The following is a 288358-nucleotide window of genomic DNA, read 5'->3' on the forward strand; positions in this document are numbered from 1 at the left end:
CGCCTCAGCAGCTAGCTCATCCAGGTCTCTAAACCTGCCTCTTCTCAGGCAAGCCGCGAAAGTCGGGTGCGCTTCTCAGGTGACACGCTCAACTTTCTCCGTGTTTGTGGCGCGAGGGTCGCGAGGCGATACAGTTCGTACATCGCTCGGACGTACTCTAACAGGGACTCGTCGGGGTGCTGGGTGCGGAGCTCCAGCTCTCTCCTCAAACGCCACTCATAGTGTGCGGAAAGGAATTGGTCGCGGAAGCTTGCGCTAAACTCCTTCATTGTGCTCGCTCTGTTGCCGGCTAGTCGGTACCAGCGGGCCACTTGCTCCGTCAAAGAAACAGGCACAACACGTGCGAGCAGTTCGGCGTCTGCGATTCCTGTCGCTTGCTGGTAATGCAGCAGACGGTCGAGGTATTCATTTGCCCCCGTTCTGTCATGGTACCCCGCGTAGGTACGTAAGTCTATCTTAACACGTGGTCCAAAATACCCGCTAAGCTCTGCATTATTTGCATCGTGTTCTGCAAGAGCACCTGGGATGACTGCAGACTAACGCCCCCAGAGTTTGGCGCAGCCGTTGATGGCGTCGAATGATGAGGCCTAGGTGCCTCATTGTTCGCACCGCGGAACGGCGAGGTTCCCGATGTGGAGCCCCCCGTACCAGGCCTAAGTCCTCCCAACGCTTCAGTAGATGGAACTCGGCTATTCCGCGTGGAACACTCAAGATTTGCACCTTCCAAATGCAAGTCAAGTAGGAAGCCCTGGCTCTGTGCCGCTAGCTCTGGCAGCATGAACAAAGACTGGAAGTCAGGCCTATCAGCTGCCATCCTTTGTTACGGCGTCGACAGTCGCTCGCTCCAACAAAGAACACTGCTCAATTGCCTAGTTCGCCCCGCGTTCGGGCGCTAAGATATGGGGTCACGCCGCGTCCAGCCGGCCGGGAAGGCGAGCTTTTGTGCCCGCTACACGCAGGCGTTTACTCGTACGCGACACGTTTCCCCAACCCGTGTCGCAGAGTCGCAGCCACGGCAGGTTCGGACGAAATAGGCAACGGCAGAGCACGCTAGGAAACAGTTTATTAACCTAACGCAAGGTAAACCACACTGCGGAAGAATGTTCCATCCGATAAAAGTAGCGGTTTAGCAGCTCACCAAGTCGTCATCGACTGGCGTTGGGTCGTCCGGGAGGCGCAGGCTGGCAGGGGACCGTCCGGGCAGCTCGCAGGACGTCAGTCGCAAGAGAGAGCGTTCCCGCCGCGAGCTCCTCCTTTTAACCCCTCCGGTATTCTTCTCTTGGGGCAACCGATCGTGCTAAAGGTAAGGCGTTCACCCCTTCCCTACGGGGCCATTACTTAGTCGTGACGTCACGCCAGAGTTGGGAACGAGAAGAGTGGCCGGAGTGCCTTCTCTCCACATGTCCAGCGGCGCGTGCGCTCGTCGCGTGACTCCGGCGCGGGGGCGATGAAAGATACTCGTGTATCCCACAATATTATTTCAATTTCTTTTTCTCTTTTTCATGGTTTGACCTTTAACTAAGCTGATGGTCAAATTTACACAGACCGCAATTGAAGCCCGATGTCCCGTAGTGTTGCATAGTAAAACTATGCAACAGCTTACCTTTAATGCCGAACTTCCTCCATACGCTGCGGTTCCGGCTCACCCCATCACAGGTCACTCCATCAACAAATAGGCCACACTTTCAACACAGTAGCGTTGCCTCAAGCACACTCTTCGTCTGCACTTGTGCCCTCACATTGGCTTTCGGCACGAAAGTTCCTGAAATTAGCATCCATTTTCTTGCAAGATGATACAAAAAGCCACAGTCCTGAGAAACTGATTCAGGGAATGAATGTTTTGTAATTAAGCATTTCTAATTGTTAATTCTAAGATAAAGCAGGAGCAAGTGCAGTTACTTGGAAAGTAATAGTTTAGTCTAAGATGTGGAATGTCGAAGCGTCAAATTCTATTACTTACCTGTAAAGGGTTGGAATGCAAGCTCCAAAGCAAGAACAGCAAGCTGTTTCTCAGAATTCTCTCCTCCAAATAAACACATCAATGGAGCCTGCACAAAATAGTGAATCATGCAGCATGGCAAAAATTATAACCACTACATATGGTAAGGCAACCATTGAGCAGGACAGACAGTAATCTGTGTATCTTCATTTTCTATTATGACTCGCCATCTGTTAAACACTTAGAAAAATATAAAAACTGTGAAATCATGTGTGAAGATTTTGTAATGATGTGTTCAGATAGCTTCGATTCATAAAAGCTAAAGTGCCATGCCTGTTGAACTCGTCCATTTTCCTTGTTTTTTCATTGATTGTTGTAAAAACATTTCAGTTGAAACCAAAGCCACTAATAATGTGCTGCGTGGCTTTCCTGAGGCAGCTCCAGCCAGGCAAAGTTAGAAGTTTATGCCTCCTGAAGTGTTTATACAACTTAGGTCTTCGCATTCACATTAGAATGCAGTCAAGAAGCCATTCATTTTCATATTTCATGGCTTTCTTCGATTTCCTTTGAGCTTCAAGAAAGCGGAAGTTCTTCTAAACCATCTTGCAGGAAAGCATGCGCGACGGGCAGCTCGTTGTTTGCAAGGCAGGCCTTTATTTTTCTCATAAACAATAGCTTCAGGCAGCTGCTCGTTTATTGATTTCAGCTCGTCAAGATGCACGTTTGCTATGTGCAGCATTCACCTTCATTCGTCGCAGTGCCCAGCGCACGTTAGCAGCTTTGCTCCTGGCGAGCACATTTCGACACCTTCTTTGAGACAGCTGGTTCTGTATTAGTTTGCGCTGGCAGTTGCAGTGAACACAAGCTACGGCTTTGCCGTCCTTGACCACAAGCGTGCACCTCTTGGAAGAGAAATTTCCCTTGAATGATGGGCACTCCCCGTAACTGGTTGTACGCCTGCAACAGAGCACAGATTCAGCTTACTAATGTGTTTGATTACCGCCACCGCATCTGCTGGCCTTGAAATGTCTTGCTGAAACAACTTCTTTCCTCTTATATAAGCTTCAGCCACAACAACAGCAGACTGCCCGACCAACTGTGCAGACGACTGGTCAGTTTTTACAAGCTTTTGCAGAGACAATTTGCTTGTGTTTCCGGCAGCATCCAGTTCAAAGTCAGCGTAGTGAACAGATTTTTAGCAGCCTGGCAAGGCGATTCTTGAACACATGAGAGGTATTTTTAGGTCTGCATGTGGTACAAACGCGCTTTTCTCTGCGGAAACTCCATTGTTCGGCTCCTCGAAACTCGCAATCAGGCGTTGTTGTTGGCTGATTTTCTTGTGTACTTAAACACTGCCTCCGTTTTGCTGCAGAAATTGTCTGCCCACAGATGTTCGTGTCATTCTTCTTTGGCAGCGACTTCGAAACATACTTTGGTGCATCCGGAAAGATGGTTGGAACAGCATCATTTGTAATCAATGGCCGCCATTGAGGGATCTCTACGACTTCGCCGTTTATAGTTGTTTTAAACGTGCGCTGAACGAAAATTGGTTCACATTGGGGCTCGCACACAACGCTTCATTGGATGTTCCATGGCAGAATCTCACGGCGATCAGCGAGCGCGTTTGAGTGCACGACTGGTAACCACTGTGGCAGCCCGGAACAAAACATGTGGTGTCCCTTTTTTCTCGTCGTCTCTCCGTCAGTGTGCACGCGTTCCTCGCTCAATCCCACTCTAGAGCACAGGCAGACGTGAACAGTACACCAGGAAAACGCAACACATGGCGATGCAACGTGTACAACAAGGAAGCAAAAACATTTGCTGGGGTTTAGCTTTGGTTAAATCTGGTAGATTGCGTAAGCATCCATAGCGTTCCACTCGGGATCGTCATCTGTTGTAGACGATTCGGTTTCGATAGAGGCGCGGTGCGCCCGTCTAGCAGCGTCTTGAGCGCGCCGCTTAAAAAGGCGCTCTTCGCGTTCTTCATCTATCTCCGAAGCCCGTTGTCGTTTCCTGGCTTCGTCAAGCCGACGTAGCATCCCTTTCTGTTTATCAGGCGGCATAACGACGGAGCCGGTTGTTGTTGTTGCTGTTAGAGGCTGTAGAGAATAGGAAAGGGCACGGGCTTGTGACTGGTATGGCTACCACCACCAGTGCCTGCATGCCGATAGAAGCGAGCGAACGCATTTTATACGCCCCTCCCCTTTCTCCAGCCTCCTCTCCACACTCCGCAGCTGGTGAGAGCGTGGCGACGGCAGCGCCTCCACTCGGCAACGGCGCGGCTACAGCTATAGTGCGCCGCGCCTCGCGCCGACCTTCAAGGTCAAACGTGCCTCGCGGCCGCCCCGACGCGAAGGGCTGAAACCTGTCGTAATATTGCTTATGCAATAAATCCTTCTCCACCAGCACGTGGAACACTGCGCTCGAGCAGTACTTCCCGCACTCTTCGGCCCGCCTCTTACTAGCAGCGCCCCGCGTTTGTCAAAGCTGCGACGGCTTCGCCTCCTCCATTGCTTCCCGGCCCAGACGACACACAGCCGAAGGTTCTAGAGCACTGTACTATGAGTTCACCGGCTCGTGCAGCCGGATTGTCGGTCTCCCAGGGTTGCGTGAATGAATCGGCTATGCGCGGCGCTCAGATGGCATGTGGGCTCTCCCATATGTAGTGATAGTGTGCGTGTGTGCGCGTGCGGTGTGTTCGCGTGTGTGCGTGCGTGTGCGTGCGCGTTTGTGCGCGCGCGTGTGTGTGCGTGCGTGCGCGCGTGCCTGTGCGCGTGCATGTGCGCGTGCGTGTGCGCGTGCGAGTGCACGTGTGTGTGCGTGTTTGTGCGTGCGTGCGTGTGCGTGCGTGTGCGCGTGGGTGCGCGCGGGGGTGCGTGCGTGGGTGCGCGGGGGAGGGGATTCGGGCTGGCTCCGCAGGTGGCACAGTAAGAAGAGAGGAGGGTGGTGTTTTGTGAGATGGGACGCGCGTGTTTTCCTGCGATCTTTTTGGTGTTCTGAGGGAGTGGTTTCGGCTCCAGATTGCACTGTAGTTAAAGGGAGACTGAAGCACCTTTTCTGAAAATCGGGCTGGCAGCGGCATCCTATAGTTTTTCATGCTGTATACTGGAATATCGCATCCAAATAAGGCAAAAACAAGCGCGAATTGCCTTTTTTAGCCGAAATATGCGGCCTGTGCCGCGGGGCACGCCGCGCGGCGCGCCGCCGCCCGTGATTGGTCAAGAGAGGTCGTGACGCCACTTTGAGGACTGGAGAAGCTGCCGATGCAGATCCGGCGCTGCGTTGAGGGCAGATCGCAGCTTTCCGTGTGGTTGTAAAAGCGAATACGGCGAGTATTTTTTTTTACTGACCACCGAAGAAAAGGATACTACAGTTTGCTCATTCCACGTATCGCCTGAAACCAAAAAAGACACAAGCAAAATATTCTATGCCTAGCACAAGCATACGCCAGCGTCAAAGACGCGATGCAGACCATGCGTAAAAGGTGCCAGCACAACCTCGGCTTGTATTCTCGGAAAGGAAGGGGTGCGAACAATACTCAAGTCAATTACCACCACCGGACGCCTCCTGGCTCGCCCGGAACAGCGTCATCCTAAAGAAAAGGCCTTTGGGACGTTAAAGCCCATAAAACCAAACCAAACCAAAGCACTGTGTACAAAAAATCCTGTTCTCAGTACCCGGCGTTGCAGGTTGGGGCAAGAAAGTATTTCAAGGAAACAATGAAGGAGCACAAAGTTGGTGTCTAAATTAGCGAAGCGCAGTGGCCAAGCACTGCGAGGCATGTGACCACAAGATAGTGACGCAATCATGGTGCGCTGGAAACCAAGCCAAATACGCGCACAAATACGCTTCACTCCTGGCGCGTTCAGCAGATGCCAGAAAATATTAATCGCTGCCTCGGAAACGTTCGCCCTTCCTAGATATGCAGTTTAGGTTCAATGAAGTAGTTGCCAACTATATGTGTGTTTAAAAGCCAAGCTAGCTGCAACTCGCCCACTGCCACAACTTGATGAAGAAACCGAGTAAGGTTGCGGTGTTTTTTTTGCAAAAACTCGGTTGGCATTCATTTCTCGCATAAATTTTAATCCGAAATCAAGGCCGAACGCTATCATTTTAATTCCTTAGCTAGGATTAAACGAGATGCCGCATATGAAGAGTTTCGATGCTTGCTTGCTTTGCTTTATTGTGCTTTGCTTTATTGTGCTTTGCTCTGCTTGCTTGCTTGCTTGCCTGCTTGCCTGCCTGCCTGCCTGCCTGCCTGCCTGCCTGCCTGCCTGCCTGCCTGCCTGCCTGTGCCTGCCTGTGCCTGCCTGTGCCTGCCTGTGCCTGCCTGTGCCTGCCTGTGCCTGCCTGTGCCTGCCTGTGCCTGCCTGTGCCTGCCTACCTGCCTGCCTGCCTGCCTGGACACGTCGAACCGAGTATAAAATCACTAACCGAGCCTTGCTGAGCACGTCTCAGGCGGTCTGGCCGCACCTAAGCTGAGGAGAGCGACACATGCTTAAGCCTCTATAAGGTTTCTTCAGGGGCTAAGTGAGCATGTTTCTCCTTTTAAAAGAGGTGCTTCTTCGGAATGGTGACACGCCTCTTATGCGCGAGGAAATCAATGAAACTGTGTCATGGTTCAGCCGCGCCTTTTCAACAGAAATCTCCAGAGATCACACTAGGACAAGCTCTGCCTGTAGCCGCTCTTACGAAAGTGTTTCGAGCAGAGTAAGCTTGCTTTAGTCGGCTTGAATTCTTTGTCACAGCAGCGAGCGGTTGCGCTGTGAGCTTGTGATCTTGCGGAAAACAGTGGAAGACGACACAGTCGTGGCCGTAGTTGTTCGTGGACACGAACGCAGAGTAGTACCTGTTGAATCGGATTCTCAAGGTCAGCTGACACGCTTTGTACGTCACAACTCACGCAGTACGAGGAACAACGCATGCAGCACGAGAAACAACGCGCGCTGAACGCGCGCTCGGGTGCGCCGAAGCATCCCCGGCTCCTCAACATGACGTCACGCTGGCCGACATGGACGAGATTTCCCTCTCCGCTGTTCCCTTCTCCTGCGCTCGCGCGGGTTGCGGGAAATTTAAACATCGCATCTTTAATTGGTGATTGCGCCACTGTTTTAGCCAGAATCTAAAAAATAATTTCACAGACGTGATCAGCAATGACACTACTTCAAAACCCTAGAAGGTTAGCTGATTCGAAAACCGCCTCAGTATCCCTTTAAGGAAGAGAGAAAGATGTATTTGCCGTGCATCGAACTTTCATTAGTTGACTTATGCATTGTGAATGGCAGCCCTTTTTGTTGGAGACGCAGTGCAGACTAAATTCACAACTCCACACTAACCAGAAGATTGATTGCCGCAATATTTTATCCTCTTAGTCATTTCTGCACAAGGTCGAGTCCTTTGAATACCACGGGGTGCTTAAAAATTTCAGATTTTACATTTTAGTTACTGATCGACGTCTTCACAAACTGCTTTATGTTTGCTGAAGTCTAAAAGCGGTATCGCACACTGCCTGACCCTTCATACCTATAAAGCTGCCGCATACGAGAAAATTTGCAAAATGTGCAAGCCAGCTACAGATCAGTTTTCCTGTATTATGCATTGCTTCGAGGTTATCTGTAATGACAAGGAGCACTGGGATGCTCCTGGTTTTGCTTGATATGTAATAGTTGTGTGATTATCTTCCGCTGGATGAAACTCTCTCTTCAGGCTCGTATCCTACCACTGAACTTGCTAATAACTGAACTTGCTTATAACATGACTTTACCTAACCACTGCTGGCCCAGACTGTATTCACTCCTTCTCGATATCGGTTCTGTTGCTCTAACTAAACACTGCTTACTTTCTCTATGCGTCACATAACCTTCCCTCCTCCACACTTCTCCTTTGAATTCCATGTCTTCCCCCTAATCTAGGTTGTTCTCTTCCTGCCAGTTAGCATTAAACCTATTGATTTCCTTTCCACAACTTTTCACTCAGATTAACCAGCTACATTCATCACATGGAAATGGCTTGGTTTACGGGGGTTTCACTTCCCAAAGTGACTCAAGTTATGAGGGACGCTGTAGTGAAGGGCTCCGGATTCCGACCACCTGTGGTTCTTGAACGCGCACTGACATCGCACAATGCACAGGCCTCTAGCATTTCAGCTCCATCGAAATGCGACCGCCGCGGCCGGGATCGAAACTGCGTCTTTCGAGTGAGTAGCTGAGCGCCTAAACCACTGAGCCACCCCGGCGGCCATCACATGAAAATCTCTGTGAAGTATACTCTAACTCATTCTTGTTCATCTTCTAACCTTTCACAATTAATGTCCCCATTGAATACTTGGCCGCGTAACTGTACACATGAGCGACTTCGAGTATCTTCTTACCTATGACATAATTATTTGCGAGGCGTCACAACTTTTGTACAGAACTTCATACATAATTCAGTGTTCAAACCTACCAGTCTGCGTTGTCTCTTCAGCTTCTCAAATATCTGCTGCAAGTAAAAAAAATTTTTTCTATACCCTGAATAATGCCATGAACATGTATGATTTACGCTAATTTGCAAGGTTACATACTGCACTTCACAACTTTGGATATGAATTCAAGCAGGCTAGAAAATTTGTTCTCTCAAAAGAAAAATGCACCATTATTCGCGTCTTCCCGAATTTCGGCACAGCTATACTTGTATACATAAGAATGAGCAAATATCTGTTCCGACCTCACGCCCCATGAAAAGCCTTCGGAAAAGAGAACTAAGTACGACATGTTACTGCGATCACTGCATGAACTGGTCTACGCTGCATTGACACGCTCAGATGAGGTTTTCTTCGCTCTTGAGCTCCCTCGCAATCTTGCTTCGAGTCACTGGCTTCTAACAGCGGGTCGTAGTCCATATCCAGTTGGCTGCGCTACCAGCAAGCCACCAGGCAGTCCTGTGAATTTTTCACCTCCTGAGTGCGCGCATCCAAGGCACGCAGTTGCTGACGACGGAGCTGAAAAAGCGCAGAGCTTCACGCAGAAAATTAAAATAAATCGTGTTGCCTAATGTCGCGAAGCGACACGCGTGTTATGAAGAAGAAAATATGAAAAGCTGCAATTCGTCTCCGTTTTATCACGTGACTAGAACCCAATCGATAAACGGGAACAGAGTACCGCTTGGAAATGGAACCAAAACTTTTCTTGAGTCACTTCACAAACGGTAGACAGCACTAAATCCGGTGCATGTGACGTAATGTCATGTGGTTCCATCCTGGACGGCGTGTGCGCGAGTGCGCCTACGGGACGCAGTTTGGCAATAGTGCTCGGCACGATACTTCACAAAAGTATCTTCAATACCGATACCTCATACTATAAAAAATTGTATTTCCGATACCAATACAATATACAGAACCCGCCAATATAAAGAACCAGAATTGATTTCCGATAGAGATACTCGATACTGTTTCATCGACACTTCGATACATCACAGAAATCTAATATTAATAAAGAAGGTATTATGCTTAACTAAGTTAAAACATTTCTACTTGGTTCCTGAAATATTTGTATAATCATTCATTTATTTATTCATTTTTTTATTTATTTATTCATAACGTTAGCCCTTTTTGGGCCGATGCTGGGTGGCACTCTAATGACATTTGTTTTCCGCACGGCCTCATGGCAACAAGAACATAGGTGCACAGTACACAGCAGACCCCAAGAAATGCGCAAACGCAAGTACACTCACGAGAAACAGCCTTTTACGACGAACCCTCTGCCCCACAACTCAGTTCAAAGGGGAAAAAAAGAAAAATCAGAAACAAACGCGCCACAATGCTGCCAACTCCACAGAATGAGCGATAATAACTCTTTTCACACAGAAACTAAACAGTAAGGAAGAAATAGCAAATGCAAAGAACACACATGCCTGTCAAAAAATGTTGCCACATCGCTATGATGTGTATGTAGTATCGTAGTGGTGGAGGATGGATACTTCGAGTAATCCGAGGGAATTACTTTCTATCATGTCGCGCGGTAACGAGTTTCCTTCTTCAGTCGTTCTTAGAAAAAAAAGAATATTTAAACGTATCTGTTCCTACCAGTATAGAAAGTAGCTGTCCTGGGTGACTACTTCTTAATAGACACGAGGACCTATCTTGAAGATACGGTTTTGTGAACAAGTTGAATTAGCGTTTTATCATTTATATATATATATATATATATTAACCTGACCATTTCTAGTCGCTTTGAAAGTTACGGTAAATTTAGTTTAGCAAGAAGTTCTGTGACCTAGTCTGTTGATCTTTATTTCGACAGTATAAACCTCGCTGCATGTCTCTGAACCTTCTCAGCTTTATCTGTTTGGTTTTTCCTGAATGGTTCCAATACGTTGCTTCCGTACTCCAGCTTAGGGCGCACTAGGGTCGTAAGGCAGTAGACTGACATTCACTGGCGCAAGTCTAAGTTTGCGTTTCAAATACGTAAGTTTTCGCTCGGCTTATGCGCATATAATATTTACGTGCAGCTTCCAATTCAAATCGTCCCATATGGTTACGCCTAGTTATTTGAAGTGCCTGAAACGTGCTATAGGCTTCCCGTCTAATTCATAATCAAAAGTGTGAATATGTTTAGTTTCCCTAGTAATCATTGCAAAAACTGCTTTCGCTTGATTTATTTTCATTTTTAATCTGGAACCCCATTCATGAATTCATGAATAGTGTTTAAGCCTGCATTCAACAAGACCTGGTCTCCACGACTTGAAACTATTGAATAAATAAGACAATTATCCGCAAATAGGAAAAAGTAATTTTAGTGTTGCGTCTTTCAACGCTGTCATTAATGTAGCTTAGACATGAAACTGGGCCCAGTACGGATCTGTGGGCAGCTGCTGATGTTACTGGCAGCATTTCATATTTAGCGCCGCGCACTTGAGCGAACTGAAATCTAACTGCTATGTATGACTGAATCCATTAGACAATTTTTTGTTAACACCAAGGTAAGCCAGTTTTGTGAGCAGCTCAGAATGCGCGACCCGGTCGAATGCTTTCCACAAGTCCAACCATATAGCGTCAATCTGGCTTTTTTGGTCAATAGCATACGCAAAATAATGAACTGTTTAAGTTAGCTGTGTTGCCGTCGACAGACGTTGCCTGAAGCCGTGCTGATTACGAATGAAAGTGTTGACATTCTCAAAGTAGCGCTACAGACTTTTTGAAAAGATATGCTCCAGGATTTTTCAGCACGTGCAGTTTATTGAAATTGGTCTATAATTTTAAAAGTTGTGTTTTCTCCCGGACTTATAGATAGGGAGCACTCGGGCACGTAACCAGTCGGCTGGCAAACTGCGTTCTTTTAGGGATGCGTGAAAAATAATGAAAAGATACTTCGCCATCCATTAAGCATAGCGTTTTAAAATTCATTAGGTATTCCAAGTGGACCAGCTGACTTCTTGGCGTCTAAATTCAATAAAAGGGAAAGAATCCCCTCTTCGGACGGAATAACGTCTTCGATATCCGAAGGCACTTCAACATTAATTTCATTCTAGTTTACTGTCTGCGCATGTGGAGGTCGGACACGGAGTGAAAAAATGTATTACACATATAAGCGATTGCAGCGGGATATAGTAATTACACATCCATCCTCTAAAATATAACCAATTCTTTCTTTCGACGGGGCAAGATGACGCCGAAACCGCTGCGGCGAATGCTTTATAAAGTTTGCCAATGTGCTACAGTAATAGTTTTCCTGGGCACTCTTCAACTTCTCTAAGAATCACAGACAACAATGATATCTCAGCCTGGTTTGTTGTTTTGTCTGTGTTTTTGAAAGGGCTTAAACGAATCCGACTCACTAATTTATTAAGCTCTAACTTCTTTTAACTCTGCACTCAGCGCAGCTGGTCTCGTTCGAACTTCAGCATTGGACTCAAGACATGGTGACGCTGAAATGATCACTTCCGTTAGCAGCCCCGGAAAATCTTTTTTTTATGTAGATTACCTTCGTGCGAACCGGTCTGTTAGCACTTGACTGCACAGGAGTAAACGAATCATTTTCTGGTGCTTCTCGTTTTTTACTGCAATGTTTATCCGGTCTCCTGCACCCTTCCTCTATGCAAAGGGGCATGCTCCGTGTGCTTGAGAAAGCCGAGCAGTTATTTCCCCAATCATTGTGTTTAACAGGTTTCAAGTTGAGCATGCTATGTTAAAAGCTAGAAGGAACGGAACGAAAATAAAATGGCTGAAAGTTTTTATTTCGCAAAACATATATTACTGATTTTTGTTATTTAGTTGTTATTTAACGGCATAAAGGAGCTTCACTTGCTCAAACTGCAGGGCTCTTCAGCATTTGCTCAAACCGCCTGTCGGAAAGAGCCCTGCGACGCTCTCGTGCTATAAACAAAGCAAATGAAAAAAGCCTGTCTACAGAGGAGAAGCTGAATACGTTTCCCACTAGCATTTAATGACGGTGTTTTTTATCAACGAATAACAGTGAAGCATAGCCGCATCGACTCGACAATTCTGCATCTGTATTTAAAAATTGAAGTTTCACTAACACCTCCTCAGTATGCGTCGACTGATGCGTTTAAAACTGTCGGCGCTGAGAACCAAATTAAAATGACTGTTGAAAAGCGCGTGACCTTTATCGTGCTGACAAAGTCAGCAACAGATGTTTTGTAAATTTCTGTGCAAAACAGAGGAAGTGTTCTGGGTCTCGTGGCAACCACCCCAGGTTGAAATAGGGGTGTTGTTTTTACCACAACAGTGAGCCTCTTTCCTCGTCCCTCCTGTCACCGAGTGTACTGAAATACAACGTTTACGTCGTCTGTCTGTGAAGCAATGAACGCAGGAATTCAGGTCTGATTCGGCCAACGGCGTTGGCGTCGTCTGTTCTTAATTCTACTCCATTCCTTTTCTCAAGGAACTACCTCCTGATCGAGCGCCGCCGGTCCAGCGTCTCTCACATCAGCCTTAAAATATGCGGTGCAGTTTTTTTTATTGTCGAGTATCGGCAAAATACACGATACTCTAAAAACATTTTTTCGATACTGATACTCCGATACTTTTTCGCAAACGATACCTAATAGTAATAAACAAAATGTATCAAAACATAGTTGCAAAGATACATATATTTTCGATACTGCCCATGCTTTTTTTGGCAATGCGCCACCGGGTGAAAGGATTGGTGAACCAGAAACCACGGTATGATGCTACACGGTGCTACATCTGGTGCTACGGAAAGCTACTTTTGGCAAGGCTGTGCGAAATGACGATTATCTGAGTGAAGGCTGAGCGTGTCTGGGGGCACATTTTTTAATGTCGTGAATTCGGTGTGTCCAGTGCAATCAGCACTGAAAACTCCATTCCACGCCAGGTGTCAAGATTTTTTCAATGGTGGTGATTGATGCCCTTTCAACCGTTCAAAGTTTAATAATTTAAAATCATTCAAAGGAAATAAATACCAACCGAGATGGTTGGTGTTTTATCCGTAAAAAAAGGATCAAAATGGCACTTCGAACTTAACTTCCTCGCAGAGCGATGGACGCCTGTTTTCACCTCTGTGCGCTTTGGTGTTATACGTGCCCCGATGCAGTTCCTCCGTCGATACCGACGCGGGATCTGGAGACACGACTAAAGGTGGTGGAGGGAGCACAAGCGACGCTACGGTGCCCGGCCCAAGGAAGGCCTGTGCCCACCATCGTGTGGATGCAGGGCCCGGAGGTGGTCGCCAATGATGCAGAGGACACTAGGATCGAGATGCCCGCCGGCGACCAGCAGTCGCTGGTTATCCGGCGGGTGCAGCTTGGAGACCGCAGATTCACCTGCCTTGCGGGCAACGCAGCAGGGACTGCCGAGATCACATTCGTCCTCGACGTCATGGGTATTTGTGTTTCCTACCTTCCTTGAAGGTTGCAGAAGCAATGGGCTTTAATGGGCCTCTCCTAACACTTAAGCCTTTCATATCTTCACCGCTTCGTCGTAACGAAAATTAAAAGTGAGAGAAAGCCACAGTCGACAAAAGGTTAGTGAATATCTCTGTAATCTGCGATTCGCTGATGAAATTGACTTGCTAAGTCACTCAGGGGATGAATTTCAAAGCACACATCCCCTTTGTCGCCGGGGAGCAAGGAACCACCTGGAAACAAGGTAAAAGTCCGGTCCGATCTCTCGGAAGCGTTACAAACTCTTAGTGCTGACAGTTTAGTAATTGTTGGAGATTTAAACCGGCCAGAGATTGCTTGCTCACCAGTATATTCCCCATCCAGGACTGATTCTCAGGCAAGCAATGAGAAGTTAAGGATATGTAGGTCGTTCTCGTTATCGTAAATATCTTTTCAGCCAGCGTGTCACATTAATGTGTTAGATCTACTCCTGACTAACATTGCAATGACAGCAAAGCCTCCACTGATCATATCCGGCATCAGTTATCCCTATGCTGGTCGTATTGACATGAAGCTGCAATATGCGAAAGTTTTAGATCCCGGTTTCTTGGCGTATTTGTAACTACTAGAAGGATCGAACAGCAGAAACCTCACTTACACTGGATAATTACTACGACGTATATGAAGGGCTATCGGAGTCACTAAATAGAAACGATTTATGAAGCCTATCCATCGATAAAATAAAGGAACTGCGCGACATATACGTTCCGTCCTTGGTGATGACGCCACAGCGCAGCAGAAGTATGTCCTCGTGCAACAGAAAGTTGCATGTTGTAGCTAATAAAAGAGAACAAGCTTGCGTAGTTGTCAGAAATAATCCGTCACATGCGCATAAAGATAGACTTCTTCAGTTGGCAAAAGAAATGAGTTCGGTGGTGAACGAACCAAAGGGTATAATTTCCAGTTCTTTCCACTTGCCAATTGAAAATGAGCCGAAAAAGTTAAGGAAGTTTATTTGATATGAAATGGAAAGGATGATCTGCCTATCCCACTGCTTCAACATGATGGTGCTGAAGTAAGTGATAATCTCGATAAAGCAAACTTTTTGAGTGTCTTTAGTTCTGTGTTTTCTACACATCTTAGTTCCAATGACACTAGACGGATTGGTGCATTCTGCACTGCCAACGGATGACATTCTTATTGACCAGCGTGGAATTATGATGGTGCTAAAAGGATTGAAAGCCGCAAAAGCCAATAGTCCTGACGAGTAATAAAATGGGTTGCTTTCGTCTTGTGCAAGTTCTCTGACGAAATATATTTACCTTCTTTTTCCAAAATCATTAAAGACAGTGATTTGCCCAAGGACTGGAAAATGGCATATGTTGTGCCGATTCATAAGACGGTGCCACGTAATCTAGATTCAAGTGATTGCCCCTTGTCGCTCCCAGGTGCACTTTCTAAGGTTTTGGAGCATGTATTTTTAAGAACGGAACTCGTACGCGATATAGCTGCTTCTTTAGATAAAGGAGTTTCTGTTGACTGCGTGTTTCTCGATTTTATGAAAACGTTTGACGTCGTACGACATACTTTATTACTAAGTATTTCAAGAAAGTACTTCTTGTTCAGATGTTTTTTCGGTGATACCAAACACAACTTGCGTACTTTTATGCGAGAGTATATTGATGTCTTTTGCTGCACTCTCATGTCTGCGACACTGGCATGGCGTGCTACTACTGCAGCCGCGCACTGCGGGGAGGGATTCAGTTGTTCTAGCGCACCGGCTCTTTCACATGGGAGCCAGAAACTTAAGAAAAGTGCGCCGTTTTGTGTTTCTCTCTCGCCCACTGGTCGTCCTCTATCCCTATCTTCGCAATTATTTTTGTAGCACGTCGTGCAGCGCCTGTAAAATTCTGGTATACCTGCACACAATGTGAAGCAAAGACGATGTAGAGCAATAATGTGAAGGAAAGGGCCAATGCTGAGCGCTAGCAGAAACACGCACAAATCTGGGAAGTCATCTATCGAGCGCTTGACGTAAAAAATGGGCCGCCAGCAAGCCCGATTTACTACGATACATTTTGTGAACGACGATTGGGGACGCTAGCCAGCACTCCTTCGCCAGGGAACAGCAGGAGGAAGAGCGATCGAGAAGGCCTCTCTACCTGAGAGCGCAATTTCAAGAGGGCGCGGAGGAGCATCATTACCACGTGCGACCGGCATGTCACAGCGGTGTAACCACTGCATTTTAACGCAGCCTACTTTTATGAGACGAAGCTGATGTAGATCACGCTAAAATTTGACACGCACGACCGGTAGACATAATTCTTTGCACAGGTCAGAAAACTGTAGGATGTTCCAGTAGTGCCCAGGAACTGCACAAAATGACAGCGGCTACGAGTACCACTGCGAATGTAGGTGCGACCTTTGCAGCTATAGCTGCAAAAATTCCATATATCTCCTCGACACCCGTAAGGCCGCAGGGTTGGTCAACTGAAGCCAACGTGGCGCAATCGAATACCTACAGGTAAAGGGGGGGGGGGGGGGGGGGGCGAGGCGCAAAGAAAAGACGGAGACATATGGGCCAGCTCGAAAGAGAAGGAATGAGGAGAGGGGTGAGAAAATAATGCAGGTGCATCCATACCACGCGTGGTCTATAGGCGTGCGTATGTGGATGAAAACGACCCGATCGAATGCACGAGGGCAAGCAGGAAGGCTCTGATTATGACTGTGCTTACATATTACAGCAAGAAGCGGCAATATCTGATTCAAGACCGTGATTTGCACTCTACGGAGAGAAAAATTATTTGGACTAATAAAAAACAATTAAGAAAAAAAAAGAGTCCGGCTCGTGGAACCGGATATAAGGGGCTTAACTGTATTTTCCCGTAGTGATGACTGCAGTCCAGACAGCAGGAATACAGTCAAAATCGCTTCTAAACAAAACTTTATTTGGGCTGACTTGCGCCCAGAAAGGACGGGATCACTCGGCGGCGGCGTAGAAACAAGCGTGCTCGTCGAACAGAATCCCTGCTGATCTCGGTCGTGCTCAATTTAAGGCTGATAGCGAGCTTTCTAGATAAGGCATGCAAAGTTACTAGACCATTGTGGAACAGCGTAGACTCTGATTCGTCTGGATCCCATCAATCGAGATAAATCTGATCACCTCTTGCGTCACAACCAAAACGATAAAGCAGCGTTGCGCCAGCTTTGAAGAATGAACAAACACTGCAAAGATTCGCGGCATTCCTCCCTCTCAAAGAAGAATCTACCCCTTGATTTAAAACAAAAGGCAACTACAAGGAAATAAAACATACAGTGCAAAAATAACCACCGCGTGTGACAACACAGCGTCCTTTAGAGAGCATAATAGGGCTTCAGACGGACGCCATAGACAACTTCTGGTCATACGCGGCGTCGCTGGGATGCAGCCATTTCGTCGGATACGACTTCATAGCCCAATTCACCTAACACAGACTCGGTTTCCTGGCTTGTATTGCGTCTTAATATATTATAGCGTCTGACGTCGGTCCGCTGCTGGTCTTCGATCAGTAATAGGGCGAGTCTTCGGACTTCTGCGTGTTGTAGGTAGGCGGCGACATCGACGTTATCTTCTTCGGTAACGTTCGGCAGCATGGCGTCCAGCGTGGTCGTGGCCTCCCTGCCATGGACGAGCCTAAAAGGCGTGATCTGGGTGGTCTCCTTCAGTGCGGTGTTGTATGCGAAGACGATGTAAGGCAGGATGACGTCCCAGGTCTTGTGTTCGGCATCGACATACATGGCGAGCATATCGGCGATGTTTTTTTCAGGCGCTCGGTCAGTCCGTTGGTCTGCAGATGACATGCAGTTGTCGTCCGGTGGCTGGTTTGGCTGTAACGCAGGATGGCTTGCGTCAGTTCCGCCGTGAATGTTGTTCCTCTGTACGTTATGAGCGCATCGGGGGCGCCCTGTCGCAGAAGAATGCATTCCACGAGAAATTTGGCGTGTTCTGCTGCTGTTCCGTTTGGTAGGGCTTTTGCCTCGGCGTTGCAGGTCTGGTAGTCGGTCGCAATAATGATCCACTTATTTCCAGATATTGACTTCTGGAAAGATCCAAGCAAGTCCATGCCGATCTGCTTAAAAGGCCTTGAGGGGGGTTTAATAGGATTCAGAAATCCTGCTGGTCGAGTTGAAGGGGTCTTTCGTCGCTGGCAATCTCGGCTTGTTTTCACGTAATGTGCGACATCGGCAAACAGCAGGGGCCAGTAATACTTGTATTGAATGCGGCGAAGGGTGCGGGAAAACCCGAGATGTCCAGCTGTCGGCTCGTCGTTTGAAGCCTGAAGAACTTCTCCGCGCAGACTTCCAGGTGCAACAAGGAGGTAGGCTGCTTTGTTCGCTGCAAAATTCTTCGTCACGAGCACATCATTCTGTAAACAGAACGAAGACAATCCTCGCTTCAACGAGGCGGGGGCTGACGAAACCTTGTCTTCCAAGTAATCGATGTGGCATTTTAGGTCGGGGTCTGAGCGTTGCTGTTGTGCAAAAGAGCTGGAGCTGGTGGGTCCCAGGAAGGCGTCCTCATCGTCGTCCGGCGGCGGTGCATCTAAGGTGCTCGTGACAGGCAGTCGGCCTCAGAGTGCTTGCGTCCGGACTTTTAAACGACGGTGACGTAAAACTCCTGGAGGCGCAGGCTCCATCGAGCGAGGCGGCTGGAGGGGCCCTTCAAACTCTCAAGCCAGCACAGTGCGTGGTGATCGCTAACCACCTTGAATGGTCGTCCGCACAGGTAGGGGCGGAATTTTGACGTAGCCCAGATGATGGCAAGGCACTCCTCAGTTGTCGAAAAATTAGCCTCGCCTTTGGACAGGGAACGGCTAGCGTATGCCATGACCTTCTCCACTCCGTCAGTTTTCTGAACGAGGACAGCGCCCAGGCCCATGCTACTTGCGTCGGTATGAAATTCAGTCTCGGCGTTTTAATCAAAGTGCGCGAGGATCGATGGGGGCTGTAAACGACGCTGAAGTTTTTTGAAGGCTTCCACTTGCGGCCCTTCCCATTAATATGAGACGTCTGCTTTGTCAGGTGGCTTAGTGGCCCGACGATGCGCGAAAGGTTCTTGACAAATCGTCGGTAATACGGGCACAGTCCGAGGAATCTGTGCACAGCTTTCTTATCGGCCGGCGGTGGAGACAGAGAGAGAGAGAATAAGCTTTATTTACAGAGTCTTTGAAGAGGAAGGCTCTCTTCTGGCGCAGGCGGGCTACTGTCGCATGGTGGCCTTCATCTCTTGGATCTCGGCGACCTGGTCAGCTCTCTCTGTGAGCAAGTTTTGCTGCCACTGGTCCGAGCTGCGCAGCGCGGTCTCCCACTGCTTAAAGGGTTTTTACTTCAGGCCCACATGATGTGGTTAAGGTTAGCATACTCTCCGCAGCTTTTGCATTCTGCAGAGTATATATCTGGTTGAATTTGGCTAGTATTGCGGGGCATGAGAATGTGTGCGTTTCGAGCTGCCTGAGAGTGGTTGCTTTTTCAGCGTGAGCGTGGGGTTGGCAGGGCCATATTCCAATCTGCTCCTTTGATAGAAAGCTGTGATTTCACTAAAAGTGAGTTGATGGTCTCTCGCTGAGCTGGCCCCGTGGTTTGGGAACGCGTCTGGTCCTGCCCAGATAGTTAGTTCTCGGGTTATGTTGTTGACCTTTTCGTTTCCTGGGAGGCCTGAGTGTGCGGGGGTCCATATTATTTTGATTCGAGTTTCTATCATACACCTCATAGATGAGGCCACGTCTGCCTAGGCGAGGCCACGTCTGCCTAGGCGAGGCCATGTCTGCCTAGGCGAGGCCACGTGTGCCTAGATTATGCCACGTCTGCCTAGGCGAGGCCACGTCTGCCTAGATGAGGCCACGTGTGCCTAGATTATGCCACGTCTGCCTAATGAGGCCACATCAGCCTAGGGGAGGCCATGTCTGCCTAGGGGAGGTCATGTCTGCCTAGGCGAGGCCACGTCTGCCGAGGCGAGGCCATGTCTGCCTAGGCGAGGCCACGTCCGCCTAGGCGAGGCCACGTCTGCCTAGGCGAGGCCACGTCTGCCTAGATGAGGCCACGTGTGCCTAGATTATGCCACGTCTGCCTAATGAGGCCACATCAGCCTAGGGGAGGCCATGTCTGCCTAGGGGAGGTCATGTCTGCCTAGGCGAGGCCACGTCTGCCTAGGCGAGGCCATGTCTGCCTAGGCGAGGCCACGTCCGCCTAGGCGAGGCCACGTCTGCCTAGGCGAGGCCACGTCTGCCTAGATGAGGCCACGTGTGCCTAGATTATGCCACGTCTGCCTAATGAGGCCACATCAGCCTAGGGGAGGCCATGTCTGCCTAGGGGAGGTCATGTCTGCCTAGGCGAGGCCACGTCTGCCTAGGCGAGGTCATGTCTGCCTAGGCGAGGCCACGTCCGCCTAGGCGAGGCCACGTCTGCCTAGGCGAGGCCACGTCTGCCTAGATGAGGCCACGTGTGCCTAGATTATGCCACGTCTGCCTAATGAGGCCACATCAGCCTAGGGGAGGCCATGTCTGCCTAGGGGAGGTCATGTCTGCCTAGGGGAGGCCACGTCTGCCTAGTTAAGGCCCCGTTTGCCTATATGAGGCCACGTCTGCCTAGATTAGGCCACGTCTGCCTCGATGAGGACACGTCTGCCTAGATGAGGCCCCGTCTGCCTATATGAGGCCACGTCTGCCTAGGCGAGGGCACATCTGCCCAGATTAGGCCGTCTGCCTAGGGGAGGCCATGTCTGCCTAGGGGAGGCCACGTCTGCCTAGATAAGGCCCCGTTTGCCTATATGAGGCCACGTCTGCCTAGATGAGGCCACGTGTGCCTAGATTATGCCACGTCTGCCTAATGAGGCCACATCATCCTAGGGGAGGCCACATCAGCCTAGGGGAGGCCATGTCTGCCTAGGGGAGGCCACGTCTGCCTAGATAAGGCCCCGTTTGCCTATATGAGGCCACGTCTGCCTCGATGAGGACACGTCTGCCTAGATGAGGCCCCGTCTGCCTATATGAGGCCACGTCTGCCTAGGCGAGGGCACATCTGCCCAGATTAGGCCATGTCTGCCTAGGGGAGGCCATGTCTGCCTAGGGGAGGCCACGTCTGCCTAGATAAGGCCCCGTTTGCCTATATGAGGCCACGTCTGCCTAGATTAGGCCACGTCTACCTAAATTAGGCCATGTCTGCCTATATGAGGCCACGTCTGCCTAGATTAGGCCACGTCTGCCTAGATTAGGCTATGTCTGCCTATATTAGGCCTCGTCTGCCTAGATTAGGCCATGTCTGCCTAGGGGAGGCCACGTCTGCCTGAATTCCTGAATTCCTCCAGGCGTCGCATTTCCTGGAGCTTGGACGTTGTTCTTAGGTTGGGCGGGCGGGGATAGGGGGGCGGCGCTCGGCAACAGCTGGTTCACGTCGAAGATGTGGACTTCGGCTGTGTCGTTGGGGCTTAGGACTGCGTATAGCAGTGGCGTAGGTTATGGCTAGAGCTTCAGCTGGAAGCGAAGGTGACGGGGAGCCAAGCGCAGGCTGCACTTCTGAAGGGTCGCAACTTGAGGCTGGTCGAAAGATAGTAATAGGCGACGCCACTCTTCCCGTACTATTTCGCGGATCACATCCCGCAGGTTTCCTCCGAATGCTGCGCCATCCGAGAAGGTTGTGTAGGTCAATCGGAGCTGTCATGAGTAATGGCGGGTTCGTGTTTCCAAAGTTTTCTCAATGGCGGCTGCTTCGCTGGGGAATTCAGCGACGTCTTGAATGGGTTGCGGCTCAGCCCAATGAAAATTGCCTCTTTAGCACCATGCATCGCAAGCTCAACCTTCTTCTCTTCCGTCATGTCAGGATCGACACGTCGAAAAAGGCGATTCATGTCTTTGATGTATGCAGCTACTTTCTCGTTCGGGTGCTGGATGCGTGACTGTAGAAGTAGCTGAGCTCTTTCTTTCCTGACCATAATTCCGATGTCTTCAGGAACTGCCGCTTCAATGATTCCTATGTCGCTAGAGAAGCTTTGTGGTTTTCGAACCAAATTCTCGCTGATCCTTCCAAGGCGAAGAAAACATGGCTCATTTTAGTCTGGTCCTTTCAGCTGTTGAACACGGCGACACGATCAAACTGTTCCAGCCATTCTCCGGGATCCTCGGTCGGTGAACCGTTGAACGTGGCCGGAAGTAGGGATTGGTGCAAAATAATGGGGGCTGGTTTCGTAGCCATGGCTGGCGTCGCCGTTGTGGAATCGTTTTCTCGCGTGCAGTCCGGTAGAAGTCCGTGTTCAGGTGAACGCCTCTGGAAACGACGACTGCTTCGCAATTCGTCTTCGGTTGGGACGGCTTCTGCGGCTTTCTCGTGATCTGCTTCTTTGAAACGGTTCGAGCTGCTTTGGCGGCTCCCAGGAGGTGAGGGTGACAGGGACATCTGTTAGCCCGTCCACCAGATGTCTCGTAGTGGTGACTGCAGTTCGGAGAGCAGGAATGCAGCGAAAATGACTTGTAAACAAAGCTGTTTATTTGGGCTGACTTGCGCCCACAAAGGACTGGTTAACTCGGCGGTGGCGTAGCAACAGACGTGCTCATCGAACAGAATCCCCGCCGATATCAGTCGTGCTCAACTGAAAGCTGATAGCGAACTTTCGAGATAAAGTGTGCAGAGTTGCTAGAACATTCTGGAATAACGTATACTCGAGTCCGTCTGTATGCGCTCAATCGAGATGAATCTTGTCGCGTCTTGCATCACAACCAAAGCAATAAGGCGTTCCGGCAACTTTGAAGAATGAATTAACTAACAGTACAAAGATTCGCGGTAATATTAAGACCGTGAGAGGCGAAGGAAAAACATGCAGGGTGGTGGCAACGGAAGCGGAATAAAGCAATGTGTACAGCTGGATAGAACGCAAAACGTGCCGATAGCATTCAATGCCAGTGACTAGCCCAACTCTCTATTTTAAATACGCCTCTCCAAGGGCTCCGGCTCCAGCTAGGTGAAGGTCGAAATGCAAACAAAACAACAAAACGCTACGCCTGCCACCGACGCGGCCGCTTTCTCACCCAGCTGCCTTGAGGTGAAGTGTCGTTGTCCGCGAGTTCTCTTTAAGCGTCGCGAAGGAAGACACGAGGTTTCGTGCCCGCTCCCTCTTTGCTCCGGATAGTCCGCGATGTCAACGCGCGTCGCTGTTTGTTTCTAGTACTTGTTGCTTAAAGCCTGATCACTAAGTTGTTCACCACCGAAGTGAAAAGAATAAAATCGTACGAATGCCTCAGGGCCTGCACAGAAGAGTTTGTTTTTTGGCTTAGTGACTGAAGTAGTTACATTAATTTCCCACCAGTCTTATCGGAATTAGTCATGACGCGAACAAATGCCGCCACATTTAAAGGTAACACTGAAGCCAAATTAAAGTTTATATATTTATTTATTGACGCTCCCCCTGAAGGCCCTCGCTTGGAAGGTGAGGGGAGGGATAAACAATTTTATGAACGTCAGAATTTAAGAAAAACCAGTGCAAGGGTAAAAAGCATAAATGAACACTTCATAACACTCAAGTAAGGAAAAAAACAACAAATTAATTACAACCAACTTCCAGCACCTAGAATGAACTCTCGAAAATATTTTGTCGATTTCAGCCATAGGTAACCGAGTTCCATTGACAAAATGACTGCGCTAACCAAAAACGGACCTTTCATAAGGTATAAGAGGTCAGAAAAATTCAGGGGGCACTTTGACTGTCTAAACTGCGTAGAGGCGAAAGCGTTCTCCGCACCACTTTCGCTGCTTCTGTGGCACTGGTGGCGTCACATATAATTGAGTACTTATTACTAAGTAATGACAAATCACTAATTAATGGTTAATTACTGATTAATGCCTGAATACTAATTCACTGCTAATTAATGACGCTTAAGCTTCGCCTTCAGAAGTGGAACGCGCCACTTCTGCCAGGGAGTTCACAGAACGCCACCACCTGTTCGGCGCGATGCCTTGCCCTTTGAATGCAACGCTTTTTGAGGAAAGGAAATGGCGCAGTAATTCTGTGTCATCCCGGTGGACACCTGAACCGCACCGTAGAGGAAGGGAGGATGTGGGAGTGAAAGAAGACAAACAGGGCCAGTAATCAAGAAAATGAAAATTGTATTTGAGGAAAGGAATTCCACGCAGTAACTGTCTCACATATCGCGGAGGACACCCGTCAAAATTCAGGGGGCACTTTTTTGACCTAAAGTGTGGTCACTGATGTGTGGTTCAGTTAACCTTCGCCTCTAAGAGTGGAACGCGACAGCATCTTGCAACGCTGCCAGGGAGTCCATAGAACGCCATCGCCCATTCGGTTGTACGCCTCGTTCGTCGGTAAATGATTTTTTGTGGAAAGGAAATGTATCTGTCTTTCATATCTCGGTGGACACCTAAACCTCGGCGGAAGGGAAGGGAGGAGGATGAAAGTGAGTGAAGACACCGTATTCACTAGACGCGCCTTTGTTCAATCCAAACCTTCGAGCTGGCATGGCGGAGTGGATACCATGCTCGTCTCGCACGCCGAAGACCGGGGTTCGATTCCCGAGCTCGACCGATTTCCTACTCGGTTTTATTTGTTTATATGGCCTGACTATAAAAGTTAATTAGGCTAGTTGGGTAATTAAGCAATTAACTAAGCTCAGTCCCACTTACTTGGAGCATCACTATACGATCCCTTCAATTGGTTGCATGGTTACTAGCCAAAGTACAATTGGCCCCGTTTGAAATTCGAGCACTCTGACGTCACGAGCGCTTCGACCAATTGAAAAGCGTGACATTTCTGTCGACAACTGCTGCCTACAACGATTAAAGGCTTCCGCCTTAAAATGAAACACAGGTGTCACCACAAGCGCCCGTCTTCGCAGTGAAACTGTCGTGACGCTCAGACAGTTTTCTCTTCGCGGACCCTTGAGGCCAGGCTACACCAGCGTCCATCCTGGAGTGGCTAACACGGAGTACCCTTCGTGTTAGCCGGAAAAACGGGTAACACTAAACGGAAAGCGGGTTGCTGGAAAAACATTGCATTCAAGTTTTCTAGAGAATAAATGTGTCTCTTGCTGCCGGTAAAGCATTAACATTGCGAGGGGGAGCCATAAAATTGATATATAGAAACAACAAACATCGGATGGAATACCAGTGTCCCTTTATGATGCACGTCCATTAAGTAAACTATGAAGGGTACCAGCCGTCTTTTAGCCAAAAACTGCGGCTCGCGTCATCTGTCCGATCAGTTCATACTGAGAGAGAGAGAACAGACTAACCCTTTACCTTGTATTCAATTGTATTCATTACGAAGTCAGTTTTTCTCCGAGCGTGCTTCCTTTGAGACGAATTAAGTATCCTTCATCTTGCAAACAACGTGCTTTTAAATGGCAACTAGCAAACTCAGCGAATATTCTGGTTGGATAGGTTGGATAGGAATGTACAAGCACCTTCTCGTAGGCACACTCGTTCAGAAAGACCATGCATGGTAGCGGTTTGCCTCGTACTTCCTTTGGCTGCCGCTTCTATAGGTGTAAAGAACTTCTATAGGTATCAGTTTGTCGTTAATCCTTTTAGGGGCTACTCACCATTTCAACTCAAAACAAATAGTTTTCAGCCTAAATAATATATCCAGAACCGACGAAAGCCAAATAATCAGTTTTTCAACAGAAAATGCGGACGGATAATTTTTACCGGTACGTAAGGTCTTTTCAGGAACTGTCGAAACAGTTCAAAACTGTGACATTTAAATACCGTGATTCATGAAATTAACACCCTAGGGATCGAGACGTATTACTGACCGACGAAGGTGCGATGGACGCAAGAAATGAAGAAGAAAATCTGATATCAGTGCTGAAGGCAAAATCCGTCTGCAAGAAAATGTCGAACAGCGTAGTAGAAAGCTATGTTTTTTAACTAATATTCGCTGAGTTTGCTAGTTCCCATTTAAAAGCACGCTGTTTGCAAGATGAAGGATACTTAATTCGTCTCAAAGGAAGCACGCTCGGAGAAAAACTGACTTCGTAATGAATACAATTGAATACAAGGTAAAGGGTTAGTCTGCTCTCTCTCTCTCTCTCTCTCTCTTGCCACTTGAGTGTTCATTGGTGAGAAATAAGCGGCCGGCCGAATTGTTTCGCTTCAGTTACTCTTACGCGTACAAGAGTGGCAACCTGAGGCTCGTGCAACAGTGGTGTCCGGTGGCGTATCCGTGTGCAGTGAGCCCAAAGATGGAGCCCGGGGAAGAGGAGCCAGTGAGCGCAGTCGTGGCAGTGCTCAACCGGCCCGCTCTGCTCCGGTGTCCCGTGGTGGGCGTCCCTCCGCCCTCAGTGCGGTGGCTGCGGGCGGGCCGGCTGCTCAACCACCGGGGCGGGGACCCCTTCGTACAGCCTTCCGCCGACGGCCGCCGGCTGCATTTGCGCCGGGCGAGGTAAGCTTCTCGTAGTCTCCCGGGCAAGCTCACCGAGCGAAACCCGCCGCTGTGCCCCAGAACGATGCTACTGTGCAGTTAATAGAGACTTAATAGAGTTAACAGAGCGCGCGCCCCCAGTACACTTCGCATATTGCTTTGATGATGGCCCATGGCGCCATGTTCCGACCAGTTGCTCGCAGGCCCACGGCGTCAGACACAGTCAGCGCGTGCGCACTGGTGGCGAAGTGGCGCGTGATGCGTGATAAGCGGTAAGGTGCAGGAAAAAACGTCCCCAGAAGAAATGTCCCCGGAAGAAATGTCCCGGAAGATACGCCCCCGGAAAAGACGTCCCCACAAAAAACGTCCCCAGAAAAAACGTCTCCTGAAGAAGCGCCCTCTCGGAAAAAAAGTCCCCAAGCGAAAAATCACCCAAAGATGGAATTCTTGGGGATTATACTTAAAGTAACCTGTTGGCAACTGCTCCGCCTGAGGCACTTATTTAAGTGATTGCGGATCTACCACTGCTGCATAAGGGCAGTGTCCTCTAAAAACTTCAAAAGTGACTGCGACACTGATCGCTGCTCAGTTCGGGACCCTTCGGGGTTCTCGATGACACCAATTACGTTTGTCTCAGCACCATCGAAGGTATGAACGCCCAGAATCTGTTCGTTGTTTAATTGAGTCACTTCCAAGCCGATGGGTGGTATCGGTGTGGCGTTCAATGTTGCATTGTTGGTCGTGTTCCTCAATCAAGAGTGGCCGAGTGGACGCTCCGCATCGCAGGGGGATAAGTGCGAGGCGATTGCGGGAAAGTTACTGTTTTAGCTCTGTTTGCTCGCCTGTAGGTGCCGGAAGCATATCATATGCCAAAGGAGTCTAGTGTCTCTCGGGCAGCTTCTGGCATTAGTCACTTGAAGAACGGTTCACAATTAACGCACTTCTACAGCCATTGCGTTTAGCACAGCGCCAGCGAAGACAAGTATCCAGTTTAAAGCGCATTGCATACCGCCCCAGGCCAGGGGAAAGCTTGTGCCCATGATAAAACCGGTGGGTACCCGGCAGTCCTGAGGATCTAACCCCCCACCTCCAGCATATGAGGCGGATGCTCAAATCACAGGGTTTTACAGGATGTTTGGCGAACCGTTTGGGGTATTTTTTTCCTACTTCGAAAATGGGGACGTTTCTTCCGGAGATATTCTTCCCAGGGACATTTTTTCCGGGAACGTTTTTTCCGGAACCCAAGTGGTGGGTGTACGTAAAAACGTCCCGGGTAGAAATTTACCATAGCGGTATGCGCTATGCTAAATGCCTCCAACGTCAAGAATAATCTGATCTACCTTTATCGCGCTTGTAGCAAATGTCTATGATGTGCTTATCACAATAGAGACGACGAAACTAATGTGACCGAATCAAATTATTCAGTCGTAAGACTATCGATTAATTTCTTTGCGATGGACAGTAGTTTTGGAGAAATTTCAGTGACTATACTATATTAAATAGACACTGTGCTCTCCGCTAATCTCATTTAGTGTTTCGGAACATTTTAAACTTCCGCTGCATGTAATATATAGCTTCATGTCACATTCGTTTTCAAAAGCATTCAAGAATACCAGTAACGTTGGTAAGAACCAGGAGGAAACTGCAAGTTTTATCCTCAAGCCACTGGCACCTGGACCATGAGAGGCTGTAGGACAGGATGATTTGTATTGTACAGTGCGGTTTAACGTATGCCAATATCGCAGTACATGAACCGTAATTGCGGTCACCTTAACGCATTCTACTTGCAATATTGTCTATACACGGGTTGGTCGAACGTTTTTTTTTTTTTTGGCAACACTGCTGTTTAGGCCCAGAACACTTCCTGTTCGAAGAGGGCGCGTTTTTCGAGCAAGCAATTCCCCGCCCCCCCTCCCCCGGGAGAAAGAAAAGCATCGAAAGCAGGCGCGTCCCCGGCACCGGCGCCTTATCAAGCACTGCGCAGAGTGATGCAAGTGCCTCGCCGCCTTATCGAAACCAGCGCGACACGTGTCGCCATCTGCACCGGCGCAAACCTTTTCAAATGCTGCGCCACTGATACCGGAAGCGCTTTGGGACGAGTATAGCTATCAATACCCATACTTGCTCGTAAACAAGAAAACCGTGCATATGGGACTTTAGAAACGGGGCTTTGATCTTGATGGCCATAGAGATTTGTGTTTTACGTAACTTGAGCCAAGGATTGGAAAGAAGTTTTAAGCTGCAAATATGTAAAACCGACTTCATATTGTTTCCAGCCATGTTGCGCCGCTAAGATTACTTTGAAATTCAACCTGATGATTAATTAGTGACTATTAATTATAAGCAATTTTAATATTCACTTTAGGCTCAAGTTCATTTCATTCAGTTGCAGAGGGACTTCACAAACTTCCTATCCAGATTTTTTTGTGGTAAAGTAGCTCCAAGGTAGTTCTTTGGATTTAATGAAAAGCGGCGAAATACACAAGACATTCACGTGTCTGGTAGCGAACGGCGCATAGAGCGCGACAGTGACACGACAGAGTGAGGTGCGTGCTTTGCGGCGCCGCCTGGGTGATGTGGTGCCATCATTCACACGTTTAAAAAATGAAAACTAGTGACGTGATAATGAAGTATAATTAGGGCGGATTTTAAATGTTTTTTCCTTTCCGAAGAAAATCAGTCAGCAACACAAGGCAACTGCTCAGATAAGTCAGGAAATAACTGTCACTGTACGAGGGGGTACCCAAAAGAAACCGGACTTATTTTTGTTTGAAATTATTTCTTCACATTTTAAGCACAGACCTTCAATCTCCTTCAAAGTATTCCCCACTTGCAATGATACGCTTGTCGAATCTTTCATTCCATTTTTCAAAACATTGCTTAAATTCATCTTTTGTGATGCTTGACAGTGCCGCCGTCGTTTTTTTCTTCACGTCAGCAACATCAGCGAAACGCTTTCCATTCACCTATTTTTTCATTCTAGGAAACAAAGAAAGTAGCACGGGGCAAGGTCGGGAGATTATGAGGGTTGAAGAATAGGGGTCATGCCATTTTTGTTCGAAAATTGTCGTAGAGACAGGGCTGTGTGAGCAGGGGCATTGCCATGATGGAAAAACCAGTCACCCGACCGCCACAAATCTGGCCGCTTCATACCGCACACTGTTGCCCAATCTTTTCAAAACATCCAAGTAGAAAGCCTGGCTAACTGTCTGACCCTGCGGAACAAATTCTCAATGGACGACTCCTCTCACGTCCAAAAAACAAATCACCATTATTTTGAGGTTTGGTTTCACCTGACGAGCTTTCTTGAGGCGAGGTGAATTTGAAGTTTTCCATTGGCATTATTGTTGCTTTGATTCAGGATTCGATTCAGGAACACTTGAGTTGTCCCCATAGCATCGTCCTTGTACGTCTTTCTTAATATTTCAAGAGTTTCCATTCAACTTTTTCCGAGCAAAAATCAGAATTTCACCGGCGCACGCTGTTCACGAAAATCAGCCATTGCAAAAACGACGTTCACACAAAACAGTCGTCACTCTAAAACTCCGCCTAAACTAGTCTGACCTCCTTCAACGACGGCACTCGGCTTACTGACTCTGGAATGCTCGTTCTATGCGCTCCTAGTGGCAAAACGCGGTACCACAGAAGCTTTGCCGACTAAAAAATTTAGTCCGGTTTCTTTTGGGTACCCCCTCGTAACTCCTCAGTAAACCTAATTTGACACAAACTTCGACTTTCAAATTAAGTTAACTCAGAAGTGACGTAGCGGAAGTGGGTTAGTTCTCAGCTGACTTGTCCAAGCATTGTTTTGCTCCGTCTCCGTAGGCCTTGTCTGCCTTCGCGCGTCATATAAACGCTTGGTATTGCTTGTTCTTGCACGCGCTGTCCAAAATTAATGGGGCCATAAGTGAAAGCTACCGACCTACGAAAGTCACAAAAGAGTGATAACAATGGAATCTCCATTACAACCAAAGCCGTGCTTCGCTACCTCAGGATTACACACTTAGACGCGTCACTACATAAAAAGAACAATGACTTCTTGAGCTCTAAGAAGATGCCCACCCTCCATTCCGCTGCCGTGTAGCCTTCAAATGTAGACCATGCTCACAGTAAAACTATCTGAGCTGTAGCGTGTGCAGACAAGACGTTGTCAGATTGCACTTGTTTTTTGACACTTGCAGTGAAGCAATTTACCATCAAGGCCATAAGAGAGGCGAACAGGATAGCTAATACCCAATCGCGAAACCGCAGAGGTATTAGCTACTCGATGGAAAATTCAAACGAGGTTCATTACTCCTTACAAAGAGATGTCACTGCGCCTCTCAAGTAAAAAACAACAGCGCTATAATTTAGTTTCCATCAACTAAGATTTTGTGATGCTTTGTGTGATTCAGTTGCCCTGCTCGCGTTTCGTCTCATGCTGACGGAAGTCGGTGGAAGCAAAATACACGAGTAGCTATGGGGCACTAACCACCTGTCCATGCCCAAGCGCGAAAAAGCTTAAATGTTTACGGATTATACTGAGGTGCGTGATGTTCTTGTAATTACGAGTGTTTTATTGCCCCAGTGACTGCATCGCCGGTAAGCCCGACCACCAATGCATGACGGACAAACCACAAAATATGGCTGCGAAGCTTTGTACTGTTTATTTGTTGATGGTCAAAGCCACCGGCTCGCGGCTTTATCATTTTTTTTTCTGACTTTAGATAGGAAGAGTTTTATTTTTAAGGAAAGCAGCCAGGCAACACTTTTTATATGGTTTCATGTTGTTATGGTTGCCTTTCGCACTGTATATAGAAAGTTATTCGTCACCTGTAAATGGAGCGCAGCCGAGAGTGCCAGGGATTATATGTTCGACGATCGCCGAGCTGTTCGGTTTTTTTGGGACCACGTCTGCCCAATAAAGAATTTGGAATATAGGCAACTATTCTCGTCCATTGTCCGTGGCGTTGTCACCACCAGGTCTCATCTGGTGGGTACCAGATGTCCTTTTGCCCTCGCCTCCTGACAGTCGCCGAAGCAATCCGAGCCGTTTTCAGGAAGTGGACATCAGGAAAGCCACCAAAACTGTCCGGACCGAAGGCGAACTGTTCAGCAGCCGCATCTCCAAAGTCTGTCACCTGAGCATGGACTACTACAAGACAGCACTCGACCCCGTAAAGAAGCCTCGACATTGGCCATGGCCCCGACTGCAGTTCCAGCCCCAGTAATTCTGCAGCGGCTCCGAGTGTCACCCTCCTTCAACGGCTGACTAGGCGAGGATATTGACGAGAGGCTAAATCAGTTCGAACGACCCCACAGGGGCAGGTGTGATGCGCAAGCAATGGTCATTACCGACACCACAGTTTTCCGAGCCCCCGTGGGTCGGACCTACACGCACCTCGGACCTACAACACTCTAAATTCGCCTCCGCTTCCCATAGACGGTACTCCTGGAGCGACCCGCCCTGGGCAAATCAGCCGGTTGCTTTTTCCTAACTGCCCTCTCCACACTTTTATCTTTCATATCATCTTTCTCCCATCCGTCCTGTCATATCATTCCTTCCTTGTTTCCTCAATTTCCGGGCAGCGAGTGTTAGCGATGTCCGTATTGGTGTACTTTGGCCATCGTGGATAGAGTTGTACAAGACGCGTATGGCTAATACGTCTGACAGATTCATTCCCAAGTTGGGCTCCGAGGTGGGTGACCAGCTCGGCTGCCGAATAACAAGAACTCTGTTGTGCGCACCAAAAAACTCCCTCTGATCGGCCCCCGAAAAGGGGACGGACCGAAGATAAGTAAATAATGATCTTTTTTTTATTTCCATCAGTGGTGGAGGAGACTGCGGGTAAAAGTCGCTTTAGAGGCAAGCGACTTGACTAGAGCAGGCAGCCTCGTTCAGGAGGTAAGGAACGATTCAACAGACAATAGACCTACAGAGCAATTGACTTCACATAAAAAATGTGAGCAAAAATAAAAACAAAAAACGCAAATTGCCTTAGAAATGCTCTTCAGTTAAAGAAAGAATGTGTGACAAAAGGGTCACGTAATGCTCGTACAGTACTGTCCATTGTTAAAGGGAACATGCGATCGCCTGGCCTCCGCGCTTCACGGAATCCCTGCTGCCTAGATGCGACGAGAATATGCGGCGTGAGGCGCATGCGCGGAAAAACCAGCCGCTGTGCTTACTGCGCATGCGTCTTGTGCCGACAATTCCCACAAGTTCTCGGCGGCAGCGCGCCGCGAAGCGCGGAGGCCACGCGATCGCATGTTCCCTTTAACAGTGAACCGTACTGTACATGAGATGCATAAAAAGCACGACCTGATTTCTGAAAAGTGCTTAAAAGTGTTGGTAGCGTGTAGATATTTTTTATGCAGAGTAATTGGTTCGTGGAGTGACCACCTTCCACTGTTCCATGTATCTTGTGACGTAAGAATGTGTGTTCGTGGTAAGATTAAATCATTCACGAAGAAACATTAAATTTTGTTTTACCTCTCACTTGAAATATTGATTTAACTTGTATTAAGTGAAGTAAGTTTGATGTGTGGACATTGTAAGGTAAGTTAAATAGCGCTATAACAAATTTTTCCGCTGTATATGTAACTTTTAAAGATTCGTACTTGTGATAGCACAAAAGAGCAGACAATATACCGTAGAAAAACAGAGGGTGTTAGAAACAAGAACCTTTCTTCGATAAGGTAAAAGAGCTCTCAGCCGTACCACCGTGCCATCTACACGAGATAACTGCCAAATATTTGTTCTATGTGTTTTTCATAAACCATATTTGTTGTGAAAATAACTGGAAGTATTTTAAAACAATCTATAATTTTCTCGTCATAAACAAGATTGATGGAAATAATTGCTTGCTTAGATTTGGGCCTAAAAAGCACACATTTTTTCTTTTTATATACATTTGTAGAGAGTTTTCTTTTCATCATGCATGAAGAATTTTCAGGGTAGCGTTTGCTTTACTCGCAAGTCAATTTCAGTCAGGTGATGAAAAAGGTACACTGGCGTCGTCTACGTGCTTCACGCATTTCCCAGCATGATAGATGTTTACTAGGCCATTTATATACACAAATAAGAGGTATGGGCCAATAATACTTCCTTGAGAAACGCCTCTGGTGATACGTTCTAAGTCTGGGCGGCTATTGCTTTTTTCAACATACTGATAGCGATTATCAAGGTGAGAATTTATAAGGTTCGAACAGTTGCCTCGAATACCGTACGTTTGAAGCCTATCAAGTAGAACAGAATTAATGATGCAATCAAATGCTTCAGTAAAATCGATATAAATACCAAGGACAATGTCCTTAATTTCAGGTTGTGATTAAATAACTGTTTTGATGGAGTAGCGCTAAATCTGTAGCCCGTTGTTTCTAAATCCAGACTTCGCTGGAGAAATGAGGTTGCGCCTGTCAAAAACTTTGAAACCTGCATTAGTATTAGTTTTTCTAGCCCTTTCGAAAAAGCAGGCAATATAGAAATGGGTTTTTAATTTTTAATTTCATTAACGTCACCTTTTTTAATAATACTGAAACTCTGGCTGTTTGCATCCGTTTACAAAAAATAGCGCTTGAGAAAGAGATCTTAAAAATATAGGTAATATACGGAGAAATGATATCAAGCACATACTTCATAGGGCGAACCTGCATACCTTCTGCATTCCAACTTGAGCTATTCTTTAATGAAAGGAAAACTGATATCACCTCATCTACCGTAATAGAGTGAAGGAAGAGTTAAAATGAATTTCTGTTTGGCCTAAATTCACTAATATTAGACGACTCACTACCATGAGAAAAGCTTACAATGTAATCGTTAAACGTATTTGCAAGGACACTCCCGACCGTTCGTTTGCTCTAAGTGGTGGAGTTGACACTCATAGAACTCATTTGCGACTATTTACGATATCAACCCCGCATGGGGGCGTCTGCAGCATTCAGACGTTGGTGAGTGGCGACACCACGGGTTCCCGAGCATCCGCCGAACATCGCCGCAGGGGGATGATGGTGAGCAATGCGCCATCACGGACCCCAGCATCCGCGCTTAGCCGTGCGTGGCATCGCCGTGTCCGGGGAAAAGGGGATCCTGGTGGTTGAGCTGATGCCGAGCGTTTGGACCTTTAAGGCCCCTCTGCGGAGGCAACACACCACACAATTTTTTATGGCTCACCCCCGTGCTTAAACCTGATCGGTCTCTGAAAAGAAGGCGGAACGATGCAGCCGACTTTTTTTCAGAAAAGAAAGATAACTTTCCCGAAATTCCATGTTGTACATAGCAATGCCGAAGAAAAACAAGCAAGATTGAGCAAAGTGCTTGACAGATACCTTGTGCCTTGGGTACAAGGTATCAAAAATGGCCAGCGGTGACTTACTGCTCGAAATGCATGACACCGTCCAGTACTCTAAACTCCCAAACCTCGTGTCCATAGGAGAGATTCCCGTCTCCGTTACTTCACATCGATCTCTAAGCACTCTCCGAGGCTTAATATCTGAAATAGACTTTGTCCACCTCTCTGAAAAAGGAATTCTTGAAAGCCTTACCGACCAAGATGTCATTAGCGTTCAGTGAATAAGGATCACAAAGAATAACAAAGAAATACACAAAAAACCTCATCCTCACTTTCAACACCAGCATACTGCCTGAAAGCATTGAAGTCGGATACCTGAAAATAAATGTAAGACCGTGCATACCCAACCCACGCAGATGTTTCAATTGCCAGAGTTTCGGTCACTGCTCACGGAGTTGTCGCGGCCACAAAACTTGCGCAAAATATTCTTCGAAGGACCACCAATCTGAAGAATGTGCTGCTGCCCCGCGGTGCGCAAACTGTGTAGGAGACCATGCTGTCTACTCCAGGGCTTGTCCTTCTTGGAAGAAAGAAAAAGAAAAATTACTCTCAAGACTACTGAAAACATTTCTATCAAGGAAGCAAGAAGGCGATATACTGAAACAGATTCTCCTTCAGTGCAGAAATAAACTTCGCCGATGTGGTGCGTGGGCGCGGCACATCACACCAGGCTTCGGCTCCTGTCGAGGCCACACGCAGTGAGCCTGTGGCGGGGCCATCCGCGCCCCCGTGCGGAGTAGCTAGCGCTACTCCGCCAACCCCAAAGGAGGCAATGCAGACCCCCGGGTCCGCGGGCCTCAAGACCTCTTCCCACAGGTAGAGGTAAAACTCGAACGTGAACGTGCCCTCTGAACGGTTGTCCAGCGTCTCCGCAGAGTCGATGAACACGACCCAGGGCAGCCCCGTGACGTCCACGTCGGACGGTCGGCGGAGCTCCCTGGATTGGTCAAAAAAGACAGGCCCCGAGACACGGGGCCATAAACAACTTGATCTAGTTTTTCACTTGATAGAAACACAAAATTAAGATGGCTTTCGTAATACAATGGAACTGTAGAGGACTTCTAAAAAACTACGGTGATATAAAAGACATACTAGGAGCAGATGCTCCTGTCGCCTTATGTCTAGAAGAGAAAGCAAGTGAGCAGGCTGTCCAGAGGCGTAGCCATCATAGCGAAAAACGGTGTACCGGCTCGTGAGCTTAAACTAAAAAGAAGACTAGAAGTTGTCGCAGCCACTCTGCTGACATACAAAACCATTGCAGTGTGCTCTCTATATATAGATCCACAGCTTAGACTTAGACTTAGAGGTTCTTTTAGAGCAGCTACCAGAGCCATACCTGGTAGTTGGAGATTTTTATGTACATTCATGTTTTCGGGGAAGTGAGAAAACTGACGCTGGAGGCCATCTTATAGAGCAATTTTTTCTATGCAATAACGTCTGTTTGCTGAACTCGGGTAAACCGAGTTCTCTCACTGCTCTCCAACCTCGGGGAAAATGAGTGTTTTAGGTCTGCCTTTCAGTTCACCGTCTGTTTTCAGCGATTTTAAATGGCGTGTTTTAGATGCTCCCTATGGAAGCGATCATCTCCCTGTCATAATAAGTATCTCATCCTCGCAAACAGTCTTTCCCACGAAACCACGGCGTTGGAAGCTAAATTTAGCTGACTGGGAAATGTTTCGAAAGAAGGCCACTTTGGTCGATATAATTTCAGAAAATCATACCATAGATGAGATAAATGAAAGGTTCGCAACATGCATCCTTTCTGCTGCACATGTGTCAATTCCAAAATTCACAGGAGTGGTGCGCCAGAACCACAAATTGTGGTACACAAAAGTATGAAAAGAGGCGAGAAAAGAACAGAATAAAGCCTGGGGAGTGTTTTGCAGATATTCAACACATGAGAACCTTATTATTTTCAAAAAGGCAAGAGCACAAGCGCGGTCTGCTCAGCGGAAGGCCGAGAAAACATCGTGCCAAGCTTATGCCTCTTCTATAAACAGCTCAACCACATCAAAACAAATGTGGGAGCAGATGCGAAAACTAAGCGGCAGTTACTCACCCTTCACGATCCCCCTTTTAACACCATCTGGTACACAAACTAGCATAGGGGAACGAGCAGATATCTTAGGGCAGCACTTCGCCGCGGTTTCAGGTTCTTCACACTATAGCCAGTCATTTTCAAAATACCTAAACATAGCTGAAAAACAGAGGCTTCCAACAAGTGGAGTTGCAAATGAAAAATACAGTAGTCTAATTATCCTCCAAGAAACCAATAGAGCACTATCTGCCGGTAAAAAAACTGCTCCAGGGCCCGACTATATACACTATGCAGTGCTTGCAAATCTTTCCCAGCCTGCCGTAGAGGTACTCTTAAGATTAACAAAATCTGGGTATCGGGGAAAATACCCGAGGCTTCGAGAAAAGCCAATATTACACCATTTCTTAAACCTGGGAAACCTCCCACCTCTCCTAGCGGTTATAGATCCGTAGCCCTGACCAGATGCCTCGCGAAATCCTTTGAAAGTGTCCTTAATATTTCATTAACTTTTGTCCTTCAATCCTGTGAACTTCTTGACAGCCATCAGTGAGGTTTTAAAAAGGAATGCTCTAGTACAGATCACCTAGTTTGTCTTGAAAATACTATCCGAGAAGCTTTTGTTCATAAACAACACAGTCTTGCTGCATTTTTCGATTTAGAGAATGCATATGACATAGCATGAAGGTTCGGGATTCGTCAAGGCCTAGCTGAACTTGGCGTCCGAGGCAGAATGTTGAACTGTCTAAAAGGCTTCTTATCCCACTGTTCATTCCATGTACGCCTGGGTTCAACCTTCTCGAAGAATTTCATCCATGATAATGGGGCACCGCAGGGGTGTATTTTAAGCACCACGCTCTTTATTCTAAAAGTGAACTCTTTAATTAAAATATCCCGAAGGTCAGTCATGTATTCCATCTATGTAGACGACCTACGGATAGCTTGCACATCCTCCAACATGTCAAAATGCGACAGGCAAATGCAGCTAACAATAAATAAACTGGCAACATGGGCGGACAGGAATGGTTTCCGTTTTTCTCCACAGAACACAGTGGCCATTTTGTTCTCACTCAAACGAGGTTTACAGGCAGATCCCACCCTACACTTGAACGAAATAGAGTTACCCGTAAAAAATGAACATAAATTTCTAGGCATAGCATTTGACAGAAAACTTACTTTCCTGTATCACATAAATGCATTGAAGAAAAAAGCCTCCCGATCCCTTAATATACTTTAAGTACTCTCCCGAAAGCACTGGGGTTCTGGTAGGTCATGTCTTTGACAAATTTATCGCTCTGTAGTGCGCTCTTCCCTGGATTATGGATGTATAGTATATGGGTCAGCGAGACCATCATACCTGAAACGGCTGGATCCGGTACACAATTTATGTTTGTGACTTTCTACTGGTGCATACAGGACTTCACCCATAAATAGTCTTTATGTTCAAATTAACAGACCATCACTTGCAGACAGAACGATGCTCACGTGTTCATACATTTTAAAAATGCGTTCGCTACCTAAACACATCTGTCACCAAATAGTCACAAAGTGCCCATCAAGAACACTATTTAATAACAAACCGCAGACCACTAGGCCACTGCTCTTGCGTTTCGATGAGATCTGCGAAAACCGCGGCATACTAGACACACTACTTGGCACTGCTCCAAGACGAGCTCCATTATAGCCATGGTACCTTTTTCCTTCAATCTGCGATTTCACTCTTACAAAGATCCGTAAAAAACCAACCACACAGCAGCATATAATACAAGATTTTTTGGACTCGAGGAAAAATACATTACTTTTACACCTTTTTATGCAGATTGCTTAAAAACAAATGTTTGCGTCGAAAGCGCAGGGGTACAAGGTAAATGGAATCCAATAGTAAGGCTTCCGCAATGTGCATCAATCTTCACTGCCGAATGTTACGAGGGGGTGCCCAAAAGAAACCGAACTTATTTTTGTTTGAACTTATTTGTTCACATTTTAAGCGCAGACCTTCAATCTCCTTCAAAGTACTCTCCGCTTGCAATGATGCGTTTGTCGAATCTTTCATTCCATTTTTCAAAACATTGTTTAAATTCATTTTTTGTGATGCTTGGCAGTCCCTCCGTCGTTTTTTTCTTCACCTCAGCAACATCAGCGAAACGCTTTCCATTCACCTGTCTTTTCATTCTAGGAAACAAAGAAAGTAGCACCAGGCACGGTCGGGTGAGTATGAGGGTTGAGGAACAGAGGTCATGCCATTTTTGGTCCAAATTGTCGTAGAGACAGGGCAGTGTGAGCAGGGGCTTTTCCATGGTGGAAAAACCAGTCAACTGTCTGCCACAAATCAGGCCGCTTTCACCGCACACTGTTGCCCAATCTTTTCAAAACATCCAAGTAGAAACTCTGGTTAACTGTCTGACCCTGCGGAACAAATTCTGAATGGGAGACTCCTCTCACGTCGAAAAAACAAATCAGATTTCTTTTGAGGTTTGGTTTCACCTGACGAGCTTTCTTGAGGCGAGGTGAATTTGAAGTTTTCCATTGGCACGATTGTTGCTTTGAGTCAGGTTTTGATTCAGGAACACTTGAGTTGTCCCCATAGCATCGTCCTTGAACGTCTTTCTGAATATTTCAAGAGTTTCCGTTCCCCTTTTTCTGAGAAAAAATCAGAATTTCACCGGCGCACGCTGTTCACGAAAATCAGCCATTGCAAAAACGACACTCACACAAAACAGTCGTCACTCAAAAACCCTGCCTAAACTAGTCTGACCTCCTTTAGCGACGGCACTCGGCTTACTGGCTCTGGAATGTTCGTTCTATGCGCTCCTAGTGGCAAAACGCGGTACCGCAGAAGCTCTGCCGATTCAAAAAATTAGTTCGGTTTCTTTTGGGTACCCCGTACGTCGTCTGTGTAGCCACTCAGCAAGTAGTAAACAAGAAGCTCACAAACAGTATTATTTACACAGACTCACTAAGTTTACCTACTGCTCTCCACTCTAGATACGCAATCACTCCACTACTTGGTGACATCGTACATAACATAGTAATAACCACAGGTCAAGGAGAGAACATTAAACTCTGCTGGGTCCCGAGTCACGTCAGAATAAAAGGAATCGAAAGAGCACACTTCTGTGCTGCTCAAGCTCGTGTAAAAAAAATAAAGTAAATATGCCCTTTATGGATTGCTTGAACTTAATACAGCATAAATTAAGAGAAGAATGGCAGTCATCTTGGAACAATGAGGTAAATAATAAACTCCACTTAGTAAAGCCAGTTTTAGGTGAGTGGCAGTCCTGCACCCACCAAGAACGTTTCAAAGAAGTGGTTATCTGTCATCTTCGTATAGGGCACGCGTACCTCACACATAATTTGCTACTAACAAAACAAGACAAGCCACAATGTGAACTATGCCAAGAAGAGCTAAAAATAAACCATATTTTATTCTCATGCAGAAAACTAGAAAGACTGAGGAAGAAGCATTTTACAGTTTTTTATAATGAAGACAAACTATTCTACCCAACTTTGCTCGTAGGTGAACATGCACTTGTTGACATTTCACAGGTTTTTAAGTTTTTAAACATAGCAGATGTTTCAGACAAATTGTAGATGCAATAATAATGATAAGTTTTTTACAACAAGCAGATTTTTTGAACCACACCTCAGCCACTCTCTCGCCCTGAGAATAAGGCTGAGGTCTTTATTCGATTTGTTGGGAGCCTCGACATACTTGCGCCGCCAAGGATGGTTGCAGAGGTTACCTGACTTTCTTTAAAGCTTTTACCATACGTCACTTCTAAAATCTTGTCTTATATTTTCACTAGGTTGCTCGAAATAACTTTTTAGGCCCATTACACTACCGTTGACTTACACTTTTGCATAAAATTTTATATAAAACAATGTTTTTCTACCATGACTTTGGCGCATGATAGCGTTAACCGCTTATGCGCCATTAGACCCAACACAACACATATTTAAGATATCATTTGGTTTTTTCCATAAGAGGTCAGATATTTTCTAACAACATTCAAATTCTGCATGAAAAGAGGACCTCCTATGCAATTTTAGTTCTTTAATTTGCTTATCGCTAAACTTCTATTTCTTTAATGTATCTGGATCCTTAGTCTTGATGAACTTGTGAGAGACCGCATTTTCTTAGCCAATTCATTCCAGCAATTCAGGAGTTATCCACTAATGCCGTATTTTTTACCGAGTCTGAATTTTTTTCAGGAAAATGGCTGTTGTATATCCGACAGACTTCATCAATGAGCTTGTTTTATGAGATTTAACCATTATCTATTTCTAATTTTTTTTTAAGGTCGCACCCTAGTAATTCTTTTCTGAAGCTTTCTAGATGTGTAATATTTAAAAAAGTATACTGGTGTTTTCTTTTCTTCCTAAAGTAGTGTTTGTTAATACGAAAAATATTGGAAGGTGGCCACTAAGTTCATGAGACATTACCCCGGCCGTAACATTTTCGGTGTCAGCCTTTGTGATGAGTAAGTCCAACAAGTTGCACTCTCAGTTGTAATCCCCGTTGGCGTACAGATTAAATTTCCATACCCATTTCAAGCTAAATTATTTTTACAGACTTTTACGGCACAGAAGCAGTCAACATGACGACATTAAAATCACCAACGGGCACCAAGTAATTGCTAGTTTCTGCAGTAAAAGACAGCAGCTGCTCATAAAAATAAAAGAACCGAGGAAGATTTCCATTGGGAGGCCTGTAGCAAGCAGAAAATAAGTACTGATTCGCACGAACAGTTACCATTTCGAAATCTTCGCAAGAAACAAAAAAGTCATAAAAATGACACGAAAAAAGTCGGCGTAAACCTTTCCCAAGTTATTCGTTGTCCACTCCACGACTGAGGAGCCAGTAGTAAACTTGTCCGCTTTCTTCATCGCAAACGTGTTCAGAAACTGCGGTGGCAGAAATTGCAAAGCGAATAAACAGAGTACTGGAGACCTTCTGGTTGAACGTTTTCGGTGAAAGAGCAAAGCAACAACCTGCTATCACTGCAGAATCTTGGCGAATTCAGAGAATGATTCAGACAATAATTCAGTAGTAATTCAGATAATTCGGTCAGATGATTTTTTTAAACGTGTAGGAAATCACGTTTCAATGACTTCACTGAAAAATAGCACAATACATTTTGGGTGGTAATTTGTTGGTGAAAAACGATCGCATTTCTTAAAAACTGGAGTTACCTTTGGCCGTTGCAATTCCGCCAAAAAATTCCGGTCTGAAACATCAAATATTGTAAGACGAGACATCGGATAGGAGGTGTGCAACTAGTTTTATGTTACTACGATAATGGTTACCAAGCGCTGCATTGGTTACTTTCAATACGCGAAGGACATCAAATTCCGGTCTGAAACATCAAATATTGTAAGACGAGACATCAGATAGGAGGTGTGCAACTAGTTTTATGTTACTACGATAATGGTTACCAAGCCCTGCATTGGTTGCTTTCAATACGCGAAGGACATCAAGAACTTCATGCGGTATTGTAAGCAAAAAAGAAAAAAACGAAATATGCAAAACGTTCAATGACATTGAGCAATTATAACAGGGGTTTGTCCGGATGAAAGGCGTCAGGGAAGGCCCTGGCTACTTCTATAGCCGATCATATGTAATGTCACTGTTTGTGATAGTATCGATGACGGAGAAGAGATCGTTTCTTTTCAAAAAGGAATTTAAGTCTTGCCACCGTTGTACTGAGTTGCTGTCAGACTGACCAAGTTTGCGCTCATAGTAATACTTCTTAGCTTTCTATGTTTTGCTGTTCAGGGCGTCGCACAACTTCTTGCATCGTGCACACAGCTTTAGTTTTCTCTACAGGTTATCTCGTTCACGCGTTTATCCTAAGCTCACACTCAACCAAGGAATCTGAGGAAAGACAAGGATCTTGTATTTTTTTCAGTATGCGAATGAATACATGGAGACAAAATTTCTGAGAAGTGCGATTGTGCTATTTGAAAATGACTATATTCAAAGACTGCAGACCAGTCAGTTCTAGCCTCGCATTCCAAGAATTCATCCTTCTTCAGTATGTGATCTAAGGTTCAAATGAAGAGCGATTGTGGCTGTGGGTTGGACCAAACGAAAATAGTTATGTCTTCGTTAAGGATAGCTGCCTCTGTTCGTGACTTCATGTTAGTGCTGGTTCTAGCAGTGCGCCGTCGTTTATGTTATAGCAGCGAGCTGGGCGGCTCACGAACCAGTCAGTATAGAAACTGTGAAAGCAGTTACTCTAAAGGAACAAAGTAGGCGAAGCTTCATCAAGGAGGCAAATGTTAACATAGCCTGATAATAACTACATTCTAGCCTTGAAGTGTTAAGTTCTCAAGGGATCATTTTAGAGCGGATAAAAAGTGAGTGTAGAATGAAGACGGTGATCGTATACCCCAGACACACACAACAAAAGTTCCGGTAATCAACGTGAAGAAATTGAGGTGTGAATTCTACTCTAAGAGATTCACAGGTTGGTGGGTGCCCTCTTTGTGAAATGTAATCGAGCAGCAGGTTTTTGCTTCTCAACCGCATAACGGAGCATTTATGGTACCCTTTAGGACCGAAAGGTGTCAGAACTTGAGGACAAGGGCTCACCTTACTCTTTACAGATTCATAGCTTAAGGGCTGCCATGAGTGCTTCGCTACGTGGCTAAGAAACAAAGCACCTGTGCCCGGTTACTTTTGACAAAGGGGGTACATTGAACTGTGTTAAGGCAGAAGCCTACGGCGCCCGTAGGCTAATTCCCCCCCTACCGTGTCCGTTTGAAGTCGGGAGGGGTTAGGAATGGCGACAGCGGGTCGCGCGCTTCGGATGCCGTCCAAGGCTGCGGGAAAGACCGCGACCGCCTTGTCGGGGACCAAGGGGCCGACGACCCCTTGAAAGGATCCCTTGACAAACATAGAAGTGGGGGTGGGGGACAATAAGGTCGACGACTCCTTAAACCCCCGACTGTCTAGCTAAGCAGTGGCGCCTCCAGAGTCGGGCTCTGGCGTGCACTGGGCTGCGCCTACTTGTATGCGCATTGCCACTGCAGCAGTATTGGTTGGAATTGGGCGAGAGCCGGTTTATTAAAGCTCCGCCCAATTATTGAGGGGATAAAAACCGCTGCAAACAAAGAGCGGGACGAGCGCGCCGAGTCCCAGTCTCGGCCGCTTTTCTGCAGCCTTTTTTTTTAACAGCCTTTTTTAGCCCGCCTTTTTCTCCAAGTTCTTGTTTTGCTCCAGTCTTCAATAAATCAGTTTTTTTGGTCAAGAAGTTTGGAGTTGCTGCCCCAACCGGCAACGTGTCACCGGACGAGCGGACGAAGTACCGCTGACGAACGTACGATCAGACTAACCGGCCATTCCATTTCGACCTCTTTTAATTAACTGGTGCCGTGACCAGGATAGTCCGAGCGGCTTTCTGCGAGCGGTTGGAGGCATTACCTTCCGGAAGCCTGACGGGGCAATACCTTGGTGAAGAGTCTCGTGGACCAAGGTCCAAGTGAGGCGATACCCTTGCGAGGGGCCCGGAGCCAAGACTTCACGACAGCGCCAAGGAGCGAGCGAAAGGAGACCGGCGGAGCGAAGTGCTGCGCCTTCGGCGGCACCAGCGGCGGCCGACTTCATCGGACTGGGAGACGTGACGGGCCCCCTGTGAGCACCGGTGGGACTCCCACCATTCTGCCACCAGCTGGACGTGGAGAGCGGAAAGACTGAGGCACGGGTCCAGCCGCAACGCAACGCGAGCGAGAAGTCTGCGGAACACAGGTGGGCCCTTCCCCGTTTTCTCCGGGAACGCGATGTCAATCACTACCCGAGCACAGAAGCTGCGTGCGGGCGACCAAAACACTAGTGATGTGGACTCTGACGCGGAGGAGTCGGAGAATGTAACGACTATGGATGGGCAGAGCAGTAGTAACCCATCGGCGCGTGAGAATGGCCAGGGCAACACGCGCTTGAGGGAGCAGGAGCTCGAGATTGAAGCTAGACTAAAAATCCAGCTTGAGACGCTGATTCAGAGAGGTCGGGCCATCCCGGGAAATGGCAGCCGAAGGGAAAGATTGGGTCGGCACGCAGATGATCTGAGGGCAGTTCTCGCGCCAATGCCACAGTCGGACGACCTCATTCCCGCCTGGTTTAAAAGCGCCGAAAATGTGATAAGGACCTGCGAGATCCCGACTGATGTCGCGGGGTCAATAATAATGCCCTTTCTCAATGAAAAAACTCGGGCACTCGTGGCTAACCAGTCGGTCGACACAGTGATGAGTTTTGAGGAAATTCGGGAGCTAGTGCTCGCGGAGCTGAGATTGACAGCTGAAGAATATAAACGTAGGTTTTACGCTTGTAGAAAGGAGGCAGAAAGCTGGGGCCAATTTGTCACTAAATTGGACGTAACGCTGGACTACTACCTGCGAAGTAGAAAGGTGAAAACTTTAGAGGACGTTCGTGCTTTGATGGTGGCAGATCGCGCTAAGCAGATTATGCCGGAGGAAATCCGCGAGTACGTCCTCCAACAGGAGGCAGATAAATGATTAAAACCGAAAGAACTTGCACAACTTGCCGAACAATACGAAGACAGCAGGCGTGGACGCCGTCAAAGGGCTGCTGAGGGGCTGAAAAGGAATGAGGCGATGCCGCGAGAGACACGGAATCGAGGAAATCGGTTCACGGAAGAGCACGGGGAACCGCCAAAGTGCTATGGATGTGGCAGACTCGGTCATGTCCAGTGGAACTGTCCACAGACCAGGCCGAAAGTAGTTTCTGGTAATGAGATAGGTCGTAACGAGCAGGACCTGAAGTTGACAGCGAGAGCCGTGGTTGAATTCGCAACGCAGGCTGAGGTGGTGGCGAGCGGGTTGGCGCCGGGATCACGGCTAACCTGGGTTGGCCTTTTGTGCGGGGAACAACCATTCAAAGCATGTCTAGATTCAGGAGCAGAGATCCCCGTGTTGAGACGGAAGCTGGTGCCTGAAGAAGTCCGGAAGCAGGGAAGTGGGACGGTTCGCTTACGGGGCGCGTTTGGGCACACGGTAACAGCCGAGCTCTTTTACATTCCACTGAGTTTGCCCACGGAAGATGGTGGCGCAAGTCCGCAACTAGTGACGTTATGCGCGGTTACGGACGAGCTAGCTAGAGAGGCTGATGCCCTACAGACCCCGGACGTTTTTAAGGCACTCGAAAGAGAGAAACGTGAGGCCACTGATCTCGCGGTTAGGATAATACGAGCGGAAACCGAGAGCGCCAACCACAACCAAAACGCAACGCGAGAGTTAGAATTTGAACCAAGCGAGAGCATTGAGGAGAGTGTGGTATCAGAAAGTACGCAGCTCGCACCGCCGCAGCGAGAGCAGAGCACGGCGGACCCTGTGTTCGCCAGTGAACAAAGAGGAGACGCCTCTCTGGCAGAGGCTTGGTCACAGGCGCAGGCCAGAACGCATAACATGGTAATAGAAGGAGGACTACTCTTTCACCAGGAAGGGTTGGATCGCAGACAGTGTCGGCAGCTCATGCTCCCACTGAGTCGTCGGAAAGAAGTGCTGACTCTTGCGCATGATATGCCTTGTGGGGGACACTTTTCTGAAAAGAAAACTAAACAGCGATTCGCGTGTAAGAAAAAAAAAGGAAGAGAGAAAAAAAAGTCAGCAGGTACACCTGCCGCCTGTTGCTGGGTAGATGGTTCAGACATCGCGGGCCAAGGAACGTACGGGACGGTGGCCCAACCCGCGTGTGTGTAGCTTGTGGACTGTGAACTCAAGTGCATTGATGTTGGACTCCTATGCTACGAGTGTTTCGACTGCTGTGGTTGCTTGTGAAAAGAAGTTAAGGAGTGTGAGTGTTGATGCATGCATCACGTGGTCTTGAACATGCTTTTTTTGCAGTTGTTAGTAGGACGCAGAAGCGCTCCTTTTTTTATATTGTTCGTACAGTGCTCAGTTGAGATCCGTTTTTTTTTGTGTGTGCTGTCGGGGTTTTTTTTTTTGCTGTTCACGGCCGGGTCATTGGTACTTTTGAGCGCTTTGGTATGTTGTGTGTACGGCGAGCGTCCACCCAACATTCTTGGTGGGGAGGTGTTAAGGCAGAAGCCTACGGCGCCCGTAGGCTAATTCCCCCCCTACCGTGTCCGTTTGAAGTCGGGAGGGGTTAGGAATGGCGACAGCGGGTCGCGCGCTTCGGATGCCGTCCAAGGCTGCGGGAAAGACCGCGACCGCCTTGTCGGGGACCAAGGGGCCGACGACCCCTTGAAAGGATCCCTTGACAAACATAGAAGTGGGGGTGGGGGACAATAAGGTCGACGACTCCTTAAACCCCCGACTGTCTAGCTAAGCAGTGGCGCCTCCAGAGTCGGGCTCTGGCGTGCACTGGGCTCCGCCTACTTGTATGCGCAGTGCCACTGCAGCAGTATTGGTTGGAATTGGGCGAGAGCCGGTTTATTAAAGCTCCGCCCAATTATTGAGGGGATAAAAACCGCTGCAAACAAAGAGCCGGACGAGCGCGCCGAGTCCCAGTCTCGGCCGCTTTTCTGCAGCCTTTTTTTTTTAACAGCCTTTTTTAGCCCGCCTTTTTCTCCAAGTTCTTGTTTTGCTCCAGTCTTCAATAAATCAGTTTTTTTGGTCAAGAAGTTTGGAGTTGCTGCCCCAACCGGCAACGTGTCACCGGACGAGCGGACGAAGTACCGCTGACCAACGTACGATCAGACTAACCGGCCATTCCATTTCGACCTCTTTTAATTAACTAACTGAATGTCATAATTACGCCTATGGCTAATGTCTGATGACATGTAAACGGCTACACCGCCATGACTGCTAGTCTGTCAGGGACAGTAATCAGCTGAGTAGGAAGTGGAGGGAAAAATTGGAGGGGACTCTTAAGCTCCGCCTTTAGAATATGACGCGATAGCCTAGTGGGTTAATTCCCAGATATGCACAATGTCATTCTATGACTTTGTGTCACAGGTCCCTCCGAGTCCTCATACCACTCCCAGCGCAGTGGTGCAGCGGTTAAAGCGATGCGCCACTGCCCTGGGGTGGAAGGTGTTCCCAGCGGTGTGTCCTTTACGGCCCAGGTTGATCTTCCCGAGCGACCAATCATGTGCCACGTTCTATGGCCGGCAGTTTGCTTACTATTCGGTGGGCGGGTTGGGATGACGACGCAAGGTCACGTGACCTAGGTGGCCCGCCTGCCTCCCAGGTTGCTCTCTGGACACCACCTGCCAGAGTCATGTTGCCGTCTTAGTATTTACGCAAGCTTCGGGCGTTGCAATGAATATCCGAGCACGAAATGCTTTTTTAAAGGTTATTTAACAGGCTAGTTGACAAACAAGCTGTTTTGTTTTTGCTTTTAGAGGCGTTGTTTTGAGAAGTTTATTGAGTTATTCCATTAAGAAAGGGTGTCAGCAGGAAGACACGATCTCTCGAGTGCTATTCACCGCCTGTTTACAGCAGGCATGCAGAGAACTGGTTTGGGAACAGCTGAAGATAACAGTTAATGGAGAATACTTTAATATTCAGCTATTTGTCTATCACATTGCGCCGCTAAGTCACTCAGTGGATGCATTACAAAGCATGAACAATCACTAAGACGAACAAAGAAGAACGGTGGGCTTAAATTTTACACGCCGAAAACTAAGTAACGTTCAACAGTCTCGGTAGGCGACTGCAATTTACGATTGTTAGCGAGGCGCTGGAAGTGGTATAATTAGGACAAGTAGCGACTGCAGATCGTAATCAGAAGAGTGAAGTAACGAAGAATTACAACGGGGTGAAGCCCATTTCACATGTACTCTCGGATCACGAATGGAAATTACCCATTACCCCTCTAGGCAGAAGAATATATCAACCGTTTATCTCACTGGTACTGCACTATGGGGCAGAAACGTGGACGGTAGCAAAAAGACAACGCAGCGAGCTATGGAAAGGATAACGAGAGGTGTAATGTTAAGAGATACGAAGAGGGCAGGGAGGGTCAGGGAACAAACGCGGGGTAATGACATCCCAGTCGTAATCAATAAATGGGCATGGCAGGTCATGCAATAAGCAGGCAAGATGACCGATGGTCGTTAATGGTAACGGACTAGATTCTAAGAGAAGGCAAGCGTAGCAGGGGGCGGCAGAAAATTAGTTGGGCGGATGAGATTAAGAAATTTGCGGGAATATGTTGGCCGCGGCTGGCGAAGGACAGGGTTAATTGGAGAGACATGGGAGGGGCCTTTGCCCTGCAGTGGGCGTAGTCAAGCTGACGATGGTGATGATGGGAGGGAGGCCACGACCACGCTCGATGCAATGCTGCCGAACGTCATGAAGAAGACAACCTCGACGTCGCTGCCTACCTTCAGTGCGCAGAGAAAGTCCGGCGGCTTGACCGGCTTCGGACTGCGAACCAATAGCGCACTGACGCCCAGCGCTACAGTCTACTCCAACGCCACATGGAACACATGCCCGCGAGCGTGTGTAGTTGTGGACACCCATTCGCTGCGGCAAAATGAGAGAAAAACTTTTCCGCCGCTCTTTCGGCCCGTGCAAATTGTTCGTCGCGTCGGAAACCTTGACTTTGAGGTCGTGACCCATGAAGTTACAGCATCGCAGAGGCGCCGTTCACACCCAGAAGTTGTGCATGTTGTACATCGGAATCCGTATTATGGACGGTAATGGACGCTTTGTGTTTGCATAGTAAGTGTTTGCCTTTATATTCTCAGATGTTTATTTTGCCTACTATTGTTTTTCTTGCAAAGTTTCTGGCCGATCCCAAGCAGTGCAGGTAATCGCCCCAATATTGCAAATGGTTGAATTCACTCAGGTCCTTTGTAGGACCGGCTTTTCCCAACACATTTTCAATATTGGGCCGACTAGCTGTGCTGCTTGGGATACTTCTTTGAGAGGGGAGTAATGCCGCGAAACTTTTTACTGTATATTTGTCGTTGGTCACAGCCGCCGGGACGCGGCTTTATTTGTTTCTGGCACGAGAGCGTCTGCGCTATGCCTTTTTAAAACGACCGCACTGAACGCTATAAATTTAGAGCGACATCAGCGTTCAGTATATCCGTGTCTAAAACTACCATTCACCAATAACTGCCAGTCCGCCAATAATAATTGCTTGAGGACCTTCAGATATGGTTAGTGCGTTATCGGCTATAACCCTGAACTTCAGGTGATTGAAGAAATTAGAATACATTTTGATATAAATTGTTTACTTCCCTTCAGGGTTAAGAATGGTCCTTTTTTAACCGAAATAGTTTTCTCGTCACCGACACCAAGCAACTGGACAACGGTGCGAGATAAAGCGTGGAACATTTGACATCGACTTCGATTGTCACATTTTTTATGACATGCGGTTGCATTTTCACTACAATGAGCACATCTTGTTTGCTTTTCTTGTAGAACCAGATTGTAGTCGATGCAGCCGAATCTGCTCACTGCTTCCAGACAAGACTTGCGGCCGGCTCTTTCTGAACGCACAAAACTGAAGGCACATGCCGCAACGCGCACCCAGGAAATGTTAGGAGCCCCTTTAAGTTACGCTAGCGAGCAAAAGTTTATGATCAAATAAACTTTTATAGTTATTGCGCAAGAAAGTGGTGTCCAGCAAGTACGACGCTGGGGATATTTGGGTTAATGCGACGCAGAAACGGAAACACGCAGGAAAAAGAACGGACAGAAGGCTTTGAGCAATAAAACCGCACATTACACACCGCTAATTGCCGCCGCACCTCTGGGGGCCGAGCGGTGACGGAGCGTCGTCAGAGATTCCGAACACACACACGCAACAGCTGTTGCAGTTCTCAACGTGCTCTTACCGCCTTCGCATTGCTGCTACTGCAAACATTACCTTTGTCACCAATAACCGTCGCTGTGCGCAAACGCGTGCTACAAGCAATACGACTACACTGAATATGCTGCCACGTCGCAAGCAAAAAATATTTCTGCATAGGCCTTGTTTCACACATTAGGCGCGCGGCGGAGTCTACGGGTTTGTGAGAGAGCACAAGCTAAAATATTGTTACGGTAAGGAAACATGACGCATCCATTTGTGGGCAACAATAAAACTAAACTGCTTTCATTCATGCAGATGATCCTGCATTTGACCGCTCCCTTTGACGCGGCCACGCTTCACTTGTAAAATAATAAGGTTGGCAGTGGCAGTGCGACTGCAAATAATCGAAAGAGCGCGACTAATTCTTTTTCCTTTATTTTTTCGCCTCATCCCATGGTTACAGCGCGACTGAAGGGACGTACGTAGAAGGAAGGAAAACGCTACAGTGTTCTGTTCTGCCCTTCCTTCTTTGTCTTATCAGTGGCAGTGTGATCATGGGATATATAAACCAAACAGCCCAAGTTTTTTTTTTGTTGTTATTCGCGGGCTTTCTTTAAATGGCTGAAAAAAAAAGACAGCGTAGCAGATATGTTGCTACAATAACTAAATCTATTCTTTCTGAACCTCCTCTACGATTTAACGCACGTGATTTGGCCTGAAATGAATGTTAAAATCTTGCGTAAGTATTGTTAGCTACCACGCTATTCAAGCCAGATTTTAAATAGACTCTAAGCAGCGCCTACGGCAAGCATTCGTGGTTGGTTTCAACCAGTAGAGGCGCAGCGGTACGTCAAACGCCCTCGTATGAAAGGAAGGGAATATAACAAGTGCTGTAATCACAACAATTTCCAACCAACGACAGCAATATGCAACGCGTACAAAATTAGGCTATACAGATAAAAAAATAGTGATAGTACACAAGGCTCATTACTGTAAATAGGTTTATGGTTTATGGTTTATGGGGTTTAACGTCCCAAAGCGACTAAGGCTATGAGAGACGCCGTAGTGGAGGGCTCCGGAAATTTCGACCACCTGGGGTTCTTTAACGTGCACTGACATCGCACAGTACACGGGCCTCTAGAATTTCTCCTCCAAAGAAATTCTAGCCGCCGCGGCCGGGATCGAACCCGCGTCTTTTGGGTCAGCAGCCGAGCACCATAACCACCGCGGCGGCATTATTACTGTACATAGATTGTGCGGTCAGACAGATTCAAACAGTGAGAAAAGTTATCATAGTATCCTGAGTAATTAACCTAATTTCATTTAACTTTTTATTCACTGCAGATTTCCGTGCATGTTTATGCTGAAAACTTAAAAGCAGTGGCATTCGAAGACGGTTCTATTATGTAAAATTTTATTAACGCGCCTGCGTTGTCAGGTTGTCATGATGCCGCAAGGTCACGTGACCTAGGTGGCCTCCCCTTCCTCCTAGGTTGCTTTCTTGGGGCCACCTGCCAGAGCGGTGCCCAGGATTTTTCGCTCACGACGCCGACGCCGGATTTTGCGAAGAACGGGGCCTTCAGTGCTACCGTGTTAAACCAAGCACACGGGGAACGGGGGCGTAGCGACAGTCCATTCACACTGACGCAGAGCGATTCTCGAAGGCGATGATCCTTCTGGAAGAGCAAGCGGGTTGTCGCGGGATATGCAGTGTAGCCGGCGGCTTGGAGCCTCCGGGAGTGCTCACTTTGATTGGGGGCCGTGGTTGGGGCCATCGCGCCACCAAAAAAGGTACATCACAAACAAGAGACACACGCACGCCCTTAATTCTGTAGTGATAGCGATCACGTTGGAGACCAGAAAATGAAACTACAAACAGAAAAACTTTGCGCACACCCTCGTCTGTCTGCGGTGGTTGACCAGAGGCACCATGTACGGCTAATAGCGCGTGTTCGGACATATGCACGACGAGTAAAGCGGTATCTCAAAGCTTAAGGTACATAATATTCTTTGACCACACGGGCTGCCTTCATATATTTAATTAAAGAAGACTTTACAAAACATAATTGCAGCCATCTTTGTAACAATTTCAAATGGTTTTATACTCAGCAAACCCGCAATTAAAAATAAACTACTGCAATACGCAGTCTACTGGATAGCTGGTACAGCTTCTGTGGAATGGGGCACAAATGTTGAAGAGCTGCAAGCGGTTCTAAAATCTCCGAGGAGTAACTGTATGGTTGGCAAAAGAAACTCCGCCAAATGGATGCCGACAGCAGCCAACGGCGATCGAACCCAGGTGAAGGCTAAACGAAGCTCAGAGTGATATTTCTTTCTCAATTTTAAGGCGTCAATCTGACCTGAAGCGAAAGTGTACAAATGTTTCCTTACACAGGCTGCTTGGCTTATGCGCTCTTTTTCTTTCTTTTCAGATTACGCGATGCAGGCAACTTCACTTGCGTTGCGATCAATGAGGCGGGAAAGCTGGAGAAGCATTTTACAGTGGATGTTCAAGGTATTGCGAGTCCATCCTTCACTACTGTCATCCTTCACGTTTAATGCATATAATTAGACATCTATGCCGTTTTGAGAGTGCCGTCCCTTTACACCAACATTAAATAGGCAGACAGAAATGAAGGGCTATAATAACGATGCGTTCTGAGAACACACTTCGTAATATGCGAATATAAATGAACGCCATATATTTATTTTTCAGCATTTTCACGTATGTGGCTGAGCTGCTGTACGCCAGAAGGAAAGCTCAACAAAACGTGAAGCACGAAGCAAAAACAATGCAGCCGGTTCACCGCGCCACCTTGGCTTTTGTTTTTTCTTCATTTGCTCTTTATTTTACCCTCAGTACATTTTTCTGTGTGCCATTGGTCCCGACGGGCGGTGTTTTCTGGTTTCTGCAACTTGTGTGCAATTTATTTTTGTACTGCGAAAATATTCAGTTTTATTGTAAGCTCTGCTTTACAGACGCTGCATTTCGCTTGTGCGTTCCATCGCGGTCCGCCACTGCGCATGCGCAGGTCACTGTCAGGGCACCAGATGGCGCCACGTTCCCTTCAACAGTGCGAGCGCCTTCGAGACGTCGGAGCCAATGAGAGCGTGCGCAGGGGCGGGGCGCGGTAGACGCTATGATAAAGGTATCTATTATGCCGCACCTGCGCACTGGCGCCCCTCTATTCCCCTGTCCCCCGAACCAATTGGGCCCCCTATTCTAAATGTCTATTATTTTAATCCACAGCCGCGGTGTAAGAGTATATTTAGGTGCTGACACTGCGCCCCGTGGCGCGACTAGACTTTATTCGCAGCTCCTTGCACCTCTCTCGAACACGGATAGATAGCGCCATACGATGGGGCTTGTAGCAGGAACAGAATCAAGATGCTGAGGAAGAATGTTTAGAGAGGAAGAGACGACGCTGTGAACTACATTACGTCAGTTCTAGCTGCGTAATTTAGGAACAACGATAGGGTAATCACCACAAGGGAGGGAGCAACACAGGACAGCTAAATAGAGGTCAGCTTAGAACTGACTAGTCTTTTACTGAAAAAAGCGGAAACAAATATTCCTGAATCCACATCCACAGGGATCGAAGAAATTTCAATTAAGTTGATTAATGAACTTGCCCAAAGAAGCAAAGAAGCACTGATAAAAAAAATTGTATACAATCATAACAAATAAGCAAATTCTGCACAACTGCAGACAGAGTAAAATCAATTTGATTTATATAAGGAAAGGAGATAAGAAGAACATAAAATTCTTCCGACTGATTACAATAACATCTGCTATATACAGGCTGGCAATCCAGGCGGTGAAATTAAAAATTCAGTCATGGATATAAAGTAATAGGATACTCGGAGAACTTCAGAATGGGTTCTGAAGGGGTAGGCGCTTAGATGATAGCCTCTTTTGGCTTACCCAATGTATAGAAATAGCTAAGGCGGAAAAGAGACCTTTCTGGAGATAAGCGGTGCATACGACAACGTGAACAGCGAACTCCTGTGGAACAAATTAAAAGATGAAAGTATCGGTCACTGGGTAACTGATTTTCTGGGAAATCTACCGAGATAATGAAGTTGAAATTACATGGGAAGGGATAAAAAGTACAACTGTGGAAGTGCACAAAGAATTAAGGCAAAGTTCTCCTCCATCAACGCAGGTGTTCACACTTTATGTGATAAATATGGAAAGAAGGCTGCAAAAAAGTAATCTTGGTTATACTTTGTCGTACAGATTAGGCGGAAATGTAGTTGAGCAGCGACTCCCGGGTTTAATGCATGTGAACGATATTGTGCTGTTAGCAGATTGCCAGTAAGATTTGCAAACTTTGGTTAATTGTTGTGAAGACGAAGGGTACGCTCTAGGAATCAGTTTTAGCGCAACAAAGCCAGGTGTGATGATCTTCAACGATACAACTGATCAGGTGCTTACAATACAAGGCCACGAAATACAAAGATTGGCCGAATACAAATATCTCGGGATATGACTAAACGAAGGGCAGATATACACAAAAAGCATGCACAGTCTCTTAGGGCAAAAGGGGGAAGAGTTGCCCGGATAATTAAGCATCGGGCATTAGGGTGGTACAACAAACGTGAAGTAATGAGAGCTATTTGGAAAGGAATAATGGTACATGGGATTACTTTCGAGAGTGCGGTTCTGTGCTTAAGGGCATAAGTTCAGTCGAGATTAGAAGTAAATCAGAGACCTGTTGGAAGATTAGGACTAGGTGCCCACGGCAAAACCACAAACGAGGAAGTAAAGGGGGATATGGGCTGGGCATCGTTCGAAGTACGGGAAGCTCAGAGTAGAATACCATATGTAGAACACCTGCGGAAATTGGGCGATAACAGGTGGCCAGCTAAGGTATTTAAATACTTATACAGAAACAGCGTTGACTCACAGTGGCGGAAAAGAACTAGAAAACTAGCCAGTAAGTATGCCGCACACGACGGCGGAGAAAGTAAGAAAATTAAAAGAGAAGTTAAAAACGCGGAAGTTAAAAATTGGATTAATTCAATGGAGAAGAAGCACAGTGCAGAGCTATATCGATGCTGGAAAAGGCAGGTCAGGAAAGAATTTTTCTGTGATAACTCTAGAGGCAGTGTCCTACTTTTTGAAGCTAGGTCAGGGTGTCTTAGAACGCGCCACTAAAAAAAATTAACGAAGATGACGACACATGTGCTGTGTGTGGTAGATCTCTAAAAACAATTAAACACCTCATACTCAAATGTGATGGCGTCCATCCGGATGCCAATGCAGGCACAGTCACTCTTCCTAAGGCCCTAGGGTTTAGAGACAACAATGGTCATGTAAATAAATCTGCAGTGGAAGTTAGCAAAAAGTGATTGGAAGATTGGTGGCTGAAAAGCAGAGGTGACATAAGGTTAGAAGTGTAGTAAACCGTAGTAGAAGAAAATGGCGAATTTTTATGAAATTTATAACACAGTTAAAGAAAATTGAAGAAAAAGTGCCGACGGTTACGTTATTTCCTGATGCGAAATTGGAGCGCAGCTCATCAGCTGTGTCAGCTTTTCGATATATTGAGGCAAAGAATGTGAGCAAGACATGTATGTACAATTACAGATAGCCTTTTATTTTTCAGACATATTCCTTCTTCAAGAAACACTCCACTAACAGTAAAGTACACTTGAGGGAGATTACGATAAAAAAGAATTATTGCACTTAAAGCGCGCTACCACAAGAGAGAGAGAGGCAAACAAACAAAACACAGTTTGTTCACTAAAGCTTAAAGCGGCTCGGACGGTCAAAGCACTTGCTATATAGGCTCGCTCCACGTCTGTCTGTTCTTCGCGCCAAGGCAGGCGTGCACATACACACAATGTCGGCTGGGCGGTGTCCTTCTCCTTTTCGCGCTGGGCGCGCGTTCTGATTGGTCAAAGGCCGCGGGAGTGGCTTCGAGGAACATCTGGAACTTTTTATCGTGGCGCCGCCACCGTTTCGCGAGTGAAGATGTGGAGGGCATCTCTTAGCGCACGCAAGGCTACGCCCTCTCCGTCAACATTGCGTAGAAACGACTCAGACAGTCTAGAACAATCGACGGCAGTCCCCCCGCGCGTCGCGTCGGCGAGCAGTGGGAGACGGGGCAGCCACACACACAAGGCTAGTCGCTCTCCAGGGGTTCCTTCTCTCCCGTTTTACGACGCGCGCCGGCGAGAGCCGTCTGCGCGGCGCTTTTTTTTTCTTGCTAAGGAGGGGAGGAGGGTGCGCTTTTACCCTGGCCTGGTTACAACGGACAACGGCGACAGCGACGGCGCGAAACGCGGAAACGGGCGCCTAAGAGCAGCGCTCTAAAAAAACAAATATGGTGGCAATTGCCACCATCCCGTTTCAAACGGGACGCTCCCATCTTCCATCCATTCATCCATTGTTTAGTCGCCGAGCTGCGGCGGCCGTGATGCAGGTGTTGTGTGATCTTTCGGTGCCGGGACGTGTACGCGTTCTTTAGTAAGTGCGGCAAGGCACAGAAAGATTGGAACTGCTGTCGGCACCGAATAATTTTTGGTGCCTTTGTGTTTTACTTGCAGCGACTGCATGAATGGGTGGAACAGCAGTAGAGACGATGCCCTACGATCCTTCCGAGCTCGTTATCGAAATGCGTTATCGTACGACTTGGTTAAAATCGGGGCGTGATATGTATATCATGTGGTCTTTCACATAATGATTGTGATTTTTAAAGGCATTGACTCCGCCAAGGGAAGCCGATAGGTGGCGTCCACCACCACAAAAATATGCAGGCCCTTATATAAATGCTCGGCGCGTCCTTCAGCCTTCATTAGACCCCTTCGGCGGCCAGCCAGTATGTGAAGCTATCGACGCTGTATTTTGTTCATGTTATAATTTTTTATCTTTGTGAGGAGTAGTGCAAAAGCGGGATTACGTCTCCCCAAAACTTGACTCCCCACCCTGCTGTGAAGATCCTGGTGCCGTCCTTGGTTGAAGAGGAACCGCTTCGTTTCTGTGTGGGCAAGAGAAACCGCTGACTGGACCCATTAACGCCGTCGCATCATACCCTTAAAGGCGGAGCTTAAGTGTACCTCATATTTTATTCTACTCGGCACATGGTATGAGTCTTGCGCAGATTCTCTAAGTACGGTCAGATTGCTGTCGAAGAACGGGGGTCACTAGAAGCGAATTATAAGGGTTTTTGTGTGTCTAGGCCTACTTGTTTGTATTATCTATTTCCAGCCAGCCTTGGTGACCGTTGCGTGACGATATTTGCATGAATACCCGTGAAGGCAGAGGAAAGAACAGGTCAAGCAGTTACCACACTCTTGATTTTAGACGTATATAAGGGTGCAAAAAACTAAGCCGGAGACTGTGAAGGTGCCCACCAGTACAGCGGTAGCGCGTGAACAGTGCGCTCTTGATAGCGTCTCAGGTCCATACAAGGGCAGCAATTGGGCGCGCGGCGTCTGCTGTGCGAAAAGTGGCCGCACTGGAGAATTCAGCTGAAAGGGTGCACTTTTTTCTGCAGTGCCTCCGCACATAACATCGCTTCCTTCGTCGGCGCCGGACGCGGCTGAGAGCGTGCACGTGGTTGCCAACGATACGCTCTCCCTGTTGTGCCGGGTCACGGCACAGCCCAAGGCCAGCGTTGTGTGGATGAAGGAGAGCGTTCCCCTCAAAGCCGAAGGGTCGCGTCATCAGGTAAGCAACCAGCCTTCCGAATTTAGGTATTTTACAATCTCAGATCAACTTACGATTAACTGCTCAGTCATCTACAGCAGAAAAAAATAGTTAGATATAAGGCCGGCAGCCAAGTGTTTTGGGAAAATTGGTACTTCGCGTTCAGCCCTTCTGTACGACGTGGTAGGCCTGGCTAGCCTTCGACCAGCTGACGGATCAGTTGGTCTTGGCGACTGCGATTCTGGTGCACTGTAAGCTCGTCTCCATAAAGTTCGCTCTCTCTCACGTTCAACGGCAAGCAACAAAGACAGCGATCGTCTCGTAACAAGCGGTAGAATGGATATGCCAAAAGTAGTCTCATAACATAGCTATGATATGTGCAAGCCTAAAAGTTACGCGTGAAAGTGGGAAACTGACAGGGCAGTGAATTGGAAGCGTTAAATACACTTCTAAAATGCACCACATGAATGAGCCACAACTCACGACACTAATCACACTAACGATACGTTCTGGATCACCCACATATATGCAGTTATATTATTGTGAAGTGTGCATATTATCTAGACATCACGTGATAATTGGTGCTTTTTTATTATTTTTTGCTTAATACTGCCCGCATTAACCTTAGCAGGAGTGGCGTAAATAACAAGAAGAAAAAAATTAAGCAAACAAGGAAAGGGGAATGAGGGGCTCGTTATAAATATGAGAGAAGCCAACAGCCACAGAAACCAAGGGGCACAGGGGATTTTTTAAATTTATTTGTTTATTTGGTGGTGTTGATCAATTTAGAATATTACTGAACATGTGATCGCTTAAAGCTAATTGATTAGAAAAGCTTATGAACGTGGGTGGCGCTGATGAACACTCTCAAGGTTAGGTTACTTGTAAACATAAATACCCCCGAAAGCAGAAGATCTTACAGCCGTCGCCGTAGCTCAGAGGTAGAGCACCGGACGCGTAATTCGGAGGTCGTGGGTTCGGATCCCACCGGCGGCAGTGGTTGTTTTTTCTTCTGCTTTTCTAATCAATTAGCTTTAAGCGATCACATGTTCAGTAATATTCTAAATTGATCAACACCACCAAATAAACAAATAAATTTAAAAAATCCCCTGTGCCCCTTGGTTTCTGTGGCTGTTGGCTTCTCTCATATTTATAACGAGCCCCTCATTCCCCTTTCCTTGTTTGCTTAATTGCTTAGCGAGGGCCTCGGTTCTGGCAGCCTTGATGCCATAGGAAGCATAAGAGGGTTCTCACGCAGCTTCCACCCTCTCCGTTCGATGACGTTCTACGTCACACCTGCGGTAACTCAGGACGTTCTACGTCCGCCGCTTATGAACGTGGGTGGCGCTGATGAACACTCTCAAGGTTAGGTTACTTGTAAACATAAATACCCCCGAAAGCAGAAGATCTTACAGCCGTCGCCGTAGCTCAGAGGTAGAGCACCGGACGCGTAATTCGGAGGTCGTGGGTTCGGATCCCACCGGCGGCAGTGGTTGTTTTTTCTTCTGCTTTTCTAATCAATTAGCTTTAAGCGATCACATGTTCAGTAATATTCTAAATTGATCAACACCACCAAATAAACAAATAAATTTAAAAAATCCCCTGTGCCCCTTGGTTTCTGTGGCTGTTGGCTTCTCTCAAGAAGAAAAAAAGGTTTACATCATTCATATCACGAAAAAAGAAAAGTCTTCACACTGGAAATGGAATAAGGGAAATACAGAACTTATAAAGTACAGTACAGAAACCCTGAAACATTACAAAGGGGCAAAGCCAAGCTCGATATACAAAAGAGCGGGCATGAACACAAAGCAAATAATAGGTGAAGAATTTCATTTGGTTGCAAACTTCTGTTGCTTAGAATAAGCGTTCCATCACACTCAAAGATTGAGTAAGTTAGTGGCTAAGTTGCTCCAATCTGATATAGCACTAGGGAAAAATTCAGCATTACAATGAATTAATCCTTGTGAAATACAGTGTTAACGAAGGCGAATGAGTAAGTCTGGTCTGGCCTTTAGCGCGAGGCGTTAAATATGGGTAAGCTTGGTTTCCTTTGATTTTATGGGGGTTTAACGTCCCAAAGCAGCTCAGGCTATGAGGGACGCCGTAGTGGAGGGCTCCGGATAATTTCGACCGCCAGTCGTCCTTTGACGTGCACTGACATCGCACAGTACACGGACCTCTAGAATTTCACCTGCATCCAAATGCGGCGAACCCGCCTCTTTTGGGCAAGCAGCCGGGCACCATAACCGATTGGCCACCACAGCGGTAAATATGGGTTGGGGTTTGTAGCTAGTTTACGAGTTAAATAACAGACACAGAATGTTTAGGTGCAATAAGGTGCGTCTGAAGTTGAGGGCATGAAATCTGCTAGATGCATTACAGCTGCTATGGATCATCTTAAAACTAGCCAAAAGACGCAACACAGGAGAAAACAAGATTTAGAATCCATGCGACCGCTTCCATGCGACTGGATTGCTTCTTATGTAACAATGTTGTCTTTATTGAAAGGACCCCGGATGATGCAAACATAGTGATACATGCATTCGAAGAAGAGACAGAAGTAGCGCATGCGCTAGAAGAGGAAGAAGTTAGTTGGCTCTCTCGCGCGCGCTCGAACCACTAGGGGACCGCCGCAGGCCTGACAACTTCGGACAGCGCTGCCAGCGGCGCAGGTGCAACCTGAGGCAGATGGATCCGTTGCAGTTCCTCCCGGACAACGGAGCGAATTAGTTCAAGCAATGTGTCTGCACTGCCGCCGAGACACGACGAAAAGCCTTCGGGCACCATGCAGTTGATGTCGCGGTTGTACTGGCGGGCCCGTTGTTGCAGCGTCGTCTCCATCGTGGTCGCCTCGGTTAGAAATTCCGCCACCGTGCGGGGTGGGCTGCGCACGAGGCCCGCGAACAGCTCCTGCTTAACCCCACGCATGAGATGGCGCAGCTTCTTCTCCTCTGTCATGTTGGGGTCGGCGCGCTTGAAAAGACGGGTCATGTCTTCGGTGTACATGCGCACGCTTTCGTTCGTGCGCTGATTTCGGGAGTGCAGCGCAGCTTCGGCCTTCTCCCGGCGGTCAGCGTTGGGGAACGTAGCCAGGAGACTCCGGCAAAACGTCTCCCAGGTGGGAAGTGTAGCCTCGTGGTTTTCAAACCACGTCCGAGCAGACTCTTCCAGGGCAAAGTAGACGTTATTCAGCTTGCGCTCGTCGCACCAGCCGTTGTAGCGTGCGACCCGCTCGAACGTCTCCAGCCAGTCCTCAGCGTCTTCGAACACGTCACCGTGAAAAGATGGCGGTGTTCGCGGTGGGTGGCAAAGGATCGGCGCCAGGGGCCTGGTGTCAGCGGCCATGGCAGTTGGACTCGACGGTAGAGGCTGGATCGGCGGCTGGGTCCTGGTGTCAGTGGCCATGTCAGTTGGACTCGGCGGTCGAGGCTGCGTCGTCCTTGTTGGCGGGGGAAGGGGCCCAAATTCAGGCGACTCTCCGCGGAGACGGCGGCTGGGTCGCTGGTGAACCGGTGTGAGGTCCGTAGTGACGCTGTACGGAGTTTGCAGGTCGGGAAGCGTACCCAGCACCTCCACCAAACTGTAGCGTGCAACGCCAAAAAGAACACCCGCGCAGAGACGAAAAACCTGCGGCGGTCCCCTAGTGGTTCGAGCGCGCGCGAGAGAGCCAACTAACTTCTTCCTCTTCTAGCGCATGCGCTACTTCTGTCTCTTCTTCGAATGCATGTATCAATATAGTTTCGGACGGATTAGAGAAGTATATGTCAGGTATTTCACTTGAGATTACACGTCTTTAATCTTGTGGCCTAGCAAATAGAGTTTGTGGAAGGCTGGCGAAGAAATATTGTAGGTAGCGTTTTCTAGTTCGATTCGCTGGTTAAGGTTACTGCCAAACATATGAACTCGTTAACCTCAGTGAGGTGATTGTCCTGGATTGCGTACGTTAGCTGAAATTGACGCATGTTCTTAGAGACGCTAAGATAGCCTTATTTGTCGAAGTTTAATTTCATTCCCCGCTTAGTCGTTCAGTCGCTTAAAGAATTCAGGGCTGAGTTTAGTGCAAGGTGATCATTTACTGAATTAATTTCGTTAAACACAATGCAGTGATCTGAGAATAAATATTTAACGGTAAATTTAAATGTTCTGCGGTGTCACCACAAAATGTCAAAGAGATAAGTGGCCTCAAGACGCTTCCAAGAGTTACTCCTGATGTCAGTGGCAGGGTATCTGAATTCTGGTCGTTAATGCTAACATACCGAGAGCGGTTAGTTAGGTAAGGGGAAACCCAGGAGTCTAGAGAATCGGCAAGTCTAAGTGCTTGTAATTTCAAAATGAGTTTGTCATGAAGCACTCGGTTGAAGGCGTTTACTGAGCTAAAATTATAAAATCGAGCTGACCTGCTTTGTCAAGAAGAGAAGTGCGAAAATTAACAACAATTGACAGCTGAGTGACGGTAAAAAACCTCTTTCTAAATTCGTGCTAAAATTATAACTTATGTTTATCCAGAAAATCAGATATGTAGGTGTCAAATATGCGTTCCAGCATTTTGCAACCACAGGATAATATAGAAATTAGGCAGTAGTTGTGAATGGAAAAGGGTCACCTTTTTTAAAATCCGTTGCACCCGTGCAGGCTTTTACTTCTGTATCAGTATTGCTGATCGCAGTGGTGCACGAAGCACGACTACGAGAAATTTAGCTAGTGCCTCTGCATAACGCCGAAGGAGAGCATTGTGTATTCTATATGAACCGGACGAATATTTGACGTCTAACATAGGGAGCATGATAGCCACTCCTGCGTGTGCAAAAACAAGAGTATTGAAGATCTATGGGGTGTTTTTACGTCAGGACGATGAGCGGAAGGAGAGAAAACATTGTGTAAGTCAATGAAACTAGTGGACAATATGCCTTGGACTATTTGAGAACACGCCGTGGGGAAAATGTTATTAATTATCTAGTTTGTTTCTTCTCTTATGAAGTCCAAAAACATTTGACGGTCATCTTTGAGTTTGGAAGGGTGGTGCTAAAATATAAGTGCTTGGCTCGAAGAACGGACTATGACAGAACAGGGCGAGCTGCCCTAATTTCGTGGCTTGCAAAATTCTTGTTCAGATGTTTTGCATTCCGCTTCAGGTGCATAATATCCCCAGTCATCACTGATATGGTCTTACCCGTCATCCGAACCCTATCCGGAACAAAGCAGCAAAACAGTTAAACTTAGCCCACAGCATGCTTACATTGTCACCACATGCTTTCAAGCTAAGCCGCCGCTGTGGCTCAGTGGTTATGGTGCGCGGCTGCTGACCCGAAGGACGCGGGTTCGATCCCGGCCGCGGCGGTCGCATTTCGACGGAGTCGAAATGCTAGAGGCCCGTGTACTGTGTGATATCAGTGCTCGTTAAAGAACTCCAGGTGGTCGAAATTTCCGAAGCCCTTCACTACGGCATCCCTTATAGCCTTTGTCGCTTTGGGACGGTAAACCCCTTAAACCAACCAAGCTATTATTCAAACTGCAGCATCAAGGAAATGTATTATGCCGGAATCATCAGCGTGCCCAAAATGTATGACAGTTTTCAAGACAGGCGCACTATCGGAACGCTTTACACGCAACGGAAAAGAAAGGAGAGCCATTGTGTGCTCTAATATTCTAGTGCTTTATCAACGCGATTTCGCTCTCCTTTCCAATGGCTTCCACAAGACGACTTTTAATGCATGATTTCCCAAAAGATAGTGCAATGCGTGGCTGGTCAAGTTCCATTTACTTAATACTTTTACATGCAGTTGCCTGAGGACTTTCTCAAGGGCATGTGTATTTGAGTTTGTCTAAAAAATATGTGATGACAAAAAAAAAAACTTATTGCGTACACATAGACTTCTGCTCTTAAGCGAACTGTTGTCTTTGCCAAATTCGGTTGCGAATGGCTGGAAAGATATTGCCAGGAGATCGAAAAAATTTGATTTTTGACGCAGTTTAGATTGCCGTAAACTTCATCTAGTTATTCTTGTTGATTTTTAAGCTCTCCAGCTTTGCCTTAAAATGTCGCAAAGTTTGCGAATTCAAATATTTTTTTTGTTAACTCTGGCTTCATTATCGTGAAGAAAAAATTACAAACTCTAACATTCAACGCTATATTCCACACAGATTTGTCTACTGAACAGCGAAAATTTCACTGACATATATTTCACGGAGAAAAATATTTCCTGGAATCACAGACCAAGAGCTTTGGATGCCACTGAGAATAAAAACGAATTTTGCAATTTTCTTTTTTTTTGGGCGGAGCGGGCAAATACCGCAGGTTATAAGATTAGTTGAAATCAGTATAGCATGCCGGATAATAATGCTGGTTTAGTAGATACAACACCTTTAAAGAGGCAGTTTTTAGCGCACACTACTCTTCTCGCTAACTTTGGTCATCGATAACCTCAGATGTTTTCCAAGATCATAGCTGACAGTTTTTAGAGAAGATTTGTGATTATCCTAGAATGGGAAAGTTGTTCGTGCCAGTTTGCTCTCATTTGTTATTTGTTCTAAAATTCAGAAAATTTGGATTGCAAGAACCGTTTTCAATGAGGAGTTCTTCATCTTCAGACATGAGCGATAAGTACAAGTAGTTCATACTGTGCTCTGTGTGAACCTGTCTATTATACAATATAAAATTGATTGGTAAAACTTTTACGCATGAGGAAATGACAACGCAAAAACTTCTAATACGTACAGAAGAACAAATATGTTGGATTACCGTGAAAAGAAAACAATTGATGTTATGTTTTTCGTTCTTGCGAGCATGCTGCATAATATAAATATTCATGTTTGCAAAACATGAATCCGTTGGTGCGTATCCGTTGGTGCTAAAAGAAAAGGCTGTGGCGTTGGCACAAACTACATGAATGTAATTTTAGTTCTTCCTAACATGATGACCTTTTGTTTTCTTGCGAAATTTGAACGTCGGGATTTTTCGCTTCAGGTGAATTCCTTGCGCGGTTTACTGTTGAGGAATCATCTGGTCACAAAGGTCGTGCAAATCACGCCGATTGCCACACGCACGTATTTGAAGCCACAGCACAGAATATGACGATATTTCACCACTTGTGTTTCAATGAGGATAATTATAAATATCGTCTCCACTGTTGATTTGTAAACTCTTGAGAAAAATTAAGTCATATCCTTTAATCCTATCGAGCATTCAGGAAGAAATCAAGCTGTGTCAGTACCCTGTCAGTGGCTTTATCGAAAAAAGGGATTGCCTAACTGTTCTTAATTCCTCCTTCCTGGCTCGTGTCTGGCAGTGTTTTCCTGTTTGGCCTCCAGGTGTGTACGCAGTGATCGCAACACTCGATAAGGCATAGCATACGGAGTATGGCAAAGTTCTGCGCCTCCATAAGCGGGTTCGAGCACGACAACGACGTCTCCATGTCCATGCTCTTCGCAGCAGACGACGGAGGAGCAGAGAACGTGTCACTATTTTCTTAGTGCACCTCACTTGGGGGGAGGGGGGTTGTGTAAAAGTTTTCTACGTCATAAACCACAGAAACGAAAACCAACGAAAACCAAGAGTGTAAGCGAAAAAATACATTCTTTATTGAATAATTGAAGAGTACCGGGGCATATATCTTGCACTTCTATCATTGCTAAAGAAAAAAAAGAATATGAAATTTTGAGTCACACTTCTTTACGTTAGTTGTGCATGTTTTCGTGAATTTTCCTCAGGAGCTTTTCATATAATGTTTATTCAGTATTTCCCGCGCTTGAAACGATGTTCAACTCACGTTCACTTCCTTATTCGTGGTTTTACCACAAACGATTAAGGGTAATCTCCCCCTTGTTCTCTGGTTGCTTCGAGTTCTCATAGCACTTGTGATCTCATGCACAGCACCACGTCTCCAAAACTATGGTCTCACACCGTTACTTTTTCCGGATGCCTCTCAGCTCATCATACTCGAGGTGTTTCAGCAAAGCCCGCTTTTAAAATAGGCTTTTTCAGATATGGCTTCGCGGCATAGTAAAAATTCTGGGGGCACTTAGACTGTCTAAAGTGCGTACAGGCGAAAGCGTTTTCCGCACCATTTTGTCTGCCTGTGTGGCAGTGGTGACGTCACCAGCAGATGACGTCACACAAAATTAATGAGTAATTACCAAGTAATTACAAATTACTAATTCATAACCAATTACCGATTGACGACTAAATATTAATTAACTGCTAATTAATGACGCTTGAGCTTCGCCTTTAGGAGTAAAACGCGACAGCGTGTTGTAGCGTTGCCACTGGAGTCCACGGAACGCCACCACCCGTTCGGCGCGATGCCTTGCCCTTTGAATGCAAAGCTTTTTGAGGAAAGGAAATGGCGCAGTTTTTCTCTGTCATCTAGGTAGAGACCTGAACCGCACCGTACAGTAAGGGGGGAAGTTGAATTTCTTTGGAGGAGAAATTCTGGAGGCCCGTGTACTGTGCGATGTCAGTGCACGTTAAAGGACCCCAGATGGTCGAAATTTCCGGAGCACTCCACTACGGCGTCTCTCATAGCCTTAGTCGCTTTGGGACGTTAAACCCCATAAACCAAACCAAACCAGTAAGGGAGGAAGTGGGAGTGAAAGAAGAAAGAGAAAGATTGGCCGTAATGAAGAAAATGAAAATTGTATTTGATGAAAGGAAATTACGCAGTAACTGTCTCACATATCTCGGTGGACACCCGTCAAAAGCGCGACACATCTGCGACAAGCTTCTGCTGACAGCCTTCTGTCGACAACGATAAGGCATTAAAGGCTTTCGCCCTAATACCTGTGATGACGGCTACCAGAAAGCTGATGAGTCGCTTTAACTAGTAAGCTGGTTAGGTAAATTCGAATATTTAGCCTTTTAACTGTTAGACTTGGTCGCCTGATTACACTTAGAGATATTTAGATAGCTGCTAGCAAGAGCGCTATTTCCGATGGTTTTAGGCTCAACAGACGTTCACAATTTCTCATGCAATTTTCACATGCCGCGTCCGCGGTCAGAGCTCAGCGACGCCCCATCAAAGCGCGTTACGCCGTGGTGCAGGTGACCGCAATGTGGCGCTCACCGCTGCTCGCTGCTCTCACTGCGCCGGCCGAGGTCCCGTGGCATCTGTGCTACAGAGTGACAGGATTTCTTGGATGTCGGTGAGCGCTCACCGCAGGCGCGGAAATTGCGAGTTGCATGAGAAGTGGCCAAATTTTGTTCAACAACAGCACTGTCGGAAATCAATTTTTTTTCATTTTCAAAACTTATATGGCTATTACTGACGGCCAGCTACAAATCTCTCATGACAAACAGGTGTCCGACTGTAAAGCCCGGGTTACATGCGACGTTTTTTCGACGAAATTCGCGTGGCAGAAAACGTCGCGGCAGCACGACGCCCGGCTCGAGATGCACCGAGCGAACAAGCGGCGGCGCGCCGCTCTGTATCCCTCGATGCGAAAACAAATATGATCAACAAGTGCACTCTAAACAGAAATGATTAAAAAGAGAGTGAGCTGTTCTGAAAGGGTGAGCGCTAGAGGCCAGCTCACTCCTTTTTACTCCCATATAGGAGTAGTCGTGTCTACAGTGTGGTAAATACCACTGAGCGTGGTATTTACCAGTGTGGTAAATGCCCCAAATCAAGAAAGTGTTCTTTCGACAGCACTGCACTAATTTTAGCATGCGTGCGTAAGTATCTATAAGGATTTGCGTTCTAGAATGCATGAAGTCGCGTACTTTGGGATGCCCGCTCATCCGCCGATGCCAGCGGCGCCGATTTCTTCAACACCTGTCGCATCAGGGAGGAGACACAGTTATTTCGATCCAAGATTAGGTCGTGTTCTCTCAAAAAAGCGACATTCGTTGCTTCATCAAGCGTTTATTTTCACGACAATCACATTTCCGTGCAAAAACCACTTTGTAGCTCGTCGGTCATGGTCGCCATGTTGGCGGCGGCAAGCGCCAGCACTCAAGTCGGAAAAGAGGGATTTCTGGCTGGCCATTGACCACGTTAGCCGCCGCTTCCGATTCACCGGACGCCGAACACTTCCCCTTCGGACAGTCGTATACATGTCGTTCTTCTATATAGACTCCTCAATAGCCGATCTCAATGTGGCGACAGTTTCCCCTATAGTATTCGTAAGAAAATTATGCTGCGGCCGTTAGTCGCACAGTGCTCTGATGATAGGATATAATTTCTCGTTGCATATGGCTTACACGTGCTAGTCACGTTGGAGGCTAGCTTGCGATAGGGATTCGAACCGACGACATAAGCACCTTCAATTGTATGCCTTCCCAGGCTCTGTACCCCATTCCTTAATACACGGTGGAAGTGTCCACCAAGGTTTGAGGCAGTTACTGGGCCATTTCCTTTCTTCAAAGATCAACTTCCATATCAAAGTTATGATGCATCTGCTCGTCGTACAGCCTTCCGGGTGGTGTCATAAGCGCGCTCCCAGCAACATCAATGGATTCGCATTCCCTGACGTAAGCAGTCTTAAGTGTCTTACTGAATTTTTTGCCAGCTCGTAGGAATGTGTGACAGAAGGAAGTGTCTCGTTTTTCTCTATATGATTTCCTCTAATATAGAACTGCCTCAAGACTATGAATGACATTTAACACCGTTCATGTCGATAATTGATGTTCTATTCCCGCAAGATTTCGCCGGACTCGGAGACACTGACAATCGACCATGTCCAGGTGTCTGACCGCGGGAAATACACCTGCGTCGCCGTTAACAACGCTGGAACCGATGAGAAGGATTTTCACGTGAGCGTCCTCGGTAAGTACGGGGGTGGGCTCAGCGCCTCAGCCAGCATTCTTCGCAGCATTCTTTGCCAGAGTAGAAGCTTGGGCGGGTTGGTGATGGTTCACTTGCCGCATAGCGCTAAAAAGACACGGACACAAGGGAGACATACAGGAATAGCACCCGGCCTGTGTGTCTCCCTTGTGTCCGTGTCTTTTTAGCGCAATGTGGCAAGTGAAGCATTCTTTGGTCTCCGTTTTTACATCTCATGACAATGGCGGGCATACGATGCCGTAAAGCACGTGGAAACGGCTGCGAGCATACCTAGCTACATCCATCATACGTAGATTGCACGCGAGTGTTATTTCGTGACTTGAACTGCTGCGTCTTTCAAACACCTGCGCTCCTAAGCAACCGATTCGTTAAGGGGGTAAGAAAACAAACTGTCGGGTGAAACACTGTAACACCATATTGAGGATTAAGCTATTAAGTTCATCGCTAGCTGGTAACGCACTGCACGGCAGGTACGTCAACAGACGGCGAGTGTTCTGCTCGGCCAAAACAATGCCATTGCTTCTCACTGTTGTCCAGAAGTAAGATCATGCTGGCTAGAACAGTGTATCAGAATCTGGTGATTTTATTCAATGGCTAGAGTAGAAATCAGCAGCAGCAAGGCTTTCTTTACCACAAACCACATATACAATGCTCAATGCCGAGCTATTTCTGGGTGCACGCCGCACTTCGCGAACGCGAGCCCATGTACTTGGAGCTAAGCATTAAGTTCAATGCATGAACCACTTTTGTGAGTCGAAGAAACTGAAAAGGCGCCTAAAAGCCTTGAAAACCCACGCTCAAGGCCTCCCCGAGATGCCCGCTCCCCGGCCTCTTGCCTACCGCGAGCTCGCTAGCGACTGCAGCGCCACCTCATTTGTTTGCAAGCATGCCGCAGATCTATAGGCGGAGCCGCTTTGGGACGTTAAACCCTATAAACCATAAACCTCTAGCAGCGGCGTTATAGCAGTGCCACCTACCATCCTTACGGCCACCCAATTTTTTTTCCAAATGCGTTTATGAACAGTAATGCATTTGAAACACATCATTCCAAATTTTTTTATCATATACAACGTAACGCCACTAATAAATACCATATTTAGAATAAAAGAAACAGTTGTGGCTCTGTCGTCGGTTGAATTCTAGCTTAGAACAAAGTTGTTTTCCTCCTTACGTATGGAAGCACTCCGAACGGAATCCTTTTGATAAGTGTCACTTTCTTCTTTAGTTCTGGCTCCACTATCGACATCGTTATCGGGGCGATGTTCAAATGAGGTTGCCGATAATGGGAAATAAAAGCGCTTCAACGAAACCAGTGCGTTGCATGGCGTGAGATACTGTGGCATACTCATAAATGACCACTATAGAGGGCCATGTATTAGGAATTTAGTAGTATGAAATCGGGCGACATTGATGTTTCGCTCGTACTGATTCGCGAATTATGAATCTGGCTTTTTTTCGGTGCCTTTCAGGCATATATCTGAAGCTCTCCAAGCTCGAGATTTGTTCCAGGTGACCACAGAGCTGTTCATTCTTAGGAAACGATCAGATCCCTTTGCTTTATTGTAGCGACAGCTACACTACGCCAGCCGCTTCGCGAGGTTAGCGTGGCTGCGCGCTGAGCCGTGGCAGCACGGGCAAGGCGTCGCGCCGAATGGGTGATGGAGTTCCTTCGTAAAATTGAAAATTGGGTTTTGAGGAAAGGGATTACGCAGTAACTGTCTCACATATCTCTATGGACACCCCAATCACGCCATAGAGGAATGGATAAACAGTGGCATCAAAGAAATGGTTTATGATTGATGAGGGTTTAACGTCCCAAAGGGACTCAGGCTATGAGGGATGCCGCTGCTAAGAGCGGTGGCCGTTCACTTTGCCATGGTCAGCGAACACGCTCCGTTTGCTCGAAACGCCGTTGAGAGCGCCGCAATTTGGAAGTGCACGAGCGTAGTGACGTGTATTTTTTCATATTTCGCGGGCTTTCTTTAGATTCTGGAAAAAAGGACCCCGTAGGAGATACGATGCTACAATAAACTGGATCGGTTGTTTATAAACCTGCTCTACAGCCTAACGTAACGGCCTTGGCACTAAAATGAATGTTTGAAAATTTGCATAATTCATCTTAGTTCATTAACTAATTAAGCCCAATAAAAAATATTCTGAGGAGCGCCATATGACGGCGAACAATGTGTCGTTGGTTTCAGCGGACTGCGGTTTACCCAGCTTTTTAAATTCTTGGTTCAAATTACGTGAAACACCCTGTATACAGGGTGTCCGAGCTAACTTGGAGCAAGATTTAAAAAAAAATGAGCGTTCTTCAGAACTGAAATCGTATCGATGTTGTTATGGTTTATCTAAGGTTACAGTGCCATTTTTTTCGCTCCCGCTATTGGAATAATTGGTTGAGATGAATAAATTAACTTTTTAAATATAGCTTGAAACGTTCAGGCGTCAATGGGAAAGTTGTGGAGCGCCACAGATATTGTCCAAACCAGGCAATTCCGACCGGATAGACTTAGCGTGGCCGTTTTTATTCGGGAAAAACGAAAGCCCGCGGAGTTTAAAAAATACCACGTGACAGCGCACTCCGTGCGCCCGAAAGCGCCGCGATCACAGCTCTCTCATCCGTGCTCAGTAAAAAACATCGCTTGCTTCGCGCCTTTCGTGCTGCCCAAGACAGAGCTTCGCGTTGTACTTGGTTCCAAGATAAGCGCCAGTGGGCACGGGCGGCAGTTGAAAAAAAGCGCGGCTCCAGTTTCTGCGGCGATAATTGCGCTGTCACGTTAGCGGAATGCATCCAGAGGAACGATGACAATCTCTTGAGTTCAAATTTGGGAGCAAGATCCCAACAAGCAAAGACGCATATAACAGGCCTGATAATGTCGTGTGAATTACGCTGAAAAACATGATCCGCGCTTTCTTTCATTTGCCCCCCGAACCCACTGGCGCTTATCTTGCAACCAAGCACGAGGCGAAGCTCTGTCTCGGGCAGCACGAAAGGCGCGGAGCGAGTGATGTTTTTTACAAAGCACCGATGAGAGCGCTGTCATCGTGGAGCATCCGGGCACACGGAACGCGCTGTCACGTGGTAGTTTTTAAACTCCGCGGGCTTTCGTTTTTCCCGAATAAAAAAGGCCACGCTAAGTCGATCTACCTGGAAGTGCCTGGTTTGGACAATATTTGTGGAGCTCCACAACTTTCTTATTGACGCCAGAGCGTTTCAAGTTATATTTAAAAAGTTAATTTATTTATCTCGACTAATTATTCAAGTAGGACGAGCGGAAAAAATGATACTGTAACTTTAGATAAACCCCAACAACATCCGCGCGATTTCAGGTCTGAAGAATGTTTAGTTTTTATAAATCTTGGTCCAAGCCCCGCCGCGGTGGCTCAGTGGTTACGGCGCTCGGCTGCTGACCCGAAAGACGCGGGTTCGATCCCGGCCGCGGCGGCTGAATTTCTTCAAGGCGAAATTCTAGAGGCCCGTGTGCTGTGCGATGTCAGTGCACGTTAAAGAATCCCAGGTGGTCGAAATTTCCGCAGCCCTTCACTACGGCGTCTCTCATAGCCTCAGTCGCTTTGGGACGTTAAACCCCAATAAAACAAACAAAACAAACAAATCTTGGTCCAAGTCAGCTGGGACACACTGTATATCGCAACCATACGCAGCCTGTGGTAAGAAACGGACAGCTTGGAGGAAGCTGGGGCTCGTCGTAGAAACGAAGGAAAGAGGAGGCGGCGAGCCGAGGAGACCGAGGAAGAGCGTGCTAAGCGTCTCGATAAGCGACGTAAGGACGACGTGGTTAGACGGGCCCGCTCAGCCGACGAGAGTGCATCCACAACGACAGATGACGATAAATCGAGTTCTGCGTCTCTGAAAGAAGCTAGCCTCTCGCTGCTCTACCAGGTTTAACTATAGCTAAACCAGAGCCAATTTTTTGTTATTTTCACAAGGAGCACTCAAGTTTTGCCGCTATTATAGGAAGCTGAAATAAGGTTATAGGGTTGAAATGACTGAACCTAAAATGGCCGCTGCACATGGTCGCATGGTCATAGTCACATGATCTGGGCGCAGTGAAATATATTGGCGTCGTTGTTTTCGTTGCGTTTATTGTTTGTCAGCTTGTACAAGAAGACTGACACACAAGGTGTTTAAACAAATATGTTCTGCATTTAAAAAAAAGTTTCAGTTAGAATAATGTTTTTTTACGGCGTAGCATTACCAGGAGTGTGGCGTATCAGAATGCAGGCAAGGCTTTTTAACTAGTAGGCTGGTTAACTAACATTCAGTAGTGAACTTTTTGATGAAGAATGTCATTCTCCTTATTTATTGAGAGGCGTGGAGCCCATCGTAAGTATATCCGTAAAAGTTTTTCGAATTTCGCAAACATAGTTATCCTCGGCGTTGTGGCCCAACAAAGTTTTGCTACATCGCACCAAAATACATGCACTTTAGAGAAGCTTGCAGGCAAAGCAACCTCTCCAGTGCAAGTAGCTCGTCGAAATAGGCAAAGTATGTTAGGCTTCAGCACCGAGGGTAACTGTTTTTTCGAAATTCTATAAGCTAGTATGCATATTACTTATGGTGGGCTACATGATTCTTAAAAAAATAAGGAGGCTAACAGTGACAGTAAAAAAGTTAGTACTTCAGTATTAGTTAAGCAGCGTACTAGTTAATTCCTCTTAGCTGCATTCTAATGTGCACAACACTGGCAATGCTATGCCGAAAAAAGCCTTCTTCTAACTAAATATACCATATTTTAAAAAAGTGCATATCTCAGATGAGACACCCGGTATTTAGCTGGCAGTAAGGCATTTACATGTCTGGTATGCTTCACTGTGTTTAACCCGCCTTTTGGCGCTGTTTTTTGAAGTTGCGGAGTCAGCAAGGCGAACAATATGTTTTAGCCATTTTTGTTTCAGAGATGCCACATTGAGTCTTTGTTTTGTCAATTTTATACTTGCTGAGCGTTCACAGTTACATAGCAGAAAGCAATCTTTTTCATATGGTTGATATTTACTATACTGGATGATCTCTGCATAAATTCTGCATTGATGGAACCTAGTTTATTTTTTTGATGAGCTTATGTGTTGTTCAAAACAAGCTTGCCCAGAAAAGTGATCCGGCTACTCAAGCATGCAGCTAGCATTGTCCTGGGCATGTGGAGTAGTAATAATGTAGTCATTTAAGAAAAATAAACAACAAAGACAAAAGGAAAATGTAAATAATGGAACTAACGCTGTCATCATTTTCATGGTAGTGCCGCCAACAATATCCGGGCCTGCCGTAGTTGACGTGAACACCGTGGAGAGCCGGCCGATTACCATTTCGTGCGACGTGGACTCCTTGCCTCTAGCGACGGTCTACTGGACCAAGAACAGCTTGCCATATATGTAAGTGCGCTTTTTATACAGCTGTAAGGGATGTGATTTGAACTTCGCAGCAGCATGAGGTCATCAGGCACTTGTCGAATGCCGGGCACTTTTTAGGCCAAAAGAAATCTATGTGATTTAAATGGGTTGCAGAACATGAATATAATTTTATTCCCTTGCGAAAACATCGCCAACAAAATTATTACTGCTATTTACTTGCTAGCGCTTTAATGAGGTCGATACGTGCTTTTGATTCGTAAAGGAAAATAATGGGCATTCTTGCCGCGACTGCTATTTCCATGGTAATTCGGGCTCTCTGTCTCTGGGTCTCTGCTTACGCTATCTGCGGCCCTTTAATCAACTATACCCTATCTTGGGCAGAATAGCGTTCACGTAATCTCTGGCTTTCGAATCTAATGTAGAATGTAGACTGAGGTAATCTCTGGCCTCACTCACCATATGTAAGCACGCTCTGTCGCTCTCAGCCCAGCCAGTAACAATAAAATGCGAATGACAAGGCGGAATTCAAATCGCAGAAGGCTTGTTCCACCCTGCACTTAAAGCAGCAGCTTATAACAAAAGCTAGAAAAAAAGCAAATATTGATCAGATTTGCTTTTTTTTCTAACCTTTTTTATGAGCTAGTGCTTTATGTGCACGGTATAACAAGCGTTCTGAGCTTTGTACTTAGCCTTGTCATTCGCAGATTACTTCTTGCTTGCTGGGCTGCGAGCGATAGAGCGTGCTTACATGGTGAGTGAGGATTATGAATGCGCCCCTTTTCTTCTAATAAACAGTTGGTAATCTGCGCATGTGTTGTCTGTCTTTTTTGCGTTGTCCTCGTTGCGCCGCAGTATTTTCGGTAGTCTCTGGCGTTTACGGTGCGAATTGTGTCATCGCATTGAATATTGACCGAAAACAAAACAAAATCTATTTTTGCGTGAACTGGGATTTTCGTGAAAGTTGAAATTTTCTCGTTTCATTAAAGGTGCACTGAAGAGGAATCTGAACTCGTCTTTTTGCCACGGGAACTCGATCTACACGTTCCCAGCATTCTTAGAAACCTCAATTTTTATTGCCCTGTGCGGCCGAGTTCCCTAATTAAATCGGATTAACGTCCGGCACCCGCTTTTTTTTTTCATTCCTCGCATACGGTGGAAGGAGTCGACCAACGCATGGAGTGCCTTTCAGAAAGTCGCGTGGCGACTTTTCTTTCGCTTTTATTTTCTTTCTTTTATGTTTCCATGAATAAATAGGTCTAGTCAGAGACTATACATACCTGCAAATTAGGCCCACGGAAATAAAAATAAGCTTGGGTCTTTGCTTTCACCGATCACTACGTATCACTCCGCCCATGGCAGAGCGGCAAGCCGCCAGGGGACTCGGTGAAAGGTTGGTTGACTCCTACCGTTTGCAGGGAATTAAAAAAAAAACCGGGAGCCCGTCGTTAATCCCATCTAAATTAGGGTAATCGGCCGCACAGGGCAATAATTCGAAGTTTCCAAGAACGCTCGGAACGTGTAGATGTAGTTCCAGCGGTAAAAATACGGGTTCAGATTCCTCTTCAGTGCACCTTTAAGAGAAATTGTACTACCACTGTGACAGAAAGAAAGGTCCAAACTGCGAACGTGACGCGTTAGGTGCTATGAAAAAAAAACACACCTACAATATTCTGTAACGATCCATTCCCTTTCCATTCCATTTGGCTCTGTGCCACTGGTCGCTACTTCCGTTGCCGTATGAAGTTAAAAGCAGACGTCACACTTGTCGTGGCATGAACATGCTCATGATGCTACTTCCTTGCATAAACGTGTCTCGAGCCCATGTCGCACTGGCCGACCTGCGCCGTCGTCCACGAATGACGTAACATGAGGAGCGTTTGACACGTCTGACGGTCTTCATCGTCGCTAATGCAGTCCCGACGAAGAAACTGGGCGTCTTTTCTTGCGACCAACTGGAGCAACGGGCTCCGCGTGACATAGCCGGACTGAATGCGGTGGCTGGCTAACGGCTGCGCCCCGGCGAGACCAGCTGGTTCTGTGACTAAGCCGTTCGCTTTTTCACCTGCTGTTGCTTTCGTCCCTTTGACTTCACGACCAAATGGGATGGAAAATGAAATGAATCGGTGCAGAATGCTCGCCCAGATATTCCTGTTATACATCATGGAAAAGATCATTGAGGTCTCAGTCTGTTTGTTTGTTTCGCAGCGTCTGTGCATATTGAAAGGATGTTCGCAGCAGTGAAGGACTTGGAAATCACCACCAGTGTTGTTTTCCTCATCTGTCATGCAAGTTCATTCAATTGCAGAAATTATGTCCTGCATCATATAACACCTTGGCCTCCATACCTTGTTCTTAAACTGGGGACTGAATATTGTGGACACCATTTCACTAGGAGCTTGCAGCAGAGGGAGTAATACTTTGAAACACGCGCTGCGCGACACCTTACCGTTGGCATCCTCCCCTGGACCGTTAATCCGACGCGCAGAACAATCACCGGCTTGGTAGCCACCGGTCAAGTGCGTTTTTGCGACTGTATAACAAAAGTTGCAATTTTGTAGGCAACGGTAATGTCCTCTAGACTTGAATGTTTTATTGCGAGCTGCGCCAATAGCCAATGAGAACAGAAAAGAACGCAGGCACTATGTGAAAACCACAATGTCATTCCGCAGCCTCAGTGCGTCTGCGATGTCTATTTCTTCGCCACTCTCCCGCCGCCCTCCAGTTACATCGGCAGTGGACGTCGTTGGTGAGCAGAAAAAACTTGCTCCAGGAACAAGGCTACAGATTTGTTCAGCGCACTTTGTGTATGAAATGCAGACAGAAACTCCACCGTCGATGCTTATTCTCGGGCGAGGAACGGAACGAAGCACAGCGCCTGGCCAACCAACTGGGCTTTTCGATGGTCCGGGCAAAGCTGTTTTATTTCAATGGCACACGTTGTAGAAATTTTACAAGTTTAACCACAGCTTTGTTTTTACACCCCACATGTTCGCGAGCATCCGAATGGAAAATTAAATCTGAAAAGAAAACCACTGTAGGTACGAAACTATGAACCTTATTTGCACAGCATGACATGAATGAAAGCGGCGACACGAAATTTTGACCCAAATGCAAAGTGAGAAAAATGTAACGGCAACGAAAGGATATAGGCATGCACGGGACGGTAACCTTTGGCATATATTGTGATAAAGTGCTGGAATTCATTGTAAACAGGTCCACTCAGACGATGCATAATCGTGCCATACATACAACAAACGTTAAAACTGGAGGAATGCCTGTCCCAACTCTGATAGGAATTCTCAGCACAGGCGTGGCGATTCAGGCTCCCTGTAAATGGTAATAGCGTTGCATTAACGTTTCACCCTATCAGTCCGGGTGATACACATTTTCCGGAATTTGTGTGCCAGTAAGTAATGCCAGTGAGCACAGGCGGGAGCGGAGTAGGCGAGAATGCGTATCGCTTTGAGCGAATTGGCTTCTATCGCTCGTAGCATGAACAGACCTAGGCAAACGGCAGGAGTCACTGACTTTCAGCTTTCTCGCGCGTATGGTCGCAAACTAACATTGCCACGATTAGACGTGCATTCATTTCGATCACTTACCTTGCTGTTTTCTCCGGAATATTCAGTTTGCGAGTCGTAAGCTCTGCGTGGCGAAGCAGGAAGCTAGAACGTTCAGGAGAAACTATGCTCCTGGTCACCACATATATTCGATCGCTCTCCCCGATTTTGAGTTTCAACATGCTTCGCTTTCGTTTTTCCAGCGCGCAAAACGGCGCTACGTTTACCGTATAGTATACAGGCCACTGGAAACAACAACTACACACCTAAACTACTAACATGGAGCCCACCGATGCTGCTCGCTCCGATGAAGCATGTTCGGTGGCTTCCGGTTGGTTGTTAGAGGCGCTAATGGCATAGCACACACTAGGATGAACGCAAGGCCAACCCCCACGCACAATGTCTAGGCTTAGCAAGAATAAAACGAGTAGATGGCACTTCCAGAGATCACACACTGCTGCGTCTGCAAGCTACGGCGGCAATTTATCAGCCTGCGTCGGCAGTAGGTAGCGCTCAGGTAGCTCTTCTTTGGAAATGGAAACTAAAGCAACACTGTGAATAAACTAGAAATTAGAGTTCTGAGCTACAAGTTCAAAAAGAAAAAAAGGGCGGAGCATTTTGTCGCTGTAGAAACCCAAATACTGCTTCAAATACTCAGTTGAATAGTATCCTCAGTTGTTAAGAAAGAAGTATAGTATACACGTTATCTTGAATAGATCCTCGCGCCATGCTTCGGATGGCTGCTATTGTGTGCTCTCAGCTTTACTACGCGTGTTTTCGCAGCATAGAAAACTCGGACAGCGAAGTCACCTCGAAGTATGGTGCAAGGGTGCTCTCCTTTCCGGCAATCCAGTCATCAGATCGTGGCATCTATTCCTGCATTGCTGAAAACGAGGCTGGCCTTGCGGAGAAGACGTTTCGCATTGAAGTTCAAGGCAAGTCTACTAAAAGCAGTCCGGACCATAGTGTTAGCATTGAGAAAACAAGAGTTATTGCACAGATGTATGGCAAGTCCTGGGATCAAATTATTTAGAGTGAGAGTTTACCTAGTTCCTTAGCCAGAGTCATATCACCGAATGAATTGTTTGCAACGCATCTCGAATCTTTGCGCTTTCGCGTAAGGAATGGAAGGTGAAAAATCTCAGAGACAATGCATCCTGAGGCTTCTCCGACGTGGTGATAGAAAACAGCTAGCCTCTGAACCGTATGTAATACCTATTAGCTTGAGCAAACGATTGATGCGTATGTACCGCCTCTTGCTATTTTGTTCACTCGAAGCATATGAAAATGACAAACATTTCATTTGTAATTCTCTTTTACACGTTCATGAAAAGAATTTTTTTTTTTCCTTTTGAGGAGGAATTAAATTTTTCGACAAAGCATTGTTCTTGTATAGAGCGACGACGCGTATTCCCGCTTTCACTAGCACATTCACCATGCCCTCGAATAGCGTGAGGCACTCCAAGACTGAGCAAACTTCGCTTGAGCGCCTCAGAGAGGCCTGTTTTCAAATCAAGCCATCAATGCGTTAGTTGCCGGCCCGGAGTTTCACAATGCTGCAGAAACAGCTGTGGGCTGGGAGAACACATCGGGCGCTCTCGCCGCCAAATGCTCAAGTTTCAACGCGTTATTACTCTTCAAAAGACCTCATTATGGTATAAGCTAACTTGTCATATGTCATCCGACCGGTCATGCGCCGGCAAAGAAGCACTGGTGACTTACGCGTTAATGATGCGGCTTCAAGTCCCGACACAGTAGCTCCCAGGTAGCTGTTGTGGTTTAAGGGCGCCAAATACAAGTGTCCTAAAAAGCTCGTGACGTAAGCGTACACTGCGCCACTTGGCTGAGCTTATCGTTCTGGGCGCATACGCTGAACTAAAAGCGCGAATGTGAGAAATGATGTACCGACTCGCAAAATGCCTGCGTTTAGCGTACGTAAGCGAGCATACGCTTATGGTACGTAGAAAGTGTGAATTTATGTTCTTTTCTAACTATATCTGTGTGCACCGCAAGCAGCAAGGGAACATTTCGCTGGCGGAGGCAAAGTGTGAACGAGCCGCAACGCTAGCCGTGGAAGCGAAACGCGAGGAGCATGTTGATAAGTGGTGAAGGTGGCGCTCCTCTGAGGTCCGCGTTGTTTTATGCGAAGCATATTACTAGAGCTACACTACTGCCCGTCGAGCGCGGCGGTGGAGCTACCATTGACCTTTAGCGTGACCACGTGACACCACGTGACAACATGACGTCACAGCAGAGGAGAGATGGGCTGCCGGCTCGCGCGGTCGGCCGCGGCGGTGGAGGCTCCACATCAGAGCCGCGGCGGCTGACCACGTGACAACATGACGTCACAGCAGAAGAGAGATGGGCTGCCGGCTCGCGCGGTCGGCCGCGGCGGTGGAGGCTCCATATCAGAGGCGCTGCAGCTGACCACGTGACGCTACAGCAGCGGTATAAAGCTGAGCTTGCCTCGCTCTCCGGGCACTTACGAGGCGGCCAGGTGTTGGGATGCCGCCTCGAAGCAGGGCTCATTTGAACGAGAAGCGAAAGCTTCAGCGTGCCACAGAGACCGATGAAGAGCGGGATGAACGTCTGGCTAAGCGGCGTGCTCAATATGCGGCTCGGCGACAACGTTCTAGAACAACTGAAGAACAAAGCGAGGAACTTTACCAAGCCTAGCCGTCAATATACTTCGCATCTGACTAGGCTTAACCTTAGCTAAGCCTCAGCCATTTTTTTCATCTGCAGCTCCGCCATGATTGTCAACACGAACGCCTTGCTGAAGTGGAATTTGAACGCAAATCCTTCTTTGCAGAACACTTTCATGAGATTCACCGCGTCCCCAAGTGACCTGGCTGTTGGAGGATTCACAAGGAGGGTTAAAGAAATTTAGCAGGATTTCAGCTAAGGTTAAACCTGGTTAGACGTACGAAAGCACAACTTGGTTTAGTTGTTGGCTTGCCTTTTGTTTTGCTCTTAGTTTCACTTTCGGATATACACACATTAGGCAACGTCTGAAAGCGCGGCCAGTCGGTTCTGCCGTAGAGAGCGTTGGATCGAGCGCTCGTTACACCGCAGTGGGGAAAATAAAAAGGTGTTTGGAAACAACAAAAAAGAAAAGCGTTTCTTGCAAGTGAAAACAAACAAAATGCATTTTCGAGCAAGAAGAGCGAGCAATAAAATCTCATAAATCTAATCGTTTTGTTAGTACTGCGAATTAAGTAAACGATTTTAAGTCAAGCAAAGCCAATCACAGCCAAGTTCTCTTAAATAGTGTTTTTTTTTTGGTGATTCACTTTAAAACTACGAGCTAACCTGTGTAAAATGGAAAAAAAAATCAGTCGAAGGACAGCAAGTTGGCTCTACGATTATCTGCTGTACGGTGATTTCGCGATTTCTCGTCAAGCTTGGGGGCCCACGCTAGTTTTCGATTTTTGGGTCTTGGGTTAACTCGAACGCAAGAGCCCAAGCGTGCTTGGGTTCTGCGCATGCGCACTTGCGGCCCGCAATTATCTTGGGGCCCCAAGCCGCTTGGGCCCCCAATTCTCAGACTTTCTATTAGTTCTTCCTTGCGTTGAGCCACGTCTTTGGGATCAGTAGACTCACGTTTTGCGGCGTACTATCGAGAGCAAAAGTAACAGACCCCTGCCAGCGCGTGCCGATCCACGCCGAACTGTGTGCGAGCGCCGCATGACGAAGCACTCCTGGTGCCGAGACCGGCGCAGTGACGCGTGCCCATTACATACTTTCTACCATACCAACGCATCACGCCGGGAACGGCTATCTCCGGCTGGAATGGTAGAAGGACCCGGCTTGATCTTCATCCTGGCGTGGTCTGACGTGACAGAGCAAACTCAAGGTGCGCTACGCTATACGAACATCTGGGGCAGCAAGCTCATTTTCGCGCCGCTGTATCGAACGTCGTCACAGACTTTGGCAGCGAGCCAATAGGCTGCGTGCTGATAATAACGCGGCTCCCGCCGCGCGCGGACAGCGCGCTCCTCATCCCGCACGAGCTACAGCGAAGTTAGAATCGGCTGCGCCGAACGTCTGAGTGAGGATTGCATTCAAGGTCAAGCCAGGCAGATCCTAAACACACTGTTAGGCCCCCCAAGGTACTGCTTTCGCAATAAAATTCCATGAAGTCGCCCGCGAAGCGGTACGCCCACACTGCCATTTTTTACCGCATGCGCAACTTCTCTCACACCGGACTCGCGTGCTTGCGTCGCATCTCGCCGCAGGCGCGAAAGTGCGAGAGTCACGCATGGCAGTAGTGGCGTGAAGCGCTATTCCAAAGATAGGAGTGTCGAAGGAACTCATGAAGGCTCTACTAGCTGCCTTACTCAGAGGAATCCACCAAGGATGGCTTTGTTTAGGGCTCCTTGTAAGCAAGCTTCCAGACTGCGACTGACATGAGAGGGCTTCACTACAGTGATGACTTCGTTACTGCTCTACTAGCTGCCTTACTCAGAGGAATCCACCAAGGATGGCTTTGTTTAGGGCTCCTTGTAAGCAAGCTTCCAGACTGAGACTGACATGAGAGGGCTTCACTACAGTGATGACTTCGTTACTGCTCTACTAGCTGCCTTACTCAGAGGAATCCACCATGGATGGCTTTGTTTAGGGCTCCTTGTAAGCAAGCTTCCAGACTGAGACTGACATGAGAGGGCTTCACTACAGTGATGACTTCGTTACTGCTCTACTAGCTGCCTTACTCAGAGGAATCCACCAAGGATGGCTTTGTTTAGGGCTCCTTGTAAGCAAGCTTCCAGACTGAGACTGACATGAGAGGGCTTCACTACAGTGATGACTTCGTTACTGCTCTACTAGCTGCCTTACTCAGAGGAATCCACCAAGGTTGGCTTTGTTTACGGCTCCTTAGTAAGAAAGCTTCCAGACTGACATGAGAGGGCTTCACTGCAGTGACGACGTCGTTGCTGCGGTAAGGAATCTATCAGAATGTGCCTCTGACACTGATAACTTGCTGTGAAGGTGAAAGTATCTTTTTTTTCATCATGAGCAACTAGTTTACTATATTTCTTTGCTATTAAGTATCAGGAACTAGTACTAATGTCTCAAAGGTCTTTAGGGCGAAGACCTTTGGACTTCAAGCTAAAAGACTTTAGTTCAAGCGTGTTTAGGGTAAAGTTTTTTATGTCGAAGGCGTTTACCCTTAAGGTTTTCACCCTAACGGGCTTTGGCCTGAAGTCCTTAATTCTATAGGTCTTTTATCTAGGGGTGATTTCGTGTCTATGTATACATTAGGTCCTCTGTGGACTTTCTTGTGATTGCTATGGCAGCTGTGCTAATGTCGTCATTGGAGTTTTTCGGACTGTTTTATCTAGTGAACAACGCAGGGTTCCGCTGCCGATGAGTCATGTAATGCTTTCGCATTAAGACTACGTTACCTTTGTGTGCCCGCCGGCTTGAGTTGATCATTCGGGAACACAAAATAAACTTTTCCAGTGGGCTACAGAGAAAGAATTCAAACGTAACCTTGTCGCTACCTCTCAACGCGACAGCTTTAAGGAGCTTATGAGGCGGAAAATCTGGCGTCGTCGTCACCAGCGGCCCACAACGCCACGACTGGCGCTGCTGTCGCGTCTCCGTCGCATAGTTAGGGCGCGAAAAACCTTTTGCAAGGTTTCTACACCTCGCGGAGGCCACTGGGAGCGCTGGGAGTGAGTATGACATAGTATGACGTCACCGTTATTTCTTGAGAATGTGGAGTCGAAAGTGTCCGTTGCATAGGGTGGCCTCTATGTGCAGTGCAGAGGGATTTCGTCATGTGCATGGTATAAAGAGCGGGCGCTAGCTTGCTCCCGAGACACGTTGGTGATGGAGCCGTTAAGGTCTACTAGTACCGGGCTTTCTTCTGAGTCTGCTCCTTCCCTGGATGCTGTGCCATCTACATCGACGGGTGCTCGACCACGAGGGAATGCTATCGCGTTTCACTTTTAAGGCGGAGCTTAAGTGTCTCCCAGGCCTACGCGGTGGCTCAGATTTTATGCTGCTTGACTGCTGACACGAAAGACGAGGGATCGATCCCGTCCGCGATAGTCGTATTTCGATGCAAGCGAGATCCTAGAGGTACTTGTGGTGTGCGATGTCTGTGCACGTTAAAGAACCTCAGGTGGTCGAAATCTCTGGAGCCCTTCACTACGGCGTCCTTCATAGCCTGAGTCGCTTTGTAGCTTAAATCGCTCAAAACCATAAACTTTACCGTCTCCCAAGTTTTTGAGTCTCAGACTGCGACTATAGCGGCCACCTGAGGCCAGAAAGACTCAGGCCTCATTTTTTTCTCCATGATTGCGGATCCTTTCACAATAGTGCAGAGAAGATTTTCTGAGCTCACTACGAACCGCGGCAACTCTTACGGTCGAAATTGCGAGGCCAACACCCGCCCTCCCTTTTTGCGCAGCTGAATGTAGTCGGCACTTGCAGTTATTAGTTTTCCTCTAAAACATACTACATTTTTAGTAATCGTAATTTAGGGCATATTTCTAACTGAACAAACTGCGTTAGAAAGTGATGAAAACACAGTTTGCCTTATTAAAACGAATTAGCTATTCTTAAAATGCAAGAAGCACCCATTGATAGTGCCAGCTAAGCTAGGAAAGAAGCACGAGAAACTGCCACGTGCCAGGCAGCCACGCGCACCGTCGTGTTGCCGAACTGTTTGGCGCAATGATATCGTCACGGATGGTTCGTCCCGGGTGGCCATTTTTCAAAAAAAAATACTGATTGCCTATAACTGATTACAGTAAAATATTTGAATTGCCCGTGGCGTTACCGCGTGCAGTAAGTAATGAGCGGATTACAGAATTGTACGAAAATGTTACTTATTACAAGTAATCAATTATAAGTAATTAATTATGCACAACTCTGTTCCCGCGGCAACACTACATGAACGTGTAAAGTAGCAAAATGCGTGTTTACCTCTTCATCCTTGTTTTACTGATTGCCAGTGACGCTATAATTACAGAAAAATGCAAAGCCAACCTAACGATTTATGAACGGGGCATTTCCCCTCTCTGGTTGGCGCGCGAGACCGCATTGGGAACGCGGTCAGTACGCCCCACACTTTCTGCGCAGTGCCTCCCAGGATTCGAGTACCCGAGACGGCTCTTTCAGTCTCCGAGCATTCGCCAATCAAGCTGCGCTGCATTGCCTCCGGCGAACCGCAGCCTTCGGTCGTCTGGATGCGTGACGACATCCCGCTGGACAAACGCGACAGTAAGGTGCGTCTCTGGCTTCGCTGCGCATTAATACAGGCCTGTGCGAAGAGTCACTAGGTGTCTTCGTTGACATCGCACATGTTGCATTGCCCTTTTTTTTCTTGGTTGTTTGCTGGGCCGTTTAAGGTCAGACACTCTTCGTGGAAACCCATCAAACACCGATTGATGCTCGTATATGCCGGTGTTCTCGTGCAAGCCTGCAGCTGTGGCGTGCGTGCTATCCATTTCATAGTCGTGATGTAGTTCAGTTCGGTATCGACTGGAATTAAAGCGGAAGCTGGAGAGTTGGCCAGTCAACCGACATGGTGCCGTCAGTAGCACCAGATTATACTGCTCAGTTAACTACGCGTCACGGAAAATACGCGACACGGAAAAGAGACACCAACCTCTGTCCTGTTTTGCTCTCTTTTCTGCGTCGGGTCTTTTGGCAGGTTTAAGGAAGTGACACACCTGCATTCCAGCAGGCTTCACCGCACAAAATGTTTTATTTGTTTACATGTTGAAGGGGGTTTGCGTGTCTAGCGTAAAAACAGGGCTGCGGTGGAAAATAAGCGAACTGAAAATGGGCGTAACCATTTATAGCGAGGGGGAGCTTACTCACTTTTTGCTCCCATATAGGCGTATTCGTATTTAGAGTGTAGAGCAGCCACCAACGCCTTCATTTACGTAGACCCATATTTTCATGTTTTTCAGCCAATAACTGGTGTTTGTTTTTTAATCTCTGCAAAATTTGTTTTAAAAAAGTTAACGCTACGACACTGTGGTCTGTGCACGTTGTTCGTGCGGTGTACGGACACTAAGTCCTAGGTAGCGGCTAATTAAAATATGGTTCAAGACATTAAATGTCGACTTATGCGCGAAAAACTACCCGATACCGAAATCAGGGGGAAAATGCTCGGAAATAGTATGGCCGCTGTTCGTGCTTGTTAGATGCGTTTTTTTGGAAGCCAAAAAATGAACCAAGGTTTCTTGTGCGGCGTGCTGACCGACGCCTTTCCTCTCTGCGCCAATGGAGGAAAGGCGTCAACCTAAGGAGGGAGGGTATGCTTCTGGCGTCGAGCAGCAGCCCCCAGAAATCGCTCCTATCTTTCGGTAATCAATTACGACACTGACTCATTGTGCAGCGCGGCAGCTCAGTGAGGGAAAATGCACCCGCTCGGCCTCCTAGGGGAAGCTACAAGCGAGCTGTTATTTCTGTAGCGCTACGCGCGAAGAGGACGAGGCGAACTGAGCGCAAGCCCATCAGAAAGCGTCACGTGCCTCGCTGGCATAATAGCCATCATGTCGGGGTCATTAGTTATGCGATGCATGCTAAGACGGGAAGCAGGACAGCCCCATTTGTTTAAGTGTAATCCTGGCCATGGACGAGTGCGGCGTGGGAAGCTCCAGGCCGATGGCCGTTGTACCAGCGAGGCGGCTGACGCGTTTTGGGGGCTCGCGCTCAGCTCGCCTCGTCCGAAGCGGTGGTGCTACACTGCTTTCTCACCAGCAGCGCACAGGTAGGCACACGTGCCACGAGTACACCTTGGCAAGTGGCCGACTGGGGAGCGCCTATACGAGGAACGCTACGAGTCAGGTGAACGCCTCTAAAAATTTAGAATGTGGGTGTGCTTTTTTAAGTCTGCTATAGCACTCACGGGTGACTAGGGAAAAAAACCGCTATATCCTGGTGAAAGAGTAACTCGAGTAAGCTTGGAGGAGCATCGCGCCGGCTGCAGTCAATGGGACGAGGGCGTCGCGCCAGCTGCAGCCGAACGGAGAGAGGGTGTGAAGAGGAAGAGCGAGAAACGCGCCTGCGTGAAGATGCAGATGCCAGAAAGAAGAGGCGAAGAATAAAGTTGCCAGAGTAGCGTGCAGTGCAACAAACGGTAACTCATGGATGAAGCCGGTCCTTCGACAAATTCTAAAGTCGAACAACGTGCGCAGCGAGCTGAACAGCAAAGCAAAAGAAGAGAGAGCCAGCGTGACTCAACCGATCCAGTTGACATAGCGATGCGCCAGGCCGAAGGAGAGCGGTAAAGACACGTAGCCTTGCCGAACGGTATGCGGAAACAGATGGAGAGCGAGAAAGAAGAGGGTAATGATGAAGTCGCCGGAGGAACCTGAAATTGAGAGGCAAGTACAAGTGGCTTCAGGGACAGGCCTAACAGAGGGAACGACGACTCAAATCGTAACGAGCAGCTCAGGCGGCTTATCGTAAGAGGAAAGCCGATGAACGAATCCAATAACATTTTGGTGCGGCTAGAACTTTCAAGCTTATAAATAGCTAAACAAGATAAACAGAGCTGAACAAAGGCAAACGTTCTAGAGCACTTAATAAAATTTAGCTTAACCAGGTAACTCGGCGGCAAATTTTTGGTCCTTAAAGAGAGTTCACCTGCTTGAAATGCAACTATACCATTTGCAGCAGAGGTCGCTCGACTAATTCAGTATCGGGTCGTTTCGCACGAAAAATTTTATGTTCTATATCTCGAGCCAAAATGTGAAATTTGAAAATTTAAAAACAGGGTCGACTACATATCTGTATGCTTTCAATTCCCCAATAAAATGTTGCTGCCTGAAGCCAAGAATTAGAGCTTGAAAAGAGTAAGATGAGCAGCAGCGGCAGCCACACCGCCAGCCCACGGCGCGAGATGGTTGCGTTGACTGTCGGAGCAAATTACAGCGGGATTTGCAGGGTTGATTACCAGCGAGAACAGCCTGAGGAGAGCTAGTGAAAATGGCAGTCCGAGCTCCGACAGTCAAATGAATGATCTCGCGCAGCGCGCTTGTGGGGCGGCTGCCGTCGCTGCCCATCTTCCTCTTTACAATCACCCCCGGCTGAAGGCGAAGCCATCCTGACGAGTCAGGAAGATAACCAACCACACGCACAGGTCGTAGTACAGCTTCAGGCGGCACATATGTAAGTACAGTCTTGTGGTTACGTGTTCGTAGATCTGTTGCTGGTGTCACAGGTCAACAATGTAGTTGACCGGAGAAATGCGCTCTACGGCCCCGTAGAATGAAATACATCATGCGCTCGAAAGTCGCTGGGGCCTTACAAAGCTCGAAATGCATGACAAAATCCGAAAGGCATAACAATGTCCGAAGGGCATGAAAGTTCGAAAGGCATACTCTCAACAAAATGTCAAGCAGGCCTTTTCGGAACCTACGGAAATGCCTGTTGGAGAGTATGCTGAAAGTATGCCCACTTATGAGAGTATGCTTGCCTATGGTATCATCTGAGAGCTTACAGCAGACACTAGTCGGGGAAATTGAACAATACTTATTTGCGAGTACTCGGTACTTCTTTTAAAAGCAGGAGTCGTGAATGCGTTGCTTTAATGGTTTGGCAGTGAGTTTGCGACAGCTTCGCACATTTTCTTTACGTAAAAAGGCACCCACTCCGCTTTACGTTTCAGGAATAGGGCTGGTATTTCATCGGGCCCTGTAGCGTTCTTAGAATCGAAAAGTAGCAGGTGGTTAAGTACTGCACACCCCATGACGAACAGCAACAAACAAGCCAACACTGAGTGCCGAAGGCTTTTGAGCAAGGCTGTACATCCTCCTACAGAGTTACCCCGAAAACACCAGACGCTCCCCGAGTGCTATACAAGGTCTGTTAGAAAAGTATCCGACCTTTGGCCGAAGAAAAAAAACTGGCGTAACTAGAGCATTGAAACCTAATTACCTTCAAAGTAGTCTTCTTGGGACTCCGCACACTTCTCCCAGCGGTGCTGCCATTGTTGGAAGTATTCCGAAAAGGCCCCTTTCGGAATGGAGATTAGCTCAGATGTCGTTGCAGCCATAATGTCCTCTCTTGTCTGAAATCGCGCACCTTTCAATGGCCTCTTGATTTTGGGAAGCAGCCAGAAGTCGCAGGGGGCCATATCAGGAGAGTAAGGAGTCTGTTGAAATACAGGAGTCTGGTTTTTCGCCAAAAAAGTCTGAATCAAGTGCAAGGAATGTGCAGGAGCATTGTCGTGATGGATGCGCCAATTTGCTGTTGACATCAACTCCGGTCTCCTGCGCCACACAGCACCACGTAGGCGACGGAGGACCTCCCTGTAGTACTCTATGGTCATTGTTTGACCCTGTGGGGTGCGTACTCGTGGTGTGCCACGTAGAGGGAGTCAAATAAAGCAGTCAGCACCACTTTGACAATGCTGCGCACTTGGCGGGCCTTCTTTGGTCTTGGTTACGTGGAATGCTTCCACTGGAACGACTGGGATTTGGTTTCCGGGTCGTACCCGTACACCCAAGACTCGTCACCAGTGATTATGGTGTTTATGAAGTCGGAGTCACTGTTTGTTGAATCCAGCCTGTCTTGTGAGACTTCAACACGAAACTGCTTTTGGTCCACCGTGAGCAGCTTCGGAACGAATTTCGCCGCAACTCTCTACATGGCCAAATCTTCGGTGATAGAGGAATGTGCAGAAAAAATGCTCATGTCCACCTCTTCCGCAATTTCTCGGATAGTCACCCGACGGTCCCGCATCACCACAGAGTACACTTCGGCAGTGACCTGGTCATTTCGGCATGTTGATGGCCGACCGGGGCGTGGCTCTCTCTCCACCGATGTGCGGCCGTCTTTAAACCAATTGTACCACTGCTTAATCTGTGTGATGCTCATAGCATCGTCACCGAAAGCAGTCTGAATATTCCGAACGGTTTCCACTTGGCTGTCGCCCAGTTTCTGGCAAAATTTGATGCAGTAGCGCTGCTCCTGTCACTCCGCCATTTTCCTTGCAATAAAAAACCGACGACAGCACTGCGCACTGCCTCACTCAAACGCTGCGTCCCAGCGACTGACGCTCTCGGCAGGCGGGAAAAAATTCATGCAGGCGCACGAAGGTTCAAGGTCAGCTGATGCAAGCCCACTTGTTTCATATCCGTCAGGTGTTCGCAAAAAAAAAATAAAGTCGGATACTTTTCTAACAGACCTCGTACAGTTGCTTGATGGTTTCAGGAAAGAGGCCGTAAGCCTCATTGATGGGTACGCTTCAGCTGCAGAGTCCGGGCTTATTCAGCCTGAGGAAGAAAAAAAGCTGTTCAACCGAGTCCGCGTTAAGTGTGTCGGCGAGTGCGTAGGAGAATCGGGCCTCTTTTCAAGCAGTTAGAGCAACATTCCCAGGAGAGCATTTTCGGTATCACCAAGTTTATCGAGCAGCGGTTACTCTAGTACGTGTCAGACAAATTGCGCGGTTTCACTGTTAGCGGCGGGGGCCGTGCCATTTCCTTTTTGTTGAGAAAAAAAATTGCCGTTAGCTTGCAGAAGGGCCTTTGTTCTCAAGCCTTAACTCTCTCGGAAACCCTCTCCAAACAAGAGGCAGTTCATTCTCTCTTTAAATTAATTTATTCATTTCCTACATTACTTTTCCTCTACTCCGCAGGATGTAGCCTTCGCTGAAAACGGCCAGATTCTGCAGATACCGAACGCGACACTCGCCCATATGGGCAAGTACAGCTGCGTAGCCAGAAACGACGCCGGCATGGCCGAAGAGCAGATTCTGCTTTCAGTGCTTGGTGAGTGGACGACAGCGTTTGATCGTACGCATATTCGCCCAGCATTGAGACGTTTCAGTTGATGTTTAGCTTTCGGCGAGGGCAGGCTTCGTTTTTATACGTCTTTTTCTGCAGTGGCCAGGATGTCTCTTCATGCTACCAGCTACAGTTTTAGATAAGGAAAGGACGTATTCATGACGCAGCACACCGCGATGCCATCGTGCCGACAAATTGGACGATGGTCACGGCGCCAAATAAAGTTAAGATGCTATTGCGAGAATAAATGCCAAAATCAAGTATTCAGTCAATACATTAAGCAGGGGCTCATTAAAGAAAACTTGAACAACTCTTAAAGCGCGCCGAGTGAACAAAATCAACAGGTGGCAAACGCCGCTCTGGACGCATCAGATTACACTGACAGACAGGATGTGTAGCGCTAACACATGAAGAGTTTCGAGTAAAAACTTACCAGGCGTTGCCGTAGGCATGCGGTTGCTTCCGGACGTGCAAGCTTAGGATTTCGCGAATTGTTTTGCGTGCTTTGGTACATAAGTACCTAGGAGGTACCTTAGGTACCTAAGAGTACATAATTTTTAAAATGAGGCTTTTTGAGTTAGAAGAGCGCTTTTTTCGCCACAACATTGTCAACAAGGTAGTGCATCAGAATACAGCTACGACGTGCTGACTAGCAGATTGAATAAGTAATATTGAATAGCTATCTTTTTAACTATAACTGTTAGGCTCCTTACATATTGAGAGGCGTGTAGCCCAGCCTAAGTAATATCCATATCAGTTCTCAGAATTTTTAAATCGCGGTTACCCTTGGCGCTATGGCCCAACCAATTTTGACTACATCGCGCCAAAACACCTGCGCTTTCTGGAAGTTTGCAGGTAAAGCAACCATTCCAGCGCACGCAACTCGTCGAAATAGCCAAAATATATTACAGTTCATACGTGTTCATAGAACTGCAAACGTGTTGTCTGCAGTTCTGGATGTATAGGGTACCACATTCTAACCTCAAAGACGCTGATTTCCCTGAGCTTTTGTTAACTAGAAAAAGCCGCAAACAAAATCCTGCTGTCAACGTCACGCAAACAAACTGCGTGCGTCTACACCGTTTTTCCAGGGCGGGGGTCCCGGAGCCCAGACTGCGCCGGTATTCACTTCAAAATAGTGACTATGGAGTCCTCTCGTTGCAGACTCCACGAGTTAAAATCGAACAGCGAGATTATTTTGCTTTCTTTTTTCAGCTCTAAATGCATCTTGTGCTGCGGGAAAAACATCAACGCACATAGGAAAAACCATGTGGCCAATTTTCACCAAAAACAAACATACAACCGAGTTCTCCTTAGTTCTCCTTCGCGCAAAACAGCGGTCAGCTCATCCCGCTGCTCCACATCTCCCTGCAAAATTTGTCACCACTAATGAAAGTTAGTCAGGCCGGAATGAAACACGAACCGCGACTTTGTTCATGCGAATGCATGTCTGTTGATTGAAAAATCTGCTCTATCGTTAATTTTCACTCCTTCTTTGCGCACAACGAGTGTTAATAGGCTTAAGTGGAACATATTGTCATGATAGTTGTTGAATTACTTCTGGCACAGTGAAGTTGCGCGCAAAAAAACATACACACGAGAGAGGATGTGTTTCGCGCAACTATAGCATTTGAGGAGTGTTAATATAGCGTGAGCTATTCGTAAAGCTCAAAAATCGCTCGGCATCCTCTCTCCCATTACTGCCCCGGTGTCCCTCAGCGCCCCCTCGCATCACGAAGCTGCCGTCGCCGGCGCCCGTGGTGCTGGGGCGACCGGCCCGCCTCGAGTGCCGCGTCCACGAGGGCAGCCCCCGCGCCTCCGTCGAGTGGACCAAGGACGGCGAGCTGCTGGACGAGAGGCAGCCGCTGCTTCAGGTAGCAGACGGCGGACAGGTGAGCGTAGGGAAAAAAAAGGACGCTGGCTGTGGCATGCTGCGTACTGTGTCGGTGTCCGGCGCCTGGTCGTCGTGGAAATAACGGCTCTCTCCCCTGCTCGAGCCCGCCACGATGAATTGGAGCAGAGATATCAATTTCACAGCAATTAATATCAGGTTTAGTTGCTATAAACACCTCTTGACCTTGCTTTTAATTACGATCGCAACGGAAGATAAGAAGTTATTTGAAGGAGTCTGAAGTTGGGTTTTCAGCAGATAATTTTAGCCAGATTTGAGTTCAAGAGAGAATTTCGCTATCTGTGATGGAACAACAGATAGAAACTGTGTCAAGCTTTGGCAGAAAGCATATATGGTATATATAAAAAAAAGGAAGACCATTTTCGCGGTTGCTCTACAGGCTGAACGAGACGCTGTGAAATACGTTGGATTACTTTCTTTGTGGAATTAAAAAAAACATAGGCAGTGTGATTCATTACTAAGCTGTTGTGTCGATGTTTGTGATATATTCCTTCAGATTTTGCAAACTCAACAATTTTGCAAACTCAACAAATCTTTCAGTTTACCGGAATTTGCAGGAACGCCCTGTTCAACTTCGAAAAGGGCAAACTTTAGTATTATCGGCCTACTTTTATTGGCGAAAAATGAACTAATCATGTGTGCGCATACTGTGTCAACTACTTGTAATTCGATGCGGTGTTTGGCTTTGCAGAGTTTCGTCACCAAACCTTCGGCTTCATCGCAAGTTGCCACTGATATATTGATTATGCTAATGAAAAGGAGGGTTGATCTGCGTGCGTACTCCACGTGCGCATCCGTATGTGTCCTTGAGGTGTGTAGTGACCAGAACGTAAAGATTATAAGTTAGCCTAAAGCGCAGAAATCGCTAGTTACGCCGCAGAGAAAGTTTGGTTTGGTTTATTGGGGTTTAACGTCCCAAAGCGACTAAGGCTATGAGCGACGCCGTAGTGGAGGGCTCCAGAAATATCGACCACCTGGGGTTCTTTAACGTACACTGACATCGCACAGCACCGCGGAGAAAGGCTCCCACCCACCACGCGATTCATGGATACAAGGTTGGTTTACCATGCCCGCGACAGTATACCGCCCTTTCAGCGCACCTAGTTTATTTATTTATTTCTTTATTTGCCCTTCGGGCCCGAGGGCTTTACAGAGGCGAATGAATTGGTACGAAATCGAAACATGAAAATACAGCACTAAATAAAGATATAAATATAAATATGAATGAGGCCCACGAAAACAAAACAGTTGCGTGAAAACAATAACATAAATTAACAGCAAATACCGCAGTAAAAAAAAAACAAATAAGTAATAAAGAGATAGCAACATGTTTTGCAAACATAATAAAAAGAAGAGATATGTCACACAAAAAGCAGTATCATGCGCGTGCAGAATAAGCAAAAAAACCGTTTTATAAAGTTCGCCTGGCTCACAACATAAACTAAAAAAAGACGAGAAAAAAGTGACAGTGCTTTAATTACTCAGTTTTATGCCAGCAGTAAGATAGTTGAAGCAGACTTGAGCACAGACTTGCCAGAAATTTCCGCGATAAGTCTGGGAATTGGTTCCAACTTACCGACGAACCGCGATGAATTAATTGTAAAAATGGTGGTTTGACATGCAAGAATACCAACCTTGTGGCGATGGTGGGTGCGATGTGAAACTTAACAAGGTGGCATTATCACTTTGTTCTTAAGAATGGGCCTGTCATGATAAATCCTATGGATTAGGCAAAGACGAAATATTATTTTACGTTGTCACATCTGCACGGTATCTGCAAGCGCTGTTTTCACGTACAGCGCCGACATATGGCAAGTTCAGTTCGTGACTTAATTGTGCAACCCGCAAGGAGCTTATTTTCCTGCTTTTTCGCTTAGCGGCTGGTATGTAGAGGGAGGGTCGCTAAGCACAACGAAGGTATTGACGTCGATTTGGAAAGGCGAGTGTAATTTTTTGTTTTATTTTTATCGCTTTCCACTCGAATTCACAAAATACGACTTCGCAGGTTCACAATCTTCGCTGCCAAAAAAAGCAGATCACAGTAGCTGCCCTTACTCATATTATTTTTTTGTTCTGCTTTCACCTTTCTCAATGGTTTTTATGACAACCACTATTTCCTAACCTGCTTTAATGAGTTTGGTCTTCTAGGACACGTTGTTAGAAGCTGCCAGTAGTATGGGCCCGAAAATACACCAGTTCCATTCATCTTTCGCCAAAACAGATTCCAATTCATTGCTGCAGGTGGTGATAAATGAAACTGACGTGTGCATTTTTCTCTTCTTTCCGCCAGGTGGTGCACGTCGTCCGCGCCACGGAGCACACGGAAGGCGCGTACGCCTGTCGTGCCACCAATGCCGCCGGATCGGACGAGCACACGCTCTTCCTCAGCGTGCTGGGTGAGCTTGCGCACTTATCGCGCACAAGACTGCAGGCAGTGGGCGCGAAGAAGGTGTAGACGTTTACAGGTTCCTGGAGTGCCTTGCCATGGTGCAATTTTTTTTTTCTCACAGCGTAGCTTTGACGACAAATGTTATGATTGAAACGGCGCAAGGCCGAAGGCCAAAGAAGAGAGCGGAAGAAAGGAGGAAACGGACATCAGCGCTGTGTTGTCCGTTTCCTTCTTTCTTCCGCTCTCTTCTTTGGCCTTCAGCCTTGCGCCGTTTCAATCATACCATGCATAACCAACTCGCCCATCAGTTCCTGCTTTCGAGAAATGTGGACGGAAGGACTAGAGTGACTGCCCTGTCACGTCCCTCTTACTTCGACCATGCGGTACGGCTTGAACGCTGGTGTTACGTTGTGATATAGTTTGTCCCGAATATAGTACGAACGCGATGCAAATGGCCTACAACATCATCATCATCATCATCATCATCAGCCTGACTACGCCCACTGTAGGGCAAAGGCCTCTCCCATGTCTCTCCAATTAACCCTGTCCTTCGCCAGTTGCGGCCACCGTATTCCCGCAAATCTCTTAATCTCCTCTTAATCTCTCATGCAATAAACAGTTGGTAGTGTGCGCATGTGGTGTCCCCTTTCTTGTTAGTGTCCTTGTTGCGCCGCCGTTCATTTCACTCTTAATCTCATCCGGTCACCTAACTTTCTGCCGCACCCTGCTACGTTTGCCTTCTCTTGGAATCCACGCTGTTACCCTTAAGGACCAGCGGTTATCTTGCCTTCGTGTTACATGCCCTGCCCAAGCCCACTTCTTCCTCTTGATTTCGACTAGGATGTCATTAACCCGCGTTTGTTCTCTCACCCACTACGCCCGCTTCCGATCTCTTAATGTTACACCTATCATTTTTCTTTCCATAGCTCGCTGCGTTGTCCTTAACTTAAGCTGAACCCTCTTTGTTAGCCTCCACGTTTCTGCCCCATAGCTGAGTACCGGTAGGATACAGCTGTTGAATACTTTTCTCTTCAGGGATATTGGTAAGCTACCATTCATGATATGAGAGAACCTGCCATATGCGCTCCACCCCATTCTTATTCTTCTAGTTATTTCCCTCTCGTGATCCGGATCCGCTGTCACTACCTGCTCTAAATAGACAGATTCTTTTATGCGAAGCATACTAAAATAGCCCAACCCAGCTCCTCGAGCGCAGCGGTGTCGTTGCCATTGACCTTTCGTGACCTCCATGTCATACCACGTGATGCGTGACGTCACAGCAGATGAAAAACGGGGGCCCAACTCGCGCCGTCGCGCGAGGCGTCGTGACCAAGGAAAACCACGTGGTGCGTGACGTAACGACATAGGAAAACGGGGCCCCAGCTCGCGCCGTCGCGCGAGGCGTCGCGACCAATGTGTTTCCTGCTTCTGCCGCTAGGTGCGCTGTAGTGAACACGTGATGCTGGAGCGGCGGTATACAAGGGGGTGCGCCTGCCTCTGCTAGGCGTACACGGGATAGAGATGCCTCCTGGAGACAGGGCTGCTCGTTGGAATGAGAAGCAAAAGTTGCGGCGTGCTACAGAGACTGATGAAGAGCGTGAAGAACGTCTAGCCTAGCGGCGTGCTCGATATGCAACTCGGCGACAATATGCTTCGCATCTGACTAGGCTTAACCTAAGCTAAGCCTCAGCCATTTTTTTACTACTTCCAGCACCTAGCCATCAATTGCGAACTGCTGTTCTCTTGCTAGACTGTTGAATATTACTTTGGTTTTCTACATGTAAATTTTTAACCCCACTCTGGAAATTATCAACATTTTTTTTTTTGCAACGAAGAACTTCAATCTGAGTAAGTACGTACAGTCTTTGTCAGAAGTTTAGAGGTCAGGTGGTTTCCTTTTAAGCTCTGCAGTGAAGCCCCTATAGAATTCGTAGGATTCCTACTCCTCGCAGGCGCAGTGCATGAAATCTCCTTCCTTTCGGCCGATTTGGAACGCTGGGGATGCATTGCGAGCCATACGATGCCGCTCGGAAGCAAATGCTCGGGGCGCTAAACGATCAACAACAAACCATCCCGTTCGGATGGAAATAGAAAAGAAGGACCCAGAGTATCGTAGATAGCGGTACTGCTTCTAAGAAATAGAGGAAAATAACATTTCTTGAAACAATAAAAGCCGCAATTTCATTCACAAATGTTAACAGAGGAGGGACGAAGATTTACAAAGGCCCACACTTTTTGAGAGTTACCTGAAAATTGTGACGAGAGTTTCACTCATTTCCTCCTTACGAGAATGCTCCTCTGCCTTCCCAATTAGCTGTTTAAAGCATAGGAATATGCATGCATACCGAGAGCACAGGCCTTCGCAGTCGCGTGTTCATAATCATCAGTATATTGGCAGGCAGCCTTGCTAAAAGAGCGGGGAAGATGGCAACACATTTCATCGGGTTGATATAATTTCAAACTGAGAAAAGAAATGTCGCTCACATTGAACCTTATTAAATACGAGGCTGTGCGACTAAGTTGCTACCTGCCTATGTGTTTTGAATGTGTTTGTGCTCTCAGGATTTTGTAAAATGAACAAAAGAAACAAATACGGGCACTTCATCTTCTACCTTTGCAAGTCGCTCTCATAGTCGCCATTGCTTACTTTAATACTGCTAGAAAGGTGTGTAATCAGCTTTGGATTTAGTTTGCAGAGGGCTTTTTTTTTGTAACATTTGTTCGCGCAATTTTCTACTTAGTTTCAAGGTTAGTGGCTCCTGAAAACACGTATTTTTTTATTCTATTTTTTTAGCTGTCAAATAGAGTAGAATTTTATTCAGCCTAAAGTACACGGCTATCTAGGCCAGCAGAAGTGTCAAGCGCTTGTGGTCTAGGCATATATTAAGTAAGTGGAATTTTTGGCGCCGAAAGTAGCGGTGGAGAACCCCGACTGGCATTTCCGCCTTCCTTATGAACGCGATCACGTTAATAGAAAGTCAGAAACAAAAACAGTCTGAAATTCAAGATTCGAAGCAATGAGATTGAAGGAAACCACCATAAAAAAAAATGGCTGAGGCTTAGCTTAGGTTAAGCCTAGTCAGATGCGAAGCATATTGTCGCCGCGTTGCATATCGAGCACGCCGCTTGGCTAGACGTTCTTCACGCTCTTCATCAGTCTCTGTAGCACGCCGCAACTTTTGCTTCTCATTCCAACGAGCAGCCCTGTCTCCAGGAGGCATCTCTATCCCGTGTATGCCTAACAGAGGCAGGCGCACCCCCTTGTATACCGCCGCTCCAGCATCACGTGTTCACTACAGCGCACCTAGCGGCAGAAGCAGGAAACACATTGGTCGCGACGCCTCGCGCGACGGCGCGAGCTGGGGCCCCGTTTCTCCTATGTCGTTACGTCACGCATCACGTGGTCCTCCTTGGTCGCGACGCCTCGCGCGACGGCGCGAGCTGGGCCCCCGTTTCTCATCTGCTGGGACGTCACGCACCACGTGGTCATCCTTGGTCACGACGCCTCGCGCGACGGCGCGAGTTGGGCCCCCGTTTTTCATCTGCTGTGACGTCACTCATCACGTGGTATGACATGGAGGTCACGAAAGGTCAATGGTAACGACACCGCCGCGCTCGAGGAGCTGGGTTGGGCTATTTTAGTATGCTTCGCATAAAAAAAAGAGACAATGCGAAGTGTCATATGAGAAGCGACAATACAAGAAAACACGTCCACTGATACAACGCTAAGGCCAGGTGGAGCCACTAATGGAACACGAAAGAAAAACGCAAGAAAGCACGAAAAATTCAGTGACAAAGAAGAACACCACAAACGGCCAGTAATGGTCAACAGAATAGCTGAACACGAACGCGAGGATGCTAAGGAAAAATAACGCCCAGGTAAATGCACAATTTGGAACACAGGAACGCTGAAACCAGTAAGTTATCATTTTCCTGAGGTGATACCGCGAAATCTGGTGCCTCCTAGCATAGTTCCAGGCTCACCCAGCATGGTTTTCCTATTTCAACGTCGCCATTTTCTCACTGATTGGAAATACCAGCTTCTTTGTTGAAATTGGCCGTACTAAAAAACTGTTTCAGTCACGGCTGTGGCTGTGCATTGCCAGGAATGGGTCGAACAATGGGCGTTTTTCTCCGCTACCGTTTTGTGGTTAGATACTCACCGTGTGGAGCTGATTTCTTCATTACTACTCATCTATTTTGATTCCGCTTGTTTTCTTGCGCTCCTATGACCATATTGCAAGTGAAGACATTCTTGCTTTTCGAATTTATCAATTTTAAATTCTTTTCCGATAATTTCCTTCGCACTCTAGATATGTGAACGGACTCTGGATCGTTAAAATTGAAACAAAAAATTGTCCTTTGCGAAAAAGTTTTAAAATTCGTAACCTGTTGCACGCAAGCAGCAACAAAATGGATGTTAATTCAGCCATTTGCAACAATTTCCTAACTGATTCATTTTTTTTTCACATGGTTCTGAGGAAAATGTTTAAGTAGGAACAATTTTCAAGGTATAACTTCAAATTTTGTGACAGCAGTCATAAAATTAGTTATTATATGCTCTGAAGTTTCATGTAAACACATCAAGATAAGAAAATGTTTTAGTGAAACATGTCCCCGCTTAAACAACCCCAGAGGCACATGCTTGCTTAGCACTGCGGAGCTTCTGTTCAGCCACCTTCTGACCTAGTTAATGACGCTTGAATAAATCGATGGGGTTGCTGTATCAACGGTATTCAAACTTATTACCGGCGTTCTTGGTTTATTTGCCTATGGTCTGAACGGGTGCTAATAACACAAATCAGAGGTGCTATTTTTTGCTTTCCTCCTTCGCCCCTTCCGTGCTACTCCCCTTCCGCCCTTCGCCTGTACTTCTCTTCCTTGTACAGGCAGTGGGTCATAAAACGAAAGCCGTTGCTTTTATCCAACCTTCCTCTCATTTGTGGCATTTCATCATGCTGAATGTATATTTGAGCGTCATCTAGAATTAGTAACTTTTCTGACAAATACGTATTTTATGGCAGGTTTTAGAAAAGGCAGCGTTGCGACTAGAGCAACTCTGAAGTGATATGAAGCAATAACAGTTTTCTTATCACTTTTCGACCCTTAACGACATCGCAAATGGTCTGAAATCAAGCATGGTCAGTATTTTGTGAGTCTAAAACTTGATTGTATCTTGCTAAGAGCCGTAACTCTGCGCCTTTCGTACATATCCCATTACCAGAATTTCCGGGACAATTATTGTCTATAAAGAACAGGCAGGAGCAAGCGCTACTTTCAACTGATTTACTTTGTGAAACCGAAACTGCTTTATACTTGTCCTCAACACTCTCATGTCAATGACAGTGCTCGTGTGCGATGAGAGTGCGAAGCTGCGGATGAAGTCCGCAGACGCGCTCGAAGTCGAGATAAACTGACCCTGGAGATTATAGAAGCAAAGAAAATGGCATGCGTAGAAAGTACTTGTCTTAGCTCACCTTCAATTTCATTATCAAGAAAATAACTAGCATTCTTGAGTATATCAACGTAATCCTGCACATGTTTACTGGTTCTGTTCTCGGCAGCTTCGCACTGTTATCGCGCACGTGCACTCACTGATATGGGAGTGTTGAGGACATGTATAAAGCACTTTCGGTTTCACAAAATAAACCAGTTGGAAGTAGCGCTTGTCCATGTCTGTTCTTATTGGTCAGTGTTGTTTTAGCGCTTTGAAAAATGTCTGACTGGCGCCAAGTAGCCCGATCCGGCACACTTCGGACCTGTCGTCTTGAAGCGAACTTGGTCATTTCAGCGCGGAGCGTAACTTAGCAGTTTTTCTAACAAAAAACGAGCACCTCTCCGCTTCCTGCAGAACGTTGGGGCGTGGGATTCATTCACCAAAAAGTAAGGAAGGTTCTTCCGTTTCCTGGGCGCGTTTGCTGCTGCGTTCCTCTGAAGAACGAGGTTATAAGGGAAGCGAATTCAAAGGGATCGCCAGCCAATGCCGCGGCTTCGTCTCTTGGGATAGTTCCGCCTTTATTAAACAACTACTATACGTGTTGTGTTTACTACAATAACTATTAATCCTTTGCAACGCTTGCTTCGTGGCTCGAGAACGGCGGACTCAGATATTTCCGTCCAATTTAAATGTAAGCTGTGGTTCTGATTCCGAGAAGTTGCTTTTTCATTTGATGAACGAAAGTGTCACGAAAATGCTGTTGAGGGTTTCTAAGTGTGGATCTGAGGATTTCGATTGGTAGAGGAACTGCAACCATCATGATGTTGCCAGTGACGTCTGCCCTGGAGATTTTGAGCGTCCCTTGGTATACGTACCTGTTTTCAAGTTTTACCGTACATTTTTTGACCCAGTGTAAACGATATCTTGTACTCCCCTACAGTAATAAACCAAGTTAACTGATGCTACTTAGCGAGGGCAGGCGATCCTCTTCGATATAGCGAAGCCACAACTCCGCCCTGAACTTCCACTTCGCTAAACTATCTTCCAAATATGAGTGAAGTTTAGTTCCTCCCAACAACGGACAGCCTCCCTGTTTGAAGGTCCCATCAAATTCTCTTCAGCTCTTACTTCAAGAGAATATGCAAACAAAGCCTCCTTCTTTCGGCTGTTTTTAAACACCCAAATATGGTTCGAAAGCCTTGAACTTCTTTGCTCGAGAACGAAGTCAATAACTTTTGCGTTAGCGTTGATGGCTTCGCTTGGCATAGCTCTGCTCGGAGCTCGAAACGAGGACAACTTCGCGCAATCCATTGCTTCTAGAACTGAATCTACTGCTACAAGGGCTGTGCTTCTACTAATTGTTTCTGGCTGGAAATTGGAAGTATTACATAAGGATTGGATGGTGTAAACTCAAAAAGAGGTGGTTTTTGTCTAATATTGCCGGCGACATTTTCGCGGAATGCAGAATGACAGGTGATTGCAGCGATGTGGTAAGAAAGGCTGCTCCTGTTGGCGACTTTTTTTATTAAAGAAGGACTCTGCAAAAGTTAAAAGGGTGTTTAACTGAACAAATTGGTTCATACCTCGGAGTGGTTGCAGCACAACTGACGGAACGAGGAGAAGGAAAGGAGCAAACAGGCAGACGCTGACGAACGTGCTGTTCGTATTGTTTGTTCGCTCCTTTCTTTGGTCTCGTTCCGCCAATTCTACTGCACCCACCCTGAAGTTGAAAACGTACTGGTACTGTCGCGTGAGCACGAGGCCTGATGAGGATGTCCGGTCCGGTAAGACATCCGTAAGCAGGTGTGCAGATGCAGGCTTCCTGAGGAGGTTCGCATGTGAAAAATTATGTTAACTAGAGTAACAGGGAATGCTGGCCCGGAATGAAAGAATGTAAATGAAATCGGGATTTTAGAGAAGAAATGCTGTAATTGTACGAATAACAAGAATCTATGAACCTTGTCGCCGCGTTTAAAGCTTCATGAGAGCATTAGGAAGATTTAGTTTATGTGCTTGCCAGATTTCGCATGAGTCTGGCCGGCGCTTGTTCATGTTTAGGAACAAGGCTACGTGTGTTGTGAGGATAATGGAGGGTGAAAAGTTAGCTTGAGGGCAGGCGAAAAGCGGTTGCATTCTTCTCAAATATAAATAGATGGCTATGCGACTTCTTTAATAAAGTTTGTGTACAGTACTCACGGATTGAAATAGGACACTCGAGGCGCGTGGAAAAGCGCCTCGAGTGTCCTATTTCAATCCGTGAGTACTGTACTTATTTATTGACATGCGTACAGTGTCCTACGGTCATTACCGATTATCAAGAACGTATAATTGAGGTCCAATGTAGCGCGTCTTAATGTGAGGAGAAAAGGGCACAGATTGGGATCTCTCGGAAGCTGCAAAAGGTGCGCGTCGTTTGATCTGGGGCGCAAAAGTCTCTTTTGATGCTTCAATCATTTTCTTTTCGCTTACGATTAGGCAGAAGTGTTTCTTGAGCGATAATTGCCATGGACCCTATTATTATTAGGCGTTCGCGTTTAGCTGAATGACGGCCAAAGCTACGGACCAGTTTAATTTCATTACTGTCAAGAATTACCGATCGTTCATGAAGGTAATGGCGAATAACAACTTGTTATGCCTGGGCAAATGTTCTCGATGCAGAGAAATTGAATGCTCTAATAGGCGATCCCTCGGATTAGAAAAATACATTTGAAGTGGAGATCAGTAGTGCATGAAAATGCCCAGCGGAAATATTTTCGCTAAATTTCGTTTACGTTCCTTGCCTCTGCCATCATTCCTTCGTCTGCCTCTTTCGGCACAGTGCCTCCGCGACTTGTAGCCGACAAGAAGCAGCGGGTGTGGCGCCTGGCTCAGGGAGGTGACGTGCAGATGGAGTGCTTCGTCTTCGGACGTCCGACCCCACGCATCGTGTGGTACAAAGATAACCAGGTGAGTGGCGTGTTGTCTTCATTCGACAGGGATACTCAGCTAGGTACAGTGGCCCAGTGTTGATGGATTTCCAGCTTTTAGGCTGCAGCTCGTGCTCTGAAGGACGCCGGAGTGGAGGGTTACGGGTTAGCCCCAACGATCCCGCGTATACGAGTATAAGAAAGTCACACAAGCTTTTCGCATTGTCTCCACCGACTGCGGCCGCTGAGACTGAGGCAACCATTTACAAATACTACTAACGAATGCATTTCCGCTGCACCGCCACCAACAGCACGTCTACGCAATGATATCAGTACCAACCCATGGACGCAACGCCGCAGTGGACTGAGAACTCTGTCTAGCTGGACTGAGCACAGTGCTGCCTAATTTCCGAGGCATTATCATGTGATCATAGGCGCGGTTCTTCGGAGAATGCGCCGCTTGTGGTCACATGACCCCGCTGGAAATTGACTCCTTCATGCCTTAAATGACTAGAATCCCGGCTACCGCGACGACAAGTATGGCTTAATTTTGTTTCATTCCTCTGGCCTCTTGATCCTTCATGTCGACCCGGAATATTGTGCGGAAAAAAGGCGAAGGTGTTATGGAAGGGGCTAGGAGCGGGTTAGGTTCGGCCAGAATTGTTTTTTCAGTGTGTACATCATTCCTGTTGTGAAATCGTTTGATCGGGAGGTTTCGTAGTCTTCTGTGCGCACAACATTCAGCATTATTGGCTGTGGTGTTTGGCTGCGCCCAGTGTCGCGGGATACCGTCCCAACCATGGCGTCCTTACAGCGGTGCAGGCGAAGTGCAAAGCTCACCGCGCCTGGTTGAAAAAGTGGTAGGGTTTTAACGTCGCCAAACCGAGTAGACGTGAGAAAGCGATGTTTAGCCTGATTGGCTCATTGTTTTGCTCTCCTGGGTCGTCGGCGCGTCTGGTTAGTGAATGCAATGCACACCGCGAGAGTGTGTTACAGCGAAGCGTGATCGGCTGCGGTGAGAGCACAGTGCTCTTTTCGCGCCGCCGCATGTTCAAAACCCAATGTGGGCAATGTTTATTTTATTTTTTTATATTTATTCAAGGTCAGCATTCAGTGCATCTGCAGCTTTGGGCGTCAAGTGGGGGATTTCGCTCTAATATCAATGGGTGGGACAAAACGTGCCCCATTAGCTCGACATAAATTCGCAACCTTTCTGCACAGTCTCTCTCACACCCTATGTACAGTTCGTGGCAATGAATCTCCCATACCTGCCCTCCTTCCTACCTGGCTAAAGTTACGATAAACTGGTTCCAAACAACTACAATAGTTCTGTTCTGTCCTGCTGTACCGCGCGATTTTTAATGCGAAGGATTCTTGAGCAACCCTGATTACCATACCCACGGCCACTTGATGCAAAGCGCAAAGCGAGGTTTCGCGCTTTGCATCAAGCGGCCGTGCCATACCCAAATTTTGCGATATATCGAGCTTCGTAACAGCGCTCGCTAACCGAGCGAATGGTCATTCTGTGCTCCGCGGCGCACTCGCCCCAGTTGGACAAGTCTAAGCACCGCGCATGCGCGCATGTGGCTGGTCCGATCTCTGGCGCGCCAGCGCTCGCTCCCGAAGCGGGAAGCCAGTCGGTGCGCAACCCCGTACCTCTACACTAAGCGCACGTGCTCCCACGCGAGATAGGGCTCCAAATTTATCACCATCCACAGAAAAGGCGATCCATGAAAGAAAACATCGATGTGCAGCCGCCGAGCGCCGCTGATAGGCACGAAGCATCACAATGGGAAGCGACCGCGCTTTAAGTATTGCTTGTTGTAGGGCTAATTGGTTCATGTTATGCCGTCAACAGATGCGGAGGCGCCCGAAAATGGAACCCCACGAAACCACCAAGGAGTACGAGGCGAGGCTCGAAAAGATACGTGAGGTTAGGCGTCGTCGTGCGCGAGAACAACCATCTACTGCAACTGCCGATGTGTACTTTGCGAAGCACTCCGTACCAGTTCTGGGTACCTTGCAGCGCGTGCGATAGGCTCAGACCTCACGCGTGTACAAGAACGACACCACGAGACACTCTCATTGCATCGTTCTTTTCCTAGTGATTAGTGTCGTGAGTATCGCGACGAACGCTCTCGCACTTAATAGACAACTACGTGCTTTCTGCACCATTTTTTGTAAAATAATGGTTTATTCGTCCCCCCAAAAATTACAAAAGATTATAAATGTACAGACGAGGGTCCCAAAGTCAATGACTGCACCGGGACTCTCAATAAATCAATAATAAAAGAAATGATTACAGCATAGTTAGCGGATAATTATAAAATATAGAAAATCTCAAATCAATATTTCACTGCAAAAAGAGTAAAAAATCACAATAACACAGATAATATGCATAAAAAGAGAATTACACATCAGTATTCCAACAAAAATACTTTGGGCTTATTTTTGAACGCAGGCAAGGAAATTGATGCTTTTAGAGCGGGTGGCAATGTCTTCCAAAATTAAATTCCTTGAAAAGACGACGTCGATTTACTATAATTAGTATAGACTTTGGGGAGCAGAAAATTGTTTCTTGCTGAAAATTTGGTAGGGTTGTCACTGATCAGCAGAATGGGGTCTACAAACTGAAAATGTAGGGTGTCATGTAGTAACCTAAAGAACATGAACGCAAGGTGAGACTGGTAAAGCTGGTGGACTGGTAAAATATTGTGCTCATGCAATAAAAAACGAGCATTTGTTGAGAAAGGCCTAGGGGTAATAATGCGGATGGCCTGGTTTTGTAAATGTTTCAGAGGCGATAAATGGCAATAAGTATTTCCCCATGCAATAATCCCATAAGTGATGCGATTTTGTATGAATGCATAATACAAAGATAGGAGTAGGTTACATGAAAAATTTTCTGGCTACTTTTGAACAGTATCAATTTCGTTTCAGAGCGATTAATCACCAACTGATTATCAGTGCACCATTTAGCTGCATTCCTTAGAACGGCATTCAATTAAATAGTCAGATCATCTATGGATGTATTAGATAATGACATGGTAGTGTCCTCAGCATATAAGACACAGTGAGTTGAACTAATAGATATAGGAAGGTATACATAGTATGAATAGTAAGGGTCCTAAAATAGATCCCTGAGGAACACCTTGCTTAATAGTTTTATCTTGTGAGAATCTTCTACCAATATTGATTATTTGTTGACAATTTTGCAAATATAGCTTTGCAGCAGTCGCGACACGGGACCTGTAATTCCATAAAATTCGAGTTTTTGAAGCAATATGGAGTGAATAATAATATCAAAAGCTTTTGTGAAATCTAAAAAGACAGAGCCAAAAAACTCGCCGTTATCAATACCTTGCTTGATAAAATCAGTCAAAGAGATCAGACCTAAGTTAGTCGAGCTGCCAGACCGAAAACCAAACTGATGTGGAGAAATTATGTTACGTTGATATGGGTAATTGTTTAAGCGTTCTACTGTCAATTGTTTAAGCGTTCTACTGTCAAATAGATATAGGTCAATAGTGCGAAATTAATCGTCTGTCTCCTTTCTTGAACACTGGGGTCACCTTAGCTGTTTTGAGGCAAGCAGTGAAAACACCCGTCTTTAGGATGAGATTAATAACACGACAAAGTGGTTCAGAGATCAGATTGGGTACAAGTTTAAGGGGCCGAGAGGATATCTTATCTAATCCAGGGCTAGTGTCCTTGAGGCCAGTAATCAGCTGTTTGATTTCACGAGGGTAAACAGGAAAAAGGAAAAAGATTGTTTAGAGCGCTTTATGTTTTTCTCTGCACTAAGTGGACGACTATTATGAGGCGCAGAAAGGCAATCACTAAAGGCATTTGCAATGTCGTATGGATCAGTGTAGACCGAACCATTGAAATTAATTTCAGTAAGTGGGCTGTTTGCGCTAGGTAATTTGAGGAAGCCGCTCAAGAGTCTCCACTGCTTTTTAGTGTTATTATCATTTTTAGGTATTTCTGTATTGCGCGGCTGCTGTCGTTATGTTAGAGCCGGGTTCTGCCGTGCCCGCAGGCGAATGCGCAATGCTCGAGAATGATCATTTGTACCGACACGAATTTGCCTCGTCATGGCAAGGTCCAGTACCAAAGTACCATAAGAATACAACAGGAATACCACAAGAACTTCATATCACGACTTAACTTGTTCCTTACCTTTTAAATTTGATTAAGTACCTGGTTGCCTTGGCTTGATAAATTCAGGGAAAAGTCTGTCCATCTTATTCATCGATTCATTTTAAAAGTATGTTGTCAAACCATAGTTTCAGGCATTTCTTGCTTCATTTAGTCTCTGTTAAAGATAAGTTCCGTAATAAAGTTCTTTAATTATGGCAGCTAAACAGTTGTGCGCCTTAACAAGATCCGTCGAGTTGTTTATCTCGGACCAGTTCATTTTCGATACTAATGTTTCAAAATCAGCAATCCTTTTCTTATTTATGAGTCTACGCTGCAATCATGTGTCATGCTTGTGCTCTCGGCGTGTTTTTGTTTGAGGTGTAAGATCCACGAAACTCAGCATATTATCACTTACATCAGATATCTAGACGCCTGATTCCGTATCCACCTTTTGCGTTGTCAAGCACAAGTAACGCAAGCTTTCAGATGCATTTGCCACCCGGGTCAGAGTACTGATGAAATTCTTTAGCCAAGGGAAAAGAATACATCCAAGAACACTTGAGTGGAGCATTCTAAAGAAAGCAGATTAAGATTGAAATCGCCCGCGACAGACAATGAAATGTTTATGTGGTGTTCGCGGGTCCCGGCAATTAAGAAGCGATAAGAACACTGCGTAGTACTTTATTGGGCAACAGCTTAGATGCGTTCTCCCGCGGCGCTCATGCAGGTGCTCGCTTTTGTAGAGCCACGCCTGACGTCACATGACGCGTCATCACGCGTTTCATTCGGTCCACACGAAACGCCGGCATGCGTCTCACGCGGCTCGCACAGAACGCCGGCCCGCGTCTCACTCGCCTCGCACAGAACGCCGGCATGCGTCTCTCTCGGCTCGCACAGAACGCCGGCAAGCGTCAGTTTATCAATCTGTAAACAATAAACTAGCATGCGTTGAGTGAAATTTAGCATAAGAGATATAACACCCAAAGGTGGTCTGTAAATAACTACAAAGAGAATGTTGGCACATTCGATCATGAGAAATTCGTAGTCTTCATGTGTAACAGAGAAGTCAGGAATGACATCATCTTTCCACTTAACATAAAACACTGCACCTCCCCTGCTTTTTTTTTCGTGGACAGTGAGGAGCATCTGTGCCCTGAGGAGTGCACTGCATCGTAATCTTTTAGAAATCAATTTTCAGAGAAAGCTAAAATGTCAAATTCGTGCTCTAATGCATCTAGGGGAATGCAAACGGAGTTGCGATTACTTTTTAAACTTTGCGCATTCAAATGGAACAAAGACAACTGGTGGTTGCGACGCAAGGCTCTGCTCTCTTTAAAAAATGCTTATTGTTGCTCTTGCAACTTTGAAAAGGTGTTGTTATTTTAAGGGATTAGTAAGAAAAAAACTAAAACTATCAACTGTGTCTTATTTTATCGAGGTAATCCATCGTGACAACTCTGGAAACTCGAGACCGAGGACCACGATGAACAGTTTACCACTTTGTATAGCTCAGTGTACTGCTGGCGAGTTGTCTGTGCCGGGGCTGCTTACCTGCTTACCGTCTTCTCCCTTGACTGTCCCACTTATACCTTGACGACTTGCCCATTCGTGATTATTGTTTGGACGATTGTGCCTTGTTTTACATGTCACTTTTTGTAACGTACCGCCCATCGGTAATGCCCTCTGGGCGCTATGTAGGACCATGAAGGAATGAATAAAAACGACAGTGCCACTCAAGCCATCAAGAAAGTGAAAACATTAAAAGCTCAAGCGATAGAACTATGAAGATCCTGGCGTTAGAAAGCCTTTCGAGAGCGGTTAATAACTGCCAGTGCAATAACGTAGAACGGTTTTTCACCTGAAAACCCACAAAAATTATAAGCCCCATAAATGCATAATATGTGAATGGTATGGATGGGGACGGGAAATTAGCACTTTCTTGTCAAGTGTTGGTAATACAAGGCCCATTCAGAATAAAGAACTTGGCGATTTGGTCTCCTTCCTAGAGGGTTCATTATCTTTGGGTTACGCCGTCTCGACTGGCAGAAGCCTTTTTCTTTTTATACCTCATGACGCGCTATTTTTCGGCGTTAGCGTTTGGTAATGATGTGGTTCATTTTCAGAACACAAGCGGCTTGACCCTTGAAAATTTTAAGACGTTCCTTGAAGAGTCAACTTTTGTAGCATTCACAACCAAGACCTTGTTCAACGCGATAACATTTGCTTTGGTTCTTATGTCCCATCTGTAGTGACTGATATTTTATTGATCAGCAGTGATCTTGATCTGGTGTGCTATTTGGACCATGACGTAGTTGTTATGCTTTTTGGATACGTAGATGACGATTTGGTGTTTCTTAAAGCCCAACCCGGTATGACACTTGCGGACTGAATGCAAGATGCTTTACTGGCCTTTAAATTGCTTGGCAGGGATCTAAGCTTCACTCACGAATTGCCTGACCAGAATAGATTGCCCTTTTTAGATGTGACTTCTCCTTAACACGTTCTGGACGTACTCGCAACGAGCCCAGAGACCTGTTGCCGTTTCAACCTGCTCATTCCAAGACAGTAAAACATAATATTGAAACGTACGGTTTGAAGCGAACTTGTGAAATTAATGGGTTAACCTGGTACATAACAATCTCAACTTTCATGTTGGTATGTTGCTCAAAGCTGGATTCCCTATTCACTCGTGGTCACTCTAACCGGAAAGCCCGTGCAGAGACTGAAGGCTAGGAAGTTCACTGTCGAGACAGATTAGACCGGTGGTTCTCCACTGTATACATAGGGAGTGCCACAATCTCAAGGAATGTAGCCAGTCGGTACGGTGTGCCAGTGGTATTTACTTCCCTACGGAAGGTGCTCTCACTGTGTCCCCTGATCATCACCGGAGGATGGAGCATGCGGGAAATTACAAAGCATCATGCTCTCCACTTTATCAGGTGCCTGCCTGGGGTTCCATATGAAATCCGATGGACCTGTCGGAATGTCGACATCGGTAAGACGGGCGTATGCATTATCAACAACTGAGCGAGCATCAGGTTTCGATGCAGAACAGAAAATGGTTTAATTTACCATTTCAATGCGCCAAATCCACTCTTTATACGTGTGCTGATCCGTGCTGGTCTTTGCTCGTAAGAACAAAAAGGTTATTTCTTTGGTGATACCTTTATTAAACAGTACTACAAGGAAAATAAACTTTCTCATCGGGTTAGACAGTGATCTCATCTACACAAAGATATTAAATTTGTTTGTTCTAAAGAAGTGAAGTTGATAGTCTGCACATGTCCTAGTGCTCTTCAAGTCTATCTTTAAAGTCTATCTTTATTTAACTCTTACACACTACCTTGCTTAACCACATGAATTATCAGCGTGCAATGAAAAACGCTAAAGCATAAGCCAGAAAGACACGATTTTCCTTCAAGGGATAGGTGATTCCCTGCTTGAATCTCTAGGGCCACGTACCTTAAGCATCGATGCATGGCAGCGGCGAATTATGCAATATTGTTGCAATACTGAATGCCACATGAGACACAAATGAAGCTGTTGGAACGGTTCGTTATTCTTCTAGCAGTGTTTACAATGGTATCTGAATACTGTTTTTCCGCACTTGATGCGAGAAGTTCTGACCCTTTTCACTCTTTGTGCCCACTGCGTGGCAGGAGGTGGCGGAGCGGCCTGGACGCGTGAGCCTGCTGCAGGACAGCCAGACTCTGTACCTGACCGGCGTCACGAGGAAGGAGGCCGGCCGGTACGCCTGCACAGCCGAGAACGTAGCCGGCAACGTGACGGCGGATTTCGACGTGCACGTCCAGAGTGAGCAGCACCTTACTCAATGCGAACATGAAAAACGCCCGGAAGGAAAGGAAGGCAGAGCTTATTTGCACTCGACTAAGTTTTAGCCGCCCCGAGTTTGTGACGCGCGTGTGCCGTGGGCTCGTACTCTCAAGTCAATAGAATCAAAACGTGCGGCAAGGCCTTTAAGGCCGTCCCAGTGATTTTTAAGCGTGATATGCCTTCTAAATGGTAGCATGTGCACAAGGGAGATCGCAAATAAATCTCAAGTCGTGGAACCAGCAGCGACACTAAATTGTTAGTAATTGTTAGTTCCTTAACTTTTACTTTGAAGTATGTATGCGTCACACTGTTTTTGTGACGCGTACCGAAACAACCGAAACAACTGTGACGCATACATACTTCAAAGTAAAAGTTAAGGAACTAACAATTACTAACAATTTAGTGTCGCTGCTGGTTCCACGACTTGAGATTTATTTGCGACCGAAATTCGCCTTGAGCGGTAAAGCCCATTTTGGTCATTTTTCTCCCACTCAAAGTGGGTCAGAGACCCATTATCCAGGCATTTCACCCCAAGGAAGCCGAGCGCGACGCCAGCGCAATGCTTGTACCCATTGTGCCACCAGCGGTTAACCAGCGGCACTGGGAATTACACCTCGTGCCTCTCTCATGCAAGGTGAAGGTGGACGACAAATTAATTTCCAATTAATATGGATTCAGAATAGGTTAGTCTACTACAACGCAATTAATCGAAATGGTATATTACCTAGCTATGTATATATATTGATAAAAGGGGCAGAGAGATATGTTATTCCCAGATTTATCAATAGCCTTCGTCTGGGCGTCTCATTCTAAACTGCTCTATAAGTTAGTTCACTCTCTTGCCAGTAGGACAGTAACCAATTCGTTGAAAGTTTGCTTAAATGGTCGCCGCAAGTATGTCTATTCCACAAAGAGCCAGTTAGACTTGACAGAAGTCTTATCTGGGCTACCGCAGGGCATGGTGCTTGCGAAAATTCTTCTCCTTCGTTTTATTAATGATCGTGCCCAGAATATCGATGCAACAAAACGCAATTTCGCAGACGACCGCGCTATCTAAAAATACATTATTAGCCTTGGTCACAAAATGAAATTTAACAAGTTTGCTGCAGCGCGCATCAACGTGGTGTGACAATTGCAGATGGCCCTGAACCTGGAGAAAACTGTCTGCATTACATTCACTGGAAAAAATATTCATTATACTTCACGTCTCAAATAGAACAGAACACATTCACCCAAGTAGACCAGTTAAAGTATCTTGTTGTGATAGCTGTCTCTGACTTACGACAAAACAAGCATATGACACGCAATACCACAAAAACACATTGTGGTCTTTGCACTATAAGACGTTCGGATCGACTTGCTTAACCAGAAAAAAAAAACTTCTGACGTATACTTCACTTGTCCGGTCTGTGATAGAGTACGTTATAAATAGCTGGCTTCATTACACCGAACTGTATATTACTCTGTCAAATGCGAAGGTGTAAAAAAGCCTACCTCCCTACAATCCACACAGGAGCCAGATTGCTGCGCCTTGAGTTTGTTTTGCTGCTCTTGAATGACAGCACAAAAACTGATTAAACTAGATATCTCTTTGAGCCGAAAGCACACGTCATAAGAGCAAAGCATACAAAACATCTGAGGGAATGCAGATTATATGGTGATACACTCATTTTTTTTTCTCGAATATGGTCTGCGAGTGGAGTTTGTTGCTTTCTGAAACTCTAAACCAGATGTCACCTGAAACATGTGTCCCGCATGACAGTATGGTTTGATTTATGGAGATTTGACGTCCCAAAGCGACTCAGGCTATGAGGGACGCCGTAGTGAAATGCTCCGGAAATTTCGACCACCTGGGGTTCTTTAATGCGCACTGACATCGAACAGTACACGGGCCTCTAGAATTTCGCCTCCATCAAAATTCGACCGCTGAGGCCGGGGTCGAACCAGCGCATTTCTGGTCAGCGGCCAAGCGCCGTAACCACTGACCCACCGCGGCGGCAACAAGGCACTTTGAAAATCTCAACGGAAAAATTGTCATTATGCGTGATTAACTACGCCCCTTCTCTGCTCATACGGTTTCGAAAGAACTTACCAGCACTGGAACGGACACACACACACACACGCGCGCTCACACGCGCGCACGCGCACACACACACACACACACACACACACACACACGCACACGCACACGCACACACACACACACACACACACACACACACACACACACACACACACACACACACGCGCGCGCGCGCGCGCGCACACGCGCACACACACACGAACGCACGCGACGAAGCGCTACCAACAACTGTTTATTTTTCGGATGAGACGTGTGTACACGAACTCACCATGACGTCATACCGTGTCCAACTAAAAATGCCAACTACAAATACCAGTTAGCCTCAGTAGTTGTTGTTGTAGCCTTTGACAGAAGTAGCTCTTCTGTACTTCTCTCCTGCTTCTTTTTCTTTTGCTTCTTCAATCTCGCGTTGCGCGATCCTGTTACGACCTGTACAGTCGTGAGCAGCCTTGTCTAGCGCGCTTGAGCAGTGCGCACTTGGTAACAAAAACCGAAATTAGAGAGCAGCCCCTCAATACAGGGCAAAGTTTTCGTGCCTGCTTTGTTTACGAGGCTATCTGGCGCTACTTCCGTGCAAGCGTTGCAACTGGACCCTAGAGGCTGCCACAAAATCTGGATTTGTTTGTAAGGAAGTGCACCGCCCGAGCGCTCTAGACAAGGCTGCTCACCACTGTACGTGAGGCCATCAATATTGTTATGAAGAAGACGAAGCTGGCAGTGGCGCGGGACGGAGTGCTCGCGCTAGGCCAGCGGCCATTAAAGCATCTCTTGTTCATCGTTCATCGCACCTCATTCTTCGGCTGGCCGCCACGTGAGAGTATGTATTAAATAAATGAAATAAAATTGGGCATGCAGAGGGTTTGAACAGAAAACAACCGCATTCTTATTTTGTGCACTTATGACCTATATATGCTGCTTATTGTTTCCTTTCAAGGTTTTCGTTTTCTTTCAATGAATTTTCTTTTATTGCTGGCTACTTCTATGTGATTGCTGACATCATGTTCTTCGTTAGAAATTTCCACATTAGCTTCACTGCTACCATGTGATGGTCTCGTGCTATTGTGTACATTCAAGCCTAAAACATAATCGAATCCTTTTTTTTTTAATAAACATGAGTTTTTTTTATATTGTAATGTGTAATTGTAGCGCAGTTTTCTATGCCTCACGTAACCTCAACGTTGCCTCAAACCATCTGTGTTGTCCTTTTTGCCATTCGGCCCTGGGAACAAAATCAACAGAACAGAAAAAGTTAAATTACAACATTCACCATGCTTACGCAAATTTTCCGTAGAGCTCCATATCTGCTATCATAGCAAATAACAACGCAAATAACAGCATAAGAACGAAAATTTGGTGTTGCCTCTGTTAGTTTTGGCTGCAAAAAAGAGAATTTGTTAGTAAAAACACCGGAATTCTTTGCTTCGCGTTAAATTACGTAGTGATAATTGCCCTATAGAACCAATAGAAGCCAAAGCTTTTAACTGCGCTCTCATTTGCTCTCATGATAAGAGGCACTGCTTAACTGGCGGCTGTTTAGGTTAAGGGTACGGTTCAGGAATTGTTTAAGAAGAACATAACTAGCAAAACATGAACCTGGTGGCGCCCGCCAAAGCCTACCTTCAAAGGCGCTGTGTACGTATTACGACAATGACCTTTTCTGCCTGCAGGTCCCCCTCAAATTGAAGGAGGCTTCGATGAACCCACAGTGTTGACTGCCCGACTGGGAGAGTCGCTCGAGCTCTCGTGTGCGGCTACCGGTGATCCAGAGCCCGTCGTCGCTTGGGTGCGCGAGGGCGACGCGTCTCAGTTTTATTCATCTGTGCCTTCCTCCAGCACCACAAGTCCAGACCCCCTGGTCAGGGTCAGAGGCCACGGGTCGCACGCCACCCTAGAACTGAAGCGGCTGCGTGCTTCGGATGCCGGTGCCTACACGTGCATCGCCACCAGTTCGGCGGGAGCTGCGGAAAAGCGCTTTCTTGTGAACGTCTCTGGTGAGTGGTGGAAATGCTTTGCTGAAACCCGCAACTGAAACTGTGCCGCTTATATGTTAAGATAACATCATTTTTTTGTACTTCCGTACATAGTAAGACGGTGCCTTAAAATTTCACCTGCTCCTTTTTTATATACTGTAGTAGTCATTGAGTCCTACTTCTATATGTGTCATGTTTTGTAGTGACTGCTCCGTGAACTTTCTAGTGTGAGGCTGTGAGGTTTTGTGAAGTTGTCCATATGGCAGTTTTTATGCGAAGCATATTACTAGAGCTACACTACAGCCCGTCGAGCGCGGCGGTGGAGCTACCATTGACCTTTAGCGTGACCACGTGACACCACGTGACAACATGACGTCACAGCAGAGGAGAGATGGGCTACCGGCTCGCGCGGTCGGCCGCGGCGGTGGAGGCTCCACATCAGAGGCGCGGCGGCTGACCACGTGACAACATGACGTCACAGCAGAGGAGAGATGGGCTGCCGGCTCGCGCGGTCGGCCGCGGCGGTGGAGGCTCCACATCAGAGGCGCTGCAGCTGACCACGTGACGCTACAGCAGCGGTATAAAGCTGAGCTTGCCTCGCTCTCCGGGCACTTACGAGGCGGCCAGGTGTTGGGATGCCGCCTAGAAGCAGGGCTGATTTGAACGAGAAGCGAAAGCTTCAGCGTGCCACAGAGACCGATGAAGAGCGGGATGAACTTCTGGCTAAGCGGCGTGCTCAATATGCGGCTCGGCGACAACGTTCTACAACAACTGAAGAACAAAGCGAGGAACTTTACCAAGCCTAGCCATCAATATGCTTCGCATCTGACTAGGCTTAACCTTAGCTAAGCCTCAGCCATTTTTTGTGCAGTCCTCCGGAATTGTGCGTTGCTGATTCAAATAAACCAACTATTCTTATCATTATTAATATTACTATTATTTGGAGCATAAAACATGATTTTAATATCTTTCGCTGCATTTCGAACAGTTGGCTGCTCTCTGAGGGACGTTCACTGTCAGAAAGTCATGAAATCCCAGAAACACGAAAGAAAACTACAGCCCCTTTTCGTCAAGTGTCTGCTGGTTGCATATGTTGTGAATGTTTCAAATGCTTTGCCGCCTGCTGGAACGCATGTACGTCCGCTTGCTTTTAGAGCTCCCTACCAGGGGTAGGAAACCTCCATGTACACCACTGTCCATCAAATAAAGACGTCACCGTAAATTCCTTCCATAGTGGCTGGAGGGAAATGAACTGGAGCGTCGTACCGTCGTCATAACAGCGGTATTCAGCAGAAAATAATTCATCCCCGAGAGAAATTCTAAATTCTAACGACCGCAGCCGAAAAAAGAGCGGCTTTGTATCGCGATCACTCAGACAATTCGGCCACGGCTGCATCCTGATCGCACTACGTGCGGAGTAGGAATCATTCAGTTTTAAGCATCAGTTCACCTCCAGTCCCAAGGTGCGCTGAAGTAGTTAAAACTGAAAGTAACCGGAGTTTCCTTTCCATGCCCTACCGTAAATGATTCTCCTCTTTTTTGAGAGCTCATCAGAAAAAGAGGGAAACGATGCGAATTTGACCATACTCGCTAGACAGCAGCAGAGATTCCTACTTCCATTGCCTGCACGCCACCGATTCCGATGCCCATTATACCGTTTCAATGGGATACCGGCTTTTACCCCAACGCACTTCATCGGCGAGTGCACGATTAATGGCTTTCCTTGGACAGTTGTTTTCACTGCTTTCATAACACGAACAAATCCACCCCTTCCAAAGTTCTGCGAGATCATTTAAGGGGCCATAACCCCGTTACCCTGTCGACCGAAAGAGATACCACGAAGTCCTCAAAGTGCTTTACGAGCGAGCTCTTCCAAAAAGAATTGTTCCAGAACGCGCAATAGGATCGAGAGAATTATACGTATTGTCGAAAAGTGCGTCCCACACCTTTTGACAACGCCTTGGAGCATGACGAGCAGCGCCGGCCATTTGGCGGTTCCGACAGCTCAGCCCCATTACCGTTAACGTTCCCTCTGCTCACGCCGGACGCCTCGTCGTCTTTGGAATGCAAAATCTGGTGGCGTTCCTGTACCTTGTGCTACTTCCAGCCGTCTACTCCTTTTTCCAGCGACTTTTGTTCCCGGGAGTGCCGCCCTACTTACCAATGTCATCGCCCATGAACACTCGATTCTCAGCACTGTCTTTTAGCGGCGACATAGGTTTGTGGTAACGGGGTTTTCCGCGCCCTCCTCAATCCCCGAACTCCGGCTACAGTATTTTGTCATGATGAGGCTAAAGAAAAGCCTTCAGAATCAACTTCTGAGCTCTCATTCTGAGCGTTACCTGCAGCATAGAATTGATTTAATAAAGACGCAGTCAGTGATTATAGTGGAGGAAAGGAAATACGTTTCGAAACCCGTACGGATTTCCGTTTCACAATGAGCAGGACATGAACGGTGGCTTGTTTATATGCGAAAAAGACGACGCAATGATGTGTGTGTGTTTGGCATGGGCCCTTCGTTTGTTTTTAAACTTCGTTGCATGATCTCAATGAATAGGGATTCGCTGAAAACGCGCATCTAGAGGTCCCTTTCTTTCGATAAGATAGAAGCGGTGCTCAATTGAACGTAAGTGGCCAGTGTCGTGTGCGTGGCCCACAGTCGCATTCGTGGTATACTTTTAGAGTGATAGCTCTACTTCAGTGATAGCTCTAGAAAAAGTCTAGTTTGGTTTGGTTAATGGGGTTTAATGCCCTAAAGCAACTCAGTCTATGAGCGACGCCGCAGCGGCGGGCTCCAGATAATTTCGACAACCAGGAGTTCTTTATCGGGCACTGACACCGCACAGTACACGGGCCTCTGGCTTCCATCGAAACGGGACCGCCGAGGTGGGGATTGAAACCGCGTCATTCGGTTCAGCTGCCAAGCACCTTAACCATTGAGCCACCGCGGCGGCAAAACTCGAGTCACAGTCCTATGTTCTTTTGACCTTGAAATGACTTCATAGTTTCATAGTAATAGCCTAAGTTTGGATTCTGAAGCATACTTTGACTATGGTCAACAGATAGTTACTTCCAAATTTGGCTGTGGTCATTACCAACATTTTCCCCACCCCACCTCAAAATAGACCATGGATTTTGGCCAGAACCGATGTCTAGGCTAATTTTAATGCGCCCAACGCGATGGTGGCCTCCAAATTTAGCCTTCGTTTTTCCAAATTTGGCCCACCTCACGTCTGAAATTTGTGCTTCATCGATTTGGACGAAAAAAGATGTCCAGGCTAATTTGTGTATGGCAACATGGTGGTGATCTCCAAATTGGGCTTTGCCCATTTTCATGTTTGGCCCACCCCAACCACCAAAATTTGACCTTCTCGGATTTTGGCTAAAATCGATACCCAGGCTAATTTGACTATGGCCAACGCGATGGTGACCCCAAATTTGGCCTGCGTAATTTTCAAAAAAAAGCTATTCAGCTATTCTCTCTGGAGGTGAAGCCTCGGTGTAACATCGGTAAGCTTGCATAAGCTCGGCGGAGCATCATGCCAGCTCCAGCCAATGGAAGGTATCTCGGGAAAGCCCGGAGGGGCGTAGCGCCGGCTGCTGCCAATGGAGGAAGCTCGGGTAGGCTCGGATGAGTGTCCGTTAAAGCCGATGGGAGGACGGTGTCGCGTCAGAAGAAGAAGAGATGAAAAGCAAGAAGCACGGTTGGGTACACATGCAAATGCAATAAAGTAGAGGCGAAGGGTGTAGTCGCCTGAGGAACGTGCAGTATAGCCAACAGCAAATCACGGATGGAGCCGGTCTTTCGACAGATGCCGAAGCCGAACGACGTGCATGGCGACCTGAACAGCAATACAAAAGAAGGGAGTGCCAACGTGAGTCAACAGATTCAGTCAATGTAGCACGGCAGCAGGTCGAAGCAGAGCGAGGAAGACAGCATAGCCTTGATAAGCGCCATGCGGAAACAGATGAAGAGCGAGAAAGAAGAGGCGCATGATTAAGTCGCCGTATAGGAACATGCAGTCGAGAGGTATGTACAAGGGGCTTCAGAGAACGCGAATCGAGAAAACGGCAAATTGAATCGCAACAAGCATCTCAGTGCGCTCATCACAAGAGAAAAGCTGACAAGCAACTGCAAGAAAACTTGGATGAAACTCGCATTTTCAACTTTAGGAAAATGTAAACAAAGTTGAATAATACTTAACAAGGGAGTACATGCTATCGCACCTAATTTGCATATAGCGAATTCAGGTAAATCGGGGACAAATTTTTGATGTAGAGGTTTTCAGCGTCGTGTTTGTCATCTTTAGCATGAATTACTTGTTTATTACGCTTTTGCCAGCGTTATTTCGCGGAAAGACATGTGCTTGTCTCGTCTTATTGGATTCGTTAATTCATTGATTCTCTCATATATGCTCTTGTTGCAGTGCCGGCGTCCATAGTAAAGCCCAGTAATGGTCTTGAACTTAGCGTTGCCCTCGGGGAGAGTGCAACGCTCGAGTGCCATGTCACGGGCTTCCCGGCGCCTTCACTTCGCTGGAAAAAGGATGGTGCTCCGCTCTTCGCAAACAGCCTCCAGGATTCGGGCTTAACATTCCTGTCAGGTAGGGGAAAGAACTTTGTTTACTAAGATAAGCAGAGATGTCAGCATGAATGACGATCCTCTGGCCTGTTACTCTGCACCGGGAACAGTAGAGAGGGCACGAAAGGTTTGGTTTGGATTATGGGGTTTAAAGTCCCAAAGCGACTCAGGCTATAAGGGACGCCGTAGTGGAGGGCTCCGGATAATTTAGACCACCTGTGGTTCTTTAACGCGCGCTGACATCGCACAGTACGCGGGCCTCCAGAATTTCGCCTCCATCGAAATTCGACCGCCGCGGCCGGGACCGACCCCGCGTCTTTCGGGTGAGCAGCCGAGCACCATAACCAGCGCCAGTCGGCACAAAATGGGAGGAGGGATGAGTATGGGGACAGAAGTGCTAATATACCGAATGTCTGAGCAACAATTTCAAAATTTTCTAAGCATAAGGTGACCCAATTAGATCGAATATCTTTTCAAAAACAAACTATGTTGAAGTAGACGTCATTAACCTTGAAAATATGCTAAATATTTAGATAATTAACTATACTTTACACACTTTTCAGCTACCTCAATCCAGTGTTTAGTGTTAATGACGACTTCGTAGCCGTCGAGAAGACGATGCTATTACAGTTTTTATAATGGTGAAGATATTATTTATATTCTTCCAGCGTAAGGGCAACTGGTGCTTTTACAGTACAGAACCCAAACAGAGGGCGTCAGATGCGCAGGAAGTACAGTGATAACAAAACGTCTTATGGTGGCGTGCTGCAAAGCCTACAGCGTCCCATTCAAACTGCATGCGCTTTCTTTTGATTCGTCGCTTGTTATACGAAGTAGGATATACATAGTCGTCATTTTTAGAGCGACGAAGTAGACACCGTGGTGCAGTAGCGCAGCAGGTTGAACTCGGAAGAAACAAGCATTCGATTATGTTTACGATTAATTTTTGGTCGCTGCCATTGTACTGCCAGAATAATCCCTCTTTTGGACACTCAGAGGCAAACAAGCAATAGCAGATGAAATTCCATACGAAGACCTGCGTCACTCCGGGGAGGAGCTTCCCGCCGACATCCGCCGTCTTGCATGCATGTGTAAAGTGTGCATTCAGGGGCAAATTTGGAGGCGAATATGTTCCAACACAGGCGGGGTACTAAAATCCTACCAAATGGGCAAATCTAGAAATGCAGGCACGTCTATGCTTTCATTGTAATAAGTACTCAAGCTTTGGTCACTAAAAGGTCAATTAAGCTCATTACATTAAGCCCTTGATGGCAACAGTTATTCACACTTTGTGTCCTTCTAATAATCTACGTCTCAAAACGGGTTTTGAGTGCTACTCATTCTTTGGGCTTAATAAGAGTAAAAGTAACTTCGGACACCCATTATAACTAAGGCCCGTTTTTTCGGGTTAAACCTTTTCCGGCATTGGGGGCGAAAATTTCACGTTATATTACCTTTTCAAGTTTTGGTATAAGCCGGCTTTTTCCATAAGTTTCATTAGTCGTTTTTTTATGTTTTCTTAACCAATAATAAACGACTTTGAGCACTCGTTTTTTTTGCGGCACATGAAATGCTATGTTTTTTGCTTGTAATTTCTAAAAAAAATATAGAAACGATAGGCGCGATCAAAAAAAGACTCTTGAAGGAATAACATTTCTTTTGTTTCCTTTTACTGCAGTTCTTTCGCAGCGTGCATTACAGAGCCCGCGCGCGGCACAACCTCATCTGTGCTAGAAATCGGCGTGCTTTTGTTTGCATACTGTGAAAAACGTCATCTAAAATAAAAGCGGGCGTTTAGAACGCGCAACTCCTGGCTTTCCGCTTCTTCTCTTTCGCACTCTCTCACAGCCTTAGAGTCCAATGTCATTAACCATGGTGCCGCTCACACTATTTTGCTAGTCAGACGCGTGCCGAGTACATCTGTTCTATCCGCTCGGTTCTAAAACACACTTTCAAACTTATCTTCAGATTCGGTCTAACCGTGGGTATCAAGGGTTAAAAGAACTCAATTATAATAAATGCTCAACTGCGAGCACTACTCTGGAATAAATTCCAGACGCCCCTTAGTTTCAATGCTGTTCCTTACTTGTTTGTGCTCTCGCAAACTATATTTTTCTGCAGGCGCACTTTAGGGTTAAGATGGGGTTTAATCAGACTTTGGAGGAATATTCTCAGGTGGAAAACCGAGAGAAAGAAAACGAAACGCCCTATTTATACCATCAGGGTCAAAGGATCGCGATAGAGGGCGTCACGTGGACTCGCATAAAGGCTTGTGGCGTTGTCAGTATGCACCTAATGAAGGATTGTTCAGCCAGTTTTTCAGAGATATCAAAGTATTTGTTGCTGGCTCTTTATCATGTTACATCAAATATATCTTTTTAAAATGGTCATCCACAAAAGCGCGAAATAGAACGCTGTCTGTGCCCCAGCTGCGTCTCGAATGCATTTTTCCAACCCGTGCCAGCTAAATACAACAAAACCTATATTTTAAAAGTGTGGGGAGTCCTACACTACTGAAATTAACTAAGCGATATTGGGAGTTTGTGAGATTCTAAGTTTCTAGGCGTATCTGCAGTAATCTTTAATTTGTCCTTGGCTTGAGCGCAGGGCGCATTCTTAACTTCATTAAGAGAAATCTTCATGCCATGGAGCATTTCACGTAACATTCGGGCGCGACATACTTTTTTAATCGGTAGCCTTACATACTTGGCGCCACGGTCTTACGTCTCTGATTGGTGCGACCGCTTTCTAAAGATTAGCCCTCTGGCACCCAGCCACGTGCTCTACCCATCATTGGGCGTTGTACCCATAAGGCCAGTGAAAATTAAGTCGCATTCGTCGAGATCGATGCTGTTTTGCTTTCGCTTCCAAAGACGTACTAGACTTTTCTATCGATTTAGAACTCTGGTTTAAACACTTAGGCCAGCAGAAGTCGCACCAAGCGTCGTGTTTTGGTGCTTGGGGAGCATCGCCTGGCAGCTGTGGCAGCACGCTGTAGTAATGGCAGTGCCGGCAATGCTTCTCAAAAACGAGAAGCAGTGGTCATGATGAAAACAGAGAATTTGTCTCCCAGACGGTAAATGACATAGTTTTTCAATACAAAAGTGATTCTAACGATGGCTGTGACACGCTAGGTAATGATAGTGCTTTAGAAAACCTTGTTTGTAGGTTTGTAGGAAAGCGTGAGTAGAACTTTTTTATTAGCGAATCACATGCTAATGTTGTAGTTCTGTTACTGGACTTAATACGTGTAATTTAGTTCCAAACTGAATGGAATCCTAATCGAATAGTGGTGGAACTGAATCTAACATGAATCTAATAATACTGCGAATATTCGAACGAAATGAATGGCCGTGCGAAAAGGCTAAGCGATGCCGGTGGCGCTGAAGTGCAGCGCTCTGACCGAGATGTCGCTATATCTGCAAAAAGAAACTTGATGTACACTAGAGGGTATTCAACACGAACTCAGTATATTTTGATAACTAAGATGGCACCGAAGGAACATGGAAGAACACTGACATTATCTTGATACATAAGGGGCGGGACGTCAGGAACTGAAAATTACGACCGATCAGACTACTATCCGTTTGTTACATGGTATTTACAAAAGAAATCAGTAAGATAACCGGGACAACCTTTGACCCCAAGCTGCCATAGACCGGGAAGGCTTTGATACTCGACAGTACGCCACATTCACACCATCAATTAGTCGATAGAGAAATGCGCAGAATATAAACAACCCCTGTAATTAGCCTTCGCAGTCTACGAGAAAGCATACGTTCCAGTCGCTATGTTACCAGTCATACAAGCATTACGGAATTATGGTGTAAAATATCCTTACGTAAAAGTAGTGCAAGACATATGTAATGGGTGCACAGCCAATTAGCCGTAAACAAAGAAGAGAATAAAATTCTAAAGAGGAAGGGTGTATGGCAGAGACACGATCTCTCCATTGCTATTCACCTCTTGTTTACAAATAGTATTCAAAGATCTTGATTGGAAACGCACGGCGAGAAAATTTAATGAGGAATACCTTAGCACTCTGTGGTTCGCCCATGATATTTCCTTGCTGAGGGGACGAATTAGAAAGCGTGATCAATGACCTAGACAGGCAAAGCCGAACGGTGAGTCTAAAAATTAATATTGAGAAAATAAAGTAATGTTCAAGGATCATAAAAGGGACAGCAGTTAATGATACAAAGCGAGGCTTGTAAGCAGTAAACGAATACATCCACCTACGGCAGGTAGTGACCACACATCTAGACCACGAGAGTGAAACAACTGGAATATTAAGAATGGGACGGAGCGGCATGTGGCAGGTACTCTGACGTCATGAACGGAAGTTTACATGTATTCGTGAATACAAAAGTATATAACAGCTCTATCTTACCGGCACTTACCTATGGGGAAGAAACGTGCAGCCTATTTAAAAAGGTACAACTTATGGGGACAGCGCAGCGAGATGTGGACAGGAAAATGATAGTTCTAACTTTAAGAGGCAGGAAGACAGCAGAGTGCGTCAGGCGACAAACGTGAGTTAGTGACATCCTAGTCGAAATCGAGAGGAAGAAATAGACGGAGCAAGTAATACAATTGGAAGCCAAGATAACCGATTGTAGTTAACGTGTACCGGACAGGATTCTATGAGAAGGGAATGCAGCAGGCGGTGGCGGGAAGTAAAGTCGGCGGATAAGGTTAGGAAGTCTGCGGGGATAAGGTAGCCGCAGTTGGCGCAGGACGGGCTGTGCTGCAGAGATATGGGAAAAACCATTGCCGAGCAGTGGGCGTACTCAGGCTGTAATGTGATGGGATGTCTGATGGTTTATTAAACCTGCCTGGGCTCTGTCTCTTCATCCAATCTGGGAGCTCCTACGAAGTAATATGAACGACGCCTCACGAATCTCTCGTTTTGCAGGCTGTACCTTCCATTTCGCGCAGACAGATCGCGGCAGCATGCATTGCGACGTTGGAGTGGTGTATTTGGTTTTCGAGCCAACTACCCAATAACTGTTCGGGAACAGCTCAAGAAATTCGAGTCGTTTCGATTAATTTTTATAATGCACTAGTTGATTCGTTCAGTGAATGACATAGGAGTATATGCAATCTGCTATTCGAAATTTTCTAATATTCACACGCCCGTGCCTCATTCCGCTTGTGCAGAGCAGCGTCTAGGACTAGCGGCTTTCTCTCGGTGTGTTTGTTTCAATGAATACCACGTTTTCAGAAGCTATGTTCTCGTAAGTCTATGGTGCACTTAGAGAAACCTTCTCTATGAACAGCTTTATCTTTCAAATTTTTAGAGGTTGATCTTCGACGTGCAAAGACTGCATATTTTGAACACCTTTTTCTTGACATTACGAAGCATAAACCGGAAGGCACTTGGAAAGCCATAAATGAGATCCTTGGTCGTCAGAATAAGAATGCCACACCTGAGAAGATATTACTCAATAACCGTAAACTTTCCGGTCAAGCGCTAGCCCATCACTTCAATAAAGTATTGGTCGATAGCATAACGGCAGATCACAGACTGCAGTTCACACCACCTGCAATCGATAGCGCCCTATCAACAGTTTTGTTTATCACCCTGTAACCAAGTAAAACGATTGAAGTCCATTCATGCGATTTAAAAGTAGCAAAGCTCTTGATATCAATATTTTGCAAATCAAGCCTGTAAAATATGTTTACAGTCCACTGTTCCTGTTCTCACGCATATTTTTAATTTGGTCATTTTGGATGGCGAATTTCCTAATGCTATAAAAAGTACAAACTGACTGTCATACACAAAGGCGGCAACAGAAATTGCACTAAAAATTAATATCCGTTATACCTTTATTCACAAGAGGCTTCAAAAATATTGTCATTGAGGCTAATAAATTTTCTGAAGAGATGAGGCTTTTTTCTGATGCGCCATATTGGTTTAGAAAATGGCGCTCGCCAGAGAATCCTTTAAGTAAAACTCTAGTTTGGGCGAGTTGGTTTGTGTTGAAAGAAAAAACTGGTAATGGCGCAAGAACCTGCCATTACGTGTCTCAACCTGATTGCCGTCTCAACGTGTCAGTCTCGAGTAGTCTCCTACTGCTTGAAACGGAAAATAGTTCCCTTGGAGGTTCCGTCACTGTTATTGTTTCTGCTCGCCAGAAAAGAAGTTGGCATCTGAAGCTCTGTTTAGGGTAGATTCAGTAGTACAGCTGGAATTGTGGCGCAAAAAAACTAACAACAAGGTTTCTTTCTACTACCTTCGCTCTTCCCTACTTCTACTACGTTAATTTTTCTTCTTGTAACTGAATTCTGCGTTGATTTTATCGCTGGTATTAATATTTCTTCCTTTTAGCACTTTTTGGGCACTTTGTTGCTATAAATGTACGCCTAGGAACGTTTGTAAAACGACGCCCAATCCTGTGGCGTGACTTCTTTTAAGGCTGCGGAAACTTCGCGCGCAAATATTGTTCGCCCATTGTGAAACCGGTGCACGTTCGCTGACATATGCACGCAGAGCAGTCGCTGGTTCATTGCTGTTGGTGTAGTATGTAACTGGCACAATTCTGTCCAATTCGCAGGCGGACAAAGCTTACTTGTTCACGCTGCTACTGCTTCTGACGCCGGTGTCTACACATGTGACGCTACAAACGCAGAAGGTAGCGATGAGCTTCGCTATGTTCTCTCAGTCATAGGTAAGTACCCAAATGGGCACTTTTTCTAGTGGCCTCGCAAGAGGCAATACATCATAGGCATGAGATAGAGCCAAATTCACTACCCCAAACAAAAAATCCTTGGCGTGACCTTCGCAGATTACGCTGCGCATAGCATTGGAATGCTTCTGCGCCCTGCCTTGGCCAATTCTTCGGCCTAAGTTTCGGACCTAGATTGCATACCAGCCTTAGAGACTTTGCCTCGGGCTTCCGCCAAATTACACCAAAGATTCCGCGCAAACTTTCATTCTAAGGAACGAAGGATCGATCAAGGTTTACCTCCAGCGCTGACCTTAATACAGCCCGGCTATCAACGTAAACGTCAGCCCAGCGCGAATCCCAGGTCCTGAACATTGACGAATATTCAGTCACATTGATGGATGGTTGAAAGTCAAATACTCATGGCCTTGCGGTTTTATTGAATCACAGTGCCATCTAAAATAATGCACGCGCAGACGTTCAATGCCCGACTAAGGGCGACATTATTTAATGATCACTTTATTTCGCATTCTAGTTGAAAACTCCACAAGTGCACTTATGCAAGCTCTTTTCGTCATTCCTTCCACTCTCGATATTGTCACGGGGTGGTGACAACGCCATGAACAACGGACAATTTTACTTCGACCTCGTTACACGACGTTTGCTCCATTTCATGCCTCATCAACGCTCAGTTGTTGGTAAAAATGGCATACGTCTGAGATTAATGCGTGACTGAAAACCTGTCTTGATCTGGGTTGCCCGTTAGAGTCACTGAATCAAGTGCTGGCCAATTCGGCTAGTTCATATCTATTATTATTGGGCGTCTAGAGTACAGAGAAAGATTTATTAAGACGAAAGCCTTACATGGCACATCAGTCAAAATTCGGCGTGTAACCACCGTGCAAGACAGACTATAAAAACCCACGCGACCTCATGACGTCATCAGTAGTGACTACATCATCGAGAAAGAAAGAAAATAAGCATTCTTTTGAAGCGCCTTTCGAACCCAGGCCGGGACAATTAAGTGTGACATCACCACGGTTCCGGATCTGGAAGTGACGTCATCAGACACGAGGTCTTTGGCATAACAGCCTTCACCGGAAAGGCCTTTCATACATTAGTACTACTTACCAACACTAGCTATTAAGTATAGTTAAGCAGCAGCCCACAGTGACACACCAATCCATTCGCATTCACAGTACGTAGTAGTCTTAAGTACCAGAAATGGGTTGTAGCGCTGAAAAAGAGAACACACAGGAAGCGAGATGCGACAGGCGCAACTTCCAACTGTTTATCCGCCACGAATGCGAATGAATATAGGACAAACAATCAAGAGGGGTGGGAAGAACCATACATGCACGCGAGGGTTGTAGAAAAATTGAAAACAGATAGATAGGATACAATAGAACAGATCGACAACGTCAACAGAAAACATATAGTCTGAAGACTTATTGTCATGCAAAAATTTAACATCTAGAGAGTTCCTGCAAGGAAAAGGGTCTTCAACTTCTAAACTGTTAAGATGTCTTAGAAGGAAACGACTGACATGGCTTTGCCAAGCCCGTCTTTCACTTACAATACACCTAAACGGTATTTCTTCCATATGTGTTTTGGCGGTAAAAAACACATTTAAGCTATTTCCTTTGCAAAGCCGAATTCCTTTAGCAATTCAATCCAAGCCGATACTTTTATATAGAAAAACCGCATTAGATTTCAGCCTGCCGGGATTAACTACGGTCTTGCAAAAATTCTTATGCACAGCCTCATGAGCTTTCCCGTTAAACATGCCAGACGGTATGACGACGAGTCCGCCTTGTTTGTCCGCTTGTGTGAGTCGAAGCTTCTGGTCGGCGAAGAACTTGGCGACTGTTTTGGTGGTCGAGTCATGTCAAGCTCCGTTGACGGGCGCGGTCCAGTTGAGGCTGTCCACGCCGTCTAGAAAGCACCTTTCCTAGTCCTCCGGGTCAGATTTACCGGAAATCCTTCGATTCAAAGAAAGTAGCTCATGGCCCGTAAACCTTGGCCCGGAATCTTACCCACAAACAGTGGAAGAAGGTTTATCTGATTTTAAACTACTTGGAAAAGGTTTGGACTTCACCCATGAGTTGCCAAGGCAATAAGTTGCAGTTTTTAGACATTAACATCATCCTTAAAGACGAAAGCTTTTGCTGGATGTATTGCCCTCGCGTGCAAAAAGAATCAATGCCCTATGATTCTTCCCATTCGAAACCTGTAAGACGCGTCATTACTCAGATGTGCCTGAAAGGGTCGCTGGAGAAATCATGTTGCCATAAAGCGAGCGAAAGCTTTCAAACCCAGGTTCCAGAGTTAGAACCAGCAGGCTTTCAACGTCGATCTTAAGCGCAGTCGCAGAAGATTGACTGAGAAAACTGAAGAAAGAATGCAGTAAAAAAGGCAATCAAGATGAGGTCACCAACACAAAAGTAGACCGGTTGTCATCTCGTACACCCATAAGGTGGCGCACAATTTGAAGCATGTGGCAACAAGATACAAGGTTCCTGTGGTTTTTCCGCCCCCCAAAACTGGCTGCCTTGTTTGTGAAAACTTATCCCAACAAGGCAAACAAAATTGAATGTAAGAAGAGACATGTAGCTCCGTTTGTTAAATGTGCCGAGGAAGTCGTGTATCAGATGCGGAAAGAAGTACGTCGGCCAAAACGGGCCACTGTATTAACGACCGATTAGCAGAACATAATCGGGATTTACAAAATAGTACTGGTTCACATTTTCCCCATCATTGTAAAGTCTGCGGTGAAGAGAGGACGATTAAGTGTGCAGAAAGGCTGAAAAAAATGGAGGTTTTGAACAGAAGTAAGGACTAGACAGCCCTTGAACTGTTGGAGGCTTTCTATATCAAAAGCAACCATAGTGATTGTGTTAGTACCCATCAATTACGATATATTAGAATGAAACCGCTTTTTAGATACACGGGGGTGAGACACCTGTGCCGCTCACTAATCTTCTTTTTCAATTTTTCTTCAACCCTCGCGCGCATGTGGGGTTCTTGCTACCCCTCTTGATTGCTTGCCCTATATTCATTCGCATTCGCGGTGAATAAACAGTTGGAAGGTGCGCCTCGCCCGTCTCGCTTCCTGTGTGTTGTCTTTTTCGGCGCTACAACCTTCTTTCTGGCAACACGCACCAGCTAGCCCCCCCAACAAGTAGTACTCAGTATTAAGTACCCTTTAATTTTGATGCTTTCTAGCGCCAGTTATTGTGGCTTCATTTATCATCGGTCAAGAAAGCTGCCTCAGTATTCAAAGGCAACAGCTTGCAGCGGGTGACAAGAGACAGTTTGTGGGATTTCTTCGTTGTTGCATGATTGTGGACAGCAGCTTCGTGCACGTCGCCCTGTTCGTTTCTTTCTTTGTCCTCGTTCTCACAATTATGTTGCAGCCATCCTGAACTATCAACCAACTAGCTCAGTTAACCATCCTCTTAACACGTGTACTGCCCGCAACAAATGAAACGCGAACAAGCGAACTAAAATGCCAACACAAAGCCACAAATGTATTAATTGAAGGAGAAGAAATACAAGCTAGGTTGATGAACACCTATCAAGAACAGTCTTCACGCCACCTTGCAGCAGAAAGTAAGAGACTCGAGACAGAGTCGTTATTGTACACAGGGAGTTAATGGCATGTACCCACTCCGGGGGATTGGCCGGTTTAGTCTGTGCGTGCACACACATTTCGTGTTCCTCGACTTCCAACGAGAGATCAACACCAATGCCATCGACGCAGTCCGCCCAGTGCATGTGGCAATTTGCTCTTCCAATACCACACTGGCACCGCAATTAACAAACAATTCGCACAACCTAATTAACAAATTTCGGTGCATCCAGACTTGGGCTGCGCTTTTCCTAACAACCAATCATAATTTTGTCTGCAGCATAACAGTCATTAAAATCCAGCTTCGATGGGAAAAACTTTATCACAAGGTACAGCTCTTGGTGTTGATATTTTTCCAAACTTTTATAATGGTGAAACCTACCTCAAGGTGCTTAGCGGTACGAGGCCATCGGGGCACGTTCGATGGACATGGGTAAAGGGAGACCTTGCGTGTCTTGTGGTGAATAAAAATTAATATCTAAAAATGAAATCATAATTTTCCGTGCTGTTTGCCAAGTGAGACTGGGACGTGCGTTACCAGACTGGGGTGTTAGAGCTGGGTCGTTCGAGCAGGTATTACAGGGTATTTTATAGAATTTCCTGTTAGGTTTTATCTGACCATTTTTGCAAAAAAAAAATACCTAACTACTTTGAAAAGAAAAACGTTAAATAGTGATTCTTTTAATGTTATTCTCTGAGAACATTTTTATAGGGCCTTGTACCGTGGACGCGCAAACAGTAATATACTGACGCGATTTAAGAAAATGCAGGCTCCATCACCAACGAAAACTGTTGTTCTTAGATTACACACCCAAATATCACCACTTAAATTTTACAGTGAATCGGCTCATTTATACTATGGGGATCACACTGTTGTATTACAAACAACCGGAGACGATAGGCCATTTTTTGTATTTGCTGGGAAGGGGTTTATTTTTGGGATGTGCTGCAAAGAACAATCAAGAAAGAATTTCCGCTATGCACATATGGCAACCGGTACTTTTTCATAGAGAACGTGGATGGTATACCTTTCGATTTAATAATGTTGACGGCCGCCCATAGTATTTGACGCTCCCGAATGCCTATTTATTTTTGCGATCTAGGTGCACTGAATTTCCGCATATACTTTCGGGAAAGCATGCGCCAGTTTCTTGAGGTGCAAAGAGCTGCTGGTTCTGTTCCTAACTGGCTTTCAAAGGAAGAGTCTTTGTTGACGTCAAAGGATTTTTTTTATCTAGAAGCCAGCCTTTCTGGCCAATTATGTTATCGCCATATGTTCTTCTTTTCGTGTAAACCCTGTTTTGGTTTTTGTGATGCAAGGTGAAATTCCGGCAACGAAGAACAACAAGGCTCGACGGCTGGGGCCAGCGTGTCTGATTCGCGATCCAAGGGCCTTGTGTTCGATTCCCATGTCATGCCAATTTTCACTGCAGTTCGTGTACTTTACATTCCGTGATGTCTAATGACGTTTGAGCCATGTTGGGATCCTATGATCGCAACTTATTTATGTTTCAATCAATTTTAGTTCTGTGTGACGTCACGACCCTATAAACCAATATGTGACGTTACACTCGGAGTAGGCAGTAACATAGTTGTTCTTCATGTTACGTCATGCTCTTTGTTAAATAGTCCAATGCCTGCGACGTCGCATCGTCACCGACCAATGGGAACACCGTTCTCGCACTCAAGGGTTGCTACTGAACAGAATTTCTTTGCCTCATCTGAGGTTGCCGCCGAACGTTGTTGGGACTGTGGCTCCGAGCCAGGAAACGGTCGAGGCGACGGTGAGAAAAAGAACGTTTATGTACAGTATGTACAAGGGCTTTTACATGATACAAGGGCCAAGAGCACCACGGGCTAGCACAAAGAAGAAGAGCGGCCCCGGCGGCGAGCGTAGCTCCGGCGTGATGGCTCTTCTGCTGCCCGTCTGCTGCTCGGGTTCAGCGCGGCTCCGTTTTTATAGCTGCTGGTAACGGTTACGGCAGCCAGCCGTTCAAATCCTCCAATCACTGGCCACCGTTCAAATTAGACCAATGGTCGAGAGCCGGCGAGCGGCGGAGGAGTTCGCACCGACGGAGAGGAGGAGAGGAGGAAGGGTCCGTGTCGGCGCCGCGGCGGCGGGATGAGTCACGCTGCATGTCGCGACTTGTCCGAGAAAGTCTGGGCCTGCTTTGAGCGTCGGCGAGCGCGCAGCGCTTGTTTCCAGGGGGGCCAGCCAGCGAAATGGGAGCTCCGGCACTACAGCACCACCGCCGCCAGACAATGCGCCACGAAGACGAGCTACTTCCGCGTGGCTCGGATGCGGGGCGCGCTCGTACGCCAGGCTCCTCCAAGTTCTCGTCCGGTGTTCAGCCGCAGGTAGCTCCAGGCTCCTTCCCGAGAACGGGTCCCTCTCGTCAGGACAGGATCACTGCTCCGCAGCTTAGTCGCCCAGGTGACTGGATCAGCTTCGCTCGGTCCTTCGGAAGAGCTTGCTTCTCAGCATCGATCGTTGATCGTTCTGCATGTTGCGAAGAACCGACCGACAACAGGCAACACCCAACACGAGCAAGTGCCCTCTCTCACCCGTCAATACACCAGACTTAAAGTCACAAAAACTCCGTTAGCAATAGTTCTGCCCCCTTTTTGTTCCCTCTTCAACAAGAGACACATGTGGGATACAAGAACTTGAAAGTAATTATCCCAAACAAAGTGTCAAACACATGAAACACTCGGAATGAAATGAATGCAAAATAAATTCGCTCTCTTGAGATCACTCGGCCAGGAAAACAGTCAGCTGAGGCCACAAATGAGGATATCAATTTTTTCCCCGATCTACGAGCGAACTTAAGAGCGGTTCGCGAAGAGACAAAATGTAGGTCACGAGGAGGCGAAACCAGCCTTTCTTAGAACACACGGCTTAGTGCGTCTACGTTCGCGTTTTCCTCGCTTCTAACGGACGGTAAACGACACCCGCTACAGCGGAAACTAGTGACTCTGCCTCTTTCGCTGTGCTGCGCTTTTCTCTCTCTCTCTCTACTACCGTGGTAGCTAACGTCCCTGCCTCTTTCACGGTAGACGCGCTTTTCTTTCTCTCTCTACTACCGCGGTAGCTAATGTCTCTGCCTCTTTCGCGGTATACGCGTTTTTCTTTCTCTCTGTACTTGTCTTTCCAGTTTCTACGGGAGCTACAGTACGAGAGCGATTCGCTTTCATAGACTGGCAACTTGTCCCTTTCTTTGCGCTTCGCGCGCCAGTCGCGACGTCCCATAGCGAGTGCGCAACGCTTCCGATGGGACCGTTCTTTCTTTCTCTCTGTTCGTGGGGGCAAGTCAGACCTTGCACGAGTCTTGACTTTCTCGCGCATCTGTTTGCCTTTCCGCTCGGTGTGTATTTCGCCTCTACACGGCCTTTTGATTTTACACCTACTAAGTGGCGTCATTTCGAATCGCGGCTTTCTATCGCCATAAATGTGCTTGGCTGGGCGCTTAGACGGTTTCTTCTTGGCAATTTTCTTGCCCCTGTCACTGCGGCCTCGTACAATCTTTCGCTCTTTGAGCCGTACACGCGCATTCCTTCCGCGCGCGTGCCGCTTTCTATGGGAGCGCGGTTTCTCCCGTGAATGCAGCGGAAAGCGAGAGCCCGCATGAGAGCACGTGCCTTTGCGCGTCTCGCTCTCTCTGTGCTGGCGGCAAGATTCACACTTGTCCCGCTCCTTAATTTTTCGCCTCCCGGGCAGCGCTCTCTTGAATCTCGGTTTGGTGCCTTGGTGCACTTTTCCGCGCGAATGTTTGCACGATTTCTTTTTGCAGTTTATTCTACTGCCCAGATCCATCTGCCTCGGCACACTTATGCACCTCGCTTTGCGCGATAGTAATGCCTCGCACATTTCTTTAGCTCTGGTTCTGACGCTAGTTTCAGGGCTGACAACGTGACTGACTTTACTGAAGTCATTTTGCCGGCGACGCTGGCGCTTCCGAAGGTGGAAACCCGTTTTCGCGCGTTTGCCCTTTCTCTCTTTTCGGCGGCGCCTGTCTTTCTTATGCCTGCCTTTCATCTTTCGGCGGCACCACTCTTTCTTTTGCCTGCCTTCCATCGTCTTTCGGTGACAGCTCTCTCTCTTGAGCTTGCCTTTACTGTCCTTTCGGCGGCAGCACTGTTTGTCGGTCACCTTGTGGTGATAGCTCACTTTTCGGAACTGGCTGTTACTTTCCTTCCGGTTGCAGCTCTCTTTCTTGTGCTTTTCTTTCATTTTCTCCTGTGGAAGCACATGCTGCTTCCGTCGCCTAGGTTCCTGTTCTCTGACAATGTCACTATGATTCTCAGCCGATTCACGTGCGCTACCTCGATCAGACCTGTCTTTGGCGCCTTCACCAAGTTCCTCAAAGCTGCGCTGTTCCTGCTCAGCGTCTCTGAGTGCGCATTCGGCCTCATGTTTCTCGGACGGGTTGACGTCTACCGCCGCTATGTTGTCTGGAACGTTCTGTTCTCCACTGTCGTCCAGCGCCTTAGCTTCTTCAGGCGCAGACGAACCAGTGTTTTCTCCTGACATTAGTGTTGACGCGCAGCTCGCGTCGTGCTCCTGGCGCGTTTCAGCTGATAGCGGATGAGGGTCGGCTCTGCACTCTGTCGCGGTGTTCCCGCTACTGCAGCTGCTTTCTGGAAAGTCGCAAAGCTCAGAGCAGAGCGAAAGCACGGGACTCGTTTCGCATTCCTCGCCAGAGACACCAACGCACAACTCAGCGTCCGCAAACTCTACATGCGCCTGCTTCCGTTGATCGTAAGTGTCGGGTTTCTGCATCTCTGCCGAACGCGCTGCACAACGCGGTGTGCCGTCCTCATTTACTTCGCTTGCGTCGGCGCAGGCGTTTTCATTAATGTCCAGACGGACGTCCTCTCTGCCCTGTTCGGCAACTTCTCCTGCTTTCGAAGCGCTATGAGATTCGCTTTCCGGTAACTCCGCCACAATTTCAATGGGCGAGACCTCTGTAAGTGCATCGTCCGATACTGTGACTACTTTATCCGATGGTATAGAGGTTTTCTCGGTTGGCGAATGCGGGGCAATTCCCACTGTTACCGCAGCAGTTACATCTGCCAAGTACGGACTACGTTCCTCTGTGCCGCATTGGCAGCTCTGCTCTACAGCTACGCACTCTACCTCTGCGTCACGATCTTCCGACCCTTCAGCACTTTCGAGCCACTCTAAAATGTCGGCTTTAAACTGGTAGGGAAAATCGTAAAACGATGGGGTGCTATTCTCTCGCAGGTACCTTTGGCGAAGGTCCAGCGGTGACACGTTATATCTTGTCAGTAAAAAGCCTTTCAGCTCATCGTAGTCCGCCAAGCCGTCGCCAACAGGCGCTTTACAACGTCATACGCTTCGCTAGAAAGCACGGCTACCAACTTCTGTGCCCAACCATTCCGCTCAACGCGCTTTCTCTCGCAGACGCGCTCGAACTCCGCCAAATATTTCGCCATATCTTCGGCGATCACGAAGGGCTGCGGCCTGTCTCTCGGCTGCTGACCGTTAGTCTCATGCACAGCGGACAATATTTTATATCTCTCGAAATCGATCTCATGCGCTTCAAGCTCGAGGTCCATCAGTTTCTTAGCGTGAGCACGCCGTTTTATCTGAAGCTGCCTCTGTTTTTCTACCTCTTCGCGCTCAAGCTGCTTCTGTTTTTCTGCCTCTTCGGCCTCGCGCTCACGGCGTTCTTTGATCTCATCCCAGGCCTCATTGGCTTCCTCAGCCGTTACTTCCTTTGCCCGCATGATCTCAAGAATCGCATGCTTTCGTTTTGCGGGGCCTAAATCAAAGCCCAACTCTTCACAAATTTCGATGAGTTCCTTCACTTTGAAGTTCTCCATCGCGCACAATAGCCTCTTGTAGTTTGCCCTTTTCTTAGAATTCCCTTGCCGTTCACTACTATAGCACTACTAGCATGACACGCGCAAGTAATTCTTTCCAAAACGCCTCGCTTACTCCCTCTGCACCAGCTTTCGTTTCAAAGCGCTCCGACTTGGCTCGAAACAGCCAAGCTTTCTACAGTGCTACACACAGCCCTACTCTAAACTACAATCACGTGTGCTAGAGCAGTCTGGCGAATTGAGGGGAAAACATCAGGCACTCACCGCGCCGAGGTAGCTGACGCCGGTCGATCCCGCAGCTGCCATCCACTGTTGGGTTTTGGCATCCCACCGCTGCCACCACTGTTGGGACTTTGGCATCCCACCGCTGCCACCACTGTTGGGACTGGGAGTCCGAGCCAAGGAACGGTCGAGGCGACGGTGAGTCAAATGAACTTTATGTACAGTGTGTACAAGGACTTTTACATGATACAAGGGCCAAGAGCACCACGGGCTAGCACAAAGAAGAAGAGCGGCCCCGGCGGCGAGCGTAGCTCCGGCGTGATGGCTCTTCTGCTGCCCGTCTGCTGCTCGGGTTCAGCGCGGCTCCGTTTTTATAGCCGCTGGTAACGGTTACGGCAGCCAGCCGTTCAAATCCTCCAATCACTGGCCACCGTTCCAATTAGACCAATGGTCGAGAGCCGGCGAGCGGCGGAGGAGTTCGCACCGACGGAGAGGAGGAGAGGAGGAAGGGTCCGTGTCAGCGCCGCGGCGACGGGATGAGTCACGCTGCATGTCGCGACTTGTCCGAGAAAGTCTGGGCCTGCTTTGAGCGTCGGCGAGCGCGCAGCGCCTGTTTCCAGGGGGGCCAGCCAGCGAAATGGGAGCTCCGGCACTACAACGTGCGCTGAAATGCTCTCGCGTTATTACACTCTTCCAACTATGTACTTCAAGCTTGCGCTTTAATTGTTCCTTTACGGATTTCTATAGCCGACGAGACACATACGAGGGAGTACCCAAATGAAACCGGACTAAATTTTTTGGTCGGCAAAGCTTCTGTGGTACCGCGTTTTGCCACTAGGAGCGCATAGAACGAACATTCCAGAGTCAGTAAGCCGAGGCCGCCGTTGAAGGAGGTCAGACTAGTTTAGGCAGAGTTTTAGAGTGACGACTGTTTTGTGTGAATGTCGTTTTTACAATGGCTGATTTTCGTGAACAGCGTGCGCTGGTGGAATTCTGATTTTTGCTCGGAAAAAGTTGAATATAAACTCTTGAAATATTAAGAAAGACGTACAAGGATGATACTATGGGGACAACTCAAGTGTTCCTGAATCGAATCCTGAATAAAAGCAACAATCATGCCAATGGAAAACTTCAAATTCACCTCGCCTAAAGAAAGCTCGTCAGGTGAAACCAAACCTCAAAACAATGCTGATTTGTTTTTTCGACGTGAGAGGAGTCGTCCATTGAGAATTTGTTCCGCAGGTTCAGACAGTTAGCCAGGCTTTCTATTTGGATGTTTTGAAAAGATTGGGCAACAGTGTGCGGTGGAAGCGGCCAGATTTGTGGCGGTCGGGTGACTGGTTTTTCCATCATGGCAACGCCCCTGCTCACATAGCCCTGTCTCTACGACAGTGTTGGACCAAAAATGGCATGAGCCCTATTCCTCAACCCTCATACTCTCCCGACCTTGTCCCGTGCTACATTCTTTGTTTCCTAGAATGAAAAAATAGGTGAATGGAAAGCGTTTCGCTGATGTTGCTGAGGTGAAGAAGAAAACGACGGAGGCACTGTCAAGCATCACAAAAGATGAATTTAAACAATGTTTTGAAAAATGGAATGAAAGATTCGACAAGCGTATCATTGCAAGTGGGGAATACTTTGAAGGAGATTGAAGGTCTGTGCTTAAAATGTGAACAAATAAGTTCAAACAAAATAAGTCCGGTTTCTTTTAGGTACCCCCTCGTATGTGCCCGCGTACACGCCTTTTCTTTTCTCTCGTTCTACTGCCAGAGCCCCCCGACTTTGGCGCCAAGACAGGCACCACCAACGTGCTGATGGCGAGGCAAGGCGAAGATGTCACCGTTCGCTGCCCGTTTATCGTCAAAGACACGGACAGCTCCGCGGTGTCCACCACCTGGCGACTGGACGGCCGCCCCATGGCACTGGACAGCCTGCCGGCCAATCTGGCGCTGGCCACCGGAGACGCCAGCGAGCTTCGAGTGAGCCACGTCCAGCCTGAGGACGCAGGCTACTACACGTGCACGGCTAGCAACGCGGCCGGCGAAGCCAGCTTTACCAGCTTCCTGCACGTCCTCGGCGAGTACTCTGCGAGTTATTTTCTGCTTGCGCCTGCATTCACCTGAGCTGCTCACGAGAAATCAGCTCCGCGTGTAGTTTCCAGCTTAGTAAAACTCCTTCGATATCCGTGAACAGAACAGCCCCTTTGTCATATTTGGCTTGTATTGCACCTGCACTTGTAATTTCTCTATTGCCTTGTGCATGTTTTATAGCAATATTATCAATAATAATATTGTTTGTTGCACCTGTTTTTCCATGAGCACAGCCGGCCAAATATTTAGCTGGCGTGCGCAACGGCTGCTTTTTCTGCGCTCCTGGGCTTTATGACGAAGCAAACTTGCCGAAAACTCAGTAGTGAGCACGGGCTTAGTGAGGCTGTGCTTATATTTAATATTTTCACGAGTTTCCACCGCCATAAGCTGCAGGAGCACGGAAAAAGCGGCCTTCATGCACGCTTGCTCAGGATTTTGCTTGCTGCACTTTTTCTGCCACACTCAAGCATACAGTGCTTGCTGGTGGGTGGTAAGGTCAGCAGGGACGGACCGGGCAAATATGCGCAATTCAAAAGTACTCTCAAAACAACAAGACCACCGAGGCTGTCCCATAAGGTGTGGGTGTAGTTTTCAACAACAGCAAACCAAAAAACGAAAAAGGCACTTGCACTCCACTAGCAGTCAACACAGGCAAGTCATGAATACATAGGTGCAAGCCAAACTGTATAGCTATCATCAACGAATTTTCTTTTTGTCCAAAGCGTAAAAGAACCAGTCGCGTTAGACATAAAATACAAATTATGACAAGAGCACCAATTCATTAATATCTTTTTCAATTTTTTGTTCATGTTACTACTGACTCGATGTACTTCATAGCCTGAGTCGCTTTTGGACGTTAAAACTTCACAACCAGTCCAGTCTTATTTTTTTTCTCCTTATTGGTGCATCCTCGCTGAATATATCTTTATATCGCTCTAAATGTTCTTTCTGTTGGGAATGATGTTGTTTATTCATATTTATAGTACCGAGAGGACAATACAAAGTAGACATAAGAAATTGAATCAGGCGATATATTTCAATATTTCTTCTGTGCGTGTCTTGTGCAGTTTGTTCTATATATTTTATACTTTTTCATATTCTGCAGAAAGGTTTGTTAACGGTTGTTTATCGACGCAACTAGCAATTTTCATATATAGTTATACCCTACCAAAGGGGGCTCTCTGCTAGAGCTTCGTACACCTTATAGCGGGTTCATATTTGCGCCATCACGGAATTTCTAGATGTATGCTGCTACAGTACCACACTTTTACATATATGCCTAATGTGTTCCCCTGAACTGAAATATTCTACTCTATATAAGCCTAAATACTTAGCGGTTGAAATGTACGCTAGAGCAGGGAGAGAGCAATTCTCCTTATGTTACTGTTGAAGAGGTTGCAGTCAAATTTGTTCTGTTTTTGTGGCCATCTAAGCTGTCAACAGTGCAATGTTACCTAAGGAAGTTTGTATATTTTTCTGCGGCGCATTTTCGTGACTTTTCTGCTGGAACTGAAATTGCACTTACATCACTAGTATAAATAATAACAAGAAGTGAGGCAATGGTGGAGCCTTCCGGCATTTCAAACTTAACTAACATTACGTTGCTTGCTGAATTTTCAAGCCTTACCATCTGATACCTATCCGTAAAAGAAGCTTGAAATAAAAAATCTGCAATCCTTCGTCGAAATGCGTTTTCATATTTTTAATGACTATCTCGAAATTGCGATGAGGGAATTTAATTTATATGAAAAGCAGTAATAATAAAAGAGAAGCTTTATAGCAAATTTAGGGTGCTTTTGCCTTTCATAAACCTGGACTTTGACCTAAAGATTAGCCAATGTTTTTACAAAAGTTTGTGATAACACTGACACGTGTTCTTCCATTCTGGGTTTAAGAATTGATCACGGACTATTCATTTATAGCTAGTTATATAACTTGTTACACTCGCTATCTGTTAGGGGTGTAAAAAACGCTTCATTTGTAATGGCAATTTTATCAAGAGATATTACGGCAAGACAGTATATCACTGTGAAGTCTATAGTGACGCCCAAAATTTCGCTCACAAGCTAAGAAGAAGCATGGCGTAGCAGGAAAAACCCGAGGCACTTCTTAGCGGTGAGAGGTGTTTTCTGCCCCCTTGCCTAATTTTGCGTCGTAAAAGTGAGCCGTAAAAGGTCGTTTTCTTTACAAAGGTGGCGTGAGCAAAAGCGTATTAGTATGCCCTTGTAATTGTGGTCTATAGTTTAAAGGGTTCTTATATGCACTATTTCTTCCAATAGATATTTCCATTTGTTCATTCCCAGCACATTGACTACATATGGAGAAAAGTCTACAGAGTGGATGGCGATAAATCTGTAATTTTCTGTAGACTGTCTGTGAGATTGGTAATGCCCATATAGTTTTCTCTAGGATTTTTCTATAGAGGACTATAGACTTTATAGACAAAGTCCATTCACAGTTTATAGACTGTGTAAAGAAATTGTTGTAAGGGTGGTGACTCTTTCGTTTCAGTTCCTCCTTATTTCGAGGAGGCAGACGCCGAGGAGATCTATGTTGTCGAAGGTGGCGCCGTTACTCTGGAGTGCTTTCCTCGTGGCATTCCGGAACCAGCAGTTTCTTGGCTACTTTCAGAGAACAAGGTAAGGTATCTGCTGTTGAGGGCGAATTTCTGCGAGGTTTTAACGCTCTTTCGCTTGAATTGAATTTATTCACTGCACTGCTTGTGATGTGCTGGCATGTTAACAGTGTAGATGTGCTGATATGCTAATTGTTCTAATTTTGTTTCACTTAATTCACCTCAAAAATGGAGCGACGAGGTTAACGACATGTATGCTAGCGCGAAAAATTGGCTGTGACATAAGTCGCTTATGCCTGGATGTGCGTAGCGAGAGGTACGATTAATCTTATTGTTTAGCTTGGTTATCTCTACGGTTACATCTCTTGAGCTGCATCGCTCTGCCGTCTCTGTTCGATACGCCGAGCACGACCTTTTTCTGTCTCCGCAGCTCGTTGACTCCTCCTGGTTTCTTTGCGTCCTTGATCCGCGGCCCTGGCACGAGATGCCGAACTAGACGACGAACCACCCTCGTCTGAGTCCGTTCGCCTGGCCGCTTCGTACTTACGACACTTCTCGAGGCGTGCGGTTCGTTCTTCCTCCGTCTCCTGGGCTCGCTTCCTCCTCTTGGTTTCGTTCTGACGACGAACCCTGGCTTTTTTCAGTCTCTCCGACTCACTTTCCATATGTGCCGACGAATCCCACCGAGCCGCCCCTTCCATATATATGATGCAACGCCGTCTCCTCCTCTGTTGTTGCAACGCAGTTTCACCGGCTCCTCCTCGGACGTCATGCCAGATGGCGCGGCGAGCGGTGCTGCCAACTGCGGCGGTTGCTGGGCAACGGCTCAGCTCGCGGTGTGGCCACCGGCCACAGCTAAACGCGAGAATACGGCCAATGTAGCTCTCGGTACAAAACAGGACTGACTAGACCTGTTCAATTAAGAAATAGGTGCAGCTATTTTCAAGTCGGCAAACACTATATTATCACCGTATTTACGCGAATGTGATAAGAGGGTCGAATTTGCGGGCATAAAACATGAAGAAAGAAATCAAGTGATTATAACGGGAGGATTGCCTTTGCGGGCCCGGCACAGGCCAAAAAAATGGCAACGGTTAAACTCTCTCAAGTCTAGTTGGTACAGCGTTAGCTGTGTGGTTATGCTTGTTTAGTTTTATTTGCAAATAATTATCAGTATTACTCGGTCTCTAATTAGAACAGCTCATTTTCACTCTACCTAAGCTTCTCAACGCTATGACTTAATGCTGTAGCACATAGTTCGTTTTTAATTGCAATTAGCTCATTACCGCTAATTAGTTCGGGTCGCTATCTAACACAGTGCATTTGCACTGAACCTAAGTTTTCGAATGGTACGTGACTCGATGCTATTGCGCTGTTTGCTTTTAATTGCAGTTAACTAAATATCGCAAATTAATTCGGGTTAATTAATTACTAAGGCTGGAAGAACGCTAACGTTATCTTAAATCATAGGAAAGGAGATGTCAAGGACTTGAAAAATACAGACCGATCAGCTTACTGTCTGTTGCCTGCAAGATATTTACTATGGTAATTGCAAATAGAATCAGGACAACCTTAGACTTCAATCAGGCACAAGATGAGGCAGGCTTCCGTAAAGGGTACTCGACAACAGACCATATTCACACTATCAATCAGTGATAGTAGAACGGTAGGCCTTAAAATTAACATGCAGAAAACCAAAGTAATGTTCAACAGCCTAGCAAGGGAGCAGCAGTTCGCAATTCGTAGCGAGGTGCTGGAAGTAGTAAGAGAATATGTCTACTTAGGGCAGGTTGTGACCGCTGATCTGGATCATGAGAAGGAAATAACTAGAAGAATAAGAATAGGGTTGTGCGCATATTGAAGGTTCTCTCAGATCATGAATGGCAGTTTACCAATATCCCTCAAGAGAAAAGTGTACAACACCCGTATCTTACCGGTACTCACCTATGGGACAGAAACGTGGAGGCTAACAAAGAGGGTTCAGCTTAAGTTAAGGACAAAACAGCGAGCTATGGAAAGAAAAATGATAGGTGCAACGTTAAAAGATCGGAAGCGGGCGAAGTGGGTGAGGGAAATAACGCAGGTTAATTACATTCTACTCGAAATCATTAGGAAGAAATGGGCTTGGGCAGGGCATGTAATGCGAAGGCAAGATAACCGCTGGCCCTTAAAGGCCTACTTGACCGAAAGTTTACTTCGGCTAATTTTGTGCTCGATATAGTGTGCATGTTATGAACAATATTCATATTGAATATTAGGGCTGTGAAGCGTCTAGAATTTTAGTTAGAAGCGTTGAAAAACCTCTGTAGCAGACGACGCAGTCACCTAGCGGTGTGCTGGACAACTAACAAACCTGACCGGAAATGACGCACAATTGAGACACCGGCATCGCCGGCTCGCCAGTTTCAGGCGTTCTGAAGTGAGTGCGCGCCCCTTGTAAGCTCCTTCTGGCGCGTTTCTGGCTGTTTTCATCGCGAAGCTCGATGGTCTCCGAGAAAAATTAACTGCTGGCATCATGTCAACGAAGTGCGTGGCCACGGAAAGGAATACGAAGAATGCAGAAAGCACCATGTATACCTCTCGGCCACTGCCCTTCTCCCCCGATCTCGAAAGCTGGTGTAAGCTGTCTGCAGCTCAGGTTTTAACGTGAATTCCCCTCTCTTCTTCAAAAAAAAAAAATGGTGGGTGACTGACGCGTCTGCCTCGCGCTAACCCCTTTTGTGGGTTGGATTTTGTCAACAGACCTTTCCCGGTCTACATCATGCAACAGAGCACGTACGTGTTTCTGGCCCGATCGGCAAAGCATGCCACGAACCAAGAGGGTTATAATTCGGAGAACGCTTCGAGGCGTTTCTAATCGGGAGAATAAAGAGGACGGGGGACCGCTCGCACAAGCTAGCTTAGCCGGTTCAGAAGCTAAAGTGGACGGCTTTGCTCATCGAGCAACGACCTTTTGACGGCACGTTGTTTACACCGTCTGAAAAGGAATCCAGATATGCACGCGTTTATTGCAGGTACAACTCTGCCCAATGCGCAATAGTGCCGTCGTGCATTGCGGCACTACGCCCGGATTCTCAGGCCGGGCTGAGAATCCTGGAAGGCCACATGAGCGTTACTGAAAACGTCGAATTTCTTACTGCCTCACGCCATTCATACTTGAGGTCGATTACAGGAAGCTAAGTCAGCGTTATCATTCAAGGCGCGTCTGCAAGACCTCATAGAACTGAACGCATGTTATTTGAATGATAATATTTTCAAAGGAAGACAACACCTTTTTGATTACATGTTCTGCATTATTACTCAGTCGATACAGACACACTGCCTACGGTAATTTGCGCGGTGGGCGTATACGGTCGACTGGGGTCCGGCAACCACATCGTTCTGCCCAGGTGTGTGGTTTGAAAAGATTAGAAAAACTTTTCCGCCCCTGCAGTACACGGGCTTTAAGTGGTTCTAGGCAAATACAGTAATGAACGCAGCGCATAAGATTTTGTTCATTTGAATCGGCATGTATTTCGCAACGCGCATACATGCCGACCGAGGCGCGCAAAGATGAACCAGCCCACCATCAGCACCGCATTGATGCCACGGTCCTCGAAGAGAAAAATGTATATTTATTTTGCAGCACAAATCTTGCTTCTGCATATTCTTTCGCTTAACGCAGCGCTTAATTTTCTTGAGCTCCCTTTTTAGACGTCCAGCTGTTTTTATTTATTTATTTCGCGTTCACAGCACCTGTTACAAATTTCTATGCACAGGCAGGAATACCTTTCGACGGAGGAGAAAAATGAGAAGGAAAAGGAGAAGGCAGGTTATTTTTTTTTATCAAGACAACAACCATATTGCACCCACAGCAGAGCACACATGTGCTGTTGGCACGCGCGTGCCCGCTCAAAAAAGCTGAATTGATAATACAAGCACTTCTACTTGGCATCCATTTGAATATGCTTCTTTTGTCCGCTATGTCCGAACTTTGCACAAGCTGTAATCGAATACTGCCAGGCAAAATACATTGACTAGCATTGCAACGCGATCATATTCGCTGGGGTTGAGCCAGGAGTTTTCTGGTCTACTACAGCAAATAAAACACGTTTAAAACTTTTTCTATGGCGTTTCATCCGTTTTAAGATGTGTGTTTTCACATATAACCAGTATTTATCGCACAAAGTGCTGCACGCGCTGCCGGTACCAGCGCTTTGCTCGAGCCGCAACGAGCAGACGCTCCGAACCTGTCCGGACTCTATTCTCAAACGTGCGTCACTTCCGGCGGGCGGCAATGGCGCCCGTTTTTCCAGTTTCGGTATTGAAAACTCCGATCTTTGCGCGCCTCTGGCACCGTAACTGCTTGAAACTGGAGCGTAATGTTTTGTAGGTAGCATAATAGGGGGGTGTACTATGAAAAAACAACCTTTTTACGGTTTGAAAAATTTCGGTCAATTAGGCCTTTAAGGGTAACGGAGTGGATTCCAAGAGAAAGCAAGCGTAGCAGGGTACGGCAGAAAGTAAGGTGGGCGGATGAGAATAAAAAGTTTGTTGGGATACAGAGGCCGCCGCTGGCAACGGACAGGGCTAATTGGAGAGACACCAGAGAGGCCTCTGCCCTCCAGTGGTATACTAGTCATGCTGATGAAGATGATGACGAATTCAGGTCGTTAACTAGCACTTGACCTAAGCTTTCGAACGGTATAAGCTTTGATGCTATAGCGCAGTTTGGTTTGAATTGCAACTAGCCAATTAACCGTAATTAATTCGGAGCAGTAATCATAATGAACGACTGAACCAAACTTGTTGTTCTCGTGACTATGCTGAGAGACATAGCTCGACGGAAGCGAAAAGTCCCGCTTTGACTTCGGTTTATCGTGAAGGTCAAAGTACCGGCATAAGGCGTTTTCCGAAGCTGTACCCTGGTGAGTAAAGCCAACTCTCTAAAAAAAAAGCGCAAGCAACACGAACAATGGTAGTTTAATGTACTGATAGTTCGATAGGTAGAAGTTCACTAATAAGTACCTCAAAAAATGGCATTCCTTTGGCTCGACTACAGAGGAAGGCGAGGGCACTCTTTTCAACCTTCACTCCGTCGGGAATATGCAGCCATTATTATCTCTGGAAGGTTTCGCGCGCCATTTCTTTCTCGTGTTAACCGAGAAAAAACCTTATCAGATAACACTGATATCATAAGTACGGAGTTCTGGCACGCCGTCATCATTTGGAGCGCGCGCTTTAGAGGCCTCGTCGTAAGAAGGAAACTTCTCCCAGTCGCTGAATCATGAGGCGAGTCAGGCCCCCCGAATGTTGGTGAACGTTCTCGGTAGCACCTTTAGCGATCCGTCGTCCATCGTGGGGAGAAGTCGAAAAGCACGCGAGTTTGAAGCTTCTGAATAGTGCGTGAGGTACTGAGGTAAGTACTGAAAGGGCCTTTTACGTCCACCTGAATTGGGTTGCTAACGGTAGCTTGCGACACAGCGGCGCTGCAGATGCTGAGGGTGTCTACCCAGTGTATGCCCAACCGTAACAAAATGAAACGGCCTCTACAACTGGCGTGTTCTACCTTGTTGCCTCGGGACGATGCGTCGAATTCCCTGTCGGTGCGCAAGTGCATCTTCGGCTGTGAACAGGCTTTCTCTGTTCTGCCGCTGTTCTCATATTGTAACGTGACATTCCGTGCCGGTCGCCGTGGTTAAATATTTGCGACACGACGCTTCGGTTGTTCGATCAATGCGGCAGTCAAATTTTTTTTGACTTCCTTTTTTCTGGTTGCCGCATTTGTGGGTCGACGTGCACGTAGCCGTAAACCAGTATGCGAGTAAAAATGGCGTATTTATGACACTTTCTGCGCTTTTTCTTCCCTTATAACGCGAGGGGAGACTTTTCGCTTGTAATTTTTGCAAAAAAAAAAACTCGCGTTACATTAGAATAACTACGCTATACCGGCGGTTTTTTCAACCTGTGTAGATTTTGTTTACACAGTTGTGAATGTGTGACAATGCGGTCTGTGCAGAGAGATCGTGCGCCATGGCCGACACTTCTTGGTAGTCGGTAGTTAAAACACCACTAGGCTATTAAATTATTGCCTTGTTACTTTTGGATTTAGGGCGCAATATCGCTTTCGTAGGCATTCAACGTCGTAGTCGAACACAATATTTTTATTTTCGAAATCTAAGATGCTAAAGAACTTGATGTTGCAGAAATTAGTGAGACGTCAGTCAGGCATGCCACTGGCTTCCCGCAAAAGCGAACAAGATAAATAAATGCACTGAACTGAAATGCACTGAACTGAAGATACCAGCCATTATTGTGGGATTCAATTACAAGCACAATGAGACCAATGGCTTCAACACAGGAAATCTTTAGCAGAAAAAGTCAAAATATTTACTCGTGCCAGAACCTTACCCAAAGAACGAAATTGCAACTTCTGCACAGTAAATATTGGGCTAAGAAAAACAACTTCCGGTTTTTTTGGTGCTCTAACGGTAAGGGGCGTGGTCTGCAAAGGTAATGTGATTCTGCTGAAATCATCCTAGATCAGAGTGGCATTGTAGATCAAAGGTCGTAAAGCAGTAGCATTTGTGACTGTTGCGCACAATGACTTGACACCATGATGGCACCTAAAGCATGTCCTATCCGTTGCGAAATCGTTAATAGTGTCCTCTTTGATTGGTTTGGTTTATGGGGTTTAACGTCCCAAAGCGACTAAGGCTATGAGAGACGCCGTAGTGGAGGGCTCCGGAAATTTCGACCACCTGGGGTTCTTTAACGTGCACTGACATCGCACAGTACACGGGCCTCTAGAATTTCTCCTCCAAAGAAATTCCAGCCGCCGCGGCCGGGATCGAACCCGCGTCTTTCGGGTCAGCAGCCGAGCACCATAACCGCTGAGCCACCGCGGCGGCTGTCCTCTTTGAACTGAAAAGATCGTCAATATCTGAATGTTTTCGTCTAGACGCTAAATCGGTCAGGAATAAGCGAGAAGAATTCTCTGTCTTGTTAGGCAACTTTGCTTTCCCATTTAATTATGATTTCGATGACTTGGCTGACCGACAGCGATATCTGTGAATAGCATTTATTTTCAACAGTTTCCTTAAATCAGAAAGCCACTCGTGAAGGTGGTGTATGCGTGTTTCGTGATGCCCACTTTCAGTGCGAAATTTTTAACGCATTGTGTTACCTATTGGGCGATGCTGAAATACTTTAGTTATATCAGGAAACATTGTAATGTCCGTGATCTACAGGCCGCCGTCCTGTAATATGAGTTCATTTATTGAAACCATAAAATCTTAAGTTTGGCAATGAGGAATAAGTACTATGCAATCATTGATAGTGACTTCAAGGCAGACATGACATGTGCAGCGATGAGTAATGCTTATTTTGGTGTTTTACACAGATATTGTGTTTTGAATATGATTAGCACAGCGACCTAATAGCCCAGACTCCCAAATATTGCATCAATATTGTCACGTTGTAGTGACGGCAGTCCAGCGGTCAGGAAGACACCAAGAAGTCTTGTAAACGAAGCTCTTTATTTGGGCTGACTTGCGCCCGCAAAAGAACTGAATCACTCGGCGGCGGCGTAAGCAACAAACGTGCTCGTCAGTCGTCGAACTATGAATGCCCGCTGCTCGCGGCATCGTTCAATTTAAAGCAGGCAAGGAAACTTCGAGATAACAGGTCCAGATCATCTAGAGTAATATGGAAACACGTAGATGCAGCTCGGCATACCTGTGATCAATCGAGATTAGTCCGGTCGCTTCTCGCGTCACGAACAAAAATGATAACACCCCTTTCCTGCGGCCTTGCGCGAACGAACAGACACAACAATGATACGTGGCATTGCCCCCCTCTCAAAGAAGCATCGTCTCGGTGCTTTAAAATGAAAATAAACACAGAGAATGCAAATTTCGAGTCCTTTAGCGTTCATAATATGGCTTCAGGCGTACGACATGTACCGTGTGCGGCGTCGCTGAGATGCTGTCGTGCCCTCGGGGATAACTTCATAGTCGAGGTCACCGATGCCACGGACAACCCTGTACGGGCCAAAGTAGCGTCGCAGCAACTTTTCACTCAATCCACGGCGGCGAACTGGCGTCCATATCCAAACACGATCACCTGGATTGTACTGCGTGTCTCGTCGGCGCAGATTGTAGCGTCGGGCGTCGGTGTGCTGCTGGTCTTGAATGCGAAGCCGCGCAAGTCTTTGGGCTTCCTCGGCGCGATGAAGGTAGGCGGCGACGTCGAGGTTGTCTTCGTCGGAAACGTGCGGGAGCATTGCGTCGAGTGTTGTCGTGGGCTTCCTGCCGTATACCAGCTGGAATGGGGTAAACCTGGTTGTCTCCTGGACGGCAGTATTATAGGCGAAGATCACGTAGGGCAGAATGGAGTCCCACGTCTTGTGTTCGGCGTCGATGTACATGGAGAGCATGTCTGCGATGGTCTTGTTCAGACGCTCTGCGAGTCCGTTGGTTTGTGGATGATAGGCAGTTGTCCTCCGACGGCTTGTCTGGCTGTAGTTTAAAATGGCTTCCGTCAGCTCCGCTGTAAATGCCGTTCCTCTGTCTGTAATGAGCACTTCGGGGGCGCCGTGTCGCACGAGAATTTGTTCGACAAAAAATTTTGCGACTTCTGTTGCGGTACCACTAGGCAACGCTTTTGCTTCGGCGTAGCGGGTCATGTAGTCGGTGGCCACGATGATCCACTTGTTACCTGATGACGAAGTCGGAAAGGGGCCGAGGAGGTCCATCCCCATTTGCTGAAAGGGCTTAGTTGGCGGTGGTACGGAGTTCAGGAGTCCGGCTGGTCTAGTCGGAGGCGTTTTGCGTCGCTGACACTCACGGCACGTTTTCACGTAACGGGAAACGTCGGTAGCTAGCCGCGGCCAATAGTACTTCTCCTGGATGCGGTGCAACGTGCGAGCAATGCCCTGCAGTCGGTTCATCATGACATGCCTGCATAATTTCTTGCCTGAGAGTTGTGGTCACGAACAAATATGATAACACCCCTTTCCTGCGGCCTTGCGCGAACGAACAGACACAACAATGATACGTGGCAATATATTCTTAACAAAATTTAATTTTGCGCACATATCCCAAGGAGTTACATGTTGCGACATAAGTATTCATATAGGCATATACTTGTTTTGCCAGAAGGAGGTTCCGAACGTGAGCTTCACGGGAAAGTTTTGTACCAGTGTGTAATGGAAGGTTCTCTAGAAATATTTCGCATGAGTATCTAGTTGTAGACTTGTCTGATGTCGATAAAAAATCAGTGCGGCGTGCGCTTATGAATTCTTCATTGACACCTTCATTCTAGCTTATAACGTGCAAATCGTTCCAGAATTAAAGAGGCTATACAAAACAATGAGAAAATTCAAAAGAAAACATTCGACAGAAGTCTGTCTGGTTGGGAAATTTAATGTTAGGAGAAGGCAAGTGACGCCAACCAAGTAAAATACAGGAAAAACACGACGTTTCGGGACCGGCTCGGCCCCTTCTTCACGGTGTGACTACGGGCGAGCGCAGCTTGGCTTTTTAAGCCCCTGTGTGGAGGGCCTGCGGGTCAATGGCCGCAGCCCATGGACGTAGGATGAGGGGAGAGTCCCCAGGGAACGATTAACATTCTCTCGTGTTTGCTGTAGGAGGCTTCTACTCGAGTCGTGGCACATACAGCAAACACGAGAGAATGTTAATCGTTCCCTGGGGACTCTCCCCTCATCCTACGTCCATGGGCTGCGGCCATTGACCCGCAGGCCCTCCACACAGGGGCTTAAAAAGCCAAGCTGCGCTCGCCCGTAGTCACACCGTGAAGAAGGGGCCGAGCCGGTCCCGAAACGTCGTGTTTTTCCTGTATTTTACTTGGTTGGCGTCACTTGCCTTCTCCTAACAATGAGAAAATTGTGCTTATTACATTAACTGTATAAGCGTAATAAGAAGCACAAATTATATAAGCTGCTAACTGATACCAAAGATACTCTTATTTTGAGCGCATCAAAAAGTATAAAAATAAATGAAACTCTGACATACTAGAGAATAAAATTGAGACCTTATCAGAACTATTTCGCAGCTCCATCAAATCACCCTGATAAACTATGTCCTAAAATCCGCTTACTGACTCTGGCGCTTCGCTGGTTAGAATTCGCAAAAATATTACCCAGCAATGGCAGAGAATACTCAGGTAAGCGTCTCACAGAAGAATTTAAAACTTTTTTACGCTCCCCCTCCCCATTGAACTCTCAGCAGATACATGTCAAGCAGCCATAGACAGATGTCATTCGTCTTTGTTCCTGAACTTTTGGCAGCCTTCAGAGACTTAAAGAACAGTATCTCGTATGATGCGAACAATATCCAGGTACTTCCAGTTAAGCATGTGAAGTGAAGTGAAGTGAAGTGAAGTTTATTTTGACATCGATTTGTCAGAGGTGACGGGACAAAAGGCAATTCATTTTTTGCCTGACGTGGCCCCGTCACCCGTTACATTGCTCAGGGGGGTGGCAAATTACACAGTAAAGTACACAAAGCAAAAACAAGAAAAGTAACAACATCGCATACGTACTACATGAATTATATGTAACGATCAATGACTTACACATAATTAACACAGATGCAATGAAGAATAAAGGAAAAAACAACGCATAGCTAAAATGTAGCTAGGACAAAACAAAAAAATTGAAATAGCAAACAATGAGATGCATAGAATTAACATACAGGCAAGGGGAGAAATAGCACGCAAACCAAAAACAATGAAAACCGCATTGCATGCCTCCTAGGTCTTTAGGACAACAAAACCAAAAATAGCGAACCTGGACATACACCCAGCGAGTAAAAAAAAAAAAAAAAACTAGAAACTGGACATTTTATGGAGGAGATAGGGACAGAAGGTACATTTTAACATTGTTCTTGAAGTTACGGGGGGAACGAGGCTGCTGCAGAAGTTCCATAATACCTGGGTGTTTATTAAGTAAATCAGGAATTAAGTAATCAATGTGCTGCATACCATAATTCGTTCTCATCAGAGGCATTTGAAAATGACTATACCTGAAATCATAAGGTTTATTGTTAGGGAAGTATAAAGCATAAAAGGAAACTGGGTCACGGGTGACTTCATGATAAACATGATATGCAAGCTTTAGTTGAAATAGTTCGTTTATCTTGAGTAAATTATGTTTTAAGAATAATGGGTATGTATGTTCTAGCGGACCTACATCTTCTATGCAACGCAGAGCTCGTTTTTGCAATATCTCAAGCCTGTGCAAGTTTGTCTTGGTAGTGGTGCCCCAGATTAACAGACAGTAATGTAAATGAGACTGTACTAAAGCAAAATACAACTGACGTTTAATAGAGCTGGGAACCAAATATCTCACTTTATACAAAATGCGTAGAGATCTAGAGATATTTGTGTGAACCTTATTTATATGAGAAGTCCAGCTTAAGTTTTCCTCAAATAAGACACCTAGGAACTTATAAATGGAAACGCGTTCAAGGGCTGAGTCTTGGTACTTGACCTGGATATTAAAATCTTCAGGTTTATTTCGCGGCTTAAACATTACGTACTTTGTTTTCCGAACGTTCAATTGCATTTGGTTTATCCGGAGCCAGCATGAAAGCTCATGTAGCCAGGTGTTCGCGAAGGTTTCTAGTGCAGGTAACTGTTTTCCTGAAAAAAACACACTGGTGTCATCTGCATAAAGTATAATATCGGGTGTATTTGGTATCAGGACAATATCATTAATATAAACTATAAACAGCAAGGGTCCCAGGATTGAACCTTGTGGAACACCATATGCAATCGGTTCTAGAATAGAAGAATGTCCATTAAGGCTTGTAAATTGGTATCTGTCCGTCAGGTAGCTGCGAATAAGATTGAGAGCAACGCCACGGATTCCAAAAAAAGGAAGTTTATAAAATAATATTTGATGTTTAATAGAATCAAACGCTTTTCTGAAATCAAGGAACAGACCTAGCGTGAATCGGTTATTTTCAAAATTATTGATAACCTTGTTTTTAATATTCAGAAGGGCTATTTCAGTTGAGCTATTTGGACGGAAACCATATTGCTGCCTCACAAGAAGCTCTCTTTCAATACAGAACTTACTTAGGCGTGATTTGATCACTTTCTCAAGCACTTTAGAAAATAATGGCAGAACTGAAATAGGTCTGTAATTGTTAATGTCATCATGCGCACCACCTTTATGCAAAACTACCACCTTTGCTATTTTCATGCTGTTTGGAAAGATTCCTGTAGCTAACGAGCTATTGCATATATGCTGCAGAGGACGAGATATGAGGTCAACAACAGATGCTATAGGCAGAGCCTTGATATCATCGTTCCCTGGGGCAGCATTTTTGCTTAAAGAGCTAAGACAGCAAATAATTTCAAGCTCACTGCATGGAGTAAGGAACAATGAATCAACCACACTAGGAGATATGTATTTGTCAAGTCCATCAATATCTACCACCTGTTGTGTCGTAGCCCCAGAGTTTACAAAATGAGTGTTAAATTTATTGGCCAAACAAGTGTCCTTATACTCAACACCATCAATTTTAAGAACGTTAGGTATCTTGTTGCTAGTTTTTCCAATAATGTCTTTGAGGCAGTTCCATACCTTTTTAGTATTACTGGAGATGGCTTCAAACTTTTGCGCGTAGTATTGTAACCGGGCCTTCTTGAGATCTGAACTGAGCTTGTTCCTGGTTCGTTTATATTCAGCTAAGAGATCAAGGTTCTTTGACCGAACAAACTTGTCGTACAGTTTATCGCGTGCCTTTATTCTTTTATATAACTGTTCGGTTACCCAGGGTTTTCTGGATTTCTTGCAAACTTTGACCGGCTGCAAAGGAAATGCTCTGTTATAACTTTCCTTTACCTTATGTAGGAAAATATCATAGGATAAACTCGGGTTTTCCTCCGAGTAAACATCATCCCAGTTTGTCGCTTCTAACCCAGTACGGAACGTAGCTAACGCCTCAGCACTATAATTACGATGAAAGATTGGAGCGAACCGGTTACGACCTCCCCTTCTTTTTGCCCATGGAAAAAAACAGAATATGGGTAGATGATCGCTAAGTGGCAGTGTTAAAATTCCTGAAATAGTTTCCTCGTTACTATGGCTAGTTATGCACAGGTCAAGCAGTGTTTCTGTGTTAGGTGTTATCCTGGTTGGTGCATTTATAACATTACAACAGCCAAACGACTCGAATGTATCTCGGAAACGTAGGCAAAGAGGGCTTTCAGATGACAGATCAATGTTGAAATCACCAACGCAAACAATAGGTACATTGAGAAGTAAGGCATGTTCGAAAATACTAGAAACAAAATTCAAGAAGTGATTGATATCACCAGAAGGTGGACGATAAACTGAAGCAATTAGGGTCCCATGAACTATTACGGCGACAGACTCATAGTGGTCGCATACAACAGAAAACTCCGGCAAGACTTCATACAAATGTTTATCTTTAATGTAGAGTGAAGTTCCACCCCCTTTTCGAGTTCTTCTGTACACGCCTACTTCTTTATAGCCTGGGACCCCGACAACCTCAGTTTCGTCTAAAAACCACGTTTCAGTGAAGGCCAAAATATCAAACTCGTGGTTCAGAGAACTCAAAGATAACTCAGTATCGTTCCATTTGTTTTTTAAACTTCTGATATTAACATGAAACAATGACATCTTTCCACTTTCAGTCTGTGCAATGCGTGTAAAAGACGAGCAGTCATGATAAGTATTTACTCGGGGCTGTGACATCAGAATTTAGAATGAACAATACAGCAGGAAATAGAAAAGATTCAGCGAATCTTATCTAGATCTGCATGACTTTCAATACGAATAGCTGCAACGCCTTGTGCCTTGCGCACAAACAACTTTCCATTGCTTTGCCAAGCGTACTGATAAGCCATTTCAGCAGCCTTCCCCTTCATTGCCCATAGCAGCTTTTTGTTATATGCTGTCAGATTGTCGAGCATATGCACACCTGTATTCGTGTCACTGAGAGCACGCCTCTTCGCCATCCACTGATCCCGTGTTGTACGTGACACAAAGCGAACAAGTACCGCCGGCGATTTTCCTTTTTTCTCGGGCAGCCTGTGCAGGCCATCGAGCTCATGTTCGGACAGCAGAGGAAGTTCTAGTTCATTTGCCAGTGCATTTATTTTACCAAGCAGGTCTTCATTACTATCGTGCTTCAAGCCATGAATTTCCAAGTTCTGTCGCCTAGTGTATTGTTCTAAGCTGTTCAATTCTTGCCTGAGCTCCTGAACTTCCTGTCCGGTGTTAGTAGCCTCAACCTTTTCCACCCTCTTTTGAAGAACTGCGATTTCAGCTGACTGCTGTTTCATTTCTACAAGTACCTCATCGTACTTCTCAGACATATGTTGAACAGAATGTTCCATTCTGTCTACAGTTTCTTTAATTTGCAGCAGTGTCTCGACCTTGGCTTTTATCTCCGTTATTTCTGCCAGCTTCTTATTTATCTGTAGTAAAACGTCCTGAAAGGCCGGTTCCTTTTCCGGCTTTTCTTTCCTAGGTGATGCAGTGCCTCGAGCCGATAGAATGACGCATGTTTGACACGTCCATTCCTTCCTATCTGCGAGACTTTTAGATTTAAAGGCAGTTTTAGAAACTCCGGAGCAGGATCCTAAGTGATAACCGTAAGCACATTCACAGCACATCGGATACGTGCCGTTTTCCGGTAGCAGCTCATTGCAAACCAAGCAGGAGTCATTTGCAGCCATGTGTAACAAAGCAAAAGATGCAAGACACACAGAATGCACCTCAGCAACAGCGGCGGTGGCGGGGCAGGTAGTTTGCAAGGAAAACTACAGAAAAACCCAACTAACCTGCGAAGTATGAATACTGCTGTTAGCGGAGGCCGCTGCGTTCGGTGCCACCGCCGCTGAGCAAATGCGCCGAGCGTGGGTTAGCTCCGTCTTTTTCAAGATATCGTGGCTGACGTAGTCCCATCCAGGAGCAGCAGGCCAATCACTTGCTTCGGCGTCCTTGCAGAGGAAAGGGGGCAGCAAACTCGAAGAACAGCGCTGGGCCTGGATAGCAGTCTGCGAAGTATGAATACTGCTGTTAGCGGAGGCCGCTGCGTTCGGTGCCACCGCCGCTGAGCAAATGCGCCGAGCGTGGGTTAGCTCCGTCTTTTTCAAGATATCGTGGCTGACGTAGTCCCATCCAGGAGCAGCAGGCCAATCACTTGCTTCGGCGTCCTTGCAGAGGAAAGGGGGCAGCAAACTCGAAGAACAGCGCTGGGCCTGGATAGCAGTCTGCGAAGTATGAATACTGCTGTTAGCGGAGGCCGCTGCGTTCGGTGCCACCGCCGCTGAGCAAATGCGCCGAGCGTGGGTTAGCTCCGTCTTTTTCAAGATATCGTGGCTGACGTAGTCCCATCCAGGAGCAGCAGGCCAATCACTTGCTTCGGCGTCCTTGCAGAGGAAAGGGGGCAGCAAACTCGAAGAACAGCGCTGGGCCTGGATAGCAGTCTGCGAAGTATGAATACTGCTGTTAGCGGAGGCCGCTGCGTTCGGTGCCACCGCCGCTGAGCAAATGTGATCAGCATCATTGCTGCGCCTTTTGCACATTGATACGGCTTATGTATAGAAACCACTACATTCCCTCCAAGAATGCAGATTGCTAGAGTAACACTCATATATTAGAAAGGAAACAAAAACAACTTTAGGAACTATCGACCAATTATTACTTTGACGTTGTTGACAAAAGTTCGTGAAATTTACCCTTAAACTAGAGGAAAGTTTCTAAAATAAACACAGTATAATTGCTGATGGTCAATTGGACTTCAGGAAAAAAACAATCCACAGAACTTGTTTTTTTACATGAGAAGGAATGTATATTACTCAACTTTGAAATTACGAACTTCGTCTTGAGAATTTCCTTAAAGTACCGCAAAGCATTTCATTGTATAAATCCTTGCATCTTGTTTCGAAGTCTTGAATGTTATGAAAATAGAGTCACAGGATTCCTCTCTATAAATTTTACTTATTACCATTGCTATTTTTACCTGTATATTAATGACATAAGCAGCGTGGATACTAATTCCCGGTACATAATTTACGCCGAAGATACCAATTTATTTTTTATGCGAAGATAATAGTAGTAAGCTAAGGAGAAATGCGAATATGCAGTTGAGAAAATTACAAATATGGTAAGATAAAAATCTTCTGTCTGTTAATGGTGCAAAGTCTAAGGCAGTATTGTTTCATCCCAAAAATAAAAAAGCGCAGTGAATTCGTTGAACTGTTTTATAAAGGCGACCAGATAAAGTTAGTAAGGTCATTCAAATCACTTGGCACAATATTCACCCGAAATATGCAGTGGGACGACCACACAGACCAAGCAGCATTAAAGACATCTTGGGCAAAGTAATTTATGTCACGTTTAAGAAGTTGTCTCCCACAAAAAGTAAAGCTTTCTCTGTATCAGGCATTATTTCGCTAACATTTAAATTACCTTCATTAGTATTGGCTGCTCCTACACAAACCAGTCTGAATAAGCTAGATGCTCTTGAAAAACGGGCTGTCGGAATGGTTCATAACCTGACAGAGACTCAACAAAAAAGAACTTATTCTTCAGACACAACATTTTAATTTTTTTATTTGAGTACACTACAGGCCCAAGTCGTCATTACATGGAGGGGAGGGCATAAAAACAGCCCAATACATAATCTTTACATGCATTAGTTAAAAAATGCAATAAAGAAATATACATACAAATGGTAAGCACACAGCAATGCATTCGCTAAGGGATGCATCAGTTGAGTACACAGCAGATAAATCTTAAAAAGACAGTAGTGTAAACAATATTACGGCGAGGCTAGCACTCAAGGTGCGCTGAATGTTTTGTTTGAAAATGGGATATATCAATTTTAGAAACTATGTTAGCCGGCAGCGAGTTCCAGTTTTCTACAGATAATAGTAAGGGTCTGATGTTTTAGCATTCTTTCGAACATGGGTTGCACCTTCCGCGGATGGTCCATCTGGGATGAGACATTATGGGCAGGAGCGATGCGACCAGCTGTAAATGGGGAGTCACAGTAGCATAAATAATGAAGGAATAATAATCGAGAGAACTTGCATCGAACGATGAGGTAAGGAATATTGAGAGCTTGCTTTAGTAGTGGGACACTTTGATACGGTGAGTATGACGAAAGGATGAACCTGACAGTTTTATTTTCTACGGGCTTAAGACGGTTAATTAATCAAACACTGTTGTATTTCATATTAAAGAGGCATACTGTAGAGCTGACCTTATGAGAGTATTATTCGCGTGCAACTTTATCTCGGAGTTGGCAGGATATAAACGACGTTTAATGAGCCCCAGTTTCTGAATTGCTTTGCTAGCGACGTGATTGATGTCGGTGCTCCAGCTTAAATCAGCACTGAAATAGACACCGAGATACCTGAAACAATCCGTTCTTTCATCTATTTTTCTTTCATTGCGTACAGATTTGAAGGCGTATTAGTGCGCGTGGAAAAGGTCAAAAGCTTTGTTTTTTATATTAACCTCCATCTACTATAGCTGACATCGCTTATTTAGGCGCATTAAGTCGGACTGCAGAATAACTGCGTCAAGGGGGCAACTATCTTTCTGTAAATTGCGCATTTGTCAGCGAAGAGTCGTACGTTAGATCATATGTTAGATGCTATGTCGTTGATATAAATTAAAAATAGTAAAGTCCCTAAGACATATCCGCGTGGGACTCCCGATACGACGCGTGAACTGTCAAATGAAAACTCTGCACTTCTGACGCGTTTGGAGCGATTAGAATTCTTCAATCCAACGGGGGATGCCGCTGTGCAGTCTAAGGTTGTTAACCTTCGTGATTGGCCTTCAATGGGGAACGCGATCAAAATTTCTTGAAAAATCTATAATTATGGCGTTAGTCTACATTAATTCATGTGCCGATTCCAGTTATGAGCTATAATAACTGTGTTTGACAAGACTTATTTTCCCTAACACCATGCTGATTAACAGTAAGCAGGCTATTGCCGTTTAGATGTTTCATTATGTGCGAATAAATAAATGGTCAAGCACCTTGCAACAAATCAAAGTTAGTGATATGGGGAGATAATTTTCCGGAGACGAGTTGTCAGCGGATTTAGAAACTGGGTTCACGTGTGCTGTTTTTCAGTCATCGGAAATGCATCCCGTACGTAAAGACTGCTGAGACATGAATTTTACTAATGTAGCCGACACTTGTGCGGTAAGTTTTAGAAGTTTAGTGTTGACACCGTCTGGACCAGCGCTGCAATTAAGTGGTGGTCACTCAATTCCACGGCAACACTAGCTGCTTTAATGACGACCGGTTCTGATGAATGAAGAAATAACGCTTCTTGACGTTCAGGAAAATTGAAAGGCACTGATTCGGTTGTAAAGGTTTCTGTAGAATGCTTGTTAAATAAGTCAGTCAGATTATTCACGTTTTCAACCACTATGCTTATGGACTATTGCGCACTTATAAAACGGAACAAAGATGCACAAGCAGTATATCCGACTTAACCCTAATTGAATTATTTGGCTCTACATATCCACACTGGGTGTTACCGAAAGTGAGAAGAAATTATGAATGCCAAATGCTAGCATTTCAACTTACATCACTCCTGAATAAAATAATTGATGCAAATATTGACACGGGAAACATTAGTTACTCTGACTTCCTCGACTACGTTCTCCTTGAAGTTTCCCTTTCCCATTGTATTCATTTCCGTGTAAAATAACTGCTTTATAAGCCTATTTTCAGTTGGTGTTGTAGCTATCTCACTGTTCTATAATAATTTCTGTTCTGATTCCTGTCATTGTTGTTGTTTCGACCCGTTTATCTTTGTATAGACACACTGGTGATTGTGTATTTGTTTTCTTATTTCCTGCTTTCTGTTTGCTATCATGACAGAAGTGCAGTCGCATGCCACTGCTGACGTGCTGCACAGGGAGTGGGGACTTTGCAACTGTTAATCGCATAACTTCCCGTCCCCTCCATCAATGTATGCTGATGGGAAATAAATCACCATTATTATTATTCAATTGAGTTTTGATAAAACTAACGTCGAATTATGCGGGCAAAACGAGCCGATATTATTAGCAACACACGAGGTGCCAAAGTCGTATAGCCGCACATGCGCTGAGGCGGCGCGTTTAAAGGCCGAAGAATTCACGTAAAGTTCGTCGGACATGGGGCCGACCGGCGCTTTTTGTCTTCAACACCGGAAGCAAATTGTTCACCTATGGCGGGAGGCAACGCTTGCGACGCGGAGTCACGAAGTCACAGAGCACAGCTATGTTTAGGGAGTAAATTACGAGACTGCCACAGTGTTTAAAGAGACAGCTCTAGCATGGGGGGAGCAGAGAGGGGGGGGGTGAAGGGTGCATATATGTTGCCGAGTAGATTAAGCGTGTCTCAAGGTTGGTAGCCGTTACTGCCTTCTCCGCTTTAATATCTCCAGGAACACAGCGGATGTCCCAGCCTGTGGACATGCGTCTGTCTTACTACGCCGTGGTGCATGCCGGCGGCCGGAGCATCTGCCAAGGAAAGCTACGAGTCTTGCGGGTGGCTGTCATAATTTAGGATGCCTGCGTGCTATTTTCGCCACCGAGAGCCACTCGCTCGAAGGGGGGCTATACCTCTTCCCGCGCAAATACAGAGTCTGTTTTGGTATCGGTTCACTTTACGCGCATAATTCCATGTTCGACATCTGGAACTAAGGGCCGTAATCATTAGGCTGTCTATCTTCCACTGTCCTTTTCTCGTTCTTTTGGTCCTCTGCCATTGGTCATTCCGATATACCCGCGGCTTTCAAGCGTCTGGGGAAAGCGATCCGGCCATTTCGTCGTTGGCGACCGGACTATACCGTTGGCTGGCATTGGCTGCGATATACAGCCAATGGTGAGGTCTGGTCGCCAATCATACAATGGCTGGGTCGCTTTCCTCGGGGGCTTGAAAGCCGCGGGTATATCGGAATGACCAATGGCAGAGGACCAAAAGAACGCGAAGGACAGTGAAAGATAGACAGGTTATAGAATACGGCCCCAGAATGTCCATTTTGAAATTTTTTAAAACTCTGTTGGGTTGTGTCATTTAGGCCTCCTATTACCCAACAAAATATTGTGTTCTATATACAAAAATATAAAAAAATAGTGTCCAACATTCTTGGACAAACTTTCGAATATAAACTATCTTAAGCTACTGTTATAAAAATATTGACGCTAATGGTCCACTCTTCTGATGTGTAGGAAAATCTTTTTTTTTTTAAGTTTAGCCAACGCTCGCATTGAGCAGATAAGTCTGCCATAGAAAACCAGTGGGGAACGCTTTTGACGATAGCAAAAATGTTAATAGCAAAAAAATGCAAGCCTTTCGACGGGAGACCCGCAGACATATTGATTGTTATAGTGACATCTTACAATATGCAAAAAAAATGGCGTTCATGAACTCTTTCCCGTTAAAAAGTGATTTTGTCCTGAATTGTTGGGTATGATAACATATCAAAAGTTCACAAGTTATCTGCCAACTATGCACTACCCCGGACATAAGGTCCGCGTGCACAAAAGACCCTCTGCACAGACCTGATTGTCGCATCTTTCGCGCCTTTTTCAAGAAAAATCAGCACTCGTACAGAAAAACAAACACTGGGCTGCAGCTGCAGCAGCACTTTGCATATAACGCGGAAGTGAATTTTAATTAGAAAGCCTAACGTAAAGCGTTTCAACAACGCAATAAATATGTCCAATAGTTATCAGTCGTGTATTAACAATTGCCTGGCTTGGTTCCTGGCGGCCATAGCGACAGCTTGAATGTGCTATCCATGTAGCAATCGCGGATGCTCGTTTAGAGTTCTTCCCCAGCAACAAAGTATAATGAACGATTTCGCCATCTTATCCACACACATTGTAAACTAACAGACACGCGTACGGGGAACATACCAGCGGCACAGTGGACCTCTGTGTTGCGCCCGTCTCGTGGCGCTCTGGCTGCAGGCTACAACTCGCTCCGCGTGAGGTGGGCATCAGTGAAGAAGTTTGCACTAGGCTTCGCATCACCTCCGATAAAGGTCAGTTCTAAACCCAACGCTGCCGGAGCTAGTACTTCCCCGCCTTAACTTCGACGGACGGAAAATCTCTATTTAGACGCCTTGATATGTTTGGCTACTACCCTTCTAGAGTTGGGCGTCAACATGCACCGAAATAAGCGTGTCACGCCTGAGAACTGTGAGCGGCTAACGATAGATCCACCTCATAGAAGCTTTCGTGACGACGTTCGCGGTGCGAGCCTGCATTGTTCGATCAAAATGCTTCCTTCCCTCACTTCACTCCTATCGTCTGTGGCTCCTGTCCTACTGCGTGAGCATTAAGAGCAACATACTCCTAAAATGGAAGGTTCGGCGTGTGATTAAAGCTTAGTCTTCGCCCCCGTAGCGCCCCTAGCGGAGGTGAGAGGAATTAAAGCTCTGGCGCTTGGGTGCTCTTCTATCGGGCGGATGTTGCAATGAAAGAACTCCGACTATGCAGTGGAAGAAGACGATGAAGGTGACCTATAATGATTGAACACGATGAGCTCCGATGAAAGTTTAATTATTTATTTTCCCGATAAAGCAATAAAAACAAAACAAAAAACATCACAAAAACCCTCTACGCACCCCTCTTATTGGCCGATCCCCCTGTGTGGGTATGCGCCATTCTAGAAGGTGAACAACAACAACAACACAACACCTCTGAACACAACACCTCTTTGAAAGGGGCCCCTTCCTCGAACCTAGCCTTGCACTACAAAGAATGTGGTAGTAACACCTCCGCGCCTGCTGCCCAACCATGTATTCAACTTTTTGACGACACAAAGGTCTTGTACAATAACAAAGATAGATTAACTAGGGAAATTAGCGAAGCATTTCATATTCAGAAAAACCGCGACACATGCGTAAGCACCCCATCCGTCCTTATCCATGACTGTGAGATATCGTTTCTTGAAAATCATGGCTGATTGTGACATCTTATCAGTGTTGTTGGCGTCGATCATGCGTGCTCCTGGTTGTTTGTAGAGTATATTTTTTTGTGTTCCATACAATAAACCTCCAGTTGCTAGTCAGCGCCTGTACCGTCGTCTTCTTTTCTTGTGTCCCTGTTCCTGCGCTGTTGTTTTTTTCTCAACAACAACAGCAGCTCCGATGATTTTCGCTGCAATATCACAGCCTGGCAAGAATGTTCGGCGGAGTGAATGAATGAATGAATGAATGAATGAATGAATGAATGAATGAATGAATGAATGAATGAATGAATGAATGAATGAAACTTTTGTTGTGTTTTGGCACATGAATGGATTCTGACGCCTCCCTTCCCCTTTGGACCAGTTGCCTTTTGCTCATTTGGTCCCAGCTAGCGGTGTTATAGTCCGCCAGCGTAAATACAGCTCCCTGCACCCATAGGTCGAAATGCATTTCCCACTTGCAAAAATGAAAAAAAGTGGCTCCAAGTTCCGATTTCGAAACATCCCGCACCTTACAGTATCTCCCGAATACAAGGATAATGCACTAAAATTGACTATGCACAGCTGCGAATGTATATTAGAACGTCCACTTCGCGATCTCAGGATCGCTAAGACTTGGGTAATCATGTTACAAGCTCTTAATCGTCGTGTGACTACATTTTCTCTTAGTCAATGTTGAGACGCCACCGCCACTAACCGACTCACACAAACACACGCACAGGGATGTAAGGCGAAAAAAAAAACTGTCACCCCTGCCAGTAAGGAAATACGCTTTCTTCTTACAGCTGTCCGTAGAGAGTGCCTTTCTGAAAGTGCCGAATGCGAGCGCTGAGGACGCGGGCCACTACGTGTGCCAGGCCTCCAATGACGCCGGCGTTGCCGAGAAGGACTTCATTCTCGTCGTCCTGGGTACGTTGCCTCTCCGACACGCACTTTACAATTTACGTGCATTGCGTGACGGGACATAAAGACTGGCTATTTCGTCGGCTGTAAAGAGCTAGAGAACGCATTTGTAGGCACCGCTACGTTCCTTAACTGGCGTTTCTAGACGCGTTTTCTCATGCACAGCCATTTCCCGACGCACTGTACTGTATCAGTCACTGTGACTCCTTGAAAGCCTCGGGTAAATTACGACTGAAATCACGGCAAGAGTGAGCTTTTCCGACAGATTTCTTGAACTACTCAACACAGGGCCCCGCCGCTGCGGCTCAGTGGTTACGGCGCTCGGCTGCTGGCCCGAAAGACACGGGTTCTATCACGGCCGCAGCGGACGAATTTCGACGAAGGCGAAATTCTAGAGGCCCGTGTGCTGTGCGATGTCAGTGCACGTTAAAGAACCCCAGGTGTGGTCGAAATTTCCGGAGCCCTTCACTACGACGTCCTTCATAGCCTGAGTTGCTTCGGGACGTTAAACCCCAATAAACCAAACCAATCAACCCCGGGGTTTTTTCTCGGCAGGTATTTGTATCAGTGTGTCAAATTCATTGGTACCAATACCAGCTGGACAGGAAAAGCTTTCATCCCTATACAGGCAGGGAGGAAGATAGCCTACCTCGAATTCCACGAGAGGCTTAAACGGAGACAAGTGATACTTGAAGCGCTCTCTACTGTGTAACTGTGCCAGATTAGAGCAGATGCGGAAGCGCGAAGCTTTCCAGGGGAAAGCGTGATGCAGCGAATTTTCGGAAGCTGCCCAACGTCCGGATGGCAGCCTGTCCGAAGTTTTGGAGACGAAAATTGCTGCGTGTCTGCAGCGCTGACCGAGAACGGATCAAAATATTAGGCAGACAGTTTAGACTGTTGCATATGAGAAGGCGAAAGCCCACCCGCTCACTTCGTGAACGCCATCGTTCACTGTTCATAGTACACGATCACACACAACTGGCCGCTATGACTAGTTGCGGTGAACTGACGTGGCAGAAGAAGTCGCATTGGAACGCAGCCGGCAACGTCCCACCTCAATCTACATGGATGTTCGCAGCGGTCGCCGCGGCGCCGCTGCACCACTTCTGCTCCGCGCGCTGCAGCGTGATGTAACCCGATGCCGGGCATTTCTACCTCTAAGCCGTCGCGGGGACACCGCGCTATCTTCGTGCACGCAGTCGCCACCAAACCGCGGCCCGCCACCCCCTCCCGCACCAGCAGCCGCATCAGGCTGCATTCAGATGCACCGACCGTCTGCATGAGGGCGCCATCTTTTATGGGTGCCATCGAATGTTATCACACACACAGACGGGTTCTCTTTCAATGGAGCACGAAAGGCTTTGACCTTAAAAAAAAAGTCTGTTTTAACTTGTCCAGCTAGCTTAACTTTTCTTAGTTCTGGTCGAAAGCAAGTTTGCCGATGACCTCTGATTCGTTTGTCGCATGAACGAGAGTTATCCCCCATTAGAAAGTTAAAGAATTGTAGAGGCGCCTTCAAGAAAATGTAGTTTGCCAATGTAAAAATCTGCCTCGAAGGCAGATAGGGGCTGCCTGGAAGCTCCGCCTTAAGGGTATGAAGCGACACCGTAGTGGGCTAGGCTTTCCATTCTGGGCTGTTCGACACCTTTGAACGCATTTTTAATTCTTCGATTACACACTCTAAATTTTCTTAATTACCGCCATCAAGCATTGTCTTTGCATTCTTAGCATTTTGAAAGCTTTTATTCATTTTTTTCCCATTTTTTCTTTATTTAATCAGTTAATTGCAACGATTTCATTAACTCGTCATCGCCTATCACATACCAATCAATCATAGCCAAGCCAACTAGAGCCAAGCATTACCATAGTGCGATTTTTTTTACGCAGCCCCCCATTATTTCTGACACGTGGTGCCGACTACTGCTTCGCTGACAGCTTTTCGACCGAACGAGCTGTATACGCTGTCGCGTAATAATGCGAAAGCATTGCAGTTGTATCCAAATTCTACTCTAATTCCATTGTAACTATATTTCAGTTTTATTATTATTATATTATATTGCGTTCTCGATCGTCCAGTTCTAAGAACAAGCACTGATTATTGCTGGTTAAAATTTCGTATTTTCCTCCCATTGATGACGTGCACCGTTTTGACAAGTCACGGCTTTTGTAAGGCCGCTACTTTTTGGGCGACACCAGGTTTTCATGTCATTGAGTCATCTGATGGTTTCGCATTAATAAGTCAGAAAGGTGTGGGCTAGTACCGAACAATTAGAACATAAGGACTGACGCGACTTACCATCGGCATTACTGCATCAAGGGATACCAACGTTGATGACGCCCAGCTCCAACGCTGTTTTTGCAGTGAGCATGCGAATGCGGGAAAGTCTAGCACGTGCGCAGGAATGCTACGCGCGGGAGTGGTAGTTTGCTGAATGAAGTAATTTACTTAACGAGAACAATAGACATACAACCTCGTCGGTGAAGACTTTCTTGGTGAATCCTGTCAATTAAAGGTTATCAAGATAACCAACTATACATTTTTAAGGCGGAAGCCTTTAATGCCTCATCGTTGTAAGCAGGAGCTGTCGACAGAAATGTCACGCTTTTCAATAGGTCGAAACGGTCGTGACGTCACAGTGCGCGAATTTCAAACGGGGCCAATTGTACTTTGCCTACTAACCATGCAACCAATTAAAGGGATCGTATAGTGATGCTCCAAGTAAGTTTGACTAAGTTTAGTTCATTGCTTACTTAACCAATTAGTCTACCTTTTCTAGTCAGACCAGATAAATAAATAAAACCGAGTAAGAAATTGGCCGAGCATGGAATCGAACCCCGGTCTCCGGAGTGCGAATCGAGCATGCTACCACTCCGCCATGCCAGCTCGATGGTTTGGAGTGAACAAAGGTGCGTCTAGAGAATACGGTGTCTTCGTTCACTCCCATCTTCCTCCCTTCCCGTTACGGAGAGGTTTAGGTGTCAACCGAGATATGAGAGACAGATACATTTCCTTTCCTGAAAAACCAATTTACCCACGAGCAAGGCGTATTTGTCCGCGTTTCAGATTGGTCGAAGTTGTCGTGACGTCACCGCGCTCGAATTTTGACAGGTGTCCACCGAAATATGTGAGACAGTTACGGTGCAACTTCCTTTCCTCTAATACAATTTTCGACTAGGGTCTTTTGAGATATGTGACACAGTTACTGCGTAATTTCCTTTCCTCAAATACAATTTTCATTTTCTTCATTACGGCCCCTCTTTCTCTTTCTTCTTTCACTCCCACTTCCTCCCTTCCTCTACGGTGCGGTTCGGGTGTCCACTGAGATGACGGAGAATTACTGCGCCATTTCCTTTCCTCAAAAGCGTTGCGTTCAAAGGGCAACGCATCGCGCCGAACGGGTGGTGGCGTTCCTTGGACTCAGTGGCAGCGCTACAACACGCTGTCGCGTTCGACTCCTAAAGGCGAAGCTTAAGCGTCATTAATTGGCAGTTAATTAATGCACCAACAAAATGTGCAGAGAACAATCGCGTAGCAGAATGCAGCACTCAGGCTTTCGCCTTTCACCACTTTAGCCGCTAAAGTTCCTCGTAATTTTTTTTTCTGGTGTAGCGCGACGCGTGCTCTCTGGTAATTACTTCCGCTTGCGAAGTAAACAAAACAAATATTTTTATTTGATTATGGATCGTGTTTTCAAAATACCTAGTTATCACACGTATTTGTATTCAAAAACAGTTTTCTATTTCTGCCATCTCAGTGCTGAAAAAGAAAATGGGGAAAATGAAAGGCACTTGGAATACAAGTCTTCGAGTATGACGCAAAAGCGCACCTTAAGCTGCGTAATAAAGATAATTTAAAAATTCATTTATTTGAGCATATGTTTTGCTGCACTCAGAAGGCAATTGGCAATATCGATTGCTACAGTACGCAGTCTGTCGACCTTTGCGCTTACGAAAATGTCCGGCAGGAGGTGAGTACGCGTCGTGGGCTCCCCAGTCAGAACGCACCACAGGAATATGCGGCAGAAAATATATGCTGTCAGTCGGCTTGTATTTTTGGAATGTCATATTTGTGTTGTCTCTCTTGTGTTGCATTTCTGTAGTCTTGTGCAGTGTGTCCAGGCACCCCGGAATATGGGAGGAAAGGAGGGGGGCGGTCGCCCCCCGAACATTTCTAAAGAGGGAGCAACGCCCCCCCCCCCTCTTCCGACCCCTGCGTTTCTTTTTTAAATATATTGTTTTTAAAAAATATCATCTACAAATGACCATGCTCTACTGCAAAGTGCGTTTGTAGAGATTGAACATTGGTGCAAAAATTAACGGCTGAAGTATAATGCGAAGTATTTATAGGCTCACGAATGAAATGCATTCATTTGCTATAGTCAGCGCTCGTGTGTGTCTGCTCCTTCTTCGTCTCGTCTTTTTGAGCTGCTCATTATATAAAATTCGTTTACATTTTGCGATGACTCTGTACTGCGGATGTAGAGCGACCGGTTCTGAAGCCTTGCAGAGATAGTTAAAATGTTGACTGTGTTCGGTACTCTTCTAAAAGAAGAGATATTGGCTCATGGAAAAAAGTATTTACCGTACTCAGTACATTCGGTCGACTGCTACCAGGGTCATCAAAATATGCCAGATGTTTCATGGAAGACTAAGCAGTTTTGAAAGATACGATTTTTTACCTAAAAATATGCCTTTTGCGGCTTAGTATTGCGAGCGTTGGCGGACACCAAAAAACCGGTGAAGGGTGTTATCTGGTGCACTCGTTAACAAATATCCAATAATCAAATTTTTAAATATTAAACTAAGGCGCCTGGTTGCAATTTCATTTTGTCAAGCCACAGCGGCGAGGGTAATCGCGTTATCGAAATCCTAAAAACATTTATGGCTAGTACTAACGACCAGCTACAAATATATGACGGCAAATAGGCGCCTAACTCTAACAGTTAGAAACTTGATTATTGCAAATTATATAACGAACTTACCAGTAAAGGTGATTCACCGGTTTCCTGGTGTCGGCAAGCACTGGCAATACTATGGCGCAAAAGCCATATTTTTACCTCAAAAATGCTACTTTTAAAATTATTTATTCTTCCCTGGAACACCTCGTATTGGAAAGGATAGGATATGGGAAGGATAAAAGTTGTATGGAAAGGGCAGGCTATCTGTGTTTATTGGTAACTTTCGTGAAGGCTATTTTGTCACTGTTGAGCTTTGTTTAATAATGGAGTGCATATTGCAACCGCGCAAAACGACGCAGGACGAAGAGAGGAAAGCACAGGACAAGACGCGGAATTTTGCGATGACTCTTCGTCCTGCGTCGTTTTGCGCGGTTGCAATATGCACTCCATTGTCAACCACCAACTAGCCCGCCTTCACTTGTTACATGAGCTTTGTTTCCCATCGACTGCACCAGGTATGAATGTTGTTAAGGTTAGGGCTGAGAATTACGTGATTTCCACGGGACCTGATTGCGTTAAACACAATGTGGCAGCGAGCATAAATTGCACCGATTCAGTAATTACATAAACAATGTAACTTGTGTTGATCAAATAAAACAAAGGTGGCAGTACACGTTGTTTATTTACGGCAGAAGTGAATGAGAGGTAACTTGAACAGTCACCATCAATGCTAACGAACTGTCCGCGGTTAGAAAGGTAAGCAAAAACCCAGCTAATTATGAAAGAAGAAAGCCAAATTGATTCCAGCTCACATATTAGTTTTGCGTGGGAAACAAGACCAGACGCTTTCTTGAACACCAGAGAAATAATATCAATACGCTCTGCCTGGGTTGGAATGTTAGCTTAACTATGAATGACCGATGTTATTTCAGCGACGGTCGAAAACCTCTAAATCCTCTTGAAATGGAGATAGAAGATTCCTACATATCTAAATTAGAATAATAGATATGTAAGCGGTTACGATGTGTGCAACAAGTTTCCAACAAGGTGACGCCAGTGATATTGGACCAATATTTGCAAAACATGAGGCTGCATATTTGTAAGTATTGGCACAATCCGCGCACCTCTCCAAGCTGAAGGAACATTGCAAGTTGATAGGCTTGCACGAAACACTATGACGAGAAATTTCAACAGCATTTCGATATAACCAGGCGACACCTTTCTTTTCACACTCTACAACACTGAAAATACATCTCCAGAATATAAAGTGATCGTTTCGGGAGGACATGATACTGCACTTTCACTAATGGGGGACTTTCATTTAGAAAAAAAAAACACTTTAGGAATCATTAGAATGCCAATGTGGAGAATGCGGTGGACCTGTTTGTTTTTCTTACGTCCGGGTTTCGACGCGGACGCTCCTTTATCGACAGTGGGGTTGACTTGGTAACGCCCCGCCAGCACCATACAATTTTGAAAATATTGTCCGTGGCGTTGCTTCGGATATCAAATACGGCTACGACAACGTAACAGATCAGGCTATTTCGGCCGCCTTGGAAGCTGCTGAGACCGGAGGCCGCATGCACAGCTGGATACACAGCTATTTATCAGAGAGGTCACTCTATGTCCAGACTGGGGACGGACCAACGTCGTTACATCTTACTTTGCGCGGAGTCCACAGGGTGGGGTGCTGAACCCAAATTTCTTCAATCTTGTTCTCGTCGACATGGTCGATTACTGCCACAGTCTGCGCAGAGATGCATTTACGCGGACGACATCTGCATTTGAGCATCAAGTCCGACTCCTCCACAGGTACGTGCGAGACTTTAGAAGAGAACTTACGCTTTCGATCAGGAGGCGGAGCTTCGTGGCTTCCGCCGTACCCGGGTCAGCGCGTCGACAAAAACGGGTTACATCCTCGTCGAACATGGCAACGTTCTCATTAGGCTGTTGCACGCGAGCGTAGGCGCCGTGCACAATCCCGGCGGTCTGTGCTAGCAAACGTGCCCCGGACCTTCTGTCGGAAGGTATCCCAGCCGTAGATATCGGCCTCCTTCTTTTCAAATTAAGGCTTTGCTCCGTCTTTGAGTGCGAAATCAACGTTCCGTAGCTTCTGCGCCGGGCTCCACTGATGAAATCGGCCACCCGCTCAAATTGTTCCAGCCAGTCTTCAACGTCTTCAAAAGTGGCGCCATGGAAACTGACCCGCTCACGGGGCTGCTGAAGCGTCGAGAGAGATGCGTTAGTCTGCGCCAAGCGGGTATGCTCAACGGGTCGATGAGTGGGCGCCTCTTCATGTAGGCGGCCAAACTCGTCGGCCAGTCTCATAAGGCGGCGGCTGCTGCGGTGTACGTGCGTGCCGACGAGCGGACGCTGGTCGGGAATCAATGAGCGGCTGTCTGGAGGGGTCCTAACAGAGGCGTGGAGCTCGCAGCCTCCACTAGTGTCATGTAGCAGTTGGCGTTGGTAACTTGCGCCTAGATGGCAGCGAAAAGCAAACACCGAGAATCTCTGAAAAGGGAGCAACAACACTGAGAGGCGGCCGGAGCGGAATGAAATCAAATCAAATCAAAATTTTTTTCGTCTGTATACGTACACATTCATAAATTCTGTTCTGCCTAAGCACATTTTGCTTGTTGGCTGATGAGGCAGCAGGGGGAGAAATACCTCCATATGCATACATTACTTGTCTAAACACTCATACTAACATAGAAAACAAAAACAAAAAAAACAAAAAAACAAGCAATTTTGAACACAAAATTGCACATACGAAAGAACTCAAGCTATACACAGGGAAATACATTTGCACACCAATTTCTCATGTCAGTCATCTTCCTACGTTTGTTACTTGCAATACATAGATCATCGGGAATTTCATTAAATACAGCCGGTACATAATAACTTTTCATAACATAACATAATTCCGTTTTTCTCAAGGTGACATCTTTTTTTACGGGAGTCTTATATTCATTTGAATAATAATACCGTGTTAACACAACAAAGTGAAATAGTTCACGAATTTGAAGGATGCCTAACTCATCGTATCTCTCTTTCATGTCAACCGAGTGTAGTTTTGTGCCGTACGATATAGTGTTGATGATTCTTTTTAGGATAACATTTAATGCTTCTTTCTTGTATTCGGAGCAGTTACCGTATAGAGTAATGCCGTACTTTAAAACAGGTTCTACTAATGCTGTATAGATCAGTCGCCTAAGATAGAGCGGAGCTTTACCACGAAGGTGATACATCATAGCCGCAATGGCCCTTATCTTTCGAGAGAGGTAGACGATGTGGTCGCTTCATGTAAGGTGTTGGTCAAAGTGGATGCCCAGATACAGAACTGTTCGGTCTATTTGCATAGCTTTACAATTACACTGGTAACAATGGGATGTATGAAGATACAATGGTTGGTTGAAAGCAACAATTTTGTCAGGGTTTTTAAAGCATGTCAGTTTTGTTTTGTTCACGTTTAAAAAAATGAAATTTTGCGAGAACCAGTCAACGACTTCACTTATATCTGTTTGAAATCACTCCACGCCTGTACGATAATCAGTAGCTTCAAGCGCTAGCGCTGTGTCTTCAGCGTATTGAAAAACGTTGGACTTAAGCTGTAACAAACCCAAATCGGATACATATATGTTAAAAAGTAGAGGGCCAAGTGTACTTCCTTGAGGTACACCGAATTTAACATTTTTTAAATCTCCGTGCGTATTATCAAGCATCACACACTGCAATCTACCTGTAAAATAATTGACAAAAAACTTGTTAAAATGACCGCGGAACCCAAGTGAGCTTAATTTTTCGAGTAGTAGTGTATGGTCTATTGTGTCAAATGCCTTAGTTAAGTCCACAAATAATGCTAACACGATGTGATTATTATCTAGTGCATTGTAAACATAGTCAGAAAATTCTTCAAGAAGTGTAGTCGTACTTCTATTGGTTTGGATTATTGGGGTTTAACGTCCCAAAGCGACTGAGGCTATGAGAGACGCCGTAGTAAAGGGCTCCGGAAATTTCGGCCACCTGGGGTTCATTAACGTGCACTGACATCGCACAGCACACGGGCCTCTAGAATTTCGCCTTCAAGAAATTCAGCCGCCGCGGCCGGGATCGAACCCGCGTCTTTCGGGTCAGCCGCCGAGCGCCGTAACCACTGAGCCACCGCGGCGGGGCCGTACTTCTATTCCTTGTGAAGCCAAACTGCGCATCATTGTTCAAAGAGTATTTTTCATAGAGTGATTCCATAATATATGCAACATGCTTTTCCATAATATGTGCTATTGATGACAGTATTGCGATCGGCCTATAATTTGTAAAATCACCTTTCTTCCCGTGTTTGTAGATTGGTCTGACAATATATATATTAAGTTCTTCGGGAAGATCACCAGTTTCGAATATACCATTCAATATGTTCATAAGCACTTCTTTCAAAGCGTCAAAGTTTCTGCAAAGATCTCTCAGACGAATGCCATCATACCCAGGTGGCTTGAACTGCTTCATTCTGCACATAATGCTCAATAGCTCGTGCAATGATATCAGTGGCAGATATGCAGTATGCACACATGTCCGCTTCGGTCGATGTGGTACAGGCCTACTGACAGCTATATTCCGCAACTTTTCGGTTGTGTGTATAAACACGTCATTAAATTTATCACACAGCACTTTCACGTTCTCTTTTGGAAAATTATTTTTTACTGCTTCATCAGCGGAAGCCTTTTTCTGTCTACCCATCAGTTCATTAGCAATTTGCCACGTTTTTTTTTCGTCATGTTTGTTCAGTGAAAACTGTTGTGCGTAAAAGGATCTTTTCGCCAGTCGCATTTTCGCCGTTACCTGATTCCGCAGTGCGCGATATTCATCTCTTCGAGCTTTATCTTCAGGTTGCTTCCTACATTTTTGCCAGGCTTTATCTTTCGCACAGCACAACTCTGCTATCTCATGAGTTATCCACTTCTGATCTGGTCTTCTTATTTTGATGTTAACAGATTTAGTTGACTGTGCATAGACGTTGTGATAGATTTCAATAGTTATGCTATATAAGCTGACATGATCTAAGTCTAAAAAGGAACTCCAGTCAACATTGCGAATTAATTGGTCTACTTTTCTGTTATCTAGAACAGAACCTGTAATAATACGTCCATCAGTTGTATGATCCTCAGACAGAATTGCAACCGTCACAAAGTAATGATCAGCTAGTTTTTGCTTGATAACTCCCGAAACATACTGCTGGTTTTGCAAACGAATAATTATGTGGTCAATGCATGACTTGGTAATATTATCACCTAAGTATTCCTCTCTCGTGCATTCATTAATTACATTCACAAGACCAAATTCTGCCAGCAAATTGAGGTAATCTGCTGTGATACCTTTTGTCTCTTTCATAATGTCTATGTTTAGATCCCCTGCAATGATGAAGTTCTTCTCATTCATATATTTATAAAAGTATGCAGCTCATCTAGAAATGCACTGGCATTCAGATTTGGTGGCCTGTATATTGCACATAAAGGGTAATCTGTATTTCCTTTGGAAATAGAGAGAGTGACCGCCTCTGCGTGAATAAAGCTGACGTCAATTCTATTCGTCATCCACTCATTTTTTATGAACAGCATAACACCGCCTCCTTTACGGTTTTCATGGCACAATGCGTACTGAGTGTACCCTGCAAATGTAAATGCACATTTTCTCGACACATCTATATTCACCTCTGTGAGAATAATAACATCAAATGGAACCGCAACAGTCTTTAAAATCAATCCTAATTCATCCCAGTATTTGTTCAAACTTCTGATGTTGACGTGCAGCAAACCGTGTTTATAGTTCAAATCTGCATCTCTTTGTGCAGTTTCACCATGAACGTTCCACTCGCTAAATGAGTCAAAGGACGCCATTACGCTAGTTTCTCAAGATCCCTAGCAGAGGTGATACTAATTATCGATGCACCTTCACTTTTTCGGACAAGAATTTTGCCTTTGCTCACCCAGACGAATTTGAACCCTCGATCTTTCGCAAGCTTCTTTCAATCAGCAAGCAGCATTTTTTGAGCTCTGGTCAGGTTCGCATTTATGTAGATTTTTTCTGTTTCCAGCGCGCGCTTTTTCGCCAGCCACATGTCCCGTGTGGCTTGGTCCACGAAGCGAACAATAATCGGAGCAATCTTATCTTTTTGTGCCTTGAGTCGATGCAGCCCTTCCATTTTCTGTCGCTCCGGTGTCTGTACATTCAACTTTTCACTGAGGTCAGTCAAAACTTGGTAAAGGTCCTGATTAGGGGCTTCAGCTGTCCCATGTATTTCTACATTTCTGCGCCTTGTGTACTGCTCTGCGCTTTCAACACAATCTTTTAGCCTGGCAATCTCAGTGTCCTTTTCAGCCAATTTTTCATTCAGTTCTTCAGTTGTTTTCTTTAGTTCAGTTATCTCGTTTTCATGACTGGTAATCTTTGACAAGAGTTCGTCGTATTTGGAAGCAAGCATTTCCATTGCTTTTTCTACTGCCTGTGTAGTAGCACTCTGTTTGTCTACCTTGTTTCCAAGCGTTTTTAGTCGGCTCAAACTTTTTGTAAGCTTCTGGCTGAAGCCTTCAGAGTGTTCATAGCGGTTGTCTTGGGAGACGGGGGCCTACTACTCTGCATTGGCTCATCATTTTCGCTGCTTGATGTATCATCATCAGTACTTTCTGTTTCCCTGCTGCCAACACACTTCCAGGCCGATAATTCGCCTGAACCTATGTTCTTAAGAGCTGTTTTATTTGTACCTGAGCATTTTATGTGGAAAGACTTTTCACAGTTACTGCATGTTAAAAACGTAGTTTTCTTGCCAAAACCCTTCGAACAAGACAAACACTGCTGAAGAGCCATTGGTGAGTACAAAGAAGGTCACAAAAAAGGTGCATTCCAGTGGAATGTACAAGAAAAAAACAAAAAGAAAACAAAGTGTCGCTTACCTAAGAGCAACAGGACAAGAATTATCACAACATTCGATGCTCCACCGGACTGCGGAGGGTCGCCTTTCGCTGCTTCCTTTTGTAGTGCTTAAATCCCATGGTCCATGACGTCAGTTTCCTGTAAGCGGTGACGGCGAAGTTATCTGCCGTTGCTTTGGTGCTTCTATCTTCATTCCACGCTCCCGTCATGCAGCAGGATCATCTGGCCAGTAAGGGACACATCGGCGCCTAAGAGCAACAGGACAAGAATTAGCACAACATTCCATGCTCAACCGGACTGCGGAGGGTCGCCTTTCGCTGCTTCCTTTTCTAGTGCTTAAATCCCGTGGGCCATGACGTCAGTTTCCTGTAAGCGGTGACGGCGAAGTTATCTGCCGATGCTTTGGTGCTTCTATCTTCATTCCACGCTCCCGTCATGCAGCAGGATCATCTGGCCAGTAAGGGACACATCGGCGCCTAAGAGCAACAGGACAAGAATTAGCACAACATTCCATGCTCCACCGGACTGCGGAGGGTCGCCTTTCGCTGCTTCCTTTTGTAGTGCTTAAATCCCGTGGTCCATGACGTCAGTTTCCTGTAGGCGGTGACGGCGAAGTTATCTGTCGATGCTTTGGTGCTTCTATCTTCATTCCACGCTCCCGTCATGCAGCAGGATCATCTGGCCAGTAGGGGACACATCGGCGCCTAAGAGCAACAGGACAAGAATTAGCACAACATTCCATGCTCCACCGGACTGCGGAGGGTCGCCTTTCGCTGCTTCCTTTTGTAGTGCTTAAATCCCGTGGTCCATGACGTCAGTTTCCTGTAGGCGGTGACGGCGAAGTTATCTGTCGATGCTTTGGTGCTTCTATCTTCATTCCACGCTCCCGTCATGCAGCAGGATCATCTGGCCAGTAAGGGACACATCGGCGCCTAAGAGCAACAGGACAAGAATTAGCACAACATTCCATGCTCCACCGGACTGCGGAGGGTCGCCTTTCGCTGCTTCCTTTTGTAGTGCTTAAATCCCGTGGTCCATGACGTCAGTTTCCTGTAAGCGGTGACGGCGAAGTTATCTGCCGATGCTTTGGTGCTTCTATCTTCATTCCACGCTCCCGTCATGCAGCAGGATCATCTGGCCAGTAAGGGACACATCGGCGCCTAAGAGCAACAGGACAAGAATTAGCACAACATTCCATGCTCTACCGGACTGCCGTATAATGCATGCAAACGTCAGTTTCTTCTCAAAAGCCACCAGCGTGGCGCACGAGCTGCGTGCAGAGCAGCCGCCGAACGGCGGTTGTTGCAGACGCGCCGATATTGACCTCGTGACCTCGATATCTTCGTTTCGACCGAGAATTTTTCAGCGGAGAAATATTTCGACGGAGAAATGTTCCCTTGTGCGGTTCACACGCAAAACAATGTCGCGTTATCCCATATGGGTCGGTAGGAAAGCCGTTCCCTATGAGGGAAGCCATCGCTTCCTTGGAGTAGTCATCGACATTAGTTTCACGTGGAGACCCCATCTCAACAACTTAAGAGACTGATAGCGATTGTCGATGTCCTCTCCTTCCTCGGGGGAACGTCCCGGGGTGCATCAGTGCGCTCGATGCAACAAGTGTGCTCTTCACTATACCTGGGCTACCCATTGTAGAATACAATACAATACAATAAGATACCATACAATTTATTCACAACTTTTCATACACAGGAGTTTCCTGGTCAGTCTAAGCACATAGTGCTTATTCGCTGACCTGGCAGTCCGTGGATACATCATCAGTTAAACCGGAAAGTTACGTAATGCAACGATCATATAACAGGACTCTGTCCTGTCCGTATAAAAAGAAAACATTGGCAGTGGTTTAGCTCTGGTTAAACCTGGAGGATTGCGAAAGCAACGAGGAGAGAGAGAGAGAGAGGCGATGAAGAGCGCGCGGCAGCGGCGGCGGCCCCGGCACGCTTGCTATGCGCCGCTACTGCGCATGCGCAACTGGCGAGCGCGGCGGAGGCACCTCTGAGTCACCCGCGCAGCGACGGCGGCGGCGCGCAGCTGTGCGACGTGTGACGTCACTGCTCCTGGCGCATGCACAGTATAGCCTTTCGTCCGCTCCGCTAAATGGCTCGGTGACTCGCCTAGTGTTGCTTCCGCGACAAAAAACAAGATCAAGAAGGAAAAGGCCCGGAATAGTTGATAAGCACAGAAAACAAGCAAATACATATGAGGTATGCAAGCACTGAAAAAAAACACACATGCACAAAACAGTTAAAACCTACAAAGCCACATAGAATGTAGGCCTCCCATTGTTGCATGCACCACTTCCTAATATTTTTCATCGTTGTTTTCATTTTTTTGCAATATTGCATAGATAGTCATTAAGCTCATTTAATACCGCAGGAGCACAATATCGCATAGTTTTTTTCCGATAGTTTGTGAAACTTTTGGTTTAATGTATCTGTTATCTTGAGAGTGACTTCTTTGCGTACAGGTAATCTGAAATCACTCGAGAAATAGTGTCTCGTAACCACAGAAAACCGAAACACATCTCGCACCATGAGCATAGCTAGTATGGAGTACTTTTCTTTATTAGAGGCCGTGTGTAAGTCTGTACCATAAATATTCTTTTTTGTGGGCGTATTAATCGTTTGCGTTTTGTATTCTGAGCATGTGCAATATAAGCTTATTCCATAGCGTAAAACGGACTCCACTAATGCTTTAAATATTGTCACTCTTAAATTAAGAGGGCATTTCCCTTGCAGGTTGTAAACTAAAGCCGCCGTATTTCGTATCCTTTTGCTCAAGTTCGCGATCTCCACATGCTTATTGGATATTAAGCGCAAATCCTTCAAGAGGCCTAAATATTTTACCGCGGATTCAGTTTTTTGCGCCACACATTTACAACTACAACAAGTAGATGTGTGCCAGTATATATAACGACTGAGGATAACACGCCTATGTGGATTTCTGAAACATAAAAATTTTGCCTTTTGAGGGTTGAAAAAAATACAATTTTTTCTAAACAAGAACGTGATTTTATGTATATCGTCTTTTAAAAGTATGCATCCTCTCTCAAAAATAACTGTATCAAAAATTATCGCTGTATCATCGGCGTGCTGACAGGTATTTGAGCTCAGGGGTGAACTACCCAGGTCAGTATTGTAAAGTTAGAAAGTATTGGTCCTAAACTACTGCCTTGTGGTACACCCTATTTTGTTATTTTATAGTTACTGAATTTATCGACAGTCTTTCATTTTTCATTCCTTTGACAATTCGCGATTGTTTAATTTTTAAGAGAATATCACCGCTGCTATAAAATAATGGTCTCCTAATTTAAGAAAGATCAAGCCTGACCTATATGATTGTTTTGCCAGTCTATGCACAAAATGGTCAATGCATAATGTCATGATTTTCTGTCCCAAGTACTCTTCCCTGGCGTAGGCATTTCAGACATTTATAAGTCCATATTCCGCCAATAAATTAAGGTAATCAGCTACTGCTCTTCTAGATTCTTGTAGAGGATCAATATTGAGGTCCCCAACCAATGCAAGCCGTTGTTGATTGATATATTGTTGAAGAAAAGAGTCAAATTCTTTCATAAGCATATGATTTTTGTCGGGTGGTCTGTATAGGAAAAAGAGCGTGCATGTAACTGCTCTTTTGTTAATAGATAGCGCCATAACTTCTGCGTGGTCAAAGTTCTCATGAATCTTAGAACACTTCCATGTGTCTTTCACAAACATGAACACTCCTCCACCTTTTCTCTTTTTTCGACATACCACGAACGTTTGATAGCCAGCGGAGTCATAACAAGCCTGTCTTGTTATGTCCAGATTTATTTCTGTTAAAATGGTCACAATAGTGTCCTTCCTATCCGACAAGCAAACACATAGACGACCCCAATGCTTTCCTATGCTTCGTATGTTTATATGCAGCATGCTAATTTCTTGCCTTAGTCCATCTTCAGGGATCGCATTCTGCGCCTTTTTATCCCATACAGCGAATGATTCAACACAAGTCACTAAACTAACTTTAATCATGGTAGCTAATTCATTCTTCCTAGCGAAGATTTTGCCATTCCGCATCCGACAAACTTGTAGTGCTTCAAGCCTGCAATTCTTCGACATTGCCAAAATACCTTTTTCTGATGTCGGTGAAGTTTTTATGAAGGCCTTTTCACCCTTGAGGGTGTTTTTATTTTTATGTCCATACGTGTGGAGTGGATTAGACGGTGAACCTGACCATGATTCGTGGAATTTTTCTTTTCGTGTTTTCATTCTGTGGATTGCTTCAACTGACTGTTTTTCTGGAGCTTGTATTCAGAGCGTCCTACTTAAGTCAGTGAAAATTTCTTACAGATCTTATTTTGGGTTCTCTGGTATTCCATGTATTACATTGTTTTTACGCCTGGAGTACCGCTCGGCGTTATCTGCGCTTTCTGTTTCCTGCGCAATTGCCGCACCCTTTACAGACAGCTTTTTCGCCAGTTCTTCTGGCGCGTCGTTTAATTTTCCCATTTCCATTTACTAGTCTCGCGTGTTTTCCAGCAGTTCATCGCATTTCGACTAGCAATTACATTGATTTTTCAATCGCCTCTGTTGTTGTGCACTGATGATCTACTTTCCTCTCAAGGCCCTCACGGCACCCTAAAACTTTGGCGAGCATTAGATTCATAGACGCCATCTGCTTGCCTAGTTACTTCGATCCACCTGGGCTATTGTGTTCAGCAAGCTTATGGTCTTCGGTGCTTTCCCATATTCTGTAACGACAGAAATACACACATCCAGACTCTTCGAAGCGTCGTAATCAATGAGCAGCGCACCAAAAAAAAAAAACGCAGACAGAAAGAAGGGACAAGCATTTGTCCCTTCTTTCTTTCGATTTTTTCCTTCTGCCACGCTCCTTTATTATGGCAAACCAATTAGCCGAGTCTTCCGCTTCACTCTTCAAAGTGTGCAAGCGCAATCTCTGCGCATCTGCCTTGGATTGCCTAAGAAATTTAAGGAGACACTTAAGCTCCGCCTTAAGGGTATGACGTAATAGCGCTAACGGCTTAAACTCCATATATGCGGAAGGTCATTCTCAGAGATACTTTACATTCATAGATCCCTAGGAGTCCTCATATCCCTCTTGGCGCATTGGTGCAGCGCTTAAGCGAGGAGCCACTGTCAGATGGCAGCTGCTCCCAGCGGTGGGCCTTGTGCGGCCCAAGTTGCTCTTCCCGAGTGACCAATCAGCTTAACTGCCGCCTGCCACTATCCGATGAGGAAGTTGTGAAGTGGTTACAAGGCCACGTGCCCTCAGCGGCCCACCAGCCTCCTAGGTTGCTTTCCGGGTACCACCTGCCAGAGACATCCCCGTGATTTTCCGCTCACAACTTCGACACCAGATTTCCTTGTGAACGGGGCCCTTAGCGCTGTTGCATTAATATGCTTCTACAGCAGTAATTGTTGTCCTCGCGCGGCAACAGCCAGTTGCTACATACATTGCTGTTGACAAAATGAGAGCTGATATTCGACACCTCACACGGTCCTCTCTCATCTTCTTGCAACTCTTCCGGTAATTAGGCCACGTGCTGCTTTCGCCAAAGTCATTGGTGCTGGTCGCGCCTATCGTTTCTCGCAATTAAGCCTCGCCTCAAGACCGTGCTCACCTCAATGGAGTCTACGTATATCACGAGTGCACCTCTCTTTTCCTGGAATTACGAAGAAAGTTTTTGTATGATTGGCAGCTCTCACATAGATCACGTTAGAACATGGGCATATTAACAACAATCACCGCATACATGCCTGCACAGATGTCACAGTTAACACAGCCAGTTCTGCGCGATCTGTGGAGATGCCGGCAAGGTCCATCCTGGTGAAGGTGAAGACCGCGCTTCCTCAAATGGTGCGATGCTGCCCTTCAGGTCGCAGTTCATCATCAAGAACCTCCGCATGAATCGTCAGTTTTCGTTGATTGCAAAACAGCACTTCAAAGCCTGCAATCCGCCCTACGCCGCGGATCGCATCGAAAACTCCTGACAGGGATTCCCTATGTGTAGCAATGCTCGATATCGAAAGGTAATGATATCATTTTTCAATGGCTGCCAGCACACTGCGGTATCAAAGGAGACCACCATGTGTACCAGGCTGCCCGATCTGCCCACAGCGACGGACATCAAGTCAGTATTTCCGTGTCAAAAGTTGACGCAGCGCGTGGGCTTCGCACGTTGGCGCTGGAACTCACACTTTCTGCGTGGAACTCGGGCGAGTTTTTCAACCGTCACCTCAGAGCATAGGGCCCTGGACTGTGCCTTTGTCTCCCATCAATATACCGCGTTGTCATAAAACATTTCCTTGCCGTTTAGGGCTCGGGGTTGCTTTTCCAAAGCAATGCACATTCCGGACCGGGATGGCCGACAGCTCTGCATGTGAAAGGTATGGCTGCGAGGAGACAATCGTGCATCTGTTTTGTAAGTAGCCTGCGTTCGCTACCGAAAGACATATGCAGCGTTGTGCTTTGGACCGCCCCTATCCCTGCCTTTTAACGTAGAATAAGACACTCGGACCGTGGCCCTAGCAGTCGACTGCCCTCAAGGGCTACAAGTTACTGTTTTGCTACCTGAGAGCGACTGGTTTGAGTGACAACTGTAACGGTACTCCCCGCACCCTTTTTCCTCCCTTTTATTCTCTTCATCCCTCTTCCTAATGCAGGGTAGCCAACCGGAAATCCCTTCTTGTTAATACCCTTGCCCTGCCTCTTCCTCTTTAACTTTCTCTCTGCCGAGCATTCTGAACGAAGCTTGGCAGTATGCGCTCACAGTAATGACGCTTTGAAAGACAGACACCCGGACGCAGTGTAGTTTGTGCAGCTTGTTCGCGTTTCGGACGACGCATGTTGGCTGCATTCTTTTCCAGCGAAAGTTTTTACTAGCCTAGCGGCACCGATTTCCCTGTGTGTGCACGAATGGCCTTGAACCGGAGGAGAGGATCTGTGTAAGTAGCCACGAGACGTACCACGTAAATCGCAGCAGCTGCAGCCGCGCGCTCCTCCGTCATCGTGGCCGCTGCGTGCTGCGTATTATTAGGATCGGGTGAGCGTGGTCGGGCCGGAGAAGGGACGAGTAAGGACGGGAGACGGGGTTATGAGTAGAAAACAAGGAAAAGGAGAGAACTTTATACAGGCTATTTACATTATTTACAAAAAGGGTAAACTGAGAATGAATTTCAGTGAAAGAGAACGTCTTCAGGAGTCAACAGGAGTGCCCTGGAGTCCTCAAAACAACACCCGTTAAATAACGCACCGATTCCCCAGATCCCTGCCTGGGGAAATAGTTCGAAGAATTACGTGTCCAATCAGACGGACCGTTGTGGATACTGTTGATACCGCCCACGGCAGGGCGGCGCTGGGCCGTGGGGCTCTCCCGCAGCTCGGTTGATGGGAGAGGGTAGAGGCTCAGTAATTAAACACTGCTGTCTTTCACTCAGCACACCACCACTCTGTTCGTTGACCCGAGGGTCGACTCGGCCACGGAACGCCGCCATCGTCGCCGCATCTTCGGCCTGCCTTCGGCGGTCTTTGACCTTCGCCGCTGCCACCATGGCCCCACGGTCCTGGAAGGTCGCTGCCTTAATCCACTTAGGCAGGAGGGGAGCGCGAGCTGCCTTAATCCACACAGGCAGAAGGGGGGGGGGGCATCCCAAACCCAACAGCACCCCCGCCACCAGACAATGCGTCCGGAAGATGAGCCGCTCCTACGCAGCTCGGCTGACAGGACGTGCAAGAGGGGGCTCTCGTTCCACTCTTCTCCAGGCCTCTCTTCATCGGCTGTCGATGTCCCGCTCTCGGAATTTCTCTGGAAGGCGAGCCAAACGGAACCACAAACGCCAAGCCACACACAGCAAAAGCAAGTGCCGTCTGCTGCCCACTCGCCCCGCCAGACCAAAACCAAAGAAAACGGATTACTCAGACTTCCCTCTAAGTACTCTAAGTAAAAATTAAAATGAAACAAAATTTTCCTGAACGAACACGAAGTGCGTAGCCGATGCACGGTTCAGGTGTTCGGACCTATTCGGAGTGTTGTCATAATGCATGCCACTTCAAGAAACAGAGGGAAAATTAGAATGGGTCTAGAATCGGTCGGACTGGTAGAAACGATTCACGGATATTACCCGGGCAGGGAGGAATCAACCGAGAGATAAGACAGAGGCTTTAATTTTGCCCCAAGCTACTTGGTATTCTTAAGTACGACAATTGCCCATGTCGTCTTCCTTTCGTTGTGCATGGCAGCAGACACGACATAAATGTGCGAAACTTGCACAACAAACCTCGCAGAAGAAACAGTCTGCGCAACTTCACACGGCTACACAAAGTAGTACCTCTAAGAGCTCACACGAGCTATGTACGCTACAATGTCCAAGAGAGGCTTCGCTCGCGCCTCTGCGTCAGCGGACACTAGCGTGTAACAAATATTGTAGGTAACCCTACTTGCAGAACCGCAGAACAAACACTGTCGAAGCAATTACGTTCTGCAAAACTCAATTCGGCTTAAAAGGTAGCCTCTCTGGGAGCTCGTGCCATCTGCCTAAGCTACAATGGCCAAGAATGGCCTCGTTCGTGCCTGAGTGTCAGCGGGCACTAGCACGCAATAATCGGAGCAGTTTAAGCTCACGTGCCAAACCACGAAACCGACCCAACAAAATTACAGCTCGAAGTAATCTCGCAGCACCCACGCGAGGGACTGCGCCACATTCGCCCATTAGTTACTTCGATAGACACCCTTTTACCCTTTTATTGGTCCTCTCAAAAAAGAGGTAAAAAACATAAAAGAAAGAGAGAGGATGCCTGGACCAGCAATGCTTTGCCAGGCTTAACGCCAATTCAAAATAAATGAAAAATAACTAAATGTTCCAAACAAGAAAAAAAAAATTAAGCAAAAAACAGAGCATTAAAAAAACTCATAAGAAAAGAAAACAAAAGTCTCGTCATAATACGTTAGACGCAGGCAGATAGCCAAAGCACGGCGTGCAGTCCGCCAAATAAATAATAATAATAAAAAAAGAAAACCCAAGTCACTGCAAAGTCATTTTCACTGTAACAGTCAAAAGCACTGAGCGCCGGCCACAAAATAAAAATCAGAAAAATAAAAACATAATCAAGAGAAAAGAAAAAAAAACGAAGTCACAGTAACTCAGTCAAGGACACAGTCACAGTCACGCAGTCAAAACAGAGTCGCAGTCACACAGTCAAGGACATAGTCACAGTCACAGTCACGCCACGACAAAGCCCCCTATGCTCAATAAAGGAGCACGGGGCGCTCCGCTGTGCAAAGCTTGGGGAAGAGAGATTAGAGGAAAGAGAGAAATCAGCGTGAATAATTTGGAATTGTACTACTTACGAGGTGAACCATTTGAAGGAGAAGAGCACAAGCAGCAGGGTTTCGGAGAAGGGAGGGGTAAACAGATGGTGTGATGTCCGATGAGCAAAGAGATTTTAAACGAGAAACTAAAGAAGCAGTAACGGAACAGTCCCGGAAGTAATGACGGATATTTTCACATAACAATCCACAGGAACAAGTTGAAGACGGAGACAGGCCAAATCTTTTAAAATAGAACGGAAATCTACCATGCCCATGATGCCCAGTAAGTAACGTTATTAGAGGATTCCTGGGTAGACGAATAAGGGGAATGTTAAGTGTATCAGGGATCCAGTTGAATAGTTCAGTGCCACCATTATTCTCGCGCCAAAAAATGCTCCATAAAAGAAGTGAAGAATGATGCAAACGGGAACGAACGCAACGGCGTGAAAGGGTAGAAATATATAAACTTCCAAACTGGCCGGCACTACCAGCAGCTTGGTCGGCTAACTCGTTTCCAAAGATTCCGGAATGACCCCGGATATGAAATAAAAGAAATGGGGCTAAAGAAGACAAACGATAGAGATCTTTCTTAATTGCAATAATAGTCGGATTGTAGGAACTAACCCTAACTTCGGTGTACATCCGGGCCTCAGCGGGCGCTCTCACAAATTCGCAGCGCAGCTAAACTTATATACAAGTGCCTGCTGCTCGGCCATTCGCATCAAATCTCAACGAAGTGATGCCGTCAAAGAACAAATATCGACACAAGATAATCGCGGATGCGACCAAACCTCACAAATGAAATCTTTCGCGCTACAAAGAACTGCGCATTACAAAGGTTACACAAAAAATAAGCGTCTTCAAGGTTACATCACTACAAGGAAAGTTAACGAAAAGTACAAAATCCACTCAGGCACAAAAGCTCAAAACTTGGTTTGCGTTCATTTTTCTTTTTTTTTACAGTTGAGTAAATGGACACAGGGAAAAAGCAAACAGTAAATACAGAAAGTGCTTAGTGCTGAAATGCACCTGGAAACCGTCATGTGACTCAAGAAATCCACTGCTTCCTGTTCTTCAGCCGCGCTCTGCGCGGTCGCGGTCGGACGGAGGGGCTACCACATGAGGTTTCCAAAAACTCGCGGGGCTGATTAGTTTCGCCTGTGCTAGAAGGGCTCTTCCCCTTCTCTTGGTTCCCTGCATGCTCCGTCCCCCTCCGACTCGCGTGCGCTCTGCGGCGCCCTTTAGTGTGGCGACCTTGTACCCATCTCCTTAGCACGCCGCCCGCGTCGCATGCCTCATAGTGCCTGCTGCGGTCCCACATTGGAGCCGGTGGCTTACGCCCTACATAGGCATGCTTAGTTAGCTTGGCTTTGATGCGGTGCCTATGAACCCTTGAGCGCCGCGGTTGCAATTTTGCGAAGTTACGGGGTTGGGCGGTCCTCAAACTCGCGGGCTGTATGACCCGTGCCGTTTTCATTTCCGCGCACCGTTCACATTGCTTTTCTTTGCGCGCCGCCGCTTCTTGGGAACTGTCCTAGTGGGTCTGGATCCGTTACGCGCGTCTCGAGTAATCGCGGTGCCGTCATAAGTTACGCTGCCGGCCCTTGCCTCAGTCGACTCATCAATTCCCGAAGGCCCGAAGTGTTCGCGATTTTTCTTGCTCAGCGAAGCCATTTTCACTTTTCTCGTAGCGCTAGGCCACGGCCTCTCCGAAAAATCCACCGCTCCTGTGATTTCATTCGAGGGTAACTCGTTTTCGGGTGTCCGGTCTCGAGCGGCCGTCGTTCCCTCATCATTGCGCTGATCTTTGCTTTGATGCAGCGCTGATGCGCATTCCTCGCTAGCAATCAAACTTTCAGCTGTCGCTTTCACCGCGCGACTGCTTTCTGGAGGACTACATTTCGGCGCCATGCCTACACCTATCTGCGTTGCAAGGGCAGTCTGTGCGGCCTCGCACTTTTCAGCCAACGCTGTGCTAGGGCTTGGAGCGCCAGAGTCGCTGTCAGGTGACTCACAGTCACGCTCTGTGCCGCAGGTTATCGCCTCAATTTCCTGCCTGCTACTGTTCGCTGGCTGCCCGAGCGGAGGACATTCTTTAGTTTTGTCATTGCGCTGACTCGAAACCTCACTGCAGACTTTCTGGAGCGGAACTTCTGCTTTATCTGTCAAAGCGCTATCTATCTCGGGGCTAGAACTGGCTTTGTCACTGCTCTTCTGAGCAACTATTTTGTGCGTAGCGAACCAAGCGGGGTTCGTTGGCTGGTCGCTGACGCACTGATGGGAGCTTTGTCCACTGCCATCGCTTCGACCTTTGAAGTCGACTTCTACCTTTATGCCGAAGAAGCGAAAGAGGGCGCTTTTCGCAATTTCATAATTGTCAACCTCCTCGTCGGACAGGCGCGCCAATACAACGCCGACGTCACCAGGGAGGATGGCCACCAACATCATAGACCATTCGCCCTGTTCTAGCTCCTCCTCTCTACAGATCCTTTCAAAGTTTTCCAGGAAAGCTCTGAAGCTCTCGCCTCTTCTGAAAGCCCTCAAACGATTTCGAGCCCTTCGCCATTTGAGAAGCTGAATCTTACGCATGAGCTCCTGCTGCTCTCGCTCACGTAGTGCTTCGAGCTCAGCGCGTCTCTTACGACGCTGCTCCTGCCACTCTCTTTCTTGCTCCTCTCGGAGCCTTCGTCTTTCCTGCTGCTGAAGCAGTTCCCTCTTCTCTTTCTCCTCGCGGAGTTCTCGCTTTTCCTGCTCCTTTCGCTTCTCTTTCTCCTGGAGAAGCCTCCGCGTTTCTTTCTCCGCTTTCCGTTCGACAATCGTCTCCCACGTCTCGTCTGCCTCCTCGACTGTCACCTCCTCCGCCCGTATCACATCCAAAATCGCCTCTCTCGTTTTAGAGGGGTCTACTGATATCCCCAATTCTTCCAAAATTTCAAGGAGGTCCTCTACCTTGAACTTCTCCATCGCGGAACGCACCTCGTGCCGCTGATCCCCGCTAAAACCCAAGCCTTAGCTTGAGGCGAACAAAACACAAAACTGCCAAATTTTCATTCCCCAGAAATCCAAAATCCCACTACTAACATCTGCCTGTGCTAGTGCGGTCTGGCGAAACGAATGGCAAACATCGGGCACTCACCCTGCCGAGATACAGCTGACGCCGTCAGTCCCGTAGCTGCCCGGGTCCGTTGGAGCCGGTGACATGACGCGTCCATTTCTCGGTCTTCGGAAGCGTAGCTGATGCAGTCAATCACGCAGCTTCCGGGGTCCTTTGGAGCCGGTGACCTGACTCGTCCAGCCTTTCTCTGTCTTCGGAAGCGTAGCTGATGCCGTCAATCACGTAGCTGCCGGGGTCCGTTGGAGCCGGTGACTTGACATGGACATCTCATCGAGCGATCGAGTTGTTGGGTGCAGATTCTATCTCACCTCTGGCAACCAGTTATTAGGATCGGGTGAGCGTGGTCGGGCCGGAGAATGGACGAGGAAGGACGGGAGACGGGGTTACGAGTAGAAAACAAGGAAAAGGAGAGAACTTTATACAGGCTATTTACATTATTTACAAAAAGGGTAAACTGAGAATGAATCTCAGTGAAAGAGAACGTCTTCAGGAGTCAACAGGAGTGCCCTGGAGTCCTCAAAACAACACCCGTTAAATAACGCACGGATTCCCCAGATCCCTGTCTGGGTAAATAGTTCGAAGAATGACGTGTCCAATCAGACGGACCGTTGTGGATACTGTTGATACCGCCCACGGCAGGGCGGCGCTGGGCCGTGGGGCTCTCCCGCAGCTCGGTTGATGGGAGAGGGTAGAGTCTCAGTAATTAAACACTGCTGTCTTTCACTCAGCACACCACCACTCTGTTCGTTGACCCAAGGGTCGACTCGGCCACGGAACGCCGCCATCGTCGCCGCATCTTCGGCCTTCGGCGGTCTTTGACCTTCGCCGCTACCACCATGGTCCCACGGTCCTGGAAGGTCGCTGCCTTAATCCACTTAGGCAGGAGGGGAGCGCGAGCTGACTTAATCCACACAGGCAGAGGGGGGGGGGGGGGGGGGGCATCCCAAACCAACAGTATCCAGTGTCCCGCTGTACACGAAGCAAGTCATCCGGAGCCGAAGTCCTCGAGAGTGGGTACTTGTAGACGTCGGTCTGAGTCTGATCATCCGGTCGACATTGCCAACTGTGCGAGGGATTTAGCAATCGATAGGGAGCGTAAACGCGCTAAACGGGCAGGCGAAACCGATGAAAAGCGGGAGCTTCGAAAGCAAGGGAAAGGCGCCTAACTGGTTCCCTGGCACAGTGGACACCTAAGTCGCGCTTTAAGCTCCGTGGCGGTAGTGACCGATGTGCTCTGCATGCTTTGGCATTGACAACGTTGTGGTAGGAAGGATGCCCGGAAGCTATAGGCCGTCGGTTCTCATTGTGTTCAATGGCGCTGGCGGTGACAACGTTCTAGACTCCAATGATTTTGAGGAAAGGAAGGGCGCATAACTTGTTCCCTTGGACAGTGGACGCCTCAATTGCGCTTCGAGGTACGGGGCGGTGGTGAGAGAGATGTGGGCTGCATGCGTTAGTGCTGAGAACGTTGTGGCAGACACGCGGCACTGCAGCAATAGGCCGCGGCTTGATTCCACACTGGTTATCAGCATCTGATTCCCTTGTTTATGTAAGGCTGATTTTCTCGTGCTTCAACTTGCATCCAGTAGCTCTAAACTGGATCCAAGGTTAAACAGCCAGCCGTCGTCAGTTTCCCTTTCCAACTCTTATGGATCCTGCTTATTCCTGCAATCTTCAACATACCCCAAGGCCTTCGGCGTCACCTTTTTTATTGCCCACGTTATGACCTTCCCTTCAGTGTTTTGTCACATGCCTCCACTTACAGCTATATGGGGTCTGCCATCTTACGATCAATACCAGCATTTCAGTTCTCCAAACAAACATTTTGCATGCTCTAGAATGGCCTGTTTGCTAACGTTGCTGAGAATGCACTAATATTTTTTCTATTGCCAGAATTCCATTTTGCCAACTTATAAGGCCTTCCGAGAAAGGTATATTCGCTGTATACTCGTTCAAATACTCTTGTAATAATTTTTATACACCCGTCCACAACCTAAGAAATTTACACCTTAGTATCGCTGTCTTCCATGTTACCTGCGTTGAAATCCCCTATGTGGCATCAGCTTCGGTATGCTATGGCACCCGGCACAAATCTAACTTAACTAGAATCCTGGAATGAGTTCAGACCTGAGCTGCTTGTTTTATTCTCTCAGACCATTGTTGATGCTCCACTGTCACAGCACTTGAGGTTAATTTCAAATTTTTTCATGTTGCGCAGAACCTGCAGTTTTTTTTTTACTCTTTACCGTCACATAACCAACTAATCTCTTCGGACTCACGGTTCCTTCTGCACTAGCCGCACAAGCACTGTTGCGCACCAGTTAGCTCGTAACACTGCATTTCAAAATTCATTTTTACTTCTGCCACGCAAGGCTGCAATGGCCTTCCACCTCGCAGGGCTTGCTAACCTCTTGTCCTTTGAGCTGGTCACTGCAGAAATCCATGCAGTAGATGATGATGTTCATCCGTTTATGTAGGTAAATCCCTCAAGGCGAAGATTTGTAATAAGGGAGTGAATAGTAATTAGCATCCACCGAAATGCAGCCATAAGGCTACACAGAAAATCTTCAAAGCTTCCCTTTGTTCCAACGTTCTGATGCCTGTCGATGCCTCAGGTAATTTCTTTGAAGCCATACTGGCAGTGGAATAGGTGTATTTTGCGGAATATGTTGATAGTCAGCAGCTAATAGCACACTCTAAGATTAAACAAATATGAACTGATTTGGTTTGGTTTATGGGGTTTTGCGCACTTCCACATACATTTGCGCACTTCCACAACGCAGGCCCCATCGCATCGGTCATTCTCTTCAAGTTTTGCGTCCACGTGGCCGTACCACTGTTTTTGCCAACTCATTTTTTTCTCGTGCAGCAGCTGACTGGAACAGCCTTCCCCATAATATTGCTGCCATAACATGTTCATCATCATTTTCAAGCACTGTTGATTCCTGCATGTTGTAAACCCCACCCCTTATGTAACACCCTGGAAAAGGGTCTTTAAGGAAAATAAAGTGATGTGATGTGATGTGATGGGGTTTAACGTCCCAAAGCGACTAAGGCTATGAGAGACGCCGTAGTGGAGGGCTCCGGAAATTCCGACCACCTGGGGTTCTTTAACCTGCACTGACACCGCACAGTACACGGGCTTCTAGAATTTCTCCTCCAAAGAAATTCAACCGCCGCGACCGGGATCGAACCCGCGTCTTTTGGGTCAGCAGCCGAGCACCATAACCAGTGAGCCACCGCGGCGGCAAAACTGTGAACTGGCATGAACATCAATTAAAAGTTAGCAATGCTCACTTGTGCTTGCTGGATTGTGAACTGGTCTCCTTTATATTCAGTCATTCTAAATTTTACTGCTGAGTGAAAACCACTATTTAACGTTTCTTTAAAGCTGTATCAGAAAAAAAATATGCATATATGCTTGTCACATACTTAAAAGGTTTAATTTTAATTTCATTTTATTGTGGGACATCATAGCTCTCATAGTGGGAAATCAATCTTACAAATTTTGCTTGAGATGTTAGGGTTTTCTCGAGGTAACCAGATAATATGCCCATTTTCTCCTGTTTCCCTGACTATGCGAGGTATTCTTTCTCAGCCTAAGCCAGGAGCCGTTGACATGTAAACCCTCCAAATTGGTTCTTGCATTTCCTCTATCTGTAATCCAGTTTACTGGCTCGCACATCTCAATGTATTTATATTATTGAGAATGGAATGTATAGACTTTTATACAATACAAAGGCATCTACTTTGTTTTGCATTCACAGCGACATTTGAGAATACCTTGGAGTTGCACGGATATATGCCAGCTTGATTTTTACATGGCAACTGCAATATGAGCTCAGGAAGGAATGCTGTCACTGTGAAGAACAAAGCCGCGCACTTTATCCCAGTGATGCATGTCTAAGCTCTTTTGCAGGCACACAGTGCTATTTCTATTTGGACTTTAATAATAACCTGAAAAACACGAAAAGAAAAAAACACTATTGTTGCATTGTCATTGTTCTGTGAAATGCAGAACTGCTTTAATTACAACTGATTTTACCTGTTCCAAACAGTTTGAACCCTCATAATTTCTCATGTGGACTAGCATTTCTGTTTGATAGCGGTGGTTTTGTGAACAGTGAATGTTTAATGCATACACAATTCAGGCACACACACACACACACACGTTATATATTGAATAGATAAGCATGTATTTTGCAGTAACAGTTAGTATGGAGCCAGGGAGAAGGCCGTTTACATATTGCAGCGACAACTATTGTGGATATGCTTGGGGAAGGCTGCAAGTGTAATTATTTTTTTCTCTGTATGGAATGCAGTGCCCTATTTTGAATAACTGGCTAAAAATGCCAAGTATGTAGTCTTCACTATTTAAAAATGTGTTTATCCTGGTTGTAATTACGGACGGTTGTTAGCAGCCTGTGCTGCAGCTTGGCACGATCGAGAAGTCGCAGTAAGAATCGCGTCGTCGTTCTGAAAGCGTCGGGGCAGCGTAACTTTCAGAAGGGGCAGCATTCGGTTATTTTGGGGCAGAAATCATAGACTGTTGTGAGAACATGGAGTACGCGAATGCGATGTGACAAGTTTTTCAGTCTCTTGGGTACAAACGGCCCAAATACGGATCTTTTCCCATGGCATCGCTTCAGATCGCACTCGCCGTCGATATTGCAAAGTTTTGTCGCGAATTGGTTCGCGGCCGTCAGGGTCGGCTGAACCGAGATCCGTGCCATTACATCTGACCATAATTTTACCTTCGGCGAAAATCCCGCAGCAAAAGATCCTTACCGCAACGGATATACTTCGAATACGCCGCAATTAATACGAGTAATTTCTACCGCATGATATTTGCGTGTTTCGCTACGAACATATGCCTGTACCGCCACACGCGATTAGACCGGAGGCACTTCCGGAAGCGCCAATCCGAAAGCTCGAACCACCCGGCTCGCCCGCAAGCAGCAAAGTGATCGTACAACACGCTTCAGCTCCACGTCCACATGCAGGCTGAAAACGTGCGAACCGCACGCTTGCAGAATGCGCACAAAAAACGTTCGTAGGAAGGCCTTAACACAAACGACCTAATCCTACCCCAACAGATTACAGATGCACAAAACCTGTTTCCTTTGGCATTGTACATTATTCGATCAAGACGGGTCTTGGAAAGAAACTGAACAACCATGATTGGTAGTCCTTTGTCCGGATTCCCTGAAAAGCATGTATGTCTTACAGATGAAGCTCTTCTTTCAGGAATGTGGCAATCTTTCGAATCATGTAGGGTAAAGACGCATCCGGAGATTCAAGTGCGATTTAAAAGTTAGTGTTCGTGGAAAACCTGCAGTAGTATTTATGACTTTTGAAGAAGCTGGTGTTGGTTGTTTTTGTTCTGCTGGCAACGATTTTATTATGCCTGCTGCAGTGTATTGTAACCCCACCTGTCCTTTTTTTCTGCAAAATAAGTTGTTTATTTTAATATCCTATGTGCTTTAGAAATTATATTGCAGACATTTTATTCCTCAGCGTGTTGCTGTGTGCCCTCCGCATCTTAGTGCACACGAAGCCCTCACAAGAAAGTCCTACAGATCACGATAGAGTTCCGCGGTGCTGCGTTGACTCGGTTAGCATCGATCCGAGGGCCTTCGCATTGACCGTGTGACAGGGGTATCCTTCTTTATTTTTAAGGTGCGGAAAACAAGATAAAATGAAAAGGTAGAGAAATTTCAGGGGGGGGGGGGGGGGGGCCTTTGTAGACCTAAAGTACGGTGAGGCGAAAGTCTTGAGCGCGGTGTTGCTGCTTGTGTCACTGATGTGTTTTTAAGACGTTAAGCTTTCCCTTAGCCTCTAGGAGTGAAACGCGACAGCGTCTTGCAACGCTGCCAGGGAGTCCACAGAACGCCATCGCCCGTTCGGTTCTATGCCTTGCTTGTCGGTAAATTGGTTTTTAAGGAAAGGAAATGTATCTGTTTCGCATACCTCATTGGACACCTTAAAGGTGCACTGAAGAGGAATCTGAACTTGTCTTTTTGCCGCGGGAACTCAATCTACACGTTCCCAGCATTCTTGGAAACTGCGACTTATTGCCCTGTGCGGCCGATTTCCCTAATTAAATCGAATTAACGGCCGGCTCCCGCCCTTTTTTTTGAATTCTGCCTCGTACGGTGGGCGGATTCGACCAACGCGTGGAGTGCCTTTCACCCAGTCCCGTGGCGGCTTGCCGCTCTGCCATCGGCGGAGTAATACGTAGTAGTCCGTAGTAGCAAATAGTCCGCGCGTATTTTTATTTCTGCGGGCTTATTTTGCAGTTATATTATCTGCGAATGAAACTATTTATTCATGGAAACCTAACAAACAAAATAAAGCGAAAGCAAAGCCTCCACGGAGCTGGCTGAAAGGAACTTCACGCGTTGGTCGACTCCGCCCATCGTACGAGGCAGAATTCAAAAAAAAGGGCGGGAGCTGGACGTTAATTCGATTTAATTAGGGAAATCGGCCATACAGGGCAATAAGTTGCAGTTTCTAAGAATGCTAGGAACGTGTAGATCGAGTTCCCGCGGCAAAAAGACGAGTTCAGAATCCTCTTCAGTGCACCTTTAACCTCTCCATAAAGGGAAGGGTGGAAGATTGGAGGTAACGAAGAACGAAGACACCGTATTTACTAGGCGCGCCTTTGTTCATTCCAAACCATCGAGCTGGCATGGCGGCGTGGTAGCGTGCTCGTCTCGCACTCCGGAGACCGGGGTTCGATTCCTGAAAGCGACAAATTTTCTACTCGGTTTTATTTAATTACCTTCCCTGATTAGAAAGGTTAATTAGGTTAATTGGGTGATTAAGCAATTAACTAAACTAATTCCCACTTACTTGGACCATCACCATCCCTTTAATTGGTTGCATGGTTGCTAGCCAAAGTACAATTGGCCCCGTTTGAAATTCGCGAACTGTGACGTCACGACCGTTTTGACAAATTGAAAAGCGTGACATTTATGTCGACAACTCCTGCTTACAACGATGAGGCATTAAAGGCTTCCGCCTTAATAGGACGAAGCGCTTCGGAGGCGCTTCACCCTGTTGTCTACCTTCGTATTTTATCCCGTTTTTCGAGCCTTACAAATCAAGAATAAACCGAAAACAAGTCCAGCAGCAATTTCTCTTAATGAGAAAGGTATAAATTCGAAAACTGAAATATCTTATCTGTTTGCTTTCTACTGTATGTAAGAAATAGTGGGTCCCGAACAAAGTAAGCCCAAGCAGGAGAAGGGGGGAGGGATTCACATTCGCGCTGTTTTCAATGCCGTGAACCTATTGCAAGCTGCTAGCAATATTATTTTTCTCCAATTTCTTGTGGTTAGAACTTTCATTTAGAAGAGTCCAAGAAAAATCTTAATATTGTCAAAATTCCTCTCCGTGCAGCGCCTCACACTTTCGCGACTTCGCGTTCGCCAGGCATCTCTCACTGTGGCCACACAGTCCACTAAATGGAACCCATAGGTCACGCGCTGGAGCTGACTGCTTTGACCGGAGTTGTCCTTTAAGGCTTCTTTTTTAGGACCGGAACATTTGACGTACTGAGACAGGTAACCTAAGAGAGAGCATGAGAGGGCATGCTGCCCTCACGGCGCTCTACAGAACAGCTCTGCGCGGAGGAATGCGCTTTCTCCTTACCAGAGAAGGACGGGCGCGTGTTCTTGGAGGAACGAGAGAGAAGCACGGAATGAGTACACGTTTCTCAGCCGTGGCTGTTGGCTTCGACGCGGCGCAGTGCCCCCCAGTTTCAACGAGACGGACAACAGCGTGGAGGTGACGGTCCTCGAGGGCGAAGAGGCCCGGCTGGCGTGCCCCGCCACCGGCGTGCCCGACCCGCGGCGGCTCTGGTACCGGGAAGGGCGGCGGCGCGTCTACCCGGGCCCCTCGACGCAGCTGTCGGACGACGGCCGCGTGCTGACTCTGTCCCCGGCGCGGCTGCACGACGCTGGTGGCTTCACTTGCGTGGCGCTCAGCGAAGCCGGCACCGCCGAGCTCAACATCACGCTCACAGTCTACGGTGAGCCCCGATTCCGAGCACATCTCGATCGCGGTCAGACTGAGAGAAGCGACAAAAGAAATTCACACACGATGACTGTGACTCATGCGAGAGCGTATACGTTAAGCATTGGTGTTCCCCTCGGTTGGAGCAGCAGCTGACGGGTTCAGACCGTACGCGCAGGTGGCGTGATCCTGTCCATCAATCACTGCGTCCAGGGTTGCCAGGTCCTAAACTCGAAAAAGCCGGAAAAATCACAAAAGTAGCCAAAAAGTAGCCATCGTGCTGTCGAAGTGTCAAAAGTAGGCAAAAATAGCGCCAAGGTTGAAGACAAGTGTCCCCAGAAGCATAAACGTCGCGAGAAATTTATAATTCTTGTAGGACGCAGGGTAGCAGTGAATGCGAATAACTTTTAAGTATAAAAGCATGACTAATAAAATGAAATACATGAACATCATAGGACAGAAGCACGAAACGGGCGAAGAATTTTTGGAGGGAGAGAAAGTGTGGAAAAAGTAATCAGAAGACTTCTTCCTTCTAGAGGAGAAATCCATGGTGCTCCTAAGTGAAAGCCGTAACAATGTTAATTTCCATATACACATGGCATGCGTTGCATTATTTTTTGCACGAAATCTCTTCACTGCTCTGAAACCGAGGTATGATTTGATGCGACTGTTTCTTTTTCCGTTTCTGTCCTGTGATCTTTTTCGACTTTTCTATTTCCAAAACAGACTGATTGCCACGTGCAGTTCATATCTACTGAAGGCACAAAAAGCACAGCATTATTCAAATTTTTTCAGCTCACATGGGTTGTTATTCAGCCATATACTGGGGCACTTATGGCTCCCCTGATATCACTGTACGATACGAAGAGCCTTCGTCTTCACCTTTCAAAACTTTCTGGTCTTTAAGGGTGCCAGTTCCCCACTAATCGGCTGATGAGAAACCACGGGGCCTGAAAAATTTTAATCACGACTGTAATTGTCAGCTTCATACCACTGGCTGTCGGGCTGGCATGTGTGGCCGATCAACGCAGTTCCAACCAGTAGTCAACTGAGGAAACAAGCTATGTCAGGTAATTAGCAAGTCATTTCCCCATTTAGCTGAGGGGCATTAAGTTAATGGAGATGGCGCATTTCTTACTGCTGGTTCTACAGAAAACTACGTATCAGTATTGCATAGCGGAGGCGTAATTTTGAAGTCTCGTTTGGGAGAACAAGACCGGCTAGAATTAAGTGAAGACTGGAGCGAGAAGTATATTCCATAGGATATGATTACAGGTAAATTTTCAGCAAAAGGGCAGACAACGCAGAATAATTTAGACAATCCACGTACACGAGAGAAACACAAGGACAGGCGCAACGCTAACAACAACTTTATTCTTCGTAAACCAACGCATATATGTGCCTTTTGCCACACCTGCGCAAGCGGACAAAAAAAGCTCATGTGAGAATACAGGCAATGACGCGACCACAAAAACTTAAACTCGGTTGAGTACAGAGATATGGAAGTATCGCTGATGGAACCTTCAGAGTTTTTCTTAATATGAAATGCTTCGACAGCCAGCCGCACGTGTTCATGCGCTAAATGTCAGGAATAAAATTTACAAAGGTGCAAATCTTGTGGCGCACATTAATGACTGCCGCAATTGTGCACCGCGATTCGAAGGGACGACGATTCTGGGGAAAAGCAGAAATGAATACGCGCGGCTGGCTCTCTTTTTGGGCTCACGTCGTTGCCAGTATTCTCTCATGATGAGTTCACAGTATTCTCACATGAATGAGACATGGGGAAAAATGGGACATGTCTCCTCTAGCGACATCTAGCGTAAAATCTTTTAGATTAAGCAGGGTTCTTAAACCACCATTAGGTGCCGCTAAGTATCCACTAAATGCGTGTTAGAAACGGCGGGAATCTTGGTTTGCGCACTTCCGGAAAAAATTCGCGAACGACTTTCGTAGAGTGGTGGTCCCGTCAAAAAGGTGCGAAATTCTGACGTACCGTTTCTTTGGAACTGTGCAGCAGCGTAGCCGTGAACTACTGCGACAAGGTACGTATTTTTTTGTTACTGCAACTCCTTGGCTAGCTGTGGAAACACTTACAGTACCCTATCTAGCAATCTTCATGACCAAAAAATTGATTGAGTAGGAGCCTATGGTTGGGGCAAAACGCGACAGTTCGTCGCTCGGAAAAAGCAATTACAGGCTCTGCTTGCGCAGAGTGCATTCTTTAGCTCTGATTTTTTCTTTGTCTCGTTTCCTAGAATGGCCCGTACGTACAAACGAAAGACGACGAGGGCTGCATGGAGCGAGGCGAATATGAAGAAGGCTGTAGGAAGCGCACGCCAGCGAAAACATTCTACTCGCGCTGCAGCGAAAGCCTTCTCTGTGCTTAAGGATGCCCTTCAAAGGCGAGCAAAACGACTGGAGACGCAAGGTCCATTCGTGCTTTGCAAGAAGCAGCTTGGATCGAAAAGACTAATTCTTTCCTCGAAGCAAGAAGAGCTTGTGGAGCATATTTTGTGTATGGAGAAATCCCTCTTTGGACTGACGTGCAGGGATGTTCGGAAACTTGTTTACGACTTCTGTGAAGCAAATGAAACTCCTCATCCGTTTAACACAGACCGCAAGATTGCAGGCAAAGACAGGCTCTCCTCTTTCCTGAGGCGTAATGATGCGGTTTTATCGATTCGCAAACTAGAAGGACTTTCAATGCTCAGAGTCCAGGCACTGTCAAGGTCTAGAGTGGAGGAGTACTTTGACCATTTAGAAGCAATTATTTCTGAAGAACAGCTCAGGCCGCCTCAAATTATCAATGCGGACGAGACTGGTGTTCAAAATGCGCACACACCGTCGAAGATAATCGCAACTAAAGGGAAGAGGACGGTATCTTCCGTCACAAGCGAAGAAAGAGGACGGACGGTGACCGTGCTTTGCTGCGCCAATGCTATTGGCTTCATTCTTCCGCCTGTGATGGTGTTTGAGCGCAAGCACGTCAAACCATCACTCACTGCACAGCCCCCCCCCCCCCCCCCCCCCCCTGGAACAGTTCAGTGGGTTTCCAATAATGGCTGGGCAAACGAGACAATTTTCGTGCGATTTTTGCTGCACTTTGTCCAGATAGTCCGATGCACTCCTGACCACAAAGCATTGATTGTTTTGGATGGCCACAGTAGCCGCACCAATAACATTGAAACGAGATAATCGCAAGAGACAATCGGATAATTCTGCTCTCTCTCCCTCCGCACACGACACACAAGCTACAGCCCCATAGCGTCGGTTTTTTCAAAGCCGTCAAAGCTGCCTGCAACAACGCAGGCCGGGAGTGGAGTGGTTGCTGAGCAACATTGGCAGTCGTATCACGATTTAGAATGTAGGTGACCTGGTAAGCAAAACCTTTGAACGGTCAGAAAACATCACTAACATAACCAATGAATTCCGGAAGTGTGGTGTTTGGTCATTTTCTCGTGCGCCGCTGGATGATCCTGTGTTTGATGAAGCACCATTGGAAAGCACAGGGGGACAGCAGACTTCCGGTCAACACCAAGATTCCCGCGCTAACTGTTCCCCGCCTACTTCTACCGAAGTCAATGAAGAGCCTGATCATAGTGACTCCAGCTTTTAAGTTCTTTTTCCTATGCCTGCTATGGAAAAAGCAAAAAGAAGGAAGTCGGAGACAAGCACTGTTTTGACCTCATCGCCTTACAAGGCAAAGCTAGTTGCAGCAATATCTCCGAAGGAGTCAGGTATGGCCTCAAGAAAACGAAACGGGAAATTGAACGAAAATCCTGTTGGTGGCAGTGTTCAGTCGCAGAATATTTCACTGAAACGAAAACGTTCTGCAAAGCGATGCAAGCAACAAATGTGACTGGGAGTGCCTCGTGTGCAAAGAATTGTGGAGCAACCCAGCGCCTCGTTCTGTGTGGATCCAATGCACGATGTGTGACGAGTGGGCTCACGAAGAGTGCGCAGGGCCCCATCGATTGTGCTTCAAGTGCTCCGAGTGCAAGAAATGATTTTTGTTGGTTTTGACAAAATGTCTCGTTTTGCCCCACCTTATGTCTCGTTTTGCCCCGTGGGTCGGGGCAAAATGAGACAAATGGGACTTTTTTATAACTGATGAATATTCATAGTTATGATGTTGCAAGGTTTTGCTGACCGCTTAGCTGAGATGCAAAAGAAGGCTCCTGTACAACGTTTTCGTGTTTTGAAATAAAAGCGAAAAACAGTATGAGTTTGAAAATTTTTGTCTCGTTTTACCCCGCCCTACCCTACGCAGATTCCTTACATTGTGCGCTTATTACCGGCGATTCGTCAAGAACTTTTCGCGCATCTCTGAACCTCTGACCCAACTTACCAAAGGCTTACGTGCCTTTTAAATCGAAAACGCCGCAAGTGGAAGCTTTCAAAGAGCTGAAGCGCCGCTTACAGTCACCTCCTGTACTTGGGCACTTTGATGAAAACGCCGAAACCGAAATTCATACCGATGCAAGCAGTGTGGGCTTAGGAGCGGTCTTCGTTCAGAAAAATGGCAGACAGGAGAAAGTTATTGCGTACGCTAGCCGTTCACTGTCGAAAGCCGAAGCCAACTATTCGACGACGGAGAAAGAATGCCTCGCCATTATTTGGGCCACGTCGAAATTTCGCCCCTACCTGTATGGACGACAATTCAAGGTTGTGAGCGATCACCATGATCTGTGCTGGCTAGCCAATTTGAGAGATCCCTCCGGCCGCATTGCTCGTTCGTCGAACGCCTTAAACCGTATTATGAACGCTAAAGGACTCGAAGTTTGCATTCTCCGTGTTTATTTTCATTTTTAAAGCATCAAGGCGACGCTTCTTTGAGAGGGGGGTAATGCCACGCATAATTGTAGTGTTCGTTCGTTTCCGCTCAAGACCGCATGAACGGGGCGTTATCATTTTTATTCCTGACGCTAAAACCGACCGGACTAATCTCGATTAATCACAGCCATGAAGAACTGCATCTACGTTTTTTCAGATTACTGTAGTTGATTTTGACCGCTTATCTCGAAGTTTCCTTGCCAGCTTTAAACTGAGCGATGCAGCGAGCGGCGCGCATTCGTAGTTCGACTACTGACGAGCACGTTTGTTGCATTCGCCGCTGCCGTGCTGTTTAGTTCTTTTGCGGGCGCGAGTCCGCCCAAATAAAGTGCTTCGTTTCAAAGTCTTGTTGGTGTCTTCCTGACCGCTGGACTGCCGTCACTACAACGTGACAATATTATCACAATATCAAAGCTAATTTCTCTCCTTAACAAAATAATATATCAAAGGAGGGGTTTTCTGGATGTTTATGGTTTTATGGGGTTTAACGTCCCAAAGCGACTAAGGCTATGAGAGACGCCGTAGTGGAGGGCTCCGGAAATTTCGACCACCTGGGGTTCTTTAACGTGCACTGACATCGCACAGTACACGGGCCTCGAATTTCTCCTCCAAAGAAATTCAACCGCCACGGCCGGGATCGAACCCGCGTCTTTCGGGACAGCAGCCGAGCACCATAGCCACTGAGCCACCGCGGCGGCTTTTTCTGGATGTGTTTTCGAGCATAAAGTATTTGCTTCGAAGGCAGTGAGGAGTTCCGTTAGGTTGTAGGATATCGAGCGTAATATTTAGGAAAACTTGTAATGATTGAGAATTACCCTGCAGCACGTTAAAAAAAAAATATAAAGGGTCGTGCGAAGCATATGGAGGAAAAAAGTGCTATCGCATGACGCAGTTTTTTTAATAAATGCATAATAGTGGAGAGGCATACAGCAGGTATGCATATAGCAGCAAAGTTGATAAAACGTTCATCTGTGAGTTAGTATCAAGCCACGTTCGTTATTATTCATATTGCCTGGTTTTTCACGAGGACTATTTCTTCGTTATTTTTTGGTCATGGTACCGCAAATTATAAATTATAAGATACAATCTCATCTTACTGGCAAGATAACAGCTGTGTTTACCATGCCCGCACTGTGGGGAGACCTGTGATATCTTCCACATGGTGTGGGCATGTACTCAAAATCCCCACCTCCCCCCTTCCCCTACCCCTTCCAGAGAGGCATGGGAGACTGCCCTCCTCAACTGCTCCTCGCTTGAGTCCCAAAGGGCTCTGGTGAAACGGGCGAGAGACGGGGCATTTTCATGCGGTGTCCCGGACTAGGGACGCCGACCATGTAGCGGGGCCACTCTGTGGCTCCCAAACTCTATTTCAGTAATTAAAAGTTTTCACCACCACCACCAGAAAAGTGGAGGCTAACGGAAGGGGTTCAGACTAGATTAAGGGAAATGCAGCGAGCTATGGAAAGAAAAATGATAGGTGTAACGTTAACAGACCGGAAGCGGGCGCAGTGGCTGAGGGAGCGAACGCGGGTTAATGACATCCTAGTTGAAATCAAGAGGAAGAAATTGGCTTGGGCAGGGTATGCAACGCATAGGCAAGGTAGCCGTTGGTCCTTGAGAGTAACGGAATGGAATCAAAGAGAAGGCAAATGTAGCACGGGGCAGCAAAAAAAAGTTAGGTGGGCGGATGAGATTAAGAAGCTTGCGGGGATACGGTGGCCGCAGCTGGAAGGACGGGGTTAATTGGAGAGACATGGGAGAGGCCTTTGCCCTGCTGCAGTGGGCGTAGTCAGGATGTTGATGATGTGATGAGATGAACTCCCAGACACTTTGGTTTCGGTTTCTGGGGTTAACGCTCCAAAGCGACGCGGGCTATCTAGAACACCGTAGGGGAGGATTCTGGGTAATTTCTACTACCTAGGGTTCATGAACGGGAAGTCATATCGCACAGTACGGGGGCCTGTAGAATTTCGCCGCCATCGAAATGCGACCCGGGCGGCCAGGACCGAACCCGCGTCTTTCGGTTAACCAGCTGAGCACCATAAACGCTAAGCCACCTTTGTGCCCCCTGACAACTGATAGTAAAGACCATTTCAATTTTTCATAACCACGAAATAGCTCTTCATCACGTTCGATTTCTTTATCTTTACCGTGGACGAGTATCCCTTTCGTTTAATTTGTGTTAATTTTTAAATAAGTAGCTTGGGAGCAATTTCGTACATTTGGTCTGATTAAGGGTTTTAACGCCGTAAAGCGACTAATACCCGTGCCACACGGACAGATTTAATGTCATTAAGGGCTTACTGCCTTAAGTTATAATGGCATTCGTACGGTGCCACACGCATAAATTTAATGGCATATGCCTTACTGCCATTAGCGACCGACTGAGTTCGTCACAACTCATTCGCCCGTGCAATGCGTACTCTGGTTCTCATTCCACACGCAGAAAAGCATGCAGCTTTGCTAGTAACAACTTCTTAACGAGTAGGAAATGATTAATTCTTAACTTTCAGTCAGATTAGGCATCTATACCGCATTTTCGATGCTAACAGCGCCATTTTAACCAGCCTTATTGACAGGTACTCTCGACTTGGGCGCTGACATGTGAGTTTATGGCTACTTTTTCGACTTGTAAAGCAGGAACAGCCGTATTTGCTGGAAAATTGTTTTAATATTACATTCGAACAACATTCCAGATATATTCTGCTCATTAGCACTGTTCACATTCAGAGGAAACTTTTGACTACCTTGCAAGCGTTATCCTCATCGTCACTTTTGATAATGGCATTAAATGTGGACGTGTACCACCAACTCCGAAAATAATGGTATTAACAAACCTAAGGCCTTAAGCATTTACTCCCGTTTCTTGTGAGCATGTGGCATGGTTATAAGGCAAGCAGGGACGTCGTAGCGGAGGGCTTCGGGTAATTTCGGTCACCTGGGGTTCATTAATGTGCACTGACCTCGCACAGTACACGAGCGCAGTACAAACTGCGTCATTTATACTAAGCGAGAAATAAAATCTCGCGGGCCGTTCTTTCGCTTCGGCTTCATCATATAGCTCTGGAGCAATTTAGACGGATATAAATCACATAGCGCGTGTATGCTGGCACTTGTACCCCTTGCAGTACCTCCAAGCATCCGTCCTGCCGCCGACCCTGGCCCTGTGGTGGCGGTGAGGGGCCACCCGGCTAGGCTGGCGTGTGAGGTGACCGGCGTGCCGGCGCCCACAGTGTCCTGGTTCAAGACGGACGCCCAGGGCCTCGCCAGGCTGCCCGTTGGAACCGGCCCCTTCCTGGACTTTACAGACGGTGTCTCTACCGACCACGAGGGATGTTACATATGCGTCGCCGAAAACGAGGCTGGTAGCCAAGAACGAGCAGTTGTACTCAGCGTCTTGGGTAGGCGGTTTTCCTGTTGGCTCTGTTTCTCATTTTCGTAAGCGCTGGAATCAGCACGTAGCCAGAGAGAGACAGACAAGGAAGAGCGCTGCTTCCAACTGATTTATTCAGTGAAAACCGCATACGCTTTGTCTGCATCCTCAAGCACTCGAATGACAGCGCAGAAGCTAGAATGCATGCGAAAGATTTCTATTTCATACTAAGAAAGGCTAGCTCCTTTCTTGATAATCAGATATTTTGATGGTGAACTGACACAGTTACTTCTAAGTAATGCTACTTTCGGTGCTTCAGTGATCTCTAGAGTTAGTTGATCTCGACTTCTTTCAGTGATACGGCGCTGATTTCGGAATGGAACACAGGCGCGGCACTTTTTCAGCTAACGGCAACGAAGCCCAAAGACGAATTTCTTGCACTGCGGTTGGGCTCGCGCAGTCGGTCGTTAAAACAGCGGGGAGCAGTGAATTAACAACGCAATCATCTCACACAGTGTATGCAGTTAGGCGTTTTATACCACATTTCCGGTTTTTGAAAGAAGCATACGTCTTTGTCAGGTTGCACAGTTTGTTTAGCTTGTGGGGGGGGGGGGGGGACACGGTGGCGAGAAGAGCCACCGTCCAGACTACGCCGCTGTTAACCCAATAATCCGTCAGCCTCAGGAATATGCCTCAGCAATATAGAACCCTCACCAGGCCTACTTAATACAATTGCTCGAAGCTATCTAGAACCGGGCAGCTCGCTTCATAACGTCGCAGTATTCGCTCGACACAGCTTTACCAACATAGAATCGTCTCTCGGCCTTGAACCATTAGCACTCCGCAGAAAAGTATCAATTCTTTGTCTTTTACACAAACTATACTTTAACTTCCCTGCACTACGCCAAACTTTGTTACATGCTCCCTTACGCTCATCTCGCCGATTATTCAACTCCCTCAGCATTCAGCGGTTGCACGGTTCATCCAACGCTTTCAACAAATCTTTCCTTCCCATCGCCATAGAAGAATGGAACAACCTTCCTGAAACCGTTGTCATCGAATCTAATCCCACCAGATTTAGGCAGCTACTAACAGACCACTTGAACCAGCTATAGCTACTTCCCTCGTGCTGCTCTGCCTGCAATTTGAGCTGCTTGTGTCATTGCGTCACCCCCCCACAAGTGTTTTCCCACTTATTTAATTTCTGCACATTTTAATGTTTAATTTTATATACAACTGCTTTGTCATATATCTTCTGTATTATTTGGATTACCTGACGTTAATTTCACGTCCAACTTGTTATTCATGTTATTTTTGTTATGCTTTTTTTAAGTTCACATGCCCTTGAATGACCGCTTTAGACCACTGTCTTCACCCCCCCCCCTTATGTAATATCCCAGACGGGATCTTTAAGGGAACAATAAATGATGTGATGAGTATCGCATCTTTAGGTGTAGTTTGCTGTGTAGTGTAGTTTAGTGCAGTGTAGGCTAGTAGTGGTGGTCTTCTAGCGTGTTTATTCTAACTAAATAAGGAGGAAAAGAATTGACACGCAGTCGCTTCCACTGTTGTGTTGTTTTTCATAAACACTGTTTTCAGTGTAGTGCAGTTCATTGCAGCAGACAAAAAACAAAAAAAACATTGTGGTAAAGTCTTACTTATTAGGGAGTTTTAGAATAGGGGGCCCCAACGCTTGGGGGCCCCAAGGAAATAGCGGGCCCCAGCGCTACGTACGAGTGCGTCGGTGAGTTTTAGAATAGGGGTTTCCCCTACGCAGCGGAGCCAGGCTTGCGTTTATCGACTGCAGCGCCACTACGGCAAACCAAAAAGATACTCTTAAAAAAGATTTTCAAATATGCGTTCATTTCATCGTCAGAAACTGTTATTATTGCAGACATATGATTTAAAAGTAAAAATTATAAGTTTGTGTTTTTACGGAATCGAGAAACTCCATTCGAAAGTCCCACCAAGTCATCTCTACGGCAACCAAATGATGCGTACTCGCTTAGCCTAGCAGCTTTGTAAACACAGAAGCAATCTGAAAATACAGGGCATTTCATCGCTAAAATTTTGTGGTGAGGGCATCATCAGACAAAGCGATAGCTTCGTGTGCCTTTTGTTTGCCGTGAACTTAATACACAGAGTAGCGGCAACAACGAATCGGTGGTGAAGCGGGAGGCCCCGCTTCGACGGGCACCGCCATGTTGCCTGTACGTAGAGCGGCGTCAGGGCTCACGCCCGTTTGAACCTCGCGCGCTCTCTGACGTCAAACGACGCATACTCGCTAAGCCTAGCAGCAATGTAAACACAGAAGCAATCTGAAAATCTGGGGTGTTTTATCGCTAAAATTTTGTGGTGAGGGCATCATCAGACAAAGCGATAGCTTCGTGTGCCTTTTGTTTGCCGTGAACTTAATACACAGAGTAGCGGCAACAACGAATCGGTGGTGAAGCGGGAGGCCCCGCTTCGACGGGCACCGCCATGTTGCCTGTACGTAGAGCGGCGTCAGGGCTCACGCCCGTTTGAACCTCGCGCGCTCTCTGACGTCAAACGACGCATACTCGCTAAGCCTAGCAGCAATGTAAACACAGAAGCAATCTGAAAATACAGGGCATTTCATCGCTAAAATTTTGTGGTGAGGGCATCATCAGACAAAGCGATAGCTTCGTGTGCCTTTTGTTTGCCGTGAACTTAATACACAGAGTAGCGGCAACAACGAATCGGTGGTGAAGCGGGAGGCCCCGCTTCGACGGGCACCGCCATGTTGCCTGTACGTAGAGCGGCGTCAGGGCTCACGCCCGTTTGAACCTCGCGCGCTCTCTGACGTCAAACGACGCATACTCGCTAAGCCTAGCAGCAATGTAAACACAGAAGCAATCTGAAAATACAGGGCATTTCATCGCTAAAATTTTGTGGTGAGGGCATCATCAGACAAAGCGATAGCTTCGTGTGCCTTTTGTTTGCCGTGAACTTAATACACAGAGTAGCGGCAACAACGGATCGGTGGTGAAGCGGGAGGCCCCGCTTCGACGGGCACCGCCATGTTGCCTGTACGTAGAGCGGCGTCAGGGCTCACGCCCGTTTGAACCTCGCGCGCTCTCTGACGTCAATCGACGCATACTCGCTAAGCCTAGCAGCAATGTAAACACAGAAGCAATCTGAAAATACAGGGCATTTCATCGCTAAAATTTTGTGGTGAGGGCATCATCAGACAAAGCGATAGCTTCGTGTGCCTTTTGTTTGCCGTGAACTTAATACACAGAGCAGCGGCAACAACGAATCGGTGGTGAAGCGGGAGGCCCCGCTTCGACGGGCACCGCCATGTTGCCTGTACGTAGAGCGGCGTCAGGGCTCACGCCCGTTTGAACCTCGCGCGCTCTCTGACGTCAAACGACGCATACTCGCTAAGCCTAGCAGCAATGTAAACACAGAAGCAATCTCAAAATACAGGGCATTTCATCGCTAAAATTTTGTGGTGAGGGCATCATCAGACAAAGCGATAGCTTCGTGTGCCTTTTGTTTGCCGTGAACTTAATACACAGAGTAGCGGCAACAACGAATCGGTGGTGAAGCGGGAGGCCCCGCTTCGACGGGCACCGCCATGTTGCCTGTACGTAGAGCGGCGTCAGGGCTCACGCCCGTTTGAACCTCGCGCGCTCTCTGACGTCAAACGACGCATACTCGCTAAGCCTAGCAGCAATGTAAACACAGAAGCAATCTGAAAATCTGGGGTGTTTTATCGCTAAAACTTTGTGGTGAGGGCATCATCAGACAAAGCGATAGCTTCGTGTGCCTTTCGTTTGCCATGAACGTGGGGCACAGCGCAGCGACAACAACGAATCGGTGGTGCAGTGAGAGGCTCCGCTTCGACGGGCGCCGCCATGTTGCCTGAACGTAGAGCAGCGTTGGGGCGCACGCTATTTTGGCGAAATAGCGTTCGCCGCTAACGTTAACCCAAGACGCAGGGCGGGGCTTGCGTTCTGCGCATGCGCACTTCGACGCCCCAAACTTCTTGGGGCCCCCAAAGCTTGGGGCCCCCTATTCTAAAACTCCCTATTTCCTCGACCATGTAATGGCCTGGCACCAAACACGTCCATTAAAAGTTTCAGCCTCGTTGATTTCATCACTTTTTAAAATACAAACGTGATTGCAGCAACATTAAGCTTACAGTGATTTTTCAGGGACTACAATGCTCCACACAAGTACGCATGCCCAAAGGGTAGATCAAGAACAAAAATTCAGGGGGCACTTTGACTGTCTAAAGTGGGTAGAGGCGAAAGCGTTTTCCGCACCACTTTCGCTGCTTCTGTGGCACTGGTGGCGTCACATATAATTGAGTACTAATTACTAAGTGATGACAAATCACTAATTAATGCTTAATTACTGATTGATGCCTGAATACTAATTAAATGCTAATTAATGACACTTAAGTTTCGCCTTTAGGAGTGGAACGCGACAGCGTGTTGTAGCCCGGCCAAGGAGTCCACGGAACGCCACCACCCGTTCGTCGCGATGCCTTGACCTTTGAACGCAACGCTTTTTGAGGAAAGGAAATGGCGCAGTAACTGTCTCGCATACCTCGATGGACAGCCGTCAAAATTAATGGGGGCACTTTTTTGACCAAAAATGTAGTCACCAATGTGTGGTTAAGATGTTAAGCTTCGCCTCTAAGAGTGGAACGCGACAGCGTCTTGCAACGCTGCCTGTTAGTCCATAGAACGCCATCGCCCATTCGGTTCTACGCCTTGCTCGTCGGTAAATTGGTTTTTGAGGAAAGGAAATGTATCTGTCTCTCACACCTCGGTGGACACCGAAATCTCGCCAGGAGGAAAGGGAGGAGGATGGGAGTGAGCGAAGACACCGTATTCACTAGACGCACCTTTGTTCTTCCCAAACCATTGAGCTGGCATGGCGGAGTGGATAGCATGCTCGTCTCGCACGCCCGAGACGAGCTCGATTCCCGAGCTCGACCAATTTCCTACTCGGTTTTATTTATTTATATGGCCTGACTAGAAAACTTAATTAGGCTAGCTGGGTAATTAAGCAATTAACTAAGCTCAGTCCCACTTGGAGCATCACTATACGATCCCTTCAATTGGTTGCATGGTTACTAGGTTGAAATTCGCGCACTGTGACGTCACGACCGTTATGACCAATTGAAAAGCGTGACATTTCTGTCGACAACTGCTGCTTACAACGATGAGGCATTAAAGGCTTTCGCCTTCAAATCGAAAACTGTCCCATCAGCTGCCAATCCAGCATTACGAAGTGCATAAATTTGAGGCTGTAATGCCGGCAGGGTTAGCTTTCAACGGCCCTCCTGCATCTCCGACAGCTGACATTCTGTTCTTGCTTAGCCAGATATGTTGAAAAAGACCGTTTCTGCAAGTATATAACAAATTAATTTTGTTGTGTGCGGAAAACAAAATTATTCGCATTTCAATGCTTTGTGTCGCAGATGATCAGTGAGTCATAACAGGCAATTTTCGCTCTGTTCTGCTGTCAAGTCAAAGCGCTTTCTTCCTAGCAAATCGTTCCGGTTCCGATAGCTTTAATCACACCCTGACAGACGGGAGGTGATTGGTGCCGCCTCAGGCGCTACATACTACTGGTGGCGTTTCGGGAACAGCGACGAATGAGCATAACATATAAATAACAGCGCAAAAAAGCAAGACTCACGACGAAGAACGGGGACAAACAAGCGCTGATCGAATGAGCATGACTCGTGCGACGCCTATCGCGCAAAAGCGGGCACAAGAGCTGCAAATGTTTTGGGGCGAGCGTCGCGGACGTGTGTGTCTACTTTGTTGCACCTTTGTTTTCATATTATAGAACTTTAATCCAGTTCCACAATAGTCGCTATCGAGGAATGCACACAAATCTGAGATTAAACGTTCTGCTCTGTTCTATTCAAAAGTGTTTACCTAGTAATGCGCACAACCAATGAGGTTTTTCGATGCGGTGATGCGCAGTTGGAGATCCACGCAACGAGAGACTCTTGGTGTTGCATATTTCATGCACCGCGGATCTCTGTTGTACACTTTGCATTCAGCCCTCTGCACTGAATGGCATTTCCTCAGCCTTAACATTAATAACACGTGTATGACTTTAGTGAAAATTCTTTTGTTCATTGCACCATATCTGTTCCACGTGATAAATAAATTGACAGCATGTGATGCGTGTCATGCATTACATGCACCCTGAAAGGCTTCGCGTCAAGGGTAAAGGAAGCGAAGCACTGATACATTCTTAATCACCCATCATCTGTATAGAAATATTTCCGATCTTGATTGTGTAGCACCAGAGATACTGGCGGTCAAAAACAACCCTGCTTCTTTGCTCTCTCAGCTCATACACCGCAGTAGGCAGAAATAAAAGGAGATTAGAGGTAGCGAACCACGCTCCGCCCAGAAATAAGTCACGGGGCTTGGTTGTTAACTTTTCTTTGGCGCTCGCTCCCCCACTGCCGCACGAGATAAGAAGACATATGGAAGGGAGCAAAGCTCCGCTGTCTCTATCCGGCCGTGCCTCCCACCTCCTTCGTCTAAGATTTTTTTTTCGGTTTTTGAGGAGCCATTAAAAGCCCCTCACGGCTGTTTTCACGTGAGCCTTATGACGTTACACGGCAGGATTTGCGCAAGAGACCGGCAACGGCCGTCGCTGAGAGGCGCGGGAATGAGTTATTGCAAATTACTACCTATAGCTTTCGAGGACTTGTCCATGGCATTGTTGGTGACCTGTACTGCTACGTAATATCCTTTATGCAGCGAACATCAATGCCTGACGGCCAGTCTTGCTATAGGCAAATGCTACGCGGCATTTATGCCATGTTGCAATTACCACTCTCTTGTGGGAATTGCTACAGCGGCCATTGTATGAATGAACGACTGCAAGAGCGTAGCAGGGCAATAGTTTCCCTGACTGGTGGAGGACATTTAGCTGACGACATTTGCCGTTGCTCGTTCATGTCGGTATGTGCAACGTGCTTTTGAATCCGACAAGTGGGGTGGCTAAGTTTTGGGCGCAAAAAACCCCAAAACATTTGAATGCAACTAAATTTTTAGTGGAAAAGATGACTGCAGCAGTGCTTCTACTGTGGCACTTTGGAAAAAAAAAAGAAATATGTTACTTAAAGGCGCATGCATACTTCCTGCCATTCAAGTACGAACAAAAAAAAAACTGCAGATGAGAAAGAATAAACGTCTGAAACATATGCTTTTGTTGTTTTGGGGGCTTCGAACGACTGTCGTCTTTTCCGAAAAAAGTACCCTTGCGCTCTGTATCTCCAGCACTGCCTAGTGTATTGTGGAGGAAACATGGCTCATGAGGACAGCTTATTTATAGATTACGCATAAATTAGCGCTTCAATCACTCTGTAGCGCCGCCCACTGTGGAGCGTGCTGACACCGCCGAGGTCAGCGTTATGGTGGTGGCCGGCCAGAACGCTTCGTTGAGCTGCACGGCGGCAGGCAGCCCGCAGCCGGAGATCAGCTGGCTAAGGAGAGGCACTTTAGTGGGGAAGGACGAAGAGAAGCTCTACACGTCTGGCGGAAAAGGTGCGAGCACGCTCACCATCGTGGACGTGGAAGCGAGCGACGCCGGAGCCTACCTGTGTGTGGCCACCAACGGGGGAGGCGTAGCCGCCGTCGAGTACCGCGTTGACGTCGTTGGTGAGTCTCGCTGCCCTACTCTGCTCAATCGTGTCGCTAACCCTAATAATGCGCACATACCGCGCTCCGCTCCTCCGTGCGAGAAATTCTCACTTGTCCGTCCATGTCAGTCACGTGTCGCCAGTTGTGCCTTTAAGCTAGTAACGAAGTAAATTGACAGAGGGATAATCAAAATTTGCTACCTGTCAGTCACTCATGAAAACAAAATGACGCCTGAACGTTAACTTGATGAGCTTAAAGAGTTTTTGTGGGGGACTGGGTGAATCATTTACCTAGTGAAGAAGAAGCAGAGCTATAGGTTCTGGAGACAATAAATTTGGTCGGATGCGTTGCCAGTAGAAGTGGCATATATGCCGGTCGTCAGCATGCAACCATCACAGTAGTGCTGTGAATGGAAAATATCATGATATGAAAGAAAGGCAGAACATCTGCGTGTAACTCAGATCAGAGTCGTAAAATTATGTAGCTGTGCTATAGGAACATATCAAAAGTAATGAATGGAAGCTCAAAAAAAAAAACTCCCTCGTTAAACCCAAATACATGCTAGATTGTTTTATTCTTGTGTAAAACGCTAAAAGTGTGGAAATGCGGAAGAAAAATGAGCGAAAAATTAGCGGACTGACAGTAAATGCGATGCCTGCATACGGGTACAGGGCTGGTTTCCTGAACTAGCCCTGACCTGCCCCCAAGTACCTTTCTGTTCCTGTTCGGTCATAGTTGCAAAGCAAAATGCACCCCAACCAGCCCACCCAAATCCTTTGTTAAACAAAAATTCAGGAAATCCTCTTTAGCTTTTATTTTTCTTAATAAACGCGGACAATTGTCGAGTATTCGAGGTGTACAGGTGTGACCACTTTGAGGTTCGTCCGCTTTTTTGCGCACCTTCGCAAGAACCTTTCTCCTTTACCCCCCAGCTGACTTGGACCAGCCAGGCTCAGCATTAGCCGACTGTCATTACTAGGTTAAGCCGAGTCAAGCTTATATTGTGTTTTCTGGTACTCTGTGCGCGGTTTAAGTCAGTAGGACTCGTCCAATGCATTTTTGTTTGCCAACAGGTGGCAGCACGTCTGCAAAATGACGATTTTAGTACCATTTTCGAACAAAAATCTGTCCGTTAGTGCGTTAGCTGGGAAAAATGACCGAGCTGGCTTTGGGAGCAGGTAGCATGAGAAAGGCAGCGTAATGCAGAGAATCGAATGGCAATATATAAGATTGTTAATAGATGGTTTTATCATATGCTGTGTACCGCTTCCTGCGTACACCGAGCCTCCTTTTGTGCATGCGCACCGGCGGCACGCAGTACACGTTAAACAATAGTTAGTTTGGTACGCAGTTATATCACTCAGCAAGGAGCCAGTTTCACCCTTTTATAGCTTCAGTACAGCAGAAGCTGTGACTTTCGGAAAGCAGATTCGCCTCGCTCACGCCTGTCTCAGTGTTTTATAAGGAAATGAGTGTCTCATTTATACGCGCCACAGCTGAGCTAGACCGATGAACTGATGTTAGGGAGCGTCCCCGTTGCTACAGGGGTGGTGGTAGATGCCTCCTCGCTCGGTATTTATATTTCTCACACCAATATGTTTAACTTAAATGTAATGTCTAGAAATTCTCAATTTTTCTTTACATACAAATTTTTCTCACTTTTATATTTCATGAATTTTCATCGAAAATTTGATCCTTATCTACCTGTCATGCTTTTAAACCACTAATCATCTCGTCAGTACAAGCTACCAGGAAAGTTTGCCGTCGTAATATAGTAGAACACTCGACAGCCCGTGGGGAAGTTTAGCTCTTGTGATTGACTTGTCTCTTGATGACCGGGAAAACAACGCCCTTTCGTCAATCGACTTTGTTTGACTGGCGTACAGCACAGCATATCTTCCAAAATGGTATTTTCAAAATCTTAAGGCATGTCGGTGCGCTGAGCGGAGAGTGAGACCGGGAATACAGGAGCCTTTTTTTTTTATTCAGGTGTAGTGGGAGATTATTGCCGGGACCGCCTGCTCCTTCCCTCTAAATATGGGGCTGTTAGTAATATTGAAAAAGTGTGTGTTTTTATTGCGGAAGGACTAGTTCACTAGCAAAAAGCAGGTGGGTCTCTGAAGTCTCCACCTTTGACCCTTCACATTTGACCCTTGAGATGAAATTACTTGGATATGGTGCAGCTAGGAGAAGGTCACATAGTACCAAAGTTTAAAAGGAATTGTCTTTGAAGACAATGTATCGAAATGCGTAGGAAAAAGTGAAGCGAATTCGAAGGACAGGTTAAGTCAATGTTCAGGCAATAGTAAATTTAATTAGAAGCAAATGCTTTCGCGCGTCGTACTCGGGTTAACGGCGTTAAAATGCTGTCATACTTTTTTCAGTTTAGAGAATATTTTTTCTTATAGCACTGCCACGAGAACACACCTTAGACGTGTTAATCACCTAGTGGATTCACTAAAATCTTGTAATAAAGAACTAGGAATTACAGTTCGTTTCCTCATTTCTCCTCAGCGCGTCATTTCTAATGGCCATACCATTTTCTAGACTATTGGAGAAGCCATTCTCGTCGGATCTACAGAGAAAATAATGGGGTTTGCTAAAATCTAAAACTCGTATGACCAGCTACAAATCCCAATATCATCAAGAGCCCAACTGTTACGCCTAAAAAGATAAGTATTTGATTTCAATTAATCAACTTGCAAATAACACGTCTAAGATAATACGTCCTCTACTAGTGGCAATGCTAGGAGAAATAAAATGCTTTAAAAGAACGTTTTCTTTTCTAAAAAAAGAATGGTTTTAAGATTTACTAAAAGTCGTAGGTGAAACACCCTGCATAATGGATGCACGGAGAAAAATGAACCGCCGTATAAGAAAGTGTGACAACTCCAAAGGGATTCAAGCTTCATCTAGTCCTTCCGCATCAACGAAGTCCTCGCGCACAATGTACAGCTGGCACGAGAAGTTTATAGAGTGTGTGAGCTCGGGACAAAATTCATTGTGTCACTCCTTAACGCTCCAGTCTCCTAGTACTGGTGCCAGCGCGTGGAAAACGCAAGTTTCCTCATACGTGCAGGTATTTCACGACTTCCCCTAACTATTTCCCCCCACCAATACCCCTCAAACTCTCCTGCTGACTGTACAACCCAACTGTACCTTATCCTCATACATATGCTGGCGCTTATGCGCCTTGAACATTTTTGCGGCTTTGGTGGAAGGAGAGTGCTCCACCGACGCGATACGTCATAGCCAGGACAGCTGCTTGGGCATGTTGGTTACTCATTTGTGATGGAACAGCGCAAACACCGAGACAAGAAACAGCGCTTGTCTCTTGTCCCGGTGTTTTGCGCTGTTCCATCGCGTCATAGCGTTCGTGTTCTGTTTGCCCTTTTCAGCGCCGCTCCCTGCCTCTCCCCCATCCCCCGCTGATATTTCGCAGTACCTCCGCACGTCTCGCGCGCCAATGCCACGACAGAGGAGGTCGTCCTCGCCCAGCACCCCTTCTCGCTGCCCTGCGACGCCGACGGCGACCCGCTGCCCAGTATATCGTGGCACCACGAAGGGCTTCCCGCTCCACGCGACTCACTCACCACAGTCCGGGCCGGCTGGCTGCACGTCAGCGCCGCCAAACGCCACCACGCCGGCCACTACATGTGCGAGGCCAGCAACGTCGGCGGCTCCGTTCGGATCGTCTACAACGTGACTGTCTGGGGTAACTTGATACGGATTGCGTTTGTGAGAGTGGAATTATGCGTGATTCACCGAAAGCTTCGGCACGTGTTTGAGAAAACGGCATGTTTGGGACACTCGACCTCTCCAAAGGAATGTGTGTGCGATTTGTACGTGCGGCGGTTCCTTGAAAAATTGAGTAGGTCTTCACTCCGCTGATGCCTGCTAATGCAGAAATGCAGTGTGGAGGCATCTTGGATAACATTTGGGTGTAAAAAACAATCATTGAACACCGTTGCCCGATGCTGCTTAAGGTGCGAATCTAGAGAAGGCGAAAGTAGAGGTCTTTCCTGGTGTCTGTAGCGCTTTCAGCTGTTCCTTTAATTGCTTTCTTTTTATCTACAGTCCAGGTGACCACGTACTATCCCTTTATGGGATAACGGGACAGATGGGTCCCGCTTTTTACTCTCACGAAAAACCTCCGTACGCGCCAGCGGGTGAATTTCTGGGCAACAGTCTTGTCGCGCCATCTATCTTGAGTCTTTGACAACGCTTGTGCCACTAAGTTTTAGGTTTTCCTGTAGATGGCACCACCAGCATTCAAAGCTGAACTTTTTCCTTTGTGAAGATTCGTGCCGGAAAAATTGATCCCGCTTGTTCGCGCCCAAAAAGATTTCGAGATGAATGGTAAGTTTTTCCTTTTCTGTCCTTCAAGGGAAATACTTGGTGCATGCCCTAAACGATTTATTAGGTGGTCAGAATCGCAGAGTGCCCGAAAAAGAGGTCTCTATGAGCGCCAGAGCCGGATTGACGGGATCGAAAACACTAAGCGAACGTGAAGGGCGCGCTCCAGGGGCATAATTTTTGCACAGAGAATGCTGAAAATATGCTACGACTAACGAAGTAAGCTGTCGATGTTGATAATTCTAAGTTTCGTATCGTTTACGAATTCGCAGGGGGCTCGCTTACGCGGGATGAAGCGCTGGTGCTCTACTTCAGTTTGCCTAACGAGTCTGAGACTAGCGAAGACGACGCCCAAATCAGCGAGGACAACTTAGTCCCTGAGCTAGCGCCGTTGGATTTGAGCTTTGAAGACGACGAAATCGAAGCTGGTCCATCAATGAGCAAGCGCCAACGGCGGTCTACTCCTTCAAAAAAGTTTCAGGAGGAAACGGAATGCGCTCCTGCTGGATCAAGGTGGAGAGAGTGAGCCAGAAGAGGAGGAGGTCGGCAGTGCATGGACTACAAATGAACCGCTAAATACAGTTCAAAGCCCAAAGGCATGGGATTCTCAAACCTCCCCAAAGGCGCCAGCACGCGCAGTTGATGCATTCGCGCTCTATTTTGATGATGAGATGATTGAATTCATAGTTGAGCAGACGAACCTCTTCGGTGCAAAGAAGTACCCAAGGAAGTGGCAAGTTCTGACAAAAGAAGAGTTACGAGCATATTTTGGTGCACTGCTGTTGATGAGCGTGTGCCCAAGGCACCACCTGTATCAGTATTGGAGCCGTGACCCCATTGTGAAGAAATTTCAAAGCTGATGTCCTTGAAACGATTTCAGCAAATTATGAACTCGCTTCATGTGAATGTCACAACGAAAGAAAAAAAGAGAGAAGAGGGATATGACCGTCTGGCCAAGGTGCGCCCTCTTATTACAAAAAATGGTCGGAATTGCGGACGAAGTAAGGTTAGCAGGTAATGGTCACAACCCACGGAAAGTGCCAAACAGGCGAAGATGTAGGTGGTGTGCCACCTCCGGGAGTGAAACGCGCACGAAGTTTGTGTGTGGTGTGTGTAATGTACCCCTGTGTGCATTCTGCTTCGGCCCCTACCACCAACAATGACAGAACTAACCACAGCTTGGTACTCGCGTGAGTCAATGGGACAGTGTTGTCCCACTTTTTCAAAAGGACAGCATGTGCCAATGGGACACATGCGTCCCACTTTTTTTGATTAAACTACTGCTGCTATTCTTCTGAAATTTCTTCCATATCATTTCTGAAGACGCCTAGACCCGAAAAATGTGTAGTGTTTTTCTCTATGTCACGGAAATTATAGGTGAACCCACAAAGGGCTATGAGGCTACTCCTTTCACGCATTTGCTAATAACTCCTTATAATCCCGACGCAAATACGCGCACACCGTTCGAGAGACGTTTCGAAGCGCTCGATGGCGTCTCATAATCGCGCGTGCCGTTCGACGCAGCGAACACTAAAAGCTGCCACTTTTTGCAAGCTCAGGAAACATGACGCTTCTTCTGAGGATGAAGGTTACGCACTCTATTTTAAACATACAAGGCACTTGTCTATTACAAACCTTGAAAATGTGGAAATTTACAGGGCGGAACACTTTTCTCCTTTCTCGCGGTGACCAGCGGAATCATGCTGTCAGGGAACGGAGGAAGGAGGGAGTGAAAGCAGTGAAAGTTATTAGTAAAAGTGAAAGATAATAGAGCTTAGCTTACCGGCTTAGCGCATTAATTAATAAAAACTTACATTAGCGGCTGAGAGATGTGGAGTGATAGGCCCGTTTGAAGTCTCACAGAGCTGTTTTGGCGTCGAGTGCATACTCCGCTTTCTTCCGCTTCCGGTCTTCGGTTCGAACGCTTTTCGTCACTCTTCACGATCTCCAGGCATAGATATACTGTATTCTCGTTGAACTTCACTACGCAGACGCTGTCGTCGCTGCTACGCCGCACTTTCACTATCCTGCACAGAATCCATGGTAAACCGATTGCTAAATACAGGGGTAACGCAGGGCAACAGCTGCATTTGAATTCCCCTGCAAGGATTCCTCGTTGCGACCTCTGCAAAACATGACTGGGTCCCTTCAATTTAACTGGCTGTGGCAGCCCGCTGGCTGCCAGAAAATTCGCCTCTGACAGGAAGTCCCATCACGTACGCATGGGCTGGCGGTCAGCTGAATAAGCCCACCTGTCATTACGGCTGCAAGGCCGCCTCAGTACCACGGACCACTGAAGGCAGATGCACTGTTCTCCTTCGCGTGCTGCGTCTCGTTGCCACGCATGCGTGCGATAGAAACAGGGTGCTTGGAAGCGAAAGAAACGGCATGAGGTTATTCAGACAGGGCGCAGACTGCAAAATGAACAGCTGATCTCGCTTGTATAAGTACGTATTGACCACGACGAAGGGAACATGTGGCCTTCGGCGCGTTCTGTGCTGTGGTGATGTACGCCAGTAATCCATAAGAAATCAAAAAAGTCTACGACAAACAGTGGCAATATAAGGACTTTCGTTCGACAGAGCCCCTGAGCAAAAAATTGCGCGTTCATTGCTTAATATAACGACACGCCGTACTCTATGATTATCGCAGCCGCCGCGGTGGCTCAGTGGCTATGGTGCTCGGCTGCTGTCCCGAAAGACGCGGGTTCGATCCCGGCCGCGGCGGTTGAATTTCTTTGGAGGAGAAATTCTGGAGGCCCGTGTACTGTGCGATGTCAGTGCACGTTAAAGAACCCCAGGTGGTCAAAATTTCCGGAGCCCTCCACTACGGCGTCTCTCATAGCCTTAGTCGCTTTGGGACGTTAAACCCCATAAACCAACCAACCAATCTATGATTATCGCGTTTTTACTAACTTCGCAGCAAATATCACCGCAGATGATAGGCCCCGCACGGCGATTGGCTCTGCTGTGGTCGTTGAGATTTCTACGTTAGTGAACTGCTTCCAGTGGGTTGTAAGCGGAAAAGAATCAGTATCACTTCAAGCGCTCGAATGAAAGGCGCTAAAATCTGGCGTTGTTTCATGGGAGCAGTACAGAAAGTACATGAATCTTCGATGCTCTCGTTCGATACATTTTGTACAACTTGATGTACCACTTGATAAAAACGAAAGTATTGATTGCCAATATTGAAAGTACATTTTTAGTCTATCGTGTCCTTAAACATGCACAAGTACTGCTGCCAGCCGCCTTTGGAAGTGACAGTCAGATATTTGACCACAGAACAGCAGCAACAGCTATAAAGCTTCGAAAGAGGAAACATGGATCGGCACGCCTGCATTCCTGCTTTAGGGTAGTCTAGGAGAAGCACGAATCGTAACGCAGATTTTTATAATAATTTCTCTAAGCATATCCTCCTTTCCACTGCACAGAAAACTAGAAAGACCACGCCTTCGTATCGGGCTTCAGACGTTGACCATATACATGTTTGCGTGTGTCTATGCGCGTAGTCTGAGCAGGAATCTCCGGCCACCCTAGAGAAAGGCCTCGAACACCGTCGTCATATCAGCCGGGCAAATGGACTTAAAAGCCGGAATATCTTGTGAATCGCAACTATATGCGATCTTAATATTAAGCCAGCATTTGTGCATGTGGGCTGGCGAGGCGATCGAGATACAATCACGCAAGTCAGCACGCAGAATGAATAAGTAAACTGAGAGCGCTGCCCCAAAGAGACCATTAACGGTCGCTCAAACGATGTGAACCTTCGTCAAGCCGAAAGAGCACCTACATCGCTTTAGAGACTGAACATATCTTCGCATGAAGGACCGATCTCCTTGTCCACATAATATTGGCCGCACGTGCTTCCCAGCTTCATGCCACCTCACAGTCATCTTCTAGTTTGCCTAGCGGTGCGAGGACAAAATCGTCCAGCCTAGCCTGGCTGCCCGCGGGAAGCCCGAAACCGCTTTGCAAGATAACACTAAGGCGGTTTTGGCAGCCACCGGAAGTACATGGAGCAACCCGAGAAAAACAAGCGTCGCCCAGCGCTCTGGCAGCCAGCGGGAAGCCAGAGGTGGGTAATCGGAGCGGTCATACCCAGCAATTCTGGACACATGCACTTTTGAACGGGAAAGGCTTTATGAACTCAACTTTTTCATATATCGTAAGATTACACTATAACAATCATTATATACCGCAGATGTTCCGTCGGCAGGATTTCGTTTTTTTTTATATGAACGTTTTTGCTATCGCAAAAAGCGTTCCCCATTGATTTTTATGGCAGTCTTAACTGCTCGATGCGACTGATGGAAACTCTATAAAAGAAATATTTTGCTACATATCGGAAGAATGGACCATTGCCTTTCATATTGTCTTACAAGTGCCGTACAGTTTTTTAATATTCAAAATTTTTGTACAAGAATGTTGGACCTGTTCTGGATGGATGAGATGGAAAAAAGGGCGTCCGTTCTAAACGGCATCGCGTGGCACTTTCCGCCTTGCTCAGCTTTTATGTTCTTTACATTTCTTCCCCAGTGCAATAAGTTGCTATACAAATTCGCCAGTTTCTTTAAATACAGTTTTAGTCCTTGACTTCCAACCTTATGTCACCTATATGCTTTTAAGCCACTAATCTTGAAAATGATTTTTGCTAACTGCTACTCCAGATTCATTCACATCACCAGTAAAACCTGTAAACCGAAGGGCATCAGGGAGATCGACTATGGCCCGTTTCACATGCGGCGACTAGAACGAAAATATTTGGCGTAGTCGCTGAAGCCGCAGTGCAACTTTCGGTCAGTGCTTTCACATGCAACACTCACCGAGCGAATTCGGTCGGAGAGACAAGCAAGGTTGCTTGAAGTTCACATAGCCAACCCATAGTTAAAAGCGACAAAAACGCTACACGGAATGCGCTTGGTGATGTTATGACCAGCGTACTTTTAGATGCATGACAATATTTCGTATGCTTTTATTAGAGTAAACAGTTTTCCTTCCGCCACAGCAACATCTCCCACGTGACCCCACGTGGCCCGTTGCCTCGGCGCTCCCCACTGGTCAGCCGTAGAGCGAACACATCGACCCTGCGATTAAATTCCAACCGGACAGAACTCGATCGCAAGCCGTCTGCGGCTAAACCGACGGCCCTTCCCAGTCACAGACCGACAGAATTCGCAGTGTCGCAGGCGAAAATACAATGCGTCTTACACGGGCCTATGTTTACATCGACATCCGGCTGGATACCGCCACATTCTCGTATAAGACTTGCAATTGTGTTTGCAGATTTACCATACAATGCACATGTCTCATCTTTGTTAAATTTCTTTTTGTAGATTCGCGTTCCAAAATACTCAGATCTAGCTTCAAAGAGTAGTTCATTGCCTCTTGCGGTACTACAGAAGGATTCCTACCTAGTCTGCCTTTTTCAATTTCTTTCTATATTGATGTCTGCATCTTATTCACTGAATTAATCCAGTTTTTACTTTCGGTGTTTTTAGCTGTTGCTTACAGCTCTTTATTTCTCAGTCCTAGTTTCATATTTACTAGGTTTATTCGTAGTCTTTTTCCGCCACTGCGAGTTGTGCTATTTCTGTCATCATCACGATCTATCTGACTGCACCCACTGCAGGACAAAGGCCTCTCCAATATCTCTCCTACTGACCCGGTACTGTGCCATTTGAGGCCACCTTCTATCCGCAAACTCCTTAATCTCATTCATCCGCCTACCTAACTTGCTGCCGCACCCTGCAATCCACTCCGCTACCCTTGAGGACCAGTCGTTATCTTGCCTTCGCATTACATGCCCTGTCCAAGCCTATTTCTTCCTCTTTATTTCGAACAGGATGTCATTAATCCGCGTTTTCTCTCTCACTCACACGGCCCGTTCGCGGACTCTGAATGCTACACCGGTCATTTTTCTTGTCATAGCTCGCTGCGTCGTCTTTAACTTAAGCTGAACCCTTTTTGTTAGCCTCTGTATTCGCGTTGGAAAGAACGTGGCAACAGCATGATGTCCAGAACGAGAACAACATGCGTTTATTGAAGCGTGCCGATTATATAGCCCGCAAGTGATAACAGGCAGCTCGCACCGCGCATGTCAGCGACAGAGACGCACCGTCATATACGTGCCTGATACAGCCTCCATGTTGCTGCCCCGTATGTGAGTACCGGCAAAATACTGCCGTTATATACTTTCCTCTTGAGGGATATGGGTAAACTGTCATTCATTATCTGAGATATGCCCTTGGTATGCCGTATGTTACCCTTAACAACCATCGTTTATCTTGTCTCCGTCTTACATGGTCTACCCAAGCCCATTTCTTCTTGGTTTCGACTACGATGTCATAAACCCGCATTTGATCCCTGACCCACTCTGCCCTCTTCATGTCCATTAACGTTACACCTAACATTTTTCTTTCCACAGCTCAGCGCGTTGTCCTCAATTTAAGTTGAAATTTTTGCCCTGAACGCCCGCACCATCCCGGATCGATATCCCCTCCATCATATCCACCACATTGCGGCCGTTGCGCTAGATTTTAACAGTGGTGATGATTGGGCAATGCTCAGTATCCGGACGCCACACGCGGGAATTGCGCACTGAATTTCAGCACTGAAAGGTGAAACGTCAGTGAGATTTTTTGCATTTCTGCATAGACCCCTCTTCAGAAACCCGGAAAGGTGAAACACAGAGCAAACTAGAAGGAACACGTTTGAGAAGGACGACAGCACATGCGCTCTCTTGTGTGTTCCGCGCAAACCAAATAGCCCAAACTTCTGCTTTGCCTGAAAAGGAGCTTGAACGCCTTCAATGCCAGTTGCAATGAACGCTGTGTCAGTGCCTTGGACCAGATATGGACCCTCGTAAAGGTGTCCTCTCCATTATCCTCATGAAGACCTCACATGGTGAGGTGAGGGTGAGGAAGGATAGGCGTAGAAAAGTCCAGTTCGAGGCAGGGGATCCAGAATCAGCTCTGTACGGTCACTGGCATCATGTCGTCGCTAACGCACGTTTCAAGTCTCTGCTGTTTGAACTTAGTAATCTGGAGCAACAACGAATTATTTGTTATTCGAATGTAGATCCTGTTCCTGAAATGACACCGTTGGTCTTTTTCATGGTACGTTTGCGTAGCCGAACTTTTACCGCCCCGTGAGGCCTGAGTCGTTCTGCACAGTTGGAGGCCTTAGACGTTCCGCTCAGCGGCCATCGCAACTTTTATTACTGGAGAAAAAGTGTTAGTTTCTTCATTTTTCCATCGCATACGCTGAAGCAGCGAAGAATTCTAGCAAGTAAATGGCTTAACAAACTGTATGTGGCGCATTCGCACAAAAAACTAGAAAAAAAGTTGTTCTCAGCATAGTAACAGTAAACAAGGCGTAGTTGATGTAGCCGACACACCAAACGTCCAGATAAAACAAATAAATGGGCAGGTTTATTAGCCTGCGAAGGTTACATAAGAACACAGAAAAGACGGAGCACAGCACGCATGTCCTTTTCCGCAAGCGAGTTCGTACGGCACTGCCCGTGTCCCTCTCTCCGACCGGATGTCGAAGGGGCCCCGGTAACCGGCGAGCGGTGTCCAGATGTGGCTCCGCGCCTCTCGGGCCTCCCGCTGCTCTTCCAAGAAGGGGAGCGTGGTCGCCGGTACTCGGAGAATGGCGACCGCTGCAGGACTCGAACGGCCGGCGTCGCCTGTGCACTTGTCTCAAGAAACCGGAGCGCCTCTGTCGACAACAGTCGGCCATCCTTTTCCTTTCCAGCCGCCCTCGGTTGGTGTGCATCTTCGCTTCATCTGCTTTCTTTTTTCAAGCCTCAGTTTCCTCACCCTCGTCGTTGTCCGACGAATGATCCTCGCTTGCCACCGTTCCCAGCTCAAAGCGCTTCATCCTGTCCGCCGCCACGACGCCTTCGTAGAACCGCTGCGTCCGCTGGACCTCTGGGAAGTCTTGCACTTTGTATCTGTCGTTGGGAAGTGTTTCCACGACGATGTATGGGCCTCTGTACTTTTGGCACAATTTACGCGACTCCCCCGTTGCAGCTGGTTCCCTCTCGAGCAACACCATGTCGCCTGGTTGGTAGCTCGGCGCGGTCTTTCTTCGTTTCTTGGTCCCGGCGTATGTTGTCGATGGCCTTCTCTCTTAGTTTCAGCATACTGGCGTCCAGCTCCAGTGCGATTTCGTCGTCAACTGAGTCCCCTGTCACGTTCCGGGGGCGAACGTTGAAAAGCAGAGTGAATGGAGTCGTCTTCGTAGCTCGGTTTACCGTGTTGTTGATTCCCCATTGCACCTGCGTGAGCGTTTCGTCCCAGTCCTTCCCGTCGCTTCGTTGGGATAAGCTGGCAATCGCAGGGGTTATCATTCTGTTGTACCTCTCGACTTGTCCGTTGGCACGAGGCGTGCAAGTTGCGTTTTTCACGTGGATTATGCTAAGAGTCTTACAGTAGTGCTCGAATTGTCGGCTGGTGTAGGCAGTTCCCTTATCGGTAACCAACCTTCGTGGGGCCCCGAATATGGAGACGATGTCCCTGAGAAAGCTTTTGGCGTAGCCCGACGCGGTGCTTCGCACGGCCCGAATGGGCACAAACTTAGTGAAGCCGTCCACTGCCACAATCACGTGTGTATTGCCACTCTTGCTGCGGATAAATGGGCCCAAGTGATCCATATGAATGGTGTCGAATGGCACGGCCACTTTTTCGATGCTGTGCAGCTTTCCAGGTTTTCTTCCGGACGGAACCTTTCGATACAAACACTCTAAGCAGCACGAGATATGTCGCTTCACGTACCGGCGCATTCTTGGAAACCAGTATTTGCTTTCGAGCAAGGCCATGGTTTTGTCAACTGCAAAGTGACCCACATCGTCGTGGCATCGTCTCCCGGCCTACCAACGTGCCGCTCGTGGCACTACCCATAGCAGACGCTCGTCGCCGTTGTTGCCACACGTTCTCCTGAAAAGCCTGCCTTCAACCAGGACATATTCTTTTCTGATGCGCTCAGCTTCTTTCGTCTCTGATGATCCCTTTAGGGAATCCACGATCGACTGTAATGTTGCGTCCGTCTTCTGTGCTAGCGTTAGCCAGTCTTCGTTGGAGAGCTCTGTTACAAAGACATTAATGCCACTTGCAACGTCAACTTCTTCGGCTTCCGACGCAGGAGCCCTGCTGAGGGCGTCCACGTGGCTCATCCTAGCTCCTGGTCGATGCTCTGCATGAAACGTATACTCTTGCAACTTTAGATACCACCTGCCGACACGTGGCACCAGTTCTCGCTTTGACAAAGCGGTTCTCAATGAGTTGCAGTCCGTAACAACAAGAAACTCGGTTCCGTACAGGTATGGTCTAAGCTTCTCAATTGTCCACACAACGGCTAAAGCTTCCAGTTCGTATGAATGGCAGCGTTGCTCGTCTCGCGTGGTGCTACGGCTAACATACATAACGGGGTGCATGAGGCCGTCTGGTTGCTCTTGCAACAACACTCCTCCGAGGCCGACCTTGCAAGCGTCGGTGTGCACTTCCGTTCTCGCTCCGTGTTCGTAAAGTGCCAGCGTTGGCTTGTTCATCAGCTGTCTTTGTAGCTGCCTGAATGCAGTTTCTTGATCGTCGTCCCAGCGCCATTCTTCTCCCTTGCAAAGCAGGATCTTAAGTGGCTTGGCTATCATGGCAAATCCAGCCACAAAACGTCGGAAATAGCTGCAGAGGCCCAGGAAGCGTCGGAGGTCGTGGACGTTTGCTGGTGTAGGAAAATTTGCAATTCCTATCAACTTGAGGCTGTCGGGGTTGATGGTCGATGCGGCAATTTCATAACCCAAGTAGCTAATTTTCTCTTGGAAGAAGGAGCACTTTTTCAAGCGCAGCGTGAGACCAGCCGAACGAAGGAGCTCAAGTACCTCGCCCAAGCTGTCTAATCCTTCCTCAAACGAAGCCGATGAAATCAGCAGGTCATCCATGTAGGCCATGACCTTCGTGTGCCTAAGGGAGCCGAGGACGGTGTTTATCATGCGCTGGAACACGCTCGGTGCGTTCACAAGTCCGAATGGCATGCGGGTGAATTCGTAGTGTCCATCCGGAGTGACGAACGCTGTCTTCTCTCGGCTCTCTTTATCGATTGGCACCTGATAATAGCCGCACGCAAGGTCTAGGCTAGTGAACAGCCGTTTATCATGTAGCCTGTCAAGTTGGTCATCAATCAACGGTAGCGGATACCTGTCCTTTTTCGTTATTTTGTTGAGGGCTCGAAAGTCTACGCAAAGCCGCTTCTCGCCATTCTTCTTTGAAACAAGTAGGATAGGGCTCGCGTAAGCAGAGTTAGAGTCCGTTACCACTCCAGCCTCCTTGAGTTCGTCAATCATTGTTCTCACAGCCTGCCTTTCGGAGTAGGCTAGGCGGTATGGGCGGTACGTTACAGGAGCGTCGGTGATTACCTCAATCTTCATTTGCGCCGCGGCTGTGCACCAGATTTCTGAAAGGCACGTCGCTAAGCAGTCGCGGTACTGGTTAATCACTGCGACGAGTGCCTCATTCTGCGTGGCAGAAATCGTTGTGCCAACCGTCAAATCTTCACCCGAGATCGCCTTTACCAGTTTTCTTTCGTTGCTGTTTGCGATCAGGGAGGGTTCGGTATTTTCTTCTTCCATGCACAACGTTCCTCTCGCGATCTTCTGGTTTTGAGCGACAATCAGAGGAGATTCGGATACGTTTGCCACGGGCAGGCATATCTCGCCCTGTTCATCTTCTCTTAATACGCAGCTTGGCACATACTCGCCGCTCGTCTCGTGCAGCCTGCCGCGAACGAAGATGTCGCTGTGCGTAACGTTGTCACTTCCAAGCGCAATGAACCCGACGTAATTAGGAGGTATGACAACGGCCTCCTTCGCCCACAAGTTCACACGTCGCGGAGGTAGGGCCGGTATAGCAAGATTGGTGAGAGTTCCGTCTTCGTCCTCCGACCCGTTACGCTCCTCGAATATGCGCACGGTGTTCTTACGGCGCACCACCGTAATGTAAGGCTGCTCAGTAAAGGGTTGACCGACAAGCAATGGGACAGCCTGCACTTCGTCGCGGACAACGTGTACCTTGACGTCGGCCGTAGCCTGGTCCACCGTCAGCCTCGCTTCGAAGCTTCCCAGGGGCGTTGTTTTTCCCATTCCGAACCCTCTGATAGTGAATGGACGGCTGAGAGCTTCATAAGAAAGGTGTAGCTTTTCCGCTTCGCTTTCTCGTATCGTTAAGCATTGGCTGCCCATGTCGATGTACGCTTTGATCGCCTTCCCATTCACGTTGGCATCCATGAAGTACTTCTGATTTAGCACCATGCTGCCACTTGTACTGCTGCTTTCTTGGGCTAGGACGGCTGTTTTAGCTGTGTCGCTGGCTGTCGAGCCTTTCCTCGAATAGCAGTCTTTGCTCTCATGGCCTGTTTTTCCACAATTCGTGCAGCGCGGTCTACGCTGAGGTTTTGGACATGCTGCCGAGAAATGTCCATATGAAGAACAATTAAAACAAAGTGGCTCGCCTTTGTCGTTGAATTTTCGTCGGGGAGCCCTCGTCGATCCGTTGTCTCCAGCGCAGTGTTGAAGCTGAGGCGCCGCTGGTGACGAATTGTTTCCTCCTAGGACGCGTTGAGGGTGCCGAATAGCTGGTAGTTGATACAGCGCCTTGGCTCTCGTTTCCTTTATGACTTCTGTTCGCTCGTAGAGCCGCTTCATGCACCTGAGCAACTCGTCAGGGCTGGTGTAGTCTCTGACGCTGAGGGACCGCACAAGATCTTCATTGTCGAGTCCAGTGATCAGGTATTCAATACAGACCGTGTCGCCTACATTGCAGCGCCTTGCTTTCGCTAGCTTGTCGTAGAAGTACGCCTCTATACTTTCGTGGCGCTGTTTCTTGCGTGCTTCCATGTCCCGGAAGGTATGCTGGAAACTGGATGCGGACGGAAATGCCTTCTTCAACTCGTGTTTCCACTCTGCCCAAGTGCGCTGGACATTCGTCAGGCCGTCGTACCACGTCTTGGCAACGCCTTGCAGCTTTGTGAGTGCGAAGCACGTCGTTTGCTGGTCTCTCCAACCGTACGCTGCAGCCAGGTTGTCTACCTTGTTCAGCCACATTTCGAATGTTGGCTGGTCGTTAGATGACGGGTCATAACTTGGCACCAGTTGTGCGCTTGCCGTGGCCAGTCGTCCATCCACGACGCTTGATGTTCCCGTCGGTGGGTGATGTGGCGTTTGAGCCGCCTGCAGAAGCTGGGCTGCTCCCTGCAAGGCCTCACGTACTGCCGTCTGCACCGCAGCCTGCATCAGCGCCTGGAAGTCGAAGGCCCCGGGGGCTCTTCCGTTGGGGTTGTCCCACCCGTGGCCGTCTACCGTGTCGGCGTTCATGGATCCCCGCCCTGAATTAGACTGCGCCTCGTTGTTTCGTAGAGTATCGCTTTCACTGAGTGCCGCCTCCCTTGGCCCCACATCGCTGGGCGCGTCGCTTTCCGTTGAAAGGCCCGGTCGTGGTGCTGCCTTGCTCGCAGGACCTTCCGTCGTTGGCTTCGATCGGAGCATCATCGTGGCTTACGTGGTCGAAACTCTCGGTGAAGGCGCCATTTTTGCAAGGCAGTCTCAATCCCACTTCTGAAGATGTAGTTGATGTAGTCGACACACCAAACGTCCAGATAAAACAAATAAATGGGCAGTTTATTAGCCTGCGAAGGTTACACAAGAACACAGAAAAGACGGAGCACAGCACGCATGTCCTTTTCCGCAAGCGAGTTCGTACGGCACTGCCCGTGTCCCTCTCTCCGACCGGATGTCGAGGGGGCCCCGGTAACCGGCGAGCGGTGTCCAGATGTGGCTCCGCGCCTCTCGGGCCTCCCGCTGCTCTTCCAAGAAGGGGAGCGTGGTCGCCGGTACTCGGAGAATGGCGACCGCTGCAGGACTCGAACGGCCGGCGTCGCCTGTGCACTTGTCTCAAGAAACCGGAGCGCCTCCGTCGACAACAAAGGTATCCAGGGCATTCTTAAATTGATGGGTCAGTAACTTACTGCACGTTTCACAAAAAAGGAACCTCTCATGGTAGCGGTTTAAAAGTAAACGGAGAGCTTCGTTACAAGGATCATCAAGCGATTGTGCGGTTTTTCTGTCAAAACCAGGGGGTGTTAATTACAGGGTCGATCGTAGGTATGAAGCAGGTGCTTTTCGGTACACGTACACCCTGTTGTTTCATCTTCCACCAGAAAATATAGGCAAGCCGCCCGTTCCGGTTCATTCTGACATCACGATTATACTTCCAAGCGATTGCTCCTCGGCATATACTAACCAGCAGTGGCCGCAGTTTCATGCCACCAAGCCAGTGTCTTGTTACATTAAGCTCATCTTTACGTAAATGTGTCTTAAGTGGAACTTAATGCTTGAATTACCATGAAGAATATTTATTAGAGTACAAAATGCTCACAAGTGCTTTTCAGGAAATGAAGTATTACTCTTCCCCACTTTTTCCGTCGGCCTTTAAGCAAATCCAGCCTGCTAAAAGTGGCAACTTAAAACGATGAACAGCTCCTCTACTGAAGCATTTAGGATTATGTACCGGGATATAAGATGCTTCTCAGTATTTACTCAGAACGCGATTTTCACAGCTCCTTGTAAAAGCATTCCGTTCACGTGATGACTGCCATGGGTGTGTGTCGCTGCTGCTGCCGGTTAGTTTTTTTAGCTTGAGCTACGTCGGCCACAGTCTAGCCGGTTCGCGCGCTCTCTTGCTCGACCATACTGCGCATGCGCGAGGAGCAACTGACGTCACTGCGCGCAGCTGGCGTTCTTCGCCGCGTGCGCTCGCCGCTGCGGGCTACTGCACATGTGCGAGGAGATTGCGCCACGTGTATATTTGTGGAGGGATACACAGCTACTCTGCCGTGTTCCATGGAGGAAAAATGCCAACGGCAATGAACACAATGAACGACGACGGCCTATGGCCTCAGCGCCGCGTTTCTGGAACAACCTTGTCTATGCCTGCAGCCCACATCTCTCTCTCTCATCACCCTACGTACCTATAACCACGATTCAGGCGTCCACTGACCCAGGGAGCCATTATGCGCACTTCCTTAAAATGACCGAAGTGTAAAACGTTGTCAACGCCAACATCAATGAACAAAACGAACGCCGACGACCTATGACTTCTGAGACGCCGACGGCCTATGGCTTCACTAACGAGGAGAACAAGAAGAGAAAGCATAAGAAATAAATAAACGCTTCACAATTGATACTGCACATTGTCTCGTCTTTGATTGAGCCATAGTTACACGTACCGGAATTCCAAGGTTTAACAAGTGGGAAACCAAGCTAATAACATCAAGCTTAACCAAGATATACCAATACCTCAGGCTACGTATATCCTGGCATAGCAGAGCTAAGCAACTGTCAATTTCATTCATTGTGGACACAGCGGTGCCTTATCACTTAAACCTGGTGTACAATGTAATTTCACTCCTGGACGTCCACATCTATCTCACAGTCCATGCCGAACGAACTTCTTTTGTTTTTATTGATTTTCTTACAGAGTTTATTATTGAGCTACTAAGCTGTTGAGCATAACGATGGCCTCGGATCTGGCAGTCTTGATGTCATAGCCAGCATAAGAGGGTTGTCGCCCCGCTTCCGCCCTAACCGCTCGACCACGCACTCGGGGAAATGCAGGGTGTACTATGTCCCCCGCTTTGGACGAGGATGGCGGTGGTGAACACTCTCAAGGTTCGATAGCACTACACATAAATACCCCTGAATGCAGACGAATGAACAGCCGTCGCCGTAGCTCAGTCAGTATAGCGCCATATGCGAAACTCGGAGGGTCCCACCGATCCCATGTGGTTGTTTGTTCTTATACTTTCTAATCAATTATCTCTGAGGGATAAAATAATTACACTATTGATTTTTTATTAACGGACATCGCAATTTAAGGAATAATAATGATAAAAATAACAACCCCTTATGTTCCTTGTCTTACTTCACGTGTAGGAAGTAGAGCGATATGAAAGAGGTAGTAAGCAGGCGTCGATATATCCGTGGTGGCGTGTACGTGTATTTTGTTGAATAATTCATCACTACAGCTTTTTCTTCAACGAATTTCTTGGTGGGAGCCTAATGCTTCCTGGGGTTGGTGCATATTTTCGTAAGAAGGCTTAGTGCCAAAGAAAATAGCACACGGTGAGACGCTACAAGCGGAGAAGAGTTGCGCTTGGCAATTCGCCGCTCTGCCATCAGGCCATGTCTTTAGTTAATTGTCCCGTGAAGGTCAGTGAGGCAGCTTCCAAGTCGAGGATTCATGGGCAAAACTTTTCATTACTGTTATATCGTAAGGTACTATTATGGAATGCTTTGCGTTAATCGAGTGCTCTTGTGATGTGTATAAAGCCCTTGTTTTAAAGCTGGCACATTGGTCGCATAGACACTTCTCTCAAAGGTCAATGGAGAACGGTTTGAAGGTGGAAAAAAACATTAGTAGCAAAAAATGCGAGCCTGTCTAGGGGAGGTCTGCGGATACATTGATTGTTATAGTTGAATATTCCTATGTATGACAAAAATGCATTCGTAAACTATTTCCTCTTTAAAAATGCGTTTGTTCACAATTTCTGTGCAAGTTATGCTTCAACAAATTTTCTGGAAGGTGGCAAGACTTCGAGAAGCGGGATTGCCGGAAATCTCGCAAGGTTGGCAGATAGAGTTTTGGTGAAGCTGAAGAGAGGAGCTAATTTTGCGATTCGGGGTCTTGCAGGCGAAACACAAAGGAAGGTGGCATGTATCCCATACATGCATAGCGTATCACGTCGGTTCAGATAGATAGTGAAACACAACGTGCAAATGACGTTCTGTGTTGAACACAAGGTCGGTAGATTTCGCGCGGCTTGGCCAATCGTAGGGAGCAAGCGTATGCGGACAGGCGCCATTCGATTTCGAAGTAACTTTGCCGTCGTTTTTTATTTTTGTTTTTCTTGTTTATGACACGCATTTGCGGGCGTTTTTTCTACACCTACCACGTGTTTTCCGATAAACAACCAGTTGTCAGTCAGCGTTCATGTCGTGTAGTTTTCCATGTCCTTCGTGTTCTTTGAGCTAAATCTGCAAGGTCCCTGTTGTGGTGTCGTTCAGCAATCCGAGTGGTGCGTAGATTCCTTATCATGTGTACGTTGTCACTGGAAGAAAAAAACGGCAGCAGTCAAAGGCACCCCATCTCAGAGATAAACGTACACATAATTGGAATGAACACAACAGTTATGTAGTTTGATGTGGCATCAGAACTGTGTGCCTTTTTTAATTGTGTTCTTATTACCGGTTATTATCCGAGCATAGTTTGGTAATCTCGCTTTCACACAGGAGTGCCGGTGTACTAACGTTTCTTTCTTGTGTAGAGGGACCGCAGATCATCGGCCCCGACTCCCCAGTCCGTCTGTCTGCGGTTCTGGGCGCCGCGGCCAAGCTGCAGTGTTCTGCCATGGGAACGCCGACTCCCGTCGTGTCGTGGTCCAAGGACGGTCGTCCACTGGAGGCGTTCAACGCAACCGAGTCCGTGACCTTGGAGGCGGTCAGAGAGGAGGACGCCGGTATTTACGCGTGCACGGCCGCCAACCAGGCTGGAGTGACGACGCGGGAGATGGTGCTCACAGTCCTGGGTATGCTATTTGTTTGTCGCCAGCTCTCCAGCTGTCATCCAAGTACAGAACTGGAATTGACTTTTCTGATGCCAAAAGTTTGAAACAGATAAATTTTATTTTCCGCCTCAGCTCCGATCGAAAATGCTGTATTCACAAGTGCTTTAAGAGCGGTGAAATCTATCGATTACATCTTCCGACGAGGTCAGTGTAGCGGGTCTGACTACCAACAATCGCTATGAACCCTTATCTAGAATACAATGCAGCTCTAGATGTTTATTTCTGGTAGATATTAGCCTTACATTGACAGAGTGGTCTATACAAACATGACAGAAGGTCAGCTGGGAAAAAGGTAAACATTTCCCGCTTTTTCCGTGAAGTACAGCCGATATGTCTGTTCAGCAGTACTGTTTCCGAAGTGTGACCTAAGAAAAGTAACTGTCATGGCCCGCACACGTCAAAAGTATTCATCTGCAGTTGTGCATATGGGTAAATATGTGCTTCATAAGTGTGGCGGGTGTGGTTCGACGGCATCTCCGCCGAAATGTATTAATAAATTAAAGCGATTCATCTGTCGCTCACATTCCGCACGGCCTCTCGTTTACCTCCGAAGAGCGCTTGCAGCTTTTCACAGCTTCGTAACCGCTTCCACCTTTCTGGTCATAGCAGAGACATCAGAGCCTCGCTTTGCTGTATTCAGAACGAAAACCGGAAGAGAGTTTTCACCTTATACACCGGTACGACTGGCGTCCACTCATTTCAGCGCTGAAGGTACCGCATAAAAGCCGCACATCGAGACATTCAAGAGCATTGTGATCCTTTGCGCAATTATATTTCACATTTGCCTATGATATATCTTTTATTAGAATTTTAAGTCTTTCAGGCGAAACCTTTTGGGCTCACTGGGTATCTTGCACCTTTTCACCACTTGTAACTGTTTCTGTGAATCGCTGTCATCATCTCCATTGTTTTTATTGCTTATTTGTTATTTTTTCCATGTCCTTTTATTTGTTGTTTCAGCTTTCACTGCTCTGAGCGTAAAATGCCCATGGTTGTTTATATATGTATTCATCTATTTGTACCACACGGGCCCGCAAGGGGGTATACATGAGGGTGGGCTGACATAAGTATTAAGTAATCGGTCCTTCGATTTATGCCTCGAAGCGGTCAGCGGTGTTATGTAGTACAGTTTTCATATGCAAGTTGTCCGCTTTCTGGCACTTTGGCTGAAGAATGACTGCAGACGGTCAGAGTTGGTGCTCGAGGCGGATGCACGGAATTCGGCTGGTTAATAGGGCGCGAATGACGGTGCTGTTGAGCTCCTCAGTATAATAAATAAATTAACTTTACAGAGTTCCTCCCTGGCTTCTTGGGGTATCCTAAAATCGAGTTGGTTGTTCACTTAGGGAACAATAACGAAAAGCCATATGTCCGTACTGGGCTTCAGCAGTTACCACTCTAACTGGGATAATCTATATGTACACAGATGCCTTGTCATAAAGTTTTCAGCGCCTGCATTTGTCGTCTGAAATGTGATAGAAGAAAAATGATAGGGGTTTGCACCTGCGAGGACATTAACGGCTGAGTAGATTCATTCTTTCCGGTCGGAAAGCAAACAAAGGCACAGATGCGCGAAAATGCAATCAGTCGCAAGTCGCCTTAAAACACACTGACAACGGATGTTCGAAACCGGTTTAGTATCTGTACAAAATTCTTGCTTGGTGAGGCCACCAGACAGCAACGTACTGCAGCTTTCTCACGGATAACCGAACCAAACCTTTTTCTTAGGCATCCTGAATGTAACTGGGCAACTAGTAGGAAATTCGTGATCTACGTAGCCACTTTCTGCCTTCTATTTGTGCGTTGTGAAGTGTACTGTCATTAAACTTTATCTGTTCAATAGCTAAACAGGCAAGTTGAAGATAAAAAGTGAAAGACGTTGACAAAAGAAAGACGAAACATGGAACGAGCGCTGACTCGTCCGAGCAGAGAAGTGTGGTTCTAGCTAAATTCTGCACAATCTGGCTCATGTTCTTTTGACCCTGCTATTCTAGATCACGATTACAATAGTGAGGTATAATAGGCCACGCCAGGGACAATGGGCGAGCAAACACAGCATAACTGGAACACCAAGGAAGACAAGCAAAGGAAACAAGTGAACATTCAACACAGTACACACAAAGCGCAGTCTGGCACTGTCTCATAGTTTGCACTCAGCTGAGTGGAAGTCACGAGCGACGGCTTTCACAAAAACGGCGCACAAAAGCGCTCGCTTGGCGTTCCTACCTCAGTGCTGGAAAGTGGCGATGCAGAGCGATACAAATGCACAGCAGCGCACGGATAGAGAGAGAGAGAGAGATAGAGATATAGAGAGGGGGAAAGGCAGGGATGTTAACCAGAAAGGTTTCCGGTTGGCTACCCTGCACTGGGGAAGGGAATGAGGGGATAAAAAGGGAAGAGAAGAGAGAAGGAACGAGATACAAAGTCACAATCTAGCAAGCAAGGCAGTCTCTCGGAAAGACAAAACATTGTCTTATGAGCCTTGATGGTAGTCGGCTGTTGTGGCCACGGGCCGAGGATCTTGGGCTCTGTGAAAGGGCGGGGATAATCGTAAAATGTTGGGCAGATTGGGATCACAGATCCCCAGAATGGGAAGCGGTGGTGTCTGAAATCCGGAACTGGAGCCCGCGGGCATTCCACTGAGAAATAAAAGCTTGTTTGACTTTCTTCGGAAAAGATAGTTCCGGGGGAGCCATGGTGTCTTCTATTGTAGAGCTGCAAGGACTGGAGTACCGCGTCCAGTACTTGCAGCGCGTTGTATGCTACTGGCGTGCGTAAGCTGGACAGCAGATCACGCATGACATTCATCAGTGACGTGAGGATTGGAATCACTTGCATATCTTGGCCAAGGTCGGAATCATGCCTTTTGCCCAGATCTGTCGTAGGTGACGCAGACATACGGTGCGGCAACGTACTTGACGCAGTGCGCGCTCTAGGCTTTGGTAGTGGTGGCCACGTGGTATCAGAGACAGCAGGTCGTGAGTCACCGGTCGCCGGGCTTTCCTGATTTGTTGTCGGCGGAGGCGGACAAACTGCAGTGCCGCTTGGGGTCTTCTCTTCGAAGGTATTTGTTTCCTTCAATAACCTTCGGCGGCGGCGCGAACGACGTCGTCGCACCTTAGCAGCGGCTTCTCTGTGGGTGGAATGGTCACGCACCATTTGCTTCAGTACCGCCCTCTCGGTCTTTAGGCAAGGGCAGTCCTTCGAGGAAGAGTCATGAGGGCCACGACAGTTGACGCACTTCAAGGCAGTCGCGCGGCAACTGTCGCCGCTGTGGGGCTCAGAGCATCTTGGGCACACGATGGAGTTGTGACAGACGCCGCTCACATGGCCAGTCCTCATACATTTCCTACACTGTAGCGGCTTAGGTATGAATGGACGAACTGGGTGACGAAAGTGCCCAACCTTCACGTATGATGGAATGCAGTCACCCTTGAACGTAAGCTTGACGCATGTAGACCTTCCAAGGCGCTGAACTTGCATTATGGAAATGCTGTTGGTTGCCGGCTTGATTAAGATGGGCAAGTCGGCGTCAGGGATGGCGATGTCGACGTTGTAAATTACGCCAGCCGTGGTTCCGCTGTCTTGTAGCATAAGAGGGCGTACACTGAAATTGCCAAGTTTGGTGATGGCAGCCAAACTGTCCAGCTCGCTTCGCTTCATGACATCAATGGCAATGATGTTCTTGTGGGGGTTTATTCTAACGTCTTTAATCCCTCCTGGTACGAGACTCTCAAGAAACACAGAGATGGCTTGCCTGTTTAGTAGATTCAAGTTGTCCGTAGACTCCAGTGGCACGAACAAGGCTGTATGTACCTCGGCACTTCGCGCCCTGATGATCGTATCCTTACTTGAGGACGTCGTTGACGTCGACTCATTTTGTCTGCGCAGTCTGCGCTTGGCCTTCTTACTAACGACGGGTATGAACCCATCGTCGGTCGAGGAGTCATCACTTCGAGGAGCCGAGTAGTCATCACCATACACAAGGTTTCCTGGCTGCTGGAGTCACTCGGGGCGTAGAGGCGCTTCCTCTGGGCGGCTGTTGGCGACCCAGCGGGATCCACAGAAGGTACAGCGGCCTCCACTTCCATCGTCGTGGCACAAAGGGGGCGGCGCCTCCCTAATTATGACACAAAATATAAAAAAATGGCTGAGGCTTAACTTGGTTAACCCTGGTCAGATGCGAAGCATATTGATGGCGAGGCTTGGTAATACATGGCTTTCCTTGGTTGAATACTTTGTCATTTTAATACAACCACTAGAATCCTTCGTCGTGGGGGAAGACAACGTCATGGCTACAGCGGAACGCCGACTAACCCCGAGACGCGCGTTGGGTGGGCGCCTGGATTGCCACGGAAGCCGCGTCCGCCTGCCCGGTGGAGCGAGCGTTTCACCTACACCGAGTGTGAACGCGCGTTCGAAATGCGCGGGAATGCCGCTCGAGGACATTCCGGTGTCTGTGCGATGGCATCGTTCTCCCTGTCCCAGCGCGTGACGGCGATCTGTCGTGACGTCATGTGTCACGTGGTATGTCACGTGTGTGTCGTCACTGTACCACGTGATCTGCACGGCGTGCAACCACAGCGACGGCGCGAGGTGGACCCTCATCTTCCTCTGTCGTGACGTCATGTGTCACGTGGTATGTCACGTGGTGTGACGTCACTGTACCACGTGGTGTGCACGGCGCATAACCACGGCGAAGGGCTGTAGTGTACCTCTAGTAACATGCTTCGCATAAAAATCTGCAGAGACATGAAGCCGGCGTTCTGACACCGAACAACTTCTTTCTCTTCACGGAAAGAGCGTGGCCATAGAGCGCAGGCGGCGAGACGCCAGGTGAGCGTGCGCTCGTTAGGCACGGTGACCAGCCAATAAAATTCCCTGGGCCGTACGCATCGCGCGATGCATTTTCCAGCGCATTATTTGGTGGTACATGGGGCTGTTTTGCGTCCTCCGAAGCCGTGTTTCGTGGCGCCGGCTTAATGAGGCGTATGCGTTTCCCGCGAGTGCGCCGTCATTGAGTCGCAGAAGATGGGGCACCCGAACGAGTACAGTCAGGGACAAAAGTCTCCGGACCACGTGTTCCTCAAACGAAGCTTATAGCTTTACTATCAGACAGCGGCTGGAGACCGCACTTGTGGAAATGAAAGAACAAAAAATTAACTTTTTCCTCCACAAGTGTGGTCTCCAGCCGCCGACTAATAGCAGAGCTATCGGCTTCGTTAGAGGAACACGTGATCCGGAGACTTTTGTCCCCGACTGTACATTCAGCGGTGCTTCGGATAATCCACGCAGTAGGAAAGATCGGCAAAAGTATTTTCATCTCATAGTGTCGTCTTATTGGCGTCTGGAGCTGATATAACCTGTTACAAGTCGATCCTAGCAAAATAAATTCTCTGTCCGAATAGAGCACTAGCACCCATGCCCCGTCTTTGTTTAGGAACACATACAATTTACCCACCTAACTGAGTTACCTTCCTTGGTGTTGTCCTACACCATAACACATACAATTTACCCACCTAACTGGGTTACCTTCCTTGGTGTTGTCCTTCAGAAGCATTTTAAGTTCGATCTCGATGCTAAATCTCTTATGAATAAAATATATTTTGGCATCCGTGTACTAACTAAAACTCGGGATTCATTGTAACCGGAAATTATCCACTCATTGTACTCCTCTTTTATGCACAGTCAGTTTACATATAATTTGTCATTTTTGGGGTACTTGTAATTCACGGATCTATACAGTCTTCACCAACTTCACAATCAAGCCATTCGCGTTATAACATTTAATCACCCTAGAGCTTTCGTTTCCCATTTCAAATATAGCATCGTCATTCTGCCATTGTCATCTGAACCACAAGTTAATCTTGCTTATTTCTCGAGCTCGCACCAAAGATATTGCTCCTAGTGCCTTTGATTGAATGCGGTTACCTAACCCAAATAGCACCAGATTTTCTGAACATAATATTTTCTTCCTACCTGAACTCTACAATAATGATAGAAATCGGGCAGTTTACTCCACCACCATCCCGTTATCAGATTCATTGCCCACAATTGTCAAATCATCTCACTGTTATTTCAGCGCACTTTGAGGAATCATTTGTTTCCCACTCTTACAGTTTCTAACTGTTGGATTTTTGGTATTCTCCCTTTTGGTCTTTTTTACTTCCTATCGTAGCCAGTATTTCGCACAATTTTTTTTCGCGAGGAAGGATTTTATAAACGCAATTATTTCCTACATTGTAAGATTTCACTGTAAGAATCAATATATCCGCAGGTTGCCTCTCGGAAGGCTTCCATTTTTTTTGCAGTTAACGTTTTTATACACTCAAGAACGTTCCCCATTGGTTTTCTATGGCTGTAATAACTACTCGATACGAGAGATGGAAAAACTTTTAAAGAAAGAGTTTGCGATCCAACGGAAAAATAGAATATTTCGTTCAATATTTACATAAGAATACCTCACAAAATTCCAAAATTCAAAACATTTGTCCAGGAATGCTGGACATAAATTGCTTGGTCTAATGCGGTTAATTTTCTTTCCTTGACATAAAAGCAACAAACCTCGAATTATCTACTTGGTCTACTTCTGCCTTCTCTTTTATTTCCTCTCGGTCTTATTTTTCGCTGCAGGCATTAGCTTTCATAACTGCAACGCAACGTTGGGCTGTTATGCTACGAATTGCCTAATTACACTTCATTTTTATGTCAGACTGAGTTATTTTCGCACTTTCACTATATTTTCTCTGCACTGCGCAACAAATGAAATTATTCTTATTTACTTTTTAACAGGAGGTTCCCCTGGCAGTGTATCTTTGGAACCTCCACTTTATTGTTTATAGCTCACTTAACACATGTAAAAATTCGAGTTCACCGCTTTAAACCGCATTGGAGTAATGCGAAAGCAATGACGCCTCCTGTTATCAGGTTGCTTTTTAGAGCGCAGCTCTTAGGCGACCGTTTCTGCGTTTCGCGGCGTCGCCGTCACCGTTGTCCGTTGTAACCAGCAATGGACACCCTTTAAGCTGCGAAAGCAATAGAGCGGGAGCTTGGAAAGGAGAAAGTAAAAGCGCAACATCCTCCTCTCCTTAGCAACCGGCGCTCCAGTGTGGGGCGCAGCTGCGCGTAGCAACCGTGACGTCACACAGTAGCGGTAGAAGTAGCGCGCACGCGTCGGCGGTGGCAGCTACACCGCAGCTCCTTCGCCAGACGTCTGGTTGCAGTCGAGTGAGTGAGACGCATGGCTCCGAAGCGGCCCAGTCAATCCGCGCCCAGCGGTTCGGGGAAGCGGCAGTGGGTTGACCACAAGGCTTTCCCCAAGCACAGTTTAGAATTTCTAAAGTGTCTTCGGTATTTTTTAAAGGAAAGGAAATGCGCAGTATCTGTCTCCCACAGCTGCGAAACCAGTAGAGCGGGGGCTTGGAAAGCAGAGGGTAAAATTTGTAAATGGGTTTCTGAGGAAAGGAAATGCTCAGTATATCTCACACATCTCGGCGCACATCTGAACCAGAGGGTAGGCTATGTGGCGGTAGTGACAGATGTGTGCTATATGCTTTGGCATTGACAAAGTTGTGCCAGAGAAGCTGCCACCTGCCAGGATGGCAGGGTGGGTGGGGAGTTTAATGTAGATATAAAGACAAGCGGGAATTTCTTACCCCTTATGCGGGAGAACATTCCGTTCCCTTCGCTCGTAACGGCTTGCACAGCTGTGACAACCTCGCCAAATACTTGCGCATACCTCGTCTTTGAGAACCAGGCATTGGTGCAGCAAGTAGAGCATATATCCATCCACTTCTCCGTCCACAACGCTTCCTTCATGAAAATCAAGAACTGTTAGCGGAGTGTTTCTTGAAGAAGGAATATGTGTGAAAAATAACGAATTGTCTGTGATTGTACACAGATGTCTTGCTCGAATTCTTTTCCTCAAGCTACCGAAAAGCTGAAATATCTGATGAGGTGCGCTCAAATTTCGCATTAGAAAGTAACGCAATCGTCGGCAGCTTTTGTTTTTAATTGCTTCCTTAATTACCCACTTCATTCACAATAAATAAATTGATTCAACTTAATTCATAAATAATTCAAAGTTTATTCACTACCATTCACCCTTACCTCACCTTAATGTACGATTACTTCACACTTAAATCATATTAATTCAACTGAATTCATAGTTAAATCACCTTCATTCACAATTATTGCACCTTAATTCACTCTTGACGCTTTCTACAATCATTAATTATTGATTGGATTTCGATTAACTGCACATTTTCTCTCGTTTCATCTCACTATTCATTCCAGACTTTCAAATTTGGCGCCACTCGTAGGCTTCGGCCCCACACTTCCTGTCATGTAGTCCCACACTTCCGGCATTTTCAAATTTGGCGCCACTTTTGCTCTAGCCCCGCCCACTTTTTAAACATGTTTGGCTCTAATTAAGTAACTATTCATCCGATTTCAATTTTTTTTTTGTGCAGCATCCTCACATGATCCCCCTCCGATTACAACCACTCGTTTCATGCTACTTCTTCTGAGTTGCCCACAACTACTGCCCACACATCTTAAAGAAACGACCCCGCCGACATAGCCTAGTAACTCTTTCGCATTACTGAAGCGTAAATACACCTCGAGCATCATAGCTAAGGCGAACGCAAGCGGCGACCAAGTAACAATGGGGAGCCCTTAACTGGATCCAGACATGCGAACTTGCGATGCCGATATGGAGAAGGCGAACCACAATGATGCCACTTGGGCGTGTGAGCGTGAGTAAAACGCCAACACGTTCGGCTTTGCATGTTCGCTCGTCAACAGATTTTTAAAAAATTCTGCGATTTGTAGTTGTGGCTGTACGCTTAACCACCTCATTTTTCTGTAATTAGAGTATTATTGCAGCCGTGAGGCTAATACGGTAACGCGTTGCCATTGCAAATGTTACCGCGCTTGCCTTGTCACATTTTCTGGTGCGGTTGTAGTTACCGTAGTTAGCGTGTTTATTTATTTAGGCGCACTATCAGCCCAAATAGGGCCTCGACAGGAGTGGATTCATATGAACTAATTTAGGTTTATTGGTTTATTGGGGTTTAACGTCCCAAAGCGGCTAAGGCTATGAGAGACGCCGTAGTGAAGGGCTCCGGAAATTTCGACCACCTGGGGTTCTTTAACGTGCACTGACATCGCACAGTACACGGGCCTCTAGAATTTCTCCTCCAAAGAAATTCTAGCCGCCGCGGCCGGGATCGAACCCGCGTCTTTCGGGCCAGCAGCCGAGCACCATAGCCACTGAGCCACCGCGGCGGCATATGAACTAATTTGAGAACGGAAAGGACGCAAAATGGTGCAATGGAATGAAAACAACAGACGGCGCAAAATTACGTCAATAGGTGTGGTTTCGTAAAGCATGATATCAAAAAAGAATTGAAACAAAGCTGAGAAAACACAGTGCACACGAATTACAGCGCAGAATAACTCGATAGAAGTGCATTCACACAACCTAATGTAGAAAAAAAAGGAAACGAAAAAAATCACACTAGTGCAAAGAAAGCACAGTGCGAAATACTTCAATACTAAAGAGTGACCACTTGTTAAATATAACATATTTATGATGACTACCCTTGCTGCTTTTCTGGCAGCTACTTCCAGTCGCGCAATTTTAGCAGAAAAATGTATATTTAAATCCGTCCTTCGAAAACGCTTCATTTCTAGCGCACGACGTACCCTAGCGGCCATTGCACTGTTTAATAACCTATGACTGTGCCAAAACTCTCTAATACCAAAGGAAGGCGGTATCAGGCGATCAGCTAGCTCTGAAAATTCGCAGCGTCTTACGTCGCACACGTCGAAGAAGGGCCTATTTCAGCCAACTTAGTGGATTCCTGAGGGTGGAGTAGGTTTCAGTTAAGGAGTAGTTACTTGTCAGCATCCATATTAATGAAGCCTAAGCGCTGCGATCAGGTGGATGCTAGTAATTACTCCCTATTTTAAATGTGCTCCACCTTAGGCATTCTGTGTCAGAACGCCGGCTTCATGTCTCAGCAGTTTTTTTAGAGCGCAGCTTTTTGGCGTCCGTTCCTGGGTTTCGCGTCGGCGTCGTCGTCGGCGTTGTCGTCGGCCTCGTAACCAGCTCCGCCCCCCTTTCATCCGCAGCTGGGATTGACTCACTATCGGCGTCAGCGGCATCAGTCAGTCGCTGCTATCTCTTCCCTCCTTCCTTTATCGTGTTATCCGCTTGCTGCGCGCGCTTCTGCCCCCATCGTTTGCCGCTGGGTGTACACGCCGCCCCCCTCCCCCCTCTTCCTGCGAGTCTCTGGTTGTCAAAGCGCCGGCTCGAACTTAATTCCTTTCTTCGCTCCTCCTCCAATGCAACCCCTGTGCGGTGGCAATCAGAGAGCCAGATCGGTGGCGGCGGATCTGTATATGTGCACCGCCCGAGCCGAAATTGCCGCTGCCGTTCGCCCCGTGCGGTGGCAATCAGAGAGCCAGATCGGTGGCGGCGGATCTGTATATGTGCACCGCCCGAGCCGAAATTGCCGCTGCCGTTCGCCACTGCGAAATTATCTGCCAGTTCTTTCTGAGCCATGAGCGAGACGACCGATGGAAGTCCTCCGTCTGCTAAAAAAAAAAATTCTGTGATAGCGCATACATGTCTTGCTCGATTTCTTTGCCTCAATCTATCGAAAAGGTGAAACAGCTTATTTGCTGCGCTCAAATTTCGCATTAGGAAGTAACGTAATCGTCGGTAATTTTTTTATATTTGGCGCCATAATTAGGGAGGCGCCGCTCCCTTTGTGTCACGGCGATGGAAGTGGAGGCTGCGGTGCCTTCTGTGGACTCCGGTGGGTCGTCAACGGCCGCCCAGAGGAAGCGCCTGTACGCCCCGAGTGACTCAAGCATCCTCGACACCGTTGTGTACGGCGATGACTACTCGATTCATCGAAGTGATGACTCCTCGACCGACGATGGGTTCGTACCCGTGGTTAGTAAGAAAGCCAAGCGCAGACTGCGCAGACAAACTGAGTCGACGTCAACGGTGTCCTGAAGTACGGATACGTTCATCAGGGCGCGAAGTGCCTAAGCACATACAGCCTTCTACGTGCCAGAGGAGTCATAGGAAAACTTGAGTCTCCAAACAGGCAAGCCATCTCTGTTTCTTAAAAGCCTCATACGAGGAGGAATTAAAGACGTTAGAATAAACCCCCACAAGAACATCATTGCCATTGATGTCATGAAGCGAAGCGAGCTAGACAGTTTGGCCACCATCACCAAACTCGGCTATTTCAGTGTACGCCCTCTTATTCTACAAGGCAGCGGAACCACGGCTGGCGTAATTTACAACGTCGACATCACCATCCCTGACGCCGACTTGCCCATCTTAATCAAGCCGGCAACCAACAGCATTTCCATAATACAAATTCAGCACCTTCGAAGGTCTACATGCATCAAGCTGACTTCAAGGGTGACTGCATTCCATCATACGTGAAGGTGGGGTACTTTCGTCACCCAGTTCATCCATTCGTACCTAAGCCGCTACAGTGTAGGAAATGTATGAGGATTGGTCTTGTGAGCGGCATCTGTCACAATTCCATCGTGTGCCCAAGATGCTCTGAGCCACACAGCGGCGACAGTTGCCGCGCGACTGCCTTGAAGGGCGCCAACTGTCGTGGCCCTCACGACTCTTCCTCGAAGGACTGCCCTCGCCTAAAGACTGAGAGGGCGGTACTGAAGCAAGTGGTGCGTGACCATTCCTCCCACAGATAAGTCGCTGCAAAGATGTGACGACGTCGTTCGCGTCGCCGCTGGAGGTCGTTGAAGAGAACAAATACCTTCCAAGAGAACACCCCCAAGTGGCATTGAAGTTTGTCCGCCTCCACCGACAGCAAATCAGGAAAGCCCAGCGACTGGTGACACACCACCTGCTGCCTCTGATACCACGTGGCCACCACTACCAAAGCCTAGAGAGCGCACTGCGCCAGGTACGTTGCCGCACCCCATGTCTGCGACAGCTACGACTGATCCGGGCAAAAGGCACGATTCCGACCATGGCCAAGATATGCAAGTAATTTCAATGCTCACGTCACTGATGAATGGCATGCGCGCTCTGCTGTCCAGCTTGCGCACGCCAGCAGCACTCAACGCAATGCAACTACTGGACGGGATACAGCCAGTTCTTGCAGCTCTACATTAGAAGACACCATGGCTCCCCCGGAACTATCTTTTTCGCAAAAAGTCAAGCAAGATTTTATTCTTCAGTGGAATGCCCGCGGGCTCCAGTCACACATTTCAGTTATTAGACACGATGTTTATGAAAATCGCTTCCCCGTTCTGGTTATCTGTGAACCGAATCTCCACAACATTTTACGATTATCGGGTTATGAAGTACTTACTTCTCCCACGCACAACACAACCAGCAAAGTCGTCGTCTGCATTCGACGTGAACTTACAATGTGCTCCATTCGGTTCCCCCACACAATGACAACCAGTATCATTTCTTCTGTGATTGCCCTCTCTTCGTTAACGAAAGACGTAAGCTGCGTTGTGCGCCTTGATCCTCGCCCTTTCACAGAGGCCAAGATCCTCGGACTGTGGCCACAACAGTCGACTACCATCAAGGCACCACAAAGCACCGATATGAGTTATCTTATTGCCACGGGCTGAGCCTACATGCATAGAAATCAAAGTATAGGCGTACGCAAGAGGAAGCGATTAGCAGAGCTAAGCTTCCTGGCTTATCGCATATATCAGCGAGTGGCTATTGGCATTAGCGGTCGAGAGGCCCTAAGCGGCAGTCCCGTTTTGGCGTCTGTGAGCTCACGTGCATATTCGGGCTTCTTCCGCTTGCGGCCTTCGCTTTCCTGGCGAACTTCACGGACTCCAGGCTGAGACATATACGACTGGTAAGCTTCACGACCCAGACGCCGTCGTCGCTGCAACGCCACGCTTTCGCTATTCATGGCAAACAGGTGGTCTAAGCGCAGGCAGACCGACACTGTGGAAACGCCGGGAGACAGTTGTGTTGAAATTCCCCTGCGAGTTTTCCTCGTCCCAGCTTTTCCAAAATGTCGTAGATTCCAGCACGCAATGCTACTCTGAACTGCGGCATCGAAGGTGATGAAGCTTTCGCTGCAAACACGGCCTCTAAAACAGCTTCGCACAATCACTACCCAGTTTTGTGATCCTCGTTGCTGCTTTTCCAGACGGCGACTGCGAGCCTACCGTGGGCGCCTCCCTCCCTTCCCAAGAGAATCGAGCGTTCACTGGGTTGATTCCCTTCAATTTGAATGTTCACAGAAATGCGCCGTGTGGCACCGGCTGGTATCCATTCAGTTCAATGACAACTGGCTCAATGGACATTGAAACTGCCCTTGAGACAGAGGTATAAGTTACGCTTGTTAGGTCAACGCGCTATGTGCGCGGTGTATGCGTTGTACCCCGGTTTACGCCTGTGTACGGTAACAATTCATGGGTTTATTCAAGAATTCCAGAAGGCCTCCATACACTGCTGTCTTATTCATACTCACGTAAAATTTTTTCTCCTCCGTTGATTTCTGTTTTGACAACAGAAATTACCCGTTAAAGAAACATTCAAAGTAATTTATATATTTTTTTAAGAATGCTATAAACTCTCTTAAGAAGGTTTTTGCAGGGACAATGAGGAAAAAAATTGGCTGTAGTTTAGCTGTGGTTAAAGTTGGAGTGACGCGAGAGCTTCGCCCAGCCGCCTACTTACACAGCTGCGACACCTCACCCCCTCTTCACTTCTCCCCCTCCCCCCTCCCCCACTCGACACGGCGCATGCTCACAGCTGTTGCAGCTCGGTTTCGCCGACGCGCCGCGCTGCCAGCAGCAGCAGCTGCTCCATACCACGTGACCAACCGGCTCAAAGAAAGCGGCTCTGAATCAGGCCATGTGCACAGAAATTCGCCTGCCGTGCGTGTTCGTCAAAATGTATTGTTCCAGGGGTAGTTGGAGCACTACCTAAACAAAACAGAATAGGAGGTCAAAGGCACAACAGGGCCAGTCATAAAGCGAAACAAACTTTTTGTTCGCGCTGAAACTTTTTGTTCGACTTGCGTATTTGGTGTTGTTCTTACTTTTTTTATGCGACAGAGCCCCTTTACCGCAACAGTGTGGTACAAGTTTCTCGAATTCAGGCAGTCTCTCACGCGGGAAAAATGGAGCTTCGGTTCGCGTCTTACTCGCATACCCTGCGGAATATACGCTGCTTCTTTGGCGACCTAGGGCTCTTCTCAAATTGGAATGGCTTATCCTAAGACAGCAGTTGTATTCCACAGTGTGTATAGAAGGCGTATTTACAACGCCTGCTGAGTACAGCGCTTGGCAGCAAGGCCACCAGAGGTAGCGTAGCGTGCCTGGACCATACGTGTAGACTATTCCCATTACGTCTTTATCTTCGCGTATTTTAATGCCCCGATAAATCAGCGATAAATGGCAGCGATGGCGTAGATGTACAGCATCTGCCTCGCGTGCAAGAGGACCGGGGATGGGATCCCGGTGCCTCGCTATTCTCTACCGCGTTGAAAAAAAAACTCCGCGTGTCAGTAGAACTGTATAACCAGGCCTGGGGTGCGGCCTGATCTCGGTCACAACGAACGACAACGCGCTCCCTTACCAGAGCAGGATTTGGCCACCCTGATGTACTACTTGGCCGCACCCTCCTATGAACAAACCACATAACACTATGTCCTCAGTCCCCAGCTGCTGCGGAGCAACTGACCAAGTTGGCGGTCAGACCTGTGACGCAGCCGATAGTCCTAAGAACCTCTGCCTCCGGACTGGCCGCCATTGGAAACTGAACCTGGCAACGCTTAACTCTAGGAGCTTATCCAGTGAGGCTAGTGCTGTTGGAAGAACTAGCGAGTATTGAATGGGATGTCACAGGGCTTAGTGGGGTTAGAAGGACAGATGAGGCATATAAAATACTAAGGCGCGGGAAGGCACTGTGCTGCCGTGCATTAGTGGATGGACGATAACTACGTGTGGGATTCCTCGTCAATCAGGATATAGCTGGCAACATAGAGGAGTTTTATAGTATTACCAAGAGGATGGCAGCTATTGTAATTCGGTTTATTACGAGGTACAAGCAAAACGTGTCACGTAAAAGGCACGTAAAAGACCTACGAGCCCACATGCAGCCGTGATGACCGGACCGTCGAAAGCTTGTATGAAGCCTTGGAATCGGCAATAAACAATGTAAAATCATAGCATACTCTACTGATCGGCGCCTTCAATGTGAAGGTAGGCAAGAAGCAGGCCGGAGACAAGACGGTAGGCGACTATGGCATATGCTTCAGGAATAGCAAGTGGGAGGTATTAGTTGAGTTCACAGGGAGGCATAATTTACGGATCAAGAATACCTTCTTCCGGAAACGAGAACAGGAACTATGCGTGAAAGAGCCCCAACGATGCGAGTAAAAATGAAGTTGACATCATGTAATGCGTTCACCTTGTTATTGTTCCGGATATAAAGGTCCTCTGAAAGGTGCGTTGTAGCGACCACGGAATGGTCATGTTTCGAATCAGCTTGTATTTGAAGACGGAATGAAAGAAACTAGTGAAGCGGAAGTACATTAGCAAATTAGCGGTAAGAAGGAATGTAGAGAAATTCAGGATATCCCTGCAAAACAGATATTGGTATTTAACTGAGCAAGTCGATCTTCATGTTGAAACAATGAACGATACTCTGACAGCTATTATTACGGAGTCGGCCGCAGAAGCAGGCTTTAGGGCGTTTCGACACGATACCGACAAGCTATATCAGGAGAAAAAAATATCTGATTAAGAAACGCCAAAGCATGAAAGCATCTAATGTAGCAGACAGAAAAGAAGTGGCACGGCTACACATTGTATAAACAAGCGCATGGTAGCGCATGGTAGCAGGCAGAATCGAGCACGTCTTTTCTAAAGTACTGAGGTAGCCTAAAACAGGTGAAGAGGAAACTAGGCATAGGTAAAAACCAAATGCATGCGTTAATAGACAAGGAGGGCAGCGTCATTAGCAATATTTATGGATAGTTAACTTAACCGAAGAGTTCTACACCAATCTGTGGAGCATCCAAAGTATTCCTAACTTTATTCAGTGGCAGTGGCGCACGGCAGTGGGACATCCCGCCAGTAACGGCACACGAAGTAAAGCAAGCGTTAGGAGCAGTGCAAAGGCGGAATGACGCTAATATCATCTTAATTCATAATAAAGGAAGCGTCAAGGACATGAAAAATTACTGACCGATCAGCTTACTGTCAGTTGCCTACAAGGTATTTACAAAGGTAGTCTTTAATAAAATCAAGACAACCTTAGACTTCAGTCAACGAAACGATCAGGCAGGCTTTCGTAAAGGGTACTCGACAATTGTTCATATTCGCACTATCAGTCAGGTGATAGAGAAATGCCCAAAGTGTGACAAACCGCTATATATAGCCTTCATTGATGAGGAGAAAGCAACTTAATCTGTAGAAACCTCTGCACTCATGCAGGCATTGCGGAATCAGGGTATTGAATTGGCTTATGTGAAATTACTGGAAGATATATCAGTAATCAAATTACAGCAAGGAAGGGTGTCAAGCAGCTAGACAAAATCTCGCCATTGCTAAACAGGAGGTGTTTTGAAGCCTGGTTTGGGGGCAGTTGGGAACAAGAGTTAGACGGGAACACCTAAGTAATCTGCAATTCGCTGATGACATTCCGTTGCTAAGTCATTCAGGACACGAACTGCACAGCACCATTAATGAAGCGCGAACGCAGAGCAGAACTGTGGGTCTAAAAAATTAGCATGCAGGAAACTAAAGCAATGCTCAGCACTGTCGCAACGGGAACTGCAGTTCACAATTGGTAACGAGGGACTGGAAGGCGTATGAGAATACGTATACTTAGTCCAGGTAGTGATTGCTGATCTGGATCATCAGATGGAAATAACTAGAAGAATAAGAATGAGAATAAGAATTAAGGACAATGCAGCGAGCTATAGAAAAAAAAATGGCTGTGGTTTAGCTCTAGGTAAACCTAGAGGGACGCGATAGCACCGCCGAGCCGCCTACTTATGCAGCTGCGACACCTCACCACTCCCCGCCCCCCCCCCCCCCCCCCCACTCGACATGGCGCATGCGCACAACTGTTGCAGCTCAGTTTTGCCAGCGCACCGCACCGCGCCGCCCGCAGCAGCAGCTGCTCCGAACCACGTGACCAACTGGCTCAAGGCCACGGCGCCGCCACGGAGCTCAAGGGGTGCCACGCTGAAGGCTCGAAGAGCTGGCGTTGTAGCTCTCGCTAAAAAACAATGATTGGGGTGACGTTAAGAGACCGCAAGTGTGCAGATTGGGTGAGGGAACAAGCGCAAGTTAAGGACATTCTAGTCGAAATCAGGTGTGTGTGTGTGTGTGTGTGTGTGTGTGCGTGTGCGTGTGCGTGTGCGTGCGCGCGCGCGTGTGCGTGTGCGTGTGCGTGTCTTTTTTAGCGTCTTTAGATTACAATTAGGGGTGTGCGATTATCAAGTTCTTCGAATACGAATCGAATACGAATACTTGGCTCCGAATATCGAATCGAATATCGAATAATCAAGGACAGACGCATTTAACCACTACAAAACATTTATTTGAGCACCCAAGAACATCGCAGTTCAACTATCGATGATTAAATGAGCACAAAAGGTGTGTGTGGCTGCACAAAAAGTATCAGTCTCGAACATTATTCTTAGAAGAGTGGAAATATCAGAGAAGATGGCTGGTACACAGCATTGATTAAGGCTAGCTTGCCATCAGCACGAACGCGCGTTCCTGGGATGAACATAAAAGGTTGTCGTGAAGGAAAACCCGCTGCTCCACATGGTCAGGCAGAAGTAGTTCCCTTCTAGCTGAAACGACTCCTCCAGCCACAGAAAATGCCTTCTCACTTAGCACTGAACTGGCACGTATTGCGAGGTACTTCGTGCACAGCTTTGACTATACTAGCTTCGCAGGTATAGCCACAAAGAAGCTCACCAGCACAGTCGGCTACGGCATGGACCTTGGAGGAAGGAATGCGCATTGCTCTGGGCGCCGCCTTGTTGTTATGTCTCTGTCGATAGGGCTTGAGGACCGAAATGAACGCCGGTGCTCACAATGAATATTCGGCTAGATACGAATATTCGCGTCGGGTCGAATATTCGAGACAACACGAATACTTGGATTTCGAATCGAATACGAATACTAAAAATATCATATTCGAATTATATTCGAAAATTTCGAATATTCGCACACCCCTAATTACAATGGATTCCAAGAGAAGGCAAGCGTAACGGGGCGGCAGAAAGTCAAGTGGGCGGATGAGATTAGGAAGTTCGCTGGGATGCGGTGGCCGCAGCTGGCAGAGGATAGTGTTGGTTGGAGAGACATGGGAGAGGCCTTTGCCCTGCAGTGGGCTTAGTGACGACGATGATGATGATGATGACGCAGAAGTCATCGTGTGGAGTTTCTTCGAATTCAGGCATACCACTTTGTTGCACAATGCACATTGCACATTGGCAATATATCCCAAAATTTAATTTCTTCGAAGAAGAAAGGATGTCTGAAAGTATCACTTCGAGTGTAGTAGCGCTTGGTAACCCGATTATGGCTTGTTATATAGCTCCGTTTTCTATGTGTTTGTATGTATGTTTCTTTCATGATGTTGATTTGTTCTTGGAGTACCTCAAATTATACACTCAGTATTTTTGTGTACGTGGTTCTGACTAGTCCCAGTTACAGGAAGCGGCATTTCGTCACTGAATAAGCTTTTGCTATTGGGAGCCTGTGAGACGTACTGTGTTCCTCTGAATGCTTTCTCAGTGCCTTTTTTAAAATAATTCTTATGATAGCTGTGTACCACGGAGAAGTATTCATGTACTAACCTTACAAACGTTCTATAAACAATTAATCTCGCATCGCGTGTAGCCTGCTCAAGTTTTTAGAGCCAGGAAACGTAACCTCCGCTGCGCTTTCGAACAGACGTCGTCTATATAAAATTCGCAAATATTTAAACTGTCTGGCGTTTACCAAAAACTTGACACCAATAAAGTATGAAAACAGAATTGCGTCAATCTGCTGTATCGCATCAATGGCCACTTTGGAATCGTTAGTTTGATATGAAAACAAAATTCCGTCAATCTGCTGTCTCGCACCACTGAGCGCTCCGCCGCGGTGGCTCAGTGGTTACAGCGCTCGGCTGCTGAGCCGAAAGTCGCGGGTTCGATCCCGGCCGCGGCGGCTGAATTGGGATGGAGGCGAAATTCTGGAGGCCCCTATACTGTGCGGTGTCAGTGCACGTTAAAGAACCCGATGTGGTCGAATTTTCCGGAGCCCTTCACTACGGCGTCCCTCTTAGCCTGAGCCGCTTTGGGACGTTAAACCTTATAAACCAAACCAAACCAAGCATAAATGGGCAGTTTGAAATTGTTATTTTGATGTGCTTTATTGTGTGTGGCAAAGCTACTTCTATTAGGCGTTTCTTCTTTTCTTTCACGACATTGTGCGCTAAAAGGCTTGCCAGTGATTACTGTCTTCAACCACTCGCAATTCTTGATCTGCCATCCCCACCAGGCGGTGCAGTAGGTGGTCTTCGAATCGTAAATTTATGCGCAATGGAAAACATATTTTTCCACATTCCTCTGTTTTCCCGTGGTTTGACATTTAGGCTGCTTGGAATATATTCCCTAAAGGCTACTCATGTTCTCCCCCTTTTCATTCTTTTGGAGTGAAATTCATTATGAAATGTGATAACAATGACATTTAATATATTCTGGAAATGAAGAGCATCTCGTGTCGGTTTTGTTCTGCTTGCAGTCATTTAGGCTTTTTGTTATGGTCTGATGCACAATTAGGCCAGTAATTTTAGCGTAAAACTTTAGTTGACCTCTACATTGGCAACGTAAATAAGCCCAATATTTGCTGCACTGCCTTCCTTTGTGCACAGGTTCGCTCTCCTTTTTTTATTCTAGCACAGGGAGCAAGCCGATATGCCTTGCCATTGGCGAATGCTTGAGCAGTAAAGTAAAAGCAACCAGGCACACACTCTTTTAGATAAAATAAATTTGCAACACACCTTACGGCAGGTGCCATGCCCTGTTCGTAAGCCGAGCGATTATCTTGATTATGCGCCCGCAAAGTTTTATTCATGAGACTGCTGGACCAGCCGCTGCGTTTCCGCTGCGGAGGTCGTTCTATAGGCCAGTCGGTACTGGCCTCTAACATTGTGTGCTGTAATAATGTGCTTATATGGTGCATGCAACTGTTTGGCTGTGCCTTCAAGTCCTTGTTTTGCTTTGGCAGGCCCGAATGTTGCTTCAGGTTTCCTTTGTTAAACTAAGTTCGAACAGGCATGCCCCGCTCATGTGCTACAGTATACCGTACCCGCTGAGGCAACCGCTCCCAATTTTGTCCCCCAGTGCCGCCACAGATCCGTCGTCAGGCAGGCAGTGACCTGATGGAGGTCGTGGCCGGCAGACCGGCTGTGCTCGAGTGCGCAGCCGACGGCTTCCCGCGGCCGCGCGTCTCCTGGTCGGGACCAGCGCCGTTCGCAGATGCAGGGATCTCGGCCGCGCACGGCGCCGTGCGGATCGCGAGCGTCGGCAGGGAACACGCCGGCAACTACACGTGCACAGCGACCAACGAGGCCGGCTCTGACACCATGTCTGTGCAGCTCTCCGTGCTCAGTGAGTGCTCGCATGAATGAGAGGAGAATACCAAAGCACCAGTTAGTCGCATGGAAGTACCGTATACTTGAGAACACAGACCGCGTGTTCATCATCCTCATTTTCTCTATCTGATGTTCTGATCTTTCATTGTGCTTGTATTGTCCATGGTGACTTTTTTCTCTGCCTGTCCCACTCGTGCAATAGCCTCATCGAGGTTGTGCTGCTTGTAAATAAGTTAGTAAATGAACAAATAATAAATGCTTAATAGCAAGTAAATAGTAATTACAGTGTTAATAATGTGACTAAATGTTAATAAATAAATAAATAAACTAGCATCATCGCCAAGCACAGCTACATCAATAGCTAGACACAGGCCTTTCAAAATGACGGTCAATTAACCCTGTCCAGCACAAGTTGTGACAACCCTCAAACTTTCCATTGTCCCCTGCCCTTGTAATTCTCTCTCACTCCTTTCTACGTTTACCCTCTTTTGGTATCCGCTTTTTTTATTCTTAGGGACCATCCGTCCTCATATTACTTGGACATGTCAATTTGCTGTTGTTGATTTGGCCCAGAATATCATTCACTCAAGTTCGTCCCCAGAACGACTCTGCTCTCTTCCTGTCTGTTTAAGATGCCCGCGTCATTTTCATTTCCATAGCTTACTTCAATGTAAGGAATTTAATTTCGAGACTTTTCGTTAGCATTCGAGTTTCTGCCTCGTTGGTGACTGCTGGAAAGACGCAACTGTCACGTACGTTCTTCTTGGGTGGCACTGATAAGCCCCTGTTCAGTACCTGGTATCAGCTGCCAGCTGCACTCCAATCCAATAACTTTCTCTTGGCCATTTCACTCTCACGGCCACGATCCGTGGTCATCACCTGCCTAATATGGATGCATTCCCTTACTTAGTTCAAATACCTTGCTTCCTATGTAAAATGTAGTTTCCTTCGCAAACACAGTATCATCATTTTAGGTTTCAGCATACAGATGTTCTGCTTTGAGTGTTTACCTCTTCAGTCATACGCTACAATTTCTCCTGTTTGCTTCTTAGCAGGATGTCATAGTCAACAAATTGCAGATTTCTGAGGTATCCCCTATCAAATTATTTCCTTATTTTTTCCTTATCTAACACACCGAACGCATGTTATAAGAACGCGGGGAACAGCTGAGGAGAAATCTTGTCTTGCTGCCGGACATCCTTCCCGAGGTGCTATGCAGGATGCCCCGAGTTTCCCGACACTCGGGATCTGCCCGAGCTCTGGCGACGCCCTCAGATGAGTGAACTAATGGTGCGAAGACATAAAATTCATCCCTCGGCCGGGCTGCAGTATCATTTGGTTTACAGTCACTATCGGCTTGCCGCCACTTGGGCATCACCTTCGCGGGTCATCGACAAAGTACCATTCACGTTATCACACTCTGTGCCTTCTTTCATTTGTTCATCGTTCAACCGGGTGCATTTACTCACCAATTTAGTCATGGAAACAATGTTTGAGTGCATTTTTATAACGCACTTTATGGTACATCATAAGCATTTTGCACGGTTCAAAGATTCGCACTGAATGCGCTTTAGAATATTCGGGATTCAATGCATTCGTTTTGCCTTGTACGGCGAGGGGACATTATGCTTACGCGATCAGCTCTGACGGCTTTGACTTCACGCGAATATTCTACGGCGGACGGAGCTTCTTCTTGTCACGTTACCTAGCAGACAGCGTGCGGGATTTCAATGGAGTGGTGCTTCTGCAGGTTGGTTATGCGCAGTCATGAGTGAACAAATGGGACACAGCGCCTAAGAAGGTAAGGGATGAGTGGCGAAAAGTTGTCTGTTTCCGTGCACCTCGTTGCAGATTCTTTCGTTTCAGCAATAGCTACCCCAATGTCCAATGGTTTAGTACGCAAGCACTTCTAGCGTACCCCCAGCGATTTCGACAATTTCTCAAAGAAAATGAAGCCTCAGCCAAACTCAGTAAGGGAATGGGTGTGCATGACAATGGACCAAGCAAAGCTCATTTTTGGGGATGGCCTTGCAGGGCAAGGCTGGCAACACATGGCATGGAACATGAGGCATGCCCCAAACATGATTAGGACCACTCTAAATTCGACCATGGACGATTTAAAGACGCGTGGGAGACCAAGCAACGCTCAGTTTGGGGATGGCCTTACAGGGCAAGGATGGCAACACATGGTATGATACGTGAGGAATGTTCTAAATGTGATTATGACATCCGAAATTTGTCCTGGGAATGACCTTGGCCCAATTTGACTGCCAGTGGTTTCGGATGTGCCCTGGTGAAAGACAAGCTTGACCTAGTATCAAAATAGAATTGGCCCATATTAAAAATGGGCTTGGCTCACCCTTGAAATTCGGGTGGCTCAGGCACAAAAATTTTTAACCTGAGCTGGCCCACCTCCGGAACCGACCTGCGACACTCCAAAATATCCGTGGCTCATCCCCCAAATTCGGGTGCGCCAAATTGAAAACTTAGTTGACCCACATTCGGAACCAACCTGGGACACCTCGAAATGGGTTTCGCTCACCCAAAACATTGGGTGGCCCAAGCCAGAAAATTTAGTTGACGCACGTTCAGAACCGTACTGTCGCTCAATATTTCGTGGTTTGCAATGCTAAACCGGCAGCATTTTTTTTTCAAAAACGGCTACATTTTCAACTTTGCATAGATTCGAAATAAATATATCTATGGAAAATCGATGAATCAGCTATTTGAAGTGGCCACATATAACTTTATTTTATCACTCCAATAGACGACATGCGAAATGCGTAGCGCTATCGCTTAGAGCTTCGCGAGCTAGTACGCTGACCACTGCACATCTTTCGCCTTCTGCGCTGATTTTTCACCAAGGTTTGTAGATGATCTGCGTTTAAATTAAGATACAGATGACAGTCTTCGTTACCCCTGATAAAAATTAGGTGCCGATTTTGTTCATTTATCAACATTTGCGGTAGAGCGTAACTAGTCGGACATGAACATATGGACGCGTACTCGAACAACAAAATAGAGGAGGCAAAATTTTTATCCGCCTACACCTGGGTTTCTCAAGCATGTAGTCCAGCCGTGAAGAAGCGGTTTCGTTAATTTATCGCCAAATCGTGGCCATGGGTACTAAGTGCGCTCCATCTGCAAAAATCGATCGGTCGTGCCGTGGCGAACTAAGTGCACTCAAAAACTATACGCCGAATGCTGCTTAGTTTTCTACGTGTTTAGAGTTTTTTCCGTGCTCAATCATTTTGAGAAGGGATAGAGAGATCTCTTCACCTTGTAGTTGCAAGGTGCCACGCATTGTTGTCCTCTAATATCGTGCGATCGCCTCCGAATTTTATGCGCATTAATGCGACTTTGTGCACATATATAAAAACTGGGGTGCGAATCTTTTATTTTTTCAGGATTCGTACAACAGATATCCGCAACGAGTATAATTTGTTGAAAAGTGCACAATGTGGCCATTTTATCGAGAAGGGGGATGCATTTCAAAGTTACAAAAACACGGCAGCGCTGAAAACTCTTCAGGTCGTCTGATTTTATCATCATTGTGGCAAGCTGCAACAGCTTGCTTAACGACAAAGCCATTTAGCCAACTTTGGGAGCAAGCCAATTAAGTGTCGGAACCAACCATAGCATGCAAATTTCACACCTGCGCACGCAACTTGACCAACATATTGAGTACATACCCATACGGTTGCGCGCTCTTCATGGAAGCGGGGTAGGACGCGCCGCCATGGATGCTGTCATTTAAAGAGGTATCAGGACCCCTTTTACAACTTTTTTTTTTTACAACACCTTGCTGCAAAATAAAAACGCAGCTAAATTTAATATAGCAAGTAGGAAGTCTCAAAGAAAAAAGGTATGGCAAACATTGGTTTAGGTTATTTATGCCTCCTTTACTCTTGCGAATATCCACTGCTAACAGCGAAATATTCGATCCAACCGCGGGCGTGGTTTCAAAGAGGCGTACGTGTCGCTGCGCTAGAAGCTAACAGCGAAAATCAACATTTTTTAGCAATGGCACGGGGCTCTGAAACGGTAACGGTCAAAATCGAGGATGTGCATTGCACGTCGCAGTTAAAAAATGACATTACTGAGCTGTTCGAGGGCCATGTGTTTAAATTCAAATGCACGCTGCTGCTGACGTCGGTGCGCACGATAATTTTCACTGCCACAGAAGTTGGTCCAGGCCAACGAATCTGTGCAATGAGCGCAAAACAGCCGCTCGCTACCCTTCCAGATTAATTTTCGTCTACTTGAAAATAAAATAGCGATGATAATGCAGAACGCTTGAACCGAATCCTAAATGAGCGCATGAAAACGACAACGGCACAGAGTTCAACGTTCCCAAGGGCTTCCCTCAGCCGATTCTTGCCGTCATCAGCGCCAAAGATGAGGATGCGTAGGAACATGCTGGCGCTGAATAAAAATTTGTTGAGGTTTTTCTCTTCTAAAGCTAATGATACAGAGCGAAACCTCTATTTGGTCGGTAAAACGGCGGTAGACTAAGATTCCTTCGCTTGAGTCTCACTAACGGACGAAGCCGTCGTCGAAGACACAGCAGCGGCAGCCTCCGCCGCTAACCATTTGGCATTTCTCTCCTGGTCATACTTCCGTTGTTTCGCAAGTCTAGCTGCTCGTTGTTTCTCGGTTTCAGCGGCGCATTTAACCCACGTGCTCTGGAGTACACCTTCTGGGCGAGCTATATCGACTGGATGATCGGACGCGGCTTGGCGGCGACGCCGAAGTGTTGACACGCTCGGTTCGGCGCACACCTCATCCACCCGCCGCGGTGGCTCAGTGGTTACGGCGCTCGGCTGCTGCCCGGAAGACGCGGGTTCGATCCCGGCCGCGGCGGTTGAATTTCTTTGGAGGAGAAATTCTAGAGGCCCGTGTACTGTGCGATGTCAGTGCACGTTAAAGAACCCCAGGTGGTCGAATTTTCCGGAGCCCTCCACTACGGCGTCTCTCATAGCCTCAGTTGCTTTGGGACGTTAAACCCCAATAAACCAATAAACCAAACCAAACGCCTCATCCATGGCGAAACTGTTGAATAAACCGCTGACGTAGCAACTCTCACACCCTCTGGTACTCACCAAGTACCACAATGACGAAGCTGGCTAGCGTGCGCAGCTGTGCCTCTACCAGCCTGTCCTCCCCTAATCACGTGGTATCACAGCGGCTGAGCTGGCGTGCGCGCGAAGGTGCACCTCTGCTTGGCCAGTCACGTGGTTTGCCTGCGCTCCGCGGCCTCAAGGCCAAAGTCGCATCAAGACTGACCTCGGGAGAGATGTGGTAATAGATCTTTCGCTCTAAAAGGACCTACATTTGGTGAAAGATGAGCAGTGCAAGCGGAGCAGCAACTGAGGCACTGGGTTTTGAAATTCCACTCGCTAAATGCATGACTGCTTCACTGGCATCAAGAAACCACACAGAGCAAACGACGCAGCAGCTCGACGAGCTCGGCCAAACCTAGACTGAAACCGGAAGCTGGCTGCGCTGTGTTTCCAGACAGCCAAGCAGTCTCGCATATCGTCTATTCCAAGTGTCACAATCAGCCCGTTAGATTGTGATCATTCCGCTTACTATTATTCGCCGCTTCTTTGCACTTCTGGTGAACGATCGAGAGCTCAGGTCTCGTACATTTTAATAATTTTAGTGCAGTAGCGCGACTAGCATCCATTTACGAATTTCGGGCATACGTATAATGTCCCTCAGGCCTCTTGCACCTTTGCGTGGGCCTACGGGGGAGATAAAGGAGGAGGAGGGTGAGCACACTGAGGCATGGAGGAGCCAATCAGAGGCGCGTGCCATACGTGACATCACAGGCGGCGCAGCCAGTAAGAGAGCGATCGTCCAATAGGTGACGTCAGAGGCAGCTCCGCTGCAGCTGCCGTGATGGGGGTGGACGGAAATCCCTGGAATAACCCCCATGCAGTAGCAGGAGATTCCCGCCTCGCTTCGCATTTGCAGCTAGGCGTGATTGAATACGTGCTGCCATGCGCTCCTAGTCGTGTGCGCATGTGTCCTAACGCTCAAATAAACAAGCATGTAGCTGTAACGTCAGAGCTTTTCTGACGCAGCTAGTGCAAGAAGCCCGCTCAATGCGAATAAATCATCACTTTCCGTGGCACCGAAGAGCTGTTTAGCTGGATCTGTCTCTGTTGCGTTCGACACCAACGCCTGCTCCGACGCCTCCGTCTCGGCGGCGCTCGAGCCGTACGCCGGTTCGGACGCATATCATATGGAGGGTGAGGCGGGGCCTTTCGGATTGTCTGAAGAAGAACGTCGCCGTGCTTGGCAACGAGTTTGGCCGAGGTACACTGGGCGTTGCCTTAATGAACTTGCCAGGGAACATGAAAGAACATTGCAAAACGCATCAGGCTCATGCACGAATCTACCCGCCAATTGCCGTTCTTGCAAGGATAAAAACGATCAGCACTGTGAGCCTTGGCTTGACAAAGTCGAAATCCTGACGAGAAGCAAAAATAGATTACCTAGGGAAATATCGGAAGCCTATTTTATAAAGATGAGAGGCGACATGTGCGTCAGCACCTCTTGTGCCGCCCTGCATGCCAGCGAATTCACATTGCTTCAAACTAGACGACGATATGCAGTCTGCTCTCTTTAATCTACAATGCCTTTTTTGTTTTTTCCTGTCATCCAGGGGGAAAAGAAATTTCAACCTCGCTCCCCCTCCTACCCCGTTTTCCTCACTTTTTTGTTTTGGGGTCATAGATGCGCACGCGCTCATTGTCGTATTTCTTATATGTTCAACGAATATACGTGTCAAGAAACATAGTTGGAGTCAGCGCCCGTCCTGTCATGTCCTTCTGTGCAATCATCTAAATATGTAGCGCTGTTTAATTTTCAGGAAAAGAAAAAGCATCTCCAACTAGCCCCGCAAAGGGTTGTTAATATTATCTGAATTTCTCTATAACCATACTGATGGTGTGAATATGGTGTATTCCTTGGTAATACACGTGAACCTCTGCACACACTCTTAACTTAATTAGGGTTTCTGGAAGAATGAAACGAATCATCTGCATGCTGTGATTTCTGTGTGGTCGAGGTGCAAACGAAAGTTGTGGCCGTCGAGTGGGGCAAGACGACCTGTTTTCTCTCAATTCTGCTGTACTGCGCAGTGTTGTGCGTATTTTGCGTATTTCAAACTTAATGGATGAGAGAAGCGTGTACAGAGTATTTTCAATAAAAAAATCAGTCAATCAATCAATGGAATTTATTTTTTCAGAAAGAAAGCTGGATGGTCTCCTGCGCTAAAAGCTGCTCAAGCTGCTTGACTAAGGCACAAGAGACGGTAAATGCCAATAGCAGGGATACAGATGACGCACCATCAAGATATAACACCAGAAACCATGATATACTAAGTTGGCAAATAGTGCAAAACATGAAATTAACATTGGGCTTTACAAAAGAAAATAAATAGATAAAAATCTAGTAATCACATCTTGAAACAGTAATAATAAGACTGTCATCACCATCCTTCAAGAAGATCTTGTCCGCTTCGAAGAATGGTGCAGCACTTTGGTCATGTCACTAAATATGGCTGAAACGTCCCTTCTTGCTTTCCATCGCCGGCTAAACCACCAGGATCATACTTCCGCAAGGAGCACTATATTATATCAGTTGACTCCTACAAGTACCATGGCATCCACTTAAGTAAAGATTTAACCTGGTCTCATCACATTCATCATATTACTAATTCAGCAATCAAGTTTTAGGGTGCTTACTCTGTAACCTCTCATTAGATACCCGTTCCTTAAATTTCCTTGCTTACTTTCTTCTACGTCGAAAACATGAGTCTGCTTGTGCCGCGTATGATCCTTTCTATGCTAACCTTATCACCACGCTCGAATCTGTCCAGAACGGTGCTGCCAGATTCATTTCTTCCGTCTACTCTTATCACACTAGCGTTTCTGCACTGAAATATGAGCTCCATCTCCCCACGCTAGCCTGCCGTCGTAGAATCGGCCGCCTTTCGTTGTATCAGATTTTATTACACTATTAGCCAGGATGTCCCCCGTATCCCACGCGCTCATAGGATATCACGTAACCCCCCCCCCCCCCCCCCCATGCCGTCTACCACGAGCAATCTCGCACTGTAGAGTATCAGCAGTCTTTTTTCCTGAACAGCCAACGACTGGAATGGCCCTCTATCCGAAGAGGCGACCATCGTCAATCCCGTTCACTTCAAATCTGACGTCGAAGATCGTCTACACCCGAAATAATATCATTTTGTCAGCCCACCTCTCTTGAAATAACCCTTGTGGACCTTTGACGAATAATAAGCAAATGAATAAATAATATTACAGTACAAGAACCCATCTCAGCTCTGTTCATTTCAAGCCTCAATAAGCCTTAATTACTGAAAAAGTTGTGAAGAGGGGGTCAGTATTGGCATAATTAGGCCGATTTGCAACTGCACGTAGCCTCTTTTTCTGCTTAACAACTAACTTTCGAAGAACTCTTCTTGTGCGCTTTCCGAAGACTAGATGGTAATAACCGAAATTCAAGTCCAAAAGTACATTATAGAGTAACCGCTTTAGACGTCTTGGCAGCAAATTTCATCCTCTCAGCATTGGTAAAGCCCCAGAAAGTTTAGTGCGCAAGCAAACAGCGTGGTGTTCGTATAGCATACACTCAAGGAAGAAAATTCAATATGAGAATTGTTCAAACGCAAGAAAGAGAAGAAATTAAATGGTGTTCGTTTCTTTGCGAAAGGCGACAGGTTTGGCTATTCACGTAATTGACTAAAGATTAATTTTCAAGCGACCGTGTTCTGCCTGTGTTCCTCTTTTCCACAGAATCCGTAGAAGTGTTCCTAACTGGATCTTGTGTGGAACCTAAAACGCCTGGTGGAACCGAAATTAAGAGCGTAGGGGCAACGTGATAATTCTTGTTTTGAACGTTAAGTACCACTAACCCAAATTTTCTATACGACGCTGGTAAGTAACGTGCGCTTTTTTTTTTTGATCAGAGGGGTTGTATTATTTGTGTTTTTGTGACCTGTAACGGTGCAAAGGCATGCTCGAAAAATGGGGCTGTTTGCAAGAAAACGGAATTGCAACAACGTCTGTTATCCACAGCTCAAGAAAGGGTATCTGTTTTTGTCGTATTGCTCTCGCACCCGCGCGGCCATTGTCTACATGAAAAACAAATGGCCGCAGGCACCGTAAATTGCTCACTGAATGGTGAGCGCTTAAACTGCCGAGAGGCCCAAAAAGCAGAGGAGCAGGCGAAGAGAAAATGTGGCGGGGACGATAGTTTAAGGACAAGACTTTAATGGTCGTCAAATCAAGACCCTGGATTTGTTTTTGAGGCAACCGATCAATAGCAACCCCGAAGACACCTGCCACTGAGTCCAGCCACGCCCACCAGCAGGGCGAAGGGGGTTGGGACGAGTTCCGCCGTTCCTATTCCTGCGGCCTTCATTCCTTTTTCATTTCATTTGGTCATCTGCCATTGGTCCCTGCTCCCGGGAACATAGGCTGTGGGAGTGCACACAATGCTGCTCGTGGCAGAAAGAAGGCCGGACTCATGCAGCACTGATGCCGTACCGGTGGACCGTGCCGACTAACGACGGGTTTGGCACGTCTGACGAGCACTCGGGCAGAGCCGGCGTGTAGCCGACTCATCGCACTGTGGGATGCATTCACTACAAGCTTCATGGGCACTAATCCTGCCTCGAAGAAGAAAGCTGTGCGGCGGCTGAGCGGCCCCTGTGTCTTGGCCAGACTGGATACCGCAGCGTAGCCGCGACCAGACCGGTCGTCGTTTGCTATCCCCCCCCCCCCCCCCATTTCCCCCCGCACCTTCCTGTTGGTGTCATCACGACTGACGCCGCAACCAAATGAAATAAAAACGGAATGAATCGTTGCAATATATGGCGCCAGGATCTCCTTACGTCATGTTTGGGCTTTTTATCAGACTCGTTTGATGATTTTTGATAAGTGGCATGACGTTTTCACGGCCGTTGCTTTGTTTATTCTTGACAATGCCGCGTGCTTCCAACGGTGGGCAGAGAAGCGCTGAGTTGAAAGCAAGGTGTGTGAACTTCGTCGATAACATAAATAAGGATTTGGCGCTGTGTTAGAGAGCCTGCAACCAACAACTTTCCGATGCGGTCTCTAATTCGTTCGGAGAAATGCTTTCGCCAGTAATGGAATATACAGCACTGATGGCCCACGCAGGCGCCCCGTCCGTGCTCAGGAGCACTGACACCGTGGTGGTGGTGGCCGGCCAGCCGGCCATACTCTGGTGCAACAACACCGCCGACCCCGAGCCGCAGGTCACGTGGCGCAAGGACGACCACGGACTGGGAGACGACAATGAGTGTACGTACGCGCCACGGTCGCGCCCGAGTTTTCTTTTTTTTTTATACACGTACACTTGGACAGTCTTGAGGAGCACAATAATTTGTGTCTTGATGTCGTGCCATGCAAGCCACGTGCTTAGGGAACTAGTTCTCAACTAATAAACATCCGGCATTAATTTAGCAACTTTGGTGCTGTTCAAGCAGTTAACAAAACGACTGAACTATCGGAACAAAACCGCGTTTAATACTGTTTTTTTAACTCATTTTCAGCAATGAAGCGTATGCATTGCTTCTAAAGAAACGAACTGCCATCGATCCTCATTTCTTGTGTCTATTATTTGCACTGAACTTCCCTTGAGGCAAGACAGGAATAAGCCGGGCTAGTTGTTACATTCTTTGCATAAAAACAGCGCAACAGACGGGACCAAAGAAGAGAAGACACAAACACAGGCTTTGAGGCAGTTTTATAGCTACTTCCATTCTAACAGCACTGCCAACGTGTAGGTTTCATAATTTTAGACCGAGATGTGCCTAATTCAGTGTCTAAACCGCATACTTCGGTTCTAATTATGCAAAACAAAATCGAGCAATACGGTGTTTCTCGTTTGACAGAGCTCGTAGTACGCTGGCAATGGCGGGACATTTTTTGACACCAATGCCCTTAATTGTCAAAAATTAGTGTTGTTTTAACTGTTCATTACGTCCATATTGAAGAAATCGTTTTGGCGAGTCGCTATGAATCTATGTGTCACAGCATAAAAACGACGAGATGTGGACTGAAGATCCCCGAAAAACGTTAACGGGAAACTAAGTTTGTTGAAGAAATGGTAAGAATGCATGAGGTATGAAAAAAAAAACTAAGCCAAAACTCAGCCAAGATGCAGGTGCGTCAGACGGATTTTTGGAAAGACGTGCTTGTCAGACAAAAACATGTATAACTGGCTAGCGCAAGTTATTCTGAAAGTGAAAAAATTTGAATGATTTCACGGGGTAGTGCGACGAAAAAATATAACTTGGTTAACCATGGCATGCGTCCGCACCTCTTAGAATTGACAGCAGTGTAGGAAAGTGACTCGGACACCCAGGTACTTTTATTTTGATTCTGCCGCGTTTACTCATGCATCTTGGCAGACACAATATTGCCACGTATCATTGCAGTGTTTGTTCGTTCACGCTCAAGGCAGCAGGAAAGGGTCGTTATCACTTTTGTTCGTGGCGCGAGAAGCGACCAGACTAATCTCGATTGTTCGCAGCCATGAAAGGCTGCATCTAGGTTTTTCCAGATTACTGTAGATGATCTTGACCTGTTATCTGGAAGTTTCCTTGCCGCCTTTAAATTGAGCGATGCCGCGAGCGGCGGACATTCGTAGTTCGACGACCGACGAGCACGCTTGTTGCTTACGAAGTGTTTCAAAATATGCTCTTGTGTGTCGGCATGTTTGTTTTGTGGCGGCAGCGTGGAGTGGCATCCTTAAATGGGCGTCCGCAAAGAACAATGTTCCCAATGTTGCAGCGCCTGCGCACGCGCCTCTTTGAACAAGCATGCATGGACGCTCTGTCAATGAGCGAGGCTGAGTTCTTGCGCAAATGGTCGACATACTTTATCGTCCTGCGCGGCGGTCGAGTATCGACATTTTTACTGCATTACTGACGTGCTCAGTGCTGCGTCACTGTGCATGTGCTTGACTGATCAGAGAATTAAGTTCATCTGTTTTGTTTTGTATTTTCTATGTTAAAACAGAAAAAAATAAACTTCTCTTTCTACGCCGCCGCCGAGTGATTCAGTTCTTTTGAGGGCGCAAGTCAGCCCAACTAAGGAGCTTCGTTTACAAGTCTTTCTGGTGTCTTCCTGACCGCTGGACTGCCGTCACTACAACGTGACATCTGGTGGAGGTGCTGGGGAGCCTTTCATGCTCCGGACACCCCCAGCAAGTCGTGACGCCAGCCCTCTGGGTCATCTACCGCAGGACCTGAGTCCAGTCCACCGCGCAAGCCGACGCCTGCAAGGGGACGCACCTGAGTTCGGGACCCTGCCGGACCCTACCCGGAAGCGAAAGCAAGTACCAACGTCCATCATGACCTTGCCCCAGACGACCACTCCAATAATTCTGCAGCAGCCCCGGGTGCCACCAACCTTCGACGCTTCGCCTGGCGCCGACCCCGAGGAATGGCTGGAGCAGTTCGACCGTGTGGCTGTCTTCAACAACTGGGACGATGCCATGAAATTTAGGTACGTCTTCTTCGCCCTGGAGGGACCAGCAAGAGTCTGGTTCGAGAATGAGGAAGCCAGCCTTGCCAACTGGGAAACCTTCAAGGAACAGCTTCTGAAGACCTTCACAAACGTCGTGCGAAAGGAGAGAGCCCAGCAGCTGCTACAGTCTCGCATACAACACCCAAACGAGACCGTTGCAGTGTATAGTGAGGAGATGAAGCGTCTCTTCCGGCGTGCCGACATGAACATGAAGGAAGAAGAGAAGGTGAAGTTGCTTATGCGAGGAGTTAAAGAGCAACTATTTGCCGGCCTCGTTCGCAACCCACCGAAAACCGTCGCTGAATTCGTAGAAGAGGCATCCACAATGGAGAAAACTCTTGACGCCCGAGCCAGCCAGTATGACCGCCAGCAGCGCTTTTTGTCAGCAAGCTGCATGGACACCGCTAACAATGATAGCCTGCGGGAGGTTATACCTGAAGTTGTGCGAGAGGAGCTCCGACGGTTGCTGCCAACGGGAACGCAGCCGCAACTTTCATCGCTCACTGACGTCATCCGGGACGAGGTTCAACAGGCCTTGGGTGTGACGCCGACACCCACGCAGCCTCTGCAGCCCCCAGCCATGACTTACGCCGCAGCTGTGCGCCGTCCTGCACCTCGACGACGGGACCCAAGCCCCTATCGCCCTCAGCCAGCTGCGTTGGACCGCCGCCCACTCGCCCAAACCCGCCTGTCCTACGAGCGACGCGCGCAGCCGAGGAAATGCGACGAGTGGAGAACTCCCGACCAGCGCCGCCCACTATGCTTCCACTGTGGCGAAGCCGGTCACGTCGTCCGGCACTGCCCATACAGAAGACTGGGCATCCGAGGGTTCTCTTACGACGCTCCACGACCCCGACCCGGCCAGCGACCAGCCGAAATCGAGGAGTTTTTACGTCGGGAAGAATACTCACCGCCGAGCCGCCTATCACGTTCCCCGTCGCCATCGTCCCCGCGCTTTGTTTCTCCTAGCCGAGGTTACGCCGTGCGTGGACGCTCCCCCAGCCCACGAAGGTTAAACTAAATAAAGCAGCCTCTGGAGGTGAGGTTGCTTCTAAGCGCAATGACAAAGATCCTCCATCGACGAGTACTCAAGACCATGCCTCAACTACGACGACAACACCGACGACGACAACACCGACGACGACAACACCGACGACGACGACACCGACGACGACGCGGCCGGACTTGAAGCTTTTACCGCTGCCCAGTGAAGTAACGTCGCAGTACGCCCACCGCAAACTCACTACTCGACGAAGCCGAGATCGGACACCGAAGACAACGTACAATACCAGAACGCGAACAAGTGACCTTGAAGTTACGGTCGACGGTCACGCGGTTACTGCCTTGGTGGACACGGGAGCTGACTACTCTGTCATGAGTGGCCCACTCGCTGTCCGACTCAGGAAGGTAACAACAACCTGGGATGGCCCGCTGATCCGCACCGCAGGTGGCAACTTGATTACGCCGTCAGGACGCTGCACCGCGAGAGTTACTGTAAATGGGAGAACCTATGCGACAACCTTCCTGATCCTACAGCAATGCTCGAGAGACGTGATTTTGGGAATGGACTTCCTAAACGAACATCGGGCAATCATCGACCTTCGATCTAAGTCGATCAAGCTTTCCACGGAAAAAGCCATACCTGTTGCGACGAGCGCGACTCATCACGTTGCCTTAAACGTCCTCGATGAAGCATTGAGCGTGCCGCCCCGATCAAGTGTTCTCGTCGGCATAGGTACTGGAGACGTCGAAAATGCCGAAGGCGTTATCGAGGGGAACACCCAGTTACTCCTGGATCGAGGATTGGGCGTCGCGAGGGGAGTCGCCGAAATCCGAAATGGCCAAGCCCAGGTGTTGCTAACCAACTTCACCGAAGAATACCGGCATCTAAACAAAGGTACGACGATAGCTTTCCTCGACGAGCTGGCAGACATCAGAGACGTATTTGCCCTACCCGACCAACCCGCAGAACTATCTGACCAAGGCCATCAACCCACGTTCGACATCAACCCGGCATTACCCCGGAGCAGACAAGACCAAATACGCAGTCTTCTTCAGAGGTACACCGATTGCTTCTCATCAGCATCGAATGTGCGACGAACCCGCCTTGCCAAGCACCGCATTGTCACAGACGAACACGCACGACCACTGCGACAGAGCCCCTACCGCGTATCGCCGCTAGAACGTCAAGCTATCTGCAAGCAAGTTGAGGAAATGCTTCGTGACGACTTCATACAGCCATCGAGGAGCCCCTGGGCAGCACCGGTCGTCCTAGTGAAAAAGATAGACGGCACCCTTCGCTTTTGCGTCGATTACCGCCGCCTGAACAACATTACGAAGAAGGATGCCTACCCCCTCCCCCGCATCGACGATACACTGGACCGGCTGTGCGACGCTAAGTACTTCTCATCGATGGACCTGAAGAGCGGCTACTGGCAAATTGAAGTCGACGAAAGAGATCGCGAGAAGACTGCGTTCATCACGCCAGACGGACTCTTCGAGTTCAAGGTGATGCCATTCGGCCTCTGCTCTGCCCCAGCGACGTTCCAGCGAGTAATGGATACGGTGCTCGCAGGCTTGAAGTGGCAGATTTGCCTAGTCTACTTAGATGACGTTGTTGTCTTATCCTCAAGCTTTGAAGACCACCTCAGAAGGCTTCGGATAGTGCTGGAAACGATCAAGTCTTCAGGCCTGACACTGAAATCAGAGAAGTGCCACTTCGCCTACGAGGAACTGCTGTTCCTTGGTCACGTCGTAAGCAAGGATGGAGTTCGCCCAGACCCCAAGAAGACGGCTGCGATCGCAGAGTTTCCACAGCCTAATGACAAGAAATCTATACGCAGATTCCTTGGATTGTGCGCTTATTACCGGCGATTCGTCAAGAACTTTTCGCGCATCGCTGAACCTTTGACCCAACTTACCAACGATGACGTGCCTTTTAAATGGGAAAGGCCGCAAGAGGAAGCCTTCAACGAGCTGAAGCGCCGCTTACAGTCCCCTCCTGTGCTCGGGCACTTTGATGAAAACGCCGAAACCGAAGTTCATACCGATGCAAGCGGGGTGGGCTTAGGAGCGGTCCTCGTTCAGAAAAATGGCAGACAGGAGAAAGTTATCGCGTACGCTAGCCGTTCACTGTCGAAAGCCGAAGCCAACTATTCGACGACAGAGAAAGAATGTCTCGCCATTATTTGGGCCACGTCCAAATTTCGCCCCTACCTATACGGACGACCATTCAAGGTTGTGAGCGATCACCATGCTCTGTGCTAGTTGGCCAATTTGAAAGATCCCTCCGGCCGCCTTGCTCGTTGGAGCCTGCGTCTTCAAGAATTCGACATAACTATAGTCTACAAATCTGGCCGCAAGCATTCCGATGCAGACTGCCTATCGCGAGCCCCCGTAGACGCACCACCAGAAGAGGAAGACGACGACGCTTTCTTAGGACCGGCAAGCGCCAGCAGTTTCGCGCAGCAGCAGCGCTCGGATCCTGAGTTGCAAAGCCTAGTTGATTATTTGAAAGGCAAGACCGCATCTCCTCCCCGGGGGTTCAAGCGCCAACTGTCGTCCTTCGTCCTTCACAATAATGTCCTTCTGAAGAAGAACTTCGCGCCGAACAGGACAGTGCATCTTCTTGTCGTGCCCAAAAATCTCAGGCAAGAAATTATGCAGGCATGTCATGATGAGCCGACTGCAGGGCATCTCGGGATTGCTCGCACGTTGCACCGCATCCAGGAGAAGTACTATTGGCCGCGGCTAGCTACCGACGTTTCCCATTACGTGAAAACGTGCCGTGAGTGTCAGCGACGCAAAACGCCTCCGACTAGACCAGCCGGACTCCTCAACCCCATACCACCGCCAACTAAGCCCTTTCAGCAAATCGGGATGGACCTCCTCGGCCCCTTTCCGACTTCATCATCGGGTAACAAGTGGATCATCGTGGCCACCGACTACATGACCCGCTACGCCGAAGCATAAGCGTTGCCTAGTGGTACCGCAACAGAAGTTGCAAAATTTTTTGTCGAACAAATTCTCCTGCGACACGGCGCCCCCGAAGTGCTCATCACAGACAGAGGGACGACATTTACAGCGGAGCTGACACAAGCGATTTTAAACTACAGCCAGACAAGCCATCGGAGGACAACTGCCTATCATCCACAAACCAACGGACTCACAGAGCGTCTGAACAAGACCATCGCAGACATGCTCTCCATGTACATCGACGCCGAACACAAGACGTGGGACTGCATTCTGTCCTACGTGATCTTCGCGTACAATACTGCCGTCCAGGAGACAACCAGGTTTACCCCATTCCAGCTGGTATACGGCAGGAAGCCCACGAAAACACTCGACGCAATGCTCCCGCACGTTTCTGACGAAGACAACCTCGACGTCGCCGCCTACATTCATCGCGCCGAGGAAGCCCGAACTACTTGCGCGGCTTCGCATTCAAGACCAGCAGCACACCGACGCCCGACGCTACAATCTGCGCCGACGAGACACGCATTACAAGCCAGGTGATCGTGTTTGGATATGGACGCCAGTTCGCCGCCTTGGATTTAGTGAAAAGTTGCTGCGACGCTACTTTGGCCCGTACAAGGTTCTCCGTCGCATCGGTGACCTCGACTACGAAGTCATCCCCGACGGCACGACAGCATCTCAGCGACGCCGCGCACGCCCGGAAGTCGTACATGTCGTACGCCTGAAGCCTTATTATGAACGCTAAAGGACTGGAAGTTTTCATTGTCCGTGTTTATTTTCATTTTAAAGCATCGAGACGATGCTTCTTTGGAAGGGGGGTAATGCCACGTATCATTGCAGTGTTCGTTCGTTCACGCTCAAGGCAGCAGGAAAGGGTCGTTCTCACTTTTGTTCGTGGCGCGATAAGCGACCAGACTAATCTCGATATTTCGCAGCCATGAAAGGCTGCATCTAGGTTTTTCCAGATTACCGTAGATGATCTTGTCCTGTTATCTGGAAGTTTCCTTGCCGGCTTTAAATTGAGCGATGCCGCGAGCGGCGGACATTCGTAGTTCGACGACCGCCGAGCACGCCTGTTGCTTACGCCGCCGCCGAGTGATTCAGTTCTTTTCAGGGCGCAAGTCAGCCCAAATAAAGAGCTTCGTTTACAAGTCTTTCTGGTGTCTTCCTGACCGCTGGACTGCCGTCACTACAACGTGACAATATGGTGCATGTGAACAAGCCTTAAAAACGGATGCACATTGGCACATGTATGCAAGCCTAAGAGAAAGATGCATTAGTAAACACTCGCCTCAAGGAACAAAAGAGTACAAGAATTTCTTTATACATCACATAAATGTATTTTCAAGTGCGCTCCTAAACATACGCATATTAATCGCACTTGTTAATGATGGAGCTAAGCTGTTCAATACCTTGTTAGTTTCAGGCAGGAATTAGCTGGTGTGCATGGCAATGTTAAAATGCGGTGTGCCACTCATTTCAAGGCCACTCATTTCACTTAAGAATTAATGAGACAAAAATTAGAAAAATTGCGGCTAGTACGACAAGCCCTCACTGCTCTGCACTTCTGAATGCTGAGTTGCTTTTTGCACAAAAGGCAGCAGTCAATTATTTCGTTCATTACAAGTTGGGTCAGGTTGCTAGTACAGGCTTCAGAAAGTTTGCAGTATATCATGCAATCATCAGCAAATAAACACATATTTGATGCCTTCTTAGTAGGTACAGCTTTAATATATATAAGGGAAAAAAGTGAGCCCTGGACAGACCCCCGAGGAGCACCATGAGCCCGCAGGGGCTCAGGCATTTGCTTTACGAAGTATGTTCGACATTTTACGCAAAAGGAGACACATTTTTCAGTGAGGCGTCATTTGGTTTGTACCTCTTTCAGCATTCGAAATCTTGGACGGTGCCCTGTATATCTACAGCGCCAACGCCACGGACAGTGGCCGTTACGTGTGCACCGTCCACAACCACGCAGGATCTACCCAGGCCGTGAGGAACCTCGACGTTTTGGGTTAGCACATCCTTCTCATAAACTGATACAAAAGCTTGCCAAAGGCTTCCAATATATCCAAAAGGATGTCGTTTAAGGATATAAGTTGTTGTAAGACCCATGGCAGCTCCCCAAAAGGATGTATCATGGGAAAGGCAACCCTGCGAATGTATGACATATTAAAGCGCTGCCCTTAAATTTTCAGTTTCAAGCCAATTGACACTGATGCAGACTAAACTGGGTTACATGAGGTACTGTCTGCTCGCGGCTTTGAAAAAACGGTGTGTTTTGAGCATACGCCAACTATCCACTTAGAGCAATTGTAAAAGTAAGCAAGCACGAGGAGCGATGCATGTTTGATATAGGTGCTCTTAAAAAGAGTTGATGTCTTTTGCAAGGAATTGTTTCAGTTCAGCTGCTACATTCTGAAAAAATTAGATAAGGATTTGCTGTGTACTGACGTATTTAATTTGGATGCTTAATTCTGTACTGAACTCTGCGACAGGCATCGGCCTACGGAGCCGACCGAGCCGTATAAGGGCGGCCAATACTAGGGCGACAAAAACTTCCTCCCTGACGAATCGCCTCAAGAAATACAGCTTCTTTTATGACACAGTGGTGTCAGAGGGCTAAGTAAACGCCTCATATAATTGGCGTATACAGTGACGGTCTGCTTTAGATGCTGCATTTGTGGCAGCATATCAGCAGTTCTTCTCTATCATTTCTCGCCCGTAGGTGTAGTGAGCAATTCTGCCCTAAAATTATCTTTCAATGCTTAAAAGAGCGCATGGATCCCGAATCACGTGCGCGCCAAACTTTCTGTTTTAAAGATCTCCCGAGTTTGGTACTGTTGGTTAAAGAAATGTAGTCATTCTTCCGTGTTTTTATGGATTAGGAATTGCACGCTCAGCAGCTCGCGCGGGTGAGAAATCAGTCTTTGGCAGTGCAGTAGGATTCATAATCAGGCGAACAGCAGAGTGCCGGTTTCAGCCTCCATTTGATGTCTCGTGGCGGCTATGATTAACAGGCGGGCAGGCCGAAGATATAACTTTCGAAAAGGAACGCTTATTTTTGCGAACTGTGCCGACAATAAAAAGAAATCGACCAGGCAGTGGCGATAGGAACACAGGGCTTTAGTGGTCGTGGGGATTTCAATGCCCGTGGCTCTCGGTCCAGCGGCATTTAAGAATGACGCCGATCCTCTTGGACAAAAAGCATGCTTTGTACGAAATAGGCAAAGCGATCACAAATGATCGCTACACGTGTGTGTAGCGATCATTGCTCAACTGACTGCAGATGTCTCAGGAGCAGTGCCTTTGATAACTCGTCCAATTAATTGAGCCGGAAAAATAAGGCAGTGTGCTGGTGATCAGTAAAAATGGGTAATTAGCATAAGGAAATGTAGGACAAAACTTACTTTGGCATCTATTGCTCTTGACCGGATATGCATTGTCAGCCTCACATTCTTTGCTTTCTTTTCAATCGCTTCCGTCAAATTTTCCTGTAAAAGTGGCTTTGCGTAAAAGGCAGTTTTGTTCAGGGAGTGTGAAATACCGCTGGTGTGTCGGCCTAAAAGAATTCCAATGCTTTGAATTGTTTCGCGCTGCTGAGTTTCCATGTGACATGCTGCAATGGTTTTCAAAAAAGGACTTCATTATTACGCTGTATAGCACTCGGTACATATTCCAAAAGGAAAGCTCAGGAATGTATTCAGATATTTTCATATGTATTCACCTCACTCGATCTCTGGCGGAGCTTCGCCGTAATATCCTGAGGGGCTTCCGGGTAGCTGCCGTGGTCAGCGAGGTCAATTTCGTGGTGAGCAGTGGGCACATTTTCACAGCGCCTATCTCTCCAAAGCTATCTGAAGCTATCTCCCCAAGGAGCACAGGTAATCGGCCCAGTATTGGAAATGTATTGGCAAAGGTTGCAGTATTACAAAGCACCGCAGTGAAACCATTCATTTGCAATATTGGGGGGATTACCCGCGCTGCTTGGGTCCAAGGCGTATGTTTGTGTGTGCGTCTGTTCCCGGGTTATGACCTGCAGTATGGCGAGAAATATATATGTATACCACTGCACGTGGCTTGTCTACGCAAGTAATGAACAGTTTTGTAGGCAGAACTGGTGTTTCTTCTCTTATGCAGCCGAGAGAAGACGAGTGAGATGGTGCAACAGTGACGATAGTGGCAGGTCTCGATACCGTTTTCAGCTAGGGAACGCCGGGTTTATTGCTATGGCCACACGAAATTACGTCTTCCTACTTCGCGGTACAACCGCGAGGACAACTGCTAAGAACAGCCATCAGGTTACATCTTCCCCTGTTCAGCATGCCCGATCGGAAGTTCACGGTCACCGGCTCGTAAATGCATCTGTGCTTTGTGACCTTCGGGCGGGCCAGAGTTGCGCAATGAGAGGAGCGTTGGCTACACATAAAGCATAGCTGTGAAAACCCGCAGCGCCACGAGCCTAGTGCCCATGTCGATGTGCAAACGCGCTCAAAGGCGCCATTGTGGTCCCTAACCTGATGTAACTGAAAAATGTTGCTGGTGCATAAGAACGCAAGGCAGAGCAGGTTGGTAGTGGCGTTGCTCCGGCCGCATGTACTGCTCGACACATTGTCTTGAAACGGGCAGTGTTTGTTCAATAGGACACACCACTTTTTCTTGTTTTTCCCTCTTTGGTTAGTGCTCGAACTCAACGCATTACTGTGGTGGTTGCCTCGATGAGAATTATGCCTCAAGATTCTAGGCGGTATTTTCTTACTGCTACTCACGGTATTCCACGACTCCGGCAGCAGCAAATGTGCTAGTAGACGGGGCTTTGGACCTTCATAATCGGAAACACATTTTTTATTTAGGGGATTTAGGGGCCCACGTAAGCTATCTTTACTGCAAGTGACCTGCAATGTTTATCTAACGCCATTTTTTCAGACCCACCCGTGATCACAGTATTTTATCCCGAGCAAAAGGTAGTGGTATCTGGAGAAGAAATTTCCCTCATCTGCCGAGCGAAGGGACATCCCAAGCCGTCCATTTCCTGGGAGCACAAAAATGTCCTCATCAGCGAGAACAACACGAGGTGAGCGTGCCGCTTGGTGCCTTAATTATGATGCATGTAATGAATACGTGTTTTAATTATCGCTCTAAATTAATTTACCGTACTCTGTGACGGAGCATTGACTGCACTGTGGCAAGGAGGAGCGCCAACACGCCGAGAAAATAAACGAGCTCTAAGCAAAGGTACAGCCGGCCAGATCTTTAGCTGACGTGCGTTACTGCCGCGTTTTCTGTGCTCCTTCAGCTTATGACGGAGCAAACTTGCGAAAATATCAAATCTAAGCACAGGCTCACTAAGCCCGTGCTTAATATTGAGCTCTGCGCAAGTTTGCTTCGTCACAAAGCTCGGGAGCGCAGAAAAAGCGGCCGTCACGCAAGCCAGCTAAAGATTTGGCCGGCTGTACAGCGAGTGGCTAAAGCAATGGTGTCACCACGCATAACGGTACGTCAACTGTAGGCCGCCGCGGTGGTTCAGTGATTACAGTGCTCGGCTGCTGTCCCGAAAGACGTGGGTTAGATCTCGGCCGTGGCAGTCGAATTTCGATACAGGCAAAATTCTAGAGGCCCGTGTACTGTGCAATGTCAGTGCATGTTAAAGAACCCCAGGTGGTCGAAATTTGTGGAGCCCTTCTATACAGCGTCTCTCATAGCCTGAGTCGCTTTGGGACGTCAAACCCCATAAACCATAAACCGGTACGACAACTGTGTATGATTATGGGAGGGTAACAACTGTCTGAGAAGTGCGTGAGCACGGGCTGATCTTGTCTTGCTGTGCGTTTACGGGCAGCGTCCCGAGTGGGTTCTGCCTGCATTTGAACCACCACGCGCTTGTGGGCTTTGTAGTCGAGTACAGCTTAAGCACGAAGCGGCAAATGCCCCTTAAGGGAGGCCCACCAGCCAATGGAGTCGATCGTCTGTCCTTATGTTGTGGTTAATCCCCTTGGATCAGCTAGGGTGGCATCACACTGGGTAGCAGGTGAATGCGGATTAACCACAGCTTCATTAGATTAATTGCGGTGCCATAAAAATTGGTTGACGCCATCCGCTGTAGCTAATCCTTTGAGGGGCATCTGCTGCTTTGTTCTTGCACTGTATCGCACTATAGCCCCCGCTTGCGTGCAGCTTCCAGAGTGTCACGGGTTCGGTGAATACGCGGCGAGGTCATCACCGAGTCATGACAATGAGGGGTTGGCTGTTCGATGCCCGGCGTAGCCGGTAAGCCAACGTAGAGAATGAGATAGAGGCGTGTTAAGAGGTAACAACAACAAAACAACGTTTATAGGTTCGATTGAAAAATACTACAGTTTTGCAGAGGCATAGTGAACGTCGTACAAAACAAATGTGGGAAAACACGTCGCATTAAATACGCTCTGAATTAAGTTATTTAAACATTGGAATAAACACTGCTCTACACAGGTCAGAACAAAAGCGAGAGCCCAATTAGCTACAGTCGACGAAAGTTCAGAAGCGGAACGAACATACAGTTAACCGGGGAGCTCGGCGGTAGTCCATCTGCAAACATGCAGGCAGGGCTTCCCCCGAAGGCGAAAGGTCCTTGCGGAGCAGCTTGCGGTTTCGAGGATGCGGTGCGGCGGCTTGGAGTCCCGGGAGTACACGGTGGCAGCTTTCCCACCGAGGAGCGGACTGAAGTTTCGCGCCCACACGGCCCCTTTTAAAGTCATCCGGCGCTAGCGGTCGAGTCACTCGCGGCGCGCACAGCGTCCGTATCGAAAAAGCAAACACCAAAAAGCGCACCAAGTAGTTCACACACAAAAGAGGCAGCACGTAGGCGCCTACAGTTTGACGCTGCATGACCGCCACCTTAGAGGAGGAAAAATTAAAGGATAACTAAAAAGAAGACCTAGTCTTCGACTCTGGATTCGATGACCTTGGAATAGAAAAAAGTAAAACTCAACCAGAAATGGAGACACGTACGCCCACAACTTCTGTCCTACTAATGATCACCCTGCAGACGATAAAAATTTACGAATACCACAAAAGCAGCTCAAGACTTTGGCAGTAGTAGGGATGACCTTCAGCCGGGAAAAAGTAAAAGATACACAAACCAAGCAGCACATACAACCCCACTTGCGCAATCTGAGGGGGCTGTCCAACTAACTGAAACAGCGTGCATGCATTCGTGCTCTTCCAGAGACACATACAGGCTACACGGTCAAACTATGTTATAGAAACGCGGACGCATCAGTTGACTCTCGACCTGCCTCTGCCTTGGCTCTACCCAAGTTTCTCCTCGTAATGCGAGTGAGGTGCCACGGCGCCCTTTTATTGCCACTGCGGTGGGCCGTGCTGCGCGTCTAACTATACGCGTCACGCAATCGCTGCGAACGAAGGGGTGATGACAGAAAAGAACTCGCCGCCGCCCCTCTTCTCTCTGCGGGAACCGCGCTACCGCGACACCCCGTGATGTGGCGCTGACAGCAATTTTAAAACAAGCTGTCTTTTGGGCTGCTTGATGCTCTTTACCCTGCAATGCAAAGCGTGCCATGTAAGATACAGACAAAGACACTGTAGTGCAACACAATACGATGACACGGAAACGCAGACCAACAGCACGAGCGCTCATTATCACCATCAGCCTGACTACGCCGAAGGCAGGGCAAAGACCTCGCTCATGACTCTCCAATTAACCCTGTCCTTTGCCAGCGGCGACCACCGTATCCCCGCAAACTTCTTAATCTCTTCCGCCCACCTAACTTTCTGCCGCCCCTTCTACGTTTGACTTCACTTGGAATCCACTGCGTTACCCTTAAGGACCAGGGGTTATCTTTCCTTCGCATTACATGCCCTGCCCATTTCTTCCTCTTGATTTTGAACAGGATGCCATTAGTTTGCATTTGTTCCCCCCTCACCCACACTGCCACCTTGCGGTCTCTTAACGTTACACCGATCATTTTTCTTGCCATAGCTCGCTCCGTTGGCCTTAACTTAAGCGGAACCCTTTCGTTAGCCTGCACATTTCTGCTTTGTAGTTGAGTACCGGTAAGATACAGCTGCTACGTACTTTACTTTTGAGGGATACTCGTAAACTGGCATTCATGATCGGAGACGGCCTGCCATATGCGCTCCACCCCATTCTTATTCTGCTAGTTATTTCCCTCTTATGATCCGGATGAGCAGCCACTAACTGCTCTAAGTCCATGTACTTCCTTACCACTTCCAGCACCTCGCTACCAGTTTCCTTGCTGTTTCCTTGCTAGACTCTTGAACATTACTTTGGTCTTCTACATGTAAATTTTAAGACCCACCTTTATGCTCTGCCTGTCTTTACTCATTGATAATACTTTGCAATTCATCTACTGAGTGATACAGCAAGGCAATGTCATCACGGAATCGCAAATTCCTTAGGTAATCTTCATTAACTTTTATCCCCGACTGTTCCCAATCCAGATCTCGGAAACAGGCGGTGAATGTCATTGGCGAAATCGTGTCCCCCTGCCTGACACCCTCCCTTATTGGAATTTTATTGCTGACTTTATGAAGTACTGTGATAACTGTGCAGTCGTTATAATTAACTTCCAGTATATTCACATAAGACTTCTAAACCAGGATTCCGCAATGCCTGCATGACTGCTGAGGTTTCAACTGAATCAAATGCTTTCTCATCATCAATTAAGGCTATATTAAGGGTGGGTCATATTATGCGCATTACTGTATTACTTGGTAGTCTAATTATGGTCTATTTTCGAGTGTCCTTTTGGAAAGAATGCCTGGTCATTTGGCTGCTTGAAGTCTAAGGTTGTCCTGATTCTATTCGCGATTCCCTTAATAAGGGCCTTGTAGGCAACAGATAGTAAGCTTATCGTTCTGTAATTCTTCAAGTCCTTGACATCTCCTTTCTTATGAATTAAGATAATGTTAACATTCTTCCAAGCTTCTGGTAACCTCGAGGTCATACAGGGTGGCCAGTTTTTCTAGCACAATGTCCCCTCCGTCCTTGAATAGATCTGCTCCTACCTGATGCTCGCCAGCGGCTTTTACACTTTGAATTGCTCCTAAGGCTTTCTTTACTTCCTCCTTCGTTACTGGCGGGATGTCTCATTGCTGCGCTCGACTGCCTTTCTCATTAATGTTCTGATTACATTCGCTACTGTATATATTTGCGCAGAACTGTTCAGCTGCGATAACTATATTATGCATATTGCGTGGTATTGTTTGTTAACCGAACAAGTGTGGCCCCCCTTGCACATTTTTTATTTGATTGTTTTGGTTCACGAAACATATGCAAACCAAGGATGAGCAGACAAAAGGCGCTAAAGCGCCTGACTGAGGCCTGCCCTACTGCAAAAAAAAGCAAACATTCGAAGCATGTGACAGGAGCCAAATTATATCACAGAACGCAAGCTAAAATGACAATACTATACACAAAACAGACCGGCTTTCCAAGAGGAAAAAAAAGAGCAATGTTTACTGACACAGCAATGCTAAGACCGTAGAATATCACGCGCAGCTCTTTTATAGCTTTGGTCATGTCGGTTTTTCACTGCCATAGAAAGTAGCTGTGCAATAAACATTTCAAAGTCGCGGTATCGCAAACGTCAACTTTTGGTTGGCATAATTTGTTCGGGACAGTGAGACATAAAAATTAGTTCGAAAGTTGTATGCTCCACGTGTATGAAGGTTTGTGTTCTCAAATATAGCTTTGCTGCATTTTATTAGATCCTTTATGTATATAGCTAGTTTTTTATCATATATTGTCTGTATCTTAAACAGCTTGGTTTTGTAAAAGCCTTTCCTGTGTCCTGGCTGAGCGAATGGTTGAATATAGTATAGATATCCCTTTTTTTTAGTGACAGTAATTTTGCTAAATTAATAAGTGTTACTGTGCCCCATACGAGTAGCCCATAATGTATATAAGAGTGAACTATCGAGTAGTACAGTTTTAGTTTGCATCTGCCAGGTACAATTGATCGTAGTCGGTTGTTTACGCCCAATGAGTCTGAGAGCCATCCTGAGATTAGCCTGAGATTCAGAAATTAAGGTTCATCTCTTTCTGGCCGTTCAAATGTGAAGTTTAGACGCATAGTGTTTTTTTAACACTTTCAACACATCGACCGCACGCCTAGAGTGTCCTTCCTTATTTACTGGAGATATATAAACAACTATCGGGTACCAGTAAATAAGGGAGGACACACTAGGTGTGCGGTCGATGTGTTTCAATTGTTAAAGAAAACGCTATGCGTCTGAACTTCACACTTGAACTGCCATAAAGCGATAAACTTCAGTTTCAGGATCTCAGGGTGATGTTCAAGGAGGGCCACACATGCTGGGTCAACAAACCACGCTCCAAAAAACAAATACTGGACTTTTGTTCCGGGCCCTCGAAACTGGTAAAAAAAAAGGCATAGCACTCTCCTGCCTAAGGACCGCTCTAGAAAAACCTTGTGCATACTGCATAGCAGATGGTGTTTCCGTGCAGGTGCCACGACTGACTGAGGCAGGTTTTCCGCTTTCAGTTATAACATGTGCATGCGAACAACTAATTGCCAACTTCAGAGCTGTCCGAACCACGAACGCAGGTGAAAAAACGGGAGCCCGAAAGAAAGGAGTAGCCATTCCGAACGTGCAACGTATGGCGCATAATCTGAGGAACGCTGCTTGCTGTATTATTGTTGCCGTGGTTTGCTCAGCACCCCCAAAGCTTCAACGCCTGTGTCCAATGACAGGGGCAGATATCCAGGAATGGATAGAAAAAGTGCACCCTTTTACGTGTTCGGTGCGGCACAGATCAAGATTTCTGGATTTTGTCCGTTCGGTGGTGTACCAGATTCTTTTTACGTGCCAAAAGGTGTATATCGAACAAACCGCATGGTGCTTGAATATTCATCTAAAGGAAGACGAAAAAGCACTGCAAAAAGATAAAAAGGATTGTAAGGCGATATTTGAGAGAATCGCGGTACTTTACCGACACCGCGATCAGCGTGCACGACAGGGTATGGAATTGTTTTGAAGCGATAGCTTCACTACGCCAGGTTTCAAGCCGTCAGCGTGGCTGCGCCTCAGTCGTGTCGGTGCCGGAGGGCATAGCCGTTGTCATGGCAACCGCCGCAGCTGGGATGGGGCCACGCCTTTCCTGGCACTTCGTGCGGTTACCGTGGCTGCGGCGGCCATGCCGGCAAGAGATGGACGAGTCGGCTCGGCTGAAGGAAGCCAGGACCGCCTTTGGAGTGAAACCATGCGGTGGCGACGTGCAGAGGAGACCGGAGATGAAGCTATCGCTTTTTACCAGCTCCAACCATGCTAAACCATCAGCCAATTTTTTGGTCAAGGAAAGAATAACCACGTGCATCAGCCAACCCTATATCACACTGTTATATTCGGAGATACTGTTTTTGGACAATATCTGATATGCCATGGGTGATAGCAGAGGACGTCCCGCGCAATTTTTTGCGTTTTGATTTTTTGTCCCGTAGTTTGATTGCCTCATGTGATTGCTGGACGTGCGCCGCTTGCCGGGTGTTTTTATATGTTTTTCCTTCCTAATAAACTTTTAGTTCCGAAACAGCGCTTGTGTTGTGCACCTATTCGTCTTTCGTCCCCGTTCGCGCTGTGTATTCCTCCTGAAATGAACCTCCTATTTGTTTCTTGGAGGGATAGAATTCCGGGCTAATTATTTTCACATTGGTCCAATGTTTACGGGAACCCCCCAAGGTGCTATATTGTTGTAATAAAGGAGTAATTGCTGAGTGGAATCGACTTAAGCGTAGCCGCTCGGCTATGAAGGGAAGCTATGAAGCTACCACAGGAAATTCGTTGTTAAAAGAAAAATTCTCCCTGGTACGGAGTTCGAACCCTGGAGCTGGAAGAATATTTCTTTAACCACGAAGTTTCTGTAGAAGCTGCATAGCTTTCCTCTTTTACCGTATGGCTTCGCTTGGTTGGATGCCAGTGAGTAATTACTACCTTTTACTTTTGAGATTTACCGAAATATTGTGCATGTATGGTGTTACAACAAAGTTCTGCCGTTTGCCAGCAATGGTTGCGGATTAAGGATATGACGTGATAGCGTTCATGGGTCCCAACAGCGACTCCACTTGATCTAATTAGCATATTAACCAGTCACGTGCTCTACTAATGTTACTACTTCATATAACACACCACTGTCACGTGGCACAAGCTTAGTCGTTCTCGTAATCTCACCCCTAACCGACACTCACTTTCATACGCGCTTATTCGCTACTCCATAATTAGTGCGTCTCTAACTACATGCATACCAATCAGAATAAAGTCGCAGGATACCACATTATGCGAAATACCACTCAACATACATATAACAACCCGCTTTAACTAAGCAGCGTTAACGTGCATGTGTGGCATAGGTGCACCTTGTCTGTTTCGCAATTTAGAGTTATGCGTCCGATTCTCCACTATCTACCAAATTTTGTTTTCAGCGCAGTTGATTTACTTTACATACATGCCGTAATAACGTATGAGTCACGTTACGTACTATTAGAGACAAATTATTTAATGTTTCAATCAGTTTTCAATTCCGCTTCAACACGCAAGCGTCAAACCTTTTCCAACACTCCGGAGTTTCACAACTCCCAAGACGAACGCCGCCGACGGGAGGCCACATTCTTCGCGGAGCGGGAGTCTTAAATCTCCATCGCTTCAAAATGAGCGGGCAACAAGCAGTTGTCAGCCTCTTCGACTGCTGTTGGAAACTGTCAATCATCGTGTCCATACACGAATTTCTAAGAAATTCAAGACATGAATTTCACGCTCGTCTGCTCACCGCGGTGGGAGTGCCAGAGAGAGAGAGAGAGAGAGTGAGTGAGTGTGTGTGTGTGTGTGTGTGTGCGTGTGCGTGCGCGTGCGCGTGCGCGTGTGCGTGTGCGTGTGCGTGTGTGTGTGTGTGTGTGTGTGTGTGTGCGCGTGTGCGTGTGCGCGTGCGCGTGCGTGCGTGTGTGTGTACATCATCCATGAAACTCATTATATTATGCCATCACCAACCTTCTTTCGCACTTTCCCTTTCCTCCCCTTCCCTTTCCCAAGTGTGGAGTCGCAGGCCAGGGCCATGTTGCCACCGGCCGACCTCTCCTGCTTTTCCTCTCTATAAAATTCCTCTCTCTCTCTCAAAGAGTATTTTAGAACACATGTTGAAAATAGCTCTTTTTTCTAGTTTCGAGTACGCGGAGTGAGATGGCAGCACAGGTTTCTTAATGCGTGGCTGGTAGGATCAGCAAATACGATTAGCGTGAAAGGTGAAGTCGGCAATAAAATTCCAATAACGAAGGGTGTCAGTCTGGGAGACACTATCTCGCCAATGCTATTTTCACCGCCTGTTTACAGGACGTGCTCCGAGGCCTGGAATTGGGAACAGTTGGGGATAAGAGTTAGTGGAGAATACCTAAGTAATCTGCGATTCGCTTATGATATTATCATGCTAAGTCACTCAGGACATGAACTGCAAAGCATGATTATGAGTTAGACCGGAAGAGGAGAATGGTAGGTTTCAAAACTAGCATGCAGAAGGCCAAAGTAATGTCCTGCAGCCTCGCAAAGGAACAGCAGTACACATTTGGTAGCAAGGTGCTGGAAGTGGTAAGGGAATACATGGACTTAGGGCAGGTAGTGGCTGCTGATCCGGATCATTAGAGGGAACTAACTAGAAACTAGAAGAATAAGAATGGGGTTGAGCGCATATGGCAGGCTCTCTCAGACCGAGAATGGCAGTTTACGAATATCCCTCGAGGGAAAAGTATACAACAGCTGTATCTTACTGGCACTCACCTACGAAGCAGAAACGTCGAGGCTAACGAAAAGGGTTCAGGTTAAGTTAAGGATAACGAGAACAGAAAACTGGGCAAGTTGGAACGGATTCATCTTAAAGCAGCGCGATACACAGGACGAGAGAAAGAAACAAGAGACGACACGAGCGCAGTTAAGGAGAGCGCAGCGACCTATGGAAAGAAAAATGATAGGTGTAACGTTAAGAGACCGCAATTGGCAGAGTTGGAGAAAGAGCAAACGCTGAGTAATGACATCCTAGTCGAAATCAAGAGGAAGAAATGGGCTTGGGCAGGGCATGTAATGCCGAAGCAAGATGACTGCTGATCCTTAAAGGGGCTCTGAGACACCTTCAGAAGAGAGCATATGAATGCTCTCAATCACTGCATTGTGTTGTCATGAGCGCCTGAGCCAAATAATACACTTCTAAATGCAGCAGAAAACCCACAGTCACACGAGAAAGTTTTCGAGCCGTTGCCGGCGATATTTTCATGCTTGCACCCTCTTCTATCACTCGCACCTGCGTGTACAAGTTAAGAGATTGCTATTGGTTAGATTTTTTCAGACGCCAGGCAGCTACCATGCCCGCAGCCAGTGAGCCGCGTGGCTCCGGCGGGTCAGGAAACTCTGCGCCTGGAGGTGTGGCCGGCGGAGGAATGCGTACCTTCCAGCGGGAAAAAAGTGACCTTAGAAGAGGGAAAGGCACGAAACCGCTGGAGTTGAAATTTTTACTACAGATAAGTCAACTTCTACAAAGGGCGTTAAGAATTTTTTTTTTTTTTGCTGGACAATATTCGTGAAGCGGGGTGCTTTTACATCTCAGGCATACAGCAACTTTATTAGAGCCCCTCTGAAAGCCCCTTTAAGGCTAACGGAGTGGATTCCAAGATAGGGCAAGCGTAGCAGGGGCGCCAGAAAGTGAGGTGGGCGGATGAGATATAAGAAGTTCGCGGAGGTACGGTGGCTGCAGCTGACAAATTACAGGTTTGATTGGAGAGACGTGGGACAGGCAGTTGCCATGGAGTGGGCGTAGTCATGTTGAAGATGATGATATTAAGTGGTTCGACAGCTATGCAGTAAAATTACAGTGATGGTTCAACAGCGCAAACACACACAGACCAAGAAGGAGACAAGACACACACAGCGCTGAACTTACAACTGATTTTTTATTAAGAAGAAGCATGTCATAATATACACACACGAAAACAACACACATGAAAAAACAGCGCACATGCGCAATGTCAACAATCTCATACTACTAAAAAAGGTAAAAACCGCTTTACAAGCACGTGTGCATCCACAGATCCACTATCCACTGTGTAGCATTTTCATTTCCCTTACAGATAATGTTACAGATGGCGCACTCACGCACCCTTTATCTTTCCTGTTAATGTGAAAGGCTTCAGCAATTTCTCTAGTGCGCTGGTCAGAATGACGAAACAACACATCAGTATCACCAAAAAACGGCGTGCATTTGCATGTGAAACAATGCTTTGCTAAGTTTGTTTCCTTGTTCTTTAAAGAATTAGCGTGCTCCATGAGCCGCACGTTAATACAGCGGCCAGTCTGGCCGATGTAGTTTAAGCCGCAGGACAAGGGGATCTGATAAACTATGCCAGTCTTACAGGGAACATATCTTGTCACATGACTGATGTTGCAAGCATCTCTTCTGCGCCCCTCATGCCTTCTTTGAACCGCCGCTCCCACTCTTTCTAGCTTGTTAGGAGCAAAAAACAGAATTTGTGTCAAATGTCCTTGATGTTTTTGCACGTAATGGGTCGGGACTGACGTTCACACATGAAGTCCCTCTAGAAACAGACTTGCAATTCCTTGATTTAAAGTTGTCTTTCGAACCCAATCATGTCTGTTGGCAGTATTCGCCTAGGAGTGAAAACCCCCTTTTAAATTACAAGTTCTTTCATTCTAAGATCGTAAAAAGTGGTATTGTTACGGGATGCTTAGGCATGGCAGGGAAGAAATCTTGTGGTCATAAAATGATGTCTAGTCTTTTAGCCCAGGCAAACAGATGTAGGGAAGCTGGTTTCCCGGATTCAGTGCTCGTCTCGAGTGCAGGCAAAGTCCTCCGTGCACTGAAATCGCCTGCAAACACGTCTGGGCAGCAGAAGGGATCGGAAGAAGGAAGATAGTGGTTATGCCGTATGTCCACGCGCTGTCGCACCGGATTAAGAAGGTGGGGAGCAAGCATGGGGTAGAAGTTCTGTTTTCTGCTCCTAACAAGCTAGAAAGAGTGGGAGCGGCGGTTCAAAGAAGGCATGAGGGGCGCAGAAGAGATGCTTGCAGCATCAATCATGTGACAAGATATGTTCCCTGTAAGACTGGCATAGTTTATCAGATCCCCTTCTCCTGCGGCTTAACCTACATCGGCCAGACTGGCCGCTGTATTAACGTGCGGCTCATGGAGCACGCTAATTCTTTAAAGAACAAGGAAACAAACTTAGCAAAGCATTGTTTCACATGCAAATGCACGCCGTTTTTTGGTGATACTGATGTGTTGTTTCGTCATTCTGACCAGCGCACTAGAGAAATTGCTGAAGCCTTTCACATTAACAGGAAAGATAAAGGGTGCGTGAGTGCGCCATCTGTAACATTATCTGTAAGGGAAATGAAAATGCTACACAGTGGATAGTGGATCTGTGGATACACACGTGCTTGTAAAGCGGTTTTTACCTTTTTTAGTAGTATGAGATTGTTGACATTGCGCATGTGCGCTGTTTTTTCATGTGTGTTGTTTTCGTGTGTGTATATTATGACATGCTTCTTCTTAATAAAAAATCAGTTGTAAGTTCAGCGCTGTGTGTGTCTTGTCTCCTTCTTGGTCTGTGTGTGTTTGCGCTGTTGAACCATCACTATGAATCTACACCAACTAGCCCAATCTGCAGTTCTTCTAAAATTACAGGTTTGATTGGAGAGACATGGGACAGTCATTTGCCCTGCAGTGGGCGTAGTCAGGTTGATGATGATGACATTCAGTAGTTCGACAGCCATGCAGTAAAGTTGTAAGTTGTGCTTTTATGTGTGGTACCCTCTCGTCCTCCTCTTTTTCCGCCGCTCCATTCTTCGCTTAACAAGTTTCAAAGTAACACGCTCTGGCTGTCTTATGTCTCTATGTTTTACATCTGATTCATTGACGCTGTAAGGAATATGTGAATGAGGAACATGTGAGTGATGTACGTGTACTCTGCTATATACGCAAGTACACGTGTCTCTGTGCATGTATATATACGTGATGCTGCCTCTGAGCTGAAATAAGGGATTGTAGATCTGTCAAGATGTCGAAGGACAGATTTTAGTGCGAAAGACTACTTCACGGGGTCAAACCGAACAAAGAATCTTGTGGCGTTCTTGATCTTGAGGGTGTCGAAGTAAAATAAATATTTTCGCGGGTGGATTTCTAACCCCCGGCGGCGCGAACATATCAGCGTCACTGACCACTGCACGAGAGCACTATGCTATGGCCGCAGCCGATCACACCTCGTGTTAAACTGCAGCACGCTCTGACGCCGTGCATTGCACATCGTCGTCTTCATCAAGTTCGAGCTGCGGCGCCAACAGATCAGATCAGCTGTACTTCTATCAAACCTTAACCAGAGTTTAATGTCGTCGCCAGACGTGCCGACGACCTAGCAAAGCGAAACCATGAGCCAATCAGTCTGAACACATGCTTTCGCACGCCTACTCTTTTAAACCACGTGAAAAGCCTACCACTTTTTTTATACAGCTCCCATATATAATTTTTTTAATGCGAACGCATTACAATTCCAATTACCAGAAAAGCTGACAGCGTGTATATGTGTGTTCGGAGATAGCAGAGAAAATCCCAGCGACGACCAGAAAAATAGGGTGAAAACATTGAACGGCCTTATGGCGCACAGGGCAAGACGAGCTCCGGCACTTCAGGTGATCCTATAAATGTCATTCGTGTATGTAAACTCGCCACTGGCTGACCACCATGTGGCGCCAGTTTTTCTCAGATTCGTACCGAAATTGGGACGGAACCGTTTGTCGTACAGCGTTCCGGATGGTGTCACGTGATTACTCATTGGCTATAGCTTACAGGCGCTAGTAAAGTTGGAGGCTAGCTTGCGACAGAGATTCGAACCCATCAAAAATGCACCTTCAATTGTGTGCCTTCCTAGACTTTCGTATCAAAATTGGGATGCAACCGTTCGTCGTACAACGTTCCGGGTAGCGTCATATGCGCGTGTGTGACACAGGCGGCAACCGCAGCCGAGCGCCTACGTCTTGCGTCCACGATGCAAACTCAGCCAACCTCATCGCCGTGTAGCGAGAGCGCACGAACGTTTACGGCCTGGTGCGAAACCAATGCACAAACACATAAACTCGTAGAAAAGAACTTTAATGCACGTGCAGACTTTACGCGTAAAAATGCACACTGGAACAGTAATGCGTCCGCATTCCCTAACGTAAGCAGTTTTAAGTGCATCTGCCTAATTTTTTGTCCCCAAGGTGGAAAATAAACAATTTCAGTTTTAAAATTTGGTCCACCCTCAAATATTCCAAAGGACTAGATAGTTTGGAAGTTGGATCAAGGTGGATTGATTTGGGGTAAAGG

At 47.0% G+C, this 288358-nt stretch overlaps 1 protein-coding gene across 1 annotated transcript; it reads left to right on the forward strand.

The window, feature by feature from the left end:
- Nucleotides 1–44330: 44330 nt before the first annotated feature.
- LOC149356844 (hemicentin-1-like) lies at nucleotides 44331–216596 on the forward strand. Its single transcript, XM_089576441.1, has 19 exons — nucleotides 44331–44553; nucleotides 57783–57955; nucleotides 68571–68694; nucleotides 84735–84880; nucleotides 90250–90382; nucleotides 92117–92289; nucleotides 94600–94705; nucleotides 102954–103081; nucleotides 110844–110997; nucleotides 114769–115092; nucleotides 119499–119675; nucleotides 137792–138097; nucleotides 140623–140750; nucleotides 163449–163572; nucleotides 195588–195869; nucleotides 203818–204090; nucleotides 211442–211732; nucleotides 215157–215429; nucleotides 216343–216596. The coding sequence occupies exons 1-19, from the start codon at nucleotides 44331–44333 to the stop codon at nucleotides 216594–216596; spliced, it is 3792 nt and encodes a 1263-aa protein (XP_089432567.1).
- The last annotated feature ends 71762 nt before the right edge of the window (nucleotides 216597–288358 follow it).

The sequence above is a fragment of the Amblyomma mixtum genome, chromosome 3 (assembly GCF_055824585.1).
Source record: "Amblyomma mixtum isolate Tamu chromosome 3, ASM5582458v1, whole genome shotgun sequence".
Classification (NCBI taxonomy): Eukaryota; Metazoa; Arthropoda; class Arachnida; order Ixodida; family Ixodidae; genus Amblyomma; species Amblyomma mixtum.

What these genes read in the sequence shown, in the direction of transcription:
- LOC149356844 (XM_089576441.1), top strand. Translation starts at nt 44,331, where the DNA reads ATGTCAATCACTACCCGAGCACAGAAGCTGCGTGCGGGCGACCAAAAC. An exon ending in TTTTCACGTGAGCGTCCTCG is followed by an intron (nt 68,695 to 84,734) that starts GTAAGTACGGGG and finishes CTTTCTGCGCAG; the next exon opens with TGCCTCCCAGGATTCGAGTA. An exon ending in CTTCATTCTCGTCGTCCTGG is followed by an intron (nt 163,573 to 195,587) that starts GTACGTTGCCTC and finishes GACGCGGCGCAG; the next exon opens with TGCCCCCCAGTTTCAACGAG.